At 46.5% G+C, this 288358-nt stretch overlaps 4 protein-coding genes across 13 annotated transcripts in view; 2 read left to right on the top strand and 2 right to left on the bottom strand.

Annotated features, from left to right (window-relative positions):
* Positions 1-29188, top strand: part of fancm (FA complementation group M) — a 238962-nt gene extending 209774 nt beyond the window's left edge. For both annotated transcript variants that reach the window (XM_072491173.1, XM_072491164.1), the window contains 9 exons: positions 5399-5481; positions 7267-7332; positions 9642-9743; positions 13283-13436; positions 17004-17107; positions 19745-20380; positions 22689-23046; positions 24661-24952; positions 28947-29188. In XM_072491173.1, coding sequence (XP_072347274.1) covers positions 5399-5481; positions 7267-7332; positions 9642-9743; positions 13283-13436; positions 17004-17107; positions 19745-20380; positions 22689-23046; positions 24661-24952; positions 28947-29085 — 1934 coding nt within the window. In that variant the 3' untranslated portion in view covers positions 29086-29188. The remainder of the gene's footprint in view (positions 1-5398; positions 5482-7266; positions 7333-9641; positions 9744-13282; positions 13437-17003; positions 17108-19744; positions 20381-22688; positions 23047-24660; positions 24953-28946) is intronic.
* On the bottom strand, positions 28822-86379 carry tpp1 (tripeptidyl peptidase I). The gene is made up of 13 exons (XM_072491188.1): positions 86251-86379; positions 86024-86104; positions 81215-81354; positions 79157-79307; positions 66757-66878; positions 64892-65070; positions 64106-64304; positions 50717-50905; positions 48234-48306; positions 46276-46393; positions 44074-44235; positions 35630-35767; positions 28822-30182 (listed from the first exon to the last, which is right to left on the bottom strand). Exons 1-13 carry the CDS (start codon positions 86259-86261, stop codon positions 30027-30029), a joined length of 1719 nt encoding a protein of 572 aa, XP_072347289.1. The 5' UTR covers positions 86262-86379; the 3' UTR covers positions 28822-30026.
* A 4710-nt stretch (positions 86380-91089) lies between these two features.
* Positions 91090-220705, bottom strand: mis18bp1 (MIS18 binding protein 1). 5 transcript variants are annotated; one of them, XM_072491100.1, is made up of 17 exons: positions 220592-220705; positions 213477-214186; positions 181302-181460; positions 174211-174731; positions 170940-171016; positions 167914-168044; positions 161474-161561; positions 159912-160111; positions 150486-150646; positions 150297-150393; positions 140613-142200; positions 135812-135990; positions 107305-107441; positions 102906-103051; positions 102367-102445; positions 102222-102276; positions 91090-94270 (listed from the first exon to the last, which is right to left on the bottom strand). In XM_072491100.1, exons 2-17 carry the CDS (start codon positions 214048-214050, stop codon positions 94167-94169), a joined length of 4296 nt encoding a protein of 1431 aa, XP_072347201.1. In that variant the 5' UTR covers positions 214051-214186; positions 220592-220705; the 3' UTR covers positions 91090-94166. The 5 variants fall into 5 exon arrangements, with proteins under 5 accessions (XP_072347201.1, XP_072347211.1, XP_072347239.1 ...); XM_072491110.1 differs by lacking the exon at positions 220592-220705 and adding an exon at positions 220124-220434; XM_072491138.1 differs by lacking the exon at positions 213477-214186 and having other exon boundaries at positions 220592-220699.
* A 54-nt stretch (positions 220706-220759) lies between these two features.
* On the top strand, positions 220760-237346 carry LOC140403269 (uncharacterized). Of its 5 annotated transcripts, none has more exons than XM_072491054.1 (5): positions 220760-220877; positions 222254-223007; positions 227036-227257; positions 235118-235337; positions 236807-237346. In XM_072491054.1, exons 2-5 carry the CDS (start codon positions 222326-222328, stop codon positions 237009-237011), a joined length of 1329 nt encoding a protein of 442 aa, XP_072347155.1. In that variant the 5' UTR covers positions 220760-220877; positions 222254-222325; the 3' UTR covers positions 237012-237346. The 5 variants fall into 5 exon arrangements, with proteins under 5 accessions (XP_072347155.1, XP_072347187.1, XP_072347179.1 ...); XM_072491078.1 differs by having other exon boundaries at positions 220761-220838; XM_072491062.1 differs by having other exon boundaries at positions 220776-220873.
* The last annotated feature ends 51012 nt before the right edge of the window (positions 237347-288358 follow it).

The following is a 288358-nucleotide window of genomic DNA, read 5'->3' as shown; positions in this document are numbered from 1 at the left end:
AATCTTTCCATTCCAATCCTATTTTTAAGTCAATTTGTGTATACTGCGCCTGTAATTTGCAGCTGAAACTACTGCAGTCGGTGCTGTGCCTTTTTTCAGCTGTTTATTATGGTACACTATTTATTATGGTATACTATTTATTATTGTATACTATTTATTATGGTACACTTTATTATGGTATACTATTTATTATGGTACACTATTTATTACGGTACACTATTTATTATGGTATACTATTTATTATGGTACACTATTTATTATGGTATACTATTTATTATGGTATACTATTTATTCACACTGCCGCCGCAGCTTTCAGACTTTTATCCTGGGGGGGGGGGGGGACTGCCTGGGAGGGTGGATGAGCAAGAGATAACATGAAGGGTTGGGGAAACTGGCACGTACGGGTGAGGGCCAGTGTACAAAGCTGTGTAAATATATCATTTTGCCATGTATATATCTTGCTCTGCCCGATTTCTCTTTTTTTTTTGTTACGGGGGATGGGGGGGGGGGGGTTATTGTTTGTAAGGGAGAAAAATTGTGTTAAAAAACTTTAATAAATATATTTTTAAATAAAAGCTTTCAGACTTTTAGAGATGAGTCTTACAAAGTTTCTTTAAATTTATGTGCTGCTTATTGCAAATAGACTTTCAGAATACACAGAACTAAATGAATATAAAGACTCCATTCATGCAGTTGGACATTGAGTGCTGCTGAGGCATCCAAAACAACATAAAGGATGCTTTTTAAAAATTGGTTCATGGGCCGTGGGCTTGCAGGCTGTGTCAGCATTCATTGTCCATCCCTAATGGCCCTTGAGGGGCAATTAAGAGTCAACCACATTGCTGTGGGTCCGGAGTCCCATGTAGGCCAGACCAGATAAGGATGGCAGATTTCCTTCCCTAAAGGACATTAGTGAACCAGGTGGGGTTTTTCTGACAATCGACAATGGTTTCATGGTCATCGCTAGACTTTTTAAATTCCAGATTTTTATTGAATTCAAATTTCACCATCTGCTGTGGTGGGATTTGAATCGAGAACCTCAGAGTACTCTGGGTCTCTGGATTACTAGTCCAGTGACAATACCACTACGCCTCCCCTTGTAATATTTCTGTTCCTCGAGTTTTTATCGTTGGGTTGACACTTAACTCATTTTGTCACTAAAATTTCCAATTGTTATTGTTAAATCACTTTGTTGAACTGTATTTTGTGAAAATTTGGCTTTTTTCTTTTCTGTCTTTGCAATGTTCCTGTGCTTTGCAGTGAGAAATTCTGATGTATAGCACCCACTTCTGGAATGTTGCTTCACAATCCAGTCATTGTTATGCATCCTGTATAGCCAAATACCACCTGATCTTTCTGGGGTTCAAAATACTCGCTTCTTGAAAATATATATTTCTATGTTAATAATAAGAATCTTTATTGTAGTCACAAGTAGGCTTACATTAACACTGCAATGAAGTTACTGTGAAAATCCCCTAGTTGCCACACTCCGGAGCCTGTTCGGGTTCACTGAGGGAGAATTCAGAATGCCCAAATTACCTAACAGCGCGTCTTTAGGGACTTGTGGGAGGAAACCGGAGCACCCGGAGGAAACCCACGCAGACACAGGAAGAACATGCAGACTCTGCACAGACAGTGACCCAAGCCAGGAATCGAACCTTGGACCCTGGCTCTGTGAAGCAACAGTGCTAACCACTGTGCTACCATGCGGCCCAATAACATTCTTAACATTCTTCAATTACTGCCAGCACTAGAGTTCAAAGTGACCAATGATTCTACATACTTGATCCATCCACAAATAATGATTAACTGAACCCAAGAGTTGTTTCCAACATCACCTTGTTTTGGAACTGAGAAATGTCTTTATTTTACTCATTCTGAGTCATGTGGCAGGGTGATGGTTATTGGTACCAAAATGCCATTTCTTGTTCAATTAGATTAAGTTCAGTGCCCCTTCTGAATCTGGCTATTATAGTGAGATTCCGTATATGGAATCATAGAATGTTTACAGTTTTTGTATTCATGCCAGCTCTCTGCTAGAGCATCTCAACTAATCCCTGTCTTTCCCCGTCATTCCGGCAAATTTTTCCTTCAGTAATTATCCAATTCATTTTTGAAAGTTACAATTGAATCTGTATTCACAATACACTGAGGCAGTGCATTCCAGATCCAAACCACACTGCGTAATAAATGCTACTCCCAGTGTTGCCCCTGCTTCTTTTGTCATTCAACTTTAAAACAATGTCCTCAAGTTTTTGACCTTTCTGCTAATGGGAACACTTTAATCCTATATACTTTTGAACACCTATCAACTCTCCTAACATTCTCTTTAAGGAAAACGGATGCAGTTTTGCCAGTGAATTTCAGGAACCATTCTTGTAAATCTTTTCTGCACCCTCTTTGACGTCTTCACGCCCTTCATAAAGTGCAGTGCTCAGCATTGGACACACTACTCCAATTGAGGTCAAGTATTTTACAAATATTCCAAATAACGTATGTACTCTTGTGAAGGATTTAGGTTATTCCGGACCTGATAATACTTTATTATTAACCTATGCTCTAGGTTAACCTACCAAAAGAGGGAAATTCGTTTCTCTGCTAAGACTCAAAATAGATCTCATGAAGGGAGAATGCTTTTCCCGGTTTCAGACAGTTAAACAGGATCTCAGTTACTTTTTATGGGAAATGTTCAGATACGTCACTCATAACTAAATCGTTACCTCTGTCGTCGTGGGTCCTAGTCATTTAAGACGTCCTAAATGAGTGTCTAGGATTTTAAACTTTGAGAGTAAGTCAACTCAGTATAATTTTAATCAAAGTATTTTTATTGTAAAATACTCCCAATAGATACAAACAGAATTGCAGAGTTAAAAATATAAATTGATTAACAGTCTTTAGTTATCTGTTAACAATATAAAAACCCATTAACAGTCCTTTGTTATCTGTTAATAATATAAAACCTGTTAACAGTCCTTTGTTATCTGCTAACACATTAACTTCTCTTGAGCGAATGTGATATCTAAAACATGGAAAATCCTAAACTATCTCCTATCAATTTCTAATACATTTCTGAGAAGCTTAACAGAAACATACTTACAAAACCATGATGGTCTTTGTTTGACGAGGCAAGCTTGAAGAACAGAGCTTTGGCCCACACTCCCATAGGGGAGTGAGAAGGTACCTCTCTGCCAAAATGCTCCTCTTTTTATACATAAAATCTTCTAATCGGTCAAGGACTGTCTCTGTTGTCTTATCCCTTATTGTTGGTTAATTGCCTATAGCCAAATGGCTAATTTGATGTATTATCATCAATATATGTTTTAATGATCTTAGTGTGTGTTTGAATGTCAGGTGTCTTAAGATATATTGGCAAAGAGGGATTTGTATAGAGATCTGTCTCTTTTCAGTGTTGCCATGTTTCTTAGATATATAGAGTGTCAAATAGACACTTCTTTGAGGGTGTTATTCTAAATGTCAAGGGATTTGTGTATTATTTATCTGAAGAATTTCCTATCCTCATGGTTTGAATAATTATAGGTGCAGGGGGGTGATCTAAAGAATTTACGGTGTGTCAAAGCAAGGTTTTCCTTATCCTGTATTTGTTTGGAATGTATTAATGATCATTGAAGTCAGCTAGGAGTTTCTCCCAGCAAATGGTGACTTCTGGGTGACCTTTAGCTGAAGTGGTTTTATTCCACTTTGAATTAAAATACTGGTTGTATTAATTTCTGTCGCCTTATTTCAAACCGAATTCTGCGGCGAACGTGATATTCATCACACTCTTGGACTCTAGATACAAAGCCCGGGATCCCATGCAGGACCAGGGAGAGAAATCATAGGGTCTGATTCTTCACCTGTTCCCTTATTCCCACCCTTCTTAACCCTCAACAGGTTCCCCCCCCCCCCCCCCACCACCTGCTCTTGCCCTACATTCTTTTTCTTCAAGTATTCTTCCTATTTCCTTTTGAACACTGATCAGGGAGGGAGTTTGTTCTAAATCCTAATCACTCTTTGCCTAAAAATGGTTCCTCGTGTCACTTCTAGTTCTTTTGCCAATCAACTTAAATTAGGTTAAATTTAGGCCACCTGATTATCGATCCTTCAGCCATTGGAAACTGGTTCTATTTATTTTATCTAACCCTTCACATTAGAAGAGATGGAGCCATAAAACAACTGGATGGGCTGAGTTAGCTGGAGAACTCGATATGTGATGTCTACACGGCTTGCAAAGAAGTGCAGTCCAGAGAGATGTTTTGTTTTGGGATTTAAGGATAAATTAGTTTAAAAGCATTGAGTGAACCCTGAAAGGCTAGGTTGTCGTGAAGATGGTGGAGCTTAAGAAGGTTCTCTGGTTTCAATTTGCCTGTTGAGTTGCAATTCTGGATCTTGAGGTTTGCCGCTTACAGCGAAGCTCTGGGAGCTGAGAAGGTGGCGGAAGGCCACATGTTCTGTACCAGGCAGAGAAGTTCTGGGAGCCACTTTTAGCTCGGTGCAGCCACGAGTTTGGGGAAGCCCAAGGGCAATGCCAACGTAACCAAGCTAGTGGTCTGTGAAAGCGATGTATGTGTACCAGTAATTACAGCTTTGTGAATCCTGTGGAACACTCTCTCGGGGAAGAGTTTGAACCATAGATTCCATAGAATTTACGGGGCAGAAGGAGGCCATTCGGCCCATCGAGTCTGCACCGGCCCTTGGAAAGTGCACCCTATTTAACCCCACACTTCCACTCTTTCCCTGTAACCCAGTAACCCCACCTAACCTTTTTTTGTTGGACACTAAGGCCAATTTAGCATGGCCAATCTATCTAACCTGCTCATCTTTGTACTGTGGGAGGAACCATGAGCACCCAGAGGAATCCCACGCAGACACGGAGAGGACGTGCAGACGCCGCACAGACAGTGGCCCAGCCGGGAATTAAACCTGGTATCCTGGAGCTGTGAAGCAACTGTGCTAACCATTGTTCTACCGTGCTGCCCATTGGGAGGTGAATCGTCATTGTCGCAGTTTGAGCCGGAGTGGCTTTTAAGGGAATTCACAGGCTGGGTCTTCAAAACCGAAGAGTTGAAATCCCTCACGAGCTTTAATGAGATCCTGTGATTCAGTGGTCATGGATGTCTTGATCTCATCTGCCATTTAATGTGCAGTGTGGTATGTTCAACCAAAGTTTTCCTGTTAATTCATATTTCATTTTAAATGTTAGAATATATGATAGATATTGTAATTTGTTTTACTTTCCTGACTTTAGCGAAGTTAATTTTGTTTAAAACTGTGGAATCTTGAGGCATTGTAACAAAGTTAAGAGAACATTTATGGTGCAAAAATATTTGTTCTATCAGTTTTTGGGAAAGTTTGAACAATTAACTATGTTTATAATGTGTAGGAAACTTTCTTTCCTCAGGTGGGTGCAACAGTGAGAGTGACGATGAAGTTATCAGAAGACCCAGTAAAAGAATAAAAGTTGGTGTTCTTGAGTCGCCTGAGGTGAGTGGATCACAGAATAACTGGCAACAAGGTTTGCACTGCTGCCTCACAGTGCCAGGGAATCAGAGTAAATTCCGACCTTGGATGACTGTGTGGAATTTGCATTCTCCCCGTGTATCGTGGGTTTCCTCCGAGTGCTCCTGTTTCCTCCCAGAGTCCAAAGATGTGAAGGTTAGGTGGATTGGCCATGATAAATTGCCCCTTGGTGTCTAACGGTTGGGTCGAGTAACAGAAATAGGGCAGGGGATTGGACCTAGGTGGGGCAGTCTTTCGAAGGATTGGTGCAGATTTGATGGGCTGAATGGCCTCCTTCTGCACTGTAGGGATTCTATGATTCTAAGTTACATTATTTTATAGGTTCATTCAAATGGTACTTTCCTCATGTCAAAATTTGAGCCGAATGAATGTAGGTTCTATTTTAACTAAAAATATGTAGGAAAGCCAAAAATCCATAATCAGAGCATCATGTTGGAATGTCGCACCCTGCCTGATAGTTAAACCAGCAGTAGACCAGCAGTAGTACCCAGGGAATATGGTGTGGACAAAGCTGCCCTTCGCGAGACAAGACTAGCAGGACAAGAACAACTTGAAAAAATAGGAGCAGGATACACATTCTTCTGGGATAGGGCAGGGGAGGGGGGGCCTAGGTGGGGGTACTCTTTCAGAAGGTCGGTGCCGACTCGATGGGCCAGACGGCCTCCCCCTTCACTGTGGGGATTCTATGAATTGGTGCTGTAACCTTCCAAGGACGATATAATCTTTCAACACTTTTGGTTTCTAAAACTGAGCACATTACTCCAGATGCTGTTTCGGTGTAACTGAAACATCACTGCCCCTTTGGTGAGGGCTCATAAAGTCTACCCAAACCCAATGGTATGAAACAGATTTGAATGCGGGCATATTTATGTTCATTTGTAGCACGTTGAACGACTAAAGCAGAAGTTGGAAATACTGACAGCTGTGGTGCATGGAGATGCAGTGCATTTCATTGCATTCTTGGACTGTTGCTGGGGTGGACTTGATGCAGCTAAAGGGTATTTTCCTCTCAGACAGTGGAATGGTGAGCTATAGAAGTAAAGTGTTTTTACTTTCGTTCTGTTGGCCCCTTGGAAGTTACCGAAGGAAATTAAAGGAATACGCCAAAAATGAAACACTGTTTCCACGATGAGGAGAGGCAGTAGTGTAGTGATATTGTCGCTGAACTAGAAATCCGGTAAACCGCGCGCGGTAATGTTCTGGGGAGCAGGTTTGAATCCCACCATAGTAGATGGTGAAGTTTGAATTCAATATAAAAAAAACCTGGAATTGAGTGGCAAGGTGGCATAGTGGTTAGCACTGCTGTCTCACGGCACCGAGGACCCCGGTTCGATCCTGGACCCGGGTCACTGCCCACATGGAGTTTGCACATTATCCCCGTGTCTGCGTGGGTCTCGCCCCCACAACCCAAAGATGTGCAGGATAGATGGATTGGCCATGCTAAATTGCCCCTTAATTTAAAAAAATTGAAAAGAAAATCTGGAATTGAAAGTCTAATAATGACCACAAAACCATTGTTGATTGTGGTAAAAACCTATCTTGTTCTCTAATTTCTGTTAGGGAAGGAAAACTGCCAAGTTTATCGAGTCTGGCCTACATGTGACTTCAGACTCTCTGAAATGGCCTGGCAAGCCACTCAGTTCCAGAGCAATAAATGCTGGCCTAGCCAGCGACACCGACATCTCCTGAATGCATTAAAAAGAGTAGTAATTAAGTATTTAATTTTTATGCAAATATCCTATTTTGCAGGTGACTGGTACCAGTGAGCTTGACACCCCTGTATTGGCTAATTGGAAATCCAGGAAAATTCTTAATGTAAGTAAATAATTTAATTTTAGTAGATAATAATTCTGGTAAATATTTCATATGGTGCTGGGATTTGGACTCATTATTAATTGTTTGCAGGGATCTGGAAGTTGAGGGTTTAAAGTTAGCTGCATATGTTTTCTAGTCAATATAATTGGGTATCTTTGCCTAAATATTTTTCAGAAGTGTGTGCAACAATTGTGAGTCCGGTTCCCTTTTCTTAACGTTTTTCTTCACTTCAAAACCATAGCAACCATTGACTTGAAAGACAAGAAATTAGATGACTGTATTTTCCCTTGTGGAAGTCAATATGGAGTACAGGTTGAATTGATTAGGTTTCTGATTTTTTTCGAACTGATTCATAGACAAGCCAAAGTGGTGTATAAGACCAGACCAGACGAGTTAAATCTCTTTTATTAGTACATTTATTCATGAAAAGAAAAATCATACAACATTGACACTAAAAAAAGTAAAGTTGCCATTGTTCCAGATGAGCATAGGCTGCCTTCCCCTTTGAGGGGGAGAGCTGACTGGTGGTGGTTTAAGTTGAGGGTCATCACACCTCAGGAAAGGGGCAAGGTTGAGAAGGCGGGCCTTCATGAATAACCTCAGCTGTTACAGGAGTTAAGTCCATGTTGCTGGCCTCACTCTGCATCCTGAACTAGCTGTCCAGCCAATTGAGCTAAACCAGCCCCCAACATTGACACTGACAAACTTGTAACAGACATGACTGCTCAGGACAACTGCGAAACCATATATTAGCACATTAATCCATATACAAATGAATCACTGACTATGAACACTTCCAACACAGTTGGCGAAATTCTCCCGAAACGGCGCGGTGTCCGCCATCTGGCACCCAAAACGGCGCCAATCAGACGGGCATCGCGCCGCCCCAAAGGTGCGGAATGCTCCGCATCTTTGGGGGCCGAGCCCCAACATTGAGGGGCTAGGCCGACGCCGGAGGAATTTCCGCCCCCCCCGCTGGCGGAAACGGCCTTTGTTGCCCCGCCAGCTGGCGCGGAAATGACATCTCCGGGCGGCGCATGCACGGGAACGTCAGCAGCCACTGACAGTTTCCCACGCATGTGCAGTGGAGGGAGTCTCTTCCGCCTTCGCCATGGTGGAGACCGTGGTGGAGGCGGAAGGGAAAGAGTGCCCCCACGGCACAGGCCCGCCCGTGGATCGGTGGGCCCCGATCGCGGGCCAGGCCACCGGGGGGGCACCCCCCGGGGCCAGATCGCCCCGCGCCCCCCCCCCAGGACCCCGGAGCCCGCCCACGCCACCTTGTCCCGCCGTTCAAAAGGTGGTTTAATCCACGCCGGCGGGACAGGCAATTTATCGGCGGGACTTTGGCCCATCCGGGCCGGAGAATCCAGCGGGGGGGCCCGCCAACCGGCGCGGCCCGATTCCCGCCCCCCGCCGAATATCCGGTGCCGGAGACTTCGGCAACCGACGGGGCGGGATTCACGCCAGCCCCTGGCGATTCTCCGACCCGGCGGGGGGTTGGCGAATGACGCCCAGTTTACCCAACACCCCAGATGCCTTTGAATTCGTCATCCCTTGTGTCTGAGTGGACGTTCGCCGTCAGCTTGGGGCTGAGGGTGGGAGTGATGTTCCCTTCGTCCTCCATGTTATAGTCTTCCTCTGGCTGAGTCGTAGGTTTGTCTGGTCCATTGATAATTCCAGCTTTGATGAAACAGTTTATAATCACCTCTTTAGGCACACTGTTCGATGCATCCTTAATCGAGCAGGTCACATCAGTACAGGTGGCATACCGCATACGTCCCATGTTCTAAAATTCGCTTGGATACAAGTCTGGTGTGACTGATCACTGACTAATCGATAGATACGCTAAAGCGGTGTATAGGATGAGACTTGGCCGTCTGGTGAAAAAGTCTAATTTTATACACCAAAAAAATGAGGTAAGTAAAATATGTGGCTATATTGGATAAGCGCATTGTTGAGGATTTGCACATCATGAACAGCCTTCAGAAAATAGGATAACTAATACTGTAAGAACTGGTGTTTGCTTTTTATTATCAGGTAGTTTGTGTTTTTCTCTGCATAATTGTTTGACGGAAGGTCCCACATGAAAGCATTACACAATTCGTTTGTCTCCCAGAAAGATAGTTTCTGAAACATAGGAAATGGTTCTGATGGTTTGCAACAGCTGAACATCTATTAGTAAGATATTCACTATTTCCATTTCCATTAGTTCCCAGCTAGGCTCTTGTATGAACCACTAAAGTGTTAGCTAAACATTTGGGTGAAGAAACGGAACTAAACCTTGATCTGTGGATTATTTAATTTCTCAGTTAGCGTTCTCAGACAGTGAGGATGATGATTTTAGAGCAACTTCAACCAAGAATAATAAAGATGCTAAATTGCCTAGAAACACTCAGCATTCCCGGAAGAAGGTAGGTGCATTTTTGGATACGTGTTCAGCTGTTGTATGAAGCACTATTTTGAACTCTACAATATGTTATAGGTCCGTGATTTGGTATCAAAATGTAGTATTGATACGCCCCACGTAGTTTTAGGATAGGATTGTTAGTTAAAGATTTTGTTAAATGAGTTAGGTAAAATTTACTAGTTAGAGAATGATGGCGTCTGATAAGTAGGTAGTGGCAGAGGCTTTGAGCCAGAAGCTCCGGGTTTGAGTGCCACCCCAGTACTTGATGGCCAAGGAAGATGCGTTGATAACGTGGCCAAACGGGTTGAGTGTCATCCTAAAAATCCTTCCAACACTCCAATGGCTAGCGGTAAGAGTGGGAGAGTGTCCTGGCCAGTCACGTTTGATGTGGAGTGGCGCCCCTTAAGCCATAAGCCTCTGGCGACAGACTAATGACCTGCTCCAGGAATTACTAGTTGGAGAGACAGATGAAAGTGTGCCTTAGTTCACCACTAAGTGTCTGAAGAGAATTGGAATTGGATTGGTACATAGGACAAATATATGTGCCCCACATAGTTTTAGCATACAGTTATTAGTTAAGGATTTTGTAAAATGAGTTAGGTAAAATTTAGATCGTTAAGGAATAATGGTTTCTGATAAGGAAGCCTTGTGACGCAGTGGGTAGCTGCTCTGCCTCTAAGCCAGAAGCTCCGGGTTCATGTCCCACTCCAGAACTTGATGCCCAAGGATGTTTATAATGTACCAAACAAGTGGAATATCAACTTGCAAATCCTTCCAATATCCGCCAATGGCAGGTGGTAAGAGTGGGAGAGATTTCTGGTTAGCCATGTGATGGAAGAAATTGGAACCTCTACCATCACTATCCAAAGCTCCAGGCTACAATATGCATGTAAATGTGGATGTTGTCACGGCAACTCTGACTCCCTGGGGGTGGTTCAGTTGGCTGGATGGCAAGTGTGGATCAGATTGCTGCCAAAAGCACGGGGTCCTTTTGGATTGGATTTGGCACCTGACTTTGGGCAGAGAACTCGGGAAGAAGAAGAATGCTTTTTGAACTTAGCCACCTCTGAATTTTATTCTGTAGATGTTTTTTTTTAAAAAGACTGGTTGCCATGGAAGCATAACCTTGGGCAAAAGTCATAACTGTTTTGTTCCTGTTACTTTGAAGTGGCTGTTTTTCACATAAGTGAATTATCTGATTTGTCTGACATGGAATAATCACAAGATTTGTGTTTAAGAGAATGGGCTTCTTTATTCTCAGAGGCTTTTCCCCCTCCAGCTACACCATACTTCAAAGCAGAACTTTTGATTATAGTCTATATTGTAAGCTGTGAGAAAATAACTTCCCTTTGCTGACTTTTCTACACCTACACCCAAACAAAGTAAAGCCTCGTATTAATCTCATTTAAAATTGATGTATTTATTAGGAACAAGGTTGAAATAGAAGCCAGGGTGACAATTGGAGCTGTTTTTTCAATTCTAATCTGATTGCAGCCAGTCCAGTCCCATGTTTAATTGATAAGATTTTGAAAACTGATTCTTCATCATATGTTTTTTATTTTGGCATTGCAATGTTTAATAATAGAATTTGTTACGCAAAAGTAAAGTTGTGTGGCCGCTGTAACAACCTTGGCCTTACTGTGACCGGTGTAAAACCGAGCAGCTGGAATTATTATTATTTTAAAAAATATATTTTTATCCAGATTTGTTACATATTTTCAACAAAATCCCTCCCTTACAGAAAAAAGAAAAACAAAGAACACATAAATGAACATCTTACAACTACATCACAATTTCCCCCAATATACAAACCCCCCATTAAGCAATAATAAACACAGTAGTAAACACAAAGTACCCCCCCCCCCCCCGCGAGTTGCTGCTGCTGCTGACCACCTCCTAGCGCTCCGCTAGAGAGTCTAGGAACGGTTGCCACTGCCTGAAGAACCCTTGCACAGATCCTCTCAAGGCAAATTTTACCCTCTCCAATTTAATGAATCCTGCCAGGTCGGTGACCCAGGCTTCCACGCTTGGGGGCCTCGCATCTTTCCACTGTAGCAGAATCCTCCGCCGGGCTACCAGGGACGCAAAGGCCAGAATACCGGCCTCTTTCGCCTCCTGCACTCCCGGCTCGTCCGATACCCCAAATAGTGCTAACCCCCAGCTCGGCTTAACCCGGGTGTTCACCACCTTAGACACCGTCCTCGCAACGCCCCTCCCGAACCCATCCAGCGCCGGGCATGCCCAGAACATATGGGCGTGATTTGCTGGGCTCCCCGAGCACCTCCCAAACCTGTCTTTCACCCCAAAGAACCTGCTCAGCCTCGCCCCTGTCATATGCGCTCTGTGAAGAACCTTAAATTGTATCAGGCTAAGCCTGGCGCAAGAGGAGGAAGAATTTACCCAGGGCGTCCGCCCACGTACCCTCGTCTATCTCCTCCCCAAGCTCCTCCTCCCGTTTACCCTTTAGCTCCTCCGCCGAGGTCTCCTCCTCCTCCTGCATCTCCTGGTAGATCGCCGAGACCTTGCCTTCTCCAACCCACACCCCAGAGCATCCTATCCTGGATCCTACATGCTGGAAGCAGCGGGAACTCCCTCACCTGCCGTCTTACAAACGCCCTTACCTCGAGCAGCTGGAATTATGACATTAATATTATGGGTGATGTAAGATGGGATCTGAAAACATTTGTGGCAGGGAAGGAATGCATGTATTTTTATCTGGAATTCAAGTGATTTCCACAGTGCATGTATTACAACATCTTGTATTTGTATAGTACCATTACTGTAACAGAACAACTGAAGGCACTTAATTTCATTCCAGTGCTTTCTGTGCTTTCTTCCTGACTTGGAAACTCAACATGTGGAGAATTTTGTTCATGAACTTGTGGCAAAGTGTTCCACCGTGCCACCCATTCCAGTTTCATTGTTTGTGCAGATTCATAACAACAAGAAAATGGCAATACTATGCCACTTTCCACATGCTCAAGATGTCCCAAAGAGCTTGAGCTGTGAATTGCTTTTTAAGCGTAGGCAATGGCCAATCTGAGCAAGGTAAAATGTCAGAGAGAGCAAAAAGTATCGATATCCAGTTAAATTGTCTTTCAACTGTTGGCCAAGACACCAGGAAAACATTCCTACACTTTGAATAATGTCATGGGATCTTTTACATCCCCCTGATTAAGCAGGTAGAGCCTCGCTTTAACACCTCATCCCAAAGAAGGAGCCTCTGACAATGCAACATGCCCTCAGTACTGTATTGAGATGTCAGCTAGAATATGTTCTCAAACCTTTAAAGTAAAGAGATCACATCATGTCCTTTTATTGCATATTTAATATACCTTGGAACAATTTCACTGTACACAATTCACACACTTATCTGTATTATGCCTCAAATTATTAAGCCCGTATATGGGTATTCTTATAAGGGGCACCAATCTGCGGTCATAGCTTTTCTGTTAGAAGACGTGTATCTGGAAGTTTGAAATAGGAAAGGGCTGCTTCTTGAAACTATTTGTTAATTGGCAGCTGTCTTGTCTTTTCTGTTAGCATGTTGCTCGACAGTTTCTTGATGAAGAGGCTGAACTTTCCTCGGATGGAGCAGAAAATGTGTCCTCTGATGAAGATGATTCTGACAATGTCAATGACGACTCTTTCCAGGGTTTCATCAACGATGCATCCCAACTTTCACAAGTTATAAGTGGTAATTTTCTGCAACAATTTAAGATCTGAAATGAAGGCCCCATTAGTTAACGTTTACAGTTCCGTCCCTATTGGTTGGAACTTTTTCTTTTCAAAAGTAAATGAGAAAATTGAAAATACTGATGGCTCAGTGACTTTATCCAGAGGATAGCCGGGCCAAACACACCAGAAAGGTTTGAGTTAGCTGATCTCAGCCAGCATGCTGGTAGGAGTCCGACAGTTACTACACTTAATGTGGACATGATCACAGTTAGCTCTGGATTAGATTGGATTTGTTTATTCTCAAGTGCACTGAAGTACAGTGAAAAGTATTGTTCTGCGTACAGTTCAGACAGATCATTCCATACATGAAAAGAAGATACATAATAGGGCAAACATAAAATACACAATGTAAATACATAGACACAGGCATCGAGTGAAGTACTACTCAGTAGAGAAGATGTTTGAAGAGATCAGATCAGTCCATGAGAGGGTCGTTTAGGAGTCTGGTAACAGCAGGGAAGAAGCTGTTCGTGCGTGTTCTCAGACCTTTGTATCTCCTGCCCGATGGAAGAAGTTGGAAGAGTGAGTAAGCCGGATGGGAGGGGTCTTTGATTATGCTGCCCGCTTTCCCAAGGCAGTGGGAGGTGTAGATGGAGTCAGTGGATGGGAGGTGGGTTCACATGATGGGGCTGGGCTGTGTTCACGACTCTCTTTCTTACGGTCTTGGGCTGGGCAGTTGCCATACCAGGCTGTGATGCAGCCAGATAGGATGCTTTCTATGGTGCATCTGTAAAAGTTGATAAGAGTCAATGTGGACATGCCGAATTTCCTTAGTTTACTGAGAAGGTATGGGTGCTGTTGTGCTTTGTTGGTCGTAGCGTCGACATGGGAGGACCAGGACAGATTGTTGGTGATTTACACACCTAGGAATTTGAAGCTGTTAACAATCTCCACCTCGGCCCCTTTGATGCAGACAAGGGTGTATATGATACTGAAGTAATGATCAGCTCTTTAGTCTCGCTGACATTGAGGGAGTGATTGTTGTTGTTGCACCATGTCTCTAGGTTCTCTCTCTCCCTCCTGTATTCTGACTCATCATCGTTTAGCTTGTTGAATGTTTTACATGAATAATAGGCACTCAATGCAAATTACTGGAATGTGCCAAGCATCTGTGGAGCCACACCATGGAAAATAGTGAATGCATTCAACAGCACCTGGAACAAAGAAAATTGGCACAAAAACAGATAAATTAGAACATAGAACATACAGTGCAGAAGGAGGTCATTCGGCCCATCGGGTCTGCACCGACCCACTTAAACCCTCACTGCCACCCTATCCCCGTAACCCAGTAACCCCTCCTAACCTTTTTGGACACTAAGGGCAATTTAGCACGGCCAATCCACCTAACCTGCACGTCTTTGGACTGTGGGAGGAAACCGGAGCACCCGGAGGAAACCCCCGCAGACACGGGGAAAACGTGCAGACTCCGCACAGACAGTGACCCAGCGGGGAATCGAACCTGGGACCCTGGCGCTGTGAAGCCACAGTGCTATCCACTGTGCTACCGTGCTGCCCAAGCAAAAAGAAGTAAATACCACCTTTTAAATTTAGCCTTTATTTTGATTTATTGTGGTTTATTGTTAGAAAATAGAATGAATATCCAGTAAATTAAAGTTTTGCATTGAAAATTTGAGCTATTAACAAGAATAGGGAATTTTTTTCTTTGCTGAATGTGTGAAGTAAACACTCGGGAAAAGCATCTAATACTGCTTAGATTCTATCTTTTTACCTATGTAAATACCTGAATTTGAATTTGATAAGAGGGGGTCAAAATTATGAGAGTTTGACAGAGTAAATGGGGAAAAATTGTTTCCACTGGCAATATCATTCAATTATTCTATGGCAGGATGATTTGAAGGACACACATTTAAGGCGATTGGCAGGAAATTCAGTGGGGGATGCGGCCTCCGGGTGCTCTGGTTTCTTCCCACAGTCCAAAGATGTGCAGGACTGATTGGCCGTGCTAAATTGCCCCTTAGAGTCCAAAGATATGTAGGTCAGATGGGGTTACGGGATAGGGTGGGGGTGTGGGCCTAGGAAGGCCATTCGTTCAGAGGGTCGGTGGGCCGAATGGCCGCTTTCTGCACTATAGGGATTTTATGACTTCTATAATCTGGAATGCAGTACCTGAAGAGATGCTGGATGCAGTTTTAACAACTTTTCAAAAAGAATTAAATATAAACTTGCAGAAGAAATCTGGAGCATTTTGGAAGATGAGCAGGGGAGGAATACGACAGAGGTAGGACTTTCAAAGAGCCGGGTACATGTATGATGGACCAAATTGCCTCCTTTATGATTCTGTTTTATACTTTTTTAAGATTGGGAATTGAAAGACATTGAATTCTTTTGGTATTTGAGACCATGTGCATGTTATCTGTGAAGTGTCACTGACAACATTAATAATGTGGTGCTGTAAAGTTTGATTACTGTCTGGATTATTGATGGAGAATGGGAAGCTGTCTATTTTTCCTCAGTAATTAAACCATTGACAACATTGAAGGAATGCAGGTGGACAGTGGTTAGCACTGCTGCCTCTCAGCGCCAGGGACAATTCCGGCCTTGGTAACTGTGTGGAGTTTGCACTTTCTCCCCGTGTCTGCGGGGGGGTTTCCTCCGGGTGCTCCGGTTTCCTCCCACAGTCCAAAGATGTGCAGGTTAGGTAGATTGACCATGATAAAAGTTTCCCTTAGTGTCCAGGGATGTGCAGGTTAGGTGGGGTTATGGGGACAGGGCGAGGGAATGGGCCTAGATTGGGTACATTTTCAGAGGGTCAGTGTAGTCTCGATGGGCCAAATGGCCATGTTCTTAAAAAAAAACATTGAAGGAATGCATCACTTTGAAATGTTATTTCTAGAGCGGCATGGTGACGCAGTGGTTAGCACTGCTGCCTCACAGTGCTGAGGACCTGGGTTTGATCCTGGCCCCGGGTCACTCTCCGTGTGGAGTTTGCATATTCTCCCTGTGTCTGCATGGGTCTCATCCCCCACAACCCAAAAGACGTGCCTGGTCGGTGAATGGCCATGCTAAATTCCCCCTTAATTGAAAACAAAGAATTGCGTATTCCAAATTTATAACAAAAAAAATAAAATGTTATTGCTGAGAATATGATTTGTCAATGGACTATTTATTTTTGGAGAATACTATTTACGTTTAAAATCTTTTGTGAAATTTCTCCCACTTCATGTTCAGCTTTGCATCTGTTGTTTCATTACCTGCAACCTAAGTGGATTTGGTCTGACATGAGTACTGACCATTCTGATTCCTGTTACATGGTCTCTATGCATGGGCTAAACCAGCTACTGTTCAAATTAGTACTAGGTTACAACATCAGGTTCAGTTGGGAAGAACTGATGTTCAATTGTGCTTATGTTAATTTGTATCCGTGCTTTGATATTCATGGCATTTGTATTTTCTTATCTATACAGCTTTTAAAATATTAGAATTATTTTACATGTCAGTGCTTACCTGAAGGTCATTACCGCCTTGATATCACAAAACATAAGGAATGTTTGTAATTTCCCCCCAGATGGTGATATGCAAGAAATTTACCTGAAGTCTGTCCGTAGTCCTCATATTTACAATAAAAGAAAAATGGTCCATAGCAAAAATGAAATGACCATCTTTTCACAGGTAAGATCCATCTGTTTAGATTCATTTTGAGAGGGCTAGAATACAAGAGCAGGGATGTACTGTTGAGGTTGTATAAGGCTCTGGTCAGACCCCATTTGGAATATAGTGAACAGTTTTGGGCCCTGTATCTGATGAAGCATGTGTTGGCCTTGGAGATGATCCAGAGGCGGTTCACAACAGTGATCCCTGGAATGAAGAGCTTGTCAAAAGAGGAGTGGTTGAGGACTCTGAATCTGTATTTGATGGAGTTTAGAAGGATGAGGGGGGTCACATTGGAACTTGAATGCTGAGAAGCCTAGCTAGAGTGGACGTGGAAAAGATGTTTCCACTGACAGGAGAGACTAGAATCCGAGGGCACAGTCTCAGACTGAAGGGACGATCCTTTAAAACTGAGATGTGGAGGAATTTCTTCAGCCAGACGGTGGTGAATCTGTGGAACTCGAGCTGCAGAAGGCTATGGAGGCCAAGTCACTGAGTGTTTTTAAGACTGAGATAGATAGGTTTTTGATTAATAAGGGGATCATGGATTATGGGGAGAAGGCAGGAGAATGGGGTTGAGAAGCATATCAACCATGATTGAATGGTGGAGCAGACTTGATGGGCTGAAAGGCTAATTCTACTCCTAAATCTTGTGGTTTAAGACAGGCAAAATTATCTGCCGTGCTCTGAGACAGTCGCAAACTCGGGTCAAGATACAAGGGAAAATTGCTTGGTTTATAGGTAGAATTTTGTGCAAACAGGATGTGGAAAATAAAGTAGTATTTTGTCTTCTGAGTGTGAGGGCAAGGTTCTGACAAGGGTCTGGATGTTAGAGAGAACAGATGATACACAGGTTTTTTTATCCATGCAAGAGAAAATCATTTCAAAAAATTATTTGATGGACACGGGGCGTTGCTGGCTATGCAAGCATTTATTGCCTATCATTAACCGTCCTTGAAAAGGTGAGCTGCCATCTTGAACTGCTGCAGTGCATATGTTGTCGGAACATCCACAGAGCTGTGCAGAAAAAAGTAATGGCAATAGTGAAGAAATGAAATGAAAATGAAAATCGCTTATTGTCACGAGTAGGCTTCAAATGAAGTTACTGTGAAAAGCCCCTAGTCGCCACATTCCGGCGCCTGTTCGGGGAGGCTGATACGGGAATTGAACCGCACTGCTGGCCTGCCTTGGTCTGCTTTCAAAGCCAGCGATTTAGCCCAGTGTGCTAAACCAGCCCCAGGGTGTGCTAAATGGCGATATATTACCAAGTCAAGATGGGTTTTGAGGGGAACCTATATAGGTGGTGTTGTTTTCATGCATCTGCTGCCCTTGTCCTTCTTGGTGGAAGAGGTCGCGGGGTTGGAAGGTGCTATTGAAGGAGCTTTGGTGAGTTGCTTCAGAGCTTCCTGCAGATGGTACACACTGCTGCCATTGTGCATCAGTGGTGGAGGGAGCAAATATTTAAGGTGGTGGATGGGATGCCAATCAAGCGGGCTGCTTTGACCTGGATGGTGTCAATCTTCTTGAATGCTTTGGAGCGGCAATCATCCAGGCAAATGGAGAGTATTCCCTCACACTCCTGAGTTGAATCTTGAAGTTGGTTGATAAGCTTTTGGGAGTCAGGAGGGGAGTTACTTTCCACAGAAACCCCAGCCTGTGACCTGCTCTTGCAGCCACAGTATTTATGTGGTTGGTCCAGTTCAGTTTTTGGTCAATGTTAATGCCCAGGATGTTGATAGTGGGAAATTCAGTGATGGTAATGTCATTAAATGTCATGGGGAGGGGTTGGAATCTCTCTTGTTGAGAGATGGTCATTGCCTGGCACTTTGTGCCTGGGTGTCAAGGGCAGTCACTCTCATCTCACATCTTGAGTTCAACACATTGCCCATGTTTGGACCAAGACTGTAATGAAGTCAGGTGCTTAATGGCCCTAGCAGAACCCAAACCAAGCATCTGTGAGCAGTCTCTGAGTAAGTGCTACTTGATAGCATTGTCAATGACATGGGTAGTAGATTAGATACTTCATACTTCAGGTATTAGGAAGGAATCTTAATGGAATGACCTCTAATTTCTGTAATATAATCCATGCCACATGTTACTGAAGGGAGACAGGGTAATTGGGCAGACCAGTGTCAGGCTAAAGCTTTAGTACGAGAATCAGGATTTTGGTTCCTCAATGTTTTGAGTAAATGTAGCCTATACAGACTCCACCAAAACAAAAATTGGAACGGTGTTGGTAGACAGGATGGATGAAATGGCCGGGTGTGTTTAAACTAGATGCTGCTTAGGATCAACAGATCATAGTTGATTATCTCCTCTATTTTTTCACCCCTGCCCCCTTATCTCTTGATGTCATTGGTGTCCAGAAATCTATCAATTTCTGTCTATTTTTTTTAGAATTTAGAGTACCCAATTCATTTTTTCCAATTAAGGGGCAATTTAACATGTTCAATCCACCTAGCTTGCACATCTTTGGGTTGTGGGGGCAAAACCCACGTAGACATGGGGAGAATGTGCAAACTCCACACGGACAGTGACCCAGAGCCGGGATCGAACCTGGGACCTCGGCGGAGTGAGAAGTATTGATTGGAGCAAACAATAAGGTTTTCTAATGCAAATATATCTCTGGTGGTTATTGGTAATGTTCTTTATTGATAGATTCCCGAACAGGATGAGACCTATATGGAAGACAGCTTTTGTGTTCGGGAGGAAGGTGAAGAAACAGATGACCAATCTGAATTGAATGATGACGAGATTGTTAATTTTGATCTCTTTAATGATACATCCATCGGCAAAAACAAAAAGTGTGCAAATCTGAACAGAACAAGAGCAAAAATTGCAGAAATAGAGAATGCTAAAGACACCTTGACCAAAAGGAAGAAAGGCAGCCGGATCATTTTGTTGAATGATTCCAGTGAAGATGAACAAGATGTGAATCAATCGCCAATAAAGCATTTAGTACAAACATGCAAGCATCAAAAGACTGCAGAACAGCAAAGTACAATTTTATGTTCTCCAAACTCAACCTGCGGAGGTGACTCTTTTAAGAAACCTCTGTCAAAGTTGACCGTGCAACAACCAACATGTGTCGAAAAAGGTAAACCTTCACTGGACGGAAGCTTGTCCATGCGGTTGAATCTCCAAGCTTCGGTGTCTGAAACAATCGACTTTCAAATAGAGCAAAAACATTCCAGACGGTACACCTCAACTCTTGTCCCAGACATTGCGCACAGCTCAATGCAAGACGAGGTACAGAGTGAACCCCAAAGGGGAAAGCTTCACTCTATTAACTCTGTAAGTATTCATTGATTTGTATTTTAGTGTATGTATGGAGACAATAATTCTCTAATACTACTCAGCAAATATTGCAACTAGTTTAAAACATGTTGCATAGATGCAGGACCTAATAATTTCTCTGCATTTCTGGTGTCCAAAAAGAAAAAAGCCAAACATCAAAAAGTTTAAGAATCTGATTCTGTGATGTGTTCCAGGCTTTAATACCACATAGGGTTGAGATGACAATTGATTTTAAACCTTTTGTGCTTTCTTGCATTTTGGCACCTTGTAATTTTCAATGTTGTCTAGATTATGTTATATGTCAAAATTGAATTAGAGGGGATTGTTCTGTTTGTGATCAAAATCTACTGTGATATTTCAGTTCTACAAAAGAATCTACCTGAGGTACAATCCAGGGATTACTAAAGAACTATCTAAAACCTCATCTTAGTGGAGACTGGGGTCAAACAAGTTATTGCATCAACCCTCTTCTCCATCTTCCTCACTGAATACTGCACCTCGTCTATAGCAAATTATCCCCAGGCGTGGGGGTAATCTCCAGATTAGAGAGGAAACGGTTCAACCTACTCATTTTCAATCCAAAACTGAAGTCATTCCAACTTCAGTCATAATAATAATCTTTATTAGTGTCACAAGTAACCTTACATTAACACTGCAATGACATTACAGTGAAAATCCCCTAGTTGCCATACTCCGGTGTCTGTTCAAGTACACAGGAAGAATTCAGATAGTCCAATTCACCTAACACGCATGTCTTTCGGGACTTGTGGGAGGAAACCAGAGCACCCGGAGGAAACCCGTGCAGACCCCGCACAGTCAGTGACCTAAGCCGGGTATCAAACCTGGGACCCTGGCACTGTGAAGCAACAGTGCTAACCACTGTGATACCGTGCCGCTGAGCTTCAGTATACCAGTGATGCTTGTTTACCCTCATTCAGATAGTGAGCTCCAGCTTATTGTTGACTCCTTCTCTGAAGCATTTGAGAAAATAGACTTTTCACTGGCTGGCTGAGGAAGAGTATTTGAGGACCAGGATCTCAAACCTGAAAGGTCAGAGTTTGGCGGGCAGCAGTGATCCCTGTGCTCTTGTACACTTTGACGACTTGGGCATCCTGCAGCAGGCACCTCTAAGCACTAGATAAGTACCAAGAGTGGTGCCTTCGCTAGGTTCTTCAAATCCGATGGCCAACAAGGTGGTCCAATAGCTGCATCCTGTCCCAAGCCAATGTGTTCAGCATCAAGGTGCTAGTTATCCAAATCCAGCTCTGCTGGGCAGTTCCCTGACACAATACTTCTGGAGCAGTTTGGCTGCAGCAGGAGACTTCCAGGAGGACAGCGGAAATGTTTTGGGAATGTCCTCGAAGCATCCCTGAAAACATCAAAAAGCTTCGCGAGAGATTCATCAGCGAAGCCTCTAAACACATTGACTTTTCCGGGAGCATGCAGATATGTCAGGGATACAAACAACGTGAACTGCCCAACAAAGTTGAGGTGTTGGAGAGCGTGCACGAACCTCCACAAATAACTCATCTTCCTGACCCTTCAAGCATCGCCTACTCCTTACATGAGGCAGAGTCTACAGGTCACACATGACTTACTAAGGAGAATACGAAAGAACTATTACCATTTTAAAAAATCCAATCATTTGGTCAGCCATTGTTCATAGAATCAACAGTGCCATTCGGCCCATCGAGTCTTATGTCTTCAAATTGTTGTCTTATGTCTTCAAATTGTTTGAGTAAAGAAACTAAATGTTGTGACAAATATATCTGCTGCAGCAAAAGGTCTAATTTCATAGCTATAAAACATTCAACTTTACCGCATGTGAAATTGATTGCCATTAAGTAAATGTTATCACATTGGAGTTGTGCTAAATCAGTGGCATGTAAGGATGTTGTTCAGTATTCACTGTATGCACATGCTGTTTACCAATATTCAGGCTTTTGTGAAGAGTGTATTTCCTGTCTAGGAAATGGACTTTACTTTGTTCTCATTTCATACAAGGCTAATTGGAATTGGGTTTCCAAACACAAATAAAACTAACCAATTCTGAGTCGAATACTTTACTTGGGTTATATTTGTGAATACCCTGGAGATGGATTCAAGTTTTAAACCCTGAGCAGCAACCTCTGTGGATTTACTTACCAAACATAGATTTGTTTTAAAAGTTGGGATCTGCAAGTGATTTACTGCAATAAATGAGACACAACTATAGGTGTGCTTTTAGATTTTAAGTGGCTCAGTTACTTTTAAATGTGCTGGTAACACTAATGCTGTAACAAAATAAATGCATTTCCTATTACAGATGGAAAGTTCCCCATTTTCAAGACCAAATGAAATTCTGTGTGAAGACGATCTGATCGGTGTCCATCAGTCCATATCTCACGGAACAGCCCCACTAAAAGTTCTTGTGGACAGTCGAGAAATCTCCTCTGGACCAAACCTGGTCTCTTGCATACGCCTTAAACACTGCATTAGGGCTGAGATTTGTTGCCTCAACGGATGTGATTATATAGTGAGCAATCGGATGGCTGTAGAAAGGATATTCTTATCGGAGTTTGGAAACAGTGTAAACCGAAGCAAGCTTGTGGACCGCATTCAGCACCTTCAGGCCATGTTTGAGCGTGTGTGTATTATTGTGGAGAAAGACGGAATGAAACCAGGTCAGTGGTTTGTTTGTGCCAGATTCACAGATGCACTTCACAGAATCATTAGGTTTCCTTTTTCATAACTCTTGTCAACCTTTCCCAAGGTTTGGAAATGACCTTTGTCAGCCAGAATGATGGAAGCATCGCAAATTTTTTAGATGTACATACTTTTTAAAAGAGTACCCAATTATATTTTTCCCAATTATGGGGCAATTTAGCGTGGCCAATCCACCTACCCTGCACATCTTTGGGCTGTGGGGGCAAAACCCACGCAAACACGGGGAGAATGTGCAAACTCCACACGGACAGTGATCCAGAGCCAGGATCGAACCTGGGATCTCGGTGCTGTGAGGCAGCACTGCTAACCACTGCAGCACCGTGCTGCCCTTCATGCACATACTTAAAACATCAATGCAATATGGTTGCCATAATCTTTTGTTTCAATAGACACACAATGCAAAATGCCAACACTTCCCATCCCCTCATTGACTTTTCTGTCTCTAATTCTGGTGACAGACTGTCTACCAATATTCATTACAAGCCCATCAACTCCCACAGCTACCTCAACAAGATTTCCTCGCACCCTGCTTCCTGTAAGGCCTTCACCCCGTTCTCTTAGTTTCTCTGCCTCAGTCGCATCTGTTTTGATGATCCAGCCTTCCCCAATAGTGCTAATGTTTCAAGTCTTTTCGAAAAGCCAAAAGGATTCAAGATGTTAACTCTGCTTTCTCTTCTTAGAAATGCTGCCAGATCTGCTGGACTTTCCCAGCATTCTTCATTCTGTAACTCATATTTTGTTTGACCCTTGTTCTGCACTGAACACCTTCTGCCTCAGTCTTAGATTAACACACCCTTTTGTCTTGTGTCAATGACATCTTTGTCAAATCTTCCGAGCTTCTATCTATCCCATACCCTTCTATTTTGCTCCACCTCCTCTCTCCAACAGTATAAATCCCATCACATTTCTACCTCCCTTCAGCTCTGAAGGGGAGTAACACGGACACAAAAAGTTAACTCTGTTTCTCTCTCTGCAGCTGCTCCCAGGCCTCATGAGTTGTTCCAGCAGTTTATTTATTTGTGCCCAGTTTGAGAAAGGTGCATATTAGGAACCCTTTTCATAAATCTCTAGTTCAGAAGCATAAGAGGTTGGTTGTTAAAGATATCGATAAAGAAAATTGAATGAAACATTAAAAGTCATAGTACAGCAAATCAACCTGCTGAGATTTCAACTTCATTTCCCCTCTCCCAATGATATAGAGTCTAGTCTGACAACCTTGTGGCAAGTCATGAGTCTGCATACTTTCATTTAAAGACACTTGTTTTATTGTGTCACAAACTTACCGTTTCACTGCTTTCTTCTATTAATGTTGTATTCTTTCGAAAGTGCTGAAGCTACCATATTTTATTGTCCGTGTATATATCCACATATGTTTGGTTTGATTATAATGATGCATAATATATTATATTAGCAGAATAGATCAAAGGAGTGCAAATTCTAAAGTTGGCACAACATGAAATATGGATAGATAAAACATTCTTTCTCAATCTTAATTTTCAAGATTCTTAGTTCTATTTTTCATCTGAGACAAAAGTGAATTGTGTTGAACTCTACATTTCAATAAACTGCAGGAGAGACATCGAAGATATTCCAGAGAACCAGGTACTATGATGCATTGTTATCATCTCTGACCGTTGCTGGAATCCGGATCTTGTTCAGCTCCAGCCAGGAGGAAACGGCTGGTCTGATTGCTGAACTAGCCCGTGTTGAAGAAAGAAAGAATGCTGCTATCACTGTCCCATTGGAGGCTCGTGGTCTGCGGCAGCAGGTTTTACAGTTCTATCTCAGCATTCCTGACATCAGTTATATAACAGTTTTGAATCTCTGTCATCGGTTCAACTCTGTGAAAGAAGTAGCGAACAGGTAATTTTATTCCCTGATTTGGGGTTATATTGTGCTTTGTCATATTGCTGCCATGTAGGTTGGCATAGAAACAGTCAGATCAGGAGAACTACCAATGGAAAAACAGCAGCAATATTAAATAATTACTTGGCTTCAGCATTTCCCAGGAAATGGGACAATTGAACATGAGATAACTGCATTTAAAATAGAGGGGTGAATGTATAAATTAATCTAATTTGGAAGGTAAAACCTTGTGGTCCGGGTGGATTACGTTCTTGCATTTTAAAAGAATCAAGGGGATAGAAGAGGCACTGCTTTACTTCAAATAATTTGTTGGAGGTATAGTGCCAGAGGACTGGTGAAGTGGTAACATTAGACCTATATTTAGGAAAAGGGATAGAAGATCACTGATGAATTATTGACCAGTCAGCTAAAGGAGAGAATAGAAGAACATCTAGAAACTAAAAATATAACAATGAATCATGCGCATAGATCTCGAGAGGGAAAGTATTCTTTGACCAGCCTCATTGTAAAATAGGCAACGAAGATTGTAGATGAGTGTAATGTGACAGATGTAATTTATTTAGATTTTCAGAATACCTTCAGTAAGCCACCACATAACAGAACAAGGCCAGAAGAAACTTATTTTCTTTCACCGCTTGGGGAGAATGTGAAACATGCTGCCACAGGGAGTGGCTGAAGCACATAGTATAGATGCATTTAAGGGAAGGCTAGACAAGTGAATGAGGGAGAAAGGAGTGGAGGATCATGATAGATTTAGGTGAGGAAGGATGGAAGGAAGCTCTGGCCGTGCAGAATCCCTGGCATTGACCGCGTGAGCTGAATGACCAGTTCTGTACCTTATTTATGATGTATTTTTCAAAGGTATGTGGTAGAAAGTGGAGTCAGAGGACAAGTAGCAGAATGGATTCCAGTCCGAAAGTATAGAGTGGGAGTAAAGGGTAGTTATTCAGAGGACAGAAGATGGGAAGCCATGTTCCACAAGGATCAGGGCAGGGACCACGACAGTTCACAATTTATATTAATGGTTAACAATTTGGAATAAACATCATGTGCCAGGCTCAGCCTGATACAATTTAAGGTAGTCCACCGGACACACATGACGGTGGCCCGGATAAGCAAGTTTTTTGGGATAGAGGACAGGTGTGCGGGAGGGGCAGCAAATCATGTCCACATGTTTTGGGCATGCCCGAAGCTTAAGAGGATTTTGGCAAGGTTTCGCTGATATCATGTCCACGGTACTTAAAACACGTGTGGTGCCGGGTCCAGAGGTGGCGATCTTTGGAGTGTCGGAAGAGCCGGGAGTCCAGGGGGCAAGAGAGGCTGACATTTTGGCCTTTGCCTCCCTGGTAGCCTGGAGATGGATACTGTTAATGTGGAGGGACTCGAAGCCCCCAAAATTCCAAGACCTGGGTTAGTGACATGGCTGGGTTTCTCAGTCTTGAGAAAATAAAGTTCGCCCTAAGAGGGTCAATGTTAGGGTTCGTATGGAGGTGGCAGCCGTTTGTCGACTTTTTCGGGGAAAATTAAATGTCAGCAGAGGCAGAAATCTAGAGGGGGGGGGGGGGGGGGGTGGTTAAGCTATTGTTTCTTTGTTGGGGGCGTGAGGAACGTGTCAGGGATGGAAATATTTTACATACTATGTTCATGGTGTTATTATTATAAAAACTATAAATACCCTAATAAAATATTTTTTTTAAAAAAGCAATTTGGAATCAAATACACAATTTCTAAAGTTGTGGATGACCAGATTAGGGGAGTATAATCAATACAGAGGAGGATTACAACAAATTATAAAAACGGAACAAATTTGCAGAATAGTCATGTAATTGGTAAATAAATTTTAACATTGGATAAGGAGTTAATACAAGTTGCATATTACCATGAAAATAATAAAGTTCGATAAACTTGTATTGGACCTTGGTTAGACCACAGCTGGAGCACAGAGTTCTGCTTGCCATGGTTGAAAAGATTAGGGGTGCGATCTACCGGCCACGTTGTGCTGCCGCGAGCTGCTTTTCGGGCGCAGGGTGGCTGGTAAATGTCAGGAGACCCTGCCCCAGGATCTACCCGGCTCCTCTGGGCAGGGTGGCACCTGGGTGATAGGTGGCACTGCCAGGCTGGAAGTGCCCAGGTGGCACCAGCAGTGCTAACATTTTTCGCACGGCGGTGGAGGGAGGGGGGTCCGGTGACCCCCTTACAGTGCGTTGGGGCTGAGGGGAGGGGTGTTTGGGGGGTCATGTCGTGAGCTCGACCCCATTTAAAAATGTGCAGAAAACGGGGCTGAGTGAGGCCTTGGCACACGTTCCCAGCTGATGTCTCGTATCTAACCGGAAGGACGTTAGATGGTGGGGTGTTTCTCAGCACTGCGAACACCGGGAAACACACTATGGGACTTTGTTCCCATGACCCATCTTTCAAAGGATTGAATAGTGTAGGCACACTTGGGAAATGCAAACCTGGACGCCATCGATAGAAAACAGTCACCAAGAAATCAAATCAAGAATTCAGAAGAAACTTCTTTCACCCCAGTGGCTACCACAGCGAGTGGGTGAAGCACATGTTATAGATGTATTTAAGGGAAAGCTAGACACGCAATTGGGAGAGGGGGGCGTCATAAATTTCAGTGAGCAGTGAGGAAGGAGGTTCTGTTCGAGTAAAATCACTGGCATGGACTGGGTGACCTGCACTGTATATCTGATGTATTTTTCAAAGTTTTGTGGGAGAATGTCAACCTTGTGCATATGCAAATCATTGATCTAATTGTAATTACTGGGGAAAATGATTTATAGTTGTATTGTCATTGGAAGGTAAGGGTTAGCATGCATGTGGAACTTTGCTTGTGATTTGTGGTACTCAACAGGTATTCAAGGTAAATCACATGAACTGCTCCTTTGCATCTTTGTTCTCGTTACAGCTGTTAATTCCTCATCTCGCCTTAACTGGACGGCCCCTTATTTTTAAAACCGTGAACACCCCCCCCAGTTCTAAATTCTCAGAAGAGGAAACATTCTTTCCACATCCACTCTGTCAAGACCCCTCAGGATCTTAAAAGGTTACAATCAAGTCATCTCTTACCTTTCTAAATTGCAGTGAATACAACATTGAATGTCCAACTTTTCCTTACAAGACAACCTGCCCCTTTAGTCTAGTAAACTTTATCTGAACTGCTTCTAATGCATTTACATCTCTCAAATAAGGAGACACAGTACTCCAATATGGTCTTACTCCTGCCCTGCACAACTGGAGAATACTTTTGTATTCCATTCCCCTCACAATAAACAATGACATTCCATTAGTTTTGCTAATTTCTTGCCGTATCGGCAAACTAGTCTTGTGATTCATGCACTGAGACACCCATTTCGACAATAAGTTTATTTTTTATTTTTCCTGCCAAATTGGACAATTTCACAATTTCCCACGTTGTACTCCAATGGACACTGCAAAGAAGAAATTCAGTATCTGTAACCACTACAAAGAATTGTCTAATTAGTTTGAGCACCTGTTGTGTATGCACGATGCTTAACCTAATTGGAGAAATAGGGCGTAACAGATCTGACAGCAAAGCTGATCTAACATCAGTTGATTTTAACCTCCTCTGCTTCAGCTGTTTGTGTATTAATTTAGTTCGTTCTATTCTGAACACCTTTCCATACTAATACAAAGCAAAATATTGTGGAAACACACAGAGCAAGTAAGGTAGGTTAAGAGAAGAGTTTACTTTTTAAGGTCAATAACCTTCTGGCAAAACTTGAAAGGTTAGTGACCTGCAATGTAAACACTTTCTCTCTCCACAGATGCTGTCTGAATTCAGTGTTGTCTGGTACTCGCACAACAAATAGTGAATCAGAAATCAGGGCTGCCAAATATTATTTTTGATTAAAAGTTTTAATGCCCTTTTCAATAACTGTGTACATCATTGCACATCTTATTTCACTATTGATGTGGAAACTGTTATTTGACAAGAAATTCTTATTATTTCCCCTTACTCTAGTTCAGTGGCTGAAATAGCATCTCGAGGAAAGGTTGGTCATCGACAAGCCGAAAAGATCCACCGTTATCTTCATTATGTATTTGATCCACAAATGGTGCCTGACCATGGAGAACAGAAAAGCCGAAAACTAAACGGATAGGTACCTTCGATTTGCCAACTGTGGGCATCAGTAAAGCACTTTATTTCTGTACTGTTTAAAGAATGATGTACAAATTATGTAAATAAAATCTTCCAACAAAGCATATTCAAATGTTGCTAAATTTCAGATTCTGCCAACTGACCGTTGAGTTTAGCTAGAACGTAGACAATCCCAAGATTTATAAGTTTTAATCACTCAGAAAGAACCAGGCACAAAATCCACCAGGCCACGAATACACTCTGCATCTTGATTATCATAGGCCTGGCCAATATTTAAGAAGTGGGCAGCACGGTAGCATTGTGGATAGCACAGTTGCTTCACAGCTCCAGGGTCCCAGGTTCGATTCCGGCTTGGGTCACTGTCTGTGCGGAGTCTGCACATCCTCCGGGTGCTCCGGTTTCCTCCCACAGTCCAAAGATGTGCAGGTTAGGTGGATTGGCCATGATAAATTGCCCTTGGTGTCCAAAATTGCCCTTAGCGTTGGGTGGGGTTGCTGGGTTATGGGGATAGGGTGGAGGTGTTGACCTTGGGTAGGGTGCTCTTTCCAGGAGCCGGTGCAGACTCGATGGGCCGAATGGTCTCCTTCTGCACTGTAAATTCTATCATTATCTTCTATGATTGACTCCAGGAATTTGAGTTTGAGATATATGCGTTACTTAACTTTTATTTAAAAAATGAATTAAATATTCTTGCGTTAACTCTCAATTGGGGCAGTAATTTGGACAAAGTATTGTGATGGCATTAAGCAGCATGGAAAACCACAACAATTATTTGAGGATATGGAGTGATTTTTGCAAAACCCAAATCACTTACGAGTGCTATAAAACATTATTTTGTTCAATTTAAAAAATAGAATCCCATACTTGCAAAAATATTGTTGGGGGTTGGGGGGCGGGGGGGGAGGCAGAAATAACATTCAGATTGCAGTTCCTTGTTTCAAGTCATGGATCATCAACTTTGCCCAGAAGGAGTGCCTTGAGTAGCTCTGGATAGTTAGGTGTCCCCCATCCTGTCACAGGGTCCCAAGATGGAGAAGCACAAAATCCTTGCCCTTCAGTTTTTTCATCCAGACAGCCTAAGTGGCATCCTGTAGTTACCTACAATTTGAAGAGAAAATTCAGAATTAGCAATGTGACTGGAGGTTTAACCAGGGGACATGGTCCTGAATAGACTGAGATGAGGAGAAATTTCTTCACTCAAAGGATAGTGAATCTTCCAGAATTCTCTACCCCCGAGGGTTGTGGAAGCTCAATCACGGAGGAAGGTCAAGACAGAAATTGATAGGGGCAGCACGATGGTGCAGTGATAGCACTGCAGTGGGGCTGTTTAGCACAGGGCTAAATCGCTGGCTTTGAAAGCAGACCAAGGCAAGCCAGCAGCATGGTTCAATTCCTGTCTCAGCCTCCCCAAACAGGCGCCGCCGGAATGTGGCGACTAGGGGCTTTTCACAGTATCTTCATTTGAAGCCTACTTGTGACAATAAGCGATTTTCATTTTTCAGTCTCACGGCGCCGAGGTCCCAGGTTCGATCCCGGCTCCAGGTCACTGTCCGTGTGGAGTTTGCACATTCTCCCCGTGTTTGCATGGGTTTCGCCCCCACAACCCAAAGATGTGCAGGCTAGGTGGATTGAACATGCTAAATTGCCCCTTAATTGGAAAAAATGAATTGGGTACTCTAAATTTAAAAAAAATAGACAGAAATTGATAGATTTCTGGACACCAATGACATAGAGATAAGGGGGCAGTGGTGAAAAAATAGAGGAGATAATCAACCATGATCTGTTTGAATGGCAGAGCAGGCTCGACAGGCCAAATGGCCCATTCTTCCTAGTTCTGCACTTTCAAGATGACATTTTAGTTCTTTTCTCTAGCCATCAAGTTAAAATTAGACTCTGCACGTTATCTCTGAGACCAGGAGCGGGATTCTCTGTGTCTGCCAGCCACATCTTCCTGGGCGGTGTGCCACTGCCGGGAAACCCGCAGGTGTGAGTGTGCCACCGCCGCAACGGAGAATCCTGCCGGCGGTGAATCAGGAGTTCCTGAGAATCACCACTCATTAAATAATGGGTAAAGATGTGGAGTTTCTTTTTCAGTTGACAAATGTGCCCCGATATGCAAGTTGACATACTGTACCGTGCATGTACAGCTGAAGTAATTTGTAAAATAAAAACAATACCCTACATCATATTTTTAAAATTACACCCATCTCAGTACAGGCTCTATCTAGTGGCAGAAATTGGTCAATGCAGAAAGCTGCTGGAATCCTGTCACTAGATGGAGCCTGTGAGCTTCAATTCAGAATTGCTGCCAGGAAGCAGAGCAACTGTAAACAGACCCTGGTAAGAACAGTAGGCTTGAGAGCAATGGCATGGGTGTTGTAGAGGCTGGGCAAAGACAGCAGATGCAGAGGAGAGGGAATGTGAGTGAACAGGATATGGCGCAGGATAGGGGATGCAATATCTTGGATGAATTGAAATTACAGTCTGGAGACTGGGATAACATTGGAGATGATAGGCTGACCTAGGGCAGTGGCAGAACGTTGCAGAGGTAGTAAAGTTTAGGTGTTCTTTGTGAAGAGTATATTAGGTTGAATAGTTGGCCAAAGAAGGACATGGAACTAATGGCAAAGTGATGCGACTGGATTCCCCCACTTTTCAAACATTATATTGTGGCTCCCCTGTAATTGGACAAGCAGTCCACCAACATATAGGCAGAGGACAGGTCGAGCTGGGTGTTGCTATCAAACGTGGGAGCTGACTCCATTTCTGCAGCTGTTGCTAAGGTGCAGGATAGATCCTTGGGAATGTCTTGGTTAGTACTCTCCAATCTCTCTCTCTCTTCATTTAAATGCATGAAAATTGATGAGCCCAGAGTGATAGCGGGTGAGAAAGTTGATGAGTGGGGGTGGTCACTGGTTTTACCCACAATTCTGAAGACTCAGGTCTTGAGCCAAGAATGGTTCATGCGCGTGCAATGGACCCTCAGAGCTGATCCCAGGATTGTCCCGCCATTCACCACAGCACGTTCAAATTACATCCTTCATTACAAGTGTGCCCATAGAAATCTCCAGTCAGCCAATTTATAACGCTGAACTAAACGACCAATCAGGGCAGCAAAAAGCAGTCCCATTTATAAACTGTTTGGGGGCATAAAGAAACATGCAGGGCGCTTGACCATCGCCACCACTACCTCGAAGTTAACAACCCTAAATGATTGTCCCAGAGGTTGCAACACGTGGTTTGGGAACCCTTACTCTAGAGGTAACATGGGCGGCTGAGTGCGGAATCAAGCAAAGGCGATCCTCACTTGAGCTGGACCACACAAGACACGGGCAGAGGATGCTGTGGCCAATCATTTGAAGTGCTGCAGCGAAGTTACAAAGGGATAATGCACCACATTAACTATAATTACAAATGGGACAGTTCCTTTGGAGAAACTTCGGTGTGTGTATTTTTGAGGTAAAATCCCATTGAGAAATACAAGAGAGGTTGGAGGTGGTGTTTCAGGAGAAAAGCACTGAAGATTTTAAGTGGTGGTTTTGAAAGGGAGGGGGAACCTGTCCAGATAGCAGATAGTACAGGGCCCAGAAAGTTACTAATAAGACATCTATAGATTGGTAGTTCAAAATACAATTCAGACCCACAATGGAGCTTATTTCTCACAGTTAGAGCATCCTAAGCTAACATCACATGAAAAGGAATCTAAAATTTGGCTTGGGTTGCTGGGGAAGCCATTCTGTTCATCAAAAGGTGAATATTTATGGACTGCCTGCCTTACTGGAGTTCCTTTTCAGGTACACTTTCACATTAGATCTACATCTGTGACCAGATGAAAGTGAAGTTTGTGTTCAGTCATAATCTCCCCTTCAATGGGTTTTAATCATAGCACAAAGCCATCCACAATTTGAAAATAGTGGATAACTAAAGAGGCTATCTTGTATGGGAACTGGAAAAGTAAGGAACATTATTATTGGGATTAAGACACATAGTATTGCAGTATAGCTCCTGATTGAGATTTTGCTGTACTGACACTGGTTCAAACGAGAAACATTTACCAATATTATTCCCAGTTATGGCACAGAAAGAGGCTATTCTGCCTATATTGTCCATACTGGCCAAAAGAAATAGAGCTATGGAGCCTAATCCTTCTTTCTAGCTTTTTGTCCATAGCTTTGTAAGTTAAACTCTTTCATGAAGACGCCGTCTTCTCAACCCCGTCCCTCGCCGGAGATGTGATCCTCAGATTAAATCACCATCAGTCAGCTCCCCTCCCTCAAAGGGGAAAGCAGCCTATGGTCATCTGGGACTGTGGCATCTTTACCTTACTGTAAGCTAAAGCATTTCAAATGCTTTTTTAGTGAAGGGGAGATCGTGTCTCACTAACTTGATAAGAGTTTTTCGAGGAGGTCACAAAGATGATTGATGCAGGTAGGGCAGTGGATGTTGTCTATACGGACTTCAGTAAGGCCTTTGACAAGGTCCCTCATGGTAGACTAGTACAAAAGGTGAAGTCACACGGGATCAGGGGTGAGCTGGCAAGGTGGTTACAGAACTGGCTAGGTCATAGAAGGCAGAGAGTAGCAATGGAAGGATGCTTTTCTAATTGGAGGGCTGTGACCAGTGGTGTTCCGCAGGGATCAGTGCTGGGACCGTTGCTGTTTGTAGTATATATAAATGATTTGGAAGAAAATGTAACTGGTCTGATTAGTAAGTTTGCAGACGACACAAAGGTTAGTGGAATTGCGGATTGCGATGAGGACTGTCAGAGGATACAGCAGGATTTAGATTGTTTGGAGACTTGGGCGGAGAGATGGCAGATGGAGTTTAATCCGGACAAATGTGAGGTAATGCATTTTGGAAGGTCTAATGCAGGTAGGGAATATACAGTGAATGGTAGAACCCTCAAGAGTATTGAAAGTCAGAGAGATCTAGGAGTACAGGTCCACAGGTCACTGAAAGGGGCAACACAGATGGAGAAGGTAGTCAAGAAGGCATACGGCATGCTTGCCTTCATTGGCCGGGGCATTGAGTATAAGAATTGGCAAGTCATGTTGCAGCTGTATAGGACCTTAGTTAGGCCACACTTGGGAGTATAGTGTTCAATTCTGGTCGCCACACTACCAGAAGGATGTGGAGGCTTTAGAGAGGGTGCAGAAGAGATTTACCAGAATGTTGCCTGGTATGGAGGGCATTAGCTATGAGGGGCGGTTGAATAAACTCGGTTTGTTCTCACTGGAACCACGGAGGTTGAGGGGCGACTTGATAGAGGTCTACAAAATTATGAGGGGCATAGACAGAGTGGCTAGTCAGAGGCTTTTCCCCAGGGCAGAGGGGTCAATTGCTAGGGGGCATAGGTTTAAGGTGAGAGGGGCAAGGTTTAGAGTAGATGTACGAAGCAAGTTTTTAACACAGAGGGTAGTGGGTGCCTGGAACTCGCTGCCAGAGGAGGTGGTGGAAGCAGGGACGATAGTGACATTTAAGGGGCATCTTGACAAATACATGAATAGGATGGGAATAGAGGGATACGGACCCAGGAAGTGTAGAAGATTGTAGTTTAGTCGGGCAGCATGGTCGGCACGGGCTTGGAGGGCCGAAGGGCCTGTTCCTGTGCTGTACATTTCTTTGTTCTTTGCACACCCAAATACTTTTAAATGCAATGAGGGTTTCTGCTTCCAACACTTTCAGGCAGGATTCTAGATCGCCTTCGCCCTATGGTGAAAAGATTCTTCCTGAACTCCTCCAGAATCGTTCTATCAATTACTTTAAAATCAATGCATTCTGGTTATTGACTGCTCCAAGTCCTTTCTATTCATCTATGTGGGCCCATCAATTTTATATGCCTCCATTAAATCTCCCGTCAGCCTTCTTTGAAGAAAACAACCCCATCCTATCCAATTTTTCCTCGTAGCTAAAATTCTTCAGACTCAACAACATCATTACAAATATACTCCCACGCCCTTCCTAGTGCAGTTACACCTATTGTGCATTGTGGTGACCAGAACTATATCCACTTCTCGAGCTGTGGTCTAACTAGTCTTTTATACTATTCTAGCTAAACTTCTCTGTTCTTATATTCTGATTTGGACAGTAAAGAAAAGGATCCCAGGTGCCCGTTTAACTACTGTTTCTAACTGGCCTGCTATCATCAGGCATCTACGGGCAATGTACCCCAAGGTCTCTCTGTTCCTCTACACTTCTCAGTATCCTAGTATTTATTTTGTAATCCCTTGTCTTGTCTGCCCTCTACAAAAGCATTCCCTCACTTTTCTGGGAGGAATTCTCCAGATTGGATTCCATGTGCCACTTTTCTGCCCAGCCGATCAATACATTGATAGCCTCCGGCAGCCCACGTTTTACTTCCTATCAATCTCACAGCCAATTTTTGTATCATCTGTGAACTTCACAACTGTATCCCTGACATTTACGTCATCGATGTGTACCACCAAAAGCCAGCACACTGCCTTGTGAACCCATGAGACATTTTAAAACATCAGGTAATAAACAGATGGCAGCAATCTAGAATCCATTGTCTTGCTTTAACTTACATCAAAGAATGCTCCAGATGTGCCATTTCCCTGTAAACTGTAAAGCAATGGGTTGACAAAACCAAGAGCTGGAAGACCTTTCTGGAACCGGCGATCATTTATGAGGGCCAAGATCCCACTAAAGACTGGGGTTGACGCCTGCAGAGAAAAACAAAATTGCGCAATTTCATTAAATAAGAAAATACAAATCTCACATTTGGCTAATTAATTAATTAATTTTCAAGATCTTTATCAATAATTAAAGTTCAGTCAGCATAGTAATCAGTAGCAACTATGAACACACTTCAATGTGCTGAACATTGGCTCAGCCTGTGGATAAACTGAATTGGATTTAATAATAATCTTTATTATTGTCACAAGTAGGCTTACATTAACACTGCAATGAAGTTACTGTGAAAATCCCCTAGTCTCCACACTCCGAATTCACCTAACAAGCATGTCTTTCGGGACTTGAGAGAGGAAACAGGAGCACCCGGAGAAAACGCACGCTGACACGGGGAGAATGTGCAGACTCCGCAGACAGTGACGCAAGCCGGGAATCGAACCCGGGACCCTGCCGCTGCGAAGCAACAGTGCTAACCACTGTGGTGCCGTACCGACCCATGAATATAGCGGTAATTTTTATCTAATAGCAAAAGTAATGCCTCCCAAACTTTTCCCACTGTGACCCCATTTTGATGCTTCAAAATTGGTGCAAGCCCAGAAAGTAACATTCAATACTTAATTATTAAATTATTAAACATAAAATCATATCCATATTAAAATAAGAAGTTTTCAACTATTTTATCTTATTTTGCTACAATCACAGCAGATGTTACTGTTGAACAAGCCAGATCCTAGAGTGAAGTCTGTCTCACTGAGATGAACCTTTTGCCATTATTGTGAAAAAGAGGAAGAGCTACTGACCCCAAAAGCATAGAACTCTATTATCTTTGGAATTTTAAAAATGAAAAGATTTATTTTTTAAAAAAAAATTTAGGCACACTAAAGTTATACAGTTAAAACAGTCTTATTTTTAAAAAAAAATAATTTTTATTAAGGTTTTCACAGAATATCAATAACAAAATGAAAAAGGAACCCAACAGGGTTAAATACAAAAGTCAAAAAATAACCTTCCATACCCCCCTCCCCCCCTGTACATAAATAATAAATTAACACCCCAACTTTACACAAAGCCTACATAGCAAATATATACACCCCCTCAGATCCCCCAGTGTAAATGAACATAAATAAAGTACCCCCCCCCCCCCCCCCCGAGTTGCTGCCGCCATTGACCAATGTCTACCGTTATGCCAGGAAGTCTAAGAACGGTTGCCACCGCCTGAAGAACTCTTGTATCGACCCTCTCAAGGCGAATTTCACCCTCTCCAACTTAATAAACCCCGCCGTATCGTTGATCCAGGATTCCATGTTTGGGGGCCTCGCATCCTTCCACTGAAGAAGAATCCTCCGCCGGGCTACCAGGGACGCAAAGGCCAGAATACCGGCCTCTTTCGCCTCCTGCACTCCCGGCTCCTCTGCCACCCCAAATATTGCGAGCCCCCAGCCCGGTTTGACCCTGGATCCTACCACCCTCGACACCGTCCTCGCTACGCCCTTCCAAAATTTCTCCAGCGCTGGGCATGCCCAGAACATATGGGTGTGGTTTGCTGGGCTCCCTGAGCACCTAACATACCTGTCCTCACTCCCAAAAAAAGGCTCATCCTTGTCCCGGTCATGTGTGCCCTGTGCAGCACCTTAAACTGTATGAGGCTGAGCCTCGCGCACGAAGATGAAGAGTTCACCCTCCCTAGGGCATCTGCCCACGTCCCTTCCTCATCTCCTCTTCCAACTCCTCCTCCCACTTACCTTTCACCTCCACCACCGAGGCTTCCTCCTCCTCCTGCATCACCTAGTAAGTTTCCGAGATCTTCCCCACTCCTGCCCACCCCCCTGAGAGCACCCTGTCCTGTACTGTGCGTGGCAGCAGCCGTGGGAATTCCACCACCTGCCGCCTGGCAAATGCCCTTACCTGTAAGTACCTGAAGGTGTTCCCCGGGGGGGGAGCCCATACTTCTCCTCCAACTCACCCAGGCTCGCAAACTTCCCGTCCACAAACAGGTCTCCCAACCTTCGTATCCCTGCCCTGTGCCACCCCGAAAACCCTCCATCTGTCCTCCCTGGGACGAACCGGTGGTTCCCCCGTATTGGGGTCCACACCGAGGCCCCAACTTCCCTCCCCTGTGCCGCCAACACTGCCCCCAGATTTTGAGGGCAGCCGCCACTACCCGGGCTCGTGGTATACCTCCTTGGAGGGAGCGGCAGTGGCGCCGTTGCCAGCGCCCCCAGACTCGTACCCACACAGGACGCCGTCTCCAGCCTCTTCCATGCAGCCCCCTCCCCCTCCATCACCCACTTGCGCACCATCGTCGCATTGGCGGCCCAGTAGTACCCACAGAGGTTAGGCAGCGCCAGTCCCCCCCCCATCTCTATCCCGCTCCAGGAACACCCTTCTCACCCTCGGAGTCCCTCGCGCCCACACAAACCCCGTTATGCTCCTGTTAACCCGCCTGAAAACAGCCTTCGGGATAAACACGGGGAGGCACTGGAACAGGAACGAAAACCTTGGGAGCACCGTCATTTTGACTGACTGCACCCTACCCGCCAGGGACAGCAGCAACGCGTCCCACCTCTTGAACTCCTCCTCCATTTGCTCCACCAGCCTTGTGAAATTAAGCCTATGCAGGGCCCCCCAGCTCCTGGCCACCTGGGCCCCCAAATACCTGAAGCTCCTCTCCGTCCTTTTTAGTGGGAGCTCACCAATCCCCCTCTTCTGGGTGAACCACGAACAGCTCGCTCTTCCCCATGTTGAGCTTATACCCTGTAAAATCCCGAACTCCCTGAGGATCCTCATTACCTCCGGCATTCCTCCCACCGGGTCCGCCACATATAGCAGCAAGTCGTCCGCATAGAGCGACACCCTATGCTCTTCCCCACCCCGCACCAACCCCCTCCAGTTCCTCGACTCCCTCCGTGCCAATGCCAGGGGTTCAATTGCCAGTGCGAAGAGCAGGGGGGACGGGACAGCCCTGCCTCGTCCCTCGGTGCAACTGAAAGTACTCGGACCTCCTCCTGTTCGTGGCCACACTCGCCATCGGGACCTCATACAACAGCCTGACCTACCTGACAAACCCCTCCCCAAACCCAAACCTCTTCAGCAGCTCCCACAGGTACCCCCACTCTACCCTATCGAAGGCTTTCTCAGCGTCCATCGCCACCACTATCTCCGCCTCCCCCTCCCTCGCCGGCATCATGGTAACATTCAAAAGCCTCCGCACATTCGCGTTCAACTGCCTCCCCTTCACGAACCCCGGCTGGTCTTTGTGGATGATCTGCGGCAAACAATCCTCAATCCTCGTGGCTAAGAGCTTCGCCAGCACCTTGGCATCTACGTTTAGCAACAAAATCGGCCTGTAAGACCCACACTGCAGGGCATCCTTGTCCCGCTTCAGGATCAAGGAGATCATTGCCCGGGACATCGTCGGGGGCAAGGCCCCCCTCCCTTGCCTCATTAAAGGTCCTAACTAGCAATGGGCCCAACAGGTCCATATATATTTTGTAGAATTCGACCGGGAAACTGTCCGGCCTGCATGTTCCCTATCCCTTTGGTCAGCTCCTCCAGCCCAATTGGGGCCCCCTATCCCGCGACCAGTCCCTCCTCCACCTTCGGAAACCTCAATTGGTCCAGAAAGCGGCCCATTCCTCCCTTCAGTGGGAGCTCGGACCGATACAATTCCTCATAAAAGTCCCTGAAGACCCCATTGATGCCATCCCCACTCCGCACCACACTCTCTCCCCTGTCCTTAACTCCCCCGATCTCCCTAGCTGCGTCCCGCTTCCGAAGCTGATGCACCAGCATCAGGCTTGCCTTTTCCCCATACTCCTAAATCGCCCCCTGGGCCTTCCTCCACTGCACCTCCGCCTTCCTGGTGGTCACCAGGTCGAATTCGGCCTGGAGGCTGCGCCTCTTCCTCAACATCCTTCCTCAGGCACCTCCGCATACCTCATGTCTACCCTCACCATCTCCCCCACCAGCCTCTCCCTCTCCCTCTGCTCCCTCCTCTCCATGTATGTGGGCCCTAATGGAGATCAGCTCTCCCCTAACCACCACCTTCAGCGCTTCCCATACCATCCCCACTCGGACCTCCCCGTTATCGTCGGCCTCCAGGTACCTCTATGCTTCCTCGGACCTGCTCACTCACCTCCTCGTCCGCCAACAGCCCCACCTCTAAACGCCACAACGGGCACTGGTCCCTCTCCTCCCCCAGCTCCAAGTCCACCCAATGCGGGGCTATCGCCGAGTACTCAGTATACTCTACTCACACCATCAGCACCCTACTCATAATAAAAAAGTCGATCCGGGAATAAGCCTTATGGACATGTGAGAAGAATGAAAATTCCCTAGCCCCCGGCCTTGCAAATCTCCAAGGGTCCACCCCTCCCATTTGGTCCATAAATCCCCTCAGCACCTTAGCCGCCGCCGGCTTCTTACCCGTTCTAGACCTGGAGCGATCCAGTGCCGGATCCAACACCATGTTAAAGTCTCCCCCCATTATCAGGCCCCTCCCCACTTCCATATCTGGGATCCGACCCAACATGCGCCACATAAAACCCGCATCGTCCCAGTGCGGGGCGTACACATTGACCAGTACCACCCTCTCTCCCTGCAGCTTACCACTAACCATTACGTACCTACCGCCATTATCTGCCACAATGCTTGACGCCTTGAACTACACCTTTCCCACCAAGAACGCAAACCCTCGACTTTTGGCATCGAGCCCCGAATGAACCACCTGACCTACCCACCCTTTCCTCAATCTTACCTGGTCTGCCACCTTCAGGTGTGTCTCCTGGAGCATGACCACATCCGCCTTGAGCCCCTTCAGGTGCGCGACCACGCGGGCCCGCTTGACCGGCCCGTTCAGTCCCCTTACATTCCAGGTTATCAGCCGGATAAGGGGGCTACCCGCCCCCCTCCCCCGCCGACTAGCCATAACCCCTCCTCAGCCCGCCACGCGCCCGCACCCCACGCCCGGCCCGTTCGCCACGGCGGCAGACCCCTGTCTCGACACCCCCCCCCGGCTAGGAACCCTCCTAGCTGCTTTACTCCATCCATTGCACTTCCGCAAGTCAGCTGACCCCGGCCACTCCCACCTCTCCTTCGACTCCTCCCATTGTGTGGCACACCCTCCTCTTCCATTCCCAAGCGCGGGAAACAACCCTCGCTTCCCAGCCCCGGCCCCTCCAGTCTTCAGCGCGGGAAAAAGCCCGCGCTTACCACCTACCCAGCCCCGCCACCTCTGACGCAGCTCCTTTTACAGGCCCAGTCCCCTCACCATTTGCTTACCCCCCTCCAAGAGCCCCCGCGGCCAACCCAACCAAAACAGTGCCCAACCCGCCCTAACCAAACCAGAAAGAAAAAACAAGACCAAAGGACCCCCCCTCAAAATCAACCCCAATCCCCAAACGCCCATCCCAACCCTCCATCTGTGTCCAACGTCTCGGCCTGAACAAAGGTCCACGCCTCCTCCGGAGACTCAGAATAATGGTGCCGGTCCTTGTAGGTAACCCACAGTCGCGCCGGCTGCAACATGCCAAACTTCACCCCTTTCCTGTGCAGCACCGCCTTCGCTCGGTTGTACCCGGCCCTCCTCTTTGCCACCTCCGCACTCCAGTCCTGGTATATTCAAACCTCCGCGTTCTCCCACCTGCTGCTCCTCTCCTTCTTGGCCCACCTGAGCACACACTCCCGATCAGCGAACTGATGAAACCGCACCAGCACCGCCCGCGGAGGCTTGTTAGCCCTGGGCTGGAAGGACCACACTCCCATCAGCGAGTTCAACATGGTGACCACATAGGCCCCCACGTCCGGCCCCTCCAGCCCCTCCGGGAGGCCCAGAATCCGCAAGTTCATCCGCCTCGACCAATTCTCCATCTCCTCGAACCGCTCCTGCCATTTCTTGTGGAGCGCCTCGTGCTCCTCCACCTTTACCGCCAGGCCTAAGATCTCGTCCTCGTTGTCGGAGATCTTTTGTCGAGCCTCTCGGATCGCCACCCCCTGGGCCGTCTGTGTCTCCAGCAGCTTATCAATAGAAGCCTTCATCGGCTCAAGCAAGTCCGCTTTAATCTCCCTAAAGCAGCGCTGGATAACCTCCTGTTGCTCCTGCGCCCACTGCATCCACGCTGCCTGATCCCCACCCGCCGCCATTTTGTGCTTCTTCCTTTGCACCTTCTTCGGGTTCACCACCACTTTTTTAGTCGCCCCGCTCCTGGTAAAAGCCACATACTGTCGGGGAACTATTGTACTCTCCTTCCCACAGCGGGAAACGTCGAGAAAATTCCGTTGGGGGCCCTGGAAAGAACCCAAAAGTTCATTTTTTGTGGGAGCTGCCGAATGTGCGACTTAGCTCCGCATAGCCGCAACCGGAAGTCCGTTAAAACAGTCTTATAACTAACGGATCAGATTTACGCTCTGCACTTCTGCCACATCCTGCAGTGAAAGCTGGTGGACAATTAAACAACTGACTGCAGGAAAATATCCAGGCTTGGGCTGACAAATGGCAAGTAACATTCACGTCATACATTTCCAGGCGATGACCATCTCCAATAAGAGAGGATCTAACCATTGCCCCATGGCATTCAATGGCATTACCATCGCTGAATTCCCCACTTTTAATATCCCAGGGGGAGGGGGGTTTACCATTGACCAGAAACTGAATTGGACTAGTCATATAAATACTCTCGCTACCCCAACAAGTCAAAGGCTAGGAATCCTGAGGGGAGTAACTCACCTCCTGACTCCTCAAAGCCTGTACTCCATCTACAAGGCTAGCACTGCTGCCTCACAGCGCCAGGGACCCAGGTTCAATTCCGGCCTTGGGTAACTGTCTGTGTGGTGTTTTCACTTTCTCCCGGTGTCTGTGTGGGTTTCCTCCGGGTGCTCTGGTTTCTTCCCACAGTCCAAGATGTGCGGGTTTGGTGGATTTGCCATGCTAAATTGCCCCTTAGTGACCAAAGATGTGCAGGTTTGGTGGGGTTACGGGGATAGGGCAGCAGAGTGGGCCTAGGTAGGTGTAGAAGGCACTTTAGTGTGCGGATTAGTTGCCTGTTAAGGGTATTCATTTTAACCAGCTGCTTGACTATATTTCATGGAAATAGGCACTTGGCAAAGCATGATGGATATTTAGCCTTATTTCAGTCAAGGGTTCTGTATGAAATAGTCAGAAGGTCATACAATGTAAAGCGTACATACAGCTGCACATTGTTTTGCGGACATGATTTTATGTTGCTTAGGCAATGAACTCAAGGTTTTGTTATTAAAACATAACTCCGGCCTGCTTGGTTTTCTGTCTAAACATAAAAATCCAGTAATATTACCCAAGTCAAGGGATTGTTTTGCTTTAATAAAGGTATGCCGCATGACTTCTCAAACACTTCCACTAAAGAATTTCCCCGCCAATTCAGTTAAATATCTTTCCTTACGTATATTTCCCCCTTCCGTCTCAGTTTCTATTGTCCTCAAACACCTCTCTGAACTCAACTTTTCCAAATATAAAAACCTTTCATGTTGTTTTTCGATTTCACCTCTACCTCCGGGCCAATAAAATTTAATGCATCTTCCTGTTACCTATGAAATCCTTGTAAGATGTAAAGGCTCCTTCTCACCTCTGAATTCCCTTTTGAAATTCAACAGCTGGAAAACCAAGTTTCCCACTGATCTCACAGAGCAATTTTAACATCCAAATAATTTACTTGTAGCTCAAACTCACCATTAGCTCTCATTACACATGCACCTATTACCTTTTACCTCTTAGACCTCACAGACAACCTGTCTCTGGTAACATCCCCCTGCTTCATTAACCCTGGACACACACAGCTCACTTTACCGTCACAGAATATCAACATAATCAAAAAAATATAAAAAACAAAAGACATCTCATCACAATATACTTGGTGGGGCCTAACTGTTCGACTTCAGATTGGAGAAGTACCACGCTAGTGAGAAATTAAAGTTCCATCTCCACTGTGGCTCCCTCATAGCCCCAACCACTTGTCCCAACCCTCCAGTTGCAGCACGACTTCCCTCCCTCACTCATTGTGCAATGGGAGTTCCCATTGATCGATGTGACCCGCTCAGCTAGACGTAGGTACTGTCCTCTCCTCTCCCAGTGAACCCAGGGCTAGACAAAAATATTGGGCGTGCTCATGGCAGGCGCTGATGCCACCTCAGAGCTCGTTCCCTCCCCTCTCAGCGAACTGGGACCAGAACGTGAAAAAGAATCGGACATGCACTTGACAGGTCCCGGGAGTTGATCCCAGTTGCTCACAGGAGGGCTGCGACTCACAGTTTGTGAACCCCTGGAATAAGGGGATTTTGGGAGAGAGTAAATAATGATTTAACTCACTGATGTTCCAGAAATCCAAGGAATTGGGATTAGGTTGTTTACAATCCAGTAGTTATCAGATAGAGCAGCGACATCAGGATAGGCACGGCCATTAACATTGTAGTAGCTCGCTGGGGGAAGCGATTTCATTCTTTTTAGATAAGACTTCACAGCAACATCCTGTAAAATGAAATAGAATACTGCACATCATTTACTTTAAAACACATCAGATATATTTATATCAGTTCCCGAGAAACCTAGACTTTTTAAACCTATTAATATCCTGTAATTAAAAGTACAACTTTGGGAGATTGATAATCTTAGCCATGGTTTCAATGTTTTTATGAGCTGCTTAATAAAATTAATCTTCCCACATTTGCAGCCTGGTGCATGACCATTCCAGGGACAAGCACATTGAGGAAACTCAGTTCAAAACATCTGACAGCAGTTACGACCTCACTGGGTTTGATCAAACAACAAGAATATCTTGAGAATTCAAAAGGAAATAACTTTTTTTACTGGAAGACTGAAGCAGTGAATGTTTGTTTATTTTCTACTATTCACATACAATAGCACGTTAAAACATATTAGACCACTAGTGCATAGTACCAAGGAAAGGAGGGAGTCTGGCTTGTACTTCCCTACACGTCAAACCCATAATCTTGTGCTAAGCAGTTCCCTCACAGGGAAGTGTATGAAAACTGGTAGTGTCTTTAAGACAGAGATAGATAGGTTCTTGATTAATAAGGGGATCAGGGGTTATGGTGAGAAGGCGGATGAGAAAAATATCAGCCATGGTTGAATGGTGGAGCAGACTCGATGGGTCGAATGGCCTAATTCTGCTAAGTCCTATGGTCTTGTACAAAGTATGGCGCACTAGACTGCCAGTTCAAACTTTAATTCTCAATTCATCAGCAGCCCTCTATCCCGGAGGGCAATTAAGAGTCAGCCATATTGCTGTGGATCTGGAGTCATATGTCGGCCAGATCAGGTAAGGACAACAGATTTCCTTACCTTAAAGGAGATTAGTGAACCAGGCTGGTTTTTAAATCAATCGACAATGGTTTCATGGTCACCGTTAGACTTTTAATTCCAGATTTTAAAAAACTCAATTCAAATTTCACCACCTGCCGTGGTGGGATTTGAACCAGGGTGCCCAGAACATTACCCTGGGTCTCTGGATTACTCTTCCAGTGACAATGCCACTATACCATTCCCTCTTCTGTACTTCATAAAACCCAAGAAAAATTATACTCAAAATTTTGTTGACTAGAACTAACTAGAGTTGGCCTGGAATCATTTTTTCTTTTTTAAAAAAATATAAATTTAGCATACCCAATTCCTTTTTTCCAATTAAGGGGCAATTTAGCGTGACCAATCCACTTACCCTGCACATCTTTAGGTTGTGGGGGCGAAACCCACGAAAACATGGGGAGAACGTGCAAACTCCACACGAACAGTGACCCAGAGCTGGGATTGAACTTGGGGCCTCGGTGCCGTGAGACAGCAGGGCTAACCCACTGCGCCACCGTGCTGCCTGGCCTGGAATCATAAATAACCAGACCCATGAAGAATAAAGCACTTATTCTGTATCAGCTAGTCAACAGGGCAAATTCTGGTTTGACTAAGTAGACACGAAATATAGGCTTTCTATTCCAAGCATATTTAATATTTAATGCAGTCAACAGTCAACACTACTGCATTACTGAAACGAGTCAAGTTCCTGTAACTTATCTTCGGTTAATCCTCTGCATCAAAGAATAAAGGAAATTACACCACAGGAACAGGCCCTTCGGCCCTCCAAGCCTGTGCCGACCATTCTGAACTAAAAACCCTTACCCTTCCGGGGACCATATCCCTCTATTCCCATCCTTTTCATGTATTTTTCAAGACGCCCCATTAAAGTCACTACCGTATCTGCTTCCACTACGTCTCCCGGCAGTGGGTTCCAGGCTCCCACCACCCTCTGTGTAAAAAAACTTGCCTCGTACATCTCCTTTAAACCTTGCCCCTCGCACCATAAACCTATGCCCCCTAGTAATCGACTCTTCCACCCTAGTAAAAAGCTTCTGGCTACCCACTCTGTCCATGCGCCTCATAATCTTGTAGACTCCCATCAGGTCGCCCCTCAACCTCCGTCGTTCCAGTGGGAATATGCATTCATTAGGAAGTCACCTTCAGTAAAACAAAAATCAATCCAGTGACCAACTGGTTACTTAACTGATAGTTCGGCATCCTGAACACATTACTGAATCCGCCACCACTGATGTAGTCTGTGACTTCAGCTGTAATTTGAAAGGGATTCTTGAAGGAAGTTCCTCCCACAGTTGTGACATATGGACTGAAAGAAGTTTTATATTTGGTTATGGCTGGGCATCACACACATTCAACATGTTCATTCCAATGGCATGGTCTATGCTGAGAATATTTCCCCCCCTCATTTTAAATCATTTCTCTGTAGCAATTAATGGCATTAAATGTGTCTTCTGTATGGACATGATTGATAACATAAAGTTTAAACATTAAAAAGCAAATGGATTAAATGTGTAATAAACAACTGCAGCCTCATTGGCCGTTAGGGCTGGTGGAGGGCAGGAATTGCAAGAGAAACCAGAGCTTGAATGCACAACACAAAGATCTTCTGTTTTGTTCTTGCGTCCCTGGGGCCAATGACTCCCTCCTCAAACCTACCACCTGGTTTAGTGTAGTAACCAGATAGCGCCAGCGACTCGGGTTCGATTCCCGGCTTGGGTCACTGTCTGTGCGGAGTCTGCACGTTCTCCCCGTGTCTGCGTGGGTTTCCTCCGGGTGCTCCGGTTTCCTCCCACAAGTCCCGAAAGAAGTGCTTGTTAGGTGAATTGGATATTCTATTAATTGATGCCACCTTTATAATAACAACGTTGTTGGAATTGCAAAGACGTTTCCAAATACATTTTACACCTCGGAACTGCATTGAATATCATTTGATGTCATGGAAGGGCAAGTCACATACTTGCTGGAAAATGTTCCCACTCTTTTCCATCATCCCGGCTTGGGTCACTGTCTGTGCGGAATCTGCACGTTCTCCCCGTGTCTGTGTAAGTTTCTACCTGTGCTCTGGTTTCCTCCCACAGTCCAAAGATGTGCAGGTTAGGTGGATTGACCATCATAAATTGCACCTTAGTGTCCAAAGAGGTTAGGTGGGGTTACTAGGTTATGGGGATAGGATGGAGGTGTAGGCTTAAGTAGGGTGCTCTTTACAAGGGCCGGTGCAGACCCGATGGGCCGAATGGCCTCCTTCTGCACTGTAAATTCTATGATCAGTGATTCGATGATCTATTCTGAATTCTCTCCCTCAGTGTACATGAACAGGCGCCGGAGTGTGGCGACTGGAGGATTTTCACAGTAACTTCATTGCAGTGTTAATGTAAGCCTACTTGTGACACTAATAAAGATTGGTATTATTTTCATTTAACTAAAACCAGGACACTGCAGTGGAGGAGCCCGTTTGGTATCTGGGACTCGCCGACTGAATTCAACGGAAAACTGGATTTGAAACGGTTTGGGACCCATCATCATGGCTTTGGTTGGGTGCCTTATCCACTTTGGCTACTAGTTCAAAATCCCCCGATATTTCCATCCTGTTTTCCCACTCTAGGTTATTCTGTACCATGCTTGATATGCCAGCCCCTTCTACCCAATGTAGTGCTGTAATCAGCTGCGTATAGGTCAGGGTGCAGGGTGACAGACCTTTCTAACTTTGGTTCCCTTAATGTGGGGAAAACATTTAACCTCAGATACCCTACATGGGCAAGCTGAGCATTGGAAACTGTTCACGTCAATGTGGATCTTAACTCTTTGTATGCTACTTCTGATTCATTACCAATTCTAGCTCAGCACAATAGATATCACAATTGGTTCTTGCAACAAATATATTAATTAGGTCAAAAGAAATTCAAAATTTCAACCTTAATCTAGAATACGAAAGAATAAAATAATTGTTGCTAGAGAACAATAATAGATTGTGAATTGACATAACGTGAATGATTTTAAGTGTGACTTTAATTCATTGAGTGCAAAGTTTTGAAAAAAATGTTTATTTTTTGGCTCGAATACTCAAATATTTGCCCTTGAAAAGCTTTTGGTGTGGAATACTACATACCTACCCATTAAAAAAGCTGCACACTGTATTGAGATATTACCTAGATGCAGGAAAGTTTGGATCGAATGTATTCACGCCTTTTCTAACTTCTCTGCAACCTGCACCGTCATCACCTATCACATGAGGCAAATGAATGTTAAAGTTTAACTGGCATCACCCCTTCCATCAGCTTTTTAACAACTTCCACAAGATGAGAAAAAATCATTCTCATGCTGTATATTTAGCATGTTAATAACATTCTGAACTTTATCTCCCATTTCCCACGGTGGCACAGTGGTTAGCACTGTTGCCTCACAGCACCAGGGACCCGGATTCGATTCCAACCTTGGGTGACTGTGTGAAGTTTGCACTTTCTCCCTGTGGAATTCCTCTGGAGGCTCCAGTTTCCTCCCAAAGGCCAAAGATGTGCACGTTAGGAAGATTGGCCATGATAAATTAGTGTCCAACAAGTTAGGTGGTGTTACAGAGATAGGGCCGGGAAGTGGGACTAGGACCTAGTCAGGGTGCTCTTTCAGAGAGTCGGTGCAGACTTGAGGGCCAAATGACCTCTTTCTGCACTGTATTGATTCTATGATTTAATGCTCACCAGTTCCCTGATGTTGACTCAGTGGTCTGCATGTCTCAATACTGTTGTGGGACAGCAACGCTGCCATTTAAATTAGGCCCCTACTCCTCTGAGGCAGACAACTTCCCCTCCCTGAATTCAGGCAAATACAAATGGCGGGGCCGCAAATATGTCAGAGACATCTAACCCTTCTGCCTGCACCATTTTTACTGGGCATGAGAGTTTAAAATTAATCTGAGACGTATTTTTCCATCTATGTATGTACATATACATAATACAAGAACCAGTATTTACCAAATGCTACTTACTGAGGAAATTGTGAGTTTAAATAATTTTTCTATTTTTAATCTATGTCTATTAATTGAGCAATAGAGAAAACAGACTTGATTCTGATAGTCAAGATTTGAATCTTTACTGCACCTCCTAAAGTACTGCACCAGAAATGCAAAGAAAATATACCCTTCTGGATAGCGTAGTTAAGAGACTAGTTGAGAGTCTGATTATAAAGCAAGCCAATACATATTCTTTCCTAATGGGAGTATAGACTGAGAGTCAAACCAAATGAAGTATAAGCCAAATATTCTATTCGTTACTGGACTAAAGCAGATAATCTGATATAGCGAGAAGGTCAGACTGCAATGAAGCTAGGAATTAGACATTTCAAACTTGTAGTACAAAGAATGCAAAATTAACAAATTTCAAATAGTATCCAGTTAAATATGCAGAAGAAGATAAGTGAAGCAGAATAGAGGATGGTGGAAAATCTCAGCAGGTCTGCCAGCATCTATTAGGAGAGAAACAGGATTAACGTTGAGTCCTTCTTTTTCTCCTAACATGCTGGCAGACCTGCTGAGTTTTTCTGGTATCCTATATACTTGCTTCAGAATACAGCATCTGCAGTATTTTGGTAATAAATTTTGCTATTTCCAAGAACCACAGTTGGTTAGGTTGTGACGAATCTTTAGAAAAGACACTTTCGGTTCCAAGTTCGAGTGCAGCATGTGACAACAGGATTAAAAGCAGAAACAAAGGGAGCGGTTTACCCAAATGGGAACTATGTCCCATAGCGAACGTGTTTAGCTGTGTGTTTCCTGGGGCTCGCAATGCCGAGAAACACACTATCTAACATGACTCTGGTTAGATATGGGACCTCAGCTTCACTTAGTCCCGTTTCCTGTACTGAAGAGCTCCGCTCGCCGAAGCTCCTTAGTGCAGGGAGAGATGGCGTCGCGATCTCTCGAGTCCCCGGCGCGACACCCGAACCGCCCCCCCCCCCCACAAAAAAAACCCCACTCCCCCCTCAAACTCACAGTTCGATGGCCCTGGGCATCCTCCTCACCCCTCCAACACCTGTGCAGGGCACCCCACTGTCGCAAAAAAAGCTACCTGGGCACTTTGGCAGCGACACCCTGGCAGTGACCCATCAGCTGGTACACCTTGGGCCACCTTGACAGTGCCATGCTGGCTCCCAGGTGGTACTGCCAGGGTGCCAGGCCACCACTGCCAGGGTACCATGCTGCAGAGGACATGCACCTGGGGGCCTCCAATCCCCTGGAAAACCCCCATGAGTGCCATTCCGTCTGGTCCCAATTTGTGGAGACGAGTACTGAACGGCGCTCACCCGAGGTCTCCAAGGCAAAGGGGATAGATCCCAACACCTTGGTTACATCAGGAAACTGCACATTAGATTGAGACTAGCTGTCTCACTCTAATATGCAGATTTGCCACACAGTGATCCCACCCACAATGGGCGGATTTCACATCCCGACATCTCGTGAAATTGCGTTAGATCGCGCAAGGCGTGGGGAGCCGGATAGATTCCAGCAGTTAGGTCTCCCATCATTTACCAGCTACGTTGCGCTGCAGCGCGCTGCTTTTAGGGTGCAGCATGGCCGGTAGATTGTGCCCAAAATCTTGTTTCAGAAGCAATCGGTCATAAGGTTTAAAAACAAAATTACCAGATGCAAACAGTAGTGTGAGTCCGCGGACACCTGCCTTCATGAACTCAATGTTGATTCGCTTCATATATGCCATTGATAGACTGTCCTCATCATCTCCGTAACTGATGGAGTGCACCCATGGAATTGCTGACATATTACTCAATAACGTCATCCACTCTAGAAATGGCTCCTGGGATTCATGTCTTCCTGTGCAGGTGAATAACATTCAATAAATTTGTTATTTGCAACTATACTGACAATCAGGAAACTGAAGGATGCAGGCATGAAAAAATTCCTCAGTTGGGAAAATTTAAGATAACCAAAGAACAACAAATACTATTATGCTGGATTTACACAACACATTGGAAGATCTCGTAGGACTCTCTTAGCTTAATCAGTTCTCCTCAGTATACTTATTAATCCATTATAAATTGCTCCAGAGTGCAGCACAGTGGGCAGCACGGCATCGAAGATCCGGGTTCGATTCCAGCCCCGGGTCACTGTCCGTGTGGAGTTTGCACATTATCCCCGTGTATGCGTGGGTCTCACCCCCACAACTCAAAGATGTGCAGGGTAGGTGGATTGGCCACGCTAAATTGCCCCTTAATCAGAAAAATAAATAAATTGCTCTAGAGAGTGTGTGGGGGATGGGAAGGGATTGACTAATGTTGGAATCTTCTCTCTCACACACCAAACCTTAAACCCCACAAAAGCGAGTGGGTGGGTGCAAGTCAGTAACTCTAGTTTCCAAGTACAAAATTAAATCTGCCAACATACGGAACTACAGGGCATTAGAAAGTGGCTGCAGAACCTTTGCTGAGTTGTTGTTTTCAAGTGCACAGCTGTGGAGTGTCGTCCCGAGAAGCCATTACTTTCTGCAAGAACTCAGTTACAGTGTGACCACAGAAACCTCGTGTGTGAAGTGTTGCTAACTTTTGGTTGGTTCAATTGGCTGTTTTATAACCTTTGCTCTAGAGTCGCCAGGTATCTTTATGATACCGCCACAAGGTTCAAGTTCAAGTAATGATCAATAATTCAACACACCAATTAGTAAGATTCAAATCAATACACATTTATTATACACAGTAAATCGCTACTCATGCATAAACTCTACTTTCTAGGCTATTTCTATCACTAACAGGCCTATACTTAGCTTCGGACTGGCCCACCAGGTCAGGGGAACAAATGGCCTTTCTTTCAGGTCCTGAGTCTGCAGGATTCAAAAGCTGGTATGGACTGGTAGCTAGGAGCGCCTATCTCGTAGCGAGCGTTGACTTGAGACTTACTTGTTTGGAGGCCGCTGGACAATTCACTCTCGGGGGTTGCTTCGCGTTGCTGAGTGACCCTGTCAAGAAGGACGATTTGAACTTGGGGGCTATGCTTTATAGTCCCCAGGGGCTTCCCGCCCTTCGGGGCGGACCCCGTACCTGGTTTCAAGTGATTGGACTTCGTTCCAATCACTTGGTTCGATTTCTCCAATACTGGAGCTGTTCCCTGATTGTTGGGCGGTCTTTAAGTGTCCGTTAACCTCTTTTGTGTTGGCTCCTGCTGGCGCCGGGGAGTCTGGCTTGGCCTTGTTTACCTTAAAATATTTCGATTGTTTCCGGGGATCGCTCATTACTATGTAGATGGCTGCTTGTATTGATGCTGTCTGGGTTTCTGCAGAGTCTAATACACAGTAAACTTGCACCTGCTAGTTTTTGCCTGTGTTGGCTGAATTTCCCTTCAGCCTTTGTGGTCACTGTAAAATGGTTCTCCATTTTAAGTCGGGAAGTGGCCAACTCAGGTGGCTACAGAAGCAAGAAGCTGAATGCGTCAGCATTAATGGAGTCTATTCCGTTTAACAGAACTGGAAGCTTTGACTGTGTGTGCACATATCACATCCCCAAAATTATGATATTTCCGGCATCTGCCAAGGTTTTGCTGATCCTCTAGTTTCAACCGTATAAAACCATTCTGAAACATGGTTGGGAAAGATGTACAGCTCTTCGAAAACGTACAAATTTCAGAATCCCTGCCTAACTCAGGATGCTGAATGGGCCCATCAGCACTCCAGTTCTTTTAACTTATTGGCTGACACAGTAATGTCAGTCGTAACTCAGGTAAAAATTCACTGTTTGGCTTCAAGTCCTCTGGTTGTTGGCCCACTTGACCTTCAACTCATTAGCTGACACAGTGGTGACAGCAGTCACTCCAATCTTGGGCCTGGTTCCAGTCCTCATCTCCTCTTCCTTTCAGATATGTCTCAATTACTCCCTGTGGCAAAGCACCGAATCGCCTGACAACAATATTTTACAGCAAGAAGTCTTACAACTTTAACCTGGTGTTGTAAGACTTCTCACTGTGCTCACCCCAGTCCAACGCCGGCACCTCCACATCAACAATATTTTAAATATACTCGCCTAAGTTCTCTCCTCGCTCAGTGAAGTTATTGTAATATGCATTGGACAATTGTTCAGCAAGTATCCCTTCCAAACAGCTCGTATTCAGATATTCTCAAGGGCTACTTCTTGGTTTTCAGGGGCTCCTTAAAAGTAAAGCCTCCATTAAAGGATAAAGAAACAAGAGACTCGGTGCTGGGCAGGCAGCGCACATCCAATAACAATTATTTTTTCCTTAATTCACCTTCATAGAAACTAGAGCAGGAGTGGGCCAATCAGCCCTTCAGTCCAACACCGCCATTCAATATGATGATAGCCGATCCTCTATCCCAATGCCATGTTTCCGCTATCTCCCCATTCTCATTGAGGCCATTAAAATCTAAAACTTTCTCCCTCTCTTTCTTGAATAGATTCAGTGACTTGACCTCCACAGTCTTCTATGGTACAGATTTCCACACCGTCACTACGTTTTTGACTGAAGAAAGTTTTCCTCATTCAGTTCTAAATTGTCTACCCTGTATTCTGAGACTGTCCCCTGGCTCTAGGTTCCCCAAACAAGGAAAACATCCTCCTGGCATCTAGTATGTCCAGTCCTGTTAGAATTTTATATGTTTCATTCCAATCTCCTCTCATCCTTCTAAATTCCAGTGAATACAGACCCAGTCGAACCAATCTCTCCTCATAGGACAGTCCCGCCAACTCCGAGTGAAGCTCCGAGTGAAGCTCTGCTGCACTCCCTCTATAGCAAGTATATCCTTTCTTAGGTAAGGAGACCAAAACTACACACACTACTCCAGGTGTGGTCTCACCAAAGCACTGGATAGCTGCAGTAAGACATCCCTCCTTCTGAACTCAAATCCTCTTGCAATGAAGGCCAACATACCATTTACTTTCCTAATGGCTCGTTGCACCTGCCTCTCCACTTTCATTGACTGGTATACAAGGACACCCAGATCCCTTTGTACATTTTCTGGGTTACGGGGATAGGGTGGAGGTGTGGGCTTGGGTAGGGTGCTCTTTCCAAGGGCCGGTGCAGACTCGATGGGCTGAATGGCCTTCAGCACTGTAAATTCTATGATTCTATCCACACTTCCCAATACATCGCCATTTAAATAATACTCTTCCTTTCGGTTTTTCAAACCAAAAAGTATACAACTTCACATTTAGCCGCATTGTACTGCATCAGTCACGTGTTTGCCCACCCACTCAACTTGTCTAAACCACCTTGAAGCCTCCTTGCATCCTACTTGTAACTCTAAATTCCATCCAGTTTTGTGACATCAGCGAACATGGAAATGTTAAATTTGGTTTGATTATCCAGGTCATTTATATATATCGTGAACAGCTGGGGCCCAAGCGCTGATCCCTCCAGTACTCCACTAGTCATTGCCTGCTACTCGGAAAAAGACCCTTTTATTCCCACTCTCTTTCCTGTCTGTCAATCAATTCTCCATCCATGGCAATATATGTGCTATCCCACGTGCTTTAAATTTTGCGCACTAACCTCTTATGAGGGACCTTATCAAAGGCCTTCTGAAAGTCCAAATACACCATATCCACTGGTTCTCCCTTATCTATTCTCCTGATTACATACTCAAAAACTCTAGTAGATTTGTTAAGTATGATTTGCCTTGCATAAACCCATGCTGGCTTTGTCTAATCCCATGTCTAAATGTTCTGTTATCACGTCTTTTATAATAGGCTCTAGCATCTTCCCCATTACTGATGTCAGGCTGTAATTCTCCCTTTTTTCTCTCCCTACTTTCTTAAATAGTGTGGTTACATTTGCCACCCTCCAATCTGTAGCAATTGCTCCAGAGTCTATAGAATTTTGGGAGATGACTACAAATGCATCCAGTATTTCTAAGGCCACTTCATTAATACTCAGGGATGTAGATTATCAGGCCCTGGTGATTTATCATCCTTTAACTCCATTAATTTTCCCAGCATCATTTTCTTAATATAACTGATTTCCTTCAATTCCACCCTCTCACTGGACCCTTGGTTCCCTAACATTTCGGGGAGATTATTTGTGCCTTCTTTTGTGAAGACATAACCAAAGTATGGATTCAATTCTTCTGCCATTTCTTTGTTTCCCCCCATTATAATTCCCCCAGCTTCTGACTCAAAAGGGGCCTACATCTTTGCTCATCTTTTTCTCTCCACATATTTATAGAAGCTTTCACAGTCAGTTTCTATGTTCCCTGCAATTTTACTCTCACACTCTATTGTCCCCCTCTCGCTCAATTTTTTTGTCCACTTTTGCCGAATTCTAAAATGCTCCCGATCCTCAGGCTTGCTGCTTTTTCTGGCAATTTTACATGTCTCTGCTTTGGATTTAATATTATCCCCTCACGTCCGTCAAGCTCCTCTGATAATAAAGGAAATCCAAAGCCTGAAAGGTTGCACTGCTCAGTTTCGACTGGATTCACAACATTTTCGACACACCCAAACCTTGTTAAAAATAGAAAACAAGTCTGCTGCCATACAAAGAAACTTGTACACAAGCAGACACATCTATAGCAGAAACATTTAAAGAAAACCGAAGAACACAAAGAGACAGGATTTTTCTTCCCCCCCCCCCCCACGATATATATATTTTTTTAACTGTAGCCAAAATCTCTTACAGTAAAAAAAAACTTTACTTAAAATAATTTATTGCACAGAGCAAATTAATGGAAAGGATTTAAACATTTTCTTTATAAAAACAAACTTCTAACAGAAAAATATTAACTTTATGTCACTAACATCGTGTTCAAATATTCCTATATCCGGAGTGACAAAATCCAGATTGCATGTTGGGACCGTGCGCTGTAATTGCCTGGGAAGTTTAAAATTCCAATGGGCTGACTTTTCCCGTCTGCGATACTCGTAAAAGTCTCTGATGTTGAGCTCAGGGTCAGACACTTGGCTCAGATATGTAGGACTTAGCTCCATGATTACCCAGGAAAAGTTACATTGGTTAATACCTGGTTTAAGTCAGCATTACTTTACAGATCACCCCTGACCCTCCCACACCTGACCCCCCCTCCCGGCTCACATTGACCCGACTTGACTCCCTCACACCACCATCTGCCAGACCAACTACTACCTGACCTGACTCCCCACCCAACCTGACCAAACCCCCAACTCAACCACAATTTGTGACAGATTTATTCAGTAGTTAGTCATGCGAACCCCTACTCCAATCATTGCCACCCCGGCCGATTGCCCCCTCATCTGACCACAGTTTCGACCTGACTGCTCACTCATTCATTAAAAGACTTGAGACTTTAAAACAAAACTTACCTGGAAATGGTATAGGAGGCTGTTAAATAAGTTGAGAGCCCATGGTGTTAAGGGTAAAATATTGGCATGGATAGAGGATTAGCTGACTGGCAGAAGACACAGAGTGGGGATAAAGGGATCTTTATCAGAATGGCAACAGGTGACTAGTGATGTGCCTCAGGGGTCTGTGCTGGGGCCACAACTTTTCACAATACACATTAACGATCTGGAAGAAGTAACTGAGGGCACTCTTCCTAAGTTTGCAGACGACTCAAATATATGTAGAGGGGCAGGGTGGCTGCAGAAAGACTTGGACAGATTAGAAGAGTGGGCAAAGAAGTGGCAGATGGAATACAATGTGGAAAAGTGTGAGGTTATGCACTTAGGTAGGAAGAATGGGAGCTATAGATTATTTTCTAAATGGGAAAAGGCTTCGGAAATCTGAAGCACAAAGGGACTTAGGAGTCCTCGTTCAAGATTCTCTTAAGGTTAATGTGCAGGTTCAGTTAGCAGTTAGGAAGGCAATGTTAGCATTCATGTCGAGAGGGCTAGAATACAAGACCAGGGATGTACTGCTGAGGCTGTATATGGCTCTGGCCAGACCCCATTTGGAGTTTTGGGCCTCGTATCTAAGGAACAATGTGCTGGCCTTGGAAAGGGTCCAGAGGAGGTTCACAAGAATGATCCCTGGAATGAAGAATCCCTGGAATGAAGAGCTTGTCATTTGAGGAGCGGTTGAGGAATATAGGTCTGTACACATTGGGAGTTTATAAGGATGAGGGGGGAAACTTACTGAAACTTACAGGATACTGAGAAGCATAGATAGAATGGAAATGGAGAGGACGTTGCCACCAAACTGAAAAACTAGAACCCAAGGGCACAGTCTCAGACTCAAGGGACCATCCTTTAAAACTAAGATGAGGAGAATTTATTCAGCCAGAGGGTGGTGAATCTGTGTAACTCTTTGCCGCAGAAGGCTGTGGAGGCTAAGTCACTGAGTGTCTTTAAGACAGTGATAGGTAGGTTTTTGATTAATAAGTGGATGAGGGGTTTTGGGGAGAAGGCAGGGGAATGGGGATAAGAAACATATCAGCCCTGATTGAATGGCAGAGCAGACTCGATGGGTAGAATGGCCTAATTCTGCTCCTATGTCTTACGTTAGTGACCAGAAAGAGAGGGCATGAGCTCTCCCTTCTTTGACTCTCCTCCGCTCACTGGACTTACCCTAGAGAGGCTGCACCGGTTCTGCCAGGATCGGAGGTCCCAACTAAAAGCGGGAGGTGGCCAGCCATTGCCCCTGCCCCTCTCAGCGGGGGTGTGCTGACGGCTGGACCAGAGGATCCCACCAGCATGAACAGCTGGAGATCTCATCCGGGCAGTTCCATTGTGGTGCAGAAAAACTTGTGCCCAGATGCTGACTGGAACATCTGGGCCCAGGTGACTAACAGCCAGCATTGCTGCTGACCCACTCCTGCTGACCATATGATCTGGGCCTGATAGAATCTAACCTTTTGTATCGGTAAAAAGGGTTCAATTCAAAGAAATTATTTAAAGAAATCATAATGGCTGAATAACAGCTATTATGTTTCATATTTGACCAGCACAAAATGGCAGACCTCGATACAATACTGCAAACATTTGCAGAATCAATTTGAAAGAAAAGCTTTTTGTATTCAAGAATTTGGAGCTGGCTTCTGGCCATTGCATTTCCCAGCTAACATGGAATAGAATCAGATATGAAGGTGCCAAAGTTAGCAAGGTCAAATTGATCCATGAAAACTTACATGAAAAGTCCTTTGTCTTAAGAAAGAACTGGATGACATCCAGCAACGTGTCCAGGATAACCGCATACCATTCCATGATAACTATAGAAAATCACCCCACTAAAGCAACTTCTTGAGATTACTAAAATAATGTTTTGACTAAATGACAGACAAATTGTGTGATCAAATTAGAAGAATTATAGATGATCTCAGACCAATCAAAGCTTTGAAGGGGCTGAGACTTCATAGATAATAACAGATAATAATTTCCTTAAAAAGATGTTTTTTGGGATGATAAGTCAGTGCTTTTTGCTATGCTTACATGCTATGCTTGTGCTGTGAAACTGTTATTCTAATTTAAACTGCGCAGTGTCTATGTACTGTGCAGAATTGTAAATGTATCTTCAATTCAACCGATCTGTAATTGCGAGAGACAATCATTTCGACAAAGCCTCCTGCAGGGCTGAGTTGAAAACGTCTTAATAATCTATAAGAAAGCCAATCATCAGTGGACACACCAAATTAAAGTGGCTAATTGATATTAAAACCCAATTTAAGTTCAGTCTCAAGGTCTGTTCAATTAATATATATGTGCGGCGACACAGAAATATATGAACGAAAAGTTCAGATCCCAACAGGGCCCAAATGACTAATAGCCAGCATTCCTGCTGACCGTATGATCTAAGCCGAAGTGACTAACACCCAGTATTGCTGCTGACTGGAAGACCTGGTTGCACATGACCAACTACCAGCTAAATCGGTCACAAGTTGTGCAAAAGCAGAAGTATCATGGGGCTTCATTAACTCGAAACAAACTAAAATCACTACAGTTGAAAATACCAAAAGACATATAATTGGCTGAATAAGTACTGAAATACAAATGCCTTAACAAGGGCACACAAATGTTTGGTTAATATATCACTGAAGTGTTGGGTACTCTGACACACAGGCGAACCAACACGGTTGCGTATGGTACAACGCAGTTTTATTTCATTGAACTATAAACATAGTAAACTGGTATTCAGCACATGGTGAACCTCTGAGTGGCTGGCAATGAGGTCTGTGCCCTGAGCTCTCTCCTGCTCGAGTGCCCAGGAAGTGTCGTGTTCCCTGCTTTGTACTGTGTATGCCCTTGTCCGTGATTGGCTGTCGTGTTGTGTGTGTTGATTGGTCCGTTGATCTGTCCATCATTATGTGTATATGTATGTGCTATGATGTTCACCTGAATATCATGACATCCCCCCTTTTTTACAGGATTATGTGCCTACGTGGTTATGAATAGAGATGTGTACTGAGTGTAGCTAAATGTGTGTGTGTGCGCAATATTTACAGCATGAACATGGGGTTTAACTATATACAAGGGGCGATGTCGGGTGTGACATAACAACGAGGTTGTACCATGAACAAAGAACGGGGAAATGTTGAACGATAAAAGAAATTCCTGTAACGATAAGAACATAAACATATTAACAAAGTGGTTGCATGAGTTCAATGTATAAACAGTCTCATAAGTCCAGTCTAGTAGGTGGGCGACGAATTCGAGTTGACCGCCGCAAGGGTAGGTCTGGAACCACCGGCTGAGGAACGGGCCTGGCCACGGGCGACGATGGAAGGGTCATGGTAGCAGGCAGCTCCACGAAGTCGAAATCAGGAACAACAGGAGGGCACGGTGTCGGTGTAAGGTCTCGTAGCGAGCGTGGAAGCAGGCGAAGAGCCCGGCGATTGCGCCGACGAAAGGATCCATCAGGCATGCGAACCAGGAACGAGCGGGGAGCCACGCGTCGGAGAACTTCGGCAGGTGCTGGCCAGCCACCTTCTAGTAGGTGGGTGTGGACTTCGTCTCCAGGGGCCAGGGCGGGAAGATCAGTTGCCCGTGTGTCATATGACCTCTTCTGGTGACCGCGCTGCAGTTGCATCCTGTGCAGTACCGGAGCATGGTCAATCGTGGGCGCCAGAATGGAAGGTACAGTAGTCCTGAGGGCACGACCCATCAGCAGCTGTGCTGGTGAGAGACCGGTGGCTAGTGGGGCCGAGCGATAGGCCAGCAGGGCGAGGCAGAAATCCGATCCGACAGCAGCAGCCTTACAGAGGAGCCGCTTGACAATGTGAATGCCCTTCTCCGCCTTTCCATTGGACCGGGGGTGCAGAGGGCTGGACGTCACGTGTGTGAAGCCATACGAGGCAGCAAACGATGACCATTCCTGGCTGGCGAAACAGGGCCCATTGTCCGACATGACAGTCATCGGAATGCCGTGGCTAGCGAAGGTGTCTTTGCAGGCCCTGATGACAGCAGACAATGTCAAATCGTACAGGCGTATGACTTCAGGGTAGTTGGAGAAGTAGTCAACGATGATGACATAGTCCCTGCCGAGCGCGTGAAAGACACCCACCTTCGCCCAGGGGGACGTCACCAGCTCATGGGGCAGAAGCGTCTCAGGAGGTTGCGCCGGCTGAAACCTTTGGCAGGTTGGGCAGTTGAGTACCATATTGGCAATATCATCACTGATGCCCTGCCAGTATACCGCCTCTCGGGCCCTCCTTCTGCACTTCTCGACCCCCCAATGGCCTTCGTGTAGTCGGTCGAGAACCAGCTTGTGCATGCTGTGCGGAATCATAATCCGGTCCAGCTTCAGAAGGACACCATCAATGACGGCCAAGTAGTCTCGGACACCCTCCCGTCATGTGGCGCATCACACGTTGTAGAAGGGGGTCGACTGCAGTCTCTCTGCGAATACGAGCCAGACTGGAGTCGTCAGCTGGCAGATTTGCCGATGTGAAGGCCACCTGCGCCTCGACCTGACATACGAACCCCCCCCCGAATCTGGCTGCGTGCTCACTGCTCTCGATAGGGCATCCGCAATGATAAGGTCCTTCCCTGGGATGTAGACCAGTTGGAAGTCATACCTCCTGAGTTTAAGTAGGATGCGCTGGAGGCGAGGGGTCATCTCATTCAGGTCCTGGTTTATGATGCTGACCAGGGGGCGGTGGTCAGTTTCAACCGTGAACCGGGAAAGACCATACACATAATCATGGAACTTGTCTAAACCGGTTAGCAAGCCCAGGCACTCCTTTTCGATCTGCGCGTAGCGCTGTTCTGTGGGGGTCATGGCCCACGAGGCATAGGCGACCAGGGCCCATGACGCAGTGTCATCCAGCTGCAGGGGCACTGCCCCAATGCCGGACTGGCTGGCATCAGTCAAGATTTTAGTGGCATGAGACGTGTCGAAAAATGCCAGTACCGGTGCAGTGGTGAGCTTGAGTTTGAGCTCCTCCCATTCCTGCTGGTGTGTGTGCTGCCACTGGAACTCCGTGGACTTTCTGACGAGGTGGCGCAGAGCTGTCGTGTGGGAGGCAAGGTTGGGAATGAACTTCCCCAGTAAGTTGACCATGCCTAGGAAGCGTAGTACTGCTTTCTTGTCTGCCGGCTGCGGCATGGCTGTGATGGCGCTGACCTTGTCTGCATCCGGACGGACCCCTGACCGGGATATGTGGTCCCCCAGGAACTTCAGCTCGGTTTGGCCGAAAGAACACTTGGCTCGGTTGAGGCGCAGGCCGTTTTCACGTATGCGTGCAAAGACGCGTTGGAGACGATAGATGTGCTCCTGTGGTGTGGTTGTCCAGATGATGACGTCATCCACGTAGACGCGCACCCCTTCGATGCCTTCCATCATCTGCTCCATGATCCTATGAAAGACCTCGGATGCCGAGATGATGCCAAATGGCATTCGGTTGTAGCAGAACCTGCCGAAAGGGGTGTTGAAGGTGCACAGCTTTCGGCTGGATCTGCCAAAAGCCCTCAGAGGCATCCAATTTTGTAAATATTTTCGCCTGGGCCATTTCACTCGTGATCTCTTCCCGTTTGGGTGTGGGGTAATGTTCCCTCATGATATTGTTATTGAGGTCTTTTGGGTCAATACAGATCCGGAGCTCGCCGGAGGGCTTCTTGACACACACCATGGAGCTGACCCACGGCGTGGGCTCCGTGACCCTGGATAGGACCCCTTGATCCTGGAGATCCTGCAGCTGCTGCTTGAGGCGGTCTTTGAGTGGCGCAGGGACCCTGCGAGGCGCGTGAATGACCGGGGTGGCGTCTGGTTTGAGCCGAATTCTGTGTGGCAGTGTTCCTATGCCCTCAAATGCCTCCTGGTTGTGGGCGAGGAGCGATTGGAACTGTGCATTAAACTCTGCATCTGGGAAGTCAGACGTTCCGTCTGGAGAGAGCGAGTGGACTCGTTGCACGAGGTGGAGAGCCTTGCATGCCTGTGCGCCTAGCAGGGTGTCTTTCGATGAGCCGACTATCTCGAATGAGAGTGTGGCCGTGTGTGTCACCTGGAGCTGGCAAGATCCCATAGCCGGGATAACATTCCCGTTGTAGTCGACCATCCTGCACCAGGACGGCCAAATTGGTGGTCTGACCTTCATGGCGTAGAAGGCTGACCATGCTATGAGGTTGCCGGAGGCGCCAGTGTCCAGGCGGAAAGTTATCGGCGATCGGTTGACCGTCAGGGTGGCACACCATTCATCACCTGGATTGATAGTGTTAACTAGGTTCCCATCAATGACCGCAACACGGAAGGCGTCTCGGTCATCTGTGTCACCGGTCTGGATGTCGTCTGGGCAAGATTCGTAATGGGAAGGCTGAATGGTCCGCACGTCCCTGCGAGCTTGTCGGAGTTGTGGAAGATTGACAGGTTGAGCTGCTCGACAGTAAGCAGCGTAGTGGCCCACCTTGCCACAGCGTAGACATTGTCGGGTTCTTGCAGGACATTGCCGCTTTAAATGTGCAGCTCCACAGTTGCCGCACGTCGTCACGTCATGATGTTCGTTGCGCCACTGCGCATGCGCAGTTCGGTCTTGCGTTGGGCGCGCCTGCGCATCACGTCCCTCAGTGTTGCCGTAGATTTTGGCGCGCACAAGGCCTCGAAAAGCGCGCGAAATGGCCGATGTCGTCCGGGCCGCGGGCCGGGAGGAACTCGATTGACCTGGACCCGTTCGGCCTCGTGGGGCACCTGGCTCGCCAATCTGGCCGCGTAGGACCCCCGCCGCGCCGATTCGGTCGCCTGAAATTGTGCATAGCGGCTAGTCGCGTTTTCGTGCAGGACACAGGCTTCGATTGCGGAGGCTAAGGTGAGGCCTTTTATTCTTAAAAGCTGCTGGCGTAGGGTGCCCGAGGTGACCCCAAAAACGATCTGGTCCCGAATCATGGAGTCCGAGGTGGTGTCGTAACTGCAGGACTGCGCGAGGATGCGGAGATGCGTAAGGAATGACTGAAAGAGCTCATCCTTACCATGCAGGCGCTGCTGGAAGACATACCTCTCGAAGCTCTCGTTGACCTCGACGTCGAAGTGTTGGTCGAGCTTGAGAAGGACCGTCTCGTATTTGGATTTGTCCTCGCCTTCCGTGAACACCAGGGAGTTGTAGACATGGATGGCGTGCTGCCCTGCGGTGGTGAGGAGGATGGCGATCTTTCTGGTGTCCGAGGCGCTCCCCCTTTCGTTGGCTTCCAGAAAGAGCTGGAAGCGCTGCTTGAACAGCTTCCAATTTACGCCGAGGTTCCCAGTGACTTGCAACGGCTGCGGTGTGTTGACGGTGTCCATGGCGCAGGATGGCAGATTTGTGGGTAGGTGTCAAATCACTCCTGGTACCATGAAGTGTTGGGTACTCTGACACACAGACGAACCAACACGGTTGCGAATGGTACAACAGTTTTATTTCATTGAACTATAAACATAGTAAACTCTGGTATTCAGCACATAGTGAACCTGAGTGGCTGGCAATAAGGTCTGTGTCCTGAGCCCTCTCCTGCTCGAGTGCCTAGGAAGTGTTGTGTTCCCTGCTTTGTACTGTGTATGCTCTTGTCCGTGATTGGCTGTCGTGTTGTGTGTGTTGATCTGTCCATCATTATGTGTGTATGTATGTGCTGTGATGTTCACCTGAATATCATGACAATCACATTAGTAGATAGAAAGATATCCAAATAATGAATAATAGCCTACCTCCATTACTGAAGACCCAGGTAGCTATGTTTCCACCAGTACTCATGATGTACTCCACATCCAGGCTGGCTTCCAAACCAGCCTTTATACCTCTTTGGCATCCAATCACTTTATCCACTTTAGTGTGGTGCACAAAGCTTCTACCAAATAATTGCATAAACACTGTGAGGTCCATCTGGTGGAAATATTGCTCCAGGAACTGAAGGATAAAATAATTGACCCAATTAATTTGCAGATATGGAATTTAGTTCATCATTTTTATTACAGCCAGCCACCTTTTCACTTTCATGACAATGCATGAAGTATTTGAACTTCACCTGTCCGGTCAAAGACCAAATAAATAAATGTTTATGATGGTCTGTCACAATGCATTAGGTTTTTCACTAGCACAGCAATCCTGCTCAATTCACACTGATTTGGGTGCAAGACCCTGTGTGGCCTTGCTCCACCATCAATGGAGAATCCCTAACCCTTTGCCTCAGCTCACATTGTCCATTTATCTGACGGGCCTCTGAACTCCTGCTCTCCATTTTCCAAAACTCAACAGCCTCCCACAATCCTAGCTCCACAAATTTGATCCCTCTGTCTCTGTCCCCAAATTTGTTTCATATCCCATTCGGTGCCCACCCCTCCCCCTTTTGAATACGGTCAAATTTCTCAAGGACCGCCATTGTTTGAGGCGCGAAGACAGAATGCACATTTCTCAGTGCAAACTACTACTCCGACAAATAGACAATTGGGGTTTTTAAGAGGATCACATTGAAGTGGGTTTAGTCAACAGCATACCTGTGCCACTGCTTGACTGTTATTCTCATAAGACCCAACGTCACTCGCAGTAAGGTTGTATCGTTTTCTCACAACAGCAGGCGTCACGCCCAAATGAAAGCCTGCTATTCTGTGCCGGCTTGTTTTCCACGCCTTGCTTATCACAGTATTTTTCGAAGGGAATCGATGCACACCTCCAACTACAATAAATATAAATAATATAAGTTACCACTGGAAAGCAATATTTCCCACTAACACCTTCAATCCATACATTTGGACAGGCTGCACATTAAAGTCGCTATTTAAATGCAAAATGTTCTTTATTCTTTCGTGGGATGTGGGCTGGGTCAGAATTTGTTGCCTATCCCGAATTGCCCTCGAATCGAGTGGCTTGTCAGGCCATTTCAGAGGGCAGTTAAGAGTCTACCACATTGTGGAGGATCTGTGGAGTCACCAAGGAAGGGTGGCAGATTTCCTTTTCCTCGGGCATTAGTGAACCAGATGGATTTTAACAGCAATCGATAATGGTTTCACGGTCACCATGAGACTAGCTATCAATTATAGATTTTAGTCATTTAAATTCCATCAGTTGATGTGGTGGGATTCAAACCCATTATGCCCAGAGCATTATCCTGGACGTCGGGATTACTAGCCCAAAGACGTTACCACCAGAGCCACTGTCTCCCCAATTTTGTTGAAACAGGGCTGCCGCGAAGAGTGAAAAGTGAACTTAGTACTGAACAGAGGGGAGTATAACTAGGAAAGGATGGGTTTTTGCAGCAGGCTGGTGCATAAAAGCAAGGTAGCATTACTGAAAGGTAGGTGCTAAGTAGAGGCCAAGTGAGGAACCAACCTAGATTTGTATTGCCCTGCTCAGGCATGCTTCACAATGGTTAGTTCAGAGAAGGATTATTAGAGAACTGCATATAGTGGGTGTGCCACAAAATTACCGGAGACTTTGGTCCACCAAATACATAGAGATGGGCAAACATGGAAGAGATATACATTTAGAAAATGAGCTGGAAAAGTACATTTAAAAGTAATGTAGGTTGATGATGATGGAAATTTGAAGTCAGATTAAAGAAACGAGTAGGGGAGGGGGGGAACCAAATTATTGTTCCAGGTGGTTTTAATTATCTCCTTTTCGATTGGGACAGAGTTAGAAAAAAAAAGAAAAAGAAGAGAAATGAACTCTAAAACATGTCCAAGTGTCCTTCCTCAGGTAGTTAGTGGGCCTATGAAGGCAAATGTGTTGCTGGATCCGATTATTAGTGAGGGAAAAAAATAGGTGGGTGAGCTAACGGTGGGTGACAAGCAACAACAATATGAAGATTTAAGAGGCATGACTAGAATGGGATAACGTCAGGACAAAAACTAGATTGGAATAGGCTGGCTTCGAAAGGCGAAGAACAAAAAGAAACGCCTTCTTAGTTGACTCACACACAGTTAACAAAAAGGTGAAATCAGCGCACAAAGGTAACAAAAAGGCACAGAATAAGAGAATTCAATTTGAAAGAAAAATGCGGGTATTTTTAGGGTGTCACAGATTTTCAAGTCACTGAGGATGATCAAAAAATGGCAGATATATTTAATAAATAATTGTTAAAAGTCAAAGAAAGGGAGATTGGAAAAGAGGGGAATTCAAAGCAATTGAGGAGGAGATGAATGACAATAAATATTCCACATTGTGAATCTGAAACTCCACCTGCCGGAATTCTCCGGAGCTTGATTAGGAGATTCCTGAATCGGATAGCCAACTGACTTGAAACAAAACATTTGTCCAACTAAAACAATTAACCAGTCAAAGAAAGGATAGAACGGCATGAATCTAAAGTCTTGCATTTGTGGACAACACTATCCAAAGTGGTACTGGCTTAATAGCTCACCAAAATCAACATGTTTCGCCACTTCTTCAGGAATTTCGTACTTCGCCAGAGATCGTATCAGGGTGCGATGGCCATCTGTGAAACGATTAAACTTTGATCCAGTCAGAAGCTTCTCAGCCGTACTAAAACACAGGTTGAAAAAACAGAAGAATTCCATGACTTGGATCCATTCCCTGAATGGGCGTCAGGGTGGCACAGTGGTTACCACTGTTGCCTCACAGCGCCAGGGGCCCGGGTTCACTTCAGGCTTCGGGTGACTGTGTGGAGTTTGCACTTTCTCCCCGTGTCTACATGGTTTCATCCCCAGTCCAAAGATTTGCCGACTAGGTGGATTGGCCATGGTAAACTGCCCCTTAGTGGGCTTATTGGGTTACAGGGAGGGGATGGGGGCCTAGTTAGGGTGCTCTTTCCAAGGATGAAAGCAAATTACTGCGGATGTTGGAATCTGAAAACAAAAAGAAAATGCTGGAAAATCTCAGCAGGTCTGGCAGCATCTGTAGGGAGAGAAAAGAGCTCATGTTTCGAGTCCAGATGGCCCATTGTCAAAACTCAAAGCTTTGACAAAGGGCCATCTGAACTCGAAACGTTAGCTCTTTTCTCTCCCTACAGATGCTGCCAGACCTGCTGAGATTTTCCAGCATTTTCTTTCTGGTTGCTCTTTCCAAGGTTTGGTGCAGACTCCTCCTGCACTGTAGGGATTCTATGACTTCATACCATAAAAGCCTCTGAACTGTAAAGCCAAACTTTTCTTGGTTGAATATCTGCATAAACCAAAGCCACATGTTTTGGTTCCTGCTTGTAGTTCTGGTCCTAGATTCACCTAATTCCCTAGCTGCCTGCTCAAAATGAACTAGATGGCACACATACATGGCATTCTGCTCAACCTCATTATCACGCCTGCACTTTCTCACGTCTGGAATCCCCCAATTGTGCCCCTACTTTTGTTGCTCTTGTACAAAAACCCTAATTCATACCTTAATTACTATTAAAAAAGAACAGAATCAAAATACTTGCCTTGAGAACCTTGAGCTAATCTATGATCAGAGTCTTCTCTCGCATCGACTCCCAGGCACAAATCACTTTGTCTTTGCTTTTACTGTCCCTCTTGTTGCTGATTTTCTCCTTGGTTCAATTGCTCTGTTTTATTACCTTTGCTCTCGAGTCGCCAGGTATCTTTATGATACCGCCACGAGGTTCAAGTCCGAGTAATGATCAATAACCCAATACACCGATTAGTAAGATTTAAATCAAAGCACATTTATTATACACAGTAATCGCTACTCATGCACAAATTCTACGTCTAAGCTACTTCTACATCTAACAGGCCTATACTTAACTTCGGACTGGCCCACAAGGTCAGGGGAACAAATGGCCTTTCGTTCGGGCTCTGAGTCTGCGGGATTCGAAGATGGTACGGATTGGTAGCTAGGAACGCCTATCTCGTAGCGAGCGTTGAATTAAGACTTACGTCAGTCGACGATCACTGCACCGGTCACAGTCAATGTTGGTTTGTGTTGCTGGGTGACCCGGGCAGGAAGAAGAGAGCTGAAGAGAGCGATTTGAACTTGGGGCTCAACTCTTATAGTCCCCAGGGGCTTCCCGCCTTTTGGGGCGGACCCTGTACCTGGTCCCAAGTGATTGGACTTTGTCCCAATCGCTTGGTTCGATTTTCTCCAATACTGGAGCGGTTCCCTGATCGATGGGCGGTCTCGAGGTGCTCGTTCACCTCCTTTGTGTTGGCTCCTGCTGGCGCCGAGGAGTCTAGCTTTGCTTTGTGTGTCCAAAATGTTACTTATTGTTCCCGGGGATTGCCCATCAGTATGCAGATGGCTGCTACTTTGTTATGCTGATGGCCGCTGGTATCGATGTTGTCTGGCCTTTGTAGAGGTAAATACACAGCAAACCTGCAGCTGCTGGTTTCTGGCTTGCTGGCTGACTTTCCCATCAGCCTTTGCCGTTCGCCATTTTAAATCGGGAGTTGGCCAATTTAGGTGGCTACATTACCTCCTTGTGATCCTGACGCGAAGCGTGAAGGAGCACATAACTATGTTGCTTTCCATTCCCTGACCTGGGGGCACTTCTTTCATGGCCTCTACACTGACCATAACTATGCAAAAAAATTTAACTGACAATTATAAGGGGCGCTTTGTCAAACAGGGACATGCATTATAAAACAATAAAATGGGAACCTCTAACTATTCTTAATACACTACACTCACTTAAACATTTCATTATTCTAACTTCCTCAACCATCCAACAAAATCATAGCAGTTTATACACGTTTTTCCTGGCTTGGCAGTCAAGCTCAGGATTGTACAATTGCTCATGAACATTTCTTTACATTTCTTTATTTACAATAAAACCGCAAATGAATGCTCTCTATTATAGATCACGGGGGTCGGGGGTCTGGTCGTATCCGAAAATAGGGGATCTGATCCTATATACCGGGGTTCGAGCGCGGTAGGCTCTCCTTCTCCATTTCCTTAGACGCATAGTCTGTACTATGCAGCAGAGTATCGCTAATACCAGTAAGGATTCTATTACATATGACAGAGAGTACCAGGTTATAAACCTGGCACACCAAGATGGTGTGGTGTCGCTGGTGACTGGGCTCTGGGTACTGTGGGGAAGTGAAACATTAACGGCTGGGGGGCTTGAAGTCATGGGGTTCCCGTTCACTCGCAACCAAATGTCCATTATCATGATGATGACCCATGTGAAGGAAGTCCTCACGGCTCTTCTCTTTTCTTCTCTTCTCCAGTTCTGGAGCTTCTGGAGTTCTCTGGAAACAAGCATAGTGTCTGTAACTATCTTGGTTTAACATCTCGTACGATAGTCTGTCTGTCTGTCCTTTAGTGCCAATTATTCCCTTTATAATGTGTGACTCCCTCATTTCTTTTTTTTCCAAAACCGAATCTTAGGACAAGACACACTTCCAACTAATGAACCAGTGCGAGCCGTCTCGCAGACTGTGCAATTTACCATCCAAATGTTTCAGGATGTAAATAGCATGTGGTTGGCAACCTAAGGGTTACCTGAAACAAAACAAAACTTTTTGAACTAAAATGTCCAAAATGAGGTGCGTATGGGCCGCGACGGGTAAGAGTTGAATGGAGTCCTCGGGTAGGACGGCTACCAATGCCGTGTCTCCCCTACCCGAGCGTAGTTGATCAGAGGGGGGGTTCTCAGGCAGGGCGGGTCCCAAGCCGTTTCTCCACTGCCTGAGCAACCGACAAGAACGGGCAAGAAATGTAATCATCGTGGTGGGGCTGCCGTAGTGGTTCTTCCCTCGAACCAGAAGGGCAGTTACGAAAGGGCGTGTGGTATCTGCCGACAGACGGGTTCCGCTGAACTGGCATCTGGGACCTTAACAAGGGTCTGAAGACAAACTAGTTCCGCTGAACTAGTGTTTGGCCAATAGTAAATCTCTGTGGGCAAGTCCTCAGAGGTTTCGGCCAAAAAGTCGTGGGACCGTGAAAAAAAAAATTCTGGTCTGACATACAACATTTAACAAAACACTACAAACAACATAAAACATGCTGCAGGTTCCATGAGAAAGGACACCTCTTCTCCCAAGCGGTTCCTTCTAAAACATCATCTGGACACCTCAGTTATCGGTTGCGAACAGGGTCGCAAAGGGGTTCTCGTTCTGAGAGTCAGACTCAAGGTCGTCATCTTCTCCCGGGTGCCAAACTCTTGAGTGTATCAGGGCTGGAAGGGCTGCATGGTGTGAGGTGGGGTCGCTCTCGTCGTTGCGGACGAGTCGGAACGAGTTGTCTCGGTGCCAATAGTTGGTGTCTAGTTGTGTGGGGACAGAATCAGGGTCGTCATGGTAGTTCGGTGTCGGTAGTGGGGTTTGTTTAGGAAAGTGATCATGAAGGGATCACTCGGATCGTAGTCGGATTCGCTGGGTGTGGGTCCTGTTGCATGGGGATAGTAGGGAGGCGTGCTGTGGCTATCGTCCGAGTCACAGTCGCTGTCTCTGCTGCTGCAGTCTGTGGGCGTTCCGGGGCGGAGTGTATATTTCGGGGGTGGAGTTGAGGTTGAGTCCGTGGTGGGCTGGACGTGTTGGGGGATGGTAGGGTTACGCTGGCTGTGGGCGGGGCGTGGTCTGCTGCGTCGAGCATGACGTGGTGTGAGTGGTTAGACTGTGTTCCGTATGCCTTCAGCTAGTTGATATGGAACCACGCAGTCTTACCGTTGGGATACTTTATTTTATATACGGATGGGCTTACGTTGTCTGCCATGGAGTACGGACCCGAGTATTTTGGTGACAGGAATGTGCTGGGGTTATATACGGAGAGCATGACTTGCTGTCCTATACTATACTCAGTCGCATGCACTGTCTTGTCGAAACAAGCCTTGCTCTGTTTCTTCCTTGTGCCCAATTTCACTGAGGCTGCTAGCTGAGCCATTTTAACATTTTCAACTAATTGCTCTACTGCTTTCTCGTGTGTGAGGGCCGTCACCTCGGGGCTGGTCAAGTCTAAACCTAATAAAAATTCTGTGCCTTTCATGGGGCGTCCGGTCATGAGAGTGTGTGGGATGTAACCTGTGGAAGTTGAAATTGTGTTACGCAAAAACATCAGCGCGAAAGGGAGGACTGAGTCCCAAGTGGTGTTGTTCTGCTGGACCATTTTTCTGAGGGTGGATTTTAGGGTCCGATTCATGCGCTCCACGATACCACTCGACTGTGGGTGGTATGCTATGTGGAATTTTTGGGTGATGCCAAATATCGTGAGGACGTTCTGCATGACACGTCCTGTAAAATGGGAACCTTGGTCTGATTCAATGCTGCGGGGGAGTCCCCATCTTGTAAAGATGTGGTGGGTCAAAATCTTGGCTGTGGTTTTTGCAGTGTTTGTGCGGGCTGGGAATGCTTCCACCCATTTTGTAAATGTGTCAATCACCACGAGTACATATTTATCGCCATTCCTGCAAGGGGGCAATGGTCCTATAAAATCAATCTGGAGATTAGTCCAGGGGCCATTAACGGGTCGGGTGTGGCTGAGTTGAGCCTTTTTGGCATATCTGTCCGGATTATTCTGGGCACAGATAAGATAATTCTCGATGTAGTGATTTATATCATCCTTTAAATTCGGCCACCAACAAAGCTGCTTGAGATGGGCTGTAGTGGGATCGATTCCCTGATGTCCATGACCGTCATGGAACAAACAAATCAGTTGATTCCTGTCCTGTTCAGGAACCACATAAAGGGTGTCTTTTAACACCACACCGTCATGTGTGGTCAGTGCATTTCTAAACCTCTCATAGGGTGCTGGATAGTTTCCTTTTACAATCTCCCTGAGATTGCTGTCCTGCTTCTGGGCCTCCACTAGATCCTTGATCTTTGTCTGCGAGACCTGAACTGCACTCACTGGTGCGCTTTCGGGGGGTGTCCAAAAGTATCCGTGCCTGGTACCTGCCTTAGCCAGTGCGTCGGCTTTCACATTTCCAGTGGTGGGGAGGAACGATGGTGACTACGAACCTTGACTATCCCAAAAGTCCTGTTCTGGGCTCTCTCTAAAATGTGGCGGAGCAATGGGGCTGAGGGGAGGGGTTTCCCGTCTGTGGAAACAAATCCTCTTGCTTTCCACAGGGGCAGGAATTCCGTGAGGCTGTTGCAGACATAGAGGCTGTCCGAGTATTTGTCTGCTGGGCTGGGGAAGGAATCTGGGTGTTCCACCATATATGCGATGGCCGCGAGCTCTGCTGCCTGCCCGCCTAAGTGGCCTGGAAGTTGTAACGATATTTCCTCAAGAGCACGTCCCTGCGCGTCCTCCACATATATACCGCAACCTGTTATGCACTTCCCATCCAATACTGTGGAAGATCCATCCACATATATCCTTATGGGCTTGCACGTGTCTGTGTGCTGGGGGCTCTGGGTTGAACTACCTATCTTTCTGGGGGGTGTTTTAGCGATAAAGGGGCCAGTGTTGTGGTGTGGAGGGATAATTTCACATTCATGGGGGTTCCGGGGTACTGTAAGTTGTCGGCTAAATAGGTGTGCGTCTTTGTCCTTTTAACAGTGATGCCCCGTCCCTGCAAGAGAAGGGTCCATCTCGCTGCTCTAATCTGGCTTACTGTACCGTCCTTGAGTCGTCCGTCCAGTAAAAGTTGGGTGTGTTCGGTGAGAATTGTGATGGGGTTCAATCCGGTAATGTACGAAAAATACTGGACTGCCCAAAATACTGCGAGCAGGTGCCTCTCACAGGCTGAAAATCCCTGCTCCACAGCATCTAAAATTCTGGAGGCGTAAGCTACGGGCCTTAACTGGTCATGCCGTTCCTGCAGGAGCACGGCTGAAAGGGTGCGGTCTGTGGTTGCTACCTCTATGGCGTAAGGGGACAGCGGGTCTGGAACTTGTAGTGCGGGGGCTGCTATGAGTGATTGCTTCAACACATCCACAGCATCCGTATGCTGCGGAAGCCATTCCCAGGGGGCTCCTTTCTTTAGGAGTTCCGAGAGGGGTGCTGCCTTGCTGGCGAAACCGTCAATGTGGTTTCGGCAGTAGCCATAACCAGTCCTAAAAACGACCGGAGGGCTGAAACGTTCTGGGGAAGGGGCAATTTAGCAATCGAGTCAATCCTTTTATGCTCGATCTCGCGTTTACCATGTGTGATAATTGTTCCCAAATATATCACCTTATCTTCCAAAATCTGGGCCTTTTTGGGGTTGACTTTACAACCGATTGAGTGTAAGAGTTCCAGGAGTTTGGACAGAAGCTCAATGTGCTCTTCCTTGGTGTCTGTCTGCAGTAGTAGGTCGTCTACATACTGTACCAGACATTCGGGGCGAGAGAATTTTGCTAAACCATTTGCCAGCTGTCGGTGGAAAATGGAGGGGGAGTTGTGGAATCCTTGTGGCAGGCATGTCCACGTGTACTGTTGATTTTTAAAGGTGAAGGCAAATTTGTACTGGCATGCCTTTGCCAATGGAATGGACCAGAATCCATTACTGACATCCAAAACCGCAAAGAATCGGGAATTGAGTCCCTGCTTGAGCATGGTCTCGGGACTTGTGGCTACTGTGGGGGCTGCTGCGGGGGTGATTTTGTTGAGTTCCCGGTAATCGATGGTCGGTCGCCATGATCCATCGGGCTTTCTCACTGGCCAAATCGGGGCATTATTAGTGGAGGCAACTGATCTAAGTACGCCCTGCTCTAATAAGCTTTCTATTACCTTTGAGATTTCTCCCTCTGCCTCTTGGGGAAATCCATACTGTTTTTGGGGTCTAGGGTCAGGTCCTGTTATTTGTACGGAGCCAGTCATCCGTCCACAGTCGTGCTTGTGGGTCGCGAATGCTGCCCTGTTCTTTTGCAGAACTGCCCTAACCTGCTTGTCCGTGCTAAGCGTGGTCGGGTTGAACCAAAATCCGCCTACTGCACTAATTTTGTTCGCGTATTCTCCTATGTTGAGCGTTGCGGGGGCTCTTGCGGACTTTGCCATTTTCCAGACACACTGGTTGACTGGATCGAATGGAAGATTATGGGAATTCATGAAATCGATTCCCAGAATGTGTTCTGCTGTGTGGGGCAGGTCAACTAAAACTACGGGGTGCTTGGTGGTGATGGTGCCGCTTTTAATGGGTACAGGGACTGTGACGTGTCCCTGCTGTGAGTGACCTGTAAAGCCGCTGAGGGTGATAGTGGCTGTAGTGGGCCACGTGTCTTTTTGAAACATGGTGGAGGAATTTATTCTGGTGCGGGACCCTCGTGTGTCCCAGAGAAACTCGATGGGCTGTCCCCGAATTTTCGCTGCAACGACTGGTCGTCCGGACCTATCCCAAAGGGTGTCGCAGACCCAACTGGGGGAGCCCGTACACCGTCAGTCCGTTCCGGTCAGGTCCGTCTGATCTGAACGGGCGCTAACGCTATGAACGGGCTCTGTCTTCTTCTTACTCAGAGTGCTCGTCTGCTGGGCTCTCTGTGGCTTTCTAGGGGCATTGCACTCTCTTACGAAGTGTCCCAACTGTCCGCAGTTGTAACACTCCTGTGACTTGGGTGGGGGGCTGTTCTTTCCCTCATTCACCCATGCGGGGTTCTGGTGTGTTTTTACTGCCTGTATATCTGCGTCGGCCTGCTTTTCCTCGGTATTCTTAACAGCGGGTTTGCTTTGTATAGATTGCTCCCAAGCGCGGGACAATCTTTTCACTACCCACTTGAGGCCATCTACGGGGTCACCCCGGTTATACCCGATCGCATTCAGGATCGCGGAATGCATTTCTGCAAGGGTGCCTCCTCCTACATTCTGTGGGTCGGGAAGGGCTGCTGCTACTGAAGGGTCCAAACTTAAAACCGTGAGCTTTACATGCTCTCTCTCGTCCAGGCCGTACATGGTCGCCTGATGCTTTACTGTGGCAAAGAAATGGTGGGGGTCTGAGGTGGGGAGGAACGGTGTGATTTTCTCGCACGCGTCCCGTAATTGGGTCACTGTTAATGGGGTGGAGCATAGAAATTCCGCATCGTCCAATGTGGCTGTGCGGTGGGTGGTGACTGGGTTCATTGGAGCCTGAACTATCTGCTCTGTGGGGGGTTGGACGCTTTCCTTTTTTGTGGCTTTCCCTGCGCACATGTTCCCTGAACATATCTCTGCGCTGTCTCGTTTAATTCTTCCCAATCAGGGCCGTCTTCCTGATCTAACTTTGCTCCAAAGGTTTCCTGGAAGCCTTTCGGAACTGAAAGCAGCGATTGCAGCTCTGCAATTTGCTTCCGGCACTTTGCGTGATCTAGCGTGCTTTGTCTTTGTTCTGTGGTGGCAGCATGGAGTGCTCTTAATGCAGCCTTTAGATCGCTGCACTGTCTCTGCAAAGCTTCTACCTGCTTTTCTGTTTCTTCACGTACCAGGACTGCACGTTGCGTATCTTGATAGGCCTTTTCATATTGAGACTGGAAGCTGCTTAAGTGCGCCAGACAAGACTGGTGTGCCCTTTTGGCATCCTCCACCTCTCCGTTTTTTGCTGCCAACTTCCTTCTCAATTCTAAGTTCTCTCTACCTCGCTTACATCGACCTTACTCATTCGATGTATGCCTTCTACTTCTTTCCAGAGCGTCCTAACGGCCTCCTCTGTGCCTCGCAATTGTGCCAAGCAAGACACGATTGCCATCGGCTTGCGAGCTTTCCCCAAGCTCTTTTTGTGGATCTCGCTCAGGTTCTCCCACCAAGTATGTCCTATACTCCCGGGGCCTGATTCCTCGTTGTCACAGAATTCATTCCAAAGGGGCCATCCTTTCCCTTTGAGATATTTCCTGATCTCTTCCTCCCAAATGGGACATTGTCCTACTCTACTGCTGCTGGTCGCTGCGACCGCAAATTCCTTTGGGTTCATTAGGCGTTGCATTGCCATCTTTCCTATCCGAATGCTGCTCTTCAAATTTGGGACTGGGGTATTAAGGCGCTGCTGTAAATACGGGTACGGCTTTCGCTACTTTCCGAGAAACAAACTCCCGACAGTTTTGTCGCAACAAAAATTCTATCAGTTTTTCCTTATCGCTCTGTTAGTTACGCATGCATACACACACTTCCGAATTTATGAGTATTGATCAGAACTGCTTGAACACTTGTGGTTTTCTGTTTCCAATTGGATCTCTAATTCAAATTCTGGGTTCTCCCGGAGTGGTTTTCCAGTTCTAGATCGGGTCCCGGCGGAGTCGCCAAATAATGTTGCTAATTTTCTCCTTGGTTCAATTTCTCTGTTTTATTACCTTTGCTCTCGAGTCGCCAGGTATCTTTATGATACCGCCACGAGGTTCAAGTCCGAGTAATGATCAATAACCCAATACACCGATTAGTAAGATTTAAATCAAAGCACATTTATTATACACAGTAATCGCTACTCATGCACAAATTCTACGTCTAAGCTACTTCTACAACTAACAGGCCTATACTTAACTTCGGACTGGCCCACAAGGTCAGGGGAACAAATGGCCTTTCGTTCGGGCTCTGAGTCTGCGGGATTCGAAGTTGGTACGGATTGGTAGCTAGGAGCGCCTATCTCGTAGCGAGCGTTGAATTAAGATTTACGTCAGTCGACGATCACTGCACCGGTCGCGGTCAATGTTGGTTCGTGTTGCTGGGTGACCCGGGCAGGAAGAAGAGAGCTGAAGAGAGCGATTTGAACTTGGGGCTCAACTCTTATAGTCCCCAGGGGCTTCCCGCCTTTTGGGGCGGACCCTGTACCTGGTCCCAAGTGATTGGACTTTGTCCCAATCGCTTGGTTCGATTTTCTCCAATACTGGAGCGATTCCCTGATCGATGGGCGGTCTCGAGGTGCTCGTTCACCTCCTTTGTGTTGGCTCCTGCTGGCGCCGAGGAGTCTGCCTTTGCTTTGTGTGTCCAAAATTTTACTTATTGTTCCCGGGGATTGTTCATCAGTATGCAGATGGCTGCTACTTTGTTATGCTGATGGCCGCTGGTATCGGTGTTGTCTGGCCTTTGCAGAGGTAAATACACAGAAAACCTGCAGCTGCTGGTTTCTGTCTTGTTGGCTGACTTTCCCATCAGCCTTTGCCGTTCGCCATTTTAAATTGGGAGTTGGCCAATTTAGGTAGCTACACTCTGGATCCCCATCTCAGCAATTTCCAGGCCCTTATCATCATTTTCATCCTCTCCACACTCCAGTCTTTCCCCATTTGACTTGAAGAGTCTCTCATGGGCCAACCTGCACCCTCTACTCAACTGTGGATTTAGCTTACTCCCATCTTCCTCCTTGGGGAACATCCTTTCAGTCACTCAACTCTTACTATCTGGAATGCTCTCCCAAAATAGAACTTTGCTCTGCTTTATTTTGATTTTCCTTCAAACTCACTAAAAATGTAATGTATCTTTAATCGTTCTTACCTCCTGCTCAGCATCTTCTTCGCTCCCTTTTAAGTGCTCAAGGATGTTGAGGGTGCTATATAAATGTCTCATTGAACAGTTTAGTTTGCAACCAAGCTTGAAATATTTTGTTTGGGTGGGGGGGGGGGGGGGGGGGGAATCTGGCAATGGACTGATGGAACTCTTAAAGACATGCCAGTGGCCTGGTTGTATCAGGTCTGTGCGATTTATAAGAGTTTACTCAGTTCTTTCCTCATATGGAAGAGAACTAACTTCTGTCCTTCACAAGGCAAATGAGGGGTGAGGCATTGGGACCCCTAAGCTGGGAGAGTTCCTGTTATAACCCCAATCGAGGTCCCGGAATCAGGACCATATGGTTTTCCAAGACCTCTCCGGAATATGAACTGTCCCTTTAAGAGGGCGGTGCTTCCCCTTAACCAGGAGAGCCCCAACTCACATAAAAACCCAGACCTGGGAGCAGGTCAGGGAAGGAGGAGTGGAGGAGTTTAAAAAAAAAATCAAATTAAGGGGCAATTTAGCGTGGCCAATCCACCTACCCTTCACATCTTTGGGTCATGGGGGTGAGATCAATGCAGGCAGGGGGAGATTGTGCAAACTCCACATGGACAGTGGCCTGGGGCCGGGATCGAACCAGGGTTCTTGGCGCCGTGAGGCAGTGATGCTAACCACTGTGCCACCCTTGGGAATGGAGGAGTTTGGATTTGTATTGGAATAAACCTTGTTCGATAATTTCTACCTATCGTCTATGTGTTCTGCTTACCGCGGATTCAACAGTTCCCTTCCCTATTCCTCAGTTAGGAACGGCTGTATTATGCCCTGAGTAACTGGGGGCAGCGTGACCTTCACAATAGCGTACGTGGGTGCCAGCAGTGAGGCCAGAGCAGGAAAAGAAAGTGAGCCTATTATTTAATTTAAAAAGAAGCCTCATTGTGATCTTTACTCAAGAGGGACAAAAGGACCATTTTCGAGGGTCAAGAAAAGGATCAGAACATTTGTTTCTCACCATCCAAGAATGGAGGATAGTCAGAACCAAGTTTAGCACTGAGGCAGATACACCCAAAGTGCTTGCATTTACATGCATCAAGCTAATAAACTGATTGATCCCACAAACTCAGCCTTGAGGGCACCATTCAGGTGCAATCCTCATGTAAGTGCTGGGATCATGCTTTCTGCACTTTGGAAGCCACTGCCTCTAATGAGGAAAAGTTCTTTCCCAATTTTGGCTTTTCCATTTTTGGATGAATATCCATCCTCTGGATTGCACATGATCAGATCCGCTGGAGCCGATTCTTAACGTTTCGAGCAACGGAGAGCATAGCTTACAGAGTTGCCTCAGTGAATACAGTTTGCTCAAACCTTTTTCTCAAGCGTGTCTCTACCTTTATAAAGTTTTCTGTACATACTTTGCCTGTAGCTCTCAAATTAATGCCTCATCAACCTTCCCCCCCCCCCCCCCCCCCCATAACAGCTAACAGCTTGGCATGGCTCCCACAAATACTGATGAAGTTATGCCTCAAAAGATAAGTGGTAAACATTCCACAGCACAAATGTTTTCTCACCTGGCAGACATGAAACATTTCAAGAAATCGGAAGTCTGGACTGTGGAACAATTTTGCACACCATGATTTCTGAGCCATGTCCACACAATTTTCAGCGTCTCTTCTGAAGGTTGAATCAGACTGGATAACTGATCCAACGAGAGGTATTTACCTAGGGATTAGTGAGACAAATGACCAAATGAACTAAATGTTTCTCAATAGGTCAGCCAAAGGCACAGTGCTTTTTACTAAATAACTTTTAAGAATCAGTTACAAAGTTTAGGTCAGTCAAATTATTCACATTTGAGACACTTCTAGAGCGAGTCTTGCTTTCTCAGGTAAGCGCAAAGCCCTGAAATATTACAAATAAAAACAAGAAGAAAAACTGGAAATCTGAAATACAAACAGAAAATGCTGGAAAAGTATAGGGTTTGGTTAGGCACGCAAGTCCAACTTACTTCATCCATTCAGAGAAATCTTACCATCTCACCCACCATTCCCTCCACCAAAATCCCAACAAAGGCAACGACCAATTGCTTCTGAAATAATTCTGGGCTTTTTCGCTGCACTGTGCTGGCAGTTTATTCCACATGTCACTATGTGATGAAATGTTTCCCAAGATCAGTCCTGGGATTAACTTTTACTAGCCTAAAAATGTGCTCACTAGTTCTTGCTCATAACTCAAAACTCTATATTAAAGATCTGCCTTGGCGCTCGTTTCTGCACTATCTGCAGTGTTTGTACGCCTTTCTTGTTTCTTGGTCATTAGAACATGATACAGTGTTCACGATATGATCTGACAAGCACACCGTAAGGTGTGATCAGACAAGAGATGTGACAAAGAGTCATCCAGACTCGAAACGTTAGCTCTCTTTCCTCTCCACAGATGCTGTCAGACCTGCTGAGATGTCCAGTATTTTCTGTTTTTGTTTGGCACTGTAAAGTTTGTTCATTAAACTCCTAACCTCTATCGCACCTTTTTGGCCATGTGGTTCAATATCTTTTAGCATTGTTGATTGCTGCTCTGCATTGGTTGGACAAATTTAGCATGTGATCTACCGAGATCCCTTATCAATTCCACCATAATTCCTGGCTGTATTTAGGCCATCTACCTCTCCTTCCTTTCTGTAGCACGTGACAGCGGGGATAGGGTCGAAGTGAGGGCTTAAGTGGGTCGGTGCAGGCTCGATGGGCCGAATGGCCTCCTTCTGCACTGTATGTTCTATGTTCTATGACACTTGTCTACTTTAAGCTTCATTTCTATTTTTCTGCCCTTTTACAAATTTTGTCCAATTATTTTTTGTTGAGCTGTGCCTGCTGAATCCACTGTCCTCCATAGCTTGGTATCATCTTTAAATTTGATGATTTTGCATTGAATTTCTGCATCCATGTAATTTATTTAAATTAGAACAATGGTACTGGACTCTGAGGTACCCCACTTGATACTTACCATTCTCTGAAATAACTCAAGTATAATGAGTACCCATAGTTTTCCCACAGCTCTTTACTGACTGCTGAATAGCCAGAGCTCTGCATTTAATTGACATGGAATTATGTGAAGAGTATTTTGAATGTGTAGGTATGTCAAATCATAGGGCTTCTCACAGTCACTTCCTCAAAGAAGTTGCAGAATTTAAGGCAGAATCTTCACCTCAAAATTCATGCTGATCCCCCCACCCCACTGCGTCTCCCGATTAATTAGTAATAGACCCCATTTAAACTCAAAGTTAAAATAACTATAGAGCTAAACAAACTGTTGCCCCTGAACAACTATCAGGAGGAGATTCTTAAAAAAAGATACAGTGGTGTGTTTGCCAGTGTGCTTGTAAACATTTAGAAACTTTCTTTTCAGAAAAGAATCGGTTTAGTCAACCAGTTTTCACGAACCTCAGCCGGGAAATTTACAAGTGTAAAGCTCGTCGTACCTCCGCCATCTAAATATATGAACTCAATAGTGCCTGGAGGTTGTGTTTAGGACTGAAATTATTCTGGACAAACTCTTCAAGTCGCAGAAAATCCTGATGAGCATTTCTAATGTATAAAACTCCACAAAAGAAACATAACTTTTTCTGCACATACCGTATTGGAGAGAATGTGGGTCTGACACTTGCTCCAGTAGTTCTTGGAGTTTGTCGGTATTTTGCTGCTTTAGTGCAAAAGTGAGCAGTATTTGATCGGAGGCCGATACTCGCCCTACTTGTATCCACCCAATAGGAACGCTGCAGGAAAACAGTAAACTCATGACAGAACGCACATCCAATCATTTAAGCAATAGCGCATGTGGGATCGTACCAGCTTTACTATTCACATCACACAAATTCTAAAAACAATCCAGCTAAAGTAACAGAGTTAATGTTACAGTTTGAGATGGCGGGTGAAAGCTCATTATGACCTGAAATGTTGGCCCGGGTCTTCTGAGGGATGGCAATCTTTGCCGGACATTCCACCGAATTGACACTGTTCCGCATTTCTTCTAGGATCTTCTAAGTCCAGCTTCCACATCCCGCGGAGAGCTCTGTTGCATTGGAGTAGAATCAGGGAATCACCTCCCTTTGTATGGCACTAGCTGCTGTATGGTCAGCTTAAAAGGTCCAGTGAGATTAGCGAATGGAAGGGGTGGGTGGTGGTAGTGGGGAGAAGGGCTTGGGAGAGGTGAGGTGGGTGGGTCAATGAGGTGTCTGGGTGGGTCGATGGGTTGACGAGTGGCCGGGGCTGATAATAATAATAATTGCTTATTGTCACAAGTAGGCTTCAATGACGTTACTGTGAAAAGCCCTAGTCACCACATTCCGGCGCCTGTTCGGGGAGGCTGGAACGGGAATTGAACCCGCGCTGCTGGTCTTGTTCCACATTACAAGCCAGCTGTCTTAGCCCACTGTGCTAAACCAGCCCCATTGAATTGAATTGGTTTGGGGGGGGGGGGGGGGGGGGGAAAGAAGGTTAGTCTGAGGGTCAGTGGCAGTGATTTGTTGGGTGGGAGAGTGTTCTGTTGTGTAAGTTACCCAGGGTTTATACTAGGTTTTAATCAGCCCAACATTTCCTGGTAACTATTCAGGTAAGTACTGCAAATCCATCCGAATTCAGCATTGATTTCTTAAGGGAAAATCAATTTTAACTAATTTACTGGAGTGTATTGAAGAGGTAACATAAATGGTTGATGAGGGCAATTGATGGACTTACAAAATGCATTTGATACAGCACTGTAGAAAAGACTTGTGAAAGTCATAGCTCATGGAATAAAAGGGACAGTAGTAGTATTACTATGAAATTGACTGAGTGGGCGGCACGGTGGTGCAGTGGTTACCACTGCTGCCCACGGTGCTGAGGACCCGGGTTCGATCCTGGTCCCGAGTCACTGTCTGTGTGGAGTTTGCACATTCTCCCCATGTCTGCGTGGATCTCACCCCCACAACCCAAAGATGGGCAGGTTACGTAGATTGGCCATGCAAAAAATAATTTTTTGTTAAAAATAAAAAATAATTGTGTACTCTTAAATTTATATATGAAAAAAGAAATTGGCTGAGTGACAGGAAATGGAGAATAGTAGTGAGTGGATGTTTTCTGGGGTTGAGGAAGCTTAGTGGCAGAGTTCCTCAGGAGTCAGTATAGGGACACTTGCCTTTTCTGATATATATCAATGATCTGGACTTTACAGGGCACAATTTCAAAATAATTGGATGTTACCAAATTTGGAAGGATTGTGAACAAGATGGTGTAGAATTTCAAAAGGCAGAGACAAGTTGGTGGAATGAGTGGACAGGAGGCAGATGAAATTCAATGCAGAGAAATACGAAGTAATTAATTTTGGGAGGAAGAACTATAGGAGACAATATAAAATAAAGGATGTGACTCTAAAGAGGATGTAAGAGTAGAGGGGCCTGGCGGCTGCAAGAGTCCTTCCTGTGTATTTCCTTTGTTCCCATTTATTTTATTTTATTTCTAACCCATAATTGGGATACACCTTTAAGCAGGAGATTTAAAGTTGAAGCAGCCAGCTTGCCAGGACACTGTGTTCCCAGGTTTTGCATTTGGAGAGGAGAAACCAGACTCCTCGGGATCTCAGGACCCAGCTTTGGAGGAAGTTGTTCGATTTGTTAACTGACAACCAGTGGGTTGGCTAGGGACAGTGTTCTGCCTGACAATAGTCAGTGATTGGTTCCTGTGTTTGCTTTCTGAGAGAACTGGGCAGAGGTGTTTAGACCGTGGAAGTGAAAGGAATACTCTCTGTCTCTCCTGCTGCTGAGGAGAGAGAACTGTTCTATCATTCTGAAAGCAGTGAGTACCTGGCACATTCTTTGCTGCAAACTTGAAATGACGGAGTCTGCAGAGAAAGTAGACAACCATGCCAGAGAAAACCAACTCAAGCCTAGAAGGAAGTAGTATCAAAACTAAAGCCTGAACTTCAGAAAGACATTTGGTGCGATCAAACAGCCTTGACGCACCCGACTCAGTGATGTGACGAGGCCATTATATCTTGCGAGACTGACCATCTTGGAATGCCTCGCAAGATCTCGCGAGACATCATGATCACCCGGGTCAAGTGGGGCTGGAATTGACCGCACACTAGCCCAGGGTGTCAGAACAATAAAGTATACAGCATTCGAGGCTTATCAATAGGGGCACAGAATACAAGAACAGGGAGGTTACGTTGAATGTGATGCTATTTCAGCCTCAGCTAGAGTATTGCATCCAGTTCTGTGCGTTGCACTTTAGGAAGGTCGTGAAAGCATTAGAGAGGCTGCAGAGAATGGTTCCAGGGATGATGAACTTCAGTCACATCAATAGATTTGGGAAATTAGACAGTTTTCCTTAGAGAAGAGAAGCAGAGGAGATTTGATAGAGGTGTTCAAAATCATAAGGTGTCTCGACAGAGTAGATAGGGAATAACTGTTCCAACTTGTGAAAGAATCAAGAACGAGGAGGCACAGATTTATAGAAATTGGAAAAAGAAGCAAAAGCGATACAAGAAAAAACAAACATGCTCATGTACTCAGTGGTTAAGGTCTGGAATATACTGTGTTGGGACAGGTTCAATTGATGCATTCAAAAAGCTATTAGACTTTTATCCAAAATGGAAAAATATGAAGTCCTGCAGGGAGATTGGCAACAAATGAATTGTTCATATGGAAGAGACAGTGCAGACACGATGGGCCAAATGGCCTCCTTCTGTACTGCATCTAATGTAATAAGTCCCCAGCGCTACCTCAAAATTGGAGACATTCACGGCGGATCCTGGAAATAGGAGAATGGCGCATCAGCAGATGAAAATTCCCAGGCAATTCCCACCAAGATCAGCGTGTCAGGACTTTCACAGAGTCCAGCCAAGCATCAATCGTACGAGGTCTGGAGACCTGAAGCTTTGAGCCCTTATGTCAGTCTCCACAGATCCTGCCTAGCCTGTTGAGGCATTCGCAGCATTTGCAAGTGAAAGATGCAGTGATTCAAAGTTAATGGCACTAAATGGGCAGCTCAGTTCTTTTTACTTGTGATGGGTTCTCCAGACTGCAATTTACAAATAAAACAAGGAGAATCTTCTTTGGCGATCATTCGCAAATGTGAATAGCAGTTCACCTCGGTGTTACTGGTCATGGGTTTTGTGGGTTCTCACATGGCTAAAATGCCCGATCCTAGAACGGCTTCTCCCACTGAAATCGAGTTTAACTTTGATTTTCTGACCGTGAGTAGATGAGCCTGCTGGATGCAGTTTCCCAGCCAGGGTAGGGATGGAACAAACTATTTTTATGCCACCTTTTCTAGTGCTTTCCACCGCCCCCAAATCGGGGGTGAGGAGAGTGGACTCTGAAGAGAGCTGTTCAGTCGTGAAAAAAGCTGCTGAAATACTCTCCTGCAGGGCTTGGCTGTGTGAGGGTGTGCTAGTTTCCTCGAGGTAGATGCCTGGTGTGCACGGTAGCACTGTTGCTTCACAGCACCAGGGTCCCAGGTTCAATTCCCGGCTTGGGTCACTGTCTGTGCGGAGTCTGCGCGTTCTCCCCGTGTCTGCAGTGTTAATGTAAGCCTACTTGTGACACTAATAAAGATTGTTATTTTAATGTGGGTATGCTGTTGCAAATCAGCAGGCACTCAGTCCTTGACAGACGGTAGGTCCAGTTCCAGTGGCAAGGGGACCTCGATGACTGAGGATCTCTCCCTGTTCCTGCAGCCTTCGTCCGCCATCGCAGCCGTTGCTACCATACTGGTATCTTCTGCCTGATTCGCCGTTGAAGACTTAAACTTTGGATTGTGCTTTGTCTGGCTCCTCCCCTTCGACCTCATCATCGTGGGTGATCCTGCCAGGAGTTTAAGACTCCAGCCAACATTGCTTTTGGGATCAGGGAACGTTCAAGCCTTTCCACCACGGCAAGGTGGCAATCAGAGGAAAGGTTACCAGTTTGCAGAAGTTATATTAACCAGGAGGATGTTCACATGACACCAGTACATTTCAGAGATCCTCATGCATTTAGCAACTGATAGCGAAAATGTAATTTATAATGCGAAGTAATAGCAACAGGTAAATTATTCAGCAACTTGCATGAGCAGAAGTTTGGGCGATAGTTAATGGGAAGACCTGAACTACAAATGCAAATGAATGACAAAACTTACACAGGGAAATTAAATGTAGGATATCAATAGAACATGCACACTAAAGGATTGGTGGAGCGAGGTTTTGGGGGCATTGCCCACGTCGTACTGATTAATCAGCTCGAGTTTTTGTCTTACTGAAGTGCGGAATGTGATTAAACTGCTCTCAAGCATCAGTCAGAATTACAGACACTGGTCAAAGTCAATGGAAAGTCAGAGGGATTTACAGTACAGGAGGAATAATTCGATTGGGTTGACACAAGGCCCTGCTCCAATAAGCAGTAACGAGATAAAATCTACTGCACTCACCTCACTTTTTGATCTGGTTCAAGGAAAACACCACGGCTGGAGATCAGTACACGAGAAATGCAAATCGCCAGCAAGCATCCCCTGTTCCAAACAAACGAAGATTTAACGAGAGAAAGCGGGCTTGCAGCTTAGAAATGCTTTCATCGCAAACAATTATTTTCGAGATAATTTTTAAAAGTCATCCCCGTGCCCAGGTTTTACACAACCAGCTGCAGAGGGACACTCACCTAGCTGCCATTGTAAAGAGCGGTCAGCGAGAACACGAATCCGGCCCAGGCGCTACTGCACAAGCGATTTCCTCTGCACTTTGTTCAGTGGTTCTGCTGTGTAACTACTTCCGGGAAGCACTGCTGCAATACTTGCTATAAGTGGGACACAGAACAGGCGTCTGGGTAAATGTTGCGCAGCTGTTCAATTCAGCCCAAATGCTAAACATATATATTCCCAGGCAAATATTTTCAAAATGTAACTGTTTTGGGTTAACTATGAAAGCTGGATAAAATATGTACCCCTTTAAAATAAGCACAGTACGAAGCCTTACAACACCAGGTTAAAGTCCAACACGTTTGTTTCAATGTCACTAGCTTTCGGAGCGCTGCTCCTTCCTCAGGTGAATGAAGAGGTTTAAAATAAGCAGAAGGCGCATAGTTTCAGTTTGCCAGCTCTGGGCCTACGTGAAGCTTTTTCTCTTCTCATCTTCCTCGTCATCGTGGGTGACCCTGCCAGGAGTTTAAGACTCCAGCCAACATTGCTTTTGGGATCAGGGAACATTCAAGCCTTTCCACCACGGCAAGGTGGCAATTTTTGTCATTCATTTGCATTTGTAGTTCAGGTCTTCCCATTAACTATCGCCCAAACTTCTGCTCATGCAAGTTGCTGAATAATTTACCTGTTGCTATTACTTCGCATTATAAATTACATTTTCGCTATCAGTTGCTAAATGCGAGGATCTCCTATGGAGATGCCAGCGTTGGACTGGGGTGGGCACAGTAAGAAGTCTTACACCAGGTCAAAGTCCAACAGGTTTGTTTGGAGTCACTAGCATTCAGAGCACAACTCCTTCATCAGGACCTCATGAAGGAGCTGTGCTCCTTGACATGGTCATGCACCCCATCCTCCAACACGTTGAGTAAGATTGTATTTACCTGCTGATTTGCAGGACCGCTGTGTCAGGCAATTCCGGGTTGGATTAAGGTAGATCTGGACTAGATTTGGGGCAGCACGGTAGCCTTGTGGATAGCACAATTGCTTCACAGCTCCAGGGTCCCAGGTTCGATTCCGGCTTGGGTCACTGTCTGTGCGGAGTCTGCACGTCCTCCCCGTGTGTGCGTGGGTTTCCTCCGGGTGCTCCGGTTTCCTCCCACAGTCCAAAGATGTGCAGGTTAGGTGGATTGGCCATGATAAATTGCCCTTAGTGACCAAAAAGGTTAGGATGGGTTATTGGGTTACGGGGATAGGGTGGAAGTGAGGGCTTAAGTGGTTCGGTGCAGACTCGATGGGCCGAATGGCCTCCTTCTGCACTGTATGTTCTATGTTCTATGGACTCCCATACAGTCCAGGTGTGCACCTAATTAAATCTGGAATTTACTTTGGGTACTGAGCCCGTCAGTGCATTTGACATTGACGCCACCCCACCCCAAGTAAAGTCTCCTTAAATTCCTCCATGGCCCACAAAACTCTTACCTTGCAAGCTGATTCATTACCTGCTTGGTCAATAGCAGCCTGCTCGGTTCAACACAAATTCTTGCAAAATGAAATTCCCTCTAAGTACCTACACTTCACTCAAAAAACAATTTAAACTTTTTTCAACAAGACGCTTTTGCACCCCAACTAATTTTGTCCTCTTGTTCAATGGGAAATCAGTTTTGATGAAAGGTGCTCTCAAAGAAAAGTACAGCACAGTAACAATCCCTCCAAGCCTGTGCCAATCATGATGCCCTAACTTGGTTGTATCCCTCTATTTCCTCCCTATTCATGTACCCATCCAGATGCCTCTTAAATATTGCTAATGTGCCTGCTTCCACATCTTCTGGCAGCGCATTCCAGGCACCCATCACTCTGTGTGACAAACTTACACCGCACATCTCCCTTAAACTTTCCCCATCTCACTTTGAACCTGTGCCCCCTTGTAATTGACACTTCCACCCTTGGAAAAAGCCTGACTATCCACCCTGTCTATGCCTCTCATAAATTTATAGATCTCGATTAGGTCTCCCCTCAGCCTCCGTCTTTCCAGTAAAAACAATCCTAGTTCATTTGGTTGAGTGAGGTTACTTGATGGCGGCATTGGAGAGATATGGAATGGGGCCGAGGTTTGTGACGTGGGTGCAGCTTTTGTGTAAGGAGCTAATGGAGAGTGTTTGCACTAACAGCATGAACTTGGGGTACTTTGCCCTGCAGAATCAGCTGTTGTTTGCATTGGCTATAGAGCAGTTGCACTAAGGAACTCGGGGCTGTGGAAGGGGATAGTGAGAGGGATGGTGGTGATGTCGGTGGAACATAGGGTGTCCTGAGACGCTGATGATCTGCTGTTGTATATCTCGGAACCGAACATGTCGGTGGAAAGTATAATGGAGCTGCTCCAGTGATTCGGGACGTTCTCGGGGTAAATTGAATTTAGGCTAGAGCGAGTATAAAAGGTTAACTACAGTATCTAAACAACCAGCTTAATTGCATATGGAATAGGCAAGCTCTCTCATTACTGTAGACATCATACAACACATATTAAAGATAGACCACACTTCATTCTGCATTTATGTACAGACAAAATATAGCAAAAATATACAAGAAATCTTTTTTAAAAGTATTCAAATAAACTGGAATCTATCCACTTGGGTTGTTAGATCCTTTACAGAAAGTTGGCTTTTTAAAACAGGCTTTTAAAGTGTAATGGTTCCTTGTGACCAATCAGAAGAATATTTTCAGGATGAGAAGATATATGTTATAGCCTTGGTGACTTGCCAAAACTAAAAACCAGCAGCTGAACCATCAGTTATGTTATGAAAAAACTTCCATGCAAAGTAATTTCCTTCTGCAATCTTTAAGCAATTAAAATGGCAGGTCTTCATATCTTGGTTGGTGTTGGGATAAGGAGCTGCAACAGTTGATGCTTCTTCTGCAAACTTCCCTCAGGTCTGTCTTCTTGATACGTGGATGTTAGAAAATACAAATGTCAATTAACATATTGGGAGTAACTTGGGGGTTGGTTAGACAGCTGGTTTGTGATGTAGAACAAGGCCAACAGCCGGGTTCAATTTCCGTGCTGGCTGAGGTTATTCATGAAGGCCTTCTCAACCATGCCCCTCGCCTGAGGTGTGGTGATCCATGGGTTAAATCACCACCAGTCAGCTCTCCCTCTCAAAGGGGAAAGCAGCCGATGGTCATCTGGGACTATGGTGACTTTACTAACTTGGTATATGCAGTTGAGGGTTTCTTGCCCACAATTTGTACTCAGGAAAAAAAAGCTACACTTTAAAATCTTAATTCTATACTAAAAATAAAACAAAACTACAAAATAAGTCTGTTTTAAAAGAAATCAGATGCTTAACCATGCACTCTCCAGGTCTGACAATTTGATCATGGGCTCCTTCCTACACATTGAAGAAATATTAAATATGTCCCTTTACTACCCAAGGGGGTTAAATCAGGTAGCACCTTTATTTCTACAATCCTCACTCCTATTTAACGGATATATTTTCAGCTCCCTTCTTGATGTCTTTCAGCTTCCTTTTGAAGGTGTCAATTAATCCTAAACCATCTTCACCTCTCAATGTCTAATATTACTTAAAGCACACGTATTTTATGGGAATGGGTTTCATTACTTGCAGGCGAGGGACTCTGTACGGTGGCAGGTTTTGACCTTTCCGCACCTGCCGCCCCAGGGGATACAGGACAAGGTAGTGTCGAAAATAGGAGTGGGGGAGGGGGAAGGTCTCGGAAATTTGTAAAGAGCACATGGAGTGTGAGGGAGCACCGATAGGAGAGGCGAAGCGAAAAATTGGGCAGGGAAGTAGAGGCGGGGTTATGGGAGGATGCCCTGAGTAGAGTCAACTTGTCCTCGTTGTGTGCCAGGCTTAGCCTGATACAATTCAAGATGGTCCTCAGGGCACATATGACTGTGCCCCGAATGAGTAGGTTCTTTGAAGGGGTGGAGGACAGGTGTGGGTGGTGTGCAGGTGGGCCCACAAATCATGTCCATTTGTTTTGGGCATATCCAAGGCTTAGGGGATTTTGGCAGGGATTTGCTGATGTGGTGTTAAAGGTACCGAGGTATAGGTGGTTCCGAGTCCAGATTTATGGAGTGTTGTAAGACCCGGGAGTCCTGGGGGAGAAGAGAGGCTGATGTTTTGACCTTTGCCTCCCTGGTAGCCCGGAGACGGATCGGATCTTATTGGCGCCGGGGGACTCTGAACCCCCGAAATCGAGGGTATGGGTCAGTGACATGGCCAGATTTCTGACTTGAGAAGATTAAGTTCGCCCTAAGAGGATCAATGCTAGGGTTCGCCCAGAGGTGGCAGCCGTTTATTGACTCCCTTGGGGAAAATTAAGCTGTCAGCAGCAGGGGGGGGGGGGGGGGGGGGGGGGGAAGGAAAAGGAAGGAAAAAGGGAGGCATGAGGGGTTGGTTGAGGTGGGAAATAGTTAGTAGGAAAAAGGGATTGGGAATTATGTTTGTAAGCCACGTTGGCTGGGTTTGATTGTTGGGTGGGTGGGTGTTATTTACTTTGTTGCTTTTCCTCTTGAAAGTGTTAAAATTATATATGTCTTAATAAAATATTTTTATAAAAGCACATGTATTTTATACATGCTTGTTCATTGTCCAGATTATATAACTTGCCTACTTTTGGTTTAGTATATGCATGGACTATGGGTGGAGTAGGCTTCATCGGTCAAATTAATTCAGAGAGATTAATAGAGAAATCAATTAATTTACAATGGCAGATAAAATTTACTAGCTACAGCTGCACATACATTACTTTAGAACCTATTCAAAAAAATTGGCAATAGTCCAATCTATACATTTTAAAGTGAAATGCAGCATAACCTAATCATAACACATCTTTAAGACTCATTTTAACTGGTTTATTGTGAATTCAATGATTGGAATCACCTTTGGAGGGTAAATCAGCATGGCCAGATAATCTATATGCAGCTACATAGAAACATACAATGAAAATAGAAGCAAGAAGGAGCCATTCGACCCTTCGAGCGCTCTCCACCATTCATTATGATCATGGCCGATCAGAGTTCTTATGGCTGATCAGAGTTCTTATGGCTGATCAAAGTTCAATACCCTGATCCCGCCTTCCCTCCATATTCCTTGATTCCCTTTAGCCTCAAGAGCTATATCTAATTTCTTCTTGAAATCTCACATTTTGGCCTCAACTTTTTGTGGTAATGAATTCCACACATTCACCACTCTCTGGGCGATGAAAATTCTCCTCACCTCAGTCCTAAAAGGTTTACCCATTATCCGCAAACAATGACCCCCAGTTCTGGACACCCCACCATCAGAAACATTCTTTCTAACTTTACTCTGTGTAATCCTGTTAGAATTTTAGAAGTTTCTATGAGATCCCCTCACTCTTCTAAATGCCAATGAACATAACCTGAACTGAGTTAGTGACTCCTTTTAAAAAAATTGAGTACCCAATTATTTTTTTTCCAATTAAGAGAATTTAATGTGGCCAATCCACCTTCCCTGAACATATTTTTGGATTGTGGGAGTGAGACGCAGACACAGGGAGAATGTGTAAACTCCACACTGACAGTGATCTGGGGCCGGGTTGGAACCTGGGTCCTCCGTGCCGTGAGGCACCAGTGGTAACTACTACGCCATCATGCTGCCCTTGATTTGAATCAGCCTGGTAAAACTTCACTGCATTCCCTCCATAGCAAGAACATCCTTCAACAGATCAGGACACCAAAACTGCACACAATACTCCAGGTGTGGCCTCACCAATGCCCTATACAATTGTAGTAGAACATCCTTATTCCTATACTCAAATCCTCTAGCTATGAAGACCAACATACCATTTGCCTTCTCTACTGCCTGCTGTACCTGCACGCTTACTTTTGGCGACTGAGGACACCAAGATCTCGCTGAGTATCCAACTCTCTCTAATTACACCCATTCAAATAATAATCTGCATTCCTATTTTTGCTACTAAAGTGGATAACCTCATATTTAGCCACGTTATACTGAATCTGCCATGCATATGCCCATTCACTCAGCCTGTTCGAATCCTGCTGAAGCATTTCTCTGCATCCTCCTCACAGTTCACCCTCCCCCCAACTTTGTATCCTCTGCAAATTTGGAAATACTATATTTAGTTCCCTCTTAAGAATATTATAGCATTTTTTTATTTACAAGCCTCTTTCCCACATCTGTGCCATACTGCACTCCTGGCAAAGATGGGCTCAATCATCCTTTCATCCCACAGAGAAACTGATCAGGGCAAGGTACGCAAGAGCAATTATCTCCTTTTCGACAACAATCACTTAGCATTTCTCTGGTGCCCCAATGACAATAACGTGAAATAATCTGGGTGAGTGGAGGTTCCGTGTTTATTGCATCTCCTACCACTGTGGCACAGTATGTTTAGGGCTTAAATACACCATCATTTTAATACCTTACTGTGCACACAGGATTAATGTTGTTCTACATGCTATGCAAAAAGTGTAGAGTGTTTAAAAAAATGGGATCAACCAATAAATTATTTCAATAATCTCACCAAATGCTTCAATTTAATTTGCAGAAGTTAATGAGGATTATATGTCCATCAGCAACCACTGGTTTTAGTTAATTTCCTTCTTGAAGTGCTTAGTTTATCAGAACATATACAAAGGGACAACAGATAAAATATTAAGCAAATTAAATTTTAAAATTATGACTTAGATCTTTCTCACATGAAGAATGAATGCCAAAAAAAACAAACAAAAAAAAAAAAAAAAAACTTTAAAATGTTAGTGCACCCTCAACTCAACTAGTTCATAGAATCATAGAATCCCTACAGTGCAGGAGGCTAATCATCCCTTCGAGTCTGCACTGAACCTCTGAAAGAGCACCCTACCTAGGCCCACACCCCCACTCTATTCCCGTAACCCCACCTAACCTTTTGGATACTAAGAGACAATTTAAATTTAGCATGGCCAACCCACTTAACCTGCACATTTTTGGACTGTGGGAGGAAATCGGAGCACCAGGAGGAAACACCCACAGACACGGGGAGAATGTGCAAACTCCACACAGACAGTCACCTAAGGCAGTGCTAACCACTGTGCCGCATTAGTTTACTCCGGCACTTGTTGCTTTTCTGGGAAACGGGATCAAACTGCAGTTAGAAGAAATGCAAACTATTTCTACAGCATGTTTCTCTGCTCTTACTTAAAAAAATAACAGCATTATGGCCAGTGGGTATTAAGCAAAGTATGTTGGCAGACCATTTATTCCATATGGGGCATTATGCAAGTGTCTGACTGTACCCTCTACTAATACCTGCACATCGCACACCTTCTCCACAAGCTGCACTCTGAAGAACAGTCACTGAGTAAAAATCAGGAGCACATGGCTTGACAATTTTCCCCCCTTTCATGGTCAAGAAATATTAACATATCAATATATCTCAAGGTGGTTAGAGAGAGAATTGTTTTATTAACAATCCTGCCCAAAATATGCTGCGCCTTTTAGGTGTAAATAAAATGGGGTAAGCTGTGAAACTGCAGCGACAGCTCATCACATGATGCATCATACTGTTCAGGTGCCTCCATCTTCTAATTGAGCATGGAGAATCTAGTACATGTTTAACACAATTATAATAAAACCACCACTGTAAACACAACAGTAAACACAACATGAACTAAGCACAGGCTGAGGAATTGTTGAGTTTAAATTGGAGTCAACACCATTTCATTTATAATTTAAACTCATTACAAAACACTTAAAACTTGCTGTATGCATTTTTACACATTTATATACATTTTCATTGCGTTTAAAAAACATTAACAGGAGTAACTTGAACTTTAGAAATATTGAACAGGATAACAAACGTGATTCAGCATCCAAATTTAACAAGATTCTGCAGTCTTATAGACACAATTTGAGTACTTCAACTTCAGGAAGTTTAACTTTATTAAAATTAAAACCTATTCAGTATCTGAAAAGTAGTAATCTTCGTCCTCTTTGTCCTCATCCGATTGAAGGTTTTCTCCATTCTTGAAAAGCTTTCCTATATTTGATTTTTGCATCCCTGAAAAATATAGTTTTAAAAGCTATTGCAATTAACACAAAATTACACGTACACCAGCATACGTATATTTAACATCGTACTATGCACACAGAGCTAATCCCTTGCAGAGTTTTTACAAACTGGCTCACCCAGTAATAACCTCACCAGTTGCTTCCTTTTGATTTGCAGAAGATAGTGAGGTATATATTAGCAACCACTGGTCTGTTAACTTCCTTCTTAGTAGATTAAATTATGTAATATGGCAGGTATTTCTGTGCCTAGCACTGTTCTAGAGGTAGGTTTATACTATATAACTGCTGAACTATTTACATTGGCTTAAGTTGCTAGAGATAGGCTGTCAAATCTATTGAAATAGTTCTATTTTTTTTTAGAAAAAGCTTTAACATATTTTTTATCTAACTAAGGCTTGAATGCCAACAGAAATGTTTAGATGGTGGGACAGAAAATTGTGCTTTGCAGTGCTGAATACATTCTGGGTTTGATTTTGGACATTCGGGCCATATATTAGAATAATAATAAATCACTTATTGTCACAAGTAGGCTTCAAATGAAGTGACTGTGAAAAGACCCTAGGGATTAGAATTAGGATTCTAGTTTTGTGTAGAAAATTTCTATTTGAGAAAATTTCAATGGACCTTATCATACAACCAAACCAAATCCATCATAATTTTTCTAAAATAATGGAAAAAGTACTGTATGTTAGGTGCTGACATTTGGAATTCAAAGTCATACATGTCAAAAGATTCACTGATGTGTGATCATTCAAAATCAAATTTAAATCAAAGGCAAGAGAGTTAAAAAAGCATAGCCAAAAGTGGTAACTATTAGGCCTAACAGTATACATGCCTGGATTCTGAAAGCCATGCCTGAATAATATTTATATACGGTGTTCAATTGATATTGCACGGTTTGAAATAAAAGCAAAAATGTTACTTAATTACTTGGGCTCAATGTTATGATGATTGTTCTGCCAAGAGTTTATAGGATTTGCACAGTTTTATTTCATTCCTTTGTAAGGTCAACATTGATTGCAATTTGGGATTAGCTAGCCACCATACTTGGGTTACAAAGTTGGCACTGAAGATCAGTGGCCCGGGGCAGGGTCAATTAGATTAGTGCAAGATGGTGGAAATCTTTCTTTGGATATATCCTGTGACTTACTGTTAATACTGAATATCTGAAATTAAATATACTCGATATCTTGAAGAGTAAAGCAACAAACCAGAAACGTACATACATATCTATAATGAAATAGAAAATGCTGGAAAGTCTCAGCAGGCATGGCAGTATCTTGTGGTGAGAGAAACCGGCTATTCTTCTGAAGGAGAGTAATTTGGACTTGAAAAGTTAACTGTTTCAATCTCCGCAGATGCTGCCAGCCCTGCTGAGTTTTCCTAGCATTTTCTGTTTCATTTCAGATTTCCAGCATCCACAGTATTTTGCTTTCATATATAACTATAAGCCTTGCATATTGCATTCACTTCTTACAGTGTACACCATGTTTTTAAGCAAAGCCTCTGAACGTTTATAATGGAAAATCCTATACTAACATTTGGCTCATATCCAATAATATGTCTTCTTACCACTGGGTGGCACTGCTGCATTTTTCCATTCCTTCTGTCCAATTCCCCTGTCTCACTGCTGTTTCCTTTTTGATCTTTCTGGCTCCCTGCTCAGAAGTCCCACTCTCCCTACTTGACTTGTTCCTTTCACCTTCTCTGCCCATTCTGCTGTGTCTCACCATTTCACTGCTGCCTTTTGCCACTTTACATCTCACCCTTTCTAGGCTATTTCCTATCCTATTCTCCAGCTTCAAAGCCCTACTCTCATACATCCCATTTGTGGCCCTTGCACCATTCAATGGCTTTTCAAAATTATTTATCAAAGGAAAATGTATAGCCTGATTCATCAATCAGTTCATCAACAAGTCCAGTGAAAGAGCTCTTCAGTCCTGGAAGATGAGAGGGATCTCTGGGAGTACTATACTGGTGATAGAAATTTCTCAAAAGCCACATTTAGAACAAACACTTTAAAAATTACATTACTTTTCCCTCAAGCTGATTTAATAGTTACCCAACAATATCTGGGTTGCGAAAGACGTTCCAGATAACCGGAGGGGAGGAGTGATCCATCAAGCTATAAAGAAGGGGAACCTCAACCACTGGGGAAGTGCATTTAAGAAGGACCTTCAAGGGCGAGAAAAGTTAAAGCTCATGGGAGTAAAAGGGACAGTAGAAACATGGACACTAAACTAACTGAGCAATAGGAAACAGAGAATAATGGTCAATGGATATTTTTCGGGCTGGAAGGTTTATAGTGGTGTTCCCTAGGGATCGGTATTGGGACATTTGCTTTTCTGGATGTATATTAATAGAAAGATTATGGTGCAGAAAGAGGCCATTCAGCCCATCATGTTTGCACCAACCAAAATATAAAAAAATAAACTAGCCGCTTATTTTAATCCTATTTCCCAGCACCTAGTCTGTAGTCTTGCAGGTTATAGCACATCAGATGCAGATTCAGGTACCTTTTAAATGAGTTGAGCGTTTCAGCTACAACCATCAATTTCGGCAATGAATTCCAGACACCTACCACCCTCTGGGTGAAAACGTTTTTCTTTATGCCCCACCAATCCTCCTACCAATTGCCTTAAATCTGGGATGTGTGCAGGGGACAATTTGAAAGTTTGCAAATGAAACAAAACTTGGAAGTATTGTAAATTCTAAAGAGGGTACAGGAGCACAGATCTGGATGTATATATGCGTAGATAATTGAAGGTGGCAGAACAGGTGAAGAGAGCAGCTAATAAAGCATATAGTACCCTGGGCTGTATTAAGAGGGGCATAGAGTACAAGAGCGAGGTGGTTATTTTAAAATTGTATAAGATACTTGTTAGGACCTCAGCTGGCCACCACACTTGAGGAAGAATGTGAACGCATTGGAGAGAGTGCAGAGGAGGTTTACAAGAGTTCCAAGGATGAGAAACTTCCATTATGAAGATAGATTGGAGAAGTTGGGACTGTTCTTCTTGGAGAGGAGAAGACTCAAAGGAGATTTAATAGAGGTGTTCAAAATCATGAGGGCGCTGAACTGAGCAGAGAGAGAGAAACTGTTCCCACTCGTAAAAGGATCAAGAACGAGAGGGCATGGATTTAAAGTGAATTGCAAAACAAATGCGATGGAAGACATAGCTTTTTTTTTTAATACACAGAGTGAGTTCAGGTCTGCAATGCACTGTCCAAGTGTGGCGGAGACAGGTTCAATTGAGGCATTCAATCAGGCATTGGATGATTATTTAAAATAGAAACAATGTGCAGGGGTAGGGAAAAGGCAGTGGAATGGCACTAAGTTATAATGGTCATTTTGAGAGCAGGTGCAGATACGTATGGGCAAATGGCCTCCTTCAGCACTGCAACAATTCCGTGATTCTGAGCGAGGGATACCACTTGGGCTGGAACAAAAGTATTTGCAACGGTCGGTGGGAGACTTGTTGCCATAGTTCCTCCATTCCCACGTGGGACAAAATAATTCAATATACAGAATTATAGTTTCTTCCTACATCTAATAATGTGAACATCCTTTCATATGACATTTAACAAACAATTAAGTACACATCTTAAAAATCTTTTAAAAATTCCATAATTGAAGTTCTCATATGAAAGGTACAGGACCAAGAACAAGAGAAAGAAACTGGCATGAGAATTGAAGTGAAATTGACTACCAGCAATACAATGCAAGAGACAATGTATGCTTTCACTTACTGTTAGTAAGACACACAAGACATGAATAAATGTGGTTTAAAAACAAAAAAAAGATGCTGAAAATACCCAGCAACTGTGTGGAGAGAAACAGAGTTAATATTGCAGGTTGATGACCTTTAGTGATATAATCCCTACAGTGGAGAAGGAGGCCACTGAGTCTGCACCGCTCCTTGGAAAGAGCACCCTACCGAAGCCCACGCCGCCACCCATTCGCCGTAACCCAACCTAACCTTTTGGACACTAAGGGGCAATTTTGCATGGCCAATCTACCTAACCTGCACATCTTTGGACTGTGGGAGGAAACTGGAGCACCTGGAGGAAACCCACTCAGACATAGAACATAGAACGATACAGCTCAGTACAGGCCCTTCGGCCCACGATGTTGCTCCGAAACAAAAGCCATCTAACCTACACTATGCCATTATCATCCATATGTTTATCCAATAAACTTTTAAATGCCCTCAATGTTAGCGAGTTCACTACTGTTGCAGGTAGGGCATTCCACGGCCTCACTACTCTGCGTAAAGAACCTACCTCTGACCTCTGTCCTATATCTATTACCCCTCAGTTTAAAGCTATGTCCCCTAGTGCCAGCCATTTCCATCCGCGGGAGAAGGCTCTCACTGTCCACCCTATCTAACCCCCTGATCATTTTGTATGCCTCTATTAAGTCTCCTCTTAACCTTCTTCTCGCTAACGAAAACAACCTCAAGTCCATCAGCCTTTCCTCATAAGATTTTCCCTCCATACCAGGCAACATCCTGGTAAATCTCCTCTGCACCCGCTCCAAAGCCTCCACGTCCTTCCTATAATGCGGTGACCAGAACTGTACACAATACTCCAAATGCGGCCGTACCAGAGTTTTGTACAGCTGCAACATGACCTCCTGACTCCGGAACTCAATCCCTCTACCAATAAAGGCCAACACTCCATAGGCCTTCTTCACAACCCTATCAACCTGGGTGGCAACTTTCAGGGATCTATGTACATGGACACCTCGATCCCTCTGCTCATCCACACTTCCAAGAACTTTACCATTAGCCAAATATTCCGCATTCGTTATTCCTTCCAAAGTGAATCACCTCACACTTCTCTACATTAAACTCCATTTGCCACCTCTCAGCCCAGCTCTGCAGCTTATCTATATCCCTCTGTAACCTGCTACATCCTTCCACACTGTCGACAACATCACCGACTTTAGTGTCATCTGCAAATTTACTCACCCACCCTTCTGCGCCTTCCTCTAGGTCATTGATAAAAATGACAAACAGCAACGGCCCCAGAACAGATCCTTGTGGTACTCCACTTGTAACTGAACTCCATTCTGAACATTTCCCATCAACCACCACCCTCTGTCTTCTTTCAGCTAGCCAATTTCTGATCCACATCTCTAAATCACCCTCAATCCCCAGCCTCCGTATTTTCTGCAATAGCCTACCGTGGGGAACCTTATCAAACGCTTTGCTGAAATCCATATACACATCAACTGCTCTACCCTCGTCTACCTGTTCAGTCACCTTCTCAAAGAACTCGATAAGGTTTGTGAGGCATGACCTACCCTTCACAAAGCCATGCTGACTATCCCTGATCATATTATTCCTATCTAGATGATTATAAATCTTGTCTCTTATAATCCCCTCCAAGACTTTACCCACTACAGACGTGAGGCTCACCGGTCTATAGTTGCCGGGGTTGTCTCTGCTCCCCTTTTTGAACAAAGGGACCACATTTGCTATCCTCCAGTCCTCTGGCACTATTCCTGTAGCCAATGATGACATAAAAATCAAAGCCAAAGGTCCAGCAATCTCTTCCCTGGCCCCCCAGAGAATCCTAGGATAAATCCCATCAGGCCCCGGGGACTTATCTATTTTCAGCCTGTCCAGAATTGCCAACACCTCTTCCCTACGTACCTTAATGCCATCTATTCTAATAGCCTGGGTCTCAGCATTCTCCTCCACAACATTATCTTTTTCCTGAGTGAATACTGACGAAAAATATTCATTTAGTATCTTGCCTATCTCTTCAGACTCCACACACAACTTCCCATCCCTGTCCTTGACTGGTCCTACTCTTTCCCTAGTCATTCGCTTATTCCTGACATACCTATAGAAAGCTTTGGGGTTTTCCTTGATCCTACCTGCCAAATACTTCTCATGTCCCCTCCTTGCTCGTCTTAGCTCTCTCTTTAGATCCTTCCTCGCTACCTTGTAACTATCCATCGCCCCAACTGAAACTTCACACCTCATCTTCACATAGGCCTCCTTCTTCCTCTTAACAAGAGATTCCACTTCTTTGGTAAACCACGGTTCCCTCGCTCTACGCCTTCCTCCCTGCCTGATCGGTACATACTTATCAAGAACACGCAGTAGCTGATCCTTGAACAAGCTCCACTTATCCAGTGTGCCCAACACTTGCAGCCTACTTCTCCACCTTATCCCCCCCAAGTCACGTCTAATGGCATCATAATTGCCCTTCCCCCAGCTATAACTCTTGCCCTGCGGTGTATACTTATCCCTTTCCATCATTAACGTAAACGTCACCGAATTGTGGTCACTGTCCCCAAAGTGCTCTCCTACCTCCAAATCCAACACCTGGCCTGGTTCATTACCCAAAACCAAATCCAACGTGGCCTCGCCTCTTGTTGGCCTGTCGACATATTGTGTCAGGAAACCCTCCTGCACACACTGTACAAAAAACGACCCATCTAATGTACTCGAACTATGTATTTTCCAGTCAATATTTGGAAAGTTAAAGTCTCCCATAATAACTACCCTGTTACTTTCGCTCTTATCCAGGATCATCCTCGCCATCCTTTCCTCTACATCCCTAGAACTATTTGGAGGCCTATAGAAGACTCCCAACAGGGTGACCTCTCCTTTCCTGTTTCTAACCTCAGCCCATACTACCTCGGAAGACGAGTCCCCATCTAGCATCCTCTCCGCCACCTTAATACTGCTCTTGACTAGCAGCGCCACACCTCCCCCTCTTTTGCCTCCTTCTGAGCTTACTAAAACACCTAAACCCCGGAACCTGCAACATCCATTCTTGTCCCTGCTCTATCCATGTCTCCGAAATGGCCACAACATCGAAGTCCCAGGTACCAACCCATGCTACCAGTTCCCCTACCTTATTTCGTATACTCCTGGCATTGAAGTAGACACACTTCAAACCACCTACCTGAACACTGGCCCCCTCCTGCGACGTCAAATCTGTGCCCCTGACCTCTATACTCTCATTCTCCCTTACCCTAAAACTACAATCCAGGTTCCCAACATGGGGAGAACACGTGCAGAATCCGCACAGACAGTGACCCAAGCTGGGAATCAAACCTGGGACCCTGGAGCTGTGAAGCAACAATGCCACCCATTGACTTATTGATGAACAGCCTCTCTCACCCTGAAAAATTAATTTTATATTTGTGGAATGTCAGATTCCTCTGATTCTGGTAAAAACGTCACAGGTTTTTAGTATGATGAATGTTTTTGTTAAATTTGTTTATGATATTTCAGTTTATATCTTAATCCCAGATGCAAACATTTATTTCACTCCCTATAAAATCATTAGAGAAAAAAATTCTCATCTCTATGCGAAATGGGAGACCCCTTATTTTTAATCTGTGTCCCATAGTTGCACAAATGCCACCAAATTTAGAGGTAGCTTTCCTTTCCAATTTCCTGAATTTAGATTTCACCAGCCACAAAAACATGAAGTAGCAGGAAGTCTGCTGAGGCCATACACAATTTAAACTGACAAAATCATGACACCATCAAAAATGCAAAACAAAACCATCAAAAATACTTTTACCAAAACAAATGTCGCTTACGTTTGCTACTTATAGGTGACTGATACTTATAGATGACTGATACTAATAACTTGAAGGTGCAATTATCATGAAGTCAATTGGGGTTTGGTTAAAAAGACTAAAAAAACAAAGCTGTCTTTCACATTTCCCTATTTACATAAACACAAGTGGGATGAAACAAAAACAGGATCACTGAGTGTCTTTAAGACAGAGATAGATAGGTTCTTGATTAATAAAGGGATCAATGGTTATGGGCAGAAGGCAGGAGAATGGGGATGAGAAAATATCAGTCATGATTGAATGGCAGAACAGACTTGATGGGCCGAGTGGCCTAATTCTGCTCCTATGTCTTATGTGAAATTGTTACCAGAAAGTGTAGTGCTCTTACCTTCTATTAAACATGATGATTTTGACCTCGATGGTGTCACACAAAATGCTGATTTCTGAAAAAAAAAATCATTAGGTCTTAAAATACTAAGATATAAAGCTTCTTAATTATTTAAATGGACAATTTACAGTCACTTGTTTCCTACCGATTTTTTATGGACTTTGGACCAATTCTTCTTCTTGCATTTTTTTTGCAGTTGAAAAACATATTTGTCATTATTAGCACTATAAAAGATGATAAATAACGGTTATTCCAATTTGTTGTAAAGAAATACTCTTAAGACGTGCGCACATCAAGACAACACAAGACATGCTCCAGGTTAGTACAAAATACTTGATCATGAAGTTCTGGAATTTGATGTGTTGCACTTAAACTCCAGGACTAATTCTTGATCATATGAAAAAGTATCACCGCAAAGTCTAAGATTATGTTGCATGAATGCCACTGATAGAATATTGCTTCGGTGCAAACCGAAATGAAGGAGAGCTGGTAGCATTTAAAAAGTTAATTTGCAGATGTAATAAAAACATTAGATAAATTCTAAGCAGTATGTGTGCATGCAAATTACGAAGGCAAACATCAGAAATTGAACAAGTGCTCTCAAGATCCAAAAGTATTTTAGGATTCTTCCATTACTAATTATAAAGTCTTCCGGCAGTACACCGTTTTTGTTGGTCTAGTTACCTATCAGTGGGTCCCAACATTCGAGGACTGATGTGATTCCACTGTGGTGTTTTTGCGAAAGGGAAGATTACTGAAGATGGAGTAGTTGGATTCGTCTGAAGTGTGAAGTCATCATCATCCTCTTGACTGCTTGGAAAGCTGGGAAGCTGCACAATATTATGAAAAGAAAACATAAATGTTGAAATTCAACTTGCAATTCTGAAATAATCGACATTTGTTTTATAAGTAAAGGTTTATTCCTTGCACAGTATAACTAACTTTTCATTCAATAATTTGCACCCATAATGAATAATTTAAAAGTACTTTTACTTCAAAATCATTTTGACATTTAAACCAATATACACAAGAATGAGGAATATTTTGTTTCTTCTCTCACTAAAGAGAAAGAGGCCTATTTGTAAAATTGGCTAATTAAATAACACAAAACATATCTTAGAAGAGGTGAGTGATTGGTATTACATTTTTAATAGCAACAGAGACAACTGAATTATTGCTGTATTTCTGCTTCTAAATGGAACTGTACAATGGCTATATTATTGTTCATGACATGAGGTTCACCTTTGTCCTATATGTTGAGTTCGCTGAATTTCTAGATAAAAGCCTTCAATTTTTATACTCTTTCAATACTTTACATCTAAAAACATACACAACAGGAATAGGCCATTCGGCCCCTAAGGCTTGCTCCTCTATTCAGTAAGGTCATGGCTGATCTGCTTGTGTTTCGAAATCCACATTACATAAACTGCATGATGAGTTCTGCATGTAAAACTACCAAAGAAAAGGCTATTGCCATCAGTCTCAGGACTTTGACCCAAATATTCATAAGGTGAAACATTTTGATTGCACTCTATTTTAGTGGTCTTATAGTATGGAGACTCTAAACAGCTGACAAGAACTAAGTAGTACAGCATAAATTAATTTATTGTAGCTGACACTTGATAAATATTCTGAACGTTCGATGTTACATGCTTACAGAGACATCTTACTCCTTACCCAATGACTGTTAAAATAGCATTGAAGAGATCATTAAACTATTAAGTGAAATTATTTTATCTGAGGCTGCTAATTGTACCTGAAAATAATGTGGTAATGCATTGTATTGAGCACTTCTACAAATCCGTCATGACAAAATATAAATCACTTATCCTCTTGGGGAACAGCTACAGCTAATTAGAATAATCAAATGAGGCAAAAATAATTGGTTCCCATTTGGAAAACAGTAGAAACAGGGAAATTGGGAGACCAAGATATTTCAGGACAAAGCTCAAATTTCAAGATACAAAAGGCATTCTAATAATAATAATAATTTTTATTGACGTCACAAGTAGGCGTACGTTAACACTGCAATGAACTTACTGTGAAAATCCCCTAGTCACCACACTACTGCACCTGTTCTGGTACACCGAGGGAGAATTCAGAAAGTCCAAATCACCTAACAGCATGTCTTTGGGGACTTGTGGGAGGAAACCCACGCAGACACGGGTAGAATGTGCAGACTCCGCAGACAGTGATCCAAGCCAGGAATCGGATTCAGGTCCTTGGTGCTGTGAATCAACAGTGTTAACCACTGCGCTACCTTGCCACCCTAACTAAATAAGATATGCTTCGAGGCAGAAGCACAAAGGGCTATCTTACGTTCCTCCTCAGATAATGATCTAGTCCTATTATTATAAAAATCTGGAGTATTGCTTTTTGCCTTGTACTTCTCCCGACATACCGATGTCAGGGAAACAACGTTATGCTGTATGAGAAGAGAGTGCTGGTTGGTTGGCAAATGGACTCGGATTGGTAGAAGCATTGCCATGGGGCGTACGCCAGTTGATGCTGACTGACAATTAACTGCCAAGTATTGTTTAAAATTTAACTAGGCAGATAGACTCTGGTTGGTTAAGGAATTGCCATGTAATGAAACAGTGAATGGCTATCACTTATTTTGCTCAGCTGAAACAGGCACTTTGTGTGTACATGTTCTTTGTGTCCTCAAAGAATGGGGTCCTGTGTATTAATATATGTAGCTTCCAGTACATGCAATTGCACCACTGCAAGCATGTCTGAGAATCTTAAATTGGTTGTCAGTGTAATTTTTAGCATAGAGGATTATTTAGCAAATGTTGTCCAATCGCAGAATCACAACTCATCTTGGACAGTGGGCGGGATTCTCCGGTCGCCAACAGGAAATTTGTGTTTGGCGATCGGCCGGAGAATCCCCGTTTGCATCGAAATCGCGGGCGGCGTCGCTTTTGCGATGTTCTGCCCCCTCAAAAACAGCATACTCAGGGGGTATGGCAGACGCCGTACAGACGTCCTCTGGACGTTACCAGAGGCCCTCCCCCTATGGGCCGAGTTCCCAATGGTGTGGAACATTTATCCTTTTATTTTTTGTGAATCCAGCGTGGCGGCTGCGGACTGAGTCCAGCGCCGCCAGTCGGGGGGAGCCGTTCCGCAGGTGGAGGGGGGCTTTGGCGGGGCACTGACGCGTGGTGGTCCAGGAGTGGCGAGCCTGGTCAAACGGGGACAGTGATTGGCATGCCGGGACTGCGTGCGGCCGCGCCATGTTGCACGGCGCGGCTTCTGCAGGCCGCCCCCGTGCGCGGCAACGGTCCCGGCAATTCCTCAGCCGTATCCCCAGGTAAATCTACCAGGTGGAGGATGGGTGCAGCTTTTGCTGCCGTTTTTTCTGGCATACGCCGGCGTCAGCACTTAGTCTTCAAATCGGAGGATCCAGCCGTGTCTCTTTGGGTTTTGCAAGCACAGGCTGTTTAGGTATGGTCTGAACCTTGCCCATTACGAACAGCAAAAGGGACATGCTGTTTGATACTATTCAGTAGTCTTTGAGATGTATGACCTATATATGTAGCATTACACTGGTATTAAAATTTGTATACCACATTGGGGAAGTTTTATCAGAGTCCAAAACTGTTGTGAAGATATGGCTTCATCTTGTACAAGATCACATACATCATCATCACCCCTTCCCCAATACAGCAGCTCCAAACAAGAAATCAGTCCATACATCTAGGTTGGCAATTTGCAGCTTTATTTATTGACATAATGGTTAACTTGTTTTCGTGAGCATGACTGTTTCCTCAAAGATATTAGCAAGGAATAAGACAAAAATGAAAACGCCAAAAAGTGACAATGCCTCCAACACGGTTAAATGAAGAGAAACTACAGAAAAATTAGATCTGAATTGATGCATCTTTTAAAAGTCACTCAGAGGATGGGACACCGTTCGGCACCAGCATTTACTACCCATCCCCAATGTCCTGGGAGGTGGTGAATGCACTCAAGTGGCTTAGTATGCCATTTGAGGGCAGTTATGGGTCAGCCACATTGCTCTGGATCTGGAGTCATACGTAGGTCAGCCCCGGTAAGGATGGCAGACTTAATTCCCTTAAAAAGATGAGTGAACCAGATGGATTTTCAAATGTAATCCAATGGTTTTGTGGTCACCATTACCAATGCTGTTCCGTAATTCCAGATTTTGTTTAATTCATTGAACTCAAATTCTGCAGCTGCCATGGTCAGATTTGAACTTGTGTCTCTGGTCTTGACCCCATTTTTTAGGTGTTATCATCCGACAGAAACTTCTGCATAGAGAATAGTGCGATTTACTGGTTACAACAGAGGATCAAAAACACAATTTTTTAAAGATAAGAATTAAAGATCAACGTATCTACTCAACTCCACTTTCCCACCATTAGCCTTAATATCTTGATTCTTTGAGTGATTTTGATCTATTGTTAACAGTCTTGAATCTACTCAATGATTCTGGGTAGACAATGTAGAAGATTCACAAATCCCGGAGTGAAGAATTTTAAAAATCTCATCTAAATGGTTAACCCTTTATCCTGAGACTATGACCAGGGTTTTCTGCACCCCACCCCCTGTAGCAGGCTTCCCCGCAGCAGATGCAGCGAGCCTTCAGCCGCTGACAGGATTGGAAAGTCTACAGTTCGCCTGCCTTATCGCCAAATAATCCACTTTATGACTTTCTAAATTGAGATTCTCCAGTCAGGGGAAAGAGACTCTACCTTGTAATATATAAAATTCTGAAGAGCGTTTATGGCAATGAGATTACCTTCCATTCTTATGCACTTCAGAGTATATTGAATCTCTCCACGTAAGCCAACCTTCCTATCTCAGGAATCAATCTAGTGAACCTTTGTTGCACCCCCTCTATATCCTTCCTTAGATAAGGGATCCAAACCTATACACAGTACTTCAGGGGTGGTCTCACAAAACGCTCTATAAATTATAGCAAGTCTTCCTCATTCTTATATTCCAACCTGCTTTTAGTAAAGGAAGCATCAGATAATTATTTTGATTCAGTAAGAATTTTGCTGGATTATCTGAATGTTTTATAACACTGTAAAATGATGTTACAATGCCCCCTCACCTTTATTCTTTTATGCTGCAAAACTGTGTCATTAAAAAGGTCTTCATGGTCATCCTTCGCCAAATGTTCCATGAAGGACCTTACTTGTTGCTTTCTTTTCAGTGTTCCAATCCGAGCAACAATTTTCACAGGTTCCTCTATAAAGCATAACAGGTATTAAATAATAGAGCTGTAAAACCAACATTATTGTTTTGTAATTTTGGCTAATCACTGCAATCTGAAAATTTTAGTACGCAAGAGTTTTTTTTTACAACCATAAAGTATCTTGATTAAAGCAGGAAATAATTCTACAAGTATCAATAAATATTTGTAAATTTTATTTTGGAATGTTTGTTTTGAAAGAAATGCTTAAGGGACATAGATTACATAGAACATACAGTGCAGAAGGAGGCCATTCGGCCCATCGAGTCTGCACCGACCCACATTAATCCCTCACTTCCACCCTATCCCCGCAACCCAATAACCCCTCCCAACCCTTATGGACACTACGGGCAATTTTTAGCATGGCCAATCCACCTAACCTGCACGTCTTTGGACTGTGGGAGGAAACCGGAGCACCCGGAGAAAACCCACGCAGACACGGGGAGAACGTGCAGACTCCGCACAGACAGTGACCCAGCGGGGAATCGAACCTGGGACCCTGGCGCTGTGAAGCCACAGTGCTATCCACTTGTGCTACCGTGCTGCCCACATCTCGGTGAAAAATCCTAATGTAGTTATTTGTAGTACATTTTCTCTTCTTCCATGTGATGTGGGCATCATTGATAAAGCCAGCATTTGTTGCTCATCCCCATTTGCCCCAAACTGAATGGCTTATTAGGCTATGACTGAGAGGAGTTAAGAGTCAAACATATTGCTGTGAGTCTAGAATCAAATGTAAGCCTGACCGGAGAAGGATGGCAGATTTCCTCCCGTGAAGCACACTAGTGAACCTGATGGGTTTTTAAACAAATGATGATAGTTTTAATTACTGAGATGATCTTTATGTTCCAGAATTATTAACTGAAATCAAATTCCACCAGATGCAATTGTGGAATTGCTATGCCACCCGAGCAATAGACTCGCTCTCCGGATTACTAGTCCAGGGAAATTAAATCACGAACAACCAAGGAACATGCTGTTTGATTCAATCACTGGGACGTGGACCATATGGCCTGTGAGGCAGCATGGTAGCACAGTGGTTAGCACAGTTGCTTCACAGCGCCAGGGTCCCTTGTTCGATTCCCAGCTTGGGTCACTGTCTGTGCGGAGTCTGCACATTCTCCCTGTGTATGAGTTGGTTTTCGCCGAGTGATCCGGTTTCCTCTCAGTCCAAAGATGTGCAGATTAGGTCGCCATGATAAATTGCCCTTAGTGTCCAAAAAGGTTAGGTGGGGTTACTGGGATAGGGTGGAGTTGGGTGCTCTTTCCAAGGGTCGAATGGCCTCCTTCTGCACTGTAGATTCTATTCAATCTATTCTATGACCTGGTATCGCAGGTACTGAAATGAAATTCATGCACTAGTTGTTCAATTGTGTGGTAGGTAGAAAGTATTTTTAGACTGACAGTCGCATTCTGTTAGTGCGAAAGACCACTCACATAGCCCTGGCAGAGAGTAGCGTGAAACAGCTGATGTGATTCTGCGATTGGGCAGTACCTGCTCTATAATCCTGAGTGGATGAGAGCTATACTAAAACCAAATCTAAGATAATCAGTTGAGCTCGTAATGTGGCTCACTTATGCTTGTTGGAAGCAACAATAATTAATCGACAAAGACCTATTCCCTGCAAGCAAAAACAATATCTTCAAGCAGTACAACATTTTGAATTACCCAGAAGCTTGGAGAGCCTACAGCTCCCCTACTGCTTTCTCCACGGTACCATTTCAGCCAATCAGAATCAGTTTCCCATCCAATCAGCACCCGTTGCTCCTGTAGTATAAACTGATGTGATAGTTTGAAATTTGGCATTCTTGCATTGACCTGCCGAGTGCAAGACAAAAAGCTTCGGCAACATTCCTCTCTTTTAAGCAACATTCAAACATTGGTACATTCTCAATCAACCAGTATTGGTGGCAGAATTTACCTCTAATGTCTGAGCCTGGTACAGTCATTCTCTCTCCGTTCATCAATGATAAAAACAAGGGGTGCAATTTAATGGCCGTGTTGCGCTTAAGTGAGAGCGCGACAAAGCCATTAAATAATAGCTGGCTTGCAATGCAGAACAATGCCAGCAGCGCAGCTTCAATTTCCGTAACGGCCACCCCGAACAGGCGCCGGAATGTGGCGACTCGGGGCTTTTCACAGTAACTTCATTGAAGCCTACTCGTGACAATAAGCGATTATCATTAAATAGCGGGAAAGGCCAAAAACGAGAATCACACCGGGCGCCGATCCATTCATGATCTAACCAGCCCTCTTCCCTTGGCAAAATCCGGATCTCACCTTAGTGTGGCGAGAAACCAATATTCACCACCCGAGGCCAATCTCCATACAATTAACGGGAGTGATCCCCAATGTAACAGCCTCCAGTGATCAAAAGGCTTCCCCAGCAAGTGGTCACGCAGGCGCCAATTAGTATTCCTTCTTAAAAATGTGAAACTGGCAGAGGGGCTGCTGCAGGGACCTGAGGAGGTGAGCAGCCATCTTCACTCACAGGCAAAGAGCCGGAGGGCACTGGGTTTGCTACCCCTGTGCTCAGAAGGGGTGGGGGTGCTACCGGGGGGCCAGCTTCAGTCAGGGTGGGGGTGGCCGCCCATGGTCTCGGCAGGGGAGGGGGCCAATCACCCACGGGTCCACCCAAAACTCCCACTGACCACATAGGCCTCTGGCTGTACGGCTGAAGGCTACTGCTAATTGGGAATTGGCAATCGTAGTTAAATGAGCACTTCATAGTTCCCAATTAGGTCCCCGTGGGTAGACATGCCATGCAGCATGTGGGGGTTATTTTCTAGCATCCCAGTCAGACCGTGATGCTTGGACACCGCAGGAGGCAATACCATGGATGCACTGGCCAACATCCAAACACCCAAGGGCTAGGACCCTAGACCGGGGACATTACCGCGGCCGGATGCACCAGGGAGAGTACCTATGCCCGGTCCAGGTAACATTATGTGCTGCTGTTTGGGGTGCAAGATTTGGTAGGCAGGGGCCCATGCAGTGGCCAGGGGTGCGTGGGAATGACATGCTGGGAAGTGGGGGGAGACAGGGACGGGACCTGGGGTGGATGATGCGCTGGTTGTCAAGTCTCACACCCTCTCTCAATTCTTTACAAATATTCCACAGTATGGACGATATTTTGGACCCTGCGGACCTTGCCCTAGTGGTACTGCTGTCAGGCCAGGTGCCGGAGAAGGTGGCAGCAGCGCCGACAGAGACTCAGGGTGGTGGCTCATTTGCAGGGGCCCGTCTCACATCCTGAGGACCCGGCCGCCCATCAGGCCAGGGAGGGACCCAGAGGGGGGAAGCCGACAGGTGTACAGGCGTCGCTGGTCCGAACAGGTGACGGACAGCGCGTGCCGCAGGCGGCTCCACCTCTAAAAGGAAACGGTACGGCACCTGTGCCAAGTTTGCAAGGACTTGACACTATGTGAAGGAGGAGGATACCCGCTCTCAGTGGCCGTCAAGGTCACCGCAGCCCTGCACTTCTACGCCTCAGGATCATTCCAGGGCTCGAGCAGGGACTTGTGCGGCATTTCACAAGCTACAGCCCATTAGTGCATCCGTAAGGTAAGGGATGCACTGTTTGTCCGAGCAGCGAAATATATAAACTTTGACATGGACCAAGCCCAACAAGATGCCCGGGCAGCAGGTTTCTCCAACGGGATGCCCCAGGTCCAGGGCCTAAAGATGGCATGCCCGTCATCTTGCGCTCACCTGGCCACCTGAGAGTGACTCACAACAACAGGAAGGATTCCACTCCTTGAATATCCAGCTCGTGTGCAACCACCAGATGAAGTTCATGCACATGTGTGAACGCTTCTCAGGACTGTACATGACAGCTATATCTTGGGGCAGTCAGACATCTCCAGCCTCTTCAAGGACTACCCCAAGATGGCCGATTGTACCTGATTAATGACGGCAGTATGGAGGCTGGTTACCGAAACGGAGACCCGATACAATGTGGACCACTGTGATTTGAGGGGTGCAGCGGACTCCTCAAAATCCGGTTCCGATACCTCGACTGCTCTGGTAGTGTTCTCCAGTGCACCTCCCAGAGGGTTGCCCGCTTTGTGGTGGCCTGCTGCGCCCTCCACGACCCGGCACAGCAGAGTGTGATGTGCTGGAGATGCAGGAATATGTGGTCACCTTCAAGGAGGCGTGGACCAGGAGGACGAGCCTGGGACGACCTACAGGATCAGCAGGAGAATAGGCGGCAGCGGCAAGGGTCCGGCAAGCCCGGAGGGCCAGGGATGCCCTCATCCTCGCCCACTTCACAAAGGACGTAGCCTCGTCCGTCATCCCCCCACTGCCCACATCCCCTTCACACCCCCCTCCTCACATCCTCAACATCCTTCTGCACTGTAAATTCTATGTCTATGTCTATATCCCCCCTCTTCACCGTCCTCGCCTCTCCCTCCCCCTGCCATTTCCCACCCTCCCCATGGTCTGTGTAACATCATTCCAGGGTGATGGAACTGTCGAGGGTAGGTGCTGATGCTCCTCAAAATCTGCCATAGTCGGGCAGCACGGTGGCGCAGTGGTAGCACTGCAGTCTCACGGCGCCGAGGTCCCAGGTTCGATCCCAGCTCTGGGTCACTGTCCGTGTGGAGTTTGCACATTCTCCCCGTGTTTGCGTGGGTTTCGCCCCCACAACCCAAAGATGTGCAAGGTAGGTGGATTGAACACGCTAAATTGCCCCTTAATTGGAAAAAATGAATTGGGTACTCTAAAAAAGAAGAAACAAAAATCTGCCATAGTCTGACCCCTGCCCGTGAGTTGAGTGCAAGCTCACACCCATCACCTGCACGTTGTATGCCGGCGGGGGTGCAGCAGAGCCCAGGACACCCATATCCAGGGAGATCCGGCTTGGGATTGGTGCTGGCCCTGCATAACAGAAGAAAGTGCCAGAGGAGTCATAGTGGTTGAGGTGCAGATATTTCAATGGGTTACCTAGTGTTTACGACTGCCCCACTCTTCCGATGGTGCCACCTCACTCTCCCCATCCCTCCCAGAACCTATCCCCATGCACAGTGAACACCCTTACCCCCTACCTGCCCCCTTCTTCCCCAGTGCCTTCTCAGTGATTCCTCAAAGTGCTTAGCCTTCCACGCTCTACCGACGACTCTCGGCAACTCCCCAGGATGCTCATCAGAGGTAGAGGCATGCTGCTGTTTAACAAGTCCTGTGGCCTTCGATGCCCTTGGCAGGCATTCTCCGAGGCCACAGGGCTGTGGCACACTTGCCGGTGGCATATGCCTCGCCATGCCACCCTGTTCCTGGTGCTTATTGAGAGACGCAGCTTTGTCAGAGGGGTGGAACTCGGGGGAGCTAGTCGCCATTCTGTACGATTGGTCCGGGTTAGCATCCAGTGCCCCCTCATCCTGGTTGGTGCCCATAGAGCCCTGGGTTTATCTCGGGATGGAGGGGTAGCTGGTTCGAGTCCCGGCTGCCCCTGCGTCATCTGGCTCTACCAGCCCTGGCGGCTCCCTAATGTCTGCACCATGGAATCGACGCCCTAGACGATGCTCCTCAGTGACTGGTCCATGCTTGGCAATGCCCACCTGTGACTGGGACAAGCTCTGCAGCACCTTGGCTATTCCCATCTGAGCCTGGACATGCTCCACAGTGCCTCATCAAGGTCCACCTGGTACTGGGTCACGGCCCCAGCGAATCGTACATTCTACCGAGGCCCTCAACCACGGCCGTGACTGCATGCATTGGACATCCCCACTCATGCTGCTGACATCGTGTACCAGGCTCTCCACTGCGGTCGTCACCCTAGCAGTGTTGGTCTCGGTGCCACGCATTGCCGGCGCCATCTCCTGCACCTGGAGTCTCTGGGACTCCTCCAATCGGCTATAGACCTGCTGGAACGGCGATGAGATCCACCTCTAAATCTTACGCCGCACCCTAGCGTCTGCATCAGCTGCGGGTAAACCTGGTCAGCATCTGACTGGGACTCAGCTGGGTCCTGGGATCCAGCAGACCTCTGACTGCTGTCTCGCCTTGACGTTCCTGCCTTCACCTGATGTGCATCGGCAACTGTGTGGTGATCACCAGAATGTGCCCCAGAAGCCTGACCACTACCGTTGCCCACCGAGGTGTCTGTCTCTGCATTGATGGAGGGTGGGGATGACATGCCATGACTATATGGTGGCATCCTCGGAGTTCTCCTCCGAGGTGTTCCCATGGGAGACGGAGGCACCCCGGATGGGCCCATGGCGTCGGCTGGAGGTCCTGCGGGAGAATGGACATGTGGACAGTGGTCAGTCTGTATGGCTTTAATAACTCACGTGTGACAGGTCATCTGGGTGGCGGCTGGCGGATCCTTACCTCTGCAATCTGCGCTGACCTCCACGTTGGTGACCGAACTTTACTCGGCCACCCTCGTAACCACAGGGCCCGTTCCTCATAAGAGGTGAGAACTGTGATGTTCGGCACCCCGTCGCTCGTCTGGGCCATGTCCCGTTGGTTGTGTGCCAGTTTCTCCTGCGGCGACACAGAGGGGCATTGGTATCCGCCCTCGGGCTTACTTCCCCCGGGGGGTGTCCCACTTCGAACTCACCCGGGTAGCCCGGTGGAAGATTTTGACCTTCTTGCAGCTCTTCCTGGCCACGCTCCCTGAACTGTTGGTCGCTGGCATTTCTTCCCAGGCGGTGGTGGCTGCCCTGTGGCTGACCCGCCTGGGAACACGGCCTCCACCGTGTCCAACAGTCCTCCGTGCTTGCCGTCACCAAAGCAGGGGGCTGATCTCTGTGACGGCATGACTGCAAGCGGAGTAGGGTGGGCTGTGTGGGAGCAGTTTAAGTGCTGCGGTCACTTGTTAGTAGGGTGCTGGCAAATCAACGGGCGAACCATGATTTGCAACGTTAATCCCGTGGGGCCTCGTTAAGTGGGCCAATTAACGTTTTATAGCGGTAACGACCTCGCTGGACCAAGCGTCGGAGAGATCACGCATTTCCCACTTGCGACCACAATTAGAAACTTTTCCATTAAATTGCGCCCAACATTTAGAAACAGTGTAAAATAAACTGGAATCGCTTATTTAACAGTAACTTAGATTCATATACTGTGTCTAAGGTAGGAAAAAAATCCCATTGTAATTCATTGAGGCAAGGAAACAAGGGAAAGGACCAAAGTAGAAAGTATGGTTGAGTAATAGAATGCTATAAATGGAGCAATAGAGATGGCCGGAAATATTTAGGGAAGGATTTGGAGAGTAGGACCTATGTGGCTGAAAGTATTGTGAGGAGGCAAGCCTGGTGGTGTTAATGGGTGGGGTGGGGGGGATAAGAGAAGCAAGATTCGAAGAGGTAACATTGAGAGAGGTGGGACCACAGAATGGACTAAATATGAAGATAATAATCTTAAATATGGGGCCAGATAGGACAGCAATAGAATAATTAAATGGACAGTAATGGAATAATTAAATCTGGATGTGAAAACGTTTCTGCAGCAAATGGTTTGAGTTATGAGCAGGGGCTAGACTTGTGACAGAGGTGGAAGTAGGTGAGCTATGAATGGAGACGATTGGAGCCCAATAGCTCAGCTTAATGATAAATAGGATGCAGAGGTTCAAATAGTCTTTTTCAGCCTGAGACTGAAGTGGGGGATAGAATTGGTGGCTGAGGACAAAACCTTTGGTTTTGCCAATATCTAAATTCAGGAAATGTTAGTTCATCCAGAACATTGATGTCAGGCAAGCAAACAGGACAGAAACATTATAAGGGTTGCTAAATATGGCCTTGTTTGCACTGGGTGCTGAATTTGGGTGCATTTGCGTGCTATAGTGAGAGTTTGGTGACTGAGGGAGTGCTGAAATTGGGTGCCTTTGAGTGCTATAGTGAGAGTTTGGTGACTGAGGGAGTGCTGAATTTGGGTGCCTTTGAGTGCTATCGTGAGAGTTTGGTGACGCCTTTCATTTCGTTTCCTACACTTCCTCAAAGAGTGTGAAGGGAGCCGGGGGTTTACAGAGAGTGCAGCTGACTGGGAGTACAGTCGGAGGGCAGAGTTCCAGTTGGTTCACAGGCTGGTACATTCTATAAGATCAGAGGGGATAGAGGCTAGGACAGTTGCATGCTCCTCCTGTAGGTTGTGGGTGGTGAGGGATACCACTGGTGTCCCCGCTGACTATACCTGCGGGAAGTGCACCCAACTTGAGCTCCTCAGAGACCGCGTTAGGGAACTGGAGCAACTTTGGATCATCCGGGAGGCAGAGGGGGTGATAGAGAAGAGTTACAGGGAGGTAGCCACACCAAAGGTACAGGACAAGAGTAGCTGGGTTACAGTAAGGGAAAGGAAAACAAAGGGGCATACAGTGCAGGGATCCCTCGTGGCTGTCCCCCTTCAAAACAAGTATACCGTTCTGAATACTGTTGAGGAGGATGACCTACTGGGGGAAGGCCGGAGCGGCCAGGTCTCTGGCACCAAGCCTGGCTCTGTGGCTCAGAAGGGAAGGGGGAGAATAGAAAAGCAATAGTGATAGGAGACTCAATGGTTAGGGGAATGGATAGGAGATTCTGTGGTCGCGAACGAGACTCCCGGAAGATATCTTGCCTCCCAGGTACCAGGGCTAAGGATGTCTCGGATTGAGTCTACAGGATTCTTAAGGGGGAGGGGGAGCAACCAGAAGTCACAGTGCACATCGGCACCAACGACATAGCTAAGAAAAGGGATGAGGATCTAAAAAGTGATTTTAGAGAGTTAGGTTGGAAGCTAAAGAGCAGGACAAGCAGAGTAGGTGTAATGACCTCCAATTGGCATTATTGGTTGGCCAATTGGAGTATGAGCTCCCTCAATGATAGCTCATTGAGGGGGCCCATATAAGCACCTGTGTAGGCTTCGTGAGGCAGTCTTAAGTTGACTGGAATGCTAGCAGTACTGTTTGGAGCTGATGTTGTATATAAGTTATTGCAAATAAATACTGGTGTGGTGACGGAACCCCTGCCTCCTGTGGATTATTACAGTGGCGACGAGGTAAACAAAGAACCTTGTGGAGACCAGCTGCCGCACTTGGAGGGTAAGCCTTGCTCTTTCAAAAATGCCTCTTTTTGGGAAGTTGGATGCATTCGACCCGACTATTGAGGACTGGTCCCAGTATGTGGAGAGAATGTGTTATTTTTTCCAGGCCAATGAGATAACGGAGGACGGAAGGAAACGGGTTATACTGCTGTCGGCGTGCGGACCCTCAGCCTTCGCCATTATACGTAGTCTAACTTATCTGGATACGCCGGACACGATACCTTTCCAAGAATTAACTAAATTGGTGGAAGAGCACTATGACCCAAAACCACCCCTCATTTTGCGTAGGTACAGATTCTACACAACGAAGCGGGAAGACAGAGTCAGTCACAAATTTCTTGACCCGCCTGAGAAGACTGGCGGAAAAATGTGAGTTCGGCCCGACGCTAAATGAAATGCTTCGGGACCGGTTAGTGTGTGGCATAAATGACCTCCAAATACAGAAGCGCCTGTTGGCGGAAACGCAGCTAGACTGCAGGCGGGCGTTACAGCTCGCACTGTCCCTAGAAAAGGCAGCAAGTGGGGCGCAGGAACTACAGGGCACGCCAATGGAGGTAGATACCTGGGAGAAGGACTACCACAATGGGTCCAGCTACCAGATAGCCGCCCTCAGAAAAAGCCTGAGGAACAGAGGGCCAAAGGAAAACCCCAGAACTGCCCCCAAGTCTGCTAGGACTAACTGGAGACAGAGGGAACTACCGGCTGAGGCTCCCCCAACAGAGAAGGACCGTTTCTGGCACCAGACAGAGTGGGGTAACAGCGACAGAAACCCTAGAAGGAGGTGGCAAAAGAGGAATAGCAGGTGGGGACGCAGGGAAGTACATAACCTAGATGCACATAACCTAGATGCCCCATCCTCCTCCGAAGGGGAACAGTTATATCATATTGCGACGAAGAAAGCAGAATCTATTAAGATCACCCCACGGGTGAGTGGTCGGCCGACAATAATGGAAATAGACACTGGTGCGGCCGTATCAGTAATGGGAGTGGCAGCATTTTAAAAAAATCAAAGATGGACTCCAGCCACTAACCTTAACAAAAACATCGACAAAACTTAAAACCTACACGGGGGAACCCGTGGAAGTTCTAGGCACGACTCGTGTGCCCGTGGAATATGACAAACAATGCTCAGATTACCATTGACGATAGTAGAGGGCTCCGGACTGAACTTAATAGGACGGAACTGGCTGAAAGACCTAAACTTAGATTGGATGAAAATTTTCCAGAGTGGAAGCGGGCAGTTGAGTGGAGTACTCCAAAAATACCCGGAGGTCTTCCAAGAAGGTTTGGGGGAAATTATAGGCGCCAAAGCAACTTTGCACGTGGACCCAGAAGCCCTTCCGAAATTTTGTAAGGTCAGGCCGGTACCTTTTGCATTAAGGAAGAAAGTAGATGTCGAAATAGAAAGGTTACGGTGCGATGGCATTATCAGACCAGTACAGTTCTCGGAATGGGCAGCGCCGGTGGTACCAATTTTGAAGCCAGGCGGCTCGATACGTCTCTGTGGAGATTTCAAACAGACGGTAAACAAATACGCATTGCTGGACAAATACCAGATCCTGAAAATAGACGACCTATATGCCAAATTGGCAGGTGGGCTTTTGTTCACGAAACTGGACATGAGCCACACCTACCTGCAGTTAAAACTGGACAAGGACTCCCAGACGTTCACTACGATCAACACCCTGAAGGGACTTTTTCGTTATACTAGGCTACCCTTCATCAGCCTGCGCTATATTCCAGCGTACGATGGAAAATATTCTGCAGGGACTACTGCAGGTGGCGATTTATTTGGACGATGTCTTGATCACGGGTAGGACAAACAGGGAACACTTAAGGAACCTGGAGGAAGTGCTCAGGCGTTTCGTAAAGGCAGGCGTACGGCTGAAAAGAGAAAAATTTGTTTTTCTGGCCCCACAAGTGACGTACCTGGGATATAAAGTAGACGAGTCGGGCTTACACCCATTGGAAGACTGAGTAAGGGCAATAAAAGAAGCCCCAGCTCCCACCACGGTCCAGGAGCTACGATCATTTCTAGGATTGGTAACATATTATGGCAAATTTATTGAAAATAGGGCGTCCATCCTAGAACCCCTCCACCAGCTACTAAAAAAGGGACAAGAATGGAAATGGTCCGCCCGCCAAATCCGAGCATTTAGGGACATTAAGGGACAGCTGTCATCCGAAAATGTCCTAGAGCATTATGACCCAAGGAAGGAGTTGGTGGTCACGTGTGACGCATCACCTTACGGGGTAGGAGCCGCCTTAGCCCATAGAGGAAGGAATGGGGAAGAACGGCCAATAGCCTATGCTTCGAGGACCTTGGCGATGGCTGAGAGAAAGTACGCCCAAATCGAGCAGAAAGGACCAAATAACCGTAGAAGATGGTATCCTATTATGGGGAGCCCGGGTAATAGTCCCAGCTCAGGGCCATCGGGCAATCTTAACCGAGTTACATCACGGACACCCAGGGGTGTCTAAAATGAAGATGCTACGTTTTGTGGCCAGGATTGGACACAGACATCGCAGCCTTGGTACGTCGGTGCCAGGAGTGCCAACAGGAAAGAGTGCCACCAGCTGTGCCATTGCACCCGTGGGAATGGCCAGGCAGACCGTGGACCCGCCTGCATATTGACCACGCCGGCCCTTTCATGGGCTCAATGTTTTTGGTGATAGTGAACGCCCACTCCAAATGGTTGGACGTCCACCGGGTAAACGTGGCAAGCACAGCATCGACAATTGAAAAGCTCAGGGCCTCGTTTGCAACACATGGACTTCCGGAGGTATTGGTGTCGGACAACAGAACGGCATTCACAAGTGGGGAATTTGGAAAATTCCTAAAGGGAAACGGAGTCCGCCACATCAAAACAGCCCCTTACCATCCAGCGTCCAACGGCCTGGCAGAGAGAGCGGTCCAGACACTAAAAGCGGGACTCGAGAAGCAGCCGGCAGCATAAATGGACACAAAGCTCTCCCGCTGGCTGTTTGATTACAGGACCACACCGCATTCCACAACAGGCATACTGCCAGCCGAACTCTTAATGGGAAGGCGGCTGCGAACGAGGCTGAGTCTCCTTTTCCCAAATTTAACGGGGAAAGTGGAGAAACATCAGGAGGTCCAACGCAGGGGGCATGATAATAGTCGGCAGCAGAGACATTTCCAGGTGGGGGCACCGGTTTGGGTCAAGAATTATGAGAATGTATCAACGTGGGTCAAAGGCACGGTAGAGTCCCAAACAGGGCCCATATCATATAAAGTTTCGATAGGAGGCAAGGTGCTGAAGAAACACCTAGACCAAATAAGGGCAGCGGAACCACACCTGGAGGCAGTCGAAGCAGGACCGCCTCAAGCTGGGATAGCTCAGACAGGAAAGATACCCACACCCCAGCCCCGAGCAATTTCTCCAGACCCCGTCATCCAGTCGTCAGTCGGAGATGGACACGTTCGACGAGGCAGCCGCGACACCTCTCCCCGAGGAAGAGGAAGTACAACTTCCAAGGAGGTCGTCAAGGAAAAGACGGGCACCTATAAGGTACACCCCACCCATGTCGTTGTCCGACCTTCATCTAACGCTCCGCGAGATAGTCTAGGAACGGTTGCCACCGCCTGTAGAGCCCCTGCGCAGACTCCCTCAAGGCAAACTTTATCCTCTCCAACTTGATAAACCCTGCCATATCATTTATCCAGGCTTCCACGCTGGGGGGGGCTTCGCCTCTTTCCACACTAACAAGATCCTTCGCCGGGCTGCTAGGGACGCAAAGGCCAGAATGCCGGCCTCTTTCGCCTCCTGCACCCCCGGCTCGTCCGCTACTCCAAATAGTGCTAGCCCCCAGCTTGGCTTGACCCGGACTTTCACCACCTTAGATACTGTTCTCGCAACTCCCCTCCAGAACCCCTCCAGTGCCAGGCATGACCAAAACATATGGACATGGTTCGCCGGGCTTCCTGAGCCTCCCACATCTGTCCTCCACCCCAAAGAACCTACTCAGCCTCGCCCCCGTCATGTGCACTCTGTGAACTACCTTAAATTGTATCAGGCTGAGCCTGGCACATGAGGAAGAGGAATTAACCCTACTTAGGGCATCAGCCCCTCCTCAATCTCCTCCCCCAGCTCCTCTTCCCATTTACCCTTCAGCTCCTCTACCAAAGCCTCCCCCTCTTCTTTCATCTCCTGGTATATTGCCGACACCTTGCCCTCTCCGACCCATATGCCCGAAATCACCCTGTCTTGAATCCCCTGTACCGGGAGCAACAGGAATTCCCTCACCTGCCGCCTCACAAACGCCCTTACTTGCATGTACCTGAAAGCGTTTCCCGGGGGTAGCCCAAACTTCTCTTCCAGCGCCCCTAAGCTCGCAAACGTCCCATCAATGAACAGGTCCCCCATTCTTTCAATCCCTGCCCTATGCCAGCTCTGAAACCCCCCGTCCATCCATCCCGGGACAAACCGATGGTTGTCTCTGATCGGGGACCACACCGAGGCTCCCATCGCACCCCTGTGCCGTCTCCACTGCCCCCAGATCTTTAGCGTTGCCGCCACCACCGGGCTCGTGGTGTACCTTGTCGGCGAGAGCGGCAGCGGTGCCATCACCAGCGCCCTCAGGCTCGTTCCTTTGCAGGACGCCATCTCCAACCTCTTCCACGCCGCCCCCTCTCCCTCCATCACCCACTTATGGATCATCGCCACATTGGCTGCCCAGTAGTAGCCATCCAGATTCGGCAACGCCAGCCCTCCTCTATCTCAACTACGCTCCAGAAACCCCCTCCTTACCCTCGGGGTCTTATTCGCCCACACAAAACCCATAATGCTCCTGCCTACCCTCTTAAAAAAGGCCTTGGTGATCACAATTGGAAGGCATTGAAATACAAAAAGAAACCTCGGAAGGACCACCATTTTAATCGATTGTACCCTGCCCGCTAGCGAGAGTGGCAACATGTCCCACCGTTTAAAGTCCTCCTCCATCTGCTCCCTGTTTGTGCAGGGACCCCCAGCTCCTAACTACCTGGATCCCCGAGTATCGAAAGCTCCTATCCGCCCTCCTCAGCGGTAGGTCATCTATCCCTCTTCCCTGATCCCCCGGATGCACCACAAAGAGCTCGCTCTTCCCTACATTGAGCTTATAGCCCGAGAAGTCCCCAAACTCCCTTTGGATCTGCATGACCTCCACCATCCCCTCCACTGGGTCCACCACATACAGCAACAGGTCGTCTGCATACAGCGACACTCGATGCTCCTCTCCCCCTCGGACCACCCCCCTCCATTTCCCAGACTCCCTTAATGCCATGGCCAAAGGTTCAATTGCTACTGCAAACAACAAGGGGGACAAGGGGCACCCCTGCCTCGTCCCTCGATACAGCCGAAAATAGTCCGACCTCCGCCGATTCGTAACCACACTCGCCACCGGTGCTCTATATAGGAGTTTAACCCAACTGATAAACCCCTCTCCAAACCCAAACCTCCGCAACACTTCCCAGAGATATTCCCACTCTACTCGGTCAAAGGCCTTCTCCGCGTCCATAGCTGCCACTATCTCCGCCTCTCCCTCCACTGATGGCATCATTATCACATTTAGGAGCCTTCGCACATTGGTATTTAGCTGCCTACCCTTTACGAATCCCGTCTGGTCCTCGTGAATCACCCCCGGGACACAATCCTCAATCCTCGTAGCCAACATTTTTGCCAGCAACTTAGCGTCTACGTTGAGGAGCGAGATCGTTCTATACGACCCACATTGCAGTGGGTCCTTATCCCGCTTCAGGATCAAAGAGATCGTCGCCTCCGACATTGTTGGGGGCAGGGCCCCCCCCTCCCTTGCTTCATTGAAGGTCCTTACCAGCAACGGGGCTAACAGGTCTACATACTTCCTATAGAACTTCACCGGGAACCCATCCGGCCCCGGGGCCTTCCCTGCCTGCATGCTCCCCAGTCCTTTAACCAGCTCCTCCACCCCAATTGGCGCCCCCAAACCAGCCACCTCCTGCTCCTCCACCCTCGGGAACCTCAGTTGGTCCAAGAATCGTCGCATCCCCTCCTTTCCCCCTGGGGGCTGGGACCTATACAGCTCCTCGTAAAAGGCCTTGAATGCCTCATTCACTTTCACCGCACTCCGCACCGTAGTTCCCCTGCCATCCTTGACTCCACCTATTTCCCTCGCTGCCATCCTCTTACAGAGCTCATGTGCCAGCATCCGACTCGTCTTCTCCCCATATTCATACATCGCCCCCTGTGCCTACCTCCACTGTGCCTCTGCCTTCCCCGTGGTCAACAGGTCGAACTCCGTCTGGAGACTTTGTCTCTCCCCGAGTAGTCCCTCATCAGGGGCCTCTGCATATCTCCTGTCCACCCTTAAAATCTCCCCCACTAACCTCTCCCTTTCCCTGCCCTCTCTCTTCTCCCCATGAGCCCTGATGGAGATGAACTCTCCCCTGACCACCACCTTCAGCGCCTCCCATACGACTCCCACCTGCACCTCCCCGTTGTCGTTGGCCTCCAGATACCTTTCGATGCACCCTCCCACACACTTTCTCGTCTGCCAGCAGTCCCACATCCAACCTTCACAACGGGCGTTGGTCCCTCTCCTCCCCCAGCTCTAGCTCCACCCAATGTGGGGCGTGATCTGAAATGGCTATGGCTGAATACTCCGTTCCCTCCACTTTCGGGATCAATGCCCTGCCCAGAAATCTATCCGGGAGTAGGCCTTATGTACATGGGAGAAAAAAGAAAATTCTCTGGCCAAAGGCCTGGCAAATCTCCACGGATCTACTCCCCCCATCTGATCCATAAATCCTCTGAGCATCTTGGCCGCAGCCGGCCTCTTCCTCGTCCTAGATCTGGAATGATCTAATGCTGGGTCCAACACCGTGTTGAAATCCCCACCCATTATCAAGCTCCCTACCTCCAAGTCTGGAATACACCCCAACATCCGTTTCATGAATCCAGCATCGTCCCAGTTCGGGGCGTATACATTTACCAATACTACCCCCGTCCCCTGCAACCTACCACTCACCATCACGTATCGGCCTCCATTGTCCGCTACTATGTTCTTGGCCTCAAACGACACCCGCTTCCCCACCAGTATTGCCACCCCTCTATTCTTCGTATCCAGCCCCGAATGGAACACCTGTCTTACCCATCCCTTCCTTAACCTGACCTGATCTGCCACCTTCAGATGTGTCTCCTGAAGCATGACCACGTCTGCCTTCAGTTCCTTTAAGTGCGCGAACACTCGGGCCCTCTTAACCGGCCCATTTAGGCCTCTCACATTCCACGTGATCAGCCGGATTGGGGGGCTACCCCCCCCCCCCCCCCTCCCTCCGCCGACTAGCCATCTCCTATCTTAGGCCAGTCCCGTGCCCGCGTATCCCGCACCCTGCAGTCCCCCAGACGGGGAACCCCTGCTCCGACCACCTCTTCCATTTTCAGTTCCCCCTCGGCCAGTGCAGCAGCAACCCTGTTATTCCCCCCCTCTCCTCCCCGCTAGATCTGCATCTAGCTCTTTTGCTCCCCCATACTACTTCCGTGAGTCAGCTGACTTCTGCTGACCCTGGCTTCCCCCGCCTTCCCGTTGATCTCCCCCGTGTGGGAGTCTCTCCTCCTCCTTACGTTCCTCCATCCCCCCTCTCCCTAGCGCGGGAAAAGGCCCGCGTTTTCCTGAGCCAGCCCCGTCCCCTGTGGCGCAGCTCCTGTTGCGGCCTTATCCCAGTTCCCCCATCCCCGAGTCTCACCCCCCTCCAGCCACCGACGCCCACATTCCCCCTATCTCATCAAAAGAAAAAAAAGAACTCTTCCCCCAACCCCATCCATCATCCCACCCGCGAAACATTCTTTACCCATATTTACAACCCTGTATACAGTCAACATCTCCCCCACAACCACAGCCCCTCAGTTCGAGTCCAATTTTTCCGCTTGGATAAAGGTCCAAGCCTCTTCTGGCGTTTTGAAATAGTGGTGTCGGTCCTGATCAGTGACCCACAGTCGCGCAGGCTGCAGCATTCCGAATCTCCCTCTTTTTTTAATGCAGCACCGCCTTGGCCCGCTTGAAGCCAGCTCTCCTATTTGCCACCTCCGCACTCCAGTCCTGGTAGACTCAGATCACCGCATTCTCCCATCTACTGCTCCGCACCTTCTTGGCCCATCTCAGGACACTCTCTTTGTCCACGAAGCGATGCAACCTCGCCACTATCGCCCTTGGCGGCTCGCCAGTCTTGGGTCTCCTCGCCAGGACCCGGTGAGCCCCTTCTAGCTCCAGGGGGCTGAGAGATCGCCACACCCATCAGCGAATGGAGCATCGTGCTCACATACGCCCCGGCATCAGCCCCCTCCACTCCTTTGGGGAGACCCAGAATCCGGAGATTCTTCCTCCTTGACCTGTTCTCCAGGACCTCAAGTCTCTCGGCCCACCTCTTGTGCACCGCCTCGTGCGCCTCCATCTTTAACGCCAGGCCCAGGATCTCGTCCTCGTTCTCATTAGTTTTATCCCTCACCTCAGGGAGCTCCACCGCCTGGGCCTTCTGGGTCTCCTTCAGCCCCTCAATCGCCAACAGCATTGGCGCCAGCACCTCCTTTTTAAGCTCCTCCACGCAGCACCTGAGGAACTCCTGCTGGTCCGGCCCCCATGCTGCTCGATCTCCGTCCTCCGCCATCTTGGTTTTTCCCCCTCGTTTTTGCTGCTGCTCCAAAGCCTCTTTCTCCGTCGCTCCACCGCCAAACGACGCAAGGGGGGACCTTACTTCACCTTCCCACCCGGGATTCAATCAAGAAATTTCCGTTGGGGCTCCTCCGGAGAGCCCAAAAGTCCGTTATAGCAGGAGCTGCCGAAATGTGCGGCTTAGCTCCGCATCGCCGCAACCGGAAGTCTGTATTAGCTCCCTCAATGATAGCTCATTGAGGGGGCCCATATAAGCACCTGTGTAGGCTTTGTGAGGCAGTCTTAAGTTGATTGGAATGCTAGCAGCACTGTTTGGAGCTGCTCTTGTATATAAGTTATTGCAAATAAATACTGGTGTGGTGACGGAACCCCTGCTTCCTGTGGATTATTACAGTAATGATCTCAGGATTGCTACTGGTGCCACGTGCAAGTGAGGCAAGGAACGGAGAGCATGGATCAGTACTTGGAACTACGATGTTGTGGCCATTACGGAGACATGGATTTCACAGGGGCAGGAATGGTTGTTCGATGTTCCGTGGTTTAGATGTTTTCAGAAGAATAGGGAGGGAGGTAAAAGTGGAGGGGGAGTGGCACTGTTAATTAGGGAGTGCATCACAGCTGCGGAAATGGAGGTAGTTGAGGAGGGTTTGTCTACTGAGTCAGTAAGGGTGGAAGTCAGACGCAAGAAAGGAGCAGTCACTTTATTGGGAGTTTTCTATAGACCCCCCAATAGCAGCAGAGAGATAGAGGAACAGATTGGGCGGCAGATCTTGGAAAAGTGCAGAAGTAACAGAGTTGTTGTCATGGGTGATTTCAACTTCCCTAATATTGACTGGAACCTCCTTACTGAAAATGGTTTGCAAGGAGCAGATTTTGTCAGGTGTGTACAGGAAGGATTCCTGACTCAATAAGTAGATAGGTCGACTAGGGGAGAGGCCATATTGGACTTGGTGCTCGGCAACGAACCAGGCCAGGTGTCAGATGTCTCGGTGGGAGAGCATTTCGGTGACAGTGACCACAACTCCTTGACCTTCACCATAGTCATGGGGAGCGATAGGAACAGGCAGTATGGGAAGGTATTTAATTGGGGGAGGGGAAATTATACTGCCATTAGATAGGAGCTGAGGAGCATAAAGTGGGAACAATTGTTCTTCGGGAAATGCACAACAATAATGTGGGGGTTGTTTAAGGAGAACTTGCGGTGAGTGCTGGATAATTTTGTCCCACTGAGAAGAGGAAGGAATGGTAAGGTGAAGGAGCCTTGGGTGACATGAGAAGTGGAGCTTATGTCAAGAGGAAGAAGGAAGCTTCCTAAGGTTGAGAAAGCAAGGATCTGACTCGGCTCTACAGGGTTACAAGGTAGCCAGGAAGGAACTCAAAAATGGACTGAGGAGAGCTAGAAGGGGGCATGAAAAATTCCTGGCGGGAAGGATTAGGGAAAACCCCAAGGCGTTCTGATAAGAGGATGATCAGAGTGAGAGTAGGGCCAATCAGGGAAAGTGGAGGGAACTCGTGCCTAGAGTCTGAGGAGATGGGGGAGGCCCTAAATGAATATTTTGCATCAGTATTCACTCGAGAGAGGGACCTTGTTGCTCATGAGAACAGCGTGAACCAGGTTTATAGACTCGAACAGGTTGATATTAAGAAGGAGGATGTGCTGGAGATTTTGGAAAGTATCAGGATAGTTAAGTCCCCTGGACCTGACGGGATATACCTAAGGTTACTACGGGAAGCGAGGGAGGAGATTGCTGCGCTGTTGGCGATGATCTTTGCGTCCTCACTCTCCAGTGGAGTAGTACCGGATGATTGGAGGGAGGCGAATGTTGTTCCCCTGTTCAAGAAAGGGAATAGGGAAATCCCTGGGGATAACAGACCCATCAGTCTTATGTCTGTGGTGAGCAAAATATTGGAAAGGATTCTGAGAGATAGGATTTATGATTATTTATAAAAACATAGTTTGATTAAAGATAGTCAGCATGGCTTTGTGAGGGACAGGTCATGCCTCACAAGCCTCATTGAATGTTTTGAGGATGTGACGAGACACATTGATGAAGGTCACACAGTGGATGTGGTGAATATGGATTTCAGTAAGGCATTTGATAAGGTTCACCATGTTAGGCAGGGCAAGGGATACAGGGAAATTTGGCTGTCTGGATACAGAATTGGCTGGCCGAAAGAAGACAGCGAGTGGTAATGGATGGAAAGTATTCCGCCTGGAGGTCGGTGATCAGTGGTGTCCCGCAAGGATCTGTTCTGGGACCTCTGCTCTTTGTGGTTTTTATAAATGACTTGGATGAGGAAGTGGAAGGGTGGGTTAGTAAGTTTGCCGATGACATGAAGGTTGGGGAGTTGTAGATACTGTTGAGGGTTGTTGCAGGTTGCAACAGGACATTGACAGGATGCAGAGCTGGGCTGAGAAGTGGCAAATGGAGTTCAACCTTGATAAATGTGAAGTGATTGATTTTGGAAGGTTGAATTTGAATGCTGAATACAGGGTTAGTGTGTTGGAAGTGTGGAGGAACAGAGGGATCTTGGGGTCCACGTACATAGATCCCTCATAAAATTGCCACCCAGGTTGATAGGGTTGTTAAGAAGGTGTATGGTAGGTGGTCAGCAGCAGCAACCCCGGGGGGGGGGGGGGGGGGGGGGGGGGGGACACGGGACACACTCAGGCTTTTCTCACTGGAACGAAGAAGGCCAAGAGGTGACTTGATAGAGGTGTACAAGGTGATGAGAGGCATGGATAGAGTGGATAGCCAGAGACTTTTCCCCAGGGTGGAAATGGCTGTCACGAGGGAACATAATTTTAAGGTGATTGGAGGAAGGTATAGGGGAAATGTCAGATGTAGGTTCTTTACACAGAGTGGTGGGTGTGTGGAATGCACTGCCAGCAGAGGTTGTGGAGTCAGTCATTAGGGACATTTAACCGACTCTTAGAGAGGCACATGGATGACTTCCGGGTGCGGCGATGACCAGCTGAGTCGCACGTTTCGGCAGCTCCCGGTGAAACGGACTTTTGGGCTCTTGATAGGAGCCCCAACGGCAATTTTAACGGCTAAAAACACCGTGCGGTAAACCAGAAGGGAATTCCCCCTGGACACGGATGGAAAAAGGAGAGGAAAGTGGCCGGATTGCAGCGGATCCTTTGGAACAGCGGCAAGGAAGGCAAGCAAAAACCAAGATGGCGTCAAAGGTGGCAGTTTCACATGGGGCCCTGAACAACAAGAGTTCTTGAAATGCTGCGTGGAAGAGATAAAAAAGGAAATGAAGAAAGAGCTGTTGGCCCCGATACTACAGGCGATTGAAGGGCTAAAGGAGGAACAAAAGACCCAGGAGCGGGAGCTTCGGGTCGTGAAGGCGAAGGCAGCCGAGAATGAGGATGATATACAGGGCCTGGTGGTGAAGACGGAGATACAGGAGGCACATCAGAAACGATGTGTGGAGAGGTTGGAGGCACTGGAAAACAACGCAAGGAGGAACAACCTGAGGATTCTTGGTCTTCCTGAAGGTGTGGAGGGTGCGGACGTCGGGGCATATGTGAGCACGATGCTGCACTCGTTAATGGGAGCGGAGGCCCCGGCGGGTCCGTTGGAGGTGGAGGGAGCATACCGAGTTATGGCGCGAGGACCGAGAGCAGGAGAAACTCCCAGAGCCATAGTGGTGAGATTCCTCCGTTTTAAGGATAGAGAAATGGTCCTTAGATGGGCGAAGAAAACTCGGAGCAGTAAATGGGAGAACGCGGTGATCCGCGTTTATCAAGACTGGAGTGCGGAGGTGGCGAGAAGGAGGGCGAGCTTTAATCGGGCCAAGGCGGTGCTTCATAAAAGGAAGATAAAATCTGGAATGCTGCAACCGGCAAGACTGTGGGTCACATATCAAGGGAGGCACCACTACTTTGAGACGGCGGATGAAGCGTGGACTTTTATTGTAGAAGAAAAACTGGAATGAGTGGATTATTAAAAAGAACGTTTGGACAAAGTGGTGGGGCGAATGGGGGGGGGCGAAGAGGGGTTTTATGTTCTAATCCTGCGGTGTGGTAACTTTTCTCTCTCCCACAGGGGGTGATGGGGGGAGGTGGGGAGGGAGAGGAGATGGGGCGTTGGCCATGGGGGGCGGGGCCAAGGGAGAAGCGCGGGCTTGGCTCCCGCGCTATGATAATTATGGCGGGAATAGAGAAGCAGGAAGGAGGGGGCGTCGCACGGTGCGAGCCGTGGTCACGGGGGAAGCCGAGGTCAGCCAGAGTTTGCTGACTTCTGGGAGCAACATGGGGGGAGTAATTACGCTAGCGGGGGGTCTAGCGGGGGGGGGTGGGAGGGGGGAATTACTGGGTTGCTGCTGCTGGGGAAAGGGGGGAGCGGGTACGGGAGAGGATGGGCGGGGGGGCACCGCCTGGGGGAGATACAGCTGCGTGGGAACTGGGTGAGAAGCTGGAAAAAGATGATGGCTAATCTGCATGGGGGGGGGGTGGGAAGCCCCCCAACTCGGCTGATCACGTGGAACGTGAGAGGGCTCAACGGGCCGATAAAGAGGGCACGGGTACTCGCACACCTTAAGAAACTTAAAGCAGATGTGGTTATGTTACAGGAAACGCACCTGAAATTGATAGACCAGGTTAGGCTGCGCAAAGGATGGGTGGGGCAGGTGTTCCATTCGGGGCTAGATGCGAAAAACAGGGGGGTGGCTATATATCAGTGGGGAAGCGGGTAATGTTCGAGGCAAAGACTATAGTGGCGGATAACGGGGGCAGATACGTGATGGTGAGTGGCAAACTACAGGGAGAGACGGTGGTTTTGGTAAACGTGTATGCCCCGAACTGGGATGATGCCAATTTTATGAGGCGGATGCTAGGACGCATTCCGGACCTGGAGACTGGAAAGCTGATAATGGGGGGAGACTTTAACACGGTGTTGGAACCAGGGCTGGATAGGTCGAAGTCCAGGACTGGAAGGAGGCCGGCAGCAGCCAAGGTGCTTAAAGATTTTATGGAGCAGATGGGAGGGGTGGACCCGTGGAGATTCAGTAGACCTAGGAGTAAGGAGTTCTCGTTTTTCTCCTATGTCCATAAAGTCTATTCGCGCATAGACTTTTTTGTGCTGGGTAGGGCATTGATCCCGAAGGTGAGGGGAACGGAGTATACGGCTATAGCCATTTCGGATCACGCCCCACACTGGGTGGACTTGGAGATAGGGGAGGAAACAGGAGGGCGCCCACCCTGGAGAATGGACATGGGACTAATGGCGGATGAGGGGGTGTGTTTAAGGGTGAGGGGATGTATTGAAAAGTACTTGGAACTCAATGACAATGGGGAGGTCCAGGTGGGAGTGGTCTGGGAGGCGTTGAAGGCGGTGGTTAGGGGGGAGCTGATATCAATAAGGGCACATAAAGGGAAGCAGGAGAGTAAGGAACGGGAGCGGTTGCTGCAAGAACTTTTGAGGGCGGACAGACAATATGCGGAAGCACCGGAGGAGGGATTGTACAGGGAAAGGCAAAGGCTGCATGTGGAATTTGACTTGCTGACTACAGGCACTGCAGAGGCACAATGGAGGAAGGCACAGGGTGTACAGTATGAATATGGGGAGAAGGCGAGCAGGTTGCTGGCACACCAATTGAGGAAAAGGGGAGCAGCGAGGGAAATAGGGGGAGTGAGGGACGAGGAAGGAGAGATGGAGCGGGGAGCGGAGAGAGTGAATGAAGTGTTCAAGACATTTTATAAAAAATTATATGAAGCTCAACCCCCGGATGGGAGGGAGAGAATGATGGACTTTTTGGATCGGCTGGAAATTCCCAAGGTGAAAGAGCAGGAAAGGGTGGGACTGGGAGCACAGATCGAGGTAGAAGAAGTGGTGAAAGGAATTAGGAGCATGCAGACGGGAAAGGCCCCGGGACCAGACGGATTCCCAGTCGAATTTTATAGAAAATATTTGGACTTGCTCGCCCCGGTACTGACGAGGACCTTTAATGAGGCAAAGGAAAGGGGACAACTGCCCCCGACTATGTCTGAAGCAACGATATAGCTTCTCTTAAAGAAGGAAAAGGACCCGCTACAATGCGGGTCCTACAGACCAATTTCCCTCCTAAATGTGGATGCCAAGGTCCTGGCCAAGGTAATGGCAATGAGAATAGAGGAATGTGTCCCGGGGGTGGTTCACGAGGACCAAACTGGGTTTGTGAAGGGGAGACAGCTGAACACTAATATACGGAGGCTGTTAGGGGTAATGATGATGGCCCCACCAGAGGGTGAAACAGAGATAGTAGTGGCGATGGATGCCGAGAAAGCATTTGATAGAGTGGAATGGGATTATTTGTGGGAGGTGTTGAGGAGATTTGGTTTTGGAGAGGGGTATGTTAGATGGGTGCAGCTATTGTATAGGGCCCCAGTGGCGAGTGTGGTCACGAATGGACGGGGATCGGCATATTTTCGGCTCCATAGAGGGACAAGGCAGGGATGCCCTCTGTCCCCATCACTGTTTGCACTGGCGATTGAGCCCCTGGCGATAGCGCTGAGGGGTTCCAAGAAGTGGAGGGGAGTACTTAGGGGAGGAGAAGAACACCGGGTATCTTTGTATGCGGACGATTTGCTACTATATGTGGCGGATCCGGCGGAGGGGATGCCAGAAATAATGTGGATACTTGGGGAGTTTGGGGATTTTTCAGGGTATAAATTGAACATGGGGAAGAGTGAGCTGTTTGTGGTGCATCCTGGGGAGCAGAGTAGAGAAATAGAGGACCTACCGTTGAGGAAGGTAACAAGAGACTTTCGTTACCTGGGGATCCAGATAGCTAAGAATTGGGGCACACTGCACAGGTTAAATTTAACGCGGTTGGTGGAACAGATGGAGGAAGATTTCAAGAGATGGGATATGGTAGCCCTGTCAATGGCAGGGAGGGTGCAGGCGGTTAAGATGGTGGTCCTCCCGAGATTCCTCTTTGTGTTTCAGTGCCTCCCGGTGGTGATCACGAAGGCTTTTTTAAAAAGGATTGAAAAGAGCATCATGGGTTTTGTTTGGGCCGGGAAGACCCCGAGAGTGAGGAAGGGATTCTTACAGCGTAGCAGGGATAGGGGGGGGCTGGCACTACCGAGCCTAAGTGAGTACTATTGGGCCGCTAATATTTCAATGGTGAGTAAGTGGATGGGAGAGGAGGAGGGAGCGGCGTGGAAGAGATTAGAGAGGGCGTCCTGTAGGGGGACTAGCCTGCAGGCTATGGTGACAGCCCCATTGCCGTTCGCACCGAGGAACTACACCACAAGCCCGGTGGTGGTAGCTACACTGAAGATTTGGGGACAGTGGAGACGGCATAGGGGAAAGACTGGAGCTTTGGGGGGGTCCCCGATAAGAAACAACCATAGGTTTGCCCCGGGGGGAATGGATGGGGGATATGGAATGTGGCAAAGAGCAGGTATAACGCAACTGAAAGATCTATTTGTGGATGGGAAGTTCGCGAGTCTGGGAGCGCTGACCGAGAAATATGGGTTGCCCCAAGGGAATGCATTCAGGTATATGCAACTGAGGGCTTTTGCGAGGCAACAGGTGAGGGATTTTCCGCAGCTCCCGACACAAGAGGTGCAGGACAGAGTGATCTCAAAGACATGGGTGGGGGATGGTAAGGTGTCAGATATATATAGGGAAATGAGGGACGAAGGGGAGACTATGGTAGATGAACTAAAAGGGAAATGGGAAGAAGAGCTGGGGGAGGAGATCGAGGAGGGGCTGTGGGCGGATGCCCTAAGTAGGGTAAACTCGTCGTCCTCGTGTGCCAGGCTAAGCCTGATTCAGTTTAAGGTATTACACCGGGCGCATATGACTGGAGCGCGGCTCAGTAAATTTTTTGGGGTGGAGGATAGGTGTGCGAGGTGCTCGAGAAGCCCAACGAATCATACCCATATGTTTTGGTCATGCCCGGCACTACGGGGGTTTTGGATGGGGGTGACAAAGGTGCTTTCAAAAGTAGTGGGGGTCCGGGTCGAACCAAGCTGGGAGTTGGCTATATTTGGGGTAGCACAAGAGCCGGGAGTGCAGGAGGCGAGAGAGGCCGATGTTTTGGCCTTTGCGTCCCTAGTAGCCCGGCGCAGGATATTGCTAATGTGGAAGGAAGCCAAGCCCCCGGGGGTGGAGACCTGGATAAATGACATGGCGGGGTTTATAAAGCTAGAGCGGATTAAGTTCGTCCTAAGGGGGTCGGCTCAAGGGTTCACCAGGCGGTGGCAACCGTTCGTCGAATACCTTGCGGATAGATAGATGGAAGGGGAAAAAGAAGGCAGCAGCAGCAGCCCAGGATTTGGGGCGGGGGGGGTGTAACTTGTGACAAGGCAGTTGCCAATTAGGGCTAGTCTTCATTTTTGTTATTTAATATTTATTCATTTTTTGTTTTTTGCTTATATAAAATAGGTCATTGTTATTTGTGCTGTTATAATATTGTGTAAAGGATGCACAATGTACTGTGTTGGTTGACCAAAAATTTTCAATAAAATATTTATTTAAAAAAAAAGAGGCACATGGACAGCAGTAAATTGAAGGGATGTAGGTTAAGTTGATCTTAGATTAGGATAAATGGTTGGCACAACATCGTGGGCTGAAGGGCCTGTACTGTGCTGTACTGTTCTATGTTCTATATTTGAGGAGAGGTAAAGTTGGATCTCACTAGTGCACACTATGAGGCTTCGCTATCTGGCCCATACCATTACCCTCCAGAGTTCCATCCTTGGCTTTTGTTTTTACTATTTGCATGCTGCCCTTTAACATCATCATCTGCAGTCAAGATTCAACTTGAGCTGTGTGACAATGCCTATGCTCTATCTTTCCATCACCGTTTGCAATCCCTCCAATGCTTCAGTTTTATCAGGCTGATTGGAACCAGACTGGGGTTCTGGTTCCTTCAGGGCCTTTTATCTCTGGAACCTCCTCTGACCCTACAATGACCGCCCCCCCCCCCCAAACACATAATAACCCTCCACCTCCAAGATCCTCAATAAAGCCCATCTCCTTGATTCAGCTTTTGGTTGCCTCAGCTCATATAACCGTCTTTGTTTTGGTGCTCATTTATGATCACACCTTTAATAATAGTTTGGGATATTTTTCTACATTAAAGATACTATATAAATGCAACAGAATACATTTGGTCCATTAATAACAAAAAGTGGCTTTGCTTTCACCGTCTCCAAAATAAATAATCATTTAACAATGTTTACTGCCAACTTGTGGCAATCGGTTTACATGCAATTGATGAGGAAAGGTAATGAAAAAGAGTCAATAGGTACAGGTAGTTATAAATGCATGAACAAATTCATGGTTTAGTGGAAGGAGGAATGTGATTTTTGGTTATGTTTTTCTGTCACTGTTTAACACTGCAACTTTGAATGCAAACATTTACTATGGAAATCCTGTATAGCAATATAGCCACATGAAAGTTGATGGGCGCCGTAGGGTGAATTTCTGAAGTCACTTTTAATTCGTCACCATCGGATATATTTTAAAAAAAATCTTTCTATCCATGGACTGCTCATAAGCAACGCCATGGACACATAGGATCATTAAAAAAAACAACTGGACATGTGTTCTGTTGACCTACCCTTTCATCATCTTTTCTTTTCTAAAAATAATGGACCTGAAATTCACTGGAATAGCAATCAGCGTCGGATTGTTACTTTGCTCCCAGTTTCTTACCTAAAATTGTGACTTGCCCGACACCCGGCAATGCAAATCCTAGTATTCAGTGTAGCTGTCGAAGGGAAGGAAGCCACATCCCTTTTTTATAGCACTAGCTGCAGGAAAGCAGGTAAGTTAAAGGTCTTGTAAGTTTACATGCTCTTGACAGGCAAGGGTAAAGGTAAGTGCACAAGGTAAGTGTATAGGATTTTGGGGGTGGAGGTGTCCTGCCTCGGGTGGAGGTATAGCCGGGTTGGGCTTCGGGGATATGGGACAGTTGGGCCTGGCAGATGTGGGAGCGAGAGTCAGGCCTAGCCGGGTGAGGGGTGTCCCTTGGAGAGGGGTGGGTGGAACAAGATCCCTGGGGATTTGGAGTAGTTGTTGTGTCGGGGTAGATCTGTGGAATAGTTACCTTAAGTTAGAAGGGGCTTTAATTTTTTGGGGGGTAACTTTTGACATAAGCCAGTTGGAACCATCTGAAGTTTGCAATTACCATGCAAACCTTACCTGTAAACAGCTGAAGGGGATTCCCTAGTTCATCTTTGGGATACCCCCACTAAGACACCCTGGAGCTTGGAAGTTATGGCCTAATATTTGGCAATGTTACCAATACAGGTCGATCATCCCTTGTCCGAAATGCTTGGGGTCGGAAGTGCCTCGGATTTCAGAATTTTTTGGATTTTGGAATACCTGTATAATGGTAGCTCATCCAGCAAGTCTTCCACATTGTAGACAGAAGGTGGTCGACAGTGTGATCCCTGCAGACTGGAGAGGCGCTTTGCAAAGCCGAGAGAGCGAGAGAGAGCGTGAGCGCGCACGATCCACAAGCGCTATGTGAAGAACAGCGCCGTGTCCAGGCAGCTGAAATCCGCCACTAAATCTTGCATCAAAGACAGCATCAAGAAACAGCAGATTGATTCAGCGAAGTTTGACCAAGTGGAAAAAAGTGCGGATTTCAGAGCTTTTTGAATTTCGGATAAGGGGTGCTCAACTGTAATTAAAATAGCGACCCCTTAAATACTAACAAACCATCTCTAAATTTATGCATTCCAACCTTTCTTGTTTTCATTACTGGAACATTTTTTCTTCTGTTTCACATCAGGTTTTTTGGACAATTTCAGTTGATGTTCAGATGTGTACTTTTGCTGGCACGCCTCAGCAGAACGCGTTCCAACAGTTGCTGCAACCGCTTCCCAGAAACCAGGTTTGTGTTTTGGTAATGCTGCAACAGAGCTAACAGGACAAAAATCAATTTGAAACTTTGTTAAAGTTATAGCCAAGACAAATAAAGATAACCAATCTTGCATTGTTTTTGTTTAAAAAATATCCTACATATATTGGAGTGAACCATATTATATTAAATTTTAATTGAAGATGTATTGTAACATGATAGATATCTTCCTTATGACCTCTCTGTAGAATATGAAAGGGCACGTGCACCTTAAAAGTGTCTGCTTTGCCAGGATTTCCTACAAGAAAAGTCCATTTACCTACATATTTTGGCTGCTGTTCTAAATCCGAGCCAATCAATTCTATTTCCTACCTTTAAAAAAAACTTTTCTCTTTACCTCTCTTTTCTCGTCATGCTTCCTTCCACTTCTCCCCTGTATCCTGATCTTCTAAATCCCTAATCTAATCCTCAGTACATTTCTACCTTCCTACTCTCCTGCCTATATCCCAGCTTGATTCTCCCTTAGATAAGCTAACAGCTTTCCACTATTCCACTCTTGGCAATTTACAAGGGACCCTTCAAGGCATTCGGCACTGCCTCATTGCAAGCAACAATCCCAAATATCCATCATACTGTCTTGTTTAACCTCTCACTCAGTGTGTCCATTGAGGGTTAACCTTGCCAATCTTCTTCTCAGCTAACTCGCTCATCACAGTGCTACCTTTAGATTGCACCAATCTATCAGCCTCTCACCACCACTCACTGCATCTACTTTCATCTGTGAAAGATGTCCTTGTTATCCATTAATTTAGTGCAAATGATTATTTAAACCTCAGGGCCTTGGTGGAAATCTGGCTGAGGAATGATGACATCTTCCCCTAAATGTAACTGCCATGCCTGACTGTACTTTCTACCAAGACTGTCAAGGTGGCGGTGTGGCTCTCATTGTCAAGGCTTGCTAACACAGCTCTTTCAACCCAGCAAAGTCCTCTTTACTAACACCTGGGAGCTTGGGCCAAAATTAGGAGAGCTGTCTCACAGATTAGTCAAGCAAGAGCCTGACATAGTCATACTCAAGGAATCATACCTTGCAGTTATATCCCAGACAGCCCATCACCATTCTTGGGTTATCCTATCCCACCGGAAGGATAGACCCAGCAGTGCTGGTAGCACAGTGGTATACAGTCGGGAAGGAGTTGCCCTATGAGTCCTCAACATTGTCGCTGGACCCCATGAAGTCGAATAGCACCAGGTCAAACAAACACGGGCAAGGAAACTCCTGTGATTTCTACATACCACCTTCCGTCAGCTGAATAATCAGTACTCCTCCATGTTGAACACCACTTGGAGGAAGCATCGAGGGTGGCAAGGCACAGCATTTACTCTGGGCGGGGGACCTCATTGTCCATCACCAAGAATGGCTCAGTAGTATCACCAGTGATTGAGCTGGCCAGGTGCTAAAGGACATAACTGCTAGGCTAGGTTTGCTATAGGTGGTGAGGGAACCAAGAAGAGAGAAAAATATACTAGTCCTCATCCTCACCAACCTGCCTGTCGCAGATGCATCTGGCCATGACAGTATCTGTAGGAGTGACCACTGCACAGTCCTTGTGGAGACAAAGTTCCGTCTTCACATTGAGGATACCCTCCATTGTGGCACTACCATTACCGTTAAATGGAACAGACTTCAAACAGATGTAGCAACTCAAGACTGGCCACCCATGAGGCGCTGTGGGCCAACAGCAGCAGCAGAATTTTACACAACTGCAATCTCCTCATCCGGTATATCTTCCACTCTACCTTTACCACCTAGCTAGAGGATCAACCCTAGTTCAATGAAGAGTGCAGCAAAGCATGCCAGGCACAACAGCAGGCATACCTAAAAATGAGGTGTCAACCTGGTGAAGCTACATCACAGGATTACTTCCAACGGATCAGGTCTAAGCTCTGCAAGTCCTGCCATATCCAGTCGTGAATGCTGGAGGACAATTAAACACCGGAGGAGGTAGCGTCACAATAATCCCCACTTTGAATGATGGAGGTGCCCAACAGATCAGTGTAAAAGATGAGGCTGAAACATGCACAACCATCTTCAGCCTGATGTGCCGTGTGGATGATCCATCTCAGCCTCAGGAGGTCCCCAGCATCACAGCTGTCAATCTTCAGCCTATTTGATTCACTCCATGTGATATCAAGAAACAGCTGAAGGCACTGGATATTACAACGGCTATGGGCCCTGAAAATATTCCAGCAATAGTACTGAAGACTTAGACTCCAGAACTTGCAGCGCCCTAGCCAAGCTGTTCCATTACAACTACAACACAGGCATCAACCCGGCAATGTGGCAAATTGCCCAGGTATGTCCCATATACAAGAAACAGGACAAATTACCACCCCGTCGCTCCAGTATCGATCATCAATAAAGTGATAGAAGCGGTTATCAACAGCGCTTGGAGGCCTTCTGACGCAGTGGTATTGCCCCATCTGCTGCGCCAGAAGCACTGGGTTGGTCCAACACAGGACTTGTTGGCCATGGAAGGGGTGTTCATAATGTAATTCATTCTACTACTCCCCGCCCCCCACACACACACACTTTTCCTCAAAAGGATAAAAAAGCAGTGTGGTGGTGAAGATTCGCATTAACAAAAAAATAAGCAGCGCAATCGAGTGGCACTTGCTTAGCAATAACCTGCTCACTGACGCAGGATCCCCCAGAGTGACTCAAGTTTCTGGCCTCATTACAGCCTTGGTTCAAACATGGACAAAAGAGCTGAATTTCAGGTGATGTGAGTGGCTGTCCTTGGCATAAGGCACCATTTGAACGAGTGTGACATCAAGGAGCCAAAGTAAAACTGGAGTCAATGGAATCAGGGGGAAAATCCTCCACTGGTTGGAGCCCTACTTAGAATAAAGGAAGATGGTTGTGGTGGTTTGAGGTCAATCATCTCAGTTCCAGGATATCACTGCAGGCGTTCCTCAGGATAGTGTCCTAGGCCCAACCTCTTCAGCTGTTTTATCAATGACCTTTCTTCCACCATAAGCTCACAAGTGGGATGTTCGCTGATGATTGCACACCTTGGATTTTTAATTCTTTCATTGTGATGTGGGCCAGCAGTTATTGTTCATCCCCAACTGCCCTGGAACTGAGTCAACCACATTGCTCAGGATCCAGAATCACATGTAGGCCAGAGCAGGTAATGATGACAGGTTTCCTCCCCTGAAGGACATTAGTGAACCAGATGGGTTTCATCGTCATCATTAGATTTCCACATTTTTCTTGGGAGTTCAAATTTCATCATTTGCCATGGTGAGATTTGAACCCTGGTCCTCGAGCATTACCAGGGGTCTATAGATTACTAGTCCAGTAACAATACCACTATGTCACTGCACCCTACTCCTCTAGCACTGGGTAGTTAAGTTTGGGTACAAGCCTTATTAATTAAGGTAGAAATAAGGATATTTGAGGACTAATTGAAAAACTCCAAATTTAACTGGGAAAAAATGAAATTATTTAGCTAAATCTTTTGAGACATCGATACCATAGAAATCTTTGTTTTTGAAAAACTAGGGCAGTGTACGTGCAACACCGAATACTTTATCACAGTGTTGAAAAAAATACATAAGGTGTATTGCAAAAGTCCTTCCTGTTATTTCCTTTGATCCCTTTCTTTTATTGTATATTTATTATTTTTGGTCTGTGGATTGATAATTGAGATATACCTTTAACTTGAACAGAGGAAATGGAGGTCTAAAAATTTCAACAGCTTGCTTACTGGAACACTGTTCTCAAGTTTTGTATTTGGCAAGGGAGAACACAGACTTTTCGGTATTCAGCCAACTGGAGGGAACTGGTTCAACTGATTAACTGGCAACCAATGGGTTGGCCAGGGACAGTGTTCAGCCCGACAACAGTCAGCGATTGGTTCCTGCCAAGTAGTTTTTTCCAGAGAGAACCTTCCAGAAGCCTCAAGATCCTCGAAGGAAGAGGAGCTGTGTTTCTCTACCTCTCTCTGCTGCCGGTTGCCTGCTGTCTCCGTGAGTCTGCAGTGAAGATTATTACAAGCCAAAGGAAAAGAAAGTACCCAACTGAAGGCATAATCTTGAGAAATAAACTAACTGGAAGACGTCCATCTGAATCAAAGACCTTATCCTTTTATTTTGCTTTCCACCACCCTTTCTCTTCGGTGTTATTTATCTGTACAGGTGGGGCGAGTTGGAAAGGGGTGGGGGGTTGGGAATTGGATAATAGATAGCCAGTTGTACTTTTTGCCTATTTAATTATAGTTAATGATAATAATAAAAGGTTACTTGTATTTAAGTTTACAAACCTGGCGACTGGAGTCTCAACCAAAGCCACGGGTATTATAAAATATAATTTTACCTGTGTTGCAATTCTGGGTCAAGTGCGACTAGAATTGACCCTGCACTAGCCCAGGCTGTTGTGACAGCATAAATTCAATATCATAGGTTATTGGTATAAATTACTACCAAAAATGGTTTCCAAAATGTTTTTAATACTCCCAGCATACAAAGAAAAAGGAAATAAAGTTCAGGCCAGAATTTTCTGGTCCTGCAAGTCAACAGAACTTTGGCTGGACCACTGCATCCCACTCGAAGGGTCCCGCCACAACTGGGCCGGAAAATTCCGACCTCAGACTTCCTTCAACTCTTGAATGGTTCTTACCTGTGCAGGAAACGTAGTTCTTTCTTAGTCCAGAATTCTGCTTCAGTATCAAGAGAATGCAACCATTTAGGCTGTTTTAGTTGTTTTTCCTGACTAGGCCTGGAATATAATTCAGGGTCAAAGTCTGTACCTGATATTTCTCTAATTAGAGTTTTCGTATTTGAACATTTTGGCTCATCTTCCATAACAACTTCAGTCTCATTTATTTCAGCATCTGAAACATCTGTCACAGATGACAGGAACCTATTAAATTGATTCCTAGGTTTTCTTTGTGAAGCGCTTTGGTTACACTTCAATATACTGCTTCCAACATTATAGTCATCTAATTCTGCTTTATTTATTGGATGTTGTAGTCCGCTTGTTGTAGTCACTTCAGCACTGCCAGTATATGACCCCTTCTTTGACTTGTCTGTTTTACGATGACGGGAAATCTGAAGATTTCGAATAGAAGTGGTTTTCTGTCCCCCAGGACAGAGATTATTTAAGCTAAACTCTTCAGTGTTGTTTTCTCGGATTTCCTTGTTGGTTAGGATAGAGTTGGATGATGTCAAAATCTCAGACAAAATACAATCATTATTAATCAGTGAAGTGGTTTGTTTAAGCTGTACTGAAAACTCTTCAGAATGTAGCTCTGTGACAGTAGAACAGTCAATATTATCTGCAGTTGAATTATTTTGCTTATTTACTCGTGCTTGATTTTGCCTATTGGCATACCGTTTGTGGTTTAAACTTCTCATTTTCCGTTTGATGTTAATTTTGATACTCTCACTGGTCTCCAAACTCTCATCTTCCGATTGACTCAATTTGATAGGTTTTTTGATTGATTTTGAAGAATGATTCGCTTCTGTGGGTCTCCTTTTTGACATATGTTCAAAACGATCATTGTCACTTGTATCTTCCGCTTCAGATGAATTACTAATTTCTGCTGAAGACATATTTCTTCCTTCATTCCTTTTGCTTTGAACATTACATAATGACTCACTCGATTTTAATGTCCTACTTCTTAATTTGTAAGGATCACGTAGTTTCGCTTCCATGGGTCTATTAGTTTCGTTTTCAAAAATATCATCCTCACTTGTTATCACGGATGAATTACTCATTTCAGCCATTGACATATTTCTTCTTTTGTTTCTGTTTTCAGCATTATCTAATGACTTATTTGATTTTATTAACCCATTTCTAAATTTGTAAGGATCACGTAGTTTCGCTTCCATGGACTTGCTTTCAAAAATGTCGTTGGTATCTTCTACTTCAGATGGAATAACCATATCTACAGTGGCCAAAGTCCTTCCTTTACTCTTGGTTATATGGGCACTGTGTAACTCATTCAATTTCACTGTTTTGTTCAATAATACAAAAGGATCACAAATTGGTGTCACACTAACTGTTGGATTTAGGGTACCATGTTTTCTGTTAATTGATTTTTTTGTTCTTTTATTCGAGGTATATTCATCTGTGCTTGAAGCAGCCTGTCCTGACAATTGTTTGCATGTCTGGTTTCTCGTGATATATTCTACCGGTCGATTGTTGGACTTTTCATCTGCCCTTTTTGTCTTTTTGCCATCTCTTTCCATCTTCAAATCTGAATCTATTAAAAGACAAATGCTAAATTAAACCCGGAGATCAGCAGTTGTTTACTATAACGGGGGCCTGTTTAGCTCACTTGGCTAGACAACTGGTTTGTGATGTAGAGCGAGGTCAGCAGCGTGGGTTCAATTACCGCACTGGTCCCGCCTTCTCAACTTTGCCCCTCGCCTGAGGTGTGGTGATCCTCAGGTTAAATCACCACCAGTCAGTTTCCCCCTCAAAAGGGGAAAGCAGCCTACGGTCATCTGGGACTAACGGATAGATTAGTTACCTTTAAGCAATGAGTCAGAATTCTGATGAATCTACAATAATATTCAAATGCAATGATCGTTTTGGACAATGACGCTCCTATTCTACCTGTCACCATTCCACCAACTCCTGGAAGTTATTCTAGATAACACTGAAGGACTGTTTGAAAGTGGAAAAATAAGTCCTCCAGCTGATTGATAAAATATTTCTGTGACGTTGCGTTTCAGAGATGCACAACTGCAGATGATGCCTTGAATATATAAAAGGGAAAAATGTACAACATTTAATTTTACCTAGCTTCTCAAGGTTATCCCCCATCAGGGCATGATAGTGGTAGTAACTACTTAATTGTTTGAGAGCTTAAGGAAAACCTCAAACAACATGCTCTAATATCCATATAAATGCTTGGGTAAAGCCACAGAAGCAAAAGGTTCTGATACAGCAATCTTAGAAGAAACTTTGCATCTGGAATTAAAGGCAGCAAATACTCAATTATAGTGACGATCAAATTCTCAATTGTAAATTCTATTCAGAAAATGTAGACATAGAGCTACATTTAAAGTTAAACATCTTTGGCTGAAAGGAAAATCAGGCTAATTTTTTTGTAGGCACATGCTCTGATCTGCCATATTTTCTGATACTTGCAGCACCCAGGCGATTCTGTGTACCTCTGTAAAAATCAAGAAAATGTTCCCAACAATTAAGTCAAGAGCATCCACTGCTACTGTCCAGTGTTCTCAAAGACTCTTCCACCAATATAGACACAGCAAACTTATCTAACGTTTTACAAAAATAAAACTAAATTAAAATGCAAGAAATCAACAGTGAAGACTCGGTGCCAAAACAAATGGTACATTCAGAAAATTATTACTTAATTAACATGATGTGTAAATGCATTTAAACATCATTGCATCATCTATTAATATCTTCCCAATTTGCGACCTCAGCTTGCATGGAGAATATGAAAATACTTCATAGATGACAATTTAAAGTAGCAATGTGGAAATAGCAGTCAAGACCTCAAAGCCGATGGATAAAATGTATGCAGATTCTTGGTACGAAGATGACGATGATGCCAAGTACTTGGCTAACAGATGGACAATTGCTTATTGTCCCATTTCATTTACCTCTGACCTCACTTGAAAGAAGATCCTCATTAAAAGATACGACTTTCTCTATTGTTATGAAACAAAAAATTGGAGGAGACATTACTGGGAGGTGAACAACATATTCAGCAGAAACCTAATTCTCCATTTTAAGATTTAGATACTAGCTGCGCAACAGCAATTGGCCATTGGAGACCCCTGGGTGGTCAGGGACAGGCCAGGGTTGGCCCTCCCCCCAGGTACCCAGGCACCTTAGCACTGCCAGCCTGGCACTGCCAAGGTGCCCAGGTAGCACTGCCAGGAGCACTTCCAGAATGCTATGGCGGCACTGCAAACGGTCAGGGCCCGAGGGGGGGGGAGCCATGACCATGAAAGGGGTAGAGGGGGTATGAAAGGTGGGGGGGTTGTAGGGCAGGTATGAGGGTGCCAATGTAGGGTGGGGATCCTGAAAGGGGGCGTGGGAAGTCCAGAAGCAGGATCCCTCAGCGACCCGATTGCAGAGTGTCCTCACTTTGGTGGGTGGGTGGGGGGTGTTCAGCTCCCTAGTGCTGAAAATAATTCTAACTGTGGGCTTCACCGGGGCAGAAACTCCCTGAGGCCCCAAAAAATGATCAAGTGTGGTTAGATTGCCGACAGAGGCAGGGAGAAACTCCCCACGAAACTCGCCCAGAATGACACTTGAATTTTAAATCGCGCCCAATAGCTGTAGAATTACACGGATGAGATTTTCTCTGGTCTTTTGATGTGAGTGGTCGTATATATGGCAGCTCCTGCTTGACAAACTCTTTTTACCCAAAATTGGGTCTAATTTTGACGGAAAAGTGTAACTGAAAGTCGGAGACGTCCCCCCGGGAATGGCATGGCTGCTGGTTACCAAACCCGGCAGAAGAAGGTGGAGGACTTGAAAGGGACATGCGGTGCAGCAGCGAGTGAAAAGATGGTGGAGGAGAATGTTTCGGTGCAAGTAGCAAAGCCCCAAATGGGACAGTTGATGGCCTTCCTCAAGGAAGAGATCTGCCAGCAGAGGAAGGAGATTGCAAGATGATTGCTTGAAGGCCATTGAAGGGGCTATGGCACCCTTGAAGGGATCAATGGAGAAATGCTTGGAGGCACAGGGGTTGCAGATCTGAGAGATTGAGAGGGTGATGTCAGACCACAGCAATCTGGTGATGGCACTGGAGGCGAGGGGGGCTCTTAGGAGACCTTTGTGTGGTAAACCACTGTTGCAGCTATATTAAGTGACGCAAGGTAGGACCTGTACTACAGGTTCGCCGGTAGTCCCTGCCTGCTGGCTCCGCCCAGTAGGTGGAGTATAAATATGCGTGTCCTCCATTCAGCAGCCATTTTGCCAGCTGCTGTGGGAGGCCACACATCTTAAGAGCAATAAAGCCTCAGTTGTATCAAACTCTAGTCTTTGTTCAATTATCGTGCATCACTTTGCAAGACGTTGAGAGCAAAGATGGAGCAGGAAAATAGATCGAGAAGGCAGAATCTGCAAATAGTTAGCCTGCCTGAAGGAGTGGAAGGTATGAGTGCCATGATGTACATTGAGGATGCTGGCAGGGCTGGTGGCGGAGGGGGTGCTGGACAAGACTCCCGAGGTGGACAGAGCGCACAGAGCTAGGGAGCCGCAGCAGGCGGCGATTGTGAGGCTCCACAAGTTTGTGGAGAAAGAGAAAATACTGCAGTGGGCCAGGGAGAAGCGCAACTGTGAATGGGAGGGGAACAAGGTCTGAATATATCAGGACATTGGAGCTGTGCTGGCAAACAGCGTGCAAGGTTCAACAGGGCCAAGGCGGTGCTGTTTCGATAGCGGGTTAGGTCTGGGGTTCTCGACCTAGCAAAACTATGGGTGACTTATAAAGGCCGGGAATATTACTTTGAGACTCCAGAAGCGATCAATGACTTTATCAAGGAGCATAAACTGGGAGAGAACTGAACAACTTTGGGAGGCCAAGATGCTGGCTCGTTTAAGTAACTGAGAATACGAGCAGAGTGAGGGTTGGAAGGAGGGGGCTTCTTTTCCTCCGATGTGGAGGGTTTTTTCTTAATTTTTCTTTTGGTCTGACAAAGGGTAGCAGGAGTGAAAAGTTTGTAAGGGGACGGCTGTTCCCACTCCCCTCCTGCTGACTGTGGCTGTGTTTTTTTCTTTTTGTTTGTCTTTGGGGAGGTGATCTGTGGTTTGAGATGGGTCTTTGTTTGGGTGGGGGAAGAGTGCAGGCTGCAGGGAGACATCTTCACAGGACACAAAGGTGAGGGTGGGGGAGGGGTGCGAGGTCAGTAGGAGGAACCTTGGGACAGGAGTTGCCACGCTGGCAGATCATGCTGGCGAACGGAAGTGAGGGGAGGGAGAAGGCCAAGAAGGTGGCCGTTGGGGGTAATACGACGCTGCAAGGTTGGAGAAGAAGAAACATGGTCAGTGGAGGAGAAGGGAGCCATCCTGGAGGGCCAGGGGCAGGATGAAATTAATGAGGGTTGAGCCGAAAGTGGAGGATAGTAGAGGTGAATGGAGGTGCAAGTCCCTGGTACGACTGATAACATGAAATGTGTGAGGGTCCAATGGACCGGTGAAAAGATCTTGGGTCTTTAAGCACATCAGGAGTTTAAGAGCAGAGGTGGTCTTTCTGCAGGAGATGCACCTCAGTGAAAGACCAGGTTAGGCTAAGGAAGGGATGGGTTGGTCAGATTTTCCACTCGGGGTTTGATTCAAAGTTGTGTGGGGGGGGGGGTTTAGCAATTTTGATGAGTAAGAAAACGTGGTATGTGAGCGGAAAGTAAGTGAGGGACCAGGGTGGGATATATGTGATGATGAGTGGGGTATTAGAATGTGTATACACCGAATTGGAACGATGTATGTTTTATGAGGGGGTTGCTGGCAGCTATCCCAGACTTGGCCACGCATCAGTTGATTATGGGAGGAGATTTTAATTGTGTCCCAGAGCCGAGGGTAGTAGGGTCAAGCCCCAGGTCAATGGCAGAATACGGGTGAAATTAAAAATGTAATGAAAATCGCTTATTGTCACAAGTAGGCTTCAAATGAAGTTACTGTGAAAAGCCCCTGGTCGCCACATTCCGGCGCCTGTTCGGGGAGACTGTTATGGGAATTGAACCGTGCTGCTGGCCTGCCTTGGTCTATTTTAAAAGCCAGTTCTTTAGCGCTGTGCTAAACCAGCCCCTCCTGTGCTAAACCAGCCCAAAGGAGCTGGGCGGGTTTATGGAAAAGTGGCAAAGGAACAGGGCGGGTTTATGGAAAAGATGGGTATGGTGGACCTGTGGCGCTTCAAGAACCCAGGGGGAGGGGAGTATTTCTTATTCTTTGTAGGATGTATTCAAGAATCAACTTGGAGATTTTGGTTGGGGTGGAGGGGGCAGAATACGTGGGGATAGTAATCTTGGACCTGCGCCCCATGGCTGGAGATTCGGCTTAGATCGGGATGGGAGCAGAGGCCGAGTGGAGGCTCGATTTGGGTTGCTGGCAGATAGAGGGTTTTGTGATAAAGTGGGGGCTGCGATTAAAGATTATGTAGAATTGAACCAAAACGCGGAGGTCTCGGTGGCAACATTTTGGGAAGTTCTATAAGCGGTGGTCCCGAGGTATCTCGTTCAAGGCACATGTGGAGAGGGAAAGGAGGGAGTAATATGAATGGCTAATGAATGAGATAGTGAAGGTAGATAGGGAGTACTCGAGGGCACCCACCACAGAGGAATTTGCGAGGAGGAAAAATTTACAGGGACAATTTAATAGGTTGATGACAGGGAGGGCGGTAGGACAGCTGCATAGGGCAAGAGGGGTACAGTACGAATACAGGAGAAGGCAAGTCGAATGTTAGCGCATCAGCTACGGAGGCAGGCCGCGCCCAGGGAAATACTGAAGATACGGACTAGGGCAGAGGACGCGGTGTCAGAGCTGGGGAGGATAAACAAGGTGTTTGGGGATTACTACAAGGAGCTGTACAGGGTGGACTCAGGGAGTAAAGAGGGGGACATGGGATGGTTCTTAGAAGAGCTGGAGTTTCCACAATTGGAGGAAGCGAAGAGGAAGACGCTAGAGGAGCCCCTGAGGCTGAGGGAGGTATTGGACAGTATAAGGGGTATGAAGTCGGGGAAGACTCCGGGGCCCGATGGTTACCCGGCGGAATTCTATAAGGAGTTTGCGACGGACCTGGCACTGCATCTCTTGGGAGCGTTTAATGAGGCGCTGGAAAAGAGGGAGCTGCCGGAGGCGATGATGCAGGCAACAATCACATTGATACCAAGGAAGGGTAAGGACCCATTGGAATGTAGAGGCCCATATCGTTATTAAATACAGATGAGAAAGTGCTGGTTAAGTTGGTGGCGCGAAGGATGGAAGGTTGTGTTCTGGGGATGGTTGCAGAGGACCAAACAGGTTCAGGCAGCTTTCCAATAATATAAGGAGGATGCTAAACGTGATCATGACCCCGTCGAGAGCCCAGGTACTGAAGGTAGTGGTGTCCATGGACGCAGAGAAGGCATTTGACCGGGTGGAGTGGTGGTAACTGACGTCCTGGGAAGGTTCAGATTCGGGCCGAAGTTTGTAGCCTGTTATACGTGGCACCGATGGAGTGTGTGTGGACCAATGGCATGGGTTTGAGGAACTTTAAGCTGCATTGGGGAACAAGGCAGGGGTGCCCTCTGTCACCGCTGTTGTTGGCGCTAGCAATAGAGCCTCTGGCAATGGCTCTTAGGGAGTCGACAGAGTGGCAAGAGATTATGAGGGGACGAAGGGCGCATCGGGTGTCGCTATATGCAAACGTCCTACTATTGTATTTTTCGGACCCACTGGAGAGCATGGAGAGGAACATAGGTCTGTTAGGGAAGTTTGGGGCCTTCTCAGGATGCAAGTTAAATGTAGGGAACAGCGAAGTGTTCACGGTAACAAATTGGGTAGGCGAGCCAATCTAGGAAGGGGATGCCATTTAAGGTGGCCAGAGACAGGTTTAGATACTTGGGAATTTAGGTAGCGAGGGAATGAGCGATGCTACATAAATGGAATCTAACAAAGACGGTGGAAGAGGTTAGGGAGGATCTGAAGAGCTGGGACACACTGCACTTGACTCTGGCAGGGAGGGTCGAAGTGGTAAAGACGAACATCCTGCCGAGGTTCCTGTTCATATTCCAGACACTTCTGATCTTTGTATCGACGGCCTTCTTTCAAAAACGGATATGATGATCTCGGACTTTGTATGGGCAGAGAAGGTGCCGAGGACTCTGTTACAGAGGCAAAGGTAGGATTGGCGTTGCCGAACCTGCTACATTATTACTGGGCGGCGAATGTGGAGAAGGGAAGGCGGTGGTGGGATGGAGAGGGGACAGAATGGGTTAAGATGGAGGAAGAATCCTGTCCAGCTTGAGGGCTATGGTGACGGCGGCAATGCCAAGGAAATACGTGGAGAGCCCGGTGCTGCAGTCCACAGTAAAGGTCCGGAACCAGATGAGGAGGCATTTCAGGATATAAGGGATGTCGGTGCTGGCGGCGCGGTGCGAAAACCATGGTTTCGATCCGGCGGCGGCGGGGGGGCAGACGAGAAGTGTGGGCGGGGTCCAGCAAATCAAGCTCACATGTTCTGGGCTGCGAAAAGCTGGAGAGAATTTGGTGGGAGTGTCTGGGCGCTAACAAGGATGGTGGTGGCGGGGGGGTTGAGCCAGATCCTTTGCTGGCGATATTTGGGGTTTCAGAGCTGATGGAGGGGAGGAAGGCCGACGTTCTGGCCTTCGCCTCTCTGATTGTCCGGCGAGGAATTCTGTTGGAGTGGCAGTCGGCAACGCCACCGGGGGACGCGGCCTGGCTGGGTGACTCATCGGCTGGAAAAGATCAAGTACAAATTAAGGGGTTCAACGGAGGGCTTCGAGGCAAGGTGGAGAGGGTGGGAGGGTGCTCGTGGCTGTATTTGAGGAGCTGTTCATCGCGGGGGCAGGGGGAGATGAATAAGGGGAAAAATTTGTACAAACTGTAAAATTGTGTTGGGGAGTTTTGTTCACCGAATTGTTTATGTTTTGTAACCTTTTGTATAAGTTTGGAATAAAATACATTTAAAAAAAAATTAATTTAAAAAAGAGATTGCCTGTAGGATCGCACCTGACCCGACTCAAACGCATTGTTATGTGATAGCCAATGAGGCCTTGGACGGGGAGGCTACCCATGCCCCTATTAAGGCCCTTAAGTGGCCACATCAGGGCCTTTTCCTGACCAGCCTCACTGTTTAGGCTGGTGGCCGCCGGTTGGATCAGGGCGCCGAATAGGAAAAGTTAATAATTTTGATTGGGGGGACAGGGGAACGGTGTGCCTCAAACAAAGTTTCCTTCAGATTTGGGGCACCCTTTCCTCAGGGACCTTGGAGCTTTGGCCCTCCTTCATTGGTAGTCCCTAACCATAGATTTACAGAGCTTCTCTGAAGTTATTATTGTAAATTAGTGTGGCACAGATTTTACAATCAGTAATGAAACTGTCAACGTCATAGCTGACCTCAAAGAAAGCTGTTCACAAAGATCCAGTAATCTTCGTGACATGGATTTCACCTGTTCTGATATTAACTTCATTTCAGCGTCAGTAATCTCACCATTATGATGATGGCGAATGGCGACAGTTTTGCCGTAATCAAAAATAATTGCAAAATTAGGCCAGAACACAGTAAATGAAAATGAACAATCTATTTTAGGAGAACCAAAAAGTAGCATGAGCATGTTTAACAGAAATGTTTACAGAACAGTTGCATTTTCTTACTTCTATTTTGTCTTTTATTCAGGCCTTCTGTGGATGTTATTCGTTTATTCTGTCGATTTGAGGTCCTCAAAGAATCTTCATTTCTGGCATTCATTTTCTATGTTTTCATTAATAGAAAAATAACCAAAAATAGTTATTTGAATAACTTAAGTACTTATTTTTCCCTTTATTATAAAGTATTATACTCACTGCATTCGGAGTGTTGGAAGTCAAGTAATTGGTTCCACCCTCAATGACAGTAACGTTCAAGGTATTATCAACAATCAAACGCTGTCCCCGCCAATACTCTAATGGTGGTTTAATATAGCGGCCACTACGGCTAGTCTGGGTGCTGCTTTGAATAGATGTTTCTGTGGAAATTTCAATATTTATTTTAAGAAAGTAATGAAAGCCATTTAAATAGTCTAAATATTGCAATTAATGTAAGTAAACAGTTTTCTAAACATGAAGAAACTAAACTTAGTTGGCAAATTAAAAAAACAAGGAACTTTGATTTCTAGGACTTCCAATTCTGGGCCACTTAGTAAACTGCAAAATTGATAAACTAGTGGCCGCTTTCTTACATTCTTTTATTTTGTTTACATTACACATGGAAGCAGAATATGTAAATTCTTGAGAGAAAAGTAGGGCCTTAAGTAGCGAGAAAAATAGAATTTAATGATCTTATTGTACATTTATGTCATCTGCTCAATTATTGGTAACCCGTAGTAATATTTACCCGAAGTACACTTGAACATTAACTACAACCACAAAATCCCAACTCTACACTTTGATTGGGTTACAGTAATGGGGAAAGATCAAGTCAATCCACTTAGATCACAATGTCAATTTCATCCCCTTTTCAGGCTTTGGATCACATTAACCTGCCATCTAGCATGCAACAAACTCTCATCTCTCTACTTCCTATTGCGTCACAAAAGTGAGATAGTCTGAAAACAACCCGAGTAAATTTTATACAAATATCGTAAAAACAGGTTGACCCACTATACGGGCTTTTTATTAATTTCTAAGTCAGTCTTTACACATAATTAGTTTGGTAATAGGATCATAATCTTCAATTGCTTGAATACATTCTTTTTTTTTCCTCAAGGAAGTTTAATTTATTAACAAGCTCATTGACATGGTGGATAAAAAAGGTGGTTGTGAAATTATCCATTTGGGCTCCCATAAACATTTAATTAGGCTCCTCAAAAAAATAAAATCACACGGAATAGAGGCTATCTTGCGACGTGGGTTAGAAATTATTTGTGAGGTAGGAGATGGAGAGCAAGGATGTGACTGGTGGTGTTCGTTCAGCCATATATATTCATGACTTGGTGAAGGGATAGGATTGCACATCCAAGTTTGGGGTGACATGGTAGCACAGTGGTTAGCACTTTGCCTCACAGCGCCAGGGATTCAATTCCGGCCTTGGGTCACTGTCTGTGTAGAGTTTGCACTTTCTCCCCGTGTCTGCGTCGGTGTTCTGGTTTCCTCCCATAGTCCAAATATGTGCAGGTTAGGTGGATTGCCACTTAGTGTGTCCGAAAAGATGTCTTGTTATATTAAGGGATTAATGGGATTGGGCAGGGGAGTGAGCTTGGGTGAAGCCTCCTTCTTCACTGTAAGCTTCTATAAAAAAAAGAATTTGCAGACAACACTACATTAGGAAACACACAGATGTGAACAAGAGGTTACATGGGCACAGGAAGAGACCTAAACAGAATAAGTGAGTGAACAAAACTGTAACAAACGGCATTACATGTGGTTAAATGTATGGCCATCATGTTAGACCCAAGAAAGATATTTTGGAGCTTTTTCTAAATGGTCAGAAACTCAATACTGCAGAGAATAAAGATGTGATTGTCTATGTACACAATGCACTAAGATAGTGGACAGGTACAAAAAGTTATCATAAAAACTAATGGAATATTAAACTATATCAAGGGGATTGGGTGAAATCGGGGCGTGCGATCGGGCAGAATATAGCTCCCGACTTCGAAATCGCAGCAGGTGCCAGTTTGATGCCGAATCGCGCTGCTCCACCTCCCCGAAAACGGCGTCAATGCGACACACGCCACGCATAGTTGAAACAGCGTTCAAATATCATTCGTGGGTACACCCGCAATTCTCCGCCTCCGATGGGTTGAGTTCCCAACGGCCTGTTATGTTTCAGCAAGAAGTTGCAAAAGGCCATAGGTAGATTTAGCCAGTGGGCAAATATTATGCCTTTTAGAATTTTATGTATAGGCCCCAGAAAGACTAATCAGAATTTTTTTTCAGAATTGTGGAAAAGGATGTATATGTGCACATATCACTGAAAGCTACTGGATCTCGTGGCCTCCTGTGCACCAATGATGGGCCTGGCGAATCCAGCGCCATTTGGCATGGAACCGGTTGCGTTCCACATGGTAATGGTGCTAGCCCATTCAGAGTTGCTGAATCGGTGCTACTCTTGCGCCATTTTCCCTGTCATAAAACACCACAGTTCCCACGCCGGCGTCAGCACAGTCTCAAAATCGGAGAATCCAGCTCACATTTTTCACATTTATGATGACATTCATCTTTACATGATCACAACCACTTTTGACCTCAACACCATCTCTAAATTTTCAGACTGCTTCACCAACATCCATTACTGGTTGAGCAGAAATTTCCTCCAATTAAATATTGGGAAGACCAAGTCATTGCCTGCAATGAACAAACTCTGTTCTACAGATGCAAGCTCTATCACTCTCCCTGGGAACGGTCTGAGGCCGAGCCAGATCATTTGTATCATAATAAATTCCTGGAAGAACTTCTAACATCAATCCTTGTTGTCACTATTTCCATCCCTCTTGTTATTTCTAGATTTGACTATTTGAAACTTGACCAACCTCCCATGTTCTACATTGCATTACCTGGAGGTCATACAAAAGTATATTGCCCGTGCTTAACTTGCTACAAATCCCATTCATCCCAATCTTGCACTACACTGGCTCAAGGATAAGGTATGCTTCAATTTTAAAATTCACATCCTTGTATAAGAATCCTTCTGGTGTATTTCCTTTCTTCGAATTTATTTTATTTTACTATTTTGTCTCTGGACACATAGGCCGGGATTCTACCTTCCGGGGATTAAGTCCCCACGCCGGCGGGATAACCGGCGCCAACCACTCCAGCGTCAACAGCCCCGAACCTTCGGGGGCTAGGTCGGCGGCGGAGGGGTTGGCGCCGCTCCAACGGGCGCAGAAGGGACTGGGGGAGTTTCCGCATGCGCCAAAGTGATCTCACGCATGCGCAGAACTGCCAGCGTGGTTCCGCGCATGCACAGGGGGTTGTCTTCTCTGTAGGGCTCTGCCATGGCCGGCACGGAACAAAGTGCCCCCACGGCACAGGCCCGCCTGCAGATCGGTGCCCAGGCCACCGTGACCCCCCCCCCCCCCCCCCCCCCCCGGATTCTCCCCGCTTCCCTCCGTGGACCGCCCCAGCCGACTTACCTGCCAGGTCCCGCCATGTGGGACCATGTCTAATCCACGCCGACGGCACTGGCCAAACATGGGCAGCCGCTCGATCGATTGGGGCCCGGAGAATTGCCGGGGGGGGGGCCCACTGCCAACTGCCCCCATCCAGCGTAGCGTGACTCCCGCCCCCGCCCGAAAACCAGCGACGGAGAATACGGCAGCCAGGTCGGGGTAGGATTCGCGCCGCCCCCAGTGATTCTCTGACCCGGCGGGGGGGTCGGAGAATCCCGCCCATAATCAGGATGTGCCTTTATATGTAAGACTCACAGTTGAAAACAGCATGCTTGCCAGGACACGGTGTTCGCAGGTTTTGTTTTTGGAAGGGAAAAGCCAGACTTTTTGGTGCCGAGTAAAACTTAGGAACCAGCTTGGGAGGAACTATTCGATTGGTTAACTGGCAACCGGTGAGTTGGCCAGGGACAGTGTTCGGCCTGACAATGATCGGTGATTGGTTCCTACACAATGCTTTCTGAGAGAATTTGGAAGAGTTTAGGCCTTGGAAGTAAAAAGAATGCTCTCTCTCCTGCTTGCTGAAGTGAAAGGACTACTCTATTGTTCTGAAAGCTGCTAGTGCCTGCACATCCTTTGCTGTAAACCTGAAATGACACTGAACCTGGAGAGAAAAGTGAACAGCCTTACCAGAGAAAACCATCTCAAGCCTAGAAGGGAGAAGTACCAAAACTAAAGTCTAAATTTCATAGACATTGACTGAAGTCATCCCAGTACAACGGAAATCCTTATCCTTTTATTTTTATTAATATTTGCTTTTCACCACCCTTTCCCGTGTAAAGAGAGTGGAGTTAGTTAGGAAGGGAGGGGGGTTAGGAAAGGGGTAACAGATAGTCAGCTACATTTTCTGTCCATTTTTAATTTAGAAAAAAAAACGTTATTGTCACAGGTAGGCTTACATTAACACTGCAATAAAGTTACTGTGAAAAGCCCCGAGTTGACACATTCCGGCGCCTGTTCTGGTACTCAGAGGGAGAATTCAGAATGTCCAATTCACCTAACAAGCATGTCTTTTGGGTCTTGTGGGAGGAAACCGGAGCACCTGGAGGAAACCCACGCAGACATGGGGAGAATGTGCAGACTCCACACAGACAGTGACCCAAGCCAGGAATCGAACCTGGGGCCCTGAAGCTGTAAAGCAACTTTGCTAACCACTGTGCTGTAATTACCATACTGCACATAATAAAAGGTTACTTGGGTTTTAAAGTTACAAACCTAGTGATTGCAGTTCATTGGACCTTTGGTATGTTAAATAAAATCTAATTTCACCTGTGTTGCGACTCCGGGTCAAGTGGGGCTGGAACCAGCCCAGGCTGTCGTGACACTTGTCATCAAATACTTCCAGAAAATTACCAAACGACATTGCCCTCCCCATCTCTGGAACTTCCTCTAGCACAGCAACTCTCTGAAATATGTGCAATCCTTTAATTAGAGCCTTTGGAGCATCTGAGTTTGATAGTTTCACCATTCATGTACATTGCCTTGGCTGACTGAGCACCACGCTCTGGATTTCCATGAACCCTTCTGCCTCATTTCTTCTTTGAGACACCCGCAAAACCTTGATCTATTCAGTTTGGTGTCATTTTGTTTTATTTTTTGTAAAATATTTTTTATTCTCCTCCTTTTTCACATTTTCTCCCAACTTTACTCCCACCAACAATAAACAATAATCAGTAACAAATACGTCAATCCCCATACCAATAACAACGATCCCATCCTCCCACCAAACCCCAAACATTTAGCCCGCATGTTCACACAAATGACAAAAAGGGGAATTAGGGATCACCCATAGTCGCCATTAACACACACAGCACCCCTCCCCCCCAACCCTCCCACCCACCCGCCCCAACTAATGTTCGATGTTATCCAGTTCTTGAAAGTGCATAATGAATAATGCCCATGAATTGTAGATCCCCTTCATCCTTCCCCTCAGTTCAAACGTAACCTTCTCAAGAGTCAAGAATTCCAACAGGCCCCCCCGCCACGCCAGGGCACAGGGTGGAGAGGTTGCTCTCCAACCCATCAGGATCCACCTTCGGGTGATCAACGAGACGAAGGCTACAACATCTGCCTCCGCACCAACCCTGGCTGGTCTGACACCCCGAATATGGCCTCACGGGGGCCCGGGTCCAGTGCACCACTTTAGAAATTACCCTAAAAATCTCCTTCCAGTAATCCTCTATCTTTGGACAGGACCAAAGCATATGAACATGATTAGCGTGCTCCCCCCCCCCCCACCAAACATATGAACGTGATTAGTGCGCGCCCCGCCCCCCCCCAACATTCACACACATCTTCTACTCCTTCAAAGAAAAGGCCCGTCCTCGCCCTCGTGAGGTGTGCTCTATATACCACCTTCAGCTGTATTAGCCCCAACCTCGCGCACGAGATGGAGGTTTTTCACTCTCCGGAGCACCTCACACCAGAACCCCTCCTCCATATCCTCTCCCAACTCTTCCTCCCACTTTGCTTTGATCCCTTCCAGTGGTACCTTCTCCTCTTCAAAAATAGCTCCGTAAACCGCCGACGCTACCCCCTTCTCCAGTCCCCCTGTCGTCAGCACCTCCTCCAGCAATGTGGAGGCCGGCTCCACCGGGAAGCTCTGTATCTCCTTTCTGGCAAAATCTTGAACCTGCATGTATCTAAACATTTCCCCTTGCTCCAGCTCATACTTCGCTTCCAGCTCCTTCAATCCTGCAAACCGACCCCCAAGAAACAAGTCTTTTAGTGTCTTAATCCCCTTCTCCTCCCATTTCCATCCCACTTCCCTGGCTCAAATCTGTGGTTCCCCCGATTCGGCATTTTACTTGACCCTGCCCCAACCCAAAGTGTTGGCGAACTGCCTCCAAATTCTCAATGAAGCAATTATTACCGGACTCCCTGAGTATTTCCCCGGGGCCATCGGGAGTGGCGCTGTTGCTAGTGCTTTCAATCCCGAACCCCTGCACAAACTCTCTTCCATTCTGACCCACTGGGAATCAACCCCTCTGACCCAGCTCCGCACCTTCTCCACATTCGCCGCCCAGCAGTAATACATCAGGTTCGAAAGACTCAAACTCCCTGCCTGCCTTCCCCTCTGTAGCAGCACCTTTTGAACTCTGGCCACCTTCCCTCCCCATATGAACAAAGTAATCCTTCCCTCAATCTCGCTGAAAAAAGCCTTTGGCAGGAAAATCGGCAGGCATTGAAAAATAAACAGAACCACGTTCATTTTAACTGCCTATACCCGACCCACCAGTGACTGAGGGAGACCACCCCACCTTACCAGATCAGCTTTCACTCTCCCCACCAAATTAGAAATGTTGTACCTGCGGAGCCCCCCCCCCACTCCCGGGCAAACTGCACCCCCAGGTACCTAAAGTGAGCCCATGCCCTATGGAATGGCAGGCCCCCCCCTCCCCACCCCTGGCCGAGACACCACAAAATAGTCACTCTTGTCTAGATGTAGTTTGTACCCAGAGAAAGACCCAAACACTTGAAGCAGCTCCAATATTCCCCCTATCGACACACTCGGTTCCGACACGTATAACAGCAAGTCATCGGCATATAAGGACACCCTGTGCTCTATCCCCCCCCGCACTATTCCTTTCCATACCCCCGAACTTCTTAATGCTTTGGCCAACGGCTCAATCGCGAGTGCAAACAGCAGGGGCGACATATGACATCCCTGCCTAGTCCCACGGCAGAGAGAAAAGTATCTCGAGCTGATGTTGTTTGTGCGGCCATTCTCCCTCGGCTACTTAAATAGCAGCTTTACCCAGTTCACAAATCTTGGTCCAATCCCAAACTGCTCCAGAACTGCCATCAAGTACCCCCATTCTACCCGGTCAAACGTCTTCTCGTCATTTTGTTTAATATTGCACGTGTGAAGAACTGCTACACGAATACAAGCTGCTGTAAACTGCAGTGACCACATCCCAAAACCGGCCAGTATTATCATATATGAAATGTGATATATTAGAAATGGCTGTTCCAATCTAACACACCCAACAAAGATGCTGTTATGTTGCAGCTGTATGATTTGGGCAGGTGGCATCAGTGTTTAGTTATCAATTCTTTGTGTATGATTTTACACAGGGGAGTGAGTGCCAGCAAACTATATCATAGTTGAGGAATCATGGACATGCCAACTCTTGTTGGACATACTATAGCAGGTTTCCTTACATGACCTTTTGCAGGGATTGGGGAGGACTGAAGACAAAAAGGTCTGAAAATATTTTTTAGACTAGGATTCATGTAAATATAGCATTTATTATGATCTGTAGTGAATGCAAACACTTCTAGGCTACTTTAAATAGTTGGAATGATTAGACGAAATGTGTAGAGTAGTAAGTTTCCCTTTACTTACCTTCTATTACTGTCAAGACTGTGGATCAAGCATTTGCATCAAATCACCAGTGATCTCAGCATTTCAATATTCAATGCAATTAATGCATGTAATACAGGATGAAGACAATGCTAACAAAGAATGTAATCTTGCTGGATTATGTACATGCAACACAAAGGACTACAGCAATGCTTCACAAACTATTTTCCATTTAACTCACCATCACCATCTCAAGGACAATTAGGGATAGGCAATGAATGCTGGCCTTGCCGAAGATGCCGACATCCCATGAAAGAATACATTTTTTAGAAATTCTCACAATAGCATGATCCCAGACGCCAGAAACAACAATAAATCAGCACAGTAATGGCCAGTGTACAATTAAAGCACATATATTGTTAAACTTGTTAGTATATTTGTAAAAATATTATTTTGTATACTCATGTAGGTTTCAGCCCAACTCTCCATATTCCCTGATGCCAGGAAGACTCAGTGAAGCCCCTCGCTCCAAACCCCCATACACAAGCTGTTATCAACCTCTCTCCCCCACAGCACACACATACCCCTCTTCCCATAAACCCCAAACACTCACTCAACAGCCCTTCTCCCCAATACCTCCTGCCTCTACCACTCCCTAACACTGCTTGCCAAACCTCACCCAGGCTCAGGCACCATCGCTCCTGCCAGGATCCACCATGCCCACCCACCGAGATCTGCGCTCCACAAAAGTCAGAATTCTGTTAAACAAAATTTCTCAGCCTTGCTCCAACAGCTGTTGCCCGACAGACCATTTTTGCGGCATACCACCTTCTCATGCCAATTGAGGATATGAAAAAGGATTTTTTTCAAGGAGATATTAATTATTTATTTATTTACATAAATATTGTTAAGTGGGACCAGCAATGCCATCTGAAAATGAATTGTGCATTGGTACTAATTCATACAGCCCTGTTGAGCATAATGACCTTTTCCTGTCCCTAATGCTTCCAATTTAATGGTGTTGACAAGGTGCAAATGATCATCCCATGAGATGGGAGGCTGTCTAGAAGACTCACTTTGACACTCTACAAATTAAAGGTGTATGCACATTACTTGTTTTTAAAATTAAGTTTTCTTAGCAAGAAATTTACCTCAAAAGTATCACTGCACAAAACTGCACCGTGTGAGGTCAATTTTTATCATAAGAAACAAAACATGTCTTTTCTATCTGCCAAGTTTCATTTTTGCTATAACCCTAACACGTGAAAGTACAATAAACTATTTTTTTCTCCCTTGCAAACAAATATTCCAAGTTTCTTCAATGGTAGGCAGCAAAGTGACAAACAAATTGAATTAATGTGTGCTAAAAATCAAACCATAGGTCTTGTGGCGCAGAGAAAGCTTCCCTACCTCTGAACCAGAAGCTTTCGATTCACATCCCACCCCAGGACTTGGAAGATGCATTCATAACATGATCAAACAATTTATCAACCTGTAAATCTTTCCAACACATGCAAATAGCAGGCAATAAGAGCAGGAAAAATTCCTGATTGGCCATGTTATGAAGGAAAGTTCGAACCTCTGTCATCAGTCCATTGTTCCAGACTACAATATGCATGCAAAAGTACTTGTTGCCACAGAACACTGGACGCTGAGTGATTTGTAACACACTCTTATAGATCAGAAGTGATTACCAAAAGATTTTTCCTTCGAATGAATATTCATTTATATATATATTTTTAAAAAAATAAGTGAATAGTATTACTCCTACTCCTTTGATGCAGTTTTCCAATGCTTACCAAATAATTAAAAACTTACCAGTCTCAATTTTTGACTTTATTGTCCGCTCTTTCTTTGTTGAGTTCCTTGCTTTAGCAAGCTGGTATTTGGTGGATTGGGTCCCACCTATGCTACCTGCTAAAGCTGTATCATCTCGTGACTTGCTGGATTTCACTGAAGGCAACTTTTGAATTCTGGCATCTTTAGTTTTTCTCGTGTTTGCATTGTTAGATTTCTCCCTAAATAATGAGAATGTTTGATTTAATGATTTTTAAAACATATTATTATTTGAAAAATGTAATTTATAATATCCTTAATTGTCACTATTAACACTGCAATGAAGTTACTGTGAAAAGCTCCTCGTTGCCACATTCTGGCGCCTGTTCGGGTACATGGAGGGAGAATTCAGAATGTCCAAATTGCCTAACAGCACGTCTTTCGAGACTCGTGGGGGGAAAACGGAGCACACTGAGGAAACCCGTGCAGACATGGGGAGAATATGCAGACTCCGCACAGACAGTGACCCAAGCCGGGAATCGAACCTGGGACTCTGGCCCTGTGAAGCAGAAGTCGCACCTTAAAGCAATTAACACTGCTCTCTGTTAAATTCCAAGTGGCAGATTATTAGCATTTTGGCAACCCATTTGTAAGTTGGGGGGGGGGACGCACATGGAGACCACAGCCCCCTACTCACTCCAGCCCATCCCTAGAATTAAGCCCATTATGAACTTCCAAATCAGCCTTCATTCCTTCCCACTTCCAAATGTTATATTCTTCCTTTGAATAGGGAATGGTGACCCAGACTTGTCTGCAGTTACTCATAGGTTCTGCTTTTCTGCAAGGTGTGATCAATATATTCTCATTTTTTTTCTTCTCCCACCTTCACTCCCATGAAGTTAAAATTTCAACTGATAATCTTTTTTGCAATAAGCTAGATGTTTAGCAATTTATATAAAAACTTGTATGTGGTAACCTTGAAATACACATAATAACTGAACAAAGACATCTCCAAATACTGTAGATATTTCAACAGGAATGGATTCTTTCTAGTGATTGAACAGTTAACAATGGATGTTCTCTCAAAGTACTAATTGAGCACACATGATGCAAGTTAGATTTTGGAGTTAGCTTGAGGACTCCGCAATTTGACAATTTATCAATTGAACATAAATTAGACAAATATTACACCTGAAATGTCAGCAATACCAGAAAAGAATATTTACTCCACTGATTTGATAGCCAATGTACACCCACCAGTTTTTAAAAAAAAATTACGTTGCTATATTCCCCTGGAATATTTGTTGCATAATGGGCAGAAATGGAAAGTCATACTCAGCAAAGATTTGATAAAAGTTTCCACAAATACTCTTTAAATTTACTGAATTTTTGTCCAGTTTAAATGCAGATACAACATTTTGCAATATCCACAAAGAATGGTGACTGCTGAACTGAATTGGAGTGAGAGATAATGTACAAAACTGTGACATGTTCCAGGAGTTTGCTTCTTGAAAATTTCCACTACTTGTCTTGGTAATTCTGGTTTATACCACAGCATATTAAGCAGGCACAAAGTACAGTACAGAACAGAAATAGAAACATACCTCCTACTTTCAAGGAATTCTTCGATATACTCCTTCCAATCCAATGGAAAACCATAAAAGAAGTGTTTTAAAAACTTATCGGAGAATCCTGTTTTTAAAAAATGGTTAATTTAAGGATTAAATCTATATCAGCAATTTTCATTCTCATTTAAGGTGACCATGGCATTGTTATAGATAAAGGGTAAATTGTCAAATTGAAAGGAGAAATTAGATAAATATACCTTTGCATGGAATTATGTATGTTGACATTTCTCAGATTAAAACAGATACATTTTCACTTTGTTACCTACACAAATTGGTACATGTGTACGTGTCAGGAAAAGATAACTTACTAAAATTGAAAAATTAAGGAAAGAAAGAGAGTCAGGACTGTAAGTTCAATTTTCCAAAAGTAGACATGGGACTGTTGAGGGAGCTGCCAAATTTTGAACTATGCATCACAAACTGAAACAGCAACATTTTTTTGGGTGGGTATCATATTCAGGGAAATAAATTAAGGTTGTGTACTATCAAAGAAAATATAACAATTAAGGCACTTCTATAAACAAATTGAATTGAAACATAAGACACAGGAGCAGTGTGAGGCCATTCGGCCCATCGAGACTGCTCCGCCATTCAATCATTGCTATTAGGTTTCTCGTCCCCATAACCCCTGATCCCCTTGTTCATCAAGAACCTATCTATCTCCATTCCTACTTCTTATCAATTACTTCTAAGAAACCTACTTTATAGTTTAAAACATACATCATGATCTGACAGGGAGTGTTCTTCCACTATCCTAGTCTATAAGAATTGAAGGTTCATGTTATATTTAGCAAGTTAAATATAGTATAAAGTGCAGTTTCTGTTTGACCCTTACACAATACTATCTATTAAGATATTGTGCAGATAAAAATCACACTCCAGGAACAAGGGCTTGAATACAGAAGTGGTCCTTGGTACCTAACATGAGAGAAATACCTAGGTATGACCCGAAAAGTGTCAGATTGAACTGTGAAGCAAAAACATGTAACCAACATGATCATATGAGCAATGTTACTAGAAAATAACACAATAAACAAATCAACTTGCTCTGAACTTCTGTTATAAGAAAAAACCTCCTCATAACATAAGTTATCTTTTACTACTGATGGTAGAATTGAACTGATGACGATTCTCCCGCAGTTCTTGTTTGTTTTTCAGTGTCTCCCGCGGTCCTTCTTTAAGAGGCTGAATAAAATTATTCTGGGATTTGTATGGTCAGGGAAGTCCCCGTGGGTGAAGAGGGCGATGCTTGAAAGGAACAGAGGAGAAGGGGGGCTGGCGTTGCCGAACTTCAGCAACTATTACTGGGCGGCCAACATAGCGATGATAAGGAAATGGATGGTGGGTGCGGGGTCAGTTTGGGAGCGGATGGAGGCTGCTTCGCGCAGGGATACTAGCTTAGCAGCCCTGGTCACGGCGCCTCTGCCGCTTTCGCCGGCACGGTACTCCACCAGCTCCTCCAGTGGAGGAGGCAGGTAGGGGAATAAGAGCATCAGTGTGGACCCCAATACGCGGCAACCACCGATTTGCCCCGGGGAACATGGGCGGGGGGTATAAACTGTGGAGGAGGGCGGGGATTGTGAGGATGGGGGATCTGTTCCTGGAAGGGTGCTTTCCGAGCATGCTGGCGCTGGAGGGGAAGTTTGGGATGACGAGAGGGAACGACTTTAGATACTTGCAGGGGAGAGATTTTGTACGCAGAATGGTGCCGTCCTTCCCACGTCTTCCGCCGAAGGGGAGGCAGGACAGGGTAGTTTCTAGGGGAGCGGTGGAGAGGGTAGAGTTTTAGACGTCTACAAGGAGCTTATGAGAGCTGAGGATACGCAGACCGAGGACCTGAATATTAAGTGTAAGGAGGAGCTCGGGGGGGAGCTGGAGGACGGTATTTGGGCAGAACCCATGAGCAGAGTAAACGCGACCGCAACATGCGCCAGGGCCAGGCTCAGCCTGATCCAGTTTAAGGTTGTGCACCGGGCCCACATGAAGGTGGCCCAGATGAGCAGATTCTTCGGGCTGGAGGACAAGTGTGCTAGATGCGCCGGAGGGCCAGCTAACCATGTACACATGTTCTGATCTTGCCCTAAACTCGGGGGGTATTGGCAGGGATTCGCAGATGTCATGTCCCGGGTGTTGAAAACTGGGGTGGTAATGAGTCCTGAGGTGGCAATCTTTGGGATTTCGGAGGATCCGGGAGTCCAGGGAGAAAGGGAAGCCGATGTTCGGGCCTTTGCTTCCCTGGTAGCCCGGCGACGAATACTGTTAGCATGGAGGGACTCAAAGCCCCCGAGGGCTGAGGTATCACTATCGGACATGGCGAGCTTTCTTGGCCTAGAGAAAGTCAAGTTCGCCTTGAGAGGTTCGCCCGAAGGTGGCAGCCATTTATTAACTTCTTCGCAGAGTAAGCTTCAGCAGGAGAGGTTGGGGGGGGGGGGGGGCCTAGGGTAGAGTAGAGTAGAGTAGAGTAGGGGGATATTGAGGGAGGTCGTGCGTGAACAGAGCCGTGGTTTGCGGTATGTTTCATGTGTAATTTGTGTCTGGATTTCTTTTTTTGTTTGTACTGTACGATGTCATTTTTTCTATATGCCTAAAATACCTCAATAAAATTGTTTGTTAAAACAAAAATCCAAATTTCTGCTACCGTTTGTTTGAAAACTTTCATATACGATACCTCCAAATATTAGTTGGTTCTTATAATAATGGTCTGCACCTCAAAATGATTACCCAGCTCCAGAAAAAATACTGCCCGTTTGGGAGCGGATGGAGGCTGCTTCGTGCAGGGGCACTAGTTTTAACAGCCCTGATCACGGCGCCTCTGCCGCTTCCGCTGGCACAGTACTCCACCAGCCCGATAGTGGTGGCGGCTCTTCGGATCAGGGGCGTGTGGAGGAGGCATGTAGGGGAGGTAAGAGCATTGGTGTGGATCCCAATCTGCGGCAACCATCGATTTGCCCCGGGGAACAAGGACGGGGGGTATCGACTGTGGAGGAGGGCGGGGATCGTGAGGATGGGTCATCTGTTCCTGGAAAGGAGCTTTCCGAGCATGAGGGCGCTGGAGAAGTTTGGATTGGGGAGAGGGAACGACTTTAGATATTTGCAGGTGAGGGATTTTATACGCAGTCTGGTGCCGTCCTCCCCATGTCTCCTGCCAAAGGGGAGGCAGGACAGGGTAGTTTCTAGGGGAGAGGCGAGAGAGCGTAGAGTTTCAGACGTCTACAAGGAACTAATGGGAACTGAGGATACGCAGACCGAGGACCTGAAGCTTAAGTGGGAGGAGGAGCTCGGGGGGTAGCTGGAGGACGGTATTTGGGCAGAAGCCCTGAGCAGAGTAAACACGACTGCAACATACGCCAGGCTCAGCCTGATCCAGTTTAAGGTCGTGCACCGGGCCCACATGACGGTGGCCCAGATGAGCAGATTCTTCGGGCTGGAGGACAAGTGTGCTAGATGCGGCAGAGGGTCGGCTAACCATGTACACATGTTCTGGTTGTGCCCTAAACTCAGGGGGTACTGGCAGGGATTCACAGATGTCATGTCCCGGGTATTGAAAACGGAGGTGGTAATGAGCCCGGAGGCAGCAACCTTTGCGGTTTCGGAGGACCCGGGAGTCCAGGAAGAGACAGAGGCCGACGTTCTGGCCTTTGCTTCTCTGGTAGCCCGGTGACGAATACTGTTAGCATGGAGGGACTCAAAGCCCCCGAGGGCTGAGGTATGGTTATCGGACATGGCGAGCTTTCTTGGCCTAGAGAAAGTCAAGTTTGCCTTGAGAGATTCGCTACTAGGGTTCGCCCGAAGGTGGCAGCCATTTATTGACTTCTTCACAGAGGAGTAAGCGTCAGTAGGGGGGGGGGGGATGCAAGCGTAGAGTAGAGTAGAATAGGCGGATATTGAGGCAGGTCTGTGCGTCAACAGAGCCGTGGTTTGCACTATGTTTAATTTGTAATTTGTGTCTTAACTTCTTTTTTTTTGTACTGTACAGTGTCACTTTTTCTATGTGCCTAAAATACCTCAATAAAATAGTTTGTTAAAAAAAAAGAATTGAACTGATGGATATGTACTTAGATGAGGTGGACAAAATGGAAAGAGACTTGTGTGACATACAACATCCTGACAGGGTCGATGTGGAGGGGATGTTATGGGAAAGTTTAGTACTAGGGGTCACTGTTTAAAAATAAAGGGTCACCAATTTAGGACAAAGATGAGGGGAAAGAAAATTCTCTCAGAGGGTTGAGCATCTTTGGAACTCTCTTCCTCAAAAAGCAGTGGAAGATCTTTTAAAAGCAGTGGTAGATAATAAGCAAGGGGGTGAAAGGCTATTGGAGTAGACACGAATATGCAGTTGACATTACAATGAGGTTAACCATGATCTTATTGAATCGTGGAGCAGGCCGAGGGACTGAGTGGCCTGTTCCTAATTCACATCTTTGTAAAATGACAATGTCTAATGTTGTTAATTTAGCCAAGGAGCACGAAGCTTTAAATCAAAGCCTACAGAATTATAATTCTAAAACATTTGGGGTGTCATTCTCCGACCCCCCGCCGGGTCGGAGAATGGCCGTTGGCCGCCGTGAATCCCGCCCCCGCCGAAGTCTCCGCTCCCGGAGATTGGGCGGGGGCGGGAATCGGGCTGCGCCGGTTGGCGGGACCCCCCGCTGGATTCTCCGGCCCGGATGAGCCGAAGTCCCGCCCAGGAATTGCCTGTCCCGCCGACGTAAATCAAACCTGGTATTTACCGGCGGGACCAGGCGGCATGGGCGGGCTCCGGGCGCGGGGCGATCTGGCCCCGGGGGTGCCCCACGGTGGCCTGGCCCGCGATCGGGGCCCACCGATCCGCGGGCAGGCCTGTGCCGTGGGGGCACTCTTTCCCTTCCGCCTCCGCTACGGCCTCCACCATGGCGGAGGCGGAAGAGACTCTCCCCACTGCGCATGCGCGGGAAACTGACAGCGGCCGCTGACGCTCCCGCGCATGCGCCGCATTTCCGCGCCAGCTGGCGGGGAAACAAACGCCATTTCCGCCAGCTGGCGGGGCGGAAATCCCTCTGGCGTCGGCCTAGCCCCTCAATGTTGGGGCTAGGCCGCCAAAGATGCGGAGCCTTCCGCACCTTTGGGCCGGCGCGATGCCCGTCTGATTGGCGCCGGCTTTGGCGCCAGTCGGCGGACATCCCGCCGTTGGGGGAGAATTCTGCCCCTGGTCTCCAACAGCATTTTCCAACAGTACATATAAGGATACTTTATTATACCACAGGATTAACTGGGATATACAGCACAGAAACAGGCTATTCTGCACAAACGGTCCATGCTAGCATTAATGCTGTATTTGAGCCTTCTCCAAACTTCCCTCATTTAAATTTTTCATCGTAATCCTCTATTCCTTTCTGCCTTGCATATTTGTCTAGCTTCCCCTTAAATACATCTATCCTATTTCGTTCAAACATTCTGTGTGGTAGCGAGTTCTACATTCTCACCAATCTTTGGATGAACTTTCTTCTGAATTCCCTACTGGACTTCTTGGAACTCTGTTATATTGATGGTCTCTAGTTATGCTCTCTGCATCCACTCCACAAAACCTTTTGTAATTTGAAATACCCCTTTTAATTACATTTTTTTTTAAACTTAAAAAAAAATCTTTATTGTCACTAGCACTGCAATGAAGTTATTGTGAAAAGCCCCTAGACGCCACATTTGGGTGCCTGTTTGGGCACACAGAGGGAGAATTCAGAATGTCCAATTCACCTAACAGCATGTCTTTCGGGTCTTGTGGGAGGAAACCGGAGCAAAGCAGGCACAGGAAGAATGTGCAGACTTCACAGACAGTGATCCAAGCCGGGAATCAAACCTGGGACCCTGGAGCTGTGAAGCAACGGCGCTACCGTTCCGCCCATAGGTCACCGCTCAGCCTTATTTTTCTAAACGAAACCCAAGCAGTCAATCTTTTCCTGATATGCACACCCACTCATTTCTGGTATCATCCTTTTAATCCTGTCTATTCTTTTCAGTGCTTCTACATCCTTTTTATAATATGGTGGTCAAAACCACATGCAGTTCAATAAGGGTTTAAGCATAACTTCCCCCCTTTTCGATGAAATCCCTCTAGAAATAAAGCTTAGTGTTTGATCTTTCTAACATGTGTTGCAACTTGCACCTTCTGTGTAATAAGTGAGCTCTCTCTTTTTTCCCCTACCTAAATGTACCATCATGCATTTATCTGTGCTGAACTTGGTTTGCCAACTGTTCGCCCACTCTGCAAATATATTCATGATCCTTGTGGAACACCATTTTCCACCTTCTGTCACTTAAATAACCACCCTTTATTTCCACTCTCTGCTTTTTACTTGAAGCCAGCTAGCAATCCATTCTGCCCACTTGTCCCTGTTCCACATTTTTTTACCTTATTTATTAATCTATTAAGTGCTACTTACCTTCGTTCTTCATTGCAACATAATCCAATGGACCTTTCAGAACATAAATCGAGCCAGTAATAGATTTCACTTCTGTTTGTTCAATTCGTTCAGCAATTACATTACTATGCCAGTATACTCCATCAGCATCTCTGTTTGGGAAAACATTCCAATTTAAACTAACAAAGAAAGTACCAGATATGCTGCACAAATTAACCAAGCTCAAATTTATCCCAGTTCTGACAAAGGATCATCGACCTGAAACATTGGGCATCCAGCAGGGGTCAAGACTCCAATGCTAAGCCCACTTGCATCATTAGGTTCCTGCTAGCTCAAGGCCCAGAGAGCCGACAGTAATGTCTGGTGGCAGCTCCCAGGAGAGGTGGATGCTGCTGAAGCAGGCAGGCATGGGGAGAGGGCAGCTTAACACAGAGATGCCCTTGGATGCCTGCATTGAAATCCTCAAAAATATAGGCCTGAAGCTAATAGGGTCATTGGAATGTAGGGGAATATACCTCCGCAGGAGTAGTTGACCATCGGTCTTTTATCCCCTCAACGCTAACATCTGGCCATGGAGCCGGTCTTCGATAGCCACTCGACATTTACCAGAAGACTGCTTCAATTGAACCAGTAATCACTTCATATCACAGAGAGCAGCTTCAATGGCAGAAAAGAACTAGCGCCATTGCAAAATGGCCTCAAGTGGCGAGGTCAGCTGACCCCGATGCCATTTGCCCCGTGAGAAATGTCCTAGAGGTGAAAAAGCGACAGGGAGCTATTGTGATGTGACACCCCACTATTTCTCTCTCTGCCTTCAGGAGGTTGGAAAGATTCAGCCCGTCAATTTTGTATCTCTCTCCACAGACACTGTCTGATTTGCTGAGTACAGCCAACATTTTCTGATCAAAAAAAGTACCCCACAAACAAAAAAAAAAAAGCAGTTATTTAATTATAAAAATTGGTAAAGTAATTTAAAATTTCATAAACACATTCAATACCCAATATAGCAAAGGAGGACAAGAGGAAATAGATACTGTAAATTCAAACATACCTCTATATACTGGAACAAAGAGAATGCAAGCATAATTTGCAGTTCCATTTCTCTCAAATGCTTCTAGTTTTATTTCAATTATACTGTTTTTACTTCCATTATCAGTTTTATTTCCTTCGATTTTACTATGCCCATAAACTGCATTACAAAAATTTACATTAGTAAAGTCCTCTTCACTTGGTAATCATCCCAAGGTGCTTCACAGAAGCATTATTAACCAACTTTGACACCAAGATACATAAGGAGATATTAGGACTGATGACTAACGGTTTGGTCAAAGGGATAGATTTTAAAGAGTATCTAAAAGGATGGAAGAGAGGTAGAAAGGCAGAGGGGTTTAGGGTGATAATTCCAGAATTTAAAGTCAAGACAGCTGAAAGCATGGTGGCAATCATGGAGTGATTACAATAGGGGAGAACCATTAGGTTGGAATTAGAGGAGCATATAGGTTGTGAAGACTTGTAGGGTTGGAAACTGCAGAGAGGGGGGGGGGGGGGGGCATGGAAGAATTTGAAAACAGGAATGAGAATCTTAAAACTTATTCATTGCCAGACTGAGAGCCAATGAGATGAGTGATAAAGGGGCCTGATAGTAGTTAGGATCTGAACAACAGAATTGTGAATGAGCTAATGTTTATGAAGAGTGGAAGACAGGAGACTATCCAAGACTGTTGGATAGTCAAGTCTAGAAGTAACAAAAGCATGGATGAGGGTTTCAGCAGCTGATGATGTTGCTGATATGTGGTAGGAAGCTCATCTCCAGGTCAATTATGATACTGAAGTGGTGAGTGACCTGATTAAGCCTGAGACAATTGCCAGGGAGAAGGATAAAATTGGTGGCTCAGGAATTATAGCGGGGACCAAAAATAATAGTTTCAGCTCTCCCAATATTTAGCTAGAAATTTCTGCTCATATAGTACTGGGTGTGGAGGTGTGGGGCTTAAGTAGAGTGCTCTTTCCAAGGGCCAGTGCAGACTCGATGGGCTGAATGGCCTCCTTCTGCACTGTAAGTTCTATGATTTTATGTCAGACAGGTAGTCTCACAATTTAGAGTCAATGGATGGGTCGAGAGAGGTATAGCAGGCAGTCTTAAATGTGGAAACTGATCTCATGCTTTGGGATGATGTCGCTGAAGGCACAGATTACTGAAATACCATTACACGTTTGTTCAAACAAATCTAAGCTCCATCAACACATCGAAATAAGGTGCATACATAAATCTAATGTTTCTTGAGAAGTTATATTGGCAAAGCGGGAGCAGCTCTTGAGGAAATTCCTTGCCAGTACATCCTCTGAATTTGGCCTCCTTCAGATTCTTTAGATGGAAACATTTCCCTAGTTTTACAGTATGTTGCAGATAAAATATTTGAGACGGATTTTTGCTTAGAAAGAAAAACATGCAACATCTTCTCTCCCAGTACCTCAGCTTGTTACTGTTTACCATAGTCATATATACACAGAGGTTTCTGGTTTAGTCCCAAAGCTATGGTAACTGATCTCAACTTGGCAGTAGGAGCGTAAAAATTGGCTAGAATGTTTGGTGCTGATCGATATAATGACTATCTCCTGAATGTCAAGTGGAGACAAGACTAAGCTCTTCTATGACACCCTTTTAGGTTGATTAGCCTGTTCACAATCAGGCTAGAATGATTGCAGCACAGAAGGGGGCCATTTAGCCTGGTGTGGATGTCTTTGCAAGAACATCTCAGCTAGTCCCACTACCCACCCTTTCCCTGCAGCCCTGCACATTTCCTCTCTTCAGGTGCTTATCCAATGAAAGTTTTGATTTTTACTGCTTTCCCACATTCTCAGGAAGTACCTTCCAGATTCGAACCACGCTCATAAGAATGTTGTTCATGTCACCATTGGTTCAAGAGCAGTCAAGAATAATGCACTTCAGGACAAGGGAGGGGGTAAAAATGGAGACAGGGTTAAAAAAACGGGACCTCTTCATAATACTATTTTCCCACTTTTATTTCTAAAGTAAAGGGAGTTACCTTTTTCCTTCAACACAGATCTCATTGCTGCTTTTTATCTGTTGGATGATCCATTTAGTGAGAGTAATTGTCTTTTCCTGTACATTTAAAGAAAGCAAGAGTGATTATAAAAGCTGTCAAATAGTTTATCTCAAAAATAATTGTCAACCAGATAATAAAGATTACTAAATAATAAAGCTATTCAGAGTTTAAGACTTCTCCCTGAGAGACATTCACCAATTAATTATCTATTGACCATCTGCTGTTGGTGGGGCCGACTTCTCAGTTACTAAAATTGTGCACAGTAAGAAGTCTTACAACACCAGGTTAAAGTCCAACAGGTTTGTTTCATACACTAGCTTTCGGAGCACTGCTCTTTCCTCAGGTGAGGAAGGAGCAGTGCTCCGAAAGCTAGTGTTTGAAACAAACCTGTTGGACTTTAACCTGGTGTTATAAGACTTCTTACTGTGCTCACCACAGTTCAACGCTGGCATCTCCACATCACTAAAATTGTGGACATTGCAGGTACCGGTTAATGTCTATCTTGAGTAGTCCACCTGAATAATCTAGTATTGCCATCCAGAAAGGTCTTGATGAGTTTATTGATAAAGAACACTACAGCACAGGAACAGGTCCTTCGGCCCACCAAGCCTGTGCCGATCTTGATTTCTAATTTAGACCTACCACTTATTGCCCAAACGATCTATATCAATTCATTCCCCATCCGTTCACGTGTCTATCAAGATACATCTGAAACGTGGCTATTGTGCCTGCCTCCACCACCTCCACTAGCAACGCATTCCAGGCACCCTCTGCGTGCAAAGCATTTCCCCTAAACTTTCCCCCTCTCACCTTGAACCTGTGCCCCCTTGTAATTGAGTCTTCCACCCTGGGAAAAAGCTTTTGATTATTCACCCGGTCTATACATCCCATAATTTTGTAGACCTCAATCAGGTCTCCCCTCAGCCTCCGTCTTTCCAAAGTAAACAACACGCGTTAATTCAACCTCCTCTCATAGCTAACACCCTCCAGCCAGGCAACATCCTGGTAAGCCTTCTTTGCACTCTTTCCAAAGCATCCACGTCCTTCTGGTAGTGTGCCAACCAGGACTGCATGCAATATTCCAAATGTGGTCTAACTGATCTCAGAGAACAGGATTAAAGTGCTGAAATGGGTGGTTGTCAATCGATTGAAATGTAGATCAGTACTCAATTATGCTCAATAAAGGCAGCCATTCTTCCCTATTCTTATCTAACCTTTAAATTATCTTTGTCATAATGGCAATCTTTAACACAAGATAAAGTACCCTCCATTACACCCCATTCCCCATTCCGTCTGGATTAATTTGGCAACATTTGCTTTTTAGTATTACACATATAATTTGAGTAGCTTTTATGATTCCTGTACTGCAATGAGAAACTTTAACTCTCACACAACCAAGATGTTGTTAAACTTGAATACAGATGTTAAAAAAACTATTACTTCTATCAATCTGAAAAAGCACAAAGGGCGCGATTCTCTCAGCCCCGTGCCGGGCCGGAGACTCGCCGCAACCGTGCCACGACGCCGGTGCGCAATTTTCCGAGGTGCGGAGAATCGCCGCCATTTGTGCCAGCGCGGCGCCGGTCACAGGCCGCTGTCCGCGGCCGGGCCGCCGATTCTCCGGCCCGAATGGAAACGGCAGAGTCCCGCCGGCGCCTTTCACCCCTGGTCGCTGCCGGCGGGAACTCTGCGCGAAGAGTCGGGGGGGGGGGGGGGGGGGGGCGGCCTGTGGGGCAGGGAAAGCACTCCTTCACGGGGGGAGGGGGGCCTCCGATGGGGTCTGGCACGCGATCGGGGCCCACCGATCGGCGGGCCGCCCCCCCCCCCCCCCCCCCCGCGGGCCTACTTTGTTGCGCGGCCAGCCCCTGAACCCCCACGCCATGTTGGGTCGGGGCCGGCGCGCTTAAGAAGTCCCCCACGCATGCGCAGGTTGGCGCGGCCCAACTGTGCATGCGCGGGTTGGCGCGGCGCCCATTTGGCGCTGGGGAGGCTGGAGCGGCATGAACCGCTCCAGCGCCGTAGTCACCGCACCCGTTTTGTGACGGCATTCACGGCGCGGACACTTAGTCCCTCGATCGGAGCATCGCACCCAGAATCCTGGAAAATTCCAGGCCAAGCTACTCTCTCCTATTGTCTCCAAGAATGCTGCCAGACCTGCTGAGTACTTCAATATTTGTGTTTCCAAAATTGAGATTCTAATTCCTCATATTCTCCCCAACAGCTTTCTTCAGGGCTCTCACTGTTACGCCAGTTGCATAGAAGAGGCCACAATTTGCCTCAACTCTCTCTTGGCTGATTGGCTTGTCAACATTCATCGTCTTGCCTCATACATAAAATTGGCCTTTGAACAATTCTCCAGAAGCCAAAAATTATCTTCCAAGAAAAAATGTGTGGGAGGGACAGAATGATTCAAATTGCGCAGCTCATTACAACTAATTTTGCAACTCTGGCAGCGCATGGTGGCGCAGTGGTTAGCACTGCTACCTCACAGCGCCAAGGTCCTAGGTTCGATCCCGGCTCTGGATGGGGTTTGCACTTTCTTCCCATGTTTGCGTGGGTTTCACCCCCACAACCCAAAGATGTGCAGGGTAGGTGGATTGGCCACACTAAATTGCCCTTAATTGGAAAAAATGAATTGGGTACTCCAAATTTATAAAAAAAGAGGAGCTAAAGAGTGCGATGTAGGAAGATGATAACGATGGTGTTTCTCCAGTAACATAATGAGCAATCATTATTTTCAAAATGTGAATGCGACTTTGATGCAGAAGAGTTGTTTTCATTGAAGGTAGTTATCAGTCAAATTTATGAAATGCACCAAATGTGTTTCAGCTGTAGAATAGCATTTGACTTTTCTCAAGAGCAAATAACAAAAAAATTAACATGAAAATCTTACTATAGTTCTATACCCAATATTTATGAATGAATATAATATATTCAAAATTTAATTAATTACAAATATTCCATGACACATTGAGCCTCACATTTTTTTTTTAATGAATCTTAAATTGTAGATAAAACAAACGAATTATTTTTCTGTAATTGCAAAATCCTAAATGTTGTTTCATTAAAGTGTGTATATTGCTAAAATATTTAATAAATTTCCAATGAATTGCACCCATTTCAACAATTAGCTACAACAGAAAAACGTTTACATATCACATAAAAATTATCAAAAACAAATACATATATTTATATAAACGGTTGACCTTTTATATATATATATATATATATATCTGTTTATTTTACTTACCGATTTACTTTCCAGTCCATCAACATGGTCAGATTTTGATTTTACAACTTCTAGTCCTCGTCTTCTTGGTATATTGATCTTTGGTGATGTCAGCAAGATAGTACACAAATCCTTACATTCTTCAATGCCTTTATTTGTTTTTTCAGAATGCTTATATCTTGCTTGCATTTTTCTAATATCTGGGTGGACAAACATTTTCAAAGAGGAAGCACTCAAATCTGTGATGTTCTGGATTTCACTTCTTGTAGAGTTGGTATAGTTAACAGTAGAAACTGAATTTGCTGTGTTTAATGCTGTGTCCTGGGACCTTTCATCATCACCATCATTGCCATTATCAGTATCCTCTTTCATAGGAACAGCATTCCAATTTTCAGGTTTTTTGGCAGTGCTATCAATAGTGGATATCCTTGCACTTTTCTGAGGAGCTTCGATATTTTCTCTGGGCTGACACGTGATTAGTTCATTTGACACTCTTGGCATCAAAACTGTTGCTCCATGTTGGTTACTGTGCAGCAATCCCACTATTATCCAAAGTATGAAAAACATTAGATACTAGGGCATCAGACGGCAGATATAGTACAAACCCAACAACCCGCAACCCCACCAAACCTAAAAATGCCTGGTATTAATATAACTGAGGTTTTTTTCAGGCTTAAATGACTCAATGACTGCATAGTCTGATCAATTGCATCCCGCCATGCTGAGAGATTATAGACATTAAAAGGGACAGTGGAAATGGGAATATTAGTAGTTTGATAACAGGCCAGCCATTATTCAAAAAGGATATCAAAGTTAGGCAACTCTCATCTTGTGGAATCAATCATGCATACACTTAATGATCTGGATATCAATTTAATTAACATGCAATCAAAAGGAAAAAAATCCACTTGACCAACATTTTTGGGATATTAATTAATTAATATCCCAAGTTGCACGCTCTATTAGTTGCACTTGAATTTCCAGGTGGCATTTAACAAAATTCCACAACACATAAGGGGCGCGATTCAACAGAAACATTTGAAAGCGTCATCTTGGGTGCGTTTGACGCGGCGTTTCTCGGCAGCCGGGCTGGCAAGATCGCAGTCAGTATTCGATGGCAGTCAGTGCCAAAAATGAGCCCCCACAAGCTTCTTGCCAATACTGGCTGTCTTGCCATCCGATTTGCCGGACTATTGCCTCAGCTCATCACTGCTAAAAAGTGTGAGCTGCTTTTAAGCTCTCCCTCACCACCCACTCCAGTCAACACAGAAGCATGGCAGTGCATAGACCTGCTCCTCGCTTTGGGCATGCCAACCTGGCCTGGCTTCTCGAGGCTTGTTGCCCTCCACTTCCTCAACCCCCCCCGCACAGTGGTCCAAGATCAAATACACCCGATGCACACCCCGTACAGAGGATAAGTGTGAGCGCACTGTCAGCAGAAAGACAGGAGTCAGACTTTTGCAGACACTGAGGAACAGCAGAACTTTACTCGAGTTATGATCATTCTCCTCCCTTATACATCAACCCGCTGACAATGCCAACACAGGGCCATCACCCTGGAGTGATGTCACACAGACCCTCGGGAAGTAGGAGGGAAATGAGTAGGGGAAGGAGGGAAACGGGGGGAGAAGAAAAGGAAATTGTAGGGGGGGGGGGGGGGGAAAGAGGTTTGAGTTGACGGACACAGCTTTGTCCAATTAAAATGTGGTGAGCATCTCCGGGCAATCGGACCCTTGCCGCTGCCTGTCCTCCATTCTCCGAGCTCTTCCTCCATGCCGTCCTGGTTCGCCTTCTTTTCCTCAGATGAGGCTGCATTGTCCCTCCTCCTCCTCCAGCATGTCACCCCGCTGCTGTTCCAGGTTGTGGAGGACGCAGCAGATCACAAAGCGGGAGACCCTTTTGGGGGGGGGGGGGGGGGGGGGGGGGGGTACTGCAGAGCACCACCAGAGTGGTCCAGGCTTCGGACCCGTATTTTCAGCATTCCGATGCACTGCTCAATGACAGCACAGGTGGCAACATGGGCCTCATTATAACGAGTCTCCACATCAGTCGCAAGCCTCTGCACCGGCATCATTAGCCGCAAGCCTCTGCACCGGCATCATCAGCCAGGATCTCAGTGGGTATCCCTTGTCTCCCAAGAGCCAACCCGCCATTCTGGATCATCAAAGATGCCGAGAATCTCCGCATGCCCCAGGTTGTCACCGTTATAAATGCTCCCTGGGTAGCAGACAAACATGCATGATATGGAAGTGGTGGTCGCATCTGAGCATTGAGAAAGTGGCACTCTTTCCTGTTATTATGGATTCCTGATGCCCCAGTGCACACTGGCTGACATGCGTGCCATCGATTACCCCCTGGACCTGGGGCATCCCGGCGAAGGTAGAGAATCTAGCAGCCTGGGAATCTTGGTGGACCTGGTCTAGCTCAAAGGTAATAAAGCCTGATGCCTGGGCGTACAGTGCACCCGTGACTCACCTCCGGAATGCATCTGTGGGCTCTAGATTGAGAAATGGCACACAGGTTCCCGCATGAGTCCTGAAATGAACCGGTGGCATAGACGTCAAGGGCTGTGGTGACCTTCACCGTCACCAGGAGTGGTTATCCTCCTCCTTCTTCTTGGGATGCCAAGACCACGAGGGTGTGACACAGGTTTTTTAAAAATTCATTCATGGAACGTGGGCATTGCTGGCAAGCACCCAAAAATGTTTTAGCAATTTTGTTACTCAATATATCTAACTTATGCAAAGCAGTAATCCACCAGGCTAACGGAATGTTATATTGTATAGGCCAAGTGATGGAACAGAAATCAGTCACTGGATATGAAGGATATTAAAGTTTAAAAACAAACAAAATAGCTATCACAAAGAACTGAGCCCAACTGATGCTATGACACTCCGAAAAGTTCAAGGGCGGGATTCTCCGTTGTCCAACGCCGATATCGTAATTAGCGATCGGATGGAGAATCCCTTCCGATGCCCAAATCGGGAGCGGCGCCGGGTTGACATCGGTTTTCTATTCTCCGCCCCTCCAAAATATCATCGTGGCGTCGCGTGCCATACGCCGTTGAAACAGCATTGGCGTGTCACGTGAAGGCCCTCCCCTAATGCTCTTCCCCCGATGGGCCGTGTTCCAGAATGCGCAGGGGACCTGTGGTCTCTGCGGTCGGGAACCCAGCGGAGTGGCTGCAGACTGTGCCCAGTGCCGCCACAGTCAACTGGGAGCCTTGCTGCTGGCCAGCGGGGCTTCCGTGGGTGCTGGAGGGAGGTGGCCAGGGGGGCACTAGGTTCGCACACGGCCGGCACCATGTTTTATGGCGCGACCGCTGCAGGTCGTCACCGTGTGCGGCCACGGATCCGGCCATTTTCCAGCTGTTTTTGTCGTGGGAGCCGGATGTTTTATCCGGCGCGGCTGCTAGCCCATCACCGTTCCCAGGATTGGTGAGGCTCAGCGCCGATCTTGCCGTTGTAAAATGCCACAGTTCCCACGCCAACACTTGGCCTCAAAATTGGAGAATCCAGCCCCAAGTATTTGCAAAATTATTATTTATGTCAATAGGCCTCGTGTGTCACTGTCCCATGTTTGCAAATAAACACACATATCACGAGCAGAAATAGCTGAACAACTGGGAGCGGGAATGTATCTTGATTTTCCTTCCCTAATAAGGTGCAAAGACCTATTGTATTCTCTTCTGCCCCCAGCGGAGATCAATTAACTCAATAGATCAAGGATTAATCCTATAGACTTGGGTCCACACAGCACAGCTGCTCGCTGCTGATTTCAGCAAACTCACTGAATGATTGGATGGAAGGCCTCATGATTTCGGGAAAGTAGAGGTTCATCTTCTAATTGTCACATTTCTTATGCCATGATCCTCATTACACACTGAGATGCTGAACACTCAGCAAAGCATGAGGCTATGCCTGGTCATATTACTCCTATTGAGAAGGTTGTAAAATTACCATCATGCATCCCCATCCATCACTACACTTTAGATCTTCCACAACTAATTGCCTCTAGAACGGTTTTCCAGTAAAGTTATATAATCCAACTTCTTGAGGAACTGGACTTTCGCCAATGTCTATTTTATTTTCCTCCTAAATGTTTTACCACTCTGTTCCTCCGACTCCAATTATGAATTAGAATTATGAATGAGTTAAAAACAGGAGTCAGCCACTCGACACTCAAGCCTCCTCTGCCTTTTGCCAGTTTACTTAATTTAACCTCATTTGCCAGTTCTGCTTTCATGCCTGTATAATTGCCCTTGTTTAAAATATTGGCCTTAGAACCACGCTTATCCCCCTCAAAACTGGATGTTGAATTCAATCACATTATGGTCGCTGCTACCGAGACGCATTTTCACCATGAAATCATTCATTTTTCTGTCTCGCTGCACAATACCAGGTCTATTATAGCCTTCTCTCTGGTTGATTTCAAAATGAGCTGTTATAAGAAACTATCCCTAAAACACTGAACTCATCTAGGTTCCCTGATCTATCCAGTCTATATGTAGAGCAAAATCCCCCAAGATTATCGCTGTACCTTTCTGACAAGCTCCCATTATTTCTTCCTTTATACTCTGCCCTACCATATGGTTTTGGTTAGCAGCCTGTACACCACTTCTCGCCTTTATCATTTCTCATATCTGCGCAAACCGTTTCTACATCCTGGTTCCCTGAACTTGAATCTACCTCTCTATTGTTTTAATACCATCATTAATTAACAGAGACACCCCTCCACCATTTTCCAGCTTTCTGTTCTTCCTAAATGTCTTGTACCCTACAATATTCAGGTCCCAATCTATGTCTCTGCAATGGCCATCAGATTGTACTTATTTATTTCTATTATCACTCTCGGTTCATCTGCTTTTGTTACGAATGCTACGTGCATTCAGATACAGAGCCGTTCATTTTGTCATTTGTATTGTCTTTGTCCTTCCTGTAACGGTCTATCATTTCCCATATTTATATCTTTCTTTCTCGTCTTGTCTCTACTCTTTGATTTACCACATCTTCCCAAATTCGATCACTTGCCTCCACTGTTTAAAACCCTCTCTACTTCCCTAGTTATGCGGCTCGCTAGAACATTGCCCCCAGCATGATTCAGGTGCAGACAGTCCCAATGATACAGATTCCACTTTCCCCAATATTGGTGTCCCACAAACTGGAACCCACTTCTCCCATGCCAGTCTTTTAACCACACATTAATTTTTCTAATTTTATTTGCCCTATGGCAATTTGCATGTGGCTCAGGCAATAATCCAGAGCTTATTACCGTTGAGGTTGTGCTTCTTAATTTGTTGTTTAGCTCATCATGCTGATTATGCTGAACCTCTTTCTTAGTTCTACTTTTGTCGTTGGTAACTATATGAACTACGATGACTGGGTTCTCCCTTTCGCCCTGCAGGTTCTTTTCCAGCCCTGAGCAGATGCCCCAACCATGGCACCATGCAAGCCTTCTAGGTTCTCGCTCTGCACTGCAGAGAACAGCATCAATTCCCCTTACTATACTGTCCCCTACTACCATTACGTTCCTTCTTGCACTTCCACTTGAATCACTTCCTATACCACGGTGGCATCGTTGGTCAGCTCATCCATCCTGCAGACCCCACTATCATCCAAACAAGCTGAAAGGACCTCAAATCTGTTGGGCAAAAGCAACGGCTGAGGTTCCTGTGCTTCTTCCCTCTAGGTCCCCTTACCTAGCTCACTCGCAGATACAATCTCGTCTCCCAGACCACTGAGCAAATCAGAAGTCTCTGTCCTAAGAGGTGTGACTGCCTCCTGGTACAATGTATCCAGGTAACTTTCCCTCTCCCTTTGTTGCAGTGTCCACAGCTTTCCCTCCAGCAATTTTGCTCTACAATTAAACAAAACATACATGCTGCACGGTCATGGCAATCATGTTACCACTGAACTCAATCATGGGCTTTACTTCTTTACATCTCGGGTACACTCGGGAATCCCTGTTGCCACTTGGCACATAAACAGATTGGAAAGGAAGGCAAATTTAACCACCCAGTTTTAAAAGAAAATGGAAACAGATAAACTAAATTATTTTATATGAAATGGTCTTGCCCAGGAAGTAGAACAGGTGCTCGACTCCAAGAGATAACATTAGTGGACAGTTAGAATGGTCTAATCTGGGTCTATAAACAGGGGTTTGTAACGACTAAGACATGCTCAACTAATTAATTAAATTCAGGACAATTTTCTTGCATATATAGACAAATAAAATATAGGGCATAAAAGCAAAATACTGCAGATGCTGGAAATCTGAAATAAAACAAAATGCTGTAAAAACTCAAGCCTGGTAATATCTATGCAGAGAGAAACACAGTTAATGTTTCAAGTCCTATCCAAAGAAGTCATATTAAGCTTGAAAAAATGAGTCTGTTTCACTCGCTCCACAGATGTTGCTAGACCTGAATTCTTTCAGCACTTTTTGGAATATAGTGAATGTTAGCCCAGGGTTGGTGGTCACACTCTTGCCTTCAATTCAGAAAAGTGTAGGAACATGTTCAATTCCAGCAATTTGAGCATATAATCTAGCCTGACACTTGGGCACACGGTTGAGTGAATTCTACTCTTTAAGGTGCTGTCTTCTGATCAGATAAACCAAGTCTGCCCTCTCAGGCACCTCAAAAGATCCCATGGCACTATCTTAAGAGAAGCAGGGGAGTCCTCCTGGTATCCTGGCTAACATTCATCACTGAATCTACATAGCCAGGGCAAGTTAACTGTTTGGTTATCTTGATACTAATTGTGGAACTTTGCAGTAGGAACATTTCTGCTTGTATATTACAACACACATGGGGGAATTACTTTTAATATTGTGGACTCTAAACTCCAAATGAAGTAATGCACAGAGAGATGACTGAATGATAGTGCTTAAATGTTGTCTTACATATTCAACTTGAGTTGAGCTGGTTTAATCACCTTATGGCTTGGCATTATTATCTGACCAAAAATAGTGCCACACATCCATATAAAGTAGTTATGCACACAAAATCGATTCCAACTTTTGATGATTAAATTAAGGGTTTGATCAAGTTCAATACTTTAAATGAATGCAAACATCAAAAATTGGTAAGAAATAACACCAACTGACTATACCTTTATGTTCTGAAATTTTAACTGAAGCTAATGGTGTGTGTTGATTGCATAATTCAATCTCTTGCTTCATTTGCAAAAAGGTTTTGGCTGGGGTTTGTTGCATCACAGGAACATGGTTCTTCCTTTGTGAAAACTGGCATCCAGTTGGCAGAGTGGGAACTATAATAAACCACAAGTTTACATTATTACATCTTCATCTTAAGCAAATATCTAAACACACAAAAACATTGGCTAGAACTGTGTATGCAGTGGATTAAAAACAAATCTCTGGAACAAGTCTGATGATATTTACCATGCAGAATTAGTGAGGTCTTGCGACACTAAAACTCAGTAGAAATTTGAGTTAAACTTCTCGGCTGCAAACAAGAATCTTTATTGTCTCTATTTGATTACAATTAGGAGAAACTTAAATCTATTCTTAATAAAGTCCTGCTAGCAAAAGGACTTAAAGAGAAGTAACTTGTACACAATTTAACTTTCAAATAATACAGAAATGGTTTCTTGCTTACAGCAAAACAGCTTGCATTTACTTCAAGAGTTAGAGTGGAAAAGTGAAAATATGAAAAATAGAGATAGCGAATAGTTTAGATCAAAGTATATAATTATCCTGGATAAAGATGTCCGTACGGACCATCACGTTTATAGGAAATCTTATCTGTCTTGAGCCATCTATCTACACCTCTATGTTGTCCTAATTGGTTCGGGTTAGAATCAAATGTATTTGATTTGACGGTGAGCTGTCAATCCTCAATGTGCAACATAAGCTCTGAATGTTTCATGTTTGAATATTTGTGTATGTTATAGAATGTGATTCTGTGCCATTATCAAGACGAGTTTCTACTGGATTTCTGCTGACTTCGCTTTATCCACATTATGAACAATAGTGCCTTCATGTTGCTATGGTTCCTGCTTCATCCTTGATCTGATTACTGGCACAGCTCATGTTTTAATGTCAAACTGTCTTTGAAAATATGTTTGTTAGAACAATGGCTTTTTCATATTTGCTTTGTAAAAATGTTGTTTTAATCTCCAATGAGTTTATGCATGGATCCCGACAGGCTTTTTGTTTCTCTGTTGAAGCTTGTGTTTTATCATGACCCGAGGTTATGAGTACCGAAATCCTCAATTTAAAATGGGTATTAAAACTGGGGCTTAATATTTACACTAAATAGCCTTCTTTTACCTATCAGATCTATCAGGAAATAGTCGATTCCTATCAAAGTCATAAAGGGTGGCCCATCGCTGAGTGGCCAATGAAGGTCCATATGAAGCCCTTGCTTCTTTTAATAAATGATCATGGACAATTTTAATTATGGTTAGTTTTGTTAGTGGTTGAAATTAATTTGTTGAAATAGGTTCTATACATTTAATGAGGGCAACATTTGAATATTGGAGATACAGCCTTTTAAATCCTTTGGGCTTGGAAAACCAGCCAACACTCTTTTTCAATAAGTAGATAAGGAACAAACAATTCCATAGTCCTTAAACTTTAAAAAGATGAAACTAAATCTTCCTATTTTTAAGTGCCAGTGAATTGATGGCAATGAGGACAAATGGTGGTGAAGGGCTTTATATTTTCTTTTAGGAGTGTGGAATATTTCTGCATGGATCTAACTTTTCTTTTGTACAGGTTGTGCCACATTTTTGTGCAGTGGTTTGTTGATTAACTACAGGGTCTTGCAGTTTTGTATTGAAGACTAATATTATCTGTGCAAAAGGCTTCACATTGCTGCACAATTATGCAACACACTCACTGGGTTAACTAACTATCAGCTCCAGATATTTTGACAACTAAGTTAAAGGCCTGGAGGCTCATCCGCAAAACCTTGACATACTAAAAGAGTACCACATTTGAAAATTCCCCCTATTTAAATTCACAAGTCTACTGTTGAGATTGACTTCCCATGATCAAGTCATTGCAGTCAAATGGATTCAGTTTTATATTGAACTACAACAACATTTACTTTGAATCATACAATGCAGATGGAAGCCATTTGGTTCATTGTGCGAGTGCTGGGTCTTTTTGAGAACTATTCAATTAATCCCACTCTCCTCTTTCCCCATTGTCTTGTACTTTCCCCCTTCAATTATTAATGAAATTCTCTTTTGAAGGTTACTACTGAATCTGCATCTGCCACCTTATCAGGCAGTACATTCCAGATCACAACTCATTTAAGTCTTCTTGCTTTACAGCTTCTTTCATCAATTGCCGTGAATCTATGCCCTCTGGTTGCCAACCTTTTTGTCACAATAAAGTTATTTACTTCATCAAAACTATTCACGATTTTGAACACTTGCATCAAATCTCCTCTTAACCTCTCTTCTCCAAGGGGTCACTTTCTCCAATCTCTCCACATAATATGCCTTTAAAGAACAGCAGCATGCCATCACGTGAAGAAAACTGTCAAGTGATCCAGTCTCAGTTTTACTTTGGCTGGGGCAGAACACAGCCCTGCAGCTTTGATGTTTTCAGGCTTTCTAGCAATACATGCTTACACATGCCTGTTCTTAATAAAGGAATGCACAATGCTTTTACACAATGTTTTATATGCAATTGGCGCCTTTATATCATTACAACACCCACAACATGGGCAGCTGTGGTTCATTCTCAATGACATAGTATTCAGTCTGGCAGCAAGGTTCAGTACAGGTACAACATGGTGAATAATTTTAGATCGTGCTACATGGAATGAGATGGCAACAAGATTCAGTACAGGTATAACGTAATGAATAGTTTGAGATCGGGCTGCAAGGCGTGAGACGGCACTCAACATTTTGGTTAGACAGCAACGGAGCCGCAGCATCAGGATGCTAAAATCACAGCATGGTGACCACACAGAAAAGATTTGAAGGCACAATGTCAGGATAGTGATCAAATAGAGAGTTGATAAACAGGCGGATCTCTTGTGGTGAATAAGACAATGCACGAAGAAGACCAGCACCGGATTAGCTCAGTTGGTAAAAGAATGCAACCAGGATGTGGGCTGGATAGATAATGAGCAAGGGAGGGTGCAACAAGAAAAAAAAACATTATAAAAATCAGGCCAGAGAGGCTGCAATTATAATCGGTGGAGCTTTGGCAAAGCACATGAAAGTGGCTAGTCCCATTATAGATGAAAAAAGGTCAAAGGGATATTGTCAAAATGTCCACAAAATTCCCCAGTTTAAATGTGAATGATCTAACATCCAAATTGAAAACGTTTAAACAGTGTACAGAGATATGGTTTCTTGATCCAGGTGTATCTGAACCTGAAAAGTTAGCCATAAAAACCACCAGCACAGGCAGAGCTAAAGGGCGCCCAAAAAATATAGATTAAATTGGAAGATTGGTTCAAAATCTTTGATATTCATTAACTAGAGCTCATGTCATTTTGACAACAGCCGACAGAACACACTTTGTCAGCAGATGCTTGGAAAGGGTACGCGATATGATTTTTCAAAAGCAGAATTAGCAGACAAAAGAGAGTTGGTGATGGTATCCACTCCCATGGAAGCATTCTAGAAAGATCTGCTGGACAAGCCCAAAATGTATAGCAAAGAGTTGCTCAAGGACACAGGTACAAAGTGTTCCCCACAGGCCTACATAGCGTACAAGGCCCAAGTAACAGCTTCAATTGTTAAATTTATTAAAACACCCAAATATAGAGATACATTTGGGAAGTGTGGCCTTCTGCATGCACCAAGGAAATGCCAAATGTCTAGTATTGGCAGGGGGGGGGGGGAGAAAGAGAGAGAGAGAGAGAGAGATGCGATCAGAGCGGGGCTTTGATCCAAGTGCAGGGCAATTGCCCACAGCAACTTTGTGTTTCTGGGCAATTGTCGTATAAACCCTTACCTGGGAACTTTCAATGGGGATTCCCCAGCACATTTTCGGGGTGCTGCACAGAAAGTTCTGAGAATGTACAAACTACAAAAGGCAAACAAATTGCACTTGCTTCAAAATCTCTGTCCATAATGCACTGGAGAAGATTTGGCAAAACCAGTACTGCCCCAAAACAAACTCGAGATGCAATGAACTCAAAGAGTTTGCTTCCACATTCAAATATGGGAGGAGGGTAGCAATGTTGCCTCCTTTTCACTTGTCATGTGAGAATACCTTTAAGACTTGGATGTTTAAGCAATGTACCTTTAAGAAAAGTGATGTCAGAGAGTAGGTGGAGCGGAGGTCAGGTCAGCCATTTTGCAGTTTGAAAAGAGCTTGGGGGTGTCTGTGTTTGTAGTGAGCTGGATCTCTGCCATGAAAGACTATCTTTGGATCATTTGGGTGATTTAAACTCATAATAGTAAAGCCTTTAACCTGATGTGATTCTGTTTAAAGGTGTTAAGTCTCTTGGAAGTTTGAAGGAACATTTTAAGGAATTATTTACTGTTGCAATATTTTCTGAGTTATCTTTGAAATAAGGGGTGTTAAGAGATACAATGTTTATTTAAGCTGTTAAATTGAGTTCATGATATAAACATTGTTTTGTGTTTAAAAACCCATGTGTTCATAATTGTAATCCCACACCTAGGGAACAAGCCATGTGCTAGGAAAAGCAACAAAAAGATTAAAGGGAGAGGTTGGTTGAACTCCATGATACATTTTGGGGTTCTGAAAACGCCTCGCCCATAACACACACATTCATCAAAAGAGGGCTAGATAAAGAAAGACTTACAGGGCAAAGACCAGAGAAGAATATTGGGGCGCGATCTACCGGCCACATTACGCCTGAAAGGCAGCGCATGCCTCAAAATCTACCACGATGTTGCGATGTGAACCACATCCATTGTGGGTGGATGACTTTTTGGCAAATGTGCACCTTTGAGTGAGACAGCTCGTTACACTCTAATATGCACTCCCACGATCGACCCTAAGCATTGGGGTCTAACCCTCTCGCCTTGGAGATCACGGGCAAGTGCCAGTCAGTCCTGGTCACCACAAAGGGGGATCAGACGGAACTGCACTCATGGTGGTCTCCCAGGGGATTGGAGCCCCCTAGGTGCTTGCCCTCAAGGCAGGGTGGCACTATGCGGTTGCGCGAGGGGGGATGGGGGGTGGGAAGAGTGGCCCCTAATAGGAGAGCTTGGCTTTAGTGGGGTTCAGGGGCCATGTTGGGAGGTCGAGAGAGTGCAGAAAACGAGGTTAAGTGCATTCCCAGCTGAGGCCCCTTATTTCACCGAATGGCCTTCGATAACGTGGTGTTTCTCGGCAATGAGTGCCGGGAAACATCCGGCTAAAGGCGCTTACTATGATATTCTGCTCCCAATCGGGTTGTTTGCACTTATTGTTTGATGTGTGTCCAAAGTCCAGAGGCAAAGTCCAATGAGGTATTTCTTCAGAGGTTGGCAGACTGGTAACTGATGATGTATAATTCACTTTTCCAGTGGAGTTAACTTTACACAAGGGATAGGCAGACAGAGATGAGTCAGTCCTGTATGTGATGCTAGACATTCCAGTAGGAACAGTGTAGATGAGGCCAGGTATTTAATCTGGACAGAGACCATTTTCTGTGCTTCAGCCGTAACCTGGTTTCAGTAATTGACCACCAGCCACAGTGATGGGAGGATTTTTCCAGAACCACAGATCTATGAAATCACCACACACAAAAGTGCAAAGGTGAGGCGTAACTGAGAACAAATCAAATCCATTTCAGACCTTGAACCACTGTCCAAGTCCTACCGCATAAGGACAAGATTCCAAACATAACCAAGAACAACATTCAAGAATGACAATCCGACAGATCACTGTGAGCAATTTAAAAAACCTCCAGACCAAGTTACCATTACAAGATCTGGGCATACCAGTAGATTATCTCCATGCTTTAGACTTGTACATTAATCTGTTCTATACACTTGTGTAATAATATCTAGACATGTACTGATAGTATACCCAATTGGAAGGGAAGAAGGCAGCTTTAAGAAGAAAAAGGGATATTGTAATTTGTCTATTATAAATAGCAAAATGCTATCACTTTAAGTGAAGTGTGTCATGTGACGCACCCATAGTTTCACTTCAGCTTGGAGCCCTGTTGTTGATGTCCTCAAGCTTTCTATCCATGTATATATGTTTATATGTGACTGTTCTTAATAAATAAACTCAATTTTTTTTGCACAATGTCTTACAAATGACTAGTGCCATTATATCATTCTTAATACACGCCAGTAATCAGCTGATGATTCTATTGTACATCCTGTCCAAAGTCATGACATCATCCTAAATTGTGCTGCTCAAAATTAGCACAATTCTTCAACTGAGGCTTGGCCAGTGTTGAGTCATATACTGCATTTATTAAATCTGTGCTGACTTCCATTTATCAAACTAAATTTTCCCAGTTTATTGTCTCCAAGTTTCTCCACCACTGGTGTTCGGTTAATTGGCCTGTAGTTGCTATGTTTAAGTCCTTCCCTCTTAAAAAAAAAGCAGGGGTATCACCTCTGCAATCCTCCAATCCACTGCCACAACCTCTATATCCAATGAGGATTGGAAATATGTGGTTAAAGCCTCTATAATTTCCACCCTTACTTTTCTTAGCTGCTTTGGCTCTACTACTTTGAAGACAGCCAATTCTTTAAGTACATCTTCTTTATCTATTTTATCCTATCCAACATCACTACTGCCTTCTCCTTCACTGCTACTTTTGGCAGCATTCTTGAATAAAACATCAGGAGATACAAAATAGTCATCTAATACCTCAGTAATGGATTCTATCTCCACAAGATTTCTTTACATTCCACATTTTTTTGATCATTTGTTTCTTTTGGATTCCCCTTTATGTTAGCCACTCATCTGGTATAGACTAAATATTAGGGCTAGACCATGCAGCGGAGATGTTAAGGAGCACTTCTTCACTCAAAAAGGGTGGTAGAGGTTTGCAACTCTCTCTCACAAACAGCAATTAAAAATAGATTGGTTGTTAATTTTAAATCTGAGATAGATAGATTTTTAAAAAAAAATATGTTTATTCAAATTTTTCCAACAAAATTTTTTGACAAACAAACCCCCCCCATAACAAAAAGAACACAAACACCACAATCAAAAATAATAAACGACTTATACATTGGGTTTCTCCCGCATATATTAACCCCCCATATGACATTCAAAAGTACCCTTGGGGAACCCCCCCCCCCCACCCGCGCAAATACCCCCCCGACAGAGACACCCCCCCTCCCCCGGGTTGCTGCTGCTGCTGCTGACCTCCTCCTAGCGCTCCGCGAGATAGTCTAGGAACGGTTGCCACTGCCTGAAGAACCCCTGCACAGACACTCTCAAGGCAAACTTTATCCTCTCCAGCTTAATGAACCCTGCCATGTCATTTATCCAGGCTTCCACACTGGGGGGCTTCACGTCTTTCCATAATAGTGAGATCCGGTAGCCGGGCTACCAGGGACGCAAAGGCCAGAATACCGGCCTCTTTCGCCTCCTGCACTCCCGGTTCGTCCGTTACCCCAAATATTGCCAACCCCCAACTCGGCTTGACCTGGACTTTCACCACCTTGGACATAGTCCTCGTGAAAACCCTCCAGAACCCATCCAGTGCCGGGCATGACCAGAACATGTGGACGTGATTCGCCAAGCTTCCCGAGCACCTCCCACACCTGTCCTCCATCCCAAAGAACCTACTCAACCTCGCCCCTGTCATATGCGCTCTGTGAGTAACCTTAAATTGTATTAAGCTGAGCCTGGCGCAAGAGGAATAGGAGTTAACGCTACTCAGGGCATCAGCCCACAGACCCTCATCAATCTCCTCCCCAAGCTCCTCCTCCCACTTGCCCTTTAGCTCCTCTACCGAAACCTCCTCCTCTTCTTTCATCTCTTGATAGATCGCCGAAACCTTGCCATCTCCGACCCATACACCCAAAATCACCCTGTCCTGAATCCTCTGCGCCGGGAATTCCCTCACCTGCCGCCTCACAAACGCCTTCACTTGCATATTCCTGAACGCATTTCCCGGGGGTAACCCAAACTTCTCCTCCAGCGCCCCTAGGCTCGCAAACGTCCCATCTATAAACAGGTCCCCCATTCTTCTGATCCTTGCCCGATGCCAGCTCCAAAAACCCCCGTCCATCCCTCCCGGGACGAACCGATGGTTCTCCCGAATCGGGGACCAAACCGAGGCTCCCGTCTTGCCTCTATGCCGTCTCCACTGCCCCCAGGTCTTCAATGTTGCCGCCACCACCGGACTCGTGGTGCACCTTGTCGGCGAGAGCGGCAGCGGTGCCGTCACCAGTGCCCTCAGATCGTGCCCCTGCAAGACGCCATCTACAACCTCTTCCATGCCGCCCCCTCTCCCTCTATTACCCACTTACGGATCATCACCACGTTGGCTGCCCAATAGTAGCCGCACAGATTCGGCAGCGCCAGCCTTCCCTGTCTCTACTACGCTCCAGAAACACCCTCTTTACCCTCGGGGTCTTATTTGCCCACACAAAACCCATGATACTCCTACCTACCCGTTTGAAAAAGGCCTTGGGAATCATAATGGGAAGGCACTGGAACACAAAGAGAAACCTCGGGAGGACCGTCATTTTAACCGACTGTACCCTGCCCGCTAGCGAGAGTGGCAGCACATCCCATCTTTTGAAATCCTCCTCCATCTGCTCCACCAACCGCGTCAAATTGAGCTTGTGCAGGGCCCCCCAGCTCCCAGCCACCTGGATCCCCAAGTACCGAAAGTTCCTTTCCGCCCTCTTCAATGGTAGGTTGTCTATCCCCCTTCCCTGGTCCCCTGAATGCACCACAAAGAGCTCACTTTTCCCTACGTTGAGCTTATAGCCCGAGAAGTCCCCAAACTCCCTTAGGATCCGCATGACCTCCACCATCCCCTCCACTGGATCTAGAACATAGAACATAGAAAATACAGCACAGAACAGGCCCTTCGGCCCACGATGTTGTGCCGAACCTTTGTCCTAGATTAATCATAGATTATCATTGAATTTACAGTGCAGAAGGAGGCCATTCGGCCCTTTGAGTCTGCACCGGCTCTTGGAAAGAGCACCATACCCAAACTCAACACCTCCACCCAACACCAAGGGCAATTTGGACATTAAGGGCAATTTATCATTGGCCAATTCACCTAACCCGCACATCTCTGGACTGTGGGAGGAAACCGGAGCACCCGGAGGAAACCCACGCAGACACGGGGAGGACGCGCAGACTCCGCACAGACAACGACCTAAGCCGGAATCGAACCCGGGACCATGGAGCTGCGAAGCAACTGCGCCATCCACAATGCTACCGTGCTGCCCTTAAGAACAAATAAATCTACACTATATCATTTTACCATCATCCATGTACCTATCCAATAGCTGCTTGAAGATCCCTAATGTTTCCGACTCAACTACTTCCACAGGCAGTGCATTCTATGCCCCCACTACTCTCTGGGTAAAGAACCTACCTCTGATATCCCTCCTATATCTTCCACCTTTCACCTTAAATTTATGTCCCCTTGTAATGGTGTGTTCCACCTGGGGAAAAAGTCTCTGACTGTCTACTCTATCTATTCCCCTGATCATCTTATAAACCTCTATCAAGTCGCCCCTCATCCTTCTCCGCTCTAATGAGAAAAGGCCTAGCACCCTCAACCTTTCCTCGTAAGACCTACTCTCCATTCCAGGCAACATCCTGGTAAATCTTCTTTGCACCTTTTCCAGAGCTTCCACATCCTTCCTAAAATGAGGCGACCAGAACTGTACACAGTACTCCAAATGTGGCCTTACCAAAGTTTTGTACAGCTGCATCATCACCTCACGGCTCTTAAATTCAATCCCTCTGTTAATGAACGCGAGCACACCATAGGCCTTCTTCACAGCTCTATCCACTTGAGTGGCAACTTTCAAAGATGTATGAACATAGACCCCAAGATCTCTCTGCTCCTCCACATTGCCAAGAACTCTACCGTTAACCCTATATTCCGCATTCATATTTGTCCTTCCAAAATGGACAACCTCACACTTTTCAGGGTTAAACTCCATCTGCCACTTCTCAGCCCAGCTCTGCATCCTATCTATGTCTCTTTGCAGCCGACAACAGCCCTCCGTACTATCCACAACTCCACCAATCTTCGTATCGTCTGCAAATTTACTGACCCACCCTTCAACTCCCTCATCCAAGTCATTAATGAAAATCACAAACAGCAGAGGACCCAGAACTGATCCCTGCGGTACGCCACTGGTAACTGGGATCCAGGCTGAATATTTGCCATCCACCACCACTCTCTGACTTCTATCGGTTAGCCAGTTCGTTATCCAACTGGCCAAATTTCCCACTATCCCATGCCTCCTTAGTTTCTGCATAAGCCTACCATGGGGAACTTTATCAAATGCCTTACTAAAATCCATGTACACTACATCCACTGCTTTACCTTCATCCACATGCTTGGTCACCTCCTCAAAGAATTCAATAAGATTTGTAAGGCAAGACCTACCCCTCACAAATCCGTGCTGACTATCCCTAATCAAGCAGTGTCTTTCCAGATGCTCAGAAATCCTATCCTTCAGTACCCTTTCCATTACTTTGCCTACCACTGAAGTAAGACTAACTGGCCTGTAATTCCCAGGGTTATCCCTAGTTCCTTTTTTGAACAGGGGCACGACATTCGCCACTCTCCAATCCCCTGGTACCACCCCTGTTGACAATGAGGACGAAAAGATCATTGCCAACGGCTCTGCAATTTCATCTCTTGCTTCCCATAGAATCCTTGGATATATCCCGTCAGGCCCGGGGGACTTGTCTATCCTCAAGTTTTTCAAAATGCCCAACACATCTTCCTTCCTGACAAGTATTTCCTCGAGCTTACCAATCTGTTTCACACTGTCCTCTCCAACAATATCGCCCCTCTCATTTGTAAATACAGAAGAAAAATACTCATTCAAGACCTCTCCTATCTCTTCACACTCCATACACAATCTCCCGCTACTGTCCTTGATCGGACCTACCCTCGCTCTAGTCATTCTCATATTTCTCACATATGTGTAAAAGGCCTTGGGGTTTTCCTTGATCCTACCCGCCAAAGATTGTTCATGCCCTCTCTTAGCTCTCCTAATCCCTTTCTTCAGTTCCCTCCTGGCTATCTTGTATCCCTCCAATGCCCTGTCTGAACCTTGTTTCCTCAGCCTTACATAAGTCACCTTTTTCCTTTTAACAAGACATTCAACCTCTCTTGTCAACCATGGTTCCCTCACTCGACCATCTCTTCCCTGCCTGACAGGGACATACATATCAAGGACACGTAGCACCTGTTCCTTGAACAAGTTCCACATTTCACTTGTGTCCTTCCCTGCCAGCCTATGTTCCCAACTTATGCACTTCAATTCTTGTCTGACAACATCGTATTTACCCTTCCCCCAATTGTAAACCTTGCCCTGTTGCACGTACCTATCCCTCTCCATTACTAAAGTGAAAGTCACAGAATTGTGGTCACTATCTCCAAAATGCTCCCCCACTAACAAATCTATCACTTGCCCTGGTTCATTACCCAGTACTAAATCCAATATTGCCCCTCCTCTGGTCGGACAATCTACATACTGTGTTAGAAAAGCTTCCTGGACACACTGCACAAACACCACCCCATCCAAACTATTTGATCTAAAGAGTTTCCACTCAATATTTGGGAAGTTAAAGTCGCCCATGACTACTACCCTATGACTTCTGCACCTTTCCAAAATCTGTTTCCCAATCTGTTCCTCCACATCTCTGTTACTATTGGGGGGCCTATAGAAAACTCCTAACAAGGTGACTGCTCCTTTCCTATTTCTGACTTCAACCCATACTACCTCAATAGGGTGATACTCCTCGAACTGCCTTTCTGCAGCTGTTATACTATCTCTAATTAATATCTGCCACATACAGCAACAGGTCGTCCACATACAGCGACACCCGATGTTCCTCTCCCCCTCGGACCAACCCCCTCCATTTCCTGGACTCCCTTAGTGCCATGGCTAAAGGCTCAATTGCCAATGCAAACAACAAGGGGGACAAGGGGCACCCCTGCCTCGTCCCTCGGTACAGCCGAAAGTACTCTGACCTCCGCCGGTTCGTAGCCACACTCGCCACCGGGGCTCTATATAGGAGCCTGACCCAACTGATAAACTCCTCCCCAAACCCAAACCTCCGCAACACTTCCCACAGATACTCCCACTCCACCCAGTCAAAGGCCTTCTCCGCATCCATAGCTGCCACTACCTCCGCCTCTCCCTCCACCGATGGCATCATAATCACGTTGAGGAGCCTCCGCACATTAGTGTTTAGCTGCCTGCCCTTTACAAATCATGTCTGGTCCTCATGAATCACCCCAGGGACACAGTCCTCAATTCTTGTAGCCAGCACTTTTGCCAACAACTTAGCATCCACATTGAGGAGCGAGATCGGTCTATACGACCCACATTGCAGTGGGTCCTTCTCCCGCTTCAGAATCAGCGAGATCAGCGCCTTGGACATTGTCGGGGGCAGGGTCCCCCTCTCCCATGCCTCATTGAAAGTCCTCACTAACAACAGGCCTAGCAGGTCCACATATTTCTTATAAAACTCAACCGGGAACCCATCTGGCCCCGGGGCCTTCCCCGCCTGCATGTTCCCCAATCCTTTAACCAGCTCCTCCAACCCAATTGGCGCCCCTAAACCAGCCACCTCCTGCTTCTCCACCCTCGGGAACCTCAGTTGATCCAAAAATCGTCGCATTCCCTCTTCCCCCGCTGGGGGCTCAGATCTGTACAGCTCCTCACAGAAGTCCTTAAATACCTCATTTACCCTCAACCCACCGTATTCCCCCTGCTATCCTTAACTCCACCTATCTCCCTCGCTGCCGCCTCCTCCCCATACTCGTACGTCGCCCCCTGTGCTTTCCTCCACTGTGCCTCTGCTTTCCCTGTGGTCAACAGGTCAAACTCCGTCTGGAGGCTTTGCCGCTCCCTAAGTAGTCCCTCCTCGGGGGCCTCTGCATATCTCCTGTCCACCCTTAAGATCTCCCCCACAACCTCTCCCTCTCCCTGCCCTCTCTCTTCTCCCTGTGGGCCCTAATGGAGATTAACTCTCCCCTGACCACCGCCTTCAACGCCTCCCAGACTACCCCCACCTGCACCTCTCCGTTGTCATTGGCCTCCAAGTATCTCATAATGCACCCCCGCACCCTCCCGCACACCTCCTCATCCGCCAGTAATCCCACATCAAGACGCCACAGCGGGCGCTGGTCCCTCTCCTCTCCTAACTCCAGCTCCACCCAGTGCGGGGCGTGGTCTGAGATGGCTATGGCCGAATACTCCGTTCCTTCCACTTTCGGGATTAGCGCTCTACTCAAAACAAAAAAATCTATCCGGGAGTAGGCTCTATGTACTTAGGAAAAGAATGAGAATTCCCTAGCAAACCTCCATGGATCCACTCCCCCCATCTGGTCCATAAACCCCCTAAGCACCTTGGCCGCAGCCGGCCTCTTTCACATCTTGGATCTGGAGCGATCTAATGCTGGATCCAGCACCGTGTTGAAATCCCCCTCCATTATCAAGCTTCCTGCCTCCAGGTCCAGAATCCGACCCAGCATGCGCTTCATAAATCCGGCATCATCCCAATTCGGGGCGTATACGTTTACCAATACCACCTACACCCCCTGCAACCTACCGCTCACCATCACGTATCGACCTCCATTATCCACTACAATATTCTTGGCCTCAAACGACACCCGCTTCCCCACCAGTATTGCAACCCCTCTGTTCTTCGCATCCAGCCCCGAATGGAATACCTGTCCTACCCATCCCTTTCTCAACCTGACCTGGTCTGCCACCTTCAAATGTGTCTCCTGAAGCATGACCACGTCTCCATTCAGTCCCTTTAAGTGCGCGAACACTCGGGCCCTCTTAACCGGCCCACTCAGGCCCCTCACATTCCAAGTTATCAGCCGGATTGGGGGGCTTCTCACCCCCCCCCCCCACCGCCGACTAGCCATCTCCTTTTCTACGCCAGTCACGTGCCCGCGCCTCCCGCACCCTCCAGTCCCCCAGACGGCGGACCCCCGCCGCGACCACCTCTCCTATTTCCAGTTCCCCATTGGCCAATGCAGCAGCAACCCTATACCCCCCCTACTAGATCCAGATCTAGCTCTTTTGCGCCCCCATAACACTCCCGTAAGTCAGCTGCTGAGCCCGGCCTCACCCGCCTTCCCATCGACCCCCCCAGTGCGGGAATCCCCCCTTGCAGTCAGAGTGCGCTCCTCCGACCCCCACCGCCGTCCTTCCTTAATGCGGGAAAAAGCCCGTGCTTTCCTGAGGCCCCCCCCCTCCCGCGCAGCTCCTTTTGCGGCCTTATCTCAATTCCCCCATCCCCGGGCCTCCTCTCCCTCCAACACCGGCGCCCACAGTCTCGCCATCAAATCCCTTCACCCATCCCCATCCAGCACCCAACCAAGGGAACATTCCCTACACGTAGTTAAAACCATATATACAGCAGACATCCCCCCACAACCACAGACCCTCAATTTGAGTCCAACTTTTCAGTCTGTATGAAGCTCCAAGCCTCCTCAGGCGTTTCGAAATAGTGGTGCCGATCTTGGAATGTGACCCACAATCGCGCTGGCTGCAGCATACCGAACTTCACCCCCTTCTGATGGAGCACCGCCTTGGCCCGATTAAAGCCAGCTCTCTTCTTGGCCAACTCTGCACTCCAGTCCTGGTAGATTCGGATCTCCGTGTTCTCCCACCTGCTGCTCCGCTCTTTCTTGGCCCATCTCAAGACACACTCTCTATCCATAAAGCGGTGTAACCTCACCACTACAGCCCGTGGCGGCTCGTTGGCCTTGGGTCTCCTTGCCAGGACCCGATGAGCCCCATCTAGCTCCAGGGGGCTCGGGAAGGCTCCCGCGCCCATCAGCGAATTGAGCATCGTGCTCACATATGCCCCGGTATCGGGCCCCTCAACTCCTTCAGGGAGACCCAGAATCCGAAGATTCTTCCTCCTCGACCTATTCTCCAGGTCCTCAAATCTTTCCGCCCACCTCTTGTGCAGCGTCTGATGTACCTCCACCTTCACCGCCAGGCCCAAGATCTCATCCTCGTTCTCCGAGGCTTTCTGCCGCACCTCCCGGATCGCCGCTCCCTGGGCCCTCACTAGCTTCTCAGTCGCCGCCTTCATTGGCGCCAGCATTTCTGTCTTCAGCTCCTCAAAGCAGCGTTTAAGAAACTCCTGCTGCTCCTGCGACCACTGCGCCCATGCTGCTTGGTCTCCACCCGCCGCCATCTTGCTTTTTCTCCCTCTCACTTTTTGCTGCTCCAAGATCCCTTTTTTCACCTCTCCACTCCTGGTCCAATCCATATACTGTCGGGGAGACCTTGCTGTCACCTTCCCACACTGGAAGCCGTCGAACAAGTGCCATTGGGGCCCCTCTAGAGAGCCCTAAAGTCCGTTCCCGGCGGGAGCTGCCAAACGTGCGACATATTCAGGCATGGCCACAACCGGAAGTCCTCGATAGATTTTTGTTAAGCAAAGATATTAAGGGATATGGGCCAAAGGCAAGTATATGGAGTTAGGTCACAGATCAGCCATGGTCTCATTGAATGGCAGGACAGGCTTGAGGGGCTGAATGGCCAACTCCTGTTCCCACATTCCTACAGATCTCTTGTGTAATTTCTTTCTTCAGTTGTTTCTCTACTGTATTATGAACCTTCCAACTATCATAAACTTCCTTTCCTGATTTCATTTTAACTTCTATATCTCTAGCCATTCCGGAAGCTTTAGTTTTGGATGCTCATTGATCACTGTTCCCATCCCAGTTTAAATTAATATACAATTGAAGGTTAAATTAATTCCCTCTCACCATTAACCTGAGTTCTCACACTTTCTGTAATTTGCCGACAAATTTGCTCCTCCATCTCTTTCAACTATTTTGATGTTCTAATCTAAACACTAATGAAAAGCTTAATGTAGTTCTGGAACAGAATTCTGTAGCGAATAAGGTAAGAGATGACAAATTAGCTAAAAATGGAAAATTCAGCGACAATGAAAATATTATTTCTTGATAGCCCCACTTATCAACATAAGCAATTAATGAAAATTTGCCAACTCAAGAATTGGTCAAGACAGAACTTACATAAAAACTTGGAAAATAGTAACAAGAGTAGGCCATTCATTATGATCATGGCTGATCATCCAACTCAATAGCCTTACCCCCATATCCTTTGATCCCTTTCACCCCCATATCCTTTGATCCCTTTCACCCCAAGAGTCACATCTAACTCCTTCTTGAAAACATAATGTTTTGGCCTTAACTACTTATGTAGTAGCTAATTCCTCAGGCTCACCACTCTTTGGATGAAGACATTTCTCCTCATCTCAGTACTAAATGGTCTACCCCGTATCCTCAACAGTTCTGGACTCCCCCACCACTGGCAACATCCTTCCTGCATCTACCCGGTCTAGTCCGGTTATGATTTTATATGTTTCTATAAGATTCCCCTTCATTCTTCTGAACTCCAGTGAATATAATCCTAACCGTCTCAATCTCTCCTCATACGTCTGTCCCACCATCTTAGGAATCAGCTTATTAAACCTTCACTGCACTGCTTCCTCCGCTAAGGAGACCCAAAAAAGCACATAATATTCCAGATATGGTCTTATGATCTCACCAAGCTCCTGTATAAGTGAAGAAGTTGAGTTCTTTCTGTCCAGTCTGGTCTCAACCAAAACCTGAGTTCGGATTTAGAAATTCCTTTAGTTTATTTCAAACAGCTTGCAACTTACACTCCCTCTGATAAAGGCAGGAGACCCATGTCTCTTGAAACTCCCAGAGCGAGTGAGACAAAGGGAGGCAACACATGTGGTCTCATATACATTCATGCAGTATCAAGTTCCACATACACGAATACAAGATTCCGATAGGCCCTTTCCTTGACCTGGTCATATAATCTAATTGCCACTGATTCTGATAGGCTCATTACACAATCCTTTCCTTCCTCTGGGCCTCTGCCTCCCAGCATCCTTTGTGCAAAGAGCCAGTCCTGATAGCCACCCCTCCCCATGCTTTGCCCATCTCTTTGTTCACTCCCTGCAACCCAAATTAATGTCCATAATGCACTATTCTAACTGATCATCCCAGTCCAATGCTCTTTTCTTTAGTTCAATTCCTCATTCTCTCCTTTTATCATTCTATGATAACTACTATGCCGCCTCCTAACCAACATTCCCTTCCGCTACCCGCCGACAACGGGACACCGGTGTCGTTGTGCAGATGCATTGGCCTGACGTCTGGGTTACGCTACACCTCCGTTCAATGCAGGTGGAGAACAGACATGTTATATTTTCTTTCACCTCTGCCTCGAGGGTCTCTATCACTAGAGAAATGTGTGGGTAGGTATTCCCCCTAATGGTCAAAAAGTGTGCTAGCAATTCGCCAGACCAACAATAGTCCTGTTGTTGTCTCGGTCCAAATTTGGAGTTTGGTTAGGCACACAACTCCCAGTGTCCATTATAAACATCCCCGGGTTAATAATCCGCATCAATGTCTGGTCTGAAAGACCGTCCCGCAATTCATTACATTCCGTACATAAACACTTCATCACATTTTTACAGCCACTGGCTCTCCGTCCGGGTTCCATCCGCCAGTAATGGGATGTCATCTTGGTGAGTGGTAATGGGTCGAGTCTATCGGCATCATCCGAGCCATAGTCACCTTACAACACATATTAAGGCATCCAATGTTTATACAATATAGAATTATAATAACAAGTATTATCAATCCATGCATCAGGTAAAACCCCATGACCGAGCTATGAGAGCTGACTCTGAGCTGAATCCTACTGTAGGGTTTATATCCCCCTTCTAGTTGTACTGACTAGCAGCTATCCCCAATCCTTGTCATGTGTGTGTACATGTCGTGATTTGTAAACTGTGTACGGAAATCAACTGTAAATTCATCCATCCCGCAGACCAGTGGCGATAGACTCTTTGTATTGTTCTTGCCTCAAGTCCAATCACCGTGAACCATAGCTGTTGCTACTCAGGAAGGTAACACAATAGCTATATCCGTGTGTTCCACTACCTCCAAGGCATCTGATTACCTTGGGGTAGCAGCACCGTAAAAGCTTCCTCATGTCCCTTAGAAACAGCACACAACTCAGTCCATCAGCGACCAAAAAGGTTTTCATCCCTCACTGGTATTTTTTTTTTAATGGAAGTGCTTTCCGTTTCGCATTGGAATTGTAAATTATGATATCATGTACTATCCACTGATTATCTTGCTTTATGGATTGCAGAAGCTTCAATCAATCCAGTTTTTATTCCTGACTTCCTCACACTAACATTGTACTGAACCATGTAGTCTGCCAGCCCCGGTTTACATGAGACAATACTCAGTTTTCTTCAAACCCCTTTTGTCCGTTATCATTTTCCTTACAGCATGGAGTGTATACTTGCCATTATTTGTTTGTTTGTTTTTCTACTTTGCAATAACACCACTTGCACATTCAATACAGTCAACTTTTGGGGTTACAACCCAATTGAATCCATACATAACAGTCCCTAACAACTTACAGGACATTTCGTCCGTAATAACTATTACACTCTCCAATGCAATATTGTTTGCTTCATTGGTTACAAATTTCCCGCCGTGGCATCAAGCTGCCAAAATTCCCAAACTATTGTCATTTAAAATGCGGGGGTTCCCCGTCAGTCGCTGTCGTCTGCCAAGACCCTGAATAACTCCACCGAGTAGTACATACCCCGTGGAGACCACAGATCATCCATCAGCTAACGTGCAGTTCGAGATGTCTGACCGGAGGTTTCATTATTGAGGAATAATTTGATATTTTGATTTGTTTCTAACCCGTAAGGTTTTCCTTCCGGGCTCTGTCATTTAATTCCCTCAAATATGTAGCCAATTGTATCATTAGTTCCCCCCCCCCCGCCCCCCCCCCCCCCCCCCTCCTCCATACTGTCTAAAACATTCTTCTCTGGAGTGTAGTTCTCGTTCTTCATCTGTGTTATTTTTGCTTCACCTGAAAACCAAATGAGCAGGTCAAAGGCAGAGAGGGCCCTATTTCTTAATTTGTATCTTTCTATTCTTGTTTGGATGTTCCAGAAGTGCCCTCTCCAGGACTTCCGGATTTCCATTTAATTCCCTTCTCATCCTTGACGTACATCATACGATTAAGGCCTGTTAAGCCTCCTTCTCCTATTGTTGCACCCCTGAGTGAGACTCGAAGAATCTCAAACTTCTCTTTTACTAACTCAGTGATCCAAGTGGGTCGAAACTTTCCCTGATACATGTCGGATATTGCTACTGCATGTACTTTAATTCCTTTAATTTTGATTACGACCGGCTTTTTATGAAAGTAATTTCCAACCATGACATTTTCACTTTATCATCTGTCCTATCGATGCTGCTAACAGGTTTCAATTCCCTGGCATCCCGCTCCACTGATTCCATTATACTAGTAAGTGCAGTTATCCCTTGCCACTCACAACCAAACATTCCTTTTCCCTTGTCCGAGCGGTTTGGGGATATGATCTATCCTGTGGCACGGCATCATTGCAGTGATACAGTCTCTAAACACTGTCAGGCTAATTTTACGTCCCCGGGTCATCTTAAACTACGTACTCCCTCATTAATTGGTACCACAAGTTTATCACTTCTTCACAATTCTGCACATCCGTTCCCAATCACTCCGTCGTCAGCTTGGTTTTCTCTGCAGTAATTACAATTTATCATTATCACACCATCCCATGGTCAAAAGCTATCATGTGGTCACAAACTTCGATCATCAGTGTTGCCTGATGTTTCACAAAACAATCATGACAACTGAATTCCCCAAATTTCCCTGGGAGCCGAAGCATTTCCCCATTTTTGTCGTTCTAAATGCAATATCAACTCACCTGAATGCTTTATCTGCCATTCTCCTAGGTTTCATATTACTCCCTGTCCAAACTACTGGGCTACAGAATGTGCCACATCCTTGACACGATGTTTCATTATGTTCACAATGAATCATTTTAACTGGGGTCCATTAATAACAGCCCTTGATCTATCATCCCATATTCGCAATTCCTTATTAATTATGTTTCTTCGTTTGCTGCCGATAGGTTGCCTATGGATTATAATAATCCTTCTTTTATCATTTAATTGGGTTGGATGTTTTAGTTCTGATACAATTCCTCTGCTCCAGATGCCACTGATTCTCTAATTCAACGTCCCCCGTGCTGCTATCAGCTTTGATTAAAAAGTACAAATTACTTTTGCTGCTCCTAGGAAAAAGAGGACCTGCATACTCTAGTGACCATTCTTCCATCGGTGTCTCAGTTTTTTTCTATGCCACTCCCTGTTTCTTTACTCCGTTTCTCCACCATTTTCTTTCCTGAATTTTTTTTTCTCCAATGGATGCCCCCCCTGGCTTGTCCCTCGTCCTCCTTAACTTTACACACATCCGTATATACTACCCAAGTATTTACCAACTCTGTTCTGCTAACTGATTTATCAAGTTTCTGTCCCTTTTTAATGTTAAGAATAAACATTAAGGCAGGGTTTAAAAGAATGGTTTCCCATCAAGCTGTGTTCGCGCCTTGCTGGCAACCCTGTCTCTTGGTCAACTCTGTCAATTCTAAAAATTCATTTATGACATAAATTTTCTTTCCGGCTGATAAATTTTCAATCTCTGCTATCCTTTTTGTTATGGCTGCCAGACATTTTGCGATGTCCGAAAACTTTTGTTCAGCCCTTGACCAATTTCTTGTCAATGTTTGATAGGTGTCTGAGTACTATGATTAATAAGCACCATACCATATCCATTTGCGTACAGATCAAATTTAATGCTCAAATCGTCCTCTTCATGTCTCTCCTCTAATGGCCTGGATGTTGCTACAGCTGTTTTTAAACTGGTCCAACCTCCTCTTCGGCAGGAGCTAGGGAATGTGGATTGGGGGCAGCTGTTTAAGGGTAAATCCACATTTGAAATGTGGGAGTCTTTTAAGAAAAGGTTGATTAGAGTGCAGGACAGCAGTGTCCCTGAGAAAATCAGGGATAGAAATGGCAGGATTAGGGAACCATGGTGACGGGTGGAATTGTGAGACTAGCTAAGATGAAAAAGGAAGCATACACAAGATCTAGGCGACCTAAAACTGATGAAGCTTTGGAGCAATATCAGGAAAGTAGGACAAATCTCAAGAGAAATGGACAGGGTGGATAGCAACAAACTTTTTCCAAGAGTAGGGGTGTCAATTACAAGGGGTCACGATTTCAAGGTGAGAGGGGGAAAGTTTAAGGGAGATGTGCGTGGAAAGTTTTTACGCAGGGGGGGTGAGTGCCTGGAACACTTTGCCAGCAGAGGTGGTAGAGGCGGGCACGATAGCATCATTTAAGATGCATCTAGACATATATATGAACAGCGGGGAACAGAGGGAAGTAGATCCTTGGAAAATAGGTGACAGGTTTAGATAAAGGATCTGGATCGGCGCAGGCTGGGAGGGCCGAAGGGCCTATTCCTGTGCTGTAATTTTCTTTGTTCTTCACTGGTCCACCTAAAATGCCCTTTTAAAGTTTCATTAATGGGTCTAGCATAAAGATTAGTAAGTTTGCAGACGACACAAAGGTTAGTGGAATTGCGGATAGTGATGAGGACTGTCAGAGGATACAGCAGGATTTAGATTGTTTGGAGACTTGGGTAGAGAGATGGCAGATGGAGTTTAATCCGGACAAATGTGAGGTAATGCATTTTGGAAGGTCTAATGCAGGTAGGGAATATACAGTGAATGGTAGAACCCTCAAGAGTATTGAAAGTCAGAGAGATCGAGGTGTACAGGTCCACAGGTCACTGAAAGGGGCAACACAGGTGGAGAAGGTAGTCAAGAAGGCATACGGCATGCTTGCCTACATTGGCCGGGGCATTGAGTATAAGAATTGGCAAGTCATGTTGCAGTTGTATAGAACCTTAGTTAGGCCACACTTGGGAGTATAGTGTTCAATTCTGGTCGCCACACTACCAGAAGGATGTGGAGGCTTTAGAGAGGGTGCAGAAGAGATTTACCAGAATGTTGCCTGGTATGGAGGGCATTAGCTATGAGGAGCGGTTGAATAAACTCGGTTTGTTCTCACTGGAACGACAGAGGTTGAGGGGCGACCTGATAGAGGTCTACCAAATTATGAGGGGCATAGACAGAGTGGATAGTCAGAGGCTTTTCCCCAGGGTAGAGGGGTCAATTACTAGGGGGCATAGGTTTAAGGTGAGAGGGGCAAGGTTTAGAGTAGATGTACGAGGCAAGTATTTTTACACAGAGGGTAGTGGGTGCCTGGAACTCGCTACCGGAGGAGGTGGTGGAAGCAGGGACGATAGTGCCATTAAAGGGGCATCTTGACAAATATATGAATAGGATGGGAATAGAGGGATACGGACCCAGGAAGTGTAGAAGATTGTAGTTTAGTCGGGCAGCATGGTCGGCACGGGCTTGGAGGGCCGAAGGGCCTGTTCCTGTGCTGTACATTTCTTTGTTCTTGTTCTTTGCTCCACTACTGGTCTCAAATACCCCAAAATTCCCATGATTTGCTTACCCCCGTTTCGTGAAACGGGCGCTGCGATTCTAGCAGCTTTCTCTCTCATCCCAACACTGGCTTCCCCACCTGCCCTTGACACCGACTACCCTAGATAGTCGACTTCGCTCCTGCCAATCTGGCATTTGTTTAACCCTATCTTAAACCCTGCTTCATTAAGTGTTTTAATAATTTTGGTCACTCTTTCAACAGGTGTCCCCCTGATCATCATCTCCATTTAACACATCATCAATATATACTAAAGCCAAATCATCTTTAATCAACTCCCTTACTATTGCCTGAAAGTGGTCTGGGGAATTAACATATCCTTGTGGCAATTTACAGTATAAGTAATGTTTAGTGCCAAAGGTAAATGCTGGCTTTTCCCTGCTGTCTGGGTCTAACGGAACACTCCCAAATCCGTTGGCTAAATCTATACTAGTTAAATAAGTTTTGCCTGCCACCTGCTCCAATGTAGTTTGTGGATTTATTAAATACCGTTAATCCTTCTCTTTTTTCTTTTTGTAACCTTATTTAATGCTTCGTAATTCGTTACCATTCTAAATGTACCAGCAGGCTTGCTAACTACCTGAAGTGGGCTATTCGTCGATGCATATGTGACTTCTTGAATAATTCTGTGCTGTTCTAAGTCTTTGATCATTATCTCCAGCTCGCATTTGGCACCTCGGGTCAAGGGCTATTTCTTTTACGGCCTGTATCGTCTCCTTGGATTGTGTGCTGCAATTGGGTGATTAACCCGGTGTCATTCTTTCTATTGCTAGGTTAGCTTTCCTTATTTCCTTTACATTATCAACTGGTTTTAATAACTTAATTTTTTTTATTTCTGCATCTATTTTTATTAATCTTTCCCTGCCATCAGATTCTCACTTCCTGATACTGCAAGTAATACACCTAATCTAAGCTCTGGTCCCATATCTTTATTCCCTAAAGCTCTGCCTGCAATGTAGTTAACATTCTAAACTTCATTTCTTCTGCTAGTGACTTTCTTGCAACTCAGCGGGCACTAGGACCCAGTGGAGCTGTGCCATATCACTTCCACCGACTACCCCCTAATACTGGTCTCATTGGTCCCCGTGTTTCTAGCCCCTTACTGCCACAATGCCCCCTCTCCACTATCCCAATATAACATGAGAAAATTAATTTTTTCTTGAAAGCGATATCCTGCTACAGTCCCCATTCTACCTGCTCTCGGGACTGCTTACCCCCCTGGGGTCAGTGCTTGCAGCGTCCCCTCAAGTTCTGACTGCTTATACACCAAGGCTCTACAGTAGACGAATAGTCCCCAGTACTCGCCTAACCCCTCTTTAACTGATTTGGGGTTTGGGCATCTCTAAAATGGCATTCTTCCTTTCTACTGGGATCTTCCTTTTCCCCTTTGTAATCTTAAAATAAAGTTTTAAAATCCATAGTCTTTGCTATATGAAAATCCCCAAATCTTAAATTTGATGTGTAGTGAGCTTACAGAGAAATACTGAAATCTCGACAATTTGGAACTCACCGAACAAAATTTTTAAATGTACGTACATCATGGTTGCCTCTAATAAAGGAGCACATGGGCTCAATTCACCGAATGCCTAGTCTTCGCATTTCAATTTTAGATTCCTTTGTTCTCTTCCACTTTTTCTTTTTTAACCAACCAAGACTATGCCGAGTTCAACTAATCATTTACAAATCCCAATTTATACATTTTGATTTTGCTTTTTGTTTACTTCCTGAGAATTGTGTTCAAAATAACTTCCACAATGTTAATCATTATTACTGACTTTCTAAAGAACTTTCAAATACTTACTCTGTTTTAAATGTCACTTTTAACTGCCCCTGTATACCTCCTAATTGATGTGCAACTTCGTTTTGCAAAACACATTTTAAAAACTAGGTGTACTAGAGGAAGTTCACAACTTCTTATTAAACACACACACTCATCCATCCACCGAGATCTCCACTCAACCGAAAGGAATTCAAATCATTATATTTTCATTCATTTCAACCAACTAGACAACAAATTTGAATTTGCCAAGAAAACACAATTCTGAAATTCCCTAATCATTTCCAAGTCTTTGGTTCCCCTTAGTGGCCAACTTTTTCACTCATAAGACATATCTCCCCCTGACAAAATCCAACTTTAATCAATTCTAATTGTACGGCATTGAATTGTCTCCAGAACATTCCCTCAGTGGTCTTAACTGAATTGTCTGTCACATTCCCTCAACCCTTAACCGAATTAAAGTGTAATTCAATACAACCAATTTTAATTTTCAACATGCAAACTGAATTATGAGGCACATTCCCTCAGGCCCTAGCTGAATTGTCCCCTCGAATTCCCTCAGTTTAAAAGCCCTCAATCTTACTTATATCGATTGAAATTAGTTTTTTAATCCGCCAGACTGACCTTTGATTTAGTCGCGACGACCTTACCTGACCATGTGCGAGTGATTAAACATCATCAGACTACGAAAAAGAGGAAAACCGACATGGTCATTTTCCAGCTACTCACGTCGTGGGTCCATTTCCTCTCTCTCCGTCCGAGATCAGTTTAGTTCTAATTTTGCAGATGACCAGTGGTCGTCTGTAGAAATCTCACCGCTGCCACCAAATGAAGAAATTGAGTTCTTTCTGTCCAGTCTGGTCTCAATCAAAAGCTGAGTTCGGATTTAGAAATTCCTTTAGTTTATTTCAAATAGTTTGCAAGCTTACACTCACTCTGATAAAGGCAGGAGACCCATGTCTCTTGAAACTCCCAGAGCGAGTGAGACAAAGGGAGGCAACACATGTGGTCTCATATACATTCATGCAGTATCAAGTTCCACATACACGAATACAAGATTCCGATAGGCCCTTTCCTTGACCTGGTCATATAATCTAACTGCCACTGATTCTGATAGGATTATGTAATGAGCCTTTCCTTCCTCTGGGCCTCTGCCTCCCAGCATCCTTTGTAGCATCCTTTGTGCAAAGAGCCAGTCCTGATAGCCACCTCTCCCCCTCTCGCCATGCTTTGCCCATCTCTTTGTTCACTCCCTGCAACCCAAATTAATGTCCATACTGCACTATTCTAACTGGTCATCCCAGTCTACTGCTCTTTTCTTTAGTTCAATTCCTCATAATTGCATCAAGGCATTCCTCCTGTGTTCGAATCCTCTCTCCATGAAGGCCAAGATATAATTTGCCTTCTTACTTCCCGCTACACCTGCATGCATAGCTTCAGCGACTGCTGTATGAGGACACCCATGTCCTGCTGCACATTCCCCTCTGTCAATTTATAGCCCATCAGATAATAATCTACCTTCCTATTTTTGCTACCAAAGTGGATAACCTCACATGTAACCACATTATACTGCTTCTGCCATGGATTTGGCCATTAATTAAGCCTGTCCAAATCACACTGAAGCATCTCTGCATCCTCCTCCTAGCTCACCCTCCTATCTACCTTTGTGTTATCTGCAAATTTGGAGTTATATCGTTTAATTCCCACATCAAAATTTTTAGTATTAATACATATTGTGAATATATAAACTAAGTTACCAGGTAACTTGAATTAAGAGTTCACTGCAGACTGTTAATGTTTCTCATGTTCCACAGATCGGATTGGTTTCTTTAACAATGTATATTTTAATGCACACGATTACAAGAGTCAATCTCTGTTCTCCTTGGGACATTGCCCATATCTGCCCCTGCTTTCAGCCATGAATCTTTGTCATCATGTCCAGACTTGACTATAGCAACGATTACCTATCTGGTATTCTACTCTTCACTCTTGATAAATTTCAGCTCAAGTCTACAGATAAAAGGGGCATGAATGTGGGTTTTGGCAGCAGATGTACTCTGGAACCAATGAAAGGTCACAAATCCAAAACGTCCACATTGTTTCTCTCTCAACAGATGCTGCCAGTCCTCCTGAGTATTTCCAGGATTTTGTGCTTTTATTTCAGATTTTCAGCATCAGCAGTATTTTTAGTTTGCAAGAGAGTTCAGAGTTAGTAGTTACAGGGACTGAAGACAATCCTAATCCTAATATTTAATTGGAGGAAATTTCTGTTCATCCAATACTGGATGCGGGGACAAGCGGTGTGATAATTTAGCAATAGTGGAGGAGTCAGGAGAAGTTGCTAATGCCATGTCAGTTGGGTTCAGTGTGGCAGTGTGATTCGGAATTAGGGTTTCAAAGCCCACTCCGGTACTTATGCATAATCAGTGGTGGACAAGGGAATCAGATTAACTAGTTATTTCCCCATTACGATTTGTGCGACCTCGTACATGTAAATTGGCTGCTGTGTTTGCTTATATGATGATGACTAAACTTCAAAAGTACATTGATTACAAAGTATTTTGGACATTACTTCAGAAGTGAAACATCCGAAAATTCAACCTATCCAGCTTATTCTGGAATAATGACAGGTAGATCACCAACTGCACGCTTAAAGCAGTGGCTATTAAAAATAAAATCTGGGTGTTGTTAAGAAATTTGTGCATTGTACTTGTTAGGAAGTCCTGTCAGTGGGGATTGGAGGAAGAAAGAAATCAGTCTTCCTTGAAGGTGAGGGCGGGTAGTCGGCAAAGAGGGGTTAAATCTTCATGGGCAGTGAAAAGCCTCAAAAAGGACTTAAATGTAATATGAAAGCGACTTATCAGTGTCAAATGTAATACATTTATATATATGAACGATGTCAAAATGGCTAACAAAGTTGAAAGAATATTAGCATTTTGCACTCATTACTTAACGTGACTAGCCACTGTTGGGCAATAATTAAGAAGACAAAAATAAAGATAATTTTTGTTGTAATTAGGGATTCAAGGTCTGGAAGCATTTTTCAAATTTGAAATCATTAGTGCTGAAGGAGGCTATTCGGCCCATTGAGTCTGCACTGACCCGCTGAAACAGCATTCGATCTAGGCCCACTCCCCTGGGGTATCCCCATAACCCCAAGTAACCTTTGGACCCTATGGGCAATTTATCATAGCCAATCCACCTACCCTGCACATCTTTAGTGGGACGAAACCGGAGCACCCGGAGGAAACCCACGCAGACACAGGGAAAATGTGCAAACTCCATACAGTCATCCACGGTTGAATTGAGTTCCTAGTGCTGTGAAACAGCAGTGCTAACCACTGTGCCACTGTGCCGCCCCTGAAGGGTGCAGTTTAGAAAAATAGATTGTTTCAAACCTTCCTTAGTATTGACTGCATCTGATTCTACCGACTGAATGTCACTTGAACAAACATTATTTTAAGAATAGTTTAAACTGGACAGAAATAAATGTTCTCTTGTACCTCACTTTTTAAAAAAATAAACATTTTATTGAGTTATTTTTGGTATTGTAACAACAAAATAAACAATGTACATGAAACTATACACATAGTGCAAAAGCTGTCACCCTCTCTTACAGGTCCCACCTTTATTAACCCCCTACTCCAAGCTAAACTAACCCCACCCCCCTTCTGCTGACGATGAATTTTCCACGAAGAAGTCGACGAACGGTTGCCACCTCCGGACGAAGCCTAAAAGTGACCCTCTCAAGGCGAACTTGATTTTTCCAAACAGAGAAAGCTAGCCATGTCCGATAGCCAGGTCTCCGACTTCGGGAGCTTTGAGACCTTCCAAGCTAATAGTATCCGTCTCCGGGCTACCAGGGAAGCAAAGGCCAGAACGTCTGCCTTTCTCCTGGATTCCCGGGTCTTCCGCCACCCTGAAAATCGCCACCTCTGGACTCAGCGCCACCCTTGTTTTTAAACACCGTGGACATGACATCTGCAAACCCCTGCCAAAATCCCCTAAGCTTCGGACATGTCCAGAACATGTGGACATGGTTCACTGGTCCTCCCGCACATTTTGCACACCTGTCTTCCACCCCAAAGGATCTGCTGATCCGGGCCACTGTCATGCGAGCCCGAGGACCTTGAATTGTATCAGGCTGAGCCTGGCACATGTTGCGGACGCGTTGACTCTACTCAACGCGCCCGCCCATAGACCATCCTCTATCTCTCCTCCCACTTGCGCTTCAGCCCCTCGATCTGCATCTCCTCTGACCCCATAAGTTCCTTGTAAATGTCAGAGACGCTCCCTTATCCTACCCATCCTCTGGAAACTACCCTGTCCTGAATGCCCTAGCGGCAGGAGCGGGAAGGTTGACACCTGTTTACGTAGGAAGTCCCGCACCTGCAGATACCTGAATTTGTTTTCCCTCACCAACCCAAACTTCTCCTCCAGCGCTCTCATACTCGGAAAGCTCCCCTCTATAAACATATCCCCTCATCCTCTCAATCCCTGCTCTCCGCCATATCCGGAACCCCCCATCCATACTTCCCGGGGCAAGCTGGTGATTATCACAGATTGGGGACCAGATCACTGCTCCCTCTACTCCCACATGTCTCCTCCATGGCCCCCAGACTCTCAGGGCCGCCACCAGCACAGGGCTGGTGGAGTACCGTGCCGGCGGGAACGGCAGAGGCGCAGTTACCAACGCCCACAGACTGGTGCCCTTGCATGAAGCCGCCTCCATACGCTCCCATATTGACCCCTCCCCCATCACCCACTTCCTGATCATGGCTATATTCGCCGCCCAATAATAGTCACTAAAATTTGGCAGCGCCAGCCTGCTCTCTCCCCGACTCCACTCAAGCATTACCTTCCTTACTCGCGGGATCTTGCCCGCCCAAACGAAGCCAGTGATCACTTTGTAGACCCATTTAAAAAAGGATAGCGGAATAAAGATGGAGAAACATCGAAACACGAACAGGAATCTCGGGAGGACCGTAATCTTCAACGTCTGCAGCCTCCCAGCCAATGACAACGGAAGCGGGCCCCACCTTCGGAAATCGTTCTTCATTTGGTCGACTAGTCGGGCCAGATTTAATTTATGCAGCCGGTCCCATTTCCGTGCCACTTGAATGCCTAGGTACCTAAAGCTTCCCCCACCACCCTAAACAGCAGCTCCCCCAATCGCTTCTCCTGTCCCCTCGTCTGGACCACAAACATCACACTTTTCCCCATATTTAGCTTATACCCCGAAATTATACCCCGGCCAAATTCCCCTAGAATCCTCATAATTTCTTCCATCCCCTCTATTGGATCCGATTCATACAGAAGCAGGTTGTCTGCATAGACTCTGTGCCCCCCCCTTGTGGCTCTCAGGCAATCGCCAACGGCTCTATAGCTAGCGCGAACAGCAGTGGGGAGAGGGGGCATCCCTGTCTCGTCCCCCGGTGCAGTCTAAAATAGTCCGATGCTGTCCTATTCGTCCGTATGCTTGCCACAGGAGCCTGATACAGCGACTTGACCCAGTCAATAAAGCCCCGCCCAAATTCGAACCGTCCCAGTACCTCCCACAGATAATCCTAATCTACCCGATCATAAGCCTTTTCTGCATCCATTGCGATCACTACCTCCACCTCCCTACCTTCTGGGGGCATCATGATCACGTTTAATAACCGTCTTACATTGGCCACCAACTGCCTACCCTTAACAAACCCCGTCTGGTCCTCCCCAATAATGTCCGGAACACAATCCTCAATCCTGGAGGACGAAATTTTGGCCAGCAATTTGGCATCCACATTTAACAGGGATATCGGCCTGTAGGACCCAGACAGCTGATTCTTGTCCCGCTTCAGACTCAGTGAAATCGTGGCCTGTGACATCGTCGGGGGCAGCACCCCTCTTTCCTTTGCCTGACTGAACATCCTCATCAACACCGGCCCCAATATCCCAGAGAACTTTTTATAAAACTCCACTGGGTACCTGTCCGGCTCCGGGGCTTTACCCGACTGCATGGCCTTCAGACCCCCCACTTCCAACCTGCTCGGGGCCCCAGCTCCCCGTCCACCTTTGGGAAATTCAGCCCCTCCAATAAGTGCCTCACCCCCTCCGGCCATGCAGGGGGTTATGACCTACTGCAGAAATCCCTAAACGACTTATTCACCCCTGCTGAATCTCCAATCAGGTTCCCATCTCCGTCATTTGCTTTCCCTATCTCCCTGGCTACCTCCCTCTTTCTAAGCTGCTGTGCAAGCATTCTGCTGGCCTTCTCTCCATACTCCTAGATCGCCTTTCTCAGCTGCTCCACCACCCTCACTGCGGTTAAATAGAACATACACAGTACAGGCCTTTCAGCCCATGATGTTGTGCTGAACTAGTCTGAAACTAAGATCAAGTCAACCTACTCCCAATCATTCTCGTGCACTCCATATGCCTATCCAATAACCGCTTGAAAAGCTCCTTAAGTGTCCGACTCCACAACCATAGCCGGGAGTGCGTTCCACGCCTCAACCACTGAGTAAAGAACCTACCTCTGACATCCCTCCTACATCTTCCACCATGAACCTTATAGTTATGGCCCCTTGTAACAGCTACATCCACCCAAGGAAAAAGTCGCTGAACGTCCACTCTATCTATCCTTCTCATCATCTTATACACCTCAATTAAGTCACCTCTCATCCTCCTTCGCTCCAATGAGAAAAGCCCTAGCTCCCCATAACCTTTCCTCATAAGACCTACCCTCCAATCTAGGCAGCATCCTGATAAATCTCCTTTGCACCCTTTCCAATGCTTCCACATCCTTCCTATAATGAGGTGACCAGAACTGCACACAATACTCCAAATGTGGTCTAACCAAGGTCTTGTACAGTTGCAGCATAACCTCACGGCTCTTAAACTCAATCTCCCTGTTGATAAATGCTAACACACTATAGGCTTTCTTCACGGCTCTAACAAGCCAAACTCCACCTGTAGCCTCTGCTGTTCCCTTAAAAGCCCTGCCTCTGGGGTTTCCTCATACCTCCTATCGATCTGTAGTATCTCCTTTACCAGTCGGTCCGTCTCTGCCCTGTCCACCTTCTCCCCTCTGACCACCGCCTTCAGTGCTTCCCAGACCACTGCTGCTGAAATTTCCTCGTATCGGTGACCTGCAGGTAGTTCTGAATACATTTCCTCAGCCGCTCGCACACCTCTTCGTCGGCCAAAAGTCCCACATCTAACCTCCAGTGCGGGCGCTGGTTACTGTCTTTACTAACCTGCAGGTCAACCCACTGCGGAGCATGGTCTGAGATTGTGATCGCCAAGTACCCCGTGTCCACCACCCCTGCCAATAAGGCCCTACTCAAAATAAAGAAATCAATCCGGGAATACACTTTATGCACGTGTGTGTACCTCACAATTTTAAAAGTAGTAACAAAGTATATAGTAACTAGCAAGGCTGTGGAGATGGTGGCATAGTGGTAATGTCACTAGATTTACAATCCACAGACCCAGGCTAATGCTCAGGGTGACATGGTTTCAAATCAAACTGTGGCAGCAGTTGGAATTTACATTTAATCAATCAATTTGGGAAAGCTAATATCAGTAGTGGTGACCATGAAACTATCATCCCATCTGATTCACTAACATCCTTTAGTTGTATCAAACCACTGCAGAACATTCAAACCAGAGGGACTGCAGAAATTCAAGAAAATGGCACACCAGCAGTTAGCAATGGGCAACATATGCTGGCCTTGCCAGTGAAACCCTCACATTTCATGAAAGAATAAAGAAAAGTATAGGTATTTTATATGATCATTAAATGATATATAGAACTATAGGAATATCTCATAAATGTATCAGTACTTGGCTTCCGTGACAAAATTATCAACATTTAAAATATTAAATATTCATAACCTTAGATCATACTCAATACTTAATTAATATTATTCATACCTGAAAACGTATTTCCTAAGACACATCCATTCACAGATGCAACAGAGAATTGGACAGGCCCATTCAAATCAAAAGTTGTTTTTTGGGGTGTTTGTAGACGGCGATTTTCAGGTATCTGAAGATGGTCACGGTGAAGTTTACCTTTCATTCTTTGGAACATTTCGGCAGGACTCTCGGAGACTACTTGTTTGATCAATTTAGATCCAATGGGATTTAAATGAGATTCGGCATAATTCTGGTTTAAATTTACAGGTGTAGAACTTGAATCAGAACCTATTATTTCACTGAGCTCAAGAGGGATTACAGGAAACATTCCTTCCTTTTCCAGGGCTGTGGACTGAAGTTGGCCATTCATTTGAGGATTTCTCACATTTTTAAGTGAGATTAAAGTGGCTGGAGGCTTGGGGTTGATATTCTCTTGTAGAGTATTTGCAGAGTCACACTGAAGTTTATTTAACTCTTTTAACGGAGTACCATTGGGAATCTGATGAAGCGGTACTGCTTTCCAAGGTGTTTTCTGTTCTCTGTCCATTTCAGTGTTATTGAAAACTTTTGTCTTGCGTGGAGTAAACATATTGAAAATATGATTATTTTCCTTTTTCACTTCCACTGTTCTTCACATTGGGCATTTAGATTTCACACCTGCATCTGAAAATGATCAAAACACTAACCCTGTCTCAAAAACGTGATATCCATGTTGGATGAAATATCTGTGCAGTAAAGAAAATAGAACTTTTAGTTACCTAGCAAAACTGCCTAAATCAGCAATACTTAAATTATGTAATGAACACAACTGTATATTAAAATGGAACACAGTCTACATGCTAATAATTAAATGGGAATAGGTAGATTGATTAGCTGAACTTATATTGTTTTGATCCTAATTCAGCTCTAAGAACGCCCCCATGAGAATGAAACCATGTCACCCTGAACATTAGCCTGGGCCTGTGGATTGTAAATCCAGTGACATTACCATGGGACAGTTTTTTTCTGGTCTCAGAAAGGAACACCCCGCCGAGGCTGCACCTACCGCCCCGATCTTTCAACCCCACTCCGCGGCCTCCGGAACCCAATGCCCCAACTTACTTGATAGGGGTTCCTTGAGGCCCCCTTAAAACGAGAGGGCACCACCAGATCCCATTCCCAGCACAGGCAACCTGGCACCTTGTCACTGCCAGCCTGGCAGTGCCCAGGTACCAATTAGATAAACCTATCAATTCACTCTGCCCAAATCCTGACCAGCCGGGGGCCTCCAATGGCCTGGGGTTGGGGGACTCACCATATTCCTTTGTGCCAGGTATGACTCCAACCAGTGGAGAGTTTTCCCCCTGATTCCCAATGACTCCAGTTTAGCTAGGGCTCCTTGATGCCATAATCGGTCAAATGCTGTCTTGATGTCCAGGACAGTCACTCTCACCTCTGCCATTCAGCACTTTTGTCCATGTTTGAACCAAGGCTGTAATGAGGTCAGGAGCTGAGAGACCCTTTTGGAACCAAACTGAGCGTCTGTGAGCAGGTTATTGCCGATTAAGTGCCGCTTGATAGCACTGTTGGTGATTCCTTCCATCACTTTGCTGATGGAAAGTAGACTGATAGGGCGGTAATTGGCTTGGTTGGATTTGTCGTATTTCTTGTGTACAGGACACACCTGGGCAAGTTTACATATTGCCGGGTAGATGACACGGTTGAAGCTGTACTGGAACAGCTTGGCTAGGGTGCGGCAAGTTCTGGAGCACAAGTCTTCAGTACTATTGTTGGAATATTATCAGGACCTTTAGCCGTTGCAGTATCGAGTGCCTTCAGCCGTTTCTTGATATCACATTCTTGAATTGTATTGGCTGAAGACTGACACCTGTGATGCTAGGGACTTCTGGAGGAGACGGAGATGGATCATCCACTTGGCACTTCTGGCTGAAGATTGTTGCGAATGTCTAGGCCTCGTCTTTTGCACATATGTGCTGGGCTCCTCCATCATTGAGAATGGGGAATATTTGTGGAGCCTACTCCTCTAGCGAGTTGTTTAATAGTACACCACCATTCATGGCTGGATGTGGCAGAGCTGCAGAGTTTAAATCTGATGCGTTGGTTGCAGAATCACTTAGCTCTGTCTATTGCTTGCTGCATATACTGTTTAGCATACAAGTAGTCCTGTGTTGTAGCTTCACCAGGTTGACACCTCATTTTTCGGTGTTGCTCCTTGCATGCTCTCCTGCACTCTTCATTGAACCAGGATTGAGCCCCTGGCTTGGTGGTAATGGTAGAGTGGGGGATATGCCAGGCCATGAGTTTGCAGATTGTGGTTGAAAACAATTCTGCTGCTGCTGATGGCCCACAGCGCCTCATGAATGCCCAGTCTTGAGTTGCTAGATCTGTTCGAAATCTATCCTATATAGCATGGTGGTAATGCCATACAACACGATGGAGGGTATCCTCAATGTGGAGACGGGACTTTGTCTCCACAAGGACTGCGCAGTGGTCACTTCTACCGATACTGTCATGTACAGATGCATCTGCACTTGGCAGAGTGGTGAGGAGGAGGTCAAGTATGCTCTTACCTCTTGTTGATTCCCTCATAACCTGCTGCAGTCCCGGTCTAGCAGCTATGTCCTTTCGGAGCTGGCCAGCTTAATCTGTGGTGCTTCTACCGAGCCACTCTTGGTGATGGACACTGAAGTCCCCCATTCAGAGCATAGTCTGCACTCTTGTCACCCTCAATGTTTCCTCCAAGTGGCATTCAACATGGAGGAGTACTGATTCATCAGCTGATGGTGGCCAGTATGTGGTAATCAGCAGGTTTCCTTCCCCATGTTTAACCTGAAGCCATGAGACTTCATGGGGTCCAGAGTCAATGTTGACGACTCCCAGGGCAACTCCCTCCTGACTACTGGTGGGAAGTAAACATTGGGGCTATTTACCACTCTGTCCTCTTCAGTTTCAAGTCTATTTATATTTCAAATGTGTGTCACCTCAGCTGTGTGTGTATGGTTACAGTACCAAAATAAATGGTCTGTTTCATATAGCCTCAGCTATTATGCTTGCAGCTAGGTCTCTCATTGTCCCTTTTACTATCCATTTAAAATATTTTCTTGTGAACACTTTCCGCTTATAGTATTGCGGCAGCCCAATTGTCTTCTTTATTTGATTTTAGATTTATTTGAAATCATATTTGAAAAGTCGGAGAGCACTGATTTAATTTATGTATCTATGGTTTGTTCCAGGCTAGGATAATGATTTTGATTCCCAGCGTAACTTGCAAAAAGGCAGGTCTACTGATTGACTGGAGCCTCTATGAGAGACTTCAAAAGAAGAGGCAGCCAAGATTTTCTTTCTGAATCATATTGGAAATCAGAGACCAGTTAGGGCTGTCTGTGCCATACTCGCAAAGCAGGTATGTTAGATTATAACCATAACATGCTTAAAGAGAAAGTGGGCTGAATAGCTCGGTTCATATTTCAATCGGAATATATAGACTGTAACCTCTCCAATCCAAAATACTTGGACCAAGTCATTTCTGGATTTCGGAATTATCTGGATTATAGCATGTCAGAATGCCTAAATACAAACGAGAGAACTGTAAAACACCCGAGATGTATTTACCTGGCGCATGAAATAGTAATAAAAGATTATAAAGCAGTAAAAATGTTTTCACATATCTAAATGTTTCTGCTCCCAAAGAACTGTACTAAAATGCTGAGAGTTGCATGGGCCAGCTCAAAGATTTCCAGACAATTGGTGTTTCCAAACAATAGATTTCCAGACTGGAGAGATTACAGTGTATATCCCTATCTAGCTCACCACACTAAACTTGGCTATGATTATCTACTTATAAAGAACAAAGAAAAGTACAGCACGGGAACAGGTCCTTCGGCCCTCCAAGCCAGTACCGAAAATATGATGTAAATAAATCTATTTTTGATTCAATGCCTGTAAGAATTTGATGAATGTTTATCCAACTCACAGTCAAACAGAAAATGATTCGGATAGCAGCACTTGTGGCATTCCAGCTACCACAATATTTTATTTTTGTAATGCTCAGGTTCAGAAACATTGAACAGCTATTGCACCAAGGGGTCACACGGCTCAGCAGGTCTGGCAACATCTGAGGAGAGTTCTGATGAAAGGTCAGACCTGAAACTTCAATTCTGTTTCTCTCTTCACAGATGCTGCCTGACCTGCTGAGTATTTCCAGCATTTTCTGTTTTAAATCACCCCAAGGACAACCAGCTAGTCTTACTCCCCTGCAATTTTCCCTCTTCGTTAGCTCATCAAAAGCATGATCTGCCTCCACCATCAGGCAGTGCAATCCTAATCATAATCAGTTGCTGCATTAAAAGGTTTTCAATCATATCACATCATGTTCTTTTAACAATCACTTTAAACCTGTTGTTTCTCAGTTTTGACTCTTTATAATCGTTATTGTCACAAGTAGGCTTACATTAACACTGCAATGAAGTCACTGTGAAAAGCCACATTCCAGCGCCTGTTCGGGTACACAGAGGGAGAATTCAGAATGTCCAATTCACCTAACAGCAAGTCTTTCGGGATTGTGGGAGGAAACCGGAGCACCTGGAGGAACCCACAGACACGGAGAACGTGCAGACTCCGCACAGACAGTGACCCAAGCTGGGAATTGAACCTGGGCCCCTGACACTGTGAAGCAACAGTGCTAACCACTGTGCTACTGTACCACCCAAGATGGAGGAAATGCACCCGACGACAGCTGTGCCCGCGCGGGGGGCGGTCCGAACAGAGGGGATCCGCACCAATGTGAAGTTTCTCTACTATTTCGACTCCTCATGATTTTGAACACCCATGTAATCTCCTCTCGACTTTCAGAATAAATACAGCTTCTTCAGTCTATCCTCAATTGAAGTCCTGCAATCCTGGAACAATTCTCATAGATCTCATCTGCACCCTCTCTGAAGGCTTTACATTTTTCTTAAACTGCAATGCCCAGAATTCAACACAATTCCATAACATCCAGGTGCCCCACCGACGGTTGCAATTAGCAGGTACTCCAATGATGCACTGGGGAATCCCTCTTGGACGGTTTACCCTGGCAATTGTGCAGAAGTGCTAACTTGCCCTAGACAAGTGGGCTGGGAACCATCGGACTGAAGCAATTTAAAGCGCTAACTTTGGATGGTTCTGCCAGTTTTGCCCCAATAATTACTTTGAAAGAGTTAAAGGAAAAAATACACTTCTAACTCCAGAGTAACTATTAAAACACCCAGACTGAGCCTTGCACAGGACACCTGTGCTTATAATTCAGCAAGATGTTGGTCAAGGATAGACACGAAACATAGCAGATACCAAGTGTGTACACTGAGATTCCACCCCCCCCCCCCCCCCCCCCGAGATTGCTGAACTAATCCAAATCCCCCAACTCGGAATAGTCTCAAGGTTAGACAAGTGGTTCTGGTCAACATTTATCCACTCCTCCCCACAAGGCTACCTGTCTTAAGTTTTGACTTCAGTTTTACTTTCACTGGGCACTGACATTTCTTCTCCCAATGACACATTCTGCTATCTTTCCTTTATGCCATTAACATCACCTTACATAGTCCCTCATATTGCCACTAACACTTCATTTGTCAGATGTCCTATGCAGCTTTGTGCAACAGAAACAGAAAATGCTGGAAAATAACAGGCCTGACTGACAGCATCCATGGGGAGAGAGGAGAGCTGATGAAGAGTCCTCCCTCTGCAGATGCTGTCAGTCAGCCCTGCTGAGGTCGTGCAGCATTTTCTGTCCACGTCTCAGATGCCAGCATCTGGAGTCATTTACTTTTACAGTCGTCCAGTACTTCCCCGGAGCGGAGAAACTACGACATCGTCTTCATAGCCTTCAACAACACGTCATCAATGAAGATGAACATCTCGCCACGGCCATCCCCACACCCCCACTATTTGCCTTCATACAACCGCGCAACCTCAATCAAACCATTGTTTGCACCAAACTATCCAGCCTTCAGAACAGCGACCACGACACCACACAACCCTGCCATGGCAATCTCTGCAAGACATGCCAGATCATCGACATGGGTACCACCATTACACACGAGAACACCACCCACCAGGTACGCGGTACATACTCGTGTGACTCGGCCAACCTCGTCTGCCTCATACACTGCAGGAAAGGATGTCCCGAAGCGTGGACAACGGATATCGCTCGACAATCGCCAGGCAGGAATGTTCCCTTACAGTCGGTTAACACTTCAGCAGTTCTCCAAGGCGGCCTCCAGGACATGCGACAACGCAAAATCGCCGAGCAGAAACTTATAGCCAAGTTCCACACACACACACGAACACGAGTACGGCCTCAATCGGGACCTTGGATTCATGTCACATTACATTCACCCCCCCACCATCTGGCCTGGGCTTGCGAAATGCTACCAACTGTCCTGGCTTGAGACAATTCACACCTCTTTAACCTGGGGTTACCCCTATCTCTGGATCTGTAAAGACGTAATTACCTGCAAATGCTTGCATTCAAAGCATTGTCTTGCTTCTTTGCCTATATATATGTTTCTGGAGCATACCTCTTCATTCACCTGAGGAAGGAGCAGCGCTCCGAAAGCTAGTGACATCGAAACAAACCTGTTGGACTTGTAACCTGGTGTTGTAAGACTTCGTACTGTGCTCACCCCAGTCCAACGCCGGCATCTCCACATCATTTACTTTCACCACAGCACCCGTCCATCACGGACCTACTTTGCTCCAACCACCTCCTATGCAGCATAAAACCAATCAGACGTCTCCCTCTCTTGAGCTCTGAAGAGGCACGGGGACTCGAGGGGGCGACTTTTGTTGTTGCTGCCAGACCCGAGTCTTGTTTCCCCTGGTCAACCATATCTGGACGCAAATGAACCACTTCAATTTTTCTGACTATTTTTCCTACTTAGTTCCAGTATTTTTCTTTTGCTGTTGTTGTACTGAAGGGAGCAATCGGTGCAGACCCAGCTCGCGCTGGGGGGGGGGGGATCGGGATCTGCGCAAAAGCTCACAACATATCCCCCCTCCTGCCACGCGCCATTTAAACCGTCCACCCTGTCGTTAACCGATTCCCCGCGACCCTGCCGGGCTCCATGGACAATTGAGCAACCGTTACTCACCCGCGCGCTCCTTGCCCGCGCGGCAACCATTTGAAACTTCAACCAAAAGACGTTAGGAGCTTTCGAATTCCAGCCCTCGAGCTCCTGATTGGCGCCCGGATCCGTGACGAGAATTCGCCGTCAAATGAGCGAACGCGACCCCACAAGCCGGCCTCCTCCTCCCACAATGCACGGTGTCGCGCGCATGCGTGGGCTGGACGGCGCGCGGCGCCAGCGGGAAGGGACTCTTGCTCCCCCTCGATGTCGGGTCAGCTCAGTTAGAGGAGAGGGAGAGACGTGTGTGTCGGTGTGCGCGCTTTCTCCAAACGTTTTTCCGTGTCGTGCAAAAAAATGTGTAAACTGCGCTTGTCTCGTTTAAATGAAGTATTCGGGATCTATGGCTTTACAAACCGGGGCATGGAGTACAGAAGGAAGTTATGCAAAAACCTTTACAGATCTCTGTTAGGCCTGAATTGTGTCCCATTCTGGGGGGGGGGGGGGGGTTGGGGGGAAACGAATTGTTTTTAGGCGGGAGGGGCAGGCAATATTTTGAGGAGGAAATTGTACCAAAAAAGGGGCCTTCAGTCCTTTGGAAATCCTGTGATTGGTATCCACAGGGTAGGGTAAAGAGGTTATTTAATGCAGATGTTGAAAGTTATGAGGGGTGAACAAAAAAATCAGTTTCTCCTGACCTTTAATTAGGCGACACCAAAGGGAAGATGATTGTCAATTTTTCTAAACAATTGGTGATACAATCTGGAATACAGCTGTTTGCAAGGGTGGTGATTGCAGACTCAGTAATAATTTTTGAAAAGGAATTGGGATATATGACCTGAAAGCTGGAATTATTTGGATAAGTCTTTCATAGAGCTGACACATACATGTACGATGGCCAAAAGGCCCAGTGCTGTTAGATTTGATCATTGTTTAAGATCATTCTGGAGCTTGCCTTTTTGAATAAATACTTTTATTTGATCTGAGTACTTTTTATGGTTTAGAATTTGCAAAATTGCTTCAAATTATGCCTGACTCCAGACTTGAATATTCCAATGAGCTTCCGACTGGGCTCCCGTATTCTACCCCCTGTATACATGAGGCCATCCAAAACTCTAATTCTGGCCTCTTGTTATTAGGCGGTGGCATAATGGTATTGCCACTGGACTAATTATCGAGAGACCCAGATAATGCTTTGGAGACCCAAATTCAAACCCCCCCCATGGCAGATGGTGAAATTTGAATTCAATAAAAATCTGAAATCAAAAGTCTAATGATGACCATGAAACCATTGTTGATTGTTGTAAAAACCCATCTGGTTCACTAATGTCCTTTAGGGAAGGAAATCTGTCATCCTTATCTGGTCTGGCCTACATGTGACTCGAGATCCACAGCAACGTGGTTGACTTAACTGCCCCCTCAAGGACAATTAGAGATGGGCAATAAATGCTGGCACAACCTGCATTCCATGAACGAATAAAAACATGCATCGCTTCTTTTGTACACCTTCATGTTGTTCCAAGACAAAGTTGTATATTTGTAAAAAGAAAAGTCTGCAAACAGAAAATATATTTTGTGTAATAGAATGCATAGAGAACAGTAATGAATCTAAATTTCAAAGAAATTGAGTATCATAATACATTGAAAAGCCATTGTTAAGTACTGAGATATGTTCTTGTTTTCCCATAGGTGCGAGTGTAGAAAATGCTGCCACAGGTACAAAGAATTGTATGCATTAAAGGTTAGGATTTTACAACCAGTATGGCAAAAGTAGGTCATCACTGGTTAAACCTACCTCAGGACATATTATTGGAGATATTTAGATATCTAACAATTGAAGAGAAGGCAAACATTCGTGCAACCTGCAAGTACTTGCAACAGTTAATTGATCATCCTACCTTATGGACAAACCGTACTATTGTCCTGAAAAGTTTACAAAGCTGTAACTCACTTTTTTGGAGAACATTAAGGAAGAGGCGAATAAGGTCTGTGGTGATTAAGGAAGCGACCCAAAAGCAATGGCAGGGAATGGTGAATTTACTTCCAGACCTGACAGCTGTTACTATTGATGTAAAAAAGAACCTGGAACGTTTACGCACTTTGAGATCGCTCAAAAACTTGCAGAAATTACAGCTGAACAACAAATTACAAATGCTAGATCAAGAGCTGCTAAGAGAAGTGGCTGTCTTCAAACAACTGACTCACTTGGTTTTATGTACTTCAGTGTTTATCCAGAACAGTTCTTTGTGTCACCTTGCGGAATTGACAAAATTGCTAGCATTGACTCTTCACGCTAGGCAGAAAAGCCCTTCTTTGACATCACTTCAATATGTTTTGTTTCGATTGCCAAAGCTGAGAGAGCTGTCACTGAGTTCTGTGGACAAATGCGAGAATTTATCCTTGTGTTTTACACCACCAGAAATGACAACTTTTAAACCGACAGGTAAGAAAAAGACTGGAAAGAATTGTTCAAGTGATTTTATAAGAAAATGCAGACTTAATGGACAGGAAAAGACCCGATGATTAATTTAACAAATTCTATTTAGTTGTGATGCGACCTACCCATCTGCAAGCCACCTTACCTTGATCAAGGCAAAACCCATCCGGGGGAGATGAACAGAATTAACATTTCAGGTTGATGACCTTTCATCAGAACTGTAAAAGGTGATGATGTAGTTTTAATGAAGTGAAAGGGGGAACAGTAGGAAACAGACCAAACGGGATGATCTGTGATAGGGTGGAAGGCTGGAGAGATTAAATGACAAAAGGTTTCAGCGTGCAAGACCAAAGGAAATGGTAATGGGTAAGAAAAGAAACAAAGATGTGTCTGGTGGAGCTGTGAATGGCAGCATCTTGAACAGTTACTTTCTGAAAACAAAAGAAAAAGATAAAAAACAATATCTACAAAGATGGGAAATAAAATGGGGACAGATGTTCCAGCCTAAAATTGTTGAACTCTTATGTTAAGTTCAGAAAGTTGTATAGGGGCCAATTAAAAGGTGAGGTGTTGTTCCTCGAGTTTGCCTTAAGCTTCATTGGAGCTCTGCCATAGGCCAAGGCCAGAAAGATCAGAGTGGGAGCAAGGCGGGGAATTAAAATGACAAGTGACTAGAAACTTGTGGATCACACTTGTGGACTGAATGGGAGTCACACAGTCTGTGTTTGGTCTTCCCAGAGTAGAAGAGAGCACTTTGTGAGCAGCAAATACAGTATGCTAAATTGAAATGGGTATAAGTAAATTGTTACTTTGTCTGGAAGAAATATTTGGGGTCTTGGACAGTTGGCAAAAGGGAAGGAGTTGCATCTCCTGCACTTGGCATGGAAAGGCACTGTGGAAATGACCTCATTACAGCCTTGTTTCAAACATGGACAAAAGAGCTGAATGCCAGAGGTGAGAGTGACTGCCCTTGATCAGAGCAGCATTTGACCAAGTATGGCATCAAGTAGCCCTAGCCAAACTGGAGTCAATGGGGAAAACTCTCCGCTGGTTGGAATCATACCAGGCACATAGGAAGATGGTTCTCTCTCCCCCGCCCCCCAAGGCCATTGAAGGCCCCCAGGTGGTCAGGATCTGGGCAGAGTGAATTGATAAGTTTATCTAATTGCCATCTGGGCACTGCCAAGCTGGCAATGGCAAGGTGCCAGGTTGCCCGTGCTGGGAATGGGGCCTGGTGGTGCCCTGTCATTTTAAGGGGTTATCAAGGATCCCCTATCAAGTAAGTAGGGGCATTGGGGTTCGGAAGCAGTGGAGCGGGGTTGAAAGATCGGGGCGGTAGGTGCAGCCTGGCGCAAAGGAAGATGGTTGTGGTGGTTGGAGGTCAATCATCTCAGCTCCAGGACATCGCTGCAGGAGTTCCTCAGGGTAGTGTCCTAGGCCCAACCATTTTCAGCTGCTTGCATCATAAGGTCAGAAGTGGGGATGTTTGCGGATGACTGCACAATGTTCAGCACCATTTGTCACTCCTCAGATAATGAAGCAGTCCATGTCCAAATGCAGTAAGACCTGGACAATAAAAGGCTTGGGCTGACAAGTGGCAAGTTACATTCACGCCACACAAGTGCCAGGTAATGACCATCGCCTGCAAGAGAGGATCTAACCACCGCCCCATGACATTCAATGGCATTACCTGAAACCCCACAATCAACATCCTGGGGGGGTTACCATTGATCAGAAACTGAACTGGACTACCCGCTACCACTACCACAAGTACTATAACTACCACAGTTAATACTGTGGCTACCAGGGCAGGTCAAAGGCTAGGAATCCCAAGGTGAGTAACTCACCTCTTGAACCCCCAAAGCCTGTCCACCATTTACAAGGAATACTCTCCACTTGCCTGGATGAATGCAGCTCCAACAACACTCAAGAAACTCGACACCATCCAGGACAAAGCAGACCGTTTAATTGCCCTCCTTTCCACAAACATCCAAACCACCACCGATGAACAGTAGCAGCCGAGTGTACCATCTACAAGGTGCACTGCAGTAACTCAGCAAGGTTTCTTAGATCGCATCTTCCAAATCCACAACCGCTACCATCTAGAAGGACCAGAGTAGCAGATACCTGGGAACCCCACCACCTGGAGGTTCCCTTCCAAGCCACTCACCACCCTGACTTTGAAATATATTGCCATTCCTTTACTATCGCTGGAGCAACATCCTGGAACTCCCTCCCTAACTGCACAGTGGGTGTACCTACACCTCAAGGACTGCAGTGATTCAAGAAAGCAACTCATCACCACCTTCTGAAGGGCATCTAGGGATGGGTAATAAATGCTGGCCTAACCAGCGACACCCACATCCTGTAAACTAATTTAAAACGAAAATTCTTCCCTCTAACCACTTTCACCTCAACCTTCTTGTGTTCTCCACTGGAAAGAAAATCTCATCACAAATTACGTACAACTGCATTCTGAAGCTCCCAACTGTCTAGTCTTTACATTTTTGCAATATATGTGTTGATTTGTGTGTCCATTCAGGACTAAATATTCACTGTTTCCCATCCCACTGAGACCAGCTGGTACAGGTTCATTCCTTCAAGTTAAATGATTAAAGTTGAATGCATCTGGCATACAACTGATGTAACTATCAACTGATCTGGCTAAATCACATATTCTCCTGGATTCCTAGCCTCTGACTCTTGTAGCCACAGTATTTATATGGCTAGTCCAGTTAAGTTTCTAGTCAATGGTAACCCCTATCAATATTCTGGGGGTTACCATTGATCAGAAACTGAACTGGACTAGCCATGCAAGTACTGCGACTACAAGAGTAGTGATAGGCTTAGAATCCTGCAGCGAGTAACTCGCCTCCTGATTGCCCAAAACCTATCCACAAGACACAAGTCGAGAGTGTGATGGAATATACTTCACTTGCCTGGATGAGTGCAGCTCCATCAACACTCAAGAAGTGTGATGGCATCCAGGACAAAGCAGCTTGTTTTATTGGGATCGATTCTACAAACTTCACTCCCTCCACCACCGATGCACAGTAGCAGCACTGTGCACCATCTACAAGATGCACTGCAGGAACTCACCAAGGTTCCTTATATAGCACCATCCAAACCCACAACCGCTGCCATCTAGAAGGACAGGGGCAGCAGATAGGTAGGGACACCACCACCTCGAAGTTCACTTCCAAGCCACTACCATCCTGACATTGTAATATAATGCCGTTCCTTCATTGTCACAAAGTCAAAATCCTGGAACTCCTGACCTCATGTCACATGGACTGCAGCGGTTCAAGAAGGCAGCTCACCACCACCTTCTCAAGGATAGTTGGGGATGGGTAATATTGCTAGCCTCGCCAGCGAAGCCCACGTCCCTTGAATGATTTTTTAAAAAATGTCCCTCTTCGCTGTCAAAAATAACCATGATTTGAGGATGATCCTGGAGAGCAAACCATTAGGAATTCTCCAAACAGTTTTATGCCATTCTTACTGGGTTCCATTCTTGCTTCTCACAAAGCTAGAGTATTCCGAGCAAGGAATCGGACAGCAGGATGTGTCTACGCAAACTAGATTTTGTGATCTGAAATTAATACAATTGCATCTTAGCAGTGGAATAATACACTATACAGTACAAAACATGGTATAATTCAACTGATGTAGTAAAATATTATCATTGACTAACCATAGGGCGGCACAGTGGTTAGCACTGCTGCCTACAGTGCTGAGGTCCCGGTGCTGAGGCCCTGGGTCACTGACTGTGTGGAGTTTCCACATTCTCCCCGTGTCTGCGTGGGTTTCACCCCCACAACCCAAAAGATGTGCAGGTTAGGTGGATTGGCCACTCAAAATTGCCCCTAAATTGGAAAAAAAAGAATTGGGTACTCCCAAGTTTATTTTTTTTAAAAAGTCATTGATTAACCATGAACAATGTCATAGGAGCTCTGTTAGTTTAATGAATACTGAATGTTAGTTGGAAAAAGCTATAGAGCACATGATTCAAAAACCAATATTTGTGTTTTCAGAATGTAATGGTTTTGAACCACATTGTGTTCACCATCTTCAGTTAGAGAAGCTGAGCCTGTTGAATAGCATAAACGGTCCGCTGTCTGAGGCAGCACTCCAGCAGCTGTTAAATGTCTATAACCTCTCTGTGAGCCTCAGCAAGCTACCAGTATCAATGAACAGCAATTTTGTGCACAGCATGTTGAAGAGCTTGCCAAGCATCATTGAATTGGAACTTACTTGTAAGTAGATTTTTTGTAAATAAATTTATCCTGTGTATAAGCTGTTCCTTTTTAAAGCAAGAAATCTAGTAAACTTTAGTGAGCCTTCTAATATTCAAAATTATTTTTGATATGATGCTTTGACTGATTTCCTGGTGAATATTTGAATGTGCTGATGAGCCATGAGTCTCAATTTATTCTAGTTTTGGCTCATTCACTGTACATCTTAAAATTCACTCGCATTGTTGCTCTTTATTAAAAGATTTTTTGTAATCATTGAACTTGGTTCTAATTAAAGGGTCAATGCAGTCTGCAGGACTACTGAACATTTTGAAGTGCTCAATGGAACACCATTGTACACTTGCCACTGTCAGTCAAATATTTATTTTAAACCAAGTTTCGTCCTTTAGGCCAGGGTTTATCCATAGTGGGTGTCACGACCTGCAGGTGGGTCGCTGGCGGGTGTCGGGAGGGTCATGCGATCGGTTGCAGTGTTCCCATGGTAGTCCTGATCGCAGGAGCGCGCAACAGCTACTACCGGCATTTAAATAGAGAATGGTGGCCGGTACTGGCTTTTAAATGAGAACGAAATGAGGCTGTGTGCAACCATCCGACCATAAGCAGTGAGCAGGTCATGTGTCCTGCACGTACACTTGACGTCAAACACCCTATACATATGTGCTTTTGGCGCCAAATCACAGAAGAGAGCTGCTTCCATTTTCTCGGCGGGGGAGTGGACAGAGGTAGAGTCCTCTGGCCGAGGATTTGTGCGGAATGGCCTCCTGCACTGTAGAGATTCTATTGTATCCTGGAAGAAAACATTTTGGCACAATCTCTGATTGCCATTATTGTAATATGACTTTTACACCATTTAACAGTTGTAATTTGCATTTATCTAGTTCCTTTAGACGTAAAGAGAGAAGGAGCAAGGTAGTTAAGAAAAGCCCAAGGAAGAAATGAATGCTGAAACAAAGAGAAGGTGAAGAGACCGATTTTTGGGGAAGAAATTCTGAAACATGGATCCTAAGAATCTGAAGACACATTTAGCAGTGATGGGGTGAATGGATGGGGGCAGTGATGCTGGGTTGGGATTGTTGGGGGAAATACGCGAGTAGCTGGCATTAGAAGAGCAGAACATTCAGAGGTGCCTGGTAGGCCAAAGGCTGTTAAAGATAGAGAAGCAATTTAAAGGGTAGTTAATTTGTTTTAAACAGATTAATGATTGCAGAAGAATAATACTCAAAATAAAATATAAAATCCCTGTGTAAGGCCTTGCTCGACAGAAAGATTTAGTGACCACACCAGATTGCCACGAAATGGACATGGGTCTGGTCATGTCAGGCAGTAAACCGCATAGAAAATCTCACTGATTTTTCTTTTATATTTTGAATCTTGCTGTTTGTGATAGATAAGTACGATATAAATAACTCTGGAAAAGGGGTCTGCCATTTAGGCCTGTGATGAGGAAACATTTCGTCATTCGAAGAATTGTGAATCTAAATATTGCTGAAAAGAGAAATGTTGCCGAGTTTTACGTCTTGCTCTCATCAGGGCTAACACTAATACAAAATTTCAAACAATCGCTATTACTTATACCGCAGGAAAAAAGGACGCTGACTGGTTGGCAAGTTGACATTGGCCGAGGCGTTGCCATGGAGAAAGCAATGGGGAACTATAGACTCCCTGGTAATTTTAAAAAGGCACAAGGCTAGAACATATTCCTTTTGTTGCAGAGAATGTGATTGTATGCTGCTTCTAGCACGCGTAGATGCTCAGTTGCTCGTAATAGGCAGAATAATGATAAACTTTATTATTGTCAAAAGTAGGCTTACATTAACACTGCAGTGAAGTTAGTGTGAAAAGGCCCTAGTCGCCACATTCCGGCGCCTGCTCGGGTACACTAAGGGAGAATTCAGAATGTCCAAATCACCTAACGAGCACGCCTTTCGGGACTTGTGGGAGGAAACCGGAGCACCCGGAGGAAAACCATATGGACACGGGGAGAACGTGCAGACTCCGCACAGACAGTGACTCAAACGGGAATGGAACCTGGGACCCTGATGCTGTGCAACAACAGTGCTAACCACTGTGCTACCGTGCTGCCCTACAGGCTGTACTTAACCAGCTCATTCTTGCAGAACCCAAAACAAAACATCTGTTAGATGTGATTCCGCGATTGCTGAACAACCCCGAGTGTGCTAATAGCTATGCTAACCTTCAAAAATAGATAATTAGTCAAGCTCGTAAGGTGGTTTCTTTACTCTTGTTAGAAGTCTTGTATATTCATATACAGGGTCCCAATCTCTGCAAACACATGAAATATGTTAAAACCTTTCATCTTTTTTGAATGACCCAGGTGCTAGTGGAGCTTATTCTTCCGTATTGCCCATACCATGGCAGCACTTTAGCTAAATAGAATCGACTTGTCAATCAATCAGCACTCATTTCTCCAGTACTTTAAATTGTTGTGATTGCTTGAAAGTTGTCATTCTTGCATTTGTCCTGATGAGTACAAGATTAAAAACTTTGACAGCATGTCTCTCATTCCAGCAAAATTCAAGTTCTGTATTACTCAGCGATAACTAAATTTGTGGATGCTCAGTTGTTGAGTATGTTCAAGTCTGAGATTGATAGATATTTGGCCTCCTAAAATCAAGCGATATGGTGATTGAGTTAGAAAGTGAATTTGAGGTTAAAGATCAGCTGTGATCTTAAGGTTAAGGGGCCATATGGCCTAATCCTGCTAATTCTTTAAGTGAATGTAGTGGATTATTCTTTCTGGAAGGTGATGACCAGGAGAAAGGACGTAGGATGCTTGAACTCCATCGGCATCTTACTTTTGAATAAATCCATGGAACATGAGCTCCTTATTAGCAAAACCATGTCCCGCCAACCTGACATGTGCAAGATTGACTGGCAGCACCCCAGTTGCCAACAATGGTATCTGATAAAATTATGTCATTGCCTCTGCCCAAGATGGAACCGATATCCACATCATGAGTGATTCCTGGTACTGGTGACTGTTGGACTGACCACTGTCTCACCAGGTGGATCATGAACTTCGCACCCACTCAATGTTCGCACATGAAGGTGACAGCTACCAAAGGGAGATTCATCACTATCCTGACTTAAGCTTCTAACAGGCTACAAAAGTCGATGGTCCACGCCTATCTGACCCCACACTGGTCCCAGCTGCTGGACCGGTTCACCTGCTCACAGACAGCGACTTCATCAGGACCAAGTGGAGAGAGCATTTTGAGGCTCTTAACAAGGGCAGCACGGTAGCACAGTTGCTTCACAGCTCCAGGGTCCCAGGTGCGATTCCCGGCTTGGGTCGCTGTATGTGCGGAATCTGCACGTTCTCCCCGTGTCTGCGTGGGTTTCCTCCAGGGGCACCGGCTCCTCCCACAGTCCAAAGATGTGCAGGTTAGGTGGATTGGCCATGATAAATTGCCCTTCGTGTTCAAAAAGGTTAGGTGGTGTTACTGGGTTGCAGGGATAGGGTGAAGGTATGGGCTTAAGTAGAGTGCTCTTTCCAAGGGCTGGTGCAGACTGGATGGGCCGAATGGCCTCCTTTTGTACTGTAAATTCTATGATTCTATGACTCCATTATCTTGGACACCGCTCTTGTCTTTGTACACCAGCGCCTAGTGGACAAAGTCCTTGTGGAACTTCAGTCCCTGGATGAAATTCATAGAATCGCTACAGTGCAGAGGAGGCCATTTGATGCATTGAGTCTGCACCAACCCTCCGAAAGAGCAAGCTCCCGAGGCCCACTCCCCTGCACCATCTCCGTACCCTACCTATCAACTAATTTGCTGAACCATTTCACAAGCTGGAAATAACACGGCTGCCTGCCCAGATGGTATCACTGCTGAGGTGAATAAGCTGGACCAGCATTCCGTTGTGCAGAGCCTATACCTCTGGCAAATCTGACATAAAGCAAGGCTCCTTGAAGATCTAAGGGATGCCAAAATTGTTTCTATCTCCAAGAAGGGAAACAAGAATGAATGTGACAATTACCAATCTACTATTCAGGGCAGGCAACATCCTTGCCTTAATACCACTGGACTGCCTACTTACACTTGCATAACCCATTCTACTGGAATCTTCGTGTCATTGCAGAGAATCACAAGGCCAAAACTGGGGCTTGCACCAAATTCCTGTAGCATCACAGCTGCGGGTGCCACGTGGAGACAGTTGACCACTTCTATTATCCCAGTAACCACGTGTCCCAGTCAGTACCCATAGACATGGAGTTCCTGCATAGGATCTAATGCATGAGCTCCTTCTTTGTGAAGCTGCATAGATGTTTCTTCACAACCATCATTTGCAGACTTCCTTCCGATACTCCTATGGCTGCAAAACCTGGGTGATGTATTGCCAAATGCTGAGAAATCGCAAGAGATACCATCAGCACTGCCTATAGAAGATGCTATGTGTCACCTGGATGGATTGCCATGTGAACATGAGCATTCTCCAGGAAGTAGGTGTCCTGAGCACAGAGGTGACCATTCTCACGTGACAACTGCACTGGACATATGATGGATCTCTGTGTCTATTCCGAACCCTGGATATGCGTTATCCCTTCTTCGTTCCCAAATAATATAGATTCAGGCTGTGCTTTTTTTGGCAAAGTTACGTTGAATTTTATTGGCAGCTTTTAGTGTCTCCTGGTAAACTCTTAGTTACAATACAAACTTAGGTCAGATTGATTGTCTTTAGCGAATACACTGATTGAGTTTAAAATACAACTCGTGGTAATTCTTCAAATCATGACACAGTACAAAATTGCGGATTGATTGAAACAAAAGAAAAATGGCGATAGCAAAGGCAGCAGCAAGACATAGGTTTCAGAAAGTGATAGATTGATTCCAGAATGGATTTTTCCATCACGACAAGTGATTTTTAAGAAGATCATTATCTTAAAGTTTCGCCTTCTTTACAGCTGAGATTGGCTTCAACTAATTTAGAATTCACTCAATTCGACCAAACTGTGTCTGTCTGTCAGTTCAAAAGATAAGTGTTTTGGTGTAATTTTCCAGACCCTGGCTTGCCAATTATATCTCTAACATTAATTAGATTAACAGTTTTCAAAAAGTCATTATGACTCTGACTGACTGTTACCATGGAAACGCAACTGTCCAGGCCTGGGAAGACAGCTGCATACAATGGAGTCTCTTGTCACTGGCCTTGGTCTCTGGCCAGTCTCGAGCAACTTGCAAAATGTGAGAATTTAGAACCTTATCTGATTAGTTCCCAGCTAGTCAGCTTTCCTCACTCTCATGGTTAATATGGTTTAGTAAATTATTCTTAATGATTTCTCAATTAAACCTTTTATCTATCATCTATAGCTAACCACAAAATCTGATTTGCATCAACATACCACTGTATTAACGTTCTGAAGTCTGCTCTCAGCTTGTGGCTGGACAAATACCACAGGGCAGCCAGTGGAAATTTTTCACAGATACCCTACAAGCCTACTCGAAGAAGATTGGCTTTGACCAAAGTTCATTATACTCATTTTTTAATTCAGTAACTGTTATGTGGACAAAGATAGTAGTCAAGTCGTGCACAATAACTTAAATAATTTGTTCTTGATGATGAAAATAAAATATTCTGGATGCTGAAAATCTGGGGGAAAAAACCCCCAAAATGCTGGAAAAACACAGCAGGTCTGGCAGCATCTGTGGAGAGGGAAACATAGTTGATGTTTTGAGTCTGTATAATTCTTTACCGAAGAGTCCTTGGTTCCAAAGAATCTTATGGTGCTTTAAATGTTTACTCTGTGTGTGTGTGTGTATGTGTGTGTGTGTGTGTGTGTTTCTCTCACTTGCTCTCTCTCGCTCTCTCCCCTTTCTCTCTCTTGCGCTCTTCTCTCTCTCTCTCTCTCTCGCTTCCTCCCCTCTCCCGCTCTCTCCACAAATGTTACCAGACCAGCTGAGCTTTTCCAGCACTTTGTTATATTAATTGTTTTTGATGATATTGGTTGAGGGAGGAATGTTTCTTCAATAGCAACATAAAATATTTTAGGTTCACCTGAGCAGAAACAGGATTTTGATTTAACTTTTATAAGATGGCACTTGCAAAACACTCTTGCTGCACTGAAGCATCAGCCTAAATTATTTATTTCGATCAGAGTAGGTTGAGAGGAGATTTGGTAGAGGTGTTCAAAATACTGAACGATTATACTAGAGTAGAGGAGGAGAAACTGTTTCCAATCCAGACTGGTCGCTAGAGGACATAGATTTGGGTGATTGGCAAAAGAACTAGAAGTAACAAGAAGGTTGTTTTTAAACAAAGTGAGTTGTTGTGATCGGGAATGTGCTACCTGGTGGAAGCAGATTCAGTTGTAATATTCAAAAGAGACTTGGATAAATACTTGGAAGGGAAATAATTTACTTCACAATGAGGAAAGCGCAGTCTAATGGAACTAACTGATTAGCTTTACCAAGAGCTGGCATCGGCACAGTGAGCAAAATGGTTATCTTCTGTGCTGTAATATTCTGTTCCAAAGTTCTGGGCTCATGCTTGAATCCACAACCTTCCGGTTAAAAAGTTGGAGTTCTATCCACTGATAGCTCAGTGGAATGTGTAGAGGAGATGGTAGCATAGTGATAACAGTAATCCAGAAACCCAAGCTAGTCATAGAATCACAACATTTTCAGTTCAAGGCTATTCGGCACATCGAGTCAGCACCGGCCCTTGGAAAGAACACCCCAATTACAGCCGCACCTTCAACTTATCCCCTTAACCCAGTAACCCCACTTTTTGGACACTAAGAGCAATTTAGCATGGCCAATCCACCTAACCTGCACATCTTTGGACTGTGAGAGGAAACTGGAGCGCCCGGAGGAAACTCACGCAGACATGGGGAGAATGTGCAGACTCCGCACAGACAGTGACCCAAGCCGGGAATTGAACCCACATCCCTAGCCCTGTGAAGCAACAGTGCTAACTATTGTGCTCCCGTGCCGCTAATGCTTTGGGTACACAATTTCAATTCCTACCCCAGCAGATGGAATTTAAACTCTATTAATTTTTTTTTAAATCCAGAAAACTATCACCGATTCGCATTAGAACCCATCGGGTTCACTATCCTTTCGAGAAGGAAATAGAAGCGGCACCGCTGACTCACAACTCCAGGGACCTGGGTTTGATTATGACCTAGGGTGACCGCCTGGGGTTTGCGTGTTCTTCCCACGTCTGCGTGGGTTTCCTTCGGGTGCTCTGGTTTCCTGCCTTATATGATGTAAGTTCGGTGGATTGGCCATGCTAAATTACCCCTTAGTGTCCAACGGTTAGGTGGAATTATGGGGATATGATGGGAAATGGTCCTAGGTGGGGTGCTCTTTCGGACGGTCGTTGCAGATATGATGGGCCGAATGGTCTCCTGCACTAGGGATTTTGTGATCTGCATCCTTATCTGATCAGGCCTACATGTGACTCCAGGTCACCAGTAATATGGTTAACTCTTAACTGCCCCCTGAAAGGCCCAGCAAGCCACTCAGTTCAAGGGCAGTTGGGGATGGGCTACAAATACTGGCCTTGCTACCTATCGATGCCTGCGACCCACCAAAGAAATTTAAAAAGCACATTTAGGGTCGGACCTTTTCATAGAAGAAGAAACCCATTGAAACATTAACTTGCTTTGTCTTTCAGATGCTGATTTGACCTACATGTGTGTCCAATATTTTCTTTCTTTATCTTCAAACTAAAGAGTTACAAAATTATCTATATTTTAACAAACTATATGCTCTTTTCCTTTTTGCTGCTGATTTGCAAGATATATATGTGCATAATATATGAGCACTGCAGTTGCAAAGGAAGATTTTTCAAATGGATTCACCTATTCATTATTTAAATTATGTACCTTCCCAGGGACTGGACCTCTTGCTGAGTATGTGAAGATTTTACCTTCGGACCTCACAAGCTTGAATTTGATAAATACAAGACTCTCTAATGTGGATGTACAGCTTCTATCTGATTCTTCAGGAAAAACTCTTAAATATCTAGGTTTGGTGCTGTGCGGTGGTATAACTGAAATAATGTTAAAGAAATTGCCAAAACAATTTCCTTTTCTGCAGAGCCTTGATCTTAGGTAAATGACATTATACATGGTAAATTACATTGTATGAGTATATTATGTGTTTTAAGTGCACATGCATAAATAGGAGATTGTGGGTGATTGACATTTTTTCATCTTTTAGCCTAGCACACTGCAGCAAATCTAACTTCCACCTTTTCTGAAGTTACTTTGCAAAGACCAGGGTTCAAATCTGAGCTTATCCTGGTCTAATGGCTAAATGTCACACCAGCATTACACGTTTGCCCACTGAACTATGAGGGGAAACCCTGGCTCGACTGCTGTTTTAAAATCTGGACGACCTTGCTAACTTGCAAACACTTGTTTGTTGCAGCAAACTGTTATGCGTTTTCTCTACGACTAGGTCTTTCCTGTGGCTCTGTTCCAATTAGGGCAATCAGTGAATTTGCCTTCTTTCTATATTGTCTATGTCCGAATGCTTAAGAGTCGCCAGGTATTGAACGATACCACCACAAGTTGCAGCCGGCTATCTATCAAAGAGCCAAACACCAGTTAGTTAGTTCAAGATCAAGGGTACTCTATTTACATACAATCAGTCATGCATCATAAGGGGATTAATTTCAGGCTGGGTGGCAAATGGGCATCATATCTGTGGTTTGCCCATCTAGCATTAATTCTGATTTGGTTACCATAGAATTTGCTATGTGAAAATACGTGATTCTCAAAAGTCAGGAAACCAAATCTATAGAGTTTTAAAAAAATATTTTCGATGCAGTATTGAACGATTGGATGTAGCTGTACTTCCAATAATGTAGATGTGCTTTATTTTGTTCTATTTATTACATGCAAGAAATCTGTTCTATTAAAAAATGCTGATTTAGTTCGAGTCTCACGTTGCCAGTAGAAACTGATTTTGAACAATTGTGATGTAGCAATTCCCACCCCCCTTATTTGCGCTGATTTTTTTGGTTTCTTGTCTTTCCCAGGAGTTTATGTGGGAGTGGGAAGTATCCAGCCGTGATGGTCCAGGCATCATGAGTGTAGAGCAAACTTTAAAAAAATAAGTAAATAAATTTAGAGTACCCAATTATTTTTTCCAATTAAGGGGAAATTTAGCGTGGCCAATTCACCTATCCTGCACATCTTTTGGGTTGTGGGGGCGACCCACGCAGACACTGGGAGAATGCGCAAACTCCACACGGACAGTGACCCAGGGCCGGGATTCGAACCCGGGTCCTCAGCGCCGTAGGCAACAATGCTAACCACTGTGCCTCCGTGCTGCCTGAGTGTAGAGCAAACTTGATGGGCGAACGGTCTTTCCCTGTTTTGCCATGTTCATATGTAAAACGTGAGTAATGAGTTCTCGTGGTAGCATAGAATGGGAATTTTTTCCATTATCGTTTCATTTTGGAAGTTCTTTGCTAACCAGTTGCTTAATTTTATGAATGAAGGAAAAATTTTCGAACTTTGTTTAGTTTCTGTGAACTCTTACTAAACCACTTGATTCTTTTCTCCTTTTTCAGCGGGTGTAATTTGTTGAAACCGGATATTTTGTTCGGCTTCGTGGAGCTGGCTTTTCTAAAGGAAATTGTAATTTCAAACAATCCACATCTAACTGAAGCAGTAATTAAGCAGTTTCGAACTTTAACTGACAACAGAGTGCATGTTGCTCAGAAGAACAAGAGAAATCGTAACCAATGTGACTGTAATTTTATTCTCTGTATGTGAGTGGATGCGATAAGGTTGGCTAAGAACAGTCAATGCATTTATTGGTATATCCATAATGTTTCTTCGCAGAAAAATGTCAATGTCAATAGTGGAACAAGTTTATTTAAATTTAACGTTATTTCCTATGTACAGCAATAACAGATTTATCGCTATTTACCATTCAAGCTTGGGAGTATATGACCAATAGGGGGAACTGTTGCTCAAGATACTATCCACCTACATTTCAAAATCAGTGATATTTTGGAACTATATATTTCTCTCATAAAAACAAGTTGTCAAGTTTTTAAGATTTTTTTCCTTGTGTCAAATAAAGATTTCCTGGCAAACAAGTAAAATTGATGATGTTTTGTGGAGAATATTAGCAAAATATACTTAGTAATTTCAGCAAAGTAAGAGGCTATTTGGTCCAGTGAGTTAATTCCAGCTCTCTGGAGAGCAACTTTTCCAACTCTTTCCCCACAACCGTAGGATTACCAGCAAACAGCAATGATTCAGCTTACTCTGGACATGAAAAATCCATCGCAGCTCATCTTGTATGGACAGGAGGCAGCATTCTTTGTAAGGCTGCAGAGAGATTTTTTTTTTTACAACTGAAGAAAAATTATATTCTTCTGCCCATCAACAAGAGACCCAATTTCAATTAAAAAGCATCAGCTGGCCAAATCAGACAATGGGAGTTTTATTATGCAAAACTTTTAAAAGAGAGCAGATTCACCTGTTAAGTGCAATGTGTTGGTAATGTTCATTGCCTCACACTCAGCTACCATGACTTCCATGACAGTTGAACAAGCAGTATTAATGATTAACAGGAGGGCAGGACTGTGGTGCAGTGGTTAGCACTGCTGCCTCGCGGAGCAGAGGACCAGGGTTCGATCCCAGCCCTGGGTCACTGTCCGTGTGGAGTTTGCACATACTCCCTAGTGTCTGCGTGGATCTCGCCCCCATAACCCAAAGATGTGTAGTGCAGGTGGATTGGCCACGCTAAATTGCCCCTTGGAAAAAATTGAATTGGGTACTTTAAATTTATTTTTAAAAAAGTAATAACTAACAAGAGTAGCTTTAACTTTAGTATAACCTTTGAGCTCTGCAGTGTGGTCATGTGGCAAGTTGGAGTGCCACAAGTCATTTCATTTCATTTATTAATATGACAAACTTTTTTAATGTTGTAGGATGTTTTGCGAGGACATCTTAACAGCTGCAGATCCAATGTGCTTAGGCTGCAACTCGCATTACTCAGCTTTTGCAATCTCAGCCATTTGAAATCTGCACTGTGCAGAAGTCAGGCCCCAGGTAAAAAGAGATAGTCAGTAACATTGCCCTGAATCTGTTGAGCTTACTGTTAGGTTATTGGCTATCAGCTAGGGAAATTACATTTGATAGGAAGACTGAGAGGCTATGTAAAGTATAATTGACAGGGCAAGTCCATTTCTTTACTGAATTTGAGGAAATATGTTCAAAGCCAGTAAGAAAAAATTTGTGTAAGATACATGAAAAAGGACTGAGAGGAAACCGGAGGAAACCCACGAATACACGGGTAGAAAGTGCAAATTCCACACAGACAGTCACCCGAGGCCGGAATGGAACCTGGGACCCTGGAGCTGTGAGGCAGCAGTGCTAGCCACTGTTGCCGGACATGAACAGGGTGGATAGAAAGCAGCTGTCCCTTTAGTTGAAGAGTCAGTAACAAGGGACCATAAAAGGTGAAAGGCTGGAGGTTTACAGCGGATTTGAGAAAAAGTTTTTTCATCCAGAGGATGGTGGGAATCTGGAATGCACTGCCTGAGGGTCGTTGAGGCAGGAAAATTCCAATCTTTAAAAAAGTACTTGGGATGAGCACTTGAAATGCCATTCAAGGCTATGGCCAAGTGCTAGGGAGTGGGATTAGTGTAGATTTAGTCATTTTTTTGTCACTGCTGGCTTGATGGGCTGAAGGGCCTCTTCTGTACTACATGATTCTATATTTGGTTTCGCCTATTGCTGACGGCATTGGTGCGTTCCTATTAGCCGGTGCCAGTACTGGTTTGTGCCTGGACATGGTCACTCCACCTTCCTCTCGCTTCCTGCAGTTCCGAGAGCCTGTCCTCAGTGTCGCTCACCAGCCCCCTCTCCTGCCTTTCACATAACCCACTGCCAAGCCACGGAGGAGAGATGGTGGCAGAATGGTAACGTCACTCCCTGTAATCCAGTGGCCCAAGGGGACCATGCGTTCAAATCCCAGCACAGCAGGAATTTAAATTTCATTAATTAATTGGGAATTATAAAGCCTGTCTCAGTCATGAAACCCTAATTAACTGTTGTAATGCTCTTTAGGGAAGGAAATCTGCTTACCTGATCTGATCTACATGTGACTCCAGACCCACAGCAATGTGGTTGACTCTTAACTGCCCTCTGAAAAGCCTAGCAATTCACTCAGTTCAAGGGCAATTCGGGATGGGCAACAAGTGCTGTTGCAATGCCCATATTCCATGAAAGAACACCAAGAAAATCCCCCCCTGCTGCACACTATGCTGTTCTCCCAATTTAAATTCTCCCCCCAGCTGTTTCCTTCTGCAGTCTATTGGGCTCAGTCTCACTTACCCCCCCCCCCCCCCCGCCCCTCCTCTCCCATCTCATGGCTGACAGACCACTATCAAGGGCGGTTAGAATGTGTTCAGGAGAAATTTTCTGCAGCAGTATGTTTCAAGTTGAACCAGAAAGGAGGAACCTGGTACGTGAGAAGGGTGGGCCAAATGGATCAAGTGTCAGTTGGGGAACTTAGGGGGTCAGTTGATCATTGTATCATAAGGTTTACATTGGCTATGGAAAACGACAAGGAGCAATCCATAGTAAGAATAATTAACTGGGAGAAAGCCGACTTCATAGGCATAAGAATGGATCTGGCCCAGATAAATTAGAATCAAAGTAAAATGTAACAAGTAAAATGTTAACCGACGAATGGACTGCCTTTAAAGAAGAGATGGTTTTATACAGTTAAGGTCAATTCCTATGGAAAGGAAAAGTAGTGCAAACAAATCCAGAGCTCCTGGGATGACGAAAGAAATGGACATTGAGATGAAACTGAAAAAATGTGCATATGGCAGATGACAGTGTATAACATAATTGTGAACCAGGCTGATTTACCCGTTGAGAGGAAAACTGAAAAATCACTTGAGAGAAGCGTAGAGAGAATATGAGAAGAGATTGGCAGCAAAACATAAAAGGGCATCCAAAAGTCTTCTGTGGGTGTGTAAATAGTAAAAAGGTGGTAAAGGGAGGAGTGGAGCTGATTTACTTGGGGATCAGGAAGGGATTTATCGATGGAGGCAAGGGACATGGCTGGGTATTAAATTAATACTTTGCGCCTGTCTTACTAAGGAAGAAAATGTCCTGGTCATGGTGAAAGTGAGGGTAGTTCAGACACTGAAGGGTTTAACATTGATAAGGAGCAGATATTGGGTAGGCGGTGTTCTTAAGGCACCAGGATTAGATGAGGAGCATCTAAAGATAAGGAAACGAGTGAGCCAATTATGGAGGCACACTGACCATAATTTTCAAATGTTCCTTAGATTCAGGGGCTATCCAAGAGGACTTGAGAATATCAAATATTACATATTTTAGAGACGATAAGAGGACAAAATTAAAATTCACTTGAGCAAATGTCGGTTAATTAAGAAAGCCAGCATGGATTTGGTATGGGCAAATTGTGTATAACTAACTTGCTCGAATGTTTTGATAAGGTATCAGAGAGGATTGATGAGGGTCATGCTGTTGATGTGGTGTACCTGGGCTTGAAAATGACAAATGATAAAGTGCTGCACAACAGACTTGTGAGCAGAGTTAGAGCTCATGGAATACCAGCAACATTAGCAACCTGGGTAGGAAATTCGCTGAGTGACCGGAAACAGAGCAGCAGTGAACGGTTGTTTTTCAGAAGGTTTATAGCGGTGTTCTCCAGGGATCCGTGCTCTTCCTCATGTAATGACGTTGGACCTGGTGTACAGTTTTGAAAATCTTGCATGATACAAAGCTTGTGAAGTATTGTGAATCATGAAGATAGTGTGGAGCTTTAAAAGAGCATTGATAGGTTGGTTGAGTGGGTGGACAAGTATCAGATGAAACCTAATGCAGAGAAGTGTGAAGTGATTCATTTTTGTATAAAGAATACAGAGAGAAAATATAAAATAAAGGATTTAATTTTAAAGGGGTGCAAGAACAAAGGGACCTTGGTTTACATGTGGTAAATTATTGTCGGTGGCAGGACACGTTGAGCGAGCAGTTAATGAGGCATATGGCACCATGGGCTTTATCAGAAGGGACATAGAGCACAAAAGCAAGAAAGTTAAGTGAAACCTGAGTAATACATTAGTTTGGCCTGAGCTGGAGTATTGCACCCTGTTCTGGGTACTACACTTTAGGGAGGGTGTGAAGGCATTAGAGAAAGTGCAGAAAAGATTAACAAAAATGGTTCCAGGGATAAGGAATTTAAGATGCATTGAAAGATTGGTGAGGTTGGGACTTGTTCTCATTTGGAAAAGAGAAGATTTGGAGGTATTCAAATTCATGGGTTTGGACAGAGTAGATGGTGAGAACCTTTCCATTGATGGGAAGATTGAGAACCAGAAGGAACAGATTTCAGGTAATTGGCAAAAGAATAAATGAAGAAAAACCTTTTATCGCAGTGCGTGGTTGGGAACTGGAATGCACTGTTGAGGGTGTGGCGGAGGGAGATTCAATTCAAGCTTTCAAAAGGGAATTGGATCATTATCTGGAAAAGAGGAATGTGCCGGGTTATGAGGAAATGGCAGGGGAGTGGCACTAAGTGAATTGAATTGTTACTTCAGAGGGCAAGCACAAACATGACAGGCTTAATGGCCTTTATCTGTGTTGTAACCATTCAGTGATTCTCTAATCTGTCAGGGGAGATTTCATTTTTGAAGTACACGCTGTGCTACCTCAGTTGTATGAGTTACATTTCCAGTCACTGGAAACTGATGCAGCATTGCTTGCAGTTTCCAATTCGAAGTTTAATTTTTTTCTGCTGTGAGCCAATCATCAAATTGCAAACCAGATCATTTAATGTAAGGATATCCCATAACTGTTCGAATCCAACTAAGAGATGAATACAGTCACTGCACTCTGTGCCTTGCAGCACCTCACTGTATACTGGCAGGCCTGCTGCTTCCCTCCTTCAGCCTTTGCTGGAACTGCACCATCCATGATGCAGACAGCTGATTAGGCCACTTTCTGGCTTTGACGTCACAGGCGCTGCAACTGCATGTGCGGTAAGTGTGCTCTCTGTAGTTGCGGCATCACCAAACTAAGCATTAATTCAGTTTTGACCTAATTGTGCCTTTTTTGTAGCATACACCATTCACCCACAAGAGGGCAGGCACATCACTCCATGTTTGATGTCTGAAATTGGCCAAGTGCTTTTAGCAATTCTCTTTCCTGAATTTTACATCTTTCTCTGTGGTATAGTGTCTGGCATTGACAGAGATTAGGAATTTAGAGATATTGGGAAATTATGGCCATGGGCTGCTACCCATTGATGCCTTGGCTAGTTGATGCCTTGGCTGTCCCAGTCTGCGATGTTAATATTTTTGTACTGAAGGAGGATTGATGCTGAGAAAATCATTATGAACGAGGATGGCCAGTTGGCCCATTTCAATTTGTCCATCCAGAGAGATCTAAATACCCCAACCCCACCTAATAATAATAATAATCAGACAGCACGGTAGCACAAGTGGTTAGCACAGTTGTTTCACAGCGCCAGGGTCCCAGGTTCGATTCCCCGTTGGGTCACTGTCTGTGCGGAGTTTGCACGTTCTCCCCGTGTCAGTGTGTGTTTCCTCCGGGTGCTCCGGTTTCCACCCACACGTCCAAAAATGTGCAGGTTAGGTGGATTTGTATAGAAAAATTGCCAAACGCTCTTCAAAACAATTTTTAGTGGGGGGAAGAACCATTTTCCAATTATTACACAAGTAGGGAGGGCCATATTATTACTGAAGAAAAATTCTAAACACCCCAGCACTGGGGAAGAAATATTTTCAAAAACAACTGGAATTTCAAACGTATATTTACGATATTGGAGAATTGAGTAGTAATTGTCAACGATGTGATTTAATTTTTAGCTTTTAGAAAATGTATTTGTCCTTGAAGTTTTCAGATTTATTTAATTGATAAGGGATAAAAGTTAAAAGCTTAAAGTAAAAATAAATATTCAATTTGTGTTATAATCAGGAAGGGGAAATTAACTGATTCTGAGCAACTCTGCTGAGAGGACGTATGTGAGGGAAAGTGGCATATTTCTTTGTGTGCCATGGGTGTGTATGTATAACAAAACTCTAGGACAGAATGACCATAATTCCACATATACATACAAAGATTAGCAAAAACGTTTACAAATAATTCAAATTATAAAACAACATAAACCTCATCATTGCAGTCGGTGCATCCTTTGACACGGATATAGAAAGGACAACAAAGGAGCGGGAGGACTCAGGATGAAACCCAGATCCCCCACACTCCCACATCATTGGAGGCGCCAATGACAAAGAGATAGAAACCAGTCCTCCCCAGAATGCAATCTATCTGTACCATCATGGGATAATTGTTAGATTCTTTAACCCCAAAATAACAAAAAAACACAACGGGCGTCATTCTCCGACCCCCCAGAGGGTCGGAGAAAGGCCGTTGGCCGCCGTGAATCCCGTCCCCGCCGGTTGCCGAGGTCTCCGAAGGGAGAAAAGTCGGCGGGGCGTTAATGGCGCCGCTGCCGCGGAGAATGTCACGGGTCTGCGCAAGGCAGCCGATTTTCGGCCTGCCGATATTCTCCCTTCCGGATGGGCCGAAGTCCCGTCGACGTGATGACCGTTCACGTCGACGTGAATCAAACCTCCTTTTCATCGGCGTGACCCGGTGCTCCAGGCTCACGCCGACCAGCGTGGAGGTGAGTGACGGCCTGGGGGGTTGGCTCTGGGCAGGCAATGGCGTGGCCGCAGTCTGATTGCATGAGGAGAGGTGTGTCTCGGGTTGTGTGTGTGTGTGTGTGTGCGGCGGGGGGGGGGGGGGGGGTGGTTAGAGTAGGCTGGGCTCCGGGGGAGTGCCGGGAGGGGGTCCGTGCCGGGGTGGAGGTTGGGGGGGGGTCCGTGCCGGGGTGGAGGTTGGGGGTTGGGGGGGGGGTCCGTGCTGGGGTGGAGGTTGGGGGGGGGGGTCCATGCTGGGGTGGAGGTTGGGGGTTGGGGGGGGTCCGTGCTGGGGTGGAGGTTGGGGGGGTCCGTGCTGGGGTGGAGGTTGGGGGGGGTCCATGCTGGGCTGGAGGTTGGGGGTTGGGGGGGGGGGGTCCGTGCTGGGGTGGAGGGGGGGGGGGGGGTCCGTGCTGGGGTGGAGGTTGGGGGGCGGGGTCCGTGCCGTGCCGGGGTGGAGGTTGGGGGTTGGGGGGGTCCGTGCTGGGGTGGAGGTTGGGGGAGGGTCCGTGCTGGGGTGGAGGTTGGGGGAGGGTCCGTGCCGGGGTGGAGGTTGGGGGTTTGGGGGGGGTCCGTGCCGAGGAGGGGGATGGGAGGGCAAGTGAGTTGGTCCACCTGGCCAGGTGCCAGCCTCCAACAGTTGAACCCATGCGGTCCATGCCACCTGGCTGGGGGGAGGAGGGGATATGGGCAATGATGACATGTCGTCGTTCCCCTCCCCCCCCCCCACCAGGCCGTCATGTTTTCAGATCATCCAGCGATGTTGGCCGCCGTGGTGGCAGCCGCTCATGTCTATGTTGCCCTGGATGAGGAGGAGGAGGAGGAGGAGGAGCGTGCCAGAGAGGCGGCGCAGGCTGCCGCAGAGGGGCAGGCGGCAGCTGCCCAAGCTGGAGGGACACCTGACCGACAGGACGAGGAGGGGGAGGAGGACGTCGCGGCCCCACGGCAACGGAGGCACCCGAGGGCGCCCCGTGTGTACCGGCCCCGGCAGCCATACCAGGACCTCACGGACCGGGAATGCAGGAGGAGACTCCGGATGAGCCGGGAAACCGTGGCACACATCTGCCACCTGCTGGCACACCTGTCACCGCGTGGCACTGGCGGGGGACACCCTCTCCCCGTGTCCGTCAAGGTTACGGTGGCCCTGAACTTTTATGCAACGGGGTCATTCCAGGCACCGAGTGGGGACCTGTCCGGCATATCGCAGACATCGGTGCACCGGTGCATCCGGGCAGTGACAGATGCCCTATATGCCATGGCGCACCGCTACATCCGCTTCCCCGTGGACCGGGCCAGCCAAGATGCCTGGGCCGTGGGCTTCTCTGCCGTGGCCGGGTTCCCCATGATCCAGGCCGCGATCGATGGGATGCACGTCGCCGTGCGGCCACCTGCAGATAACAGGGCCGTGTTCACTAATAGGAAGGGGACCTATTCGATGAACGTACAGGTGGTCTGCGACCACCGCATGATGATCCTGCACGTCTGCGCCCGTCACCCAGGCAGTGTACACGACTCATTCGTGTTGTCGCGGTCATCCATCCCCGGCATGTACGAGGGACGCCATCCCCGGCTGAGGGGCTGGTTGCTGGGCGACAGGGGCTACCCATTGCGATCGTGGCTGATGACGCCTATACGGAGGCCACGCAATGAGGCGGAGAACCGCTACAATGATGCCCATGTAGCGACAAGGGGAGTGATCGAGAGGTGCTTTGGCGTGCTGAAGATGCGTTTCAGGTGCCTGGACCTCTCTGGGGACGCCCTCCAGTATCGGTCAGATAGGGTCGGCCGCATCATTGTGGTGTGCTGCGTCCTGCACAACATAGCCCAGCAGAGGGACGATGTGCCGCAGGCAGAGGAGGGCGGAGTGGAGGAGCAGCAGGAAGAGGCCCAGTCCTCCCCAGATGAGGGGGATGGGGGCAATGGTCAGGGCAGACGGGGTAGACACAGGCGGGTGGCCCTTACCGTTACCGGCTGGCCCAGCGGGCACGGGACAGACTGATAGCCGCCCGCTTCACTGACTAGATGGGCGTGGGAATCGGGTAGTATGGCCACAGACCGCACACCATGGCAACAGCCGACCACCCACACCCCCCACCCATCCACCCACCCAGCACCCTCACCCCCCTCCCCAACCCCACCCACCCCACCCGCATGCACACCACCCCCCCCCCCCATTGCCGATCCACCTGCGGCACAACGGGCCGGGCTCACACAGTTGCGGGTGGACGCGTGTCTATCGCAGGCCATGGAGGATGATGACAACCCGCCCTGCGATGAGCTCCTGGCTCTACATCGTTGGACTATGTCTGACCCATGGCCACAGTACCACCATCCACCCGGACCATCCCTGCATGCAGCTGTGACAGTGCAGCGCACGGTCCCGTCCTCTGCCCGGGGGATGTTGATGGCGGCCCAGGGGGAAGGGGGCAGACTCACCTGGGGCTGAGGTAAGACCACCCCTCACACACACACTTGCGCTCAACGTACATGACACCCCCGCACACTTTGGACAGAGCACAAAGGCAGCTTCGGTAGGTGTAACATTGACTTTAATAACCAAAGGAGTTCATGCACGTGCCCTAGCCCCTAAAACTCATCTGTGCCCTGCAACCGTGCCAACTTACTCAGTGTCTAATTGTTTGGCCTTACGGGCCCTTTGACTACGTCTGCGTGGTTCCCCAGACGGTACAGCAGAACTGGAGGTGGACTCCTGTGATTCCTGCCCTCTGACACGGGATCCCTTTGGCGGCCGTTTCCTGGGGCGTCCTGGCCTAGATGGACCAGGCTGCGGCCCGGGCGACTGGGATGGCGAGCTGCCAGCCTGTCCTGCCCGTTGCCCACCCGATGCACCTGGGACGGAAGGGGGGGAGTCCGAGGTGTCGTGGTGTACCGGGACCTCCCCTACAGGGGGAGCTGGTACGGACCACAGCACCTCCTCCTCCCTCGGGGTGCCCGATGGCCCCCAGGCCTCTACATGGGTGGGGGATGCGAACGGACTGGCCATCCTACGCCCCCCCGACATCTGGCGCTGCCAGTCCTGGAGGCCCGTGCTGGTATCGACAGGAGTCTGCAGGTTTGCAGCCATGGAGCCCAGGTGGTTGGCAAACCCTGTCTGTGACAGTGCAACACCGTCTCGCAGATGGCCACTGGCGCCGATGCCCTCAGCGATGGCCTGCAGAGACTGGGCCATGGCCTGCTGAGACTGGGCCATGGCCTGCAGAGACTGGGCTATGGCGTTGAGCGCCTCTGCCATCTGGCGCTGGCACTGGCTCATGGCCTCCTGTGAGAGGGCAGCCATTTCCTGGGCCACAGACGCCGCCTGCACGGAAGGCCCCAGGCCTCGCAAACCGTTCCCCATGTCTGACACCATCGCACCCATTGCCTCCACCGCGGACGCCACCCGTGCGGTGTCAGCCTGGGTGGCACGCATGACCGGCACCACTCCCAGCTCCTGGACGCGGGTGGACTCCTCCACCTGCGACCGCAGCCGCCGCAAGCTGCCCGTCACCCTCTTCGCTCGTCTCCGGGTCGGTGGTTGCATCGGATCTATGTGTGGGTGTGGTAACTGCAGGAACCCGGGATCCATCTGGGCGGCAGATGTTCGCTTGGGCTGGGCTGCCCTCCGACCGCCCGGTCCCTCTGCTGCTCCTACCTCCACCTGCTGTACCGGGACGGCTGTGTTGTGCGCACCAGTGAGAGTACCAGACGCCTCATCACTAAAGTGCCCAACCGTGGTGAGTGTTTCTGCGATGGTGGAGGGTGTTGGTGACAGCAGTAGCGTTGTGTCGTGCTCTTCGTCCCACTCTGAGTCCATGGCACTTTGGGGTGGGGGTTCGTCTCCACCCATCCACTCTGAGTCACTGTCCGGTATTTCGTCTTCCTGGGTAGTGCTGTCCCGGGTAGGGGTGTCCTGGGTAGTGCTGTCCCGGGTAGGGTTGTCCTGGGTAGTGGTGTCCCGGGTAGGGTTGTCCTGGGTAGTGGTGTCCTGGGTAGTGGTGTCCTGGGTAGTGGTGTCCTGGCTCGGATGTGACGGGGGCCTGTGGCTGCCCCCCTCGTCGCTGGGTGGTCGCTCCCGCACGTGACGGGGGTGTTGTCTCCCTGTTGCTCCAGGTCTCTCCGTCTCCCGTGGTGTGCGAGGGGCATCCTGCGGGCGTCGCATGCTGGAGGGTGCGGGTCTCTCCGTCTCCTGTGGTCTCCGAGGGGCATCCTGCGGGCGTCGCATGCTGGAGGGTGCGGGTCTCTCCGTCTCCTGTGGTCTCCGAGGGGCATCCTGCGGGCAGTCTGCATCTGCGGGGATGGGTGCCTGGACGTTTGGTCCTGCGATACACAATGAAGCATGCATGGTTAGACATCAGGTAGTGATCAGGTGATACGGGGGAGGGGGATATAGGGGAGGGGGGATATGGGGACTGGCTGTCGGTGGCTCACTCGCTAGTACGCCTCCGACCTCTGCATCAGCAACCTCCCGGTCCTCAGGTCCGCCAGCCAGTTCCAGGGCCCTTTCCTCGTGTACGGTCAGTGGCCTCTCATCAGCGGGCCCTCCTCCAGTCCTCACATGCTCCCTATTGTTGTGTGCGCGCTTCTCCTGTGGGGGGGGGCAGGGGTAAAAGGCAACAGTGTTAGGCAGGTATATGAATGCACGCCATCGGTTGCACGTGCATTGCAGAGGTTAAGGTTAGGGCTGGATTCACTTGGGGATAAGGGGGAGGGGGGGGATATGGGGGAGGGGGATTATGGGGGATATGGGGGAGGAGGGATATGACGGAGGGGGGGACCCGTTTCCAACCACAGCTGGTCCGACGCCCCGAATATGGCCCCCCGAGGGCCCGGGTCCAGCTTCATGTGCACCACTTTAGAGATTACCGAAAAACCTCTTTTCAGCAATCCTCCAGGTTTGGACAGGATCAAAACATATGAATGTGATTTGCAGGGCCCCCCGCCCGCAACGTTCACACACATCTTCTACCCCCTCAAAGAGCCGGCTCATCCTCGCCCTCGTGAGGTGTGCTCTATATACCACCTTCAGCTGTACCAGCCCCAACCTTGCGCACGAGGTGGAGGCGTTCACTCTCCGGAGCACCTCACACCAGAACCCCTCCTCCATACCCTCTCCCAAATCTTCCTCCCACTTTGCCTTGATCCCTTCCAGCGGTGCCTTTTCCTCTTCCAGAATAGCCCCGTAAACCACCGAGACTACCCCCTTCTCCAGTCCCCCTGTCGTCAGCACCTCCTCCAGCAATGTGGAGGCCGGCTCCACCGAAAAGCTCTGTATCTCCTTCCTGGCAAAACCTCGAACCTTACATATCTAAACATTTCCCCCTTCTCCAGCCCATACTTTGCTCCCAGCTCCTTCAATCCTGCAAACCGACCCCCAAGAAACAAATCTTTTAGTGTCTTAATCCCCTTCTCCTCCCATCTCCGAAAATTTCCGTCCCACTTCCCTGGCTCAAATTTGTGGTTCCCCCGAATCGGCATTTCCCTTGACCCTGCCCCCAACCCAAAGTGTTGGCGAAACTGCCTCCAAATTCTCAATGAAGCTATTATTATCGGACTCCCTGAGTATTTCCCCGGGGCCATCGGGAGTGGCGCTGTTGCTAGCGCTTTCAAAACCGACCCACTACACAAACTCTCCTCCATTCTGACCCCTGACCCACTGGGAATCAACCACTCTGACCCAGCTCTGCACCTTCTCCACATTCGCCGTCCAGTAATAAAAGATCAGGTTTGGAAGACCCAAACCCCCTGCCTGCCTTCCCCTCTGTAGCAGCACCTTTCTAACTCTGGCCACCTTCCCTCCCCATATGACCGAGGTAATCATTCCTTCAATCTCTCTAAAAAATGCCTTTGGCAGGAAAATCGGCAGGCATTGGAAAATAAACAGAAATCGCGGCAACACGTTCATTTTAATACAACAGAGGGTACCACAAAAATGCACTCGTTCCCTGTAAATGCAAGGATTACAGCATATAAAATGAAGAGGTTAGATACATGTCACACAAGCCTCAGGACACGCAGCCCACTCAGCATGCTCCCCACCAGAGAGAAGGAGATCCCCAGCGACAAGCCAAGACCTCCCTCTCTCCACCGCCGGAGCACACCGACGGAAAAACACCAACAAGGATGCAAAGAATAATCCTGATTTTCTTCAGGATATCAGGCAAAATAAATTGCTGCTGTGCTCACCATATATACTTATCAGGAGAAAAAACAACATCACATAATCAAGAGTTGAGGTACCCTCAATAACGACGCTTAGAGTGTAAACGGTAAAGAAGGCTTTAATAGACTAAGAACTATGCTAGAGCCGAGACATGTGCTAACTGCTGCACAGCCCACAAGGCAGCCCCTTATATATGGCTCAAAGATGGGCGGAGCCAGAGGCGGAGTCCCCAGGGTTCCAAGCCCGGTCTTAAAGGGGACATCACCTTACATTTTTAAAAAATATATATATTTTATTCGAGTTTTTTGGCCAAACATAACAATACGTAGTGTTTCTTTTACACAACAATAAAGCAATATAAATAGCCGTGGCCAGTTTTAAACAAATAAATAAATAATATATATAAACAAAAACAAAAGAAAAACAAAACTAAATGGCAACTGCCTTGTCCAAAATAAATACTCTCCAAAATTACAATCCAACAGTCCAATATACAATTACATATACCAAATACCTATACATGTACAATAACATCCCTGAGAGTCCGTCCGATTCCTCCCCCCCCCCCCCTCCCCCCCTCCCCCTCCCCCCTGGGTTGCTGCTGTTATCTACTTCTTTTCCATTCCCTCTATCTTTCTGTGAGGTAGTCGACGTACGGTTGCCACCGCCTGGTGAACCCCTGAGCCGAACCCCTTAACACAAACTTAATCCGTTCTAACTTTATGAACCCTGCCATATCGTTTATCCAGGTCTCCACCCCCGGGGGCTTAGCTTCCTTCCACATTAACAATATCCTGCGCCGGGCTACAAGGGACGCAAAGGCCAACACGTCAGCCTCTCTCGCCTCCTGCACTCCCGGCTCCTCTGCAACCCCAAATATAGCCAACCCCCAGCTTGGTTCGACCCGGACCCCCACCACCTTCGAAAGTACCTTTGCCACCCCCACCCAGAACCCCTGTAGTACCGGGCATGACCAGAACACGTGGGTGTGATTCGCTGGGCCTCTCGAGCATCTCGCACACCTATCCTCTACCCCAATAAATTTACTAAGCCGTGCTCCAGTCATATGCGCCCTGTGTAGCACCTTAAATTGTATCAGGCTTAGCCTGGCACACGAGGACGATGAGTTTACCCTACGTAGGGCATCCGCCCACAGCCCCTCCTCAATCTCCTCCCCCAGTTCTTCTTCCCATTTCCCTTTCAGCTCATCTACCATGATCTCCCCCTCGTCCCTCATCTCCCTGTATATGTCCGCTACCTTACCGTCCCCCACCCATGTCTCTGAGATCACTCTATCCTGCACTTCCTGCGTCGGGAGCTGCGGGAATTCCCTCACCTGTTGCCTCACAAAAGCCCTCAATTGCATATACCGAAATGCATTCCCTTGGGGCAACCCATATTTCTCCGTCAGCACTCCCAAACTCGCAAACGTCCCATCTACAAATAGATCTCTTAATTGTACTACCCCAGCTCTTTGCCATGCTCCAAATCCCCCATCCATTCTCCCCGGAACGAACCTATGATTGTTTCTTATCGGGGACCGCACCGAAGCTCCCGTCCCTCCCCTATGCCGTCTCCACTGCCCCCAAATTCTCAATGTAGCCACCACCACCGGGCTTGTGGTGTATTTCTTTGGTGAGAACGGCAACGGCGCCGTCACCATTGCTTGCAGGCTAGTCCCCTTGCAGGACGCCCTCTCCATTCTCTTCCATGCCGCTCCCTCCCCTTCTCCCATCCACTTACACACCATTGAAACATTGGTGGCCCAGTAGTACTCACTTAGGCTCGGTAGTGCCAGCCCCCCCTGTCCCTACTACGCTGCAAGAATCCCCGCCTCACTCTCGGGGTCTTCCCAGCCCACACAAAACTCATAATGCTCTTCTCAATTCTTTTGAAAAAAGCCTTCGTGATCACCACCGGGAGGCTCTGGAACACAAAAAGGAATCTCGGGAGGACCACCATTTTAACCGCCTGCACCCTACCTGCCAATGACAAGGACACCATGTCCCATCTCTTGAAATCCTCCTCCATCTGTTCCACCAACCGTGTTAAATTAAGCCTATGTAATGTACCCCAATTCTTGGCTATCTGGATCCCCAGGTACCGGAAGTCCCTTGTTACCTTCCTCAACGGTAAACCCTCTATCTCTCTGCTCTGCTCCCCAGGGTGCACCACAAATAACTCACTTTTCCCCATGTTCAGTTTATACCCTGAAAAATCCCCAAACTCCCCAAATATCCGCATTATCTCTGGCATCCCCTCCGCCGGGTCCGCCACATATAGCAACAAATCGTCCGCATATAGAGATACCCGGTGTTCTTCTCCCCCCCTAAGTACTCCCCTCCACTTCCTGGAACCCCTCAATGCCATGGCCAGGGGTTCAATCGCCAGTGCAAACAATAACGGGGACAGAGGACATCCCTGCCTCGTCCCTCTATGGAGCCGAAAATAGTCAGACCCCCGTCCATTCGTGACCACGCTCGCCATCGCCTATACAGCAACTGTACCCACCTGATATACCCGTCCCCAAAGCCAAATCTCCTCAACACCTCCCACAAATAATCCCACTCCACTCTATCAAATGCTTTCTCGGCATCCATCGCCACCACTATCTCCGCTTCCCCCTCTGGTGGGGGCATCATCATTACCCCTAGCAGCCTCTGTATATTTGTATTTAGCTGTCTCCCCTTCACAAACCCAGTTTGGTCCTCATGGACCACCCCTGGGACACAATTCTCTATCCTCATTGCCATTACCTTGGCCAGGATCTTAGCATCCACATTCAGGAGGGAAATGGGCCTGTACGACCCGCATTGCAGCGGGTCTTTTTCCTTCTTTAGGAGGAGCGATATCGTTGCCTCTGACATAGTCGGGGGCAGCTGCCCCCTTTCCCTCGCCTCATTAAAGGTTCTCATAAGTAGCGGGGCCAGCAAGTCCAAATATTTCTTATAGAATTCAACTGGGAATCCGTCTGGTCCCGGGGCCTTCCCCGCCTGCATGCTTCCAATCCCTTTCACTACTTCTTCCGTCTCAATCTGTGCTCCCAGCCCCACTCTCTCCTGTTCCTCCACCTTAGGAAATTCCAGCTGATCCAGAAAGCACATCATTCTCTCCTTCCCGTCCGGGGGCTGCGCTTCATATAATCTTTCATAAAATGCCTTGAACACTCCATTCACTCTCTCCGCTCCCCGCTCCATCTCCCCCTCCTCATCTCTCACCCCCCCTATCTCCCTCGCTGCTCCCCTTTTCCTCAGTTGGTGGGCCAACAACCTACTCGCCTTCTCCCCATATTCGTACTGTACACCCTGTGCCTTCCTCCATTGTGCCTCTGCCTTACCCGTAGTCAACAAGTCAAACTCTATATGTAGTCTTTGCCTTTCCCTGTATAGACCCTCCTCCGGTGCCTCCGCGTATTGTCTGTCCACCCTCAGCAGTTCTTTCAACAATCGCTCCCTTTCCCTACCCTCCTGCTTTCCTTTATGTGCCCTAATAGATATCAGCTCCCCTCTAACCACTGCCTTCAGTGCCTCCCAGACCACTCCCACCTGTACCTTCCCATTATCATTAATTTCCAAGTACCGTTCAATACACCCCCTCACCCTTAAACACACCCCCTCATCTGCCAATAATCCCATGTCCATTCTCCAGGGTGGAAGCTGTTGATTTTCTTCCCCTATCTCCAGGTCCACCCAGTGTGGAGCATGATCCGAGATGGCTATAGCCGTGTACTCCGTCCCCGTCACCTTTGGGATCAGTGCCCTTCCCAAAACAAAAAAATCTATTCGTGAAAATACTTTATGTACATAGGAGAAAAACGAAAACTCCTTACTCCTAGGTCTACTAAATCTCCAGGGATCTACTCCTCCCATCTGTACCATAAAATCCTTAAGCACCCTAGCTGCAGCCGGCCTCCTTCCGGTCCTGGACCTCGATCTGTCCAGCCCTGGGTCCAGCACCGTATTAAAGTCTCCACCCATTACCAACTTTCCCGCCTCTAGGTCCGGGATGCGTCCTAACATACGCCTCATAAAATTGGCATCATCCCAGTTCGGGGCATACACGTTCACCAATACCACCGCCTCCCCTTGCAGTTTGCCACTCACCATCACGTATCTGCCCCCACTATCTGCCACTATAGTCTTTGCCTCAAACATTACCCGCTTCCCCACTAGTATGGCCACCCCCTTGTTTTTTGCGTCTAGCCCCGAATGAAACACCTGCCCCACCCATCCTTTGCGAAGTCTAACCTGGTCTGTCAGCTTCAGATGCATCTCCTGAAGCATAACCACATCTGCCTTAAGTTTCTTTAGGTGTGCGAGTACCCGTGCCCTCTTTATCGGCTCGTTCAGCCCTCTCACATTCCACGTGATCAACCGGGTTGGGGGGCTCTTTACCCCCCCCCTTGACGACTAGCCATTTCCTTTTTCAATCCAGCTCCTCACCCGGTTCCCACGTAGCTGTATCCCCCCCCAGGCGGCGCCCCCCCGCCCCGACCCCCCCTCCCATACCAGCTCCCCCTTCTCCCCAGCAGCAGCAACCCAGTTAACCCCCCCCCCCCCCCGCTAGAGCCCAAGCTAGCGTAATTGCACCCCCCATGTTGCTCCCAGAAGTCAGCAAACTCTGGCCGACCTCGGCTTCCCCCCGTGTCCTCGGCTCACACTGTGCGAGGCCCCCTCCTTCCTGCTTCCCTGTTCCCGCCATGATTACCATAGCGCGGGAACAAAGCCCGCGCTGCCCCTTTTGGCCCCGCCCCCAATGGCCAGCGCCCACAGCTCCTCATCCTCCCTCACCCCCTCTCCCACGACATGGGGAAGAGAGAGAAGTTACAGGGTTGCAGGTTTAACAATCTGGGAAGTCTTCTCTTCCCCCTTTTCCCCCCTTCATCCCACAAATTCACCCCTCCCCCCACTTTTGTCCCAAACGTTCTTTTTCTTCCGGCCCGCTCACTCCAGCTTCTCCTCGACAATAAATGTCCACGCTTCGTCTGCCGTTTCAAAATAGTGGTGTTTCCCTAGATGTGTGACCCACAGTCTCGCCGGCTGCAACATTCCGAATTTGACCTTCCTTTTATGCAACACCGCCTTGGCCCGATTAAAGCTCGCCCTCCTTCTCGCCACCTCCGCACTCCAATCTTGATATACGCGGATCACCGCGTTCTCCCACCTACTGTTCCGAGTTTTCTTGGCCCACCTGAGGACCATCTCTCTGTCCTTGTATCGGAGAAATCTCACAACTATTGCTCGAGGAGTTTCTCCAGCCCACGGTCTTCGCGCCATAACTCGATAGGCTCCCTCCACCTCCAGCGGACCCGTCGGGGCCTCCGATCCCATTAACGAATGCAGCATCGTGCTCACATATGCCCCGACGTCCGCCCCCTCTGCACCTTCGGGAAGACCAAGAATCCTTAAGTTCTTCCTCCTCGCATTGTTCTCCAGCACCTCCAGCCTTTCCACACATCTTTTGTGTTGTGCCTCGTGGATCTCCGTTTTCACCACCAGGCCCTGTATGTCGTCCTCATTCTCAGCAGCCTTTGCCTTCACGACCCGAAGCTCCTGTTCCTGGGTCTTTTGCTCCTCCTTTAGCCCCTCAATCGCTTGTAATATCGGGGCCAACAGCTCCTTCTTCATCTCCTTTTTGAGTTCATCTACGCAACGCCGCAGGAACTCTTGTTGGTCAGGGCCCCATATTAAACTGCCTTCTTCCGACGCCATCTTGCTTTGTGCCTGCCTTCCTGGCCGCTGCTCTTGGGGATCCACCGCAATCCGGCTACTTTCCTCTCTTTTTTCCATCCGTGTCCGGGGGATTCCCTTCTGGATTACCGCACAGTGTTATTTGCCGTTAAAATTGCCGATGGGGCTCCTATTAAGAGCCCAAAAGTCCGTTCCACCGGGAGCTGCCGAAACGTGCGACTTAGCTGGTCATCGCCGCACCCGGAAGTCGGACATCACCTTACATGATGACAAGGCAGTAACCGTTCATCACATTCACCCCCTGTTTAAAAAGAGTCCGGCGGGGGTGAAGTGCCATCATAGGTCCATCCGTCTCGGTGGCCGGATCGTCCTCATCGACCTCCTCAGTTCGGGCGGTGGTGCAGCGGGCATGGACGTCCCGGTTGAGGGTACATCCAGGAGCACAGCGGTCGGAGCTTTGGTCCGGGTCGGGGCAGGGGGACTAGGCAGGGCCAGGGGTAGCGGCGCCGGCACGCGGTAGGTGCTCACCAACGGGTGGTAGGGCTGGAAGGGGGGGGTGTTGTAGGGGGCACCGGGTCCTGCAGGGGAGTGGTGCGGGAAGGAGCATCTGTAGTGGGGGATCCAGCGGGTGCCAGATGCCGGAGGGAAACCGTATCTTGCTTGCCGTCGGGGCACTCAACGTAGGCATAACTGGGATTGGCGTGGAGCAGTCGGACCTTTTCAACCGGGGGTCCGTTTTATGGCTCCTCGTGTGCCTCCGGAGAAGAACAGGTCCCGGAGCCATCAGCCAAGGTGGAAGCGAGACCCCGGAGGTAGACTTCCTAGGGAAGACAAACAATCGGTTGTGAGGGGTCTCATTTGTGGCCGTGCAAAGGAGTGACCTAATGGAGAGTAGGGCATCGGGTAGGACTTCCTGCCAGCGGGTAGTTGGGAGACTTCTCGACCGCAGGGCCAGAAGGACAGCCTTCCTCACTGTCGCGTTCTCCCTCTCCACTTGCCCGTTTCCCCGTGGGTTATAACTGGTCGTTCTGCTCGAGGCGATGCCTTTGCTGAGCAGATACTGACGCAGTTCATCGCTCATGAACGCTGTACCCCGGTCGCTGTGGATATAAGTGGGGAAACCGAACAGAGTGAATATGCTGTGCAGTGCCTTAATCACGGTGGCTGAGGTCATGTCGGGGCAGGGAATGGTGAATGGGAAACGGGAGAACTCATCGATAACGGTGAGGAAATAGGCATAACGATTGGTGGATGGGATGGGCCCCTTGAGGTCCACGCTCAGTCGCTCAAAGGGACCCGAGGCCTTCACGAGCCGAACCTTGTCTGGCCGATAGAAGTGCGGTTTGCATTCCGCACAGACATGGCAGGCCCTGACCATGGCCTTGACCTCCGTGGTTGAGTAAGGTAGATTGCGGGACTTGATAAAATGGACGAGCCGGGTAACCCCCGGGTGGCAGAGGTCATTGTGGATGGCTTGCAGGCGGTCGTCCTGCGCGTTGGCACATGTGCCGCGGGACAGGGCATCTGGGGGCTCGTGGAGCTCGCCCTGGACAATACTTGATATCATACGTGTAGGTGGAGAGTTCGATCCTCCACCTCAAAATTTTATCATTTTTTATTTTGCCTCGTTGCGTGTTATCGAACATATAGGCGACTGACCATTGGTCGGTGACGAGGGTAAACCTCCACCGGCAAGGTAGTGTCTCCAGCGCTGCACAGCCTCCACAATGGCTTGTGTCTCCTTTTTGACTGCAGAGTGTCGCACCTTGGAGGCGGTGAAGGTTCGGGAGACGAACGCTACTGGTCTGCCTGCCTGATTGAGGGTAGCAGGCAGGGCGATGTCTGATGCATCGCTCTCCACCTGGAAAGGGATGGTTTCGTCCACCGCGTGCATAGCGGCCTTGATGATGTCGGCCTTGATGCGGTTGAAGGCCAATTGAGCCTCAGCCGAGAGGGGAAGAATGATGGTCTTTATGAGTGGGCGGGCTTTGTCCGCATACTTGGGGACCCACTGGGCGTAATAAGAGAAAAGCCCCAAGCACCGTTTGAGGGCCTTGAGGCTGCGGGGGAGAGGGAGTTCCTTAAGGGGGCGCATGCGGTCGGGGTCGGGACCTAGGACCCCGTCTTCCACGACATAGCCGAGGATGGCTAGCCGGATGGTGTGGAAAACGCATTTTTCCTCGTTATAGGTCAGGTTAAGGGCTCGGGCGGTCTGGAGGAACTTTTCGAGGTTAGCGTCATGGTCCTGCTGGTCATGGCCGCAGATGGTGACATTGTCCAAGTACGGGTAGGTAGCCCGCAAACCGTACTGGTCCACCATTTGGTCCATCGCCCTTTGAAAGACGGAGACCCCATTTGTGACACCGAAGGGGACCCTGAGGAAGTGGAAGAGCCGGCGGGCTGCTTCGAAGGCAGTATAGGGGCGGTCTTTTGGTTGGATGGGGAGCTGGTGGTAGGCGGATTTGAGATAGACCGTGGAAAAAACTCGGTATTGGGCGATCCGATTTACCATTTCCGCGATGCGAGGAAGGGGGTACGCATCAAGCTGCATGAATCGGTTTATGGTCTGGCTATAATCCACGACCATCCAGTTCTTCTCCCCGGACCGGACTACCACCACTTGCGCTCTCCAAGGGCTGTTGCTAGCCTCGATGACCCCCTCTCCCAGTAAACGCTGGACCTCTGACTTGATAAAAGTCATATCTTGGGGACTGTAGCGCCGGCTCCTGATGGCGACTGGCTTACAGTCAGGAGTGAGGTTCGCGAATAGCGAGGGGGTGCGACTTTCAGTGTCGCAAGGCTGCATACCGTGAGGGGGGGCAAGGGTCCGCCAAACTTCAGTGTCAGGCTTCGGTGGCTGCACTGGAAGTCCAGTCCGAGCACAGAGGTGAGGGAGGATATAAAATTGGAAACGGGTGTATTTGGCGCCCAGGGTCGAGAGATCCGCAATACAGTACCCCTTGATTTGTACCGAGTGGGACCCAGATGCGAGGGCTATGGTTTGAGATGCGGGATGGGTACGTAGGGAGCAGCGCCTTACTGTTTCAGGATGGATAAAGCTCTCCGTGCTCCCGGAGTCGAAGAGGCATGCAGTGTCGCGCCCGTTGACCTGGACCTGCATCATAGAGTTCTGCAGGTGTTTTGGCCGAGTTTGGTCGAGGGTGATCGCACCCACTCGCGGGTAGTCCGAGTCCTCAGCCGAGTCGGACTCGTAAAATGGCCGCCGCCGTCGGTCGTACGTGTCGGGTCGAGAAGATGGCCGCCGACAAGATGCCCGCTCCCATGATTCGCACGAGGCTGATGACGCGTCAGCAGGGGGCGTGTCGGGTCGGTGCGCAGCCGCATTGCGAGGCCTGCGGGCCTGAGAGCCTTATTTTCAGGCCGGCTGTTCTTTGCTTTTCTGGCCCCTGGGTCTGGCCAGGCAGACCCTCGCAAAATGCCCCTTCTTCCCGCAGTCGCTGCAGATCGCGGAGCGGGCTGGGCAGCGTGGGCGTGGATGCTGGTCCTATCCGCAGAAGTAGCACGGTGTGCCCCCATGGTGAGCGGGTTGCCGAGTGGCACAGGCCTGTAATACGGCTGAGTCTGAGGCAGTCCGGGGGGGGGGGGCTTGTAGAGTCCGCGGGTTACGTACCCAAGTTATGTCGGGCCACCTCCAGTGAGGAGGCGAGCGTTAGCGTGTCCTGGAGGGCTTTTGCCCCGTTTTCGAGCAGCCGCTGCTGGATGTAGGTCGAGCGGATGCCGGACACAAAAGCGTCTCTGATGTGCAGGTTCATATGGTCACAGTCCCTAGCAAGCGCGGTGCGTTTCTCGACGAATTCGTCTAGCGATTGCCCTGAGCGCTGCCAGCAGGTAGAGAGCAGATGCCTGGCGTGTACCTCGTTGATGGGTTTGACAAACCGCTTGTGGAGTAACTCGACCGCCTCTTCATAAGTCGTCGCCTTTTCGAGCGTGGCGGAGATTCTGTGACTCACTGGGGCGTGGAGTAGGCTCAGCTTGTGTGGCCCCAGGATGGGAATCTCTGCGGAGTCCAGGTAGGCTTCGAAGCACCGCAGCCAGTATTTAAAAATTTCCTTTACCTCCGGTGTCCGTGCTTCCAGATTGAGCTTCTCTGGATTTAGGCCTGCGTCCATCCTGATCTAGTTTAGTCTATTAAATTGTGGTACCCTCAATAACGACGCTTAGAGTGTAAACGGTAAAGAAGTCTTTAATAGACTAAGAACTATGCTAGAGCCGAGACATGTGGTAACTGCTGCACAGTCCACAAGGCAGCCCCTTATATATGGCGCACAGATGGGCGGAGCCAGAGGCGAGTCGCCAGGGTTCCAAGCCCGGACTTAAAGGGGATATCACCTTACATGATGACAAGGCAGTAACCGTTCATCACAAGAGTAAAATCACAAGGGAACACAATTCAGGATTAGTGATGAACTGCAGGATAATATCCCATCCATGGATTTATAGAAGGCCAAAGCCATGACTGGATCAGTGAGGAACATATTCAAGATCTATCCAGAGCTTCACCAAAGTCTTAGCATCTCCGCCATGCCGTTGTCCAGGAGAGCAGAAACCCAGCAGGTGACAAAGACTCCCGGTCGCCTCCAACCTCTCTTGCCGACCACCGAGATTAAGCCAACGTAAGACCGACCGACCCCTGGCCTCAAAGACCAGATGAAATATGCTTCATTGAACTCAAGACGCTCTTTTGTTTTTTAATTTAAAACAATATATATATTTTATTGAAAATTTTTGGCCAACCATCACAGTACATTGTGTATCCTTTACACAGTAATATAACAATATAAATAACAATGGCCTGTTTTATAAACAAAAAATAAATAATATATAAAAAAAACCGAAAACTAACTCTAAATGGCAACTGCCTTGTCTCAGATAAACACTCTCCAAAAATACGATTTGACAGTCCAATATACAATTATCTATAGCAACAACCTATACATATTATACATATATATTAACAACCCTGAGAGTCCTTCTGGTTCCCTTCCCCCCCCCCCCCCCCCCCCCCCCCCCCCCCCCCCCCCCGGGCTGCTGCAGCTGCCTTCTTCTTTTCCATTCCCTCTATCTTTCTGTGAGATATTCGACAAACGGTTGCCACCGCCTGGTGAACCCTTGAGCCGATCCCCTTAGGACGAACTTAATCCGTTCCAGCTTTATAAACCCTGCCATGTCATTTATCCAGGTCTCCACCCCCGGGGGCTTGGCTTCCTTCCACATCAACAGTATCCTGCGCCGGGCTACTAGGGACGCAAAGGCCAAAACATCAGCCTCTTTCGCCTCCTGCACTCCCGGCTCTTCTGCAACCCCAAATATAGCCAACCCCCAGCTTGGTTCGACCTGGACCCCCACTACTTTCGAAAGCACCTTTGTCACCCCCACCCAAAACCCCTGTAGTGCCGGACATGACCAGAACATGTGGGTGTGATTCGCTGGGCTTCTCGAGCATCTCGCACACCTATCCTCTACCCCAAAAAATTTACTGAGCCGTGCTCCAGTCATGTGCGCCCTGTGTAACACCTTAAATTGTATCAGGCTTAGCCTGGCACACGAGGACGATGAGTTTACCCTACTTAGGGCATCCACCCACAGCCCCTCCTCAATCTCCTCCCCCAGCTCTTCTTCCCATTTCCCTTTCAGCTCATCTACCATAATCTCCCCCTCGTCCCTCATTTCCCTATATATATCTGACACCTTACTGTCCCCCACCCATGTCTTTGAGATCACTCTGTCCTGCACCTCCTGCGTCGGGAGCTGCGGGAATTCCCTCACCTGTTGCCTCGCAAAAGCCCTCAGTTGCATATACCGGAATGCATTCCCTTGGGGCAACCCATATTTCTCGGTCAGCGCTCCCAGACTTGCAAACTTCCCATCCACAAACAGATCTTTCAATTGTGTTTCTCCTGCTCTTTGCCATATTCCAAATCCCCCATCCATTCTCCCCGGGGCAAACCTATGATTATTTCTTATCGGGGACCCCACCAAGGTTCCCGTCTTTCCCCTATGCCGTCTCCACTGTCCCCAAATTTTCAACGTAGCCACCACCACCGGGCTTGTGGTGTATTTCTTCGGTGAGAACGGCAATGGGGCCGTCACCATAGCTTGTAGGCTAGTCCCCCTACAGGACGCCCTCTCCAATCTCTTCCACGCCGCTTCCTGCTCTTCTCCCATCCACTTACTCACCATTGAGATATTGGCGGCCCAGTAGTACTCACTTAGGCTCGGTAGTGCCAGCCCCCCCCTATCCCTACTACGCTGTAAAAATCCCTTCCTCACTCTCGGGGTCTTCCCGGCCCACACAAAACTCATGATACTCTTTTCAATCCTTTTGAAAAAAGCCTTCGTGATCACCACCGGGAGGCACTGAAACACAAAGAGGAATCTCGGGAGGACTACCATTTTAACCGCCTGCACCCTCCCTGCCAATGACAGGGATACCATGTCCCATCTCTTGAAGTCCTCCTCCATTTGTTCCACCAACCGCGTTACATTTAACCTATGCAATGTACCCCAATTCTTGGCTATCTGGATCCCCAAGTAGCGAAAGTCCCTCGTTACCTTCCTCAGCGGTAAGTCATCTATTTCTCTGCTCTGGTCCCCTGGATGCACCACAAACAACTCACTTTTCCCCATGTTCAGTTTATATCCTGAGAATTCTCCAAACTCCCGAAGTGTCCGCATTATCTCTGGCATCCCCTCCGCCGGGTCCGCTACATATAACAACAAATCATCCGCATACAGAGATACCCGGTGTTCTTCTCCTCCTCTGAGTACTCCCCTCCACTTCCTGGAACCCCTCAATGCTATGGCCAGGGGCTCAATCGCCAGTGCAAACAATAATGGGGACAGAGCACATCCCTGCCTTGTCCCTCTATGGAGCCGAAAGTATGCAGATCCCCGTCCATTCGTGACCACACTCGCCATCGGGGCCCTATACAACAGCTGCACCCATCCAACATACTCATCTCCAAAACCAAATCTCCCCAGCACCTCCCACAAATAATCCCACTCCACTCTATCAAATGCTTTCTCGGCATCCATCGCCACCGCTATCTCCGCTTCCCCCTCTGGTGGGGGCATCATCATTACCCCTCGCAGCCTCCGTATATTCGTATTCTGCTGTCTCCCCTTCACAAACCCAGTTTGGTCCTCGTGGACCACCCCCGGGACACAATTCTCTATCCTCATTGCCATTACCTTGGCCAGAATCTTAGCGTCTACATTTAGGAGGGAAATAGGTCTATAGGACCCGCATTGCAGCGGGTCCTTTTCCTTCTTTAGGAGAAGCGATATTGTTGCCTCAGACATAGTCGGGGGCAGCTGTCCCCTTTCCTTTGCCTCATTAAAGGTCCTCATCAGTAGCGGGGCGAGCAAGTCCACATACTTCCTATAAAATTCAACTGGAAATCCATCCGGTTCCGGAGCCTTCCCCGCCTGCATGCTCCTAATTCCTTTCACTACTTCCTCTATCTCGATCTGTGCTCCCAGTCCCACCCTCTCCTGCTCCTCCACCTTAGGAAATTCCAGCCGGTCCAGAAAGCCCATCATTCTCTCCCTCCCATCCGGGGGTTGAGCTTCGTATAATCTTTTATAAAATGCCTTGAACACTCCATTCACTCTCTCCGCTCCCCGCTCCATCTCTCCTTCCTCATCCCTCACTCCCCCTATTTCCCTCGCTGCTCCCCTTTTCCTCAATTGGTGGGCCAGCAACCTGCTCGCCTTCTCCCCATATTCTTACTGGACACCCTGTGCCTTCCTCCACTGTGCCTCTGCAGTACCCGTTGTCAGCAAGTCAAATTCTATGTGTAGCCTTTGCCTTTCCCTGTACAGTCCCTCCTCCGGTGCCTCCGCATATTGCCTGTCCACCCTCAGAAGTTCTTGCAGCAACCGCTCCCGTTCCCTACTCTCCTGCTTTCCTTTATGTGCCCTTATTGATATCAGCTCCCCTCTAACCACTGCTTTCAGCGCCTCCCAGACCACTCCCACTTGGACCTCCCCATTATCATTGAGTTCCAAGTACTTTTCAATGCACCCCCTCACCCTTAGACACACCCCCTCATCTGCCATTAGTCCCATGTCCATTCTCCAGGGTGGGCGCCCTTCTGTTTCCTCCCCTATCTCCAAGTCCACCCAATATGGAGCGTGATCTGAAATGGCTATAGCCGTATACTCCGTTCCCCTCACCTTCGGGATCAACGCCCTTCCCAAAACGAAAAAGTCTATTCGCGAATAGACTTTGTGGACATAGGAGAAAAACGAAAACTCCTTACTCCTAGGTCTGCTAAATCTCCACGGGTCTACTCCTCCCATCTGCTCCATAAAATCTTTAAGCACCTTGGCTGCTGCCGGCCTCCTTCCAGTCCTGGACCTCGACCTGTCCAGCCCTGGTTCCAACACCGTATTGAAATCTCCCCCCATTACCAACTTTCCCACCTCTAGGTCCGGGATGCGTCCTAGCATACGCCTCATAAAATTGGCATCATCCCAGTTCGGGGCATATACGTTTACCAAAACCACCGTCTCCCCCTGTAATTTGCCACTCACCATCACGTATCTGCCCCCGCTATCCGCCACTATAGTCTTTGCCTCAAACATTACCCGCTTCCCCACTAATATAGCCACCCCCCTGTTTTTTGCATCTAGCCCCGAATGAAACACCTGGCCCACCCATCCTTTGCGTAGTCTAACCTCGTCTATCAGTTTCAAGTGCGTCTCCTGTAACATAACCACGTCTGCCTTAAGTTTCTTAAGGTGTGCAAGTACCCGTGCCCTCTTTATCGGCCCGTTCAGCCCTCTCACATTCCACGTGATCAGCCGGGTTGGGGGGCTTTTTACCCCCCCCCTTGTCGATTAGCCATCCCCTTTTTCCAGCTCCTCACCCGGTTCCCACGCAGCTGTGTCCCCCCCCAGGCGGTGCCCCCCCGCCCACCCCACCCCCTACCAGCTCCCCCCTCTCCCCAGCAGCAGCAACCCAATAATTCCCCCCTCCCACCCCCCCCCGCTAGATCCCCCACTAGCGTAGTTACACCCCCCATGTTGCTCCCAGAAGTCAGCAAACTCTGGCTGACCTCGGCTTCCCCCCGTGACCTCGGCTCGCACCGTGCGACGCCCCCTCCTTCCTGCTTCCCTATTCCCGCCGTGATTATCATAGCGCGGGAACCAAGCCCGCGCTTCCCCCTTGGCCCCGCCCCCAATGGCCAACGCCCCATCTCCTCCACCTCCTTTCCTCCCCCCACCACCACCTGTGGAAGAGAGAAAAGTTACCACATCGCAGGATTAATAACATAAAACTCCTCTTTCCCCCCTTTTTACCCCCCTCTTCGCCCCCCATACTCGCCCCACCACTTTGTTTCAAACATTCTTTTTTAATAACCCGCTCATTCCAACTTTTCTTCCACGATAAAAGTCCACGCCTCATCCGCAGTCTCAAAGTAGTGGTGCTTCCCTTGATATGTGACCCACAGTCTTGCCGGTTGCAGCATTCCGAATTTTATCTTCTTTTTGTGAAGCACCGCCTTGGCCCGATTAAAGCTCGCCCTCCTTCTCGCCACCTCCGCACTCCAGTCTTGGTATACGCGGATCACCGCGTTCTCCCACTTACTGCTCCGAGTTTTCTTTGCCCATCTAAGGACCATCTCTCTGTCCTTAAAACGGAGGAATCTCACCACTATGGCTCTAGGAATTTCTCCTGCTCTCGGTCCTCGCGCCATCACTCGGTATGCTCCCTCCACCTCCAGCGGACCCGCCGGGGCCTCCGCTCCCATTAACGAGTGCAGCATCGTACTCACATATGCCCCGACGTCCGCTCCCTCCGCATCTTCAGGAAGACCAAGAATCCTTAAGTTATTCCTCCTCGCGTTGTTCTCCAGCACCTCCAATCTTTCCACACATCGTTTATGGTGTGCCTCGTGCATCTCCGTCTTCACCGCCAGGCCCTGTATGTCGTCCTCATTCTCGGCAGCCTTTGCCTTCACGACCCGAAGCTCCCGCTCCTGGGTCTTTTGCTCATCCTTTAGCCCTTCAATCGCCTGTAATATCGGGGCCAACAGCTCCTTCTTCATTTCCTTTTTAAGTTCTTCCACACAGCATTTCAAGAACTCTTGTTGTTCAGGGCCCCATGTTAAACTACCACCTTCCGACGCCATCTTGGTTTTTGCTTGCCTTCCTTGCCGCTGCTCTAAGGGATCCACCGCAATCCGGCCACTTTCCCCTCCTTTTTCCATCCGTATCCAGGGGGGATTCCCTTCTGGTTTACCGCACAGTGTTTTTAGCCGTTAAAATTGCCGTTGGGGCTCCTATTAAGAGCCCAAAAGTCCGTTCCACCGGGAGCTGCCGAAACGTGCGACTTAGCTGGTCATCGCCGCACCCGGAAGTCCAACTCAAGACGCTCTTGACCGACAGGATTCTTATTTCCATTTCATCCATTCTCTGTAGGATATCTCGTAATTCATCACGGTGAACGCTTGTAATCTGTGCCGGGGAGCCAAAAACATCGTCCACGTTTTTACTCACAAAGGCAGTCTTCAGGTTGCCGCCAAACAACACCACCAAGGCACGGGCCTGATCACCAGCGACACCGCCGCCATGAACAGGGCCCCAACCCAGCCATCTCCAACCGCCTCACATTGCTGAGGGTTTCTTTGACTTAACTCGGCTCCCCCTTGTCAATAGTCTAACCAGAATCTCTCAGAAATATAGCACAGATCATACACATCAGGATCAAATAATTATGGTGTGCGGAAGGATAAAAAAAAGATTAAAAGGTGAGTGGTGCCAGAGCTCGTGAAAATGCCGCCACTCTCGGGCCTACGTCACATGACCCCCTCCCACAACCCATATTTTGACAAATACACAATTTTAAAAATGGAGTAGAATGACACCTGCCAGCCCAAGATGTTTACCATATTGCGCAGAAAGTTTGGGTTCTGAAAAGCTATCAGCAATATCTTTTGTGCTGGTAATAACTTCAGAAACTGCTGCACCTGACAACCATGTAGTGATTACATTTTTTATTCATTTAGCAGTACATTATCATGTAGGGGAAAAAAAACAGATATCTGCTATCAAGTCCAATCTAGTTTGCACTTGTGCCTTTTCCTGGGATGTAATTATGAAACTTCGTATTTTAAACCAGGAGCTCGCAGTGATTTACGTCGGCAAGCTATCATGGTGGTGCTTGTGAATGACAAAAGATAATTCAAACCCGACTTTTAGCTTGTCCATAATATCGAGTGGTATTTTGCAATTTGCATCTAATTATCCAATGGAAACAAACCATGTTTCTGGAAACAAGTGTGGAGCATTTTGGCTGGATGCACAGTTAAATCATGGTGTTCAACTCATTAGAGTTCAGTCAGTAATTAGTTATTTTATTTGTGTAAAATATGTACATTTCATTAAACATTCCAATTGTTTTATGCAACTAAGAGGGGAAATTTTACAAATTTACATGAATTAAGCACAGTGAACATAAAATCTGAATTAATGCATATTCCTGCAATGCCTCCTGGTATTTGTGCCAAATTTGGTCTTCAATCTGAAATGTTAACTCATTTCCATAGCTGCTACCTGACCCGCTGAGTATTTTCTGTTTTTGTACCAAATTTGCAGTAGCAGATCCTGGCAGGCAAGGATTGTACAGCTGCAGTCCAAATTCATAAAACCAGTGTTTTCAATAATTTTCCATTTACGACACATTTAAATTGGACAGCTGGATAAGACAGCCATGTTCTAACATCTGCGGATTAATAGAGTAACACATGAAAGGAATGAGGTGCATCGTCTAAATCAATTTGTCGAAATGTAGCCATCATTACTATTTAAAATTGGATGTTTACATTATGGATTCAACAAGCTCCTTAATCGTCTATTTCTTTGTCTCCTAAATGCAGTTCCTTAATGGGAGTTACCATTTAACAGGCTTTGCTGGCTTCATCTTAATTACAGATCTAATTAAAATATATATTTAAGAGTACAGTAATGTGTTTTGTCTGCGTGAATGTAGCATTGGAACAAACTTTCGGACAAGAGGGGGCCATTCAGCCCCATGAGCCTTTCTACCCTCAATTAGATCATGAGGTTCCTAAACTTAATTTATCTGCCTTTGCTGCATTGATAGCTTCACCAAGGCCAAACTATCCTTCCTGAGATGTGACAACCAAAATTGAATTCAGTACTCCAGATGGGGTGTGACCAAAGATTTATACAAGTGTACAAATTTGCACAAGCCCTAAATGTGGAGAAGAGTGAGGCGATGCTTTTTGGTTGGAAGAACATGGAGAGACAATATAAAATGAGGGACAACATTGTTGAAGGGGTGCAGAGGAACTTGAGTGTATATGTGCATAGATCATTGAAGATGGCAGGACAGGTGGAGAGGGCAGTTAATAAAGCATACGGCATTCTGGGCTTTATTACTAGGGGCATGGAGTACAAGAGCAAGGTGGTTATACTGAACTTATACAAGACACTAGTTAGACCTCAGCTGGAATATTGTGTACAATTCTGCGTGCCACACAATAGGAAGGATGTGAACACATCGGAGAAAGTGCAGAAGCGGTTTACAAGAATGGTTACTAGAATGAGAAACTTCAGGTATGAAGGTAGATTGGAGAGGTTGGGACTGTTCGCCTTGGCGAGAAGGAGGCTAAGAGGAGATGTGATAGAGATGTTTGAAATCATGAGGGTGTTGGACAGAGTAGATAGGGAGAAATTGTTCCCACTCGTAAAAGGATCCAGTAAATGTGATGTGAAAAAAAAACCTTTTCACGCAGCGAGTAGTTCGGGTCTGGAATGCACTGCCTGGAAGTGTGGCCAAGGCAGATGCAACCGAAGCATTCTAGAGAACTTTAGATGATTGCTTGAATAGAAACAATGTGCAGGGGTACGAGAAAAAGGCAGGGGAATGGCACTAAGTCATGATGTTCATTTGGAGAGCCGGTGCAGCCACAATGGGCCGAATGGCCTCCTTGTGCACAGTAACAATTCTGTGATTCTGTGAAGTGAAATATCACTTCCTTAATTTTGAATTCCCAAACACTTTTGATAGGACCTTTTTCATAGGATCATAGAATCATCGAATTTACAGTGCAGAAGGAGGCCATTCGGCCCATCGAGTCTGCACTGGCTCTTGGAAAGAGCACCCTACCTAAGGTCCACACCTCCACCCTATCCCCATAACCCAGTAACCCTACCCAACACTAAGGGCAATTTTTGGACACTAAGGGCAATTTATCATGGCCAATCCACCTAACCCACACATCTTTGGACTGTGGGAGGAAACCGGAGCACCCGGAGGAAACCCACGCACACACGGGGAGAATGTGCAGACTCCGCACAGCCAGTGACCCAAGCCGGGAATCGAACCTGGGACCCTGGAGCTGTGAAGCAATTGTGCTATCCACAATGCTACCGTGCTGCCCATTGAACCTTTTGATTACTTTGTGCTTGTGTACTGGATTTTAGTAATATGTGTATGTAAACAGCTAAATCTGTGCACTCTTCCACAGCTGACAGTCTCTCTCAAACTAACAAATATCCTGATTTACCTTTCTCAGATTAAAATTGGATAACCTCACATTTCACAACATTATTTCATGGGAGTTAAGAATTGCTGGCTGGGCCAGCATTTATTTCCCAGCCCTAATTGCCCTTGAGAAGGGGGTGTTTAACTGCCTTCCTGAACCTCTCCAGGCCTTGTGACGTAGGTACACCTGCAGTGCTGCTAGGAAGGGAGTTTCAGGATTTTGACCCAGCCACTGTGATGGAATGGTGATATATTTCCAAGCCAGGATGGTGTGTGGCTTGAGTGGAACTTGCAGATGGCGGTATTCCCATGTGTTTCCATGCTGCCCTTGTCCTTCAAGGAGATAGTGGTCATGGGGTTGGAAGGTGCTGTCAAAGGAGCCTTGGTGAGTTGTGCAGTGCACCTTGTAGATTATCATAGAATTTACAGTGCAGAAGGAGGCCATTCGGCCCATCGGGTCTGCACCGGCTCTTGGAAAGAGCACCCTACCCAAGGTCAACACCTCCACCCTATCCCCATAACCCAGTAACCCCACCCAACACTAAGGGCAATTTTGGACACTAAGGGCAATTTATCATGGCCAATCCACCTAACCTGCACATCTTTGGACTGTGGGAGGAAACCGGAGCACCCGGAGGAAACCCACGCACACACGGGGAGGATGTGCAGACTCAGCACAGACAGTGACCCAAGCCGGAATCGAACCTGGGACCCTGGAGCTGTGAAGCAGTTGTGCTATCCACAATGCTACCGTGCTGCCCCAAGATTCGGGGACATAGATGGTACGCACTGCTGCCACTGTTCGTCGATGGTTGTTAAAGTGAATACTAAAGGCAGTGGATGGGGTGCCAGCATGCTTACCAGAACCCCCCCCCCCCCCCCCACCGCCTGCCAACAAGGTCGAGCAGCACTTAAGCAGCACTTGCTCAGCCAATCCCAGCCAGTTCGCAACAATGGAGCCCAGGAGAACTGCCCCAAGATTCGGGGACACAGATCTAGTGGAGGCTAGGAGAGATGTCCTGTTTCCCCGAAGGTCCGAGAGGGTCAGCCACAGGGCAGCCTGTGGTGCCTGGGACGAGGTGGCATTGGCTGTGAATGCCCAGAGTGTGACCAGGAGGACTGGCCTCCAGTGCCAGAAAAAGGTCAACGACCAACACCGGGCAGCACGCGTGAGTAGGCACCAATGCACCCCCCCCCAAGACCTTTCCACCGCCACGCGGGCATCCACCCCCCCCCCCCAACTCTCCATGCAACCCCCAACCCTCCCGCACCCCTCTCTGCCTTCAACACCCACAACCCACACTTCACCCCCCCTCCTTCTTCAACCCTCCATAACCATGCGTGTGGCTAACGATGCCCTCCCTGTGCCTTCTTAGGAAAAGCTCTCCCACTATCGCCTGGAGCGGGCCTAGACTGGCAGTGCCATGCCGCATGTAAGAATCCTCACCTCCTTCGATGAAGGGCCCTGGAGGTGAATGGGGTGGCCGAGGACAGTATGATCTCCAACGTGGAGGCTGGAGGACACCACAGATGTAAGGAACCACTGGGCTCCACCCGGAGGACCTGTCAAACCTGAGTTGTTATTGTCTTACTGACTGACCCATCCCTCCCACTGACCACATGTCTATTCTCCCGCAGGTCCTTCAGCTGACGGCGTTGGCCCATCCCGGGAGGAACCTTCTCCAGCCTCCCATGAGACAATCTCGGAGGAGAGCCCCGAGGAAGACATGATCGCGGCGTCACAGTTGTCATTCTACACTCCACCAGCACAGATACACGCACCTCGGTGGGAAATGTTAGTGGTCAGGCTTCTGGGGCACAACCTGGTGAGAACCACACTGCCGCTGATGTACATCAGGTGGAGGCAGGAACGCCCAGGCGAGACAGTCGGATGTCTGCTGGATCCCAGAACCAGCTGGGTCGTAACCTGATGCTGAGCCTATGGAAGAGGTCACCCCAGATTTATGGAGACGATAGGCAGCGGTCAGGATATTCAGAGAGAGATGCCAGCTGTGCCTTCTTAGTCCAGCAGATCCATGGCCGATTGAAGGAGTCCCAGAGGCTACGGGTGCAGCAGATGTCGCCGACAATATGTGGCACAGAGGCCAACCCTGCTACGGTGGCAGCCGCAGTGGAGAGCCCGGTGCACAATGTCGGCATGATTAGTGAAGGTGTCCAAGGCATCGCGGAGGCATTGATGGCCATGGCTGAGGGCCCCAGCGCATGTTAGCCTCGCTGGGGATGTGACCCAGTACCAGGCTGACCTTGATGAGGTTCTGCGGGCCATATCCCGCTCTCAGATGGGAATGGCCGAGGCGCTGCGGAGCTTGTCCCAGCCACAGGTGGGCACTGCCGATGCACTGCAGAGCATGTCCCAGTCACTGAGGAGCATCGCCGAGGGCGTCTACATGATGGTGCAGACCATAGGAAGCCGCCAGGTTTGGCAGAGTCAGATGATGCAGGGGTAGCCGCGGCTTGAACCAGATGCCCGCTGTCCCAAAATGAACCCCAGGGCCCTATGGTCACCGACCGAGTGAAGGGGGTACTGGGTGCCAACCCAGACCAGTCCCATGGAGTGGCGATGGTGGCCACCAGCTCCCCCGAGTTCCACCCCACTGATGAGACCACGTTTCACAATCAGCACCCGGAACAGGGTGGCATGACTGTGCATGTGCCGCTGACAAATGTGCCTGGGCCATGCAGCTCCAGAGCCCCCAGAGAACGCCCACCAGGGACATCAAAAGTCACGGGATGAGGAAAGCAGCTGGCTGCCTCCACCTCCACTATGCAACCTGGGGACACACCTAGACGTAGCAGTAGAGCTAGGAAGGCAAAGCACATCGAGGATCACGGAAGGCCCTGGGGGAAGAAGGATGGGGAGTTAGGTAGGGGGTGAGGGGTAGAGGGGCAACACCATCGGGAGAGTGGGGAATTGTTGAACACAAAAAAAAACCCTTGTGCACAACCAGTATGACACCTCTGTCACTTTCTTCCGCCATGTGGGTCGACTTCTGAACCCTTGGCCCATCTTTCCAGGCATGCACCCCTCTCTGTAGCACTCTCTTACCCTCCGGCCGTGGACATGTCCCCGGAGCTGTGTCCCAGCCCCTGGGTACAAAGAACAAAGAACAAAGAAATGTACAGCACAGGAACAGGCCCTTCGGCCCTCCAAGCCCGTGCCGACCATACTGCCCGACTAAACTACAATCTTCTACACTTCCTGGGTCCGTATCCTTCTATTCCCATCCTATTCATATATTTGTCAAGATGCCCCTTAAATGTCCCTATCGTCCCTGCTTCCACTACCTCCTCCGGTAGCGAGTTCCAGTCACCCACTACCCTCTGCGTAAAAAACTTGCCTCGTACATCTACTCTAAACCTTGCCCCTCTCACCTTAAACCTATGCCCCCTAGTAATTGACCCCTCTACCCTGGGGAAAAGCCTCTGACTATCCACTCTGTCTATGCCCCTCATAATTTTGTATACCTCTATCAGGTCGCCCCTCAACCTCCTTCGTTCCAGTGAGAACAAACCGAGTTTATTCAATCGCTCCTCATAGCTTATGCCCTCCATACCAGGCAACATTCTGGTAAATCTCTTCTGCACCCTCTCTAAAGCCTCCACATCCTTCTGGTAGTGTGGCGACCAGAATTGAACACTATACTCCAAGTGTGGCCTAACTAAGGTTCTATACAGCTGCAACATGACTTGCCAATTCTTATACTCAATGCCCCGGCCAATGAAGGCAAGCATGCCGTATGCCTTCTTGACTACCTTCTCCACCTGTGTTGCCCCTTTCAATGACCTGTGGACCTGTACTCCTAGATCTCTTTGACTTTCAATACTCTTGAGGGTTCTGCCATTCACTGTATATTCCCTACCTGCATTAGCCCTTCCAAAATGCATTACCTCACATTTGTCCGGATTAAACTCCATCTGCCATCTCTCCGCCCAAGTCTCCAGATAATCTAAATCCTGCTGTATCCTCAGACAGTCCTCATCGCTATCCGCAATTCCACCAACCTTTGTGTCGTCTGCAAACTTACTAATCAGACCAGTTACATTTTCCTCCAAATCATTTATATATACTACAAAGAGCAAAGGTCCCAGCACTGATCCCTGTGGAACACCACTGGTCACAGCCCTCCAATTAGAAAAGCATCCCTCCATTGCTACCCTCTGCCTTCTATGGCCTAGCCAGTTCTGTATCCACCTTGCCAGTTCACCCCTGATCCCGTGTGACTTCACCTTTTGTACTAGTCTACCATGAGGGACCTTGTCAAAGGCCTTACTGAAGTCCATATAGACAACATCTACTGCCCTACCTGCATCAATCATCTTAGTGACCTCCTCGAAAAACTCTATCAAGTTAGTGAGACACGACCTCCCCTTCACAAAACCGTGCTGCCTCTCACTAATACGTCCATTTGCTTCCAAATGGGAGTAGATCCTGTCTCGAAGAATTCTCTCCAGTAATTTCCCTACCACTGAAGTAAGGCTCACCGGCCTGTAGTTCCCGGGATTATCCTTGCTACCCTTCTTAAACAGAGGAACAACATTGGCTATTCTCCAGTCCTCCGGGACATCCCCTGAAGACAGCGAGGATCCAAAGATTTCTGTCAAGGCCTCAGCAATTTCCTCTCCAGCCTCCTTCAGTATTCTGGGGTAGATCCCATCAGGCCCTGGGGACTTATCTACCTTAATATTTTTTAAGACACCCAACACCTCGTCTTTTTGGATCACAATGTGACCCAGGCTATCTACACCCCCTTCTCCAGACTCAACATCTACCAATTCCTTCTCTTTGGTGAATACTGATGCAAAGTATTCATTTAGTACCTCGCCCATTTCCTCTGGCTCCACACATAGATTCCCTTGCCTATCCTTCAGTGGGCCAACCCTTTCCCTGGCTACCCTCTTGCTTTTTATGTACGTGTAAAAAGCCTTGGGAGTTTCCTTAACCCTATTTGCCAATGACTTTTCATGACCCCTTCTAGCCCTCCTGACTCCTTGCTTAAGTTCCTTCCTACTTTCCTTATATGCCACACAGGCTTCGTCTGTTCCCAGCCTTTTAGCCCTGACAAATGCCTCCTTTTTCTTTTTGACGAGGCCTACAATATCACTCGTCATCCAAGGTTCCCGAAAATTGCCGTATTTATCTTTCTTCCTCACAGGAACATGCCTGTCCTGTATTCCTTTCAACTGACACTTGAAAGCCTCCCACATGTCAGATGTTGATTTGCCCTCAAACATCCGCCCCCAATCTATGTTCTTCAGTTCCCGCCTAATATTGTTATAATTAGCCTTCCCCCAATTTAGCACATTCATCCTCGGACCACTCTTATCCTTGTCCACCAGTACTTTAAAACTTACTGAATTGTGGTCACTGTTACCGAAATGCTCCCCTACTGAAACATCTACCACCTGGCCGGGCTCATTCCCCAATACCAGGTCCAGTACCGCCCCTTCCCTAGTTGGACTGTTTACATATTGTTTTAAGAAGCCCTCCTGGATGCTCCTTACAAACTCCGCCCCGTCTAAGCCCCTGGCACTAAGTGAGTCCCAGTCAATATTGGGGAAGTTGAAGTCTCCCATCACCACAACCCTGTTGTTTTTACTCTTTTCCAAAATCTGTCTACCTATCTGCTCCTCTATCTCCCGCTGGCTGTTGGGAGGCCTGTAGTATACCCCCAACATTGTGACTGCACCCTTCTTATTCCTGATCTCTACCCATATAGCCTCACTGCCCTCTGAGGTGTCCTCTCGCAGTATAGCTGTGATATTCTCCCGAACAAGTAGCGCAACTCCGCCTCCCCTTTTACATCCCCCTCTATCCCGCCTGAAACATCTAAATCCTGGAACGTTTAGCTGCCAATCCTGCCCTTCCCTCAACCAGGTCTCTGTAATGGCAACAACATCATAGTTCCAAGTAGTAATCCAAGCTCTAAGTTCATCTGCCTTACCCGTAATGCTCCTTGCATTAAAACATATGCACTTCAGGCCACCAGACCCGCTGTGTTCAGCAACTTCTCCCCGTCTGCTCTGCCTCAGAGCCACACTGTCCCTATTCCCTAGTTCTCCCTCAATGCTCTCACCTTCTGACCTATTGCTCCCGTGCCCACCCCCCTGCCATACGAGTTTAAACCCTCCCGTGTGACACTAGCAAACCTCGCGGTATTCGGATGTTGGCTGCTGCCTGTGTGGTGTTGACTCCCGCAGTTTTCAAGCACAGTGTCCATGCATCAGTGGGATGCCAGGCAATAACTCCTACATGCTACATGATCCACCACCCACGGGAATCCACTTGGGTTGTATGAAGTGCTCACTTAACCACGGTTGCCAATTCCCTATTAGCAATAGCCTTCAGCAGCATGGCCAGAGGCATCGGCAGTCGGTGGGGGTTATGGGTGGTCGGTGGGGTAGTTGGACAGGGACAAGTGTTGCCCCTGGAATGGTTACACATGACCCAGGGGTTGGCATGGTGGTGTTGCATGCGATTTTCCCCTGGTTTCCCTCCCCAGTGCCTCCGCCCACCCTCCCATGGTGGACCACCCCCTACGGTGGGTCCCCCAACCCAACCAAGGGTTCCCCCAACCCCCTTCGAGGCAAGCCCAGCGCCCCAGGGCTCTTTGGCCTGTGAGCAAAGATGGCTGCTCACCTACTTGGCTCCCTGCAGAAGCCCTTCCGCAAGGTTCACGTTTTTCAAAAGGAGTACTAAGTGGCGCCAGCGTGACCACTTGCTGGGAGGCCGATGAATGACGGGAGGTCTTTGGCTATGGGATGGCTCCCGTTAATTGTATGAAAATAGGGCTTAAGTGGTGCTAATTGGTTTCTTGCTACGCGACGGTGAGATCCTGATTTCGCCTGGGGGAGCGGGCCTGTTGCATCGCAAACTGTTTGGTGCCTGGCGTAGCTCTCGTTTTTGGCCTCTCCCGCTATTCACCGGCCAAGTTTCGCTCGAGCGAGAGCGCAACAAGGCTGGAGAATCGCACCCGTAATATCATCTGCAAGCATGAAAATAAAACTCTCTATTCTTTCATCAAAATCATATATAGCAAAAATAGGAACACCTCTTGTCACATTCCACCAGTCAGAGGATGAACCATTTACTCACAGTCACCACCCACCAAACAGATACCAACTCACATTACAAGGTTATCTCTAATTCCATGTGCTTTCATTTCTCTTTATCCCCTGAGGGGAAGCTTATACACCTTCGAGAATCACATTTGGAGAAGTTCCCTGTTCACCAAGCCAGTGGCCTTTTCAAAAAATCCAGTTTGCCTTACATGACCTACTCTTCGCTAATCCATTCACCACCACCAAAGTTTAAAATTCTACCTTTCATTTCTACAAGCAGCTGAAAAAATGAGCAATAGAAGGTGAATGCTACTAAACAGATACTTTCTCGCTCTGTGCATTTTCTGGGTGCTAGTCCACCCACCACCCTTTCCCCTTATCCGCTCCCTCCATAACGCTGCTCGCTCTTGTATCACCTGATCTTACCTCATTAATATCATAATTTCATTGATTGTAAAATTCAACAGAGGTAATCGAAGATGGAGAACAATAGACTGAATTTTCTGGTGAAAAGTAAAAACACTGAAAGCAAAAGTTAGGAAACCTGCAATGCAAAGTGTGAATGAAAAATAGGACATTATGCAAAACATATTCTGTCTTGCAATCTACAGTACAGAGCAGCACAATCTGAGTATGTACATTTTAGGACTTTAACAAAGGATCAGAATCACTCCATTCCAGTTGCATTATGTGAGGAATAAATGATGTTGGGAGTGAGATAAGATAGCCAACGTCTTATGCATTTAGATAAGCTTGCTTTGATGGTTTACTCTTTCATTTAAATAAAGAGCGGACACTTTCAAATTTACTTAATGGTTTTTCAACTCTTATTTTTTATTGGAAATGCTTTGCTTTGAGCTTACACAGTTTGTTAACTTTACGGCAAATGGAGGCGGAATGGTGGCACAGTGTTAACACTGCTGCCTCACAGCTCTGAGGACCCGGGTTCGATCCCAGCCCCGAGACACTGTCTGTGTGGAGTTTGCACGTTCTCCCTGTGTCTGCATGGGTCTCACCCCCACAACCCAAAGATGTGCAGAGTAGGTGGATTGGCCACGCTAAATTGCCCCTTAATTGGGAAAAAAAGTATTGGTACTCTAAATTTTTAAAAAAACTTTGCGGCAAATGAGTGCTTTTTTTGGTGTGGTTGGCGTAACATGACGTCACACCTTCATAACATTGGACCAATGGTCAGCTAGCACGAGGAGAAGGTTTTTGAGGGGTATTAAGGGTTTCTCCCAGTGAGTAACACTGTTGGACACATGACAACGTTTTACCATGCTATACTCTATTTTAACTCAAGTTACCAATAAAATATATTTAAGACAGTTTTCTGGGTAACCTTAATATAACTTAAGGTACAAGTAAAAATTATTTGGATAAATTGTGTCATCTTTATTGCTGTGGTTTACAGAATATGGTCATTGTGATAGTTATTATTGATAAAAATCCTATTTGAAGTTCAATCAAAAAAGCTGTGTAATAATTTGTTAGATGTCATTAAATTCACGATAATTTGAATTGAACAACTGCCATAAACAATGAGATGATCAATTCTGCTCACTGTAGGATGCTGATTTCTTATTCTATTACCATATTGACCTGAGCATCAAATATAACAATATTCACTCTGAGGCAGACACAAAACAAGAACTGTTTAGTGATGCACCTGTTTTAGCTAAGATTCTGGTTTCTACAGGGCTAGCAGGTCTCCATGGAAATATGTAAACCTCACCTGGTTTTCGCTAGTAGGATTATTGACTGAATGTCAAGTATCTGAATGTGCTGGAGGTTTCAATGCTTCCTAGCCATTACTTTTTAAAATCAATTTGGAAGAGTTGCCGGAAATTCCTGGCTGTTTGAGATGAATGGAATTTTTCAACTCATGCTGAAATGCCTATAGTGTGGTCCCAGAAGTCATGATTAGTTATCATGTTTCTATTCTTCTGGGTGTAACTGCTTACTCTTTCACCACTTCTTCATGCAATTATTTCCTGAGTGAGTGTTACAACCTGGTGAGGCGTGGCTCCCTTCATTGTGCTCTCTTCAGTTGACCACAACAGGTTTTATTTTGTTTGGAAGGGATATAGACCTGTAACTTGCTGCGACTTAAGTTGCTGGTGCGCTGCACATGCATGGCGTGACAACCTGGAAGTGTAGGTGTTCAGGTGTGCGGGGTGGGCGTGCGCCATGTTTAAACTCCCGGACTTTTTTTTGATGCTTGATGCCCTGTCCCACTGAATGAAAAATCCAGCTGCAGTGCGAACTTGGACCACTTACCCGGATATTTGGGGAGTTTTTACACCTTTTTGTTTACACGGAAATGTTTCAGTCTAGCAGAGGCCGGAGACATTCTTTTAATGTTAATGTTTAATGTCATCTTTATTATTTATTTTTATTTGTTTTATTTTATTAGTGCTTAGCATTTATAAATATGTTTAAAATGCAAATAAAATGAAAGGAATATATATTTTTAATTTTTTTAAACTTTGGTTTGTCATGAGGATGTTAATTCCATTAAAGGAATTATAATGGACAGAATGCCGTGATCACTCGTCACGAGTATGATTATCCACCTAAGATACACAATGTTACTGGTCACGGGTTCTGTGGGTCCTTGTGTGACTGATGAGCTCGATCCTAGAGACATATCTTCAATCACTCACTTGGAAGAAGTTTCCAAAATGTGGGATCGGTCTTGGACGCTAAGTCACAGGTATTCCTTTCCCATGCTCCTTTTCAGGAGATGTGTGCCAGGACACTGCGTTTCAACATCTGTTACTTTAAAATATTGAGCTTGTCAATTAACAATTGATGTGTCAAAACCCTCCCCTCTCCCTTCTCTCCCTCCCCTCTTTCCTCTTGCCGTTGAGTGTTCTCGAAGAACTGTGCTCCTTCAATCAGGAGGTTCCTCCAAGAAGGTCTCTATTGAGCAAAGCTCTCTCAGGCATTGACGTTTATGTTCCATTTCTTGAGGTAAGCCTATAAGATATCTTTGGAGAGCTTCCTAGGTGCGCTCTGGCCCCAACTGACCCAATCAGCTGTATGGACGTCCTCCAGCACAACCAGTGCTATTTTGTTAGCTGGGATGAATGTGTGTGGGGATTGTAATGTGTATATGCAGCTGCATCTTGTCAGCCTCCTGAGTGTCAATCACAGACCCGACGAATCATGCACCGTTTTTGATTGTGTTCCACGTGGTGCAGTGCTAGCCCCTCCACAGTCACTGAATCACTCCAGGTACGGAGCCAATTTTGCTGTTGTGGAAGTCCACGAATCCTGCCCTGAGGTCAACACTTAGGGCGTGATCTTCCCAAAAGGGATTAAAATTCACAAGCGAGCGTGTTTAGCTGCACTGTGAGTGCCGGGGAACACATGGCTATTGAACACGACTCACTTTGAATAAGGGGCCTAAATGGGGGACGGGTGGCCGAGGCCGCACATAGCCCCGCTTTTTACAATGGGGAGCTCCGCTCGCTGGAACCCCCCGTTGTAGCAAAAGATTTTAAATGGCGTTCCGATCTCCAAGGCCCCGAAAAAAATCTCCGACCTCCCCTCCCAGCCCGATTACCCAGCCCCCCCAACACCAACGCCAGGCAACCCCAGCCCAATTGCCCAAGCCCTTGCCAGCTTGCAGAGCCAGCTAGTCACCTTGGCTATGCCAGGCTAGCACCCAGGTGGCACTGCCAGGGTACCCAGGAGGCCAAGGCACCACCCCGTCCAAGGAACATGCAGCGGTGGGCCTCCGATCCGCTTGGAGACCCCCATGAGTGCCGTTCCATCTGGTCCTTATTTGTGGGGACCAGTATCAAAGGGTGCTCGCCCAAGGTCCCGGAGGCAAAGGGATTGAATGCCAAAGCCTCAGGTACCTTGAGAATCTGCACATTAGAATAAGACTTACTGCCTCACTCTAATATGCAGATTTGCCAAAAAGCTGATCCCGCCCATTGTGGGCAGGATTCCCCTTGCAACTCTCGCGAGATTGCATTAAATCTCGTGAGGCGTTGCGAGCCGGGTAGACCCCAGGAGCGGGGTCTCCCGCCTTTCACTGGTCATGCTGTGTCGCGGTGAGCTGCTTATCCGGCGCAGTGTAGCCGGAAGATCGCACCCTTAATCTTTGGAACGGAGAATCTCAACCAACAAACTTGCAGCTGCTTTTAATGATTATTCTTGACCGTTTGGAACCTCAGAGAATTACTGCATCATTTCACATCACCCAAACAAGTAACCCTGAATTCTTTGTACTTGTGAGTGACCGTAACACATTTCACATTTGGTTCTGCAATGCTCTTCAGTCATCTGAGCAGTTCACTTGCAAAAGATGCTGGCCACTATGACCTCACATCTGTTATCCTACAAGAGCTGATATTCTGTCTTGAAATAGAAGTAAAAATAAGGATCAAACTTTCTATTTACCCAGTAAACTTGAACGCTTCTTCAGGTTCCTCTCATTGTGTCAATTATTAATTCTTTATAATTGACCGGAGTTTACAAAAATGAGAGGTGACCTTATAGAGACATACATAATTCACAGGGACCTTGACAGGCTGGATGCCGAGAGGTTGTTTCTCCTTGTGGGAGAGTCGAGGACCAGAGGGCATAATCTCAGAGTAAGGGGTCATCCATTTAAGATTGAAATGAGGAAGAATTTTTTCTCTCAGAGGACATTGAATCTGTGGAATTCTTTACCGCAGCGAGCTAAAGAGGCTGGGTCATTAAGTATGTTCAAGGCTGAGACAGAGAGATTTTTAATCAGTAAGGGAATCAAGGATTATGGGGATAAGGCTATAAAGTGGAGTTGAGGATTATATCAGATCAATCATGGGCCTCGATTCTCTGGCTGCGTTGCGCTCAAGCGAGAGCATAATGTGGCCGGGGAATCTCAGGAGAGCCCTCTCGCAGGCCTCCCGGCAGCCTCCGCTCCTCCTGGGATTCACCCAAGTCCCATGAGACGTCAGAGTCGGAACTCTGCACAGAAAGGGCGGGACTAAACAGCACTTCCAGAAGTAGGTCTTAAACCTCCTTCAGACCTGCTCACCTGGGGTCCACCGGCCTCCATCGATTCACCGGCATTCCCAGGGAAGCTGCAGCTGGGCGCCGATCAGTGCTGGTCCACATAAATGTGGACCAGGTGGAACGGCGTCCGGGGGGGGTCTCCCGGGCCATCAGAGACCCCTGGGTGGTCAGGGTAAGTGCGGGATGGCCTCCTGGCCCCCCCTGAAACCTGGGCACCTTGGCACTGCCCTGGTGTCAGGATGGCACTGTTAAGGGCTGGGGCCCAAGGGGGTCACGCCCATGAAAGGATGGCGGAGGGGGGGTTTGAAGGGCGTGCATGTGCAGGACAGGTAAGTCGGGACCTCCGGGAGGTTGGGGGGGGGGGAATGAGTGGGGGATCTGGAAGGAAGGAGGTGCTGTAAGGGGGTTTGGGGTGCCTGAAGAGGGAGGTCTCCCAGGATCTCATAGCGGGATGCCCTCACTTGGGGGGGGTGGCGTAGTGCCCCATGTGTGGGGCGAGGTGACATTGCCCATGGGTGGGGGGTGTGGGGGAACCACAGGCTCACTTAGAGACCCATGCACCCTTTCAAAATGGCAGCCCAATCTTTGAGTTCATCTCCCCAGTGCTAAAAAAAATTCTGAACATGGGCTGAACCAGTGAGAAACTCCCCAAGGCCCGGAAAAGTGACTCATTGTCGTTAAATAGCGGTGGGGAACTCGGCGGCAGAGCTGGCGGGAAACTCCCTGAAAAAAACGCCCTAAATGACCGTGGAAATCTTTTGGGAGAATCGCGCCCATGATCTCGTTGGTTGGCGGAGCAGACTCAAAGGGCCGAATGGCGTGCTTCTGCTCCTACGTCTTGTGGTCTTAGAAGATTCAATAACTAAAAGCATAGCGATGGCAGTAGAATTTACAATATTGTCCCATTTTGCCCTCAGAAACAATTTGACCAGTTATATGTCACATCTGTCGATGGACACCTGGCCTCCAGAAAGGTTCTTCTCCAGCTGCGACATGGGAGTGAAGAAGTTATGCAATTCTTATGTCCAATAGTCACAGCTCGGTTCCACAGGAAATGAGCCTGTATGTTCTGTACCAAACTAATAGCAATAACGTGCTTTTGGCTTTTGTTTATCACATCCTGATTAGACACCAGAGAGACCAATTAAGTAACAACCAAAATCTAAAGAGCGCGGAGAGAGAGGGCGAGACTTCAATAAAGAGCGCTGTAGGGTAAGACAGCTGTTTGTTTCAAAATTGACGTCACACAAAACTATGACCTGATTGGCTGAAAGGTAGACTGGGCTAAATTTGAATATCTGGAGTTACTGATTTAAATACTAGTTTTGATTTGCCTTAGATTACTTTTTTAAAGTTGATTTGAATTATTATTTTAAATTCAAAAAATAAATTTGACTTAAATGACTATTTTGGGTTGATTTAAATTACTATTTTTAAGTTGATTTAAATAACTTTTTAAATTTCAATTAAATAACTATTTTTTATTTGTTGTCAGATCAAGAGGGATAAATACTCAGTTCTTTCAATAAAACAAAATCTAATTAAATAGTATACAGGGATTTATTTAATCTGACACAAAAACATCTTTCCAAAGTTTATTTCAAAGGTTTAATTTAAAGGAATAATTCATGGCAGGACAGCTCCAAGGCTGTGGTCTGCTCCTCTTGCTCCATGTGGCAGGCTGAGGACAGTTCCAATCCCCAGGGTCAGCATGTGTGCAGGAACTGTCTTCAGTTACAGCTCCTGGAAGCTCGAGTTTCAGAGCTGGAGCGGCAGCTGGAGACACCGTGGAGCATCCGCGAGTCGGAGAGTATCGTGGATAGCACGTATAGAGAGGTGGTCACACCGCAGGTTCAGACTCCACAAGCAGGAAGGGAATAGGTGACCACCAGACAGAGCAAGAGAGCTAGGCAGGTAGTACAGGAATCTCCTGTGGCCATTCCACTGCAGAACAGATATACTGTTTTGGATACTGTTGAGGGGAATGGCCTCTCAGGGGAAAACAGCAACAGCCAGACCCGTGGCACCATGGTTGGTTCTGCTGTAGAGGGGAGGAGTAATAAGTGTAACAGTGCAATAGTTATAGGGGATTCAATTGTAAGGGGAATAGAGAGGTGTTTCTGCGGCCGGAAACGAGACTCCAGGATGGTATGTTGCCTCCCTGGTGCTAGGGTCAAGGAGGTCTCATAGCGGGTACAGGACATTCTGGAGGGGGAGGGTGAATAGCCAGTGGTCGTGGTACACATCGGTACAAACGACATTGGTAAAAAAAGGGATGAGGTCCTAAAGGCAGAATACAGGGAGCTAGGAAGGAAGTTAAGAAATCAAACCTCAAAGGTAGTGATCTCAGGATTACCACCGGTGCCGCGTGCTAGTCAGAGTAGAAATGACAGGATATATAGGATGAATGCGTGGCTGAAGAGATGGTGTCAGGGGGGGAGTTTCAGATTCCTGGGGCATTGGGACCGGTCCTGGGGGAGGTGGGACCTGTACAAACTGAGCGGGTTATACCTGGCCAGGACTGGAACTGATGTCCGAGGGGACTATTTACTAGAGCGGTTGGGGAGGGTTTAAACTAAAATGCCAGGGGGATGGGAACCTACGCAAGGAGTCAGAGAAAGAGGGAGCAAGGACTAAAGCAAAAGGTAGAAAAGTGAATAAGATAAGTGGAGAAACCAAGGACAAAATTCAAACAGGGCAGTAGAGAAAAATATTGGGAGCATGTCAAGCATTGTGAAAAAAACAAATTTAAAGGCTCTGTGTCTTAATGCACGGAGCATTTGCAATAAAGTGGATGAACTAATCGCGCAGATGGATATAAGTGGGTATGATATAATTGGGATTATGGAGACATGGCTGCAGGATGAACAGGGATGGGAACTGAATGTCCCAGGGTTCTCAGTATTTAGGAAGGACAGGCATAAAAGAAATGGTGGTGGCGTGGCACTGCTGATTAAAGAGGAAATTAACATACTAGTGAGTGAAGGAAACTGTCCATTTCTAATCGGTAAAAGGGTAAATGATTCAGCCATTTAAATGTAAAAACTAAAGCCCAGTTTAAAATCCATTTAAAAATGGATTTCATCATATAACTTCAAGCATAATTTAGACTACAAATGTATAGCTTGCAGAATTTGCAGTGGCAAAACACAGGATCTGAAACATTCAAAGAAACTAGCTAGAGCGTATGCAACATTTTTACAGATATCATAAACTGACCATTGTTTTAAATAGCAAATATGCAGCATATCCAAGGTCGCCATGACTACATGAACACACCATTGTTGAGAATTCAGATAGAAGCACAGTCAGCAGTAAACCAGCAAAAACTTGAATTGATTAAGAGGACATATTACATTCCAACACACACAAAAATCTACAAATGCAACATATCCGAATATATGTTGCACATTGATGATTGATAACTAACCATCCAACCAAATGTATTTGAAACCCATCCAAGCCAATCAGCACATTGCAGGGGTAGGGACAGATGGAGTTAGACTGATAACATTCTCCTTAAACATGAGAGTTCGGACAGCCATTTTCCATCCGGATCAATCTATACTTTTACTTGACTATTTGCTATCTTTATTTTCATATTTTCTCTTCTAAAACTCTTGAAGTCTGCGCAAGCTGTTTTGCTCTCAGCAAGAAACCATTTATGTATTATTTTTGAAAGTTAAAATTGTTTTATAAATTACTTCTCTTTTAAGTCTTTTGCTGGCAAGGCTTTATTGAGAATAGATTTAAGTTTCTCTCAATTGTAATCAGTAGAGGCAATAAAAGATTCTTACTTGCATCCGAGAAGTGTGACTCAAATTTCTACCGAGTTTTAAAGTGTAAGCGAGACTGCACTTGAACGGCATGGTAAATCTCTACAGTGAGAAAGGATATTAGCTCTGACAATGTGGAATCTGTATGGGTAGGGTTGAGAAATACCAAGGGACAAAAAACATTAGTGGGTGTCATGTATAGACCCCCAAACTGCAGTGGTGAGGTTGGGAATGGCATTAAACAAGAAATTAGTGATGCATGTAATAAGGGAATATCGGTGATCATGGGTGATTTTAATTAGCCACAATGCCGTAAGGAAAAATTCCTGGAGTATATACGGGATGGTTTTATTGACCAATATGTGGAGGAACCAACTAGAGAGCAGGCCATCTTAGACTGGGTACTGTGTAATGAGAAGAGAATTATTGCCAATCTGGCTGTGCGAGACCCCTTGGGGATGAGCGAACATAACATGATAGAATTTTTTATCAAGATGGAGAGTGAAGTAGTTGATTCAGAGACTAGGGTGCTGAATCTGAATAAAGGGAACTATGAGGATATGAGGTGTGAGTTAGCCTTGATAGGTTGGGGAGAGTTACTAAAAGGGATGACAGTGGATAGACAATGGCAAACATTCAAGGAACGCATGGAGGAACTACAGCAACTATTTATTCCTGTCTGGCACAAACGAAAAGGGGATAAGAGGGCCAATCCATGGCTTACAAAGGAAATTAGAAATAGTATCCGATCCAAGGAAGAAGCATACAGATTGGGCAAGAAAAAAAATAGGTCTGAGGATTGGGAGCTGTTTAGAATTCAGCAAAGAAGGACAAAGGGATTGATTAAGTGATGCGCAATCAATTGCACAAAGACGCAGATTGTGTACAACTGTGGCTTTATTTCAGTCAGATGTGTGGCCTCCTGCTGCAGCTGGCGAAATGACAGGGCAATGGAGGTCATGCATATTTATACAGATCTTAGTGGGCGGAGCCAGCCGGCAGGGGCTACCGGCAAACCTGTAGTGCAGGTCCGACCTTACATTCCCTGATACAGTGGTTCACCACTTTCACCCCCTGTTAAAAATGAGTCCGGCGGGGGTGATGTGAAACTATGTACAAATAGTGCAATTAGTCCGGAGTCCGTCAAAGGTTCAGCTGATCCGGTGCTTTGGTGCTTCGTTGGGAGCGGCCTAACGGTGGAGGCGAAGTAGGTGCTGGCGGTGGTGGAGGTGGCACCGATGGCAGTGGTGGCGGTGCTGATGCTGGCCAGTCATCGGGGAACTCCAGGAGTGTGCCGAAATCCTCTTCGTCCTCTTGTGCGGAAAGCGGGGGTGGGTGGTCTGGTGGGGTCAGTGTTGGTGCCGTGGTGGGAGGGGGGGCACATGGGTGGGGGAGTGTGTTGGGGTGGAACCTGACGGTGCCAGGTCCCTAAGTGAGACAGTAACTTGGTGGCCGTCAGGGAACTCAACGTAGGCATATTGAGGGTTGGCGTGGAGCAGGTGAACCCTGTCCACCAAGGGATCACCTTGTGGAGTCGGACGTGCCTACGGAGAAGAACCGGTCCTGGATCTGCGAACCAAGTCGGGAGCGACACCCCGGATGTGGATTTCCTGGGGAAGGTAAAAACACGTTGATGGGGTGTGGTATTAGTGGCGGTGCACAATAGTGACCGGATGGAGTGTAGAGCGTCAGAGAGGACCTCCTGCCAGCGAGAGGCTGGGAGGTTCCTGGACCGTAGGGCCAGCTGCTCGGCCCTCCAAACCGCCCCATTCTCCCGTTCTACTTGCCCGTTTCCCCGGGGGTTGTAGCTGGTTGTCCTGCTGGAGGCTATACCCTTGCTGAGTAGGAACTGACGCAGCTCATCGCTCATGAATGAGGATCCCCTGTCACTGTGGATGTAAGCGGGGAAACCGAACAGAGCAAAGATGGTGCTGAGGGCCTTGATGACGGTGGCAGACGTCATATCGGGATGGGATGGCGAAGAGGAATCTGGAGTACTCATCGACCACACTGAGAATGTACGTGTTACGGTCGGTGGAGGGGAGGGGCCCTTTGAAATCCACGCTGAGGCGTTCAAATCGGCGGGAAGCCTTCACCAGGCGCGCACAGTCCGGCCGGTAGAAGTGCGGCTTGCACTCCGCACAGACCTGGCAGTCCCAGGTGACTGTCCTTGCTTCCTCGACGGAGTAGGGCAGATTGTGAGCTTTGACCAGATGGTACAATCGAGTGACCCCCGGGTGACAAAGGCTGTTGTGTAGGGGCCGGAGTTGGTCCACTTGTGCGCTGGCACATGTACCTCAGGAGAGGGCGTCTGGGGGCTCGTTGAGTTTACCGGTGCGATACAAAATCTTGTAATTATAGGTGGAGAGCTCGATTCTCCACCGCAAGATTTTATTATTTTTGATCTTGCCCCGCTGTGTGTTATTGAACATGAAGGCTACTGACCGTTGGTCAGTGAGGAGAGTGAATCTCTTACCGGCCAGGTAATGCCTCCAATGCCGCACAGCTTCAACGATGGCTTGGGCCTCCTTTTCGATGGACGAGTGTCGAATTTCAGAGGCATGAAGGGTGAGGGAAAAGAATGCCACGGGTCTGCCTGCCTGGTTTAGAGTGGCGGCAAGGGCGACGTCTGAAGCGTCGCTTTCTACTTGGAAAAGCAGTGACTCGTCCACTGCGCGCATCCCGGCCTTGGTGATGTCTGCTCTGATGTGGGCAAAAGCGTGTTGTGCCTCGGCCGCGAGAGGGAATTGGGTGGGCTGAATGAGTGGGCGGGCCTTATCCGCATAGTTTGGGACCCACTGGGCGTAGAAGGAAAAGAACCCCAGGCAGCGTTTGAGGGCCTTGGGGCAGTGGGGGAGGGGGAGCTCCATGAGGGGCGCATGCGGTCGGGGTCGGGCCCGAGAAGTCCGTTTTGGACTACATAGCCGAGAATGGCTAACCGGGTCGTGCTGAACACACACTTCTCTTTGTTATAGGCCAGGTTGAGAAGAGTGGCAGTGCGGAGGAATTTATTGACGTTGGCATCGTGGTCCTGCTGGTCGTGGCCGCAGATGGTGACATTATCTAAGTACGCAAACCGTACTGGTCGACCATTTGGTTCATTTCCCTTTGGAAGACCGAGACCCCGTTTGTGACGCCGAA

The sequence above is a fragment of the Scyliorhinus torazame genome, chromosome 2 (assembly GCF_047496885.1).
Source record: "Scyliorhinus torazame isolate Kashiwa2021f chromosome 2, sScyTor2.1, whole genome shotgun sequence".
NCBI lineage: Eukaryota > Metazoa > Chordata > Chondrichthyes > Carcharhiniformes > Scyliorhinidae > Scyliorhinus > Scyliorhinus torazame.
The sequence above is the reverse complement of the archived record's forward strand: the minus strand, read 5'-3'. Positions and strand labels throughout refer to the sequence as shown.

Bases quoted from the DNA above. Each gene is read 5' to 3' on its own strand.
- tpp1 (XM_072491188.1), bottom strand. The intron at 50,906-64,105 runs GTAGGCTATTAT...TCACCTGCACAG, and splicing joins CTGGGTCTTCAGTAATGGAG to GAAGACATGAATCCCAGGAG. The intron at 30,183-35,629 runs GTAAGTTAAAGC...TTCAAATTGTAG, and splicing joins CATCTGGAGCATTCTTTGAT to GTAACTACAGGATGCCACTT.
- LOC140403269 (XM_072491054.1), top strand. From the start codon at position 222,326: ATGGCAAAAGTAGGTCATCACTGGTTAAACCTACCTCAGGACATATTA. The intron at 223,008-227,035 runs GTAAGAAAAAGA...TTGTGTTTTCAG, and splicing joins GACAACTTTTAAACCGACAG to AATGTAATGGTTTTGAACCA. The intron at 227,258-235,117 runs GTAAGTAGATTT...GTACCTTCCCAG, and splicing joins CATTGAATTGGAACTTACTT to GGACTGGACCTCTTGCTGAG.
- mis18bp1 (XM_072491100.1), bottom strand. From the start codon at position 214,050: ATGTTTACTCCACGCAAGACAAAAGTTTTCAATAACACTGAAATGGAC. The intron at 160,112-161,473 runs GTATGTTTCTAT...CTCATTATTTAG, and splicing joins GAATTCCTTGAAAGTAGGAG to GGAGAAATCTAACAATGCAA. The intron at 103,052-107,304 runs GTGAGGGGGCAT...AATATTGTGCAG, and splicing joins TGCAGCATAAAAGAATAAAG to CTTCCCAGCTTTCCAAGCAG.